General features: G+C 41.6%; 1 protein-coding gene across 1 annotated transcript; it reads left to right on the top strand.

Moving 5' to 3' along the window:
- Window positions 1–104,140: 104,140 nt before the first annotated feature.
- Window positions 104,141–229,600, top strand: LOC106583195 (glutamate receptor ionotropic, kainate 3). The gene is made up of 16 exons (XM_082963131.1): window positions 104,141–105,039; window positions 170,962–171,135; window positions 171,560–171,817; window positions 172,138–172,319; window positions 175,961–176,014; window positions 179,354–179,524; window positions 180,518–180,661; window positions 181,587–181,694; window positions 185,941–186,054; window positions 193,471–193,674; window positions 206,112–206,335; window positions 212,183–212,301; window positions 218,303–218,520; window positions 221,060–221,285; window positions 224,684–224,937; window positions 225,590–229,600. The coding sequence occupies exons 1-16, from the start codon at window positions 104,925–104,927 to the stop codon at window positions 225,980–225,982; spliced, it is 2,958 nt and encodes a 985-aa protein (XP_082819257.1). The 5' UTR covers window positions 104,141–104,924; the 3' UTR covers window positions 225,983–229,600.
- The last annotated feature ends 58,758 nt before the right edge of the window (window positions 229,601–288,358 follow it).

Raw genomic sequence — 288,358 nt, 5'->3', positions numbered from 1 at the left:
TTCGTTTTGTTTCGTCAAGCCTACCAGTGTTTTTCCTTCTGCTCCTGTCTCTCGATTGTTCCTGCTTCCTAGTTTTCCCAGTGTTGACCATTCTCCGTGCCCTGACCCTGACTGCCATCCTGTAACTTTGCCCCACCTATCTGTATTACTGAACTCTGCCTGCCCTGGACCTGTCTTTTGCCTGACCCTGTTTGATTAATATACTGTTACTTCGATGTTGTCTGCATCTGGGTCTTACCTGAAACGTCATAATCATCTCATCTATGCTCAGGCAGTATCAGTCAGCCATCCAGACCATCTAACCTATGTGCTCCCCATACTGTCTTTAGTTATCTTATTTAGCTAGCCTGCCTAAGTATGCTGCAGACCTGTCTGACGGAATCATTTTACTAGTTCTAGAAGTAGATAAGGCATATTTTCACATCTCTGTCCCTCTCGTCGTTGTGTTGTTTACATCCCTCTCTCATGAGGTCTGTGTACGTATCTAACCTAACGGAGCAGGAGTAAAAGTGTATATCTCCAGAGATCTGTATATATTTTAATGACGAGATGCTCATGTCTCCACCATAACAATGGGAGTTGTTGGCCCAAAGGTGGGAAGGCAGGTGACAAGCTTAGGTTCAAAATAAACCCATAGAAACGCATTGGGCTTATTGGGGACAGATTTTGATAAGAGTGAAACCTCTCGCTTCGTCTTTTCTTCTCTGATCCGTCTCTGTCCGAGATGGATGGAAAAAAACAGTCACAATGGATTATGGTCATTGTAGTTAATTACCACGTTTTTGAGCTGAACTACATTGAATATTTGCTTAATGAAAACTACAACTTCCTTCAGCCCAGCGTCCCACATAGTTGTTGACTTGATTTCTCTCTAGAGAAATGGCATGTTGGGCTCACAAAAAAAAAAGTTCAAGTAATTGAACCGACGTCGGTCAATTAATTGTTTAATAACCGAATAAAAAACGGAAATGTAGGTTAATCGCTTAGCACTAGTCACAAAGCTATACAATTGGAGCTTTGCTGAATAAATCAGAGTATAAAATATAGTTATCAATACCAGAGGGAGAGGGTCCACAATAAAATGGCCACTTCAGAGGGTATAGCACAACCCTTATCATTTAATAACATCCATTTCATTTTGTACAATTACAAGAGCAGTATCCATAGGGAACGAGCCACCGACTTTGTCTATTACTCAAATCTGCTATCTTTTTATTGTGGCTATTGTATCACCCAAGGTGGGTAACACACACGCACACACACACATTCCACAAAGCACAGGTTGTCCTAGGGATTATGGATTAAGGCTTGGACAATAAAAGAATGGGCCAATTGCTTTGATGGAATTGCAAGGGCCATGCACAGCTGGCTGTATTGAATTCAGGGTGGCTGGCGTGGTGTAGGCCAGAGCGGGGCTACAATGGCTTGGAGCGGATGTGAGACCTCCCCATTCGGAGAGCTCCATCTGTTCCCTCTGTCAAGTCTGATGGGCAGGAGGCCCATGCCAGGAGCCTGCTGGCTGGGCTGCCCCATCCTTATTCTCCTCTGGAGCCCACACACTGGAGTCCATTCTGGAAAACAATGAGAATTAACTGTAGGGATAGGAAAGCAAAAGCAATCCATGGAGTCTATAGAGTAAAACATCATTACATAGTGTAATAGATCAAGTGTACTACCTGGAGGTTCTGTGGGGAGGGAGAGAATATGAGATAGTCCTTCTCTTTGACCCTCTTCCCCTTATTCATGAACTTGGAATCAGTGGTACAATGTTGCAGAGGATTCGTCCAGTGTTTGAGTGTTGCCAAACTAGCCTGGGTTTTCAACACACCTAACGGCATTTGTTTCCAGACCTTGCCTTGTCCTCACACAAATGCCCCACTGAGCATCCCACTAAACTGTATGTACATAATTTGAACATGTTTCAAATGTTACTTTGGATTATACAAACTGGTGTTGAGGTCATTTTAAATACCATTAATTAAACACACCCAAAAATGATATTTGCTATCCTGTTTCGCTATCCCTTATGGATGGAAGCAACATTTGAGTTGATTTTGAGCTTTCTCTTAGTCGATAAGAGGATTCCACTCTGCTTCTGTGTTTTAAATCACTCTCAACATTAAGGCTTTCTCCAAGGATAAGATTTGTGATTCTATTGCATTTGCTCCGATACCATCTCCCACTGAGTTGAGGCTTTTCTTAATATTTTAAAAACAGAAAATGTTTCCCCAGACTGAAATTAATGTAAAATTAAAGAGACTTGGATTGTGTATGCAGACTCTGCCACGTTCCTTTTGATGCCAAATGAAAAAAACGTTCCTTTTGAACTTTCTGTCAATCAATAGGACTGCCTCTGTAGATTTGATTTCTTGTATTTCAAAAGGCAAGTGTCATAGGAGTGGATACCTTTGTGTGCATGCTTGGGAGGATGGAATCTGAAGAGACATATTGACTTCATGGCAATGTAACCGCAATGCAGCTAGAATTAATTCAAGAGCTTTGCTCTTTTGTATGGGCACTCACTTCTAATCAGTTACCATTTTGTCTTGTTCACAAGTGCTTATGACTCAGAGAGAGGCGAAGTGTGTGTGTGTGTGTGTGTGTGTGTGTGTGTGTGTGTGTGTGTGTGTGTGTGTGTGTGTGTGTGTGTGTGTGTGTGTGTGTGTGTGTGTGTGTGTGTGTGTGTGTGTGTGTGTGTGTGTGTGTGAGAGAGGGGTTGGAAAAAAGGTTGGAGGAGTGGTGGGGAGAGTGAGACAGTAGCACAAACAGACAGACAAGTCTAGTTCCTTGTAGAGACTCGTGCCTTATACCTTTCTCATTCATTTGCTCAAATTATATGTAATACAGAGCCGAAGGGTCCAGAGTACAACAATCTGAGGGATTTGGGGATGTAAAGAATTAATAAGCACGAGTGGACCAGCAGACTTTATCCACTTTGTGATTTGCAGATACAAATCTCATTTGTGGAGTCGTATTAGTGGGGTTATCCTCTCTAACAGCTGTGTGATAGGGGAATTGCCTGGCTCACTCTAACCAGCTCATGCTTGGTAGTGCATTATCATTAGTGAAGAACCGCAGATTAATATTTCATTATGAGTACTGTGGCTTTGGCAAGGGCCTTCCAGGCGTATCTGGTGATGTGTTATTCTCCATTTCTCACCGATTCGTCTTTTCTCTGCATAGTGATGGACAGGCCAATAGTGTGAGGTGCTGAGGACGAAGAGATATTCATTCATATCCATATTCATCCATAGTGAATGAGCAATACTCTTTAGAGTGACGTATTCTATGTATTATACTCTTTCTAGAAGAGAGATGAGAGTGAGTTTGAGACTATGTATTCAATTTGCCATAGGCCTATCAGTACACTGTTTAATAGGGGATATATGCACTGGTAATTGGTATTTTATATGACACCTGTGGTGTTTTATGGATCGAGAGACTGATGGTTACACATACAGCATAAAAGAGATGTTGTGGAAATGTCCTCAAACGTTTGAGTTTATGGCAGCTTGCAAGCCTGGGCTGTGTCGGATTTAGGTGCAAAAAAAAATGCCCTAGATGAAAGCTAAGTGTATTCCAACCCCTTTAAAGTGACTGTCTGATTTCTGACATCCTGCATGAACTCTGTGAATGTTCAAAGATGACATGTTTAAACCTGGGCTCGTTTGAAATATCAAAGGGGGCGTAAATCAACTTTCCAAATGTCATCACGGGGGATCCTCCAGTCTTTTGATATCTTTTTTATGAGTAGTACGAATGACAGGTGTGAAGGTAATTTACCACCGCTATCAGCATGGAAGTGGTGCTCTTCTGTAAGTATTTTACTTTTGAATTGTCACTTTGTCGATACTAAATATGAATCACTATTTCTCTACTCTACCGTTGACAGCTGTGTAGTCTTTTGAAAGACATAGTAAAGTCTTTGGCTTAAAGAATAATGATTAGAGTTGGCGTTTCCCTGAATTTCCTGCCTCATGTAACTGGTATGAAATGGCTAGCTAGTTAGCAGGGTGCGCGCTAATAGCATTTCAATTGGTGACATCACTCGCTCTAAGAGCTTGAAGTAGTTGTTTCCTGTGGTTTTTGTGGAGCAATATGTAACGATACTTCGAGGGTGACTGTTGGTGACCTGTGCAGAGGATCCCTGGTTCAAACCCATGTTTTTTTGTATTTATTTGTATTTAATTTTTTATTATCTTTATTTAACTAGGCAAGTCAGTTAAGAACAAATTCTTATTTTCAATGACGGCCTACCAGGGAACAGTGGGTTAACTGCCTTATTCAGGGGCAGAACGTCAGGTTGGGGTGAGGAGAGGGATGGAAGGAACACTGTTACATTGATGCTGTTGACCCGGATACTAGTTGCTGCGGAAAAGGAGGAGGTCAAAAGAGTGTAACCGGTGTGAAATGGTTAGCGGGGCTCTTAAAATGTTGGGTCAGTTGAACCTTCACATAATATATCCTCTAAACCAATATGATAGCTGTCATGCTTTGGGTGACTCTATTATGTGACTAATGTAAAGTAGGTAATTTGCTAAGCAGCAGAGAACATATAAGCTTCTAATCCTTCATTTGAACAATAACAAAGTTGTCAACCAGGCTCTGTTTTGGTAAAAGCTGAGGGAAATTGAACCACTCTCACATTCATAGACAGAGCTATGGATGAAAGGACTGACCATCCATGATATCAACATGATAGTTTTAACCATGTTTTTAGGCTATACAGTGTTTGTTTACATTTCCATTGTAAAACAAGCTTACATTTTGGGTTATGATGGGTGTATGACAGTTAAACTAAGCTCATGGCATTTATACAGTAAGTTATATTCTTCAAGAATCAATGGGTATGTATCGTTAATTGATCATTCCAAAAATGGATGTAGCAACTAGGATTTGAGCTTTAGGTGATGATGAGTCTACGTCATTCATTCACTCAATCACTTAAAAGGGACAAATCTTCCATTGGTGATGATCTTGCTATCGTAATTTCCGAAATGGCTGCTCTAACATGTTCTGTGTATCTTTGACAACATCAGCTCTCAGTCCTCCTCCTTTTCTGACACTCGTTCTCTTCATCTCTATCCACCAAACACTCTTCTCTTTTGTCATTCTCTCTCGCTCAACATGCTCTCCCACTCGTCTCTAGACTTCCATACACTGTGGATTTCACCGAACACCTAGGAGAATGTCTGATGGAGTTGAATTAAGCTGATTAAGCCCCACCCCCCACCCCCTAACCTTTCTTTACTTCCTGGCGTGTGATCAGGATGTCGAGGGCTCACGATAAAATAGCTGGTGATTGTTACACAACACAATGATTGTGTCCTAAATGGCACCCTGTACCCTATGTAGTGCACAACTTTTGACCAGGGTCCATAGGGAATAGGTTGCCATTTGAGACGTAGGCAAGCATACAATGACTTCAGAACTGGCTAATCAGCCCATCAATTCTTGCTAAATAGAAGTCACTGTAGCAATTTCTCACGTCTCCAAAAAAACGTCCTACTTCAGTACAGTGCAGAAGTCATTAAATATTAGCAATCAGTGGTATGCCTGAGTGATCAGCACCGGAGAGACAAGAGCAGTGGGAGGGAAGGGGGGGGGGGGTATTTTGGGGGGAGGAGTGAAGGGAGTAGCAGCAATCATGATCATCATCATCTCCTTTGGAAACTAGTCGGAAGAGGGGGCTGTGGTGCGCAAGGTGATCAAACAGACAGAGCATGGTAGATACAGGTCTAGGACCCTTTTTGCATGTTGAATTAATTATAAAGCCCACATTTAGCCAGTTGCTGATTGTCCTCTCTCTCTATCTAGTAGCTCAGATTTTTATCTCGCTCCTACTTGTTCACCTGTTTCTCAGGTCATCCTCCAGTATACTTCAGGGTGAGTGCATCAGTAATGATCTTCACCATCTGAAACAAGCATTTGTATGGATTTTAGAGGTGTAGATGGCTTTGTTGTACTGTTGGGAAAAGCCTCATACACTTATTGTTCTGTGTTGTATACCAATGGTCTTGCAGTTGCCATTTCTGGTGGTGGAGTGCTGCGTAGCTACGGATTTCAGCTTGTGGAGAAATGGATGCATGTACATGCACACACATGCATGTGGACACACAAACACACACTCGGGCACACACACACTAGCCTACCAAAGTCTGAAACTCATTTACATGCAGTATTTAAGAAAACCCAAGGCAACATGTACAGGCAAAAGTACAATATGTCCCAAATGGTTTGCCAAGAAAAGCACTTTGAGCGATGCTAATGAGATCCACTTTAAGTTCACATCCTTCCCAGTTGCAATATTAACCTGATCATTAACAAATGCCTCACACTGCAGGCGTCTTTCGTGAGCTTATTAATTAGAGATGGTCTTTGTGTTGGATAGTAGATAATTGCACAAGTGATGCCCTCCACTAAAGCTATTTGCACACCAATTCTCCAGGAAGTTTGCAGAATTGACTAAAAGTTTAAGGGTGCGTAGAGATACATCAGACTTTCTTTGGGTTGTGTGTATCTGTGCAAGGCATGCAGAGGAGAGAGAGAGATAGAGGTTGCAAACTCCAGGCCAATAGGTTCTGCTGAGAGAGGGAGAAAGAGTAGAGGGAGAAAGCGAGAGAGGGCAAAGTGAGCGAGAGAGAGAGAAATAGCAAACTCTCCCTAGGTTCTGCTGCAGAGAGAAAGGGAGACAGAGAAAAAGAGTCAGAGAGAGAGAGAGAGAGAAAGAGTCAGAGAGAGAGAGAGAGAGAGAAAGAGTCAGAGAGAGAGAGAGAGAGAGAGAGAGAAAGAGTCAGAGAGAGAGAGAGAGAGAGAGAGAGAGACAGAGAAAAAGAGTCAGAGAGAGAGAGAGACAGAGAAAAAAAAAAAAGAGAGAGAGAGAGAGAGAGAGAGAGAGAGAGAAATAGCTAACTCACCAGGCCTCATACATAGGTTGATTCTGCAGAGCTGTTCTGTTGCCTAGGCAAGCCTCTGATGCCTTCCCCTTCAGTTTGACATTCAACACGGTTCCACTCAGCTCCTGACCCCATTACCTCTTCACATCCCTCTCCCAGTTTGTCTGTGACTCACCAGAGTGACTGCGGTGACCTTGAGTTGTGCACTCTGTGGACCTCTATAAGTAGAGCCCTGAAAAAACCTGCCATAAATATTTTACTGTCCAGATGGATCTATTGTGAGTACAGGTTGTGGGTTACAGGATGTCTTGGGCTTGCTAAAGTTTTTTTAACTTATTCATTGTTTTTTTTTTATTGTATATTTTTTTGTCTACTCGGTTTTCGGCGTTGTTTCTGTTGTTCAATTCAGGTGTCTCACTGAAGACAAAACTTATGTCCAGCACTGATTGTGTAACTGCAGCTTTTTGGGGGGTTCTGTTTTAAATTCATCGCCAGTCAGAGCTATCGGAAATGCCAGAAGGCTTAAGAGGAAGATCACCCTGTTCTTGTTTTCCATCCCAATGGCAGCAAAGTTTTCCCTGAGTATGTTCTTCACATGAATAGCCCTCCCCCAAGGAGTGTCTCCCAAAATGGCAGGCGGAGCAGCATGCTAAAGGTTCTCAGAGGCGAGTTTTTCTAAAACAACCCTGGCTTTTCTCGCTTTCTACTTATTATTCCCCCAAAAAACAAGCAAATTCCCAGGGCAACTTCATCATACTTTTCTCTCTGTCTCAGTATGGTTGATGTTATGGCTTCAAGAGGACCCTGTGAAGTCTCACTCTCCTCAGAGCTGAAGCAGCGGAGGGTTTCAGCCATCAAGAAAACAAAGGACTCTGGAATCACCAGTTCCCCATTTGCCAGAGCAAAGTTAAAAGTGGCACAGTTCCTTCTAATGCTCAGAGGCCTCTTTTTAGATATACAGTACTTATATTTTAATGTCTAATGCACACCTGTTGCTGCAACGCTCTCAAAAGTTACAGTAGCTGTCTATTGTAAAAGCTTGTCTTTTAAAGAAAATGACAAACAGGGAATGTTCCACGCTCTTCTAGGAAAAAGGATGTATGCTCACTATGCTACCATTGCAATCGAGGACACATTTGATGTAATTGCAGTGGAAGCCAATAAATGTTGCCATTCGTAACCTAGAGAACAGAATAATTGCCCTGGTGGCTCCAAAAACAGCTTTTTACATTGGCATGTGATGTTCAGAACATGCATTCCCACACCAAACTTCTGGTGAATTTACTAAATTAATCATGATAAACGTTGACAAAATACATCAATTATTTTAAGAATTATAGATACAGAACTCCTTTATGCAATCGCTATGTCAGATTTTAAAATAGCTTTTCGGCGAAAGCACATTTTGCAATATTATGAGTACATAGCTCAGCCATCACGGCTAGCTATTTTGACACCCGCCAAGTTCGGGGCACACTGAACTCAGAATTACTATTAGAAAAATGGTATTACCTTTGCTGATCTTCGTCAGAATGCACTCCCAGGACTGCTACTTCCACAAGAAATGTTGTTTTTGTTCCAAATAATCCATAGTTATGTCCAAATACCTCCGTTTTGTTCTTGCGTTCAGGTCACTATCCAAAGGGTAACGCGCGAGTGCATTTCGAGACAAAAAAATTCTAAATGTTCCATTACCATACTTAAAAGCATGTCAAACGCTGTTTAAAATCAATTTATGGTATTTTTCTGGTAAAATAGCGATAATATTCCAACCGGAAAATAGTGTATTCATTCAAAGAGGAAAAGAAAAAACAGCATGCTCACGTGAAGGCGCATATCCAATCTCTTTGTCACCAGGCAGACCACTGACAAACTGAGCTACTATACTCTGCCCAGAGACAGAAGACACCTCAATCTGCTTTCTGAAGGCTTTAGAGTGCCAATGGAAGCCTTAGAAAGTGCTACATAACCCCACAGATACTGTAGTTTTGATAGAGAATCAAAAGAAGAACTACAAATTCTCAGACAGGCCACTTCCTGCTTGGAATTTTCTCAGGTTTTGACTGCCATATGAGTTCTGTTATACTCACAGACACCATTCAAACAGTTTTAGAAACTTCAGAGTGTTTTCTATCCAAATCGACTAATAATATGCATATTCTCGTTTCTGGGCAAGAGGAGTAACCAGTTTAAATCAGGTACGTTTTTTCATCCGGCCGTGAAAATACTGCCCCCTATCCCAAACAGGTTAAATAGTGGAGTCTTTTGTTAAGACATGTAGCTAGCTAGCTAAGTAAACCATGAAGCATAATCCCAACTCATGACGTTACTACACTGCATGAATCTGCAGGTAGCTAACCAACCAGGTTCAATGTTAGCTAATGTTAGCTAGCTAACAGTACACTTTAACTTGAAATGAAACCTCTTTCTGTCAAAATTTGAGATGTGTAATATCTGAAAATGTAGCTAGCTAGACTATCTTACCCGTATACATAATGGATGGGCGCGTCTCCCTGTCACGGATGCCATGGTTGCCCTTAGTTTGAAGATGTAATCCAGATCCAGAGAAAATATCTGTGGAAACTGATTTCAAAACTCGGTCCTCCAGAAAGTGGACAACAACACTCATGCAGTTATTACTACCTGATACATAAAAAAAGCTGCGTTAGACAGGATTACCTACACATACTGACCAGCTCAAATAGACAGAAGCGTGCTATATGGCAGACCAATCTGAACTCATCTCAGCATGTCCAGCCCACTCATTATCTTAGCCAATCATGGGTTAAGGAGGTAGTCACCTGGAATGCATTTCAATTAACAGGTGTGCCTTGTAATTTTGGAATTTCTTTCCTCTTTAATGTGTTGGAGCCAATCAGTCATGTGGTGACAAGGTAGGGGTGGTATACAGAAGATAGCCCTATTTGGTAAAAGACCAAGGTCCGTTTTTTCAAGTGTAGTTGCAAAAACCATCAAGCACTATGATGAAACTGGCTCTCATTAAGACCGCCATAGGAAAGGAAGACCCAGAGTTTCCTCTGCTGCAGAAAATAAATTCATTAGAGTTACCAGTGATTTGCTGGTGACACTGTCAGGGATGTATTTAGAATTCAAGGCACACTTAACCAGCATGGCTACCACAACATTCTGCAGCGATACTCCATCCCATTTGGTTTGCGCTTAGTGGGACTATCATTTGTTTTTCAACAGGACAATGACCCAACACACCTCCAGGCTGTGTACGGGCTATTTTACCAAGAAGGAGAGTGATGGAGTGCTTATATTAAGCACTAATATCATTGACTAATTCATTTGGGGTTTAACACCTGAGGAAATGGAAACTCAAAACACTAGATTGCTATCTCTTATTATAATGCCCACTGCTAGTAGCCATGTAATCATCCAACAGTAAATGCATTGTCCTATTTTTTTTTCACTTGTAGGCTACTACCCATGAGACCTATAGGCCTATGCCCTCACAATGACCCTCACATTTGGACTCCAGTCAAGTTGTAGAAACATCAAGGATGATCAATGGAAACAGGATGCACCTGAGCTCAATTTCAAGTCTCATGGCAAAGGGTCTGAATACTTTCATATACTTCCATTGATCATCCTTGAGATATTTCTTCAACTTGACTGGAGTCCACTTGTGGAAAAATCAATTGAGTGGACATGAGTTGGAAAGGCACACACCTGTCTATATAAGGTCCCACAGTCGACAGTGCATGTCAGAGCAAAAACCAAGCCATGAGGTCGAAGGAACTGTCCGTAGAGCTCTGAGATAGGGTTGAGCTTGCCGCCCGTCCAAACTGAGCAATTGGGGAAGAAGGGCCTTGGTCAGGGAGGTGAACCCGATGGTCACTCTGACAGAGCTTCAGAGTTCCTCTGTGGAGATGGGAGAACCTTCCAGAAGGACAACCATCTCTGCAGCACTCCACCAATGAGGCCTTTATGGTAGAGTGGCCAGACAGAAGCCACTCCTCAGTAAAAGGCACATGACAGCCCACTTGGAGTTTTCCAAAAGGCATATAAAGAATCTCAGATCATGAGAAACAAGATTCTCTGGTCTGATGAAACTAAGATTGAACTCTTTGGCCTGAATGCCAAGCGTCACCTCTGGGAGAAACCTGGTGGTGCTGTGGGGGATGTTTTTCAGCGGCAGGGACTAGCAGGCTTGTCAGGATCAAGGGAAAGATGAACGGAGCAAAGTACAGAGATCCTTGCTGAAAACCTGCTCCAGAGCGTTCAAGACCTGGGGCGAAGGTTCTCCTTTCAACAGGACAACGATCCTAAGCACAGAGTCAAGACAACGGAGGAGTGGATTCGGGACAAGCCTCTGAATGTCCTTGAGTGGCCCAGCCAGAGCCCGGATTTGAACCTGATCGAACATCTCTGGAGAGGCCTGAAAGTATTTGTGCAGCGACGCTCCCCATCCAACCTGACAGAGCTTGAGAGGATCTGCAGAGAAGAATGGGAGAAACTCCCCCAATAGAGGTGTGCCAAGCTTGTAGCATCATACCCAAGAAGAATCAAGGCAGTAATCAATGCCAAAGGTGCTTCAACAAAGTACTGAGTAAAGGGTCTGAATACTTACGCAAACGTAATATTTCCGGCTTATATATTTTTGCAAAAAAAAAAAAAAAAAAACGTTTTTGCTTTGTCCTTATGGGGTATTGTGTGTAGATTGATGAGGATTTATTTTTATCCGTGTTAGAATAAGGCTGTAATGTAACAAAATGTGGAAAAAGTGAAGAGGTCTAAATACTTTCCGAATGCACTGTTTATACACTAATGTTCAAAAGTTTGGGGTCACTTGTCCTTGTTTTTGAAAGAAAAGCAAATTTCTTTGTCCATTAAAATAACATCAAATTGATCAGAAATACGGTGTAGACACATGTTAATGTTGTAAATGACTATTGTAGCTGGAAACGGCTGATTTTGTTATGGAATATCTACGTAGGCGTACAGAGGCCCATTATCAGCAACCATCACTCCTGTGTTCCAATGGCACGTTGTGTTAGCTAATCCAAGTTTATCATTTTAAAAGGCTAATTCTAATTGATCATTAGAATTAAGAGTCCACACCCCAATTAACTACACATAGACACAGACTAACTAGAAAGAACATAGACATAGACTAACATAGAGCAGTGACCACAAAACCTGGAAATAATAAATCAACTACCCTACTACATAAACCATCACCCCGAAACACATAAACAAAATACCCTCTGCCACGTCCTGACCAAACTACAATAACAAATAATCTTATTACTGGTCAGGACGTGACAGTACCCCCCCTAAAGGTGCATACCCCGGATGCACCTCATAAATAAACAACAAAAAAACAACAAAAGAAAATTCCCCCTAAACTAAAGGGAGGGAAGGGAGGGTGGCTGCCGTCAACGACGGCACCTGTGCTACACCCCCCCTCCCCAACCCACCTATACCGGAGGTGGTTCTGGCTCCGGCCTACTGTCCTACAGAATGCAGACAGACTTGATCAGTTTCGGGCCGTAGGCAGACTCCCCTCATTCCGGATCATCGGTAGACCTCTTCCGTTCCCTATTGAAGGCAGACTCATTCGAAATACAGTTACTCATCTCTAGTTCCGAATCGTCAGACTTACTCAGTTCCGGGTTGCTGCTAGACTCCCTTGGTTCCGGGTCATAGGCAGACTCACCCAGTTCCGGGTCGCAGGCAGACCCCCTCGGTTCCGGGTTGCAGGCAGACACCCTCGGCTCCGGGTTGCAGGCAGACTCCCTCGGGTTCCGGGTTGCAGGCAGACTCCCTCGGTTCCTGATCGCAGGCAGACTCCCTCGGTTCCTGATCGCAGGCAGTTTCCCTCGGTTCCTGATCGCAGGCAGTCTCCCTCGGTTCCTGATCGCAGTCAGTCTCCCTCGGTTCCTGATCGCAGGCAGTCTCCCTCGGTTCCTGATCGCAGGCAGTCTCCCTCGGTTCCTGATCGCAGGCAGTCTCCCTCAGTTCCGGACTAGACACTGTTGCCGGATACTCTGGACCGCACACTGGTGCCGGATACTCTGGACCGCACACTGTTGCCGGATACTCTGGACCGCACACTGTTGCCGGATACTCTGGACCGCACACTGGTGCCGGATACTCTGGACCGCACACTGGTGCCGGATACTCTGGACCGCACACTGGTGCCGGATACTCTGGACCGCACACTGGTGCCGGATACTCTGGACCGCACACTGTTGCCGGATACTCTGGACCGCACACTGGTGCCGGATACTCTGGACCGCACACTGGTGCCGGATACTCTGGACCGCACACTGGTGCCGGATACTCTGGACCGCACACTGTCGCCGGATACTCTGGACCGCACACTGTCGCCGGATACTCTGGACCGCACACTGTTGCCGGATACTCTGGACCGCACACTATTGCCGGATACTCTGGACTGCACACTATTGCCGAACTCTTGAGGCTGGGCTGACGCACTGGAAGCCTGATGCGTGGTGCTGGTACTGGAGGTATCAGCCTGGGAACACGCACCTCAGGGCTAGTGCAGGGAGCGGGAACAGGAAAAGTCGGACTGGGCTGACGCACTGGAAGCCTGATGCGTGGTGCTGGCTGGAGGTATCAGCCTGGGAACACGCACCTCAGTGCTAGTGCGGAGAGCGGGAACAGGACGAGTCGGACTGGTCTGACGCACTGGAAGCCTGATGCGTGGTGCTGGTACTGGAGGTATCAGCCTGGGAACACGCACCTCAGGGCTAGTGCGGGGAGCGGGAACAGGCCGAGTCGGACTGGGTTGACGCACTGCACCGTAGAGGCGTACTGGCGGTCTCGAGCGCAGAACTGGCATCGCTCTTACTGGCTGGATGCCCACTACCCCCTGGCAAATGCGGGGCGCTGGTATAGCGCGTACCGGCCTAAAAATACTTGGCCTCGCCACAGTACCCATTACCCCGAAGCACGGGACCTGTCCATTCACTCGTTGCCCAGAAAAGGTACGGGGATTTGGCCTGGGGCTCAAACCTCACCCAGCCAAACTACCCATATGCCCCCCCAAAAAAATTATTGGGGCTGCCTCTCGGGCTTAAACGCCAGTCGTGTTCCCCGGTAGCGTTCCCGGTCCTTACCCGACTTCCTCCATGGGCCCTCTCCGGACAGAATCTGCTCCCACGTCCATTTCTCCCGCCAGTCCATATCGAAATCCCTTTGCTCCTTACTCCGCTGCTTGGTCCATTTGTGGTGGGAGGTTCTGTCACGGTTGTCGTCTGGTAAGGACCAAAACGCAGCGGGTTGTATACTCATCTTCTTTTAATAGGCGAAAGAAGGAAAACCAAACAAACACGTATACAAAAATAACAACAATGATGAACGACGAAAAGACAGTCTTGTCAGGCAGAGACAGCTAAACAAGAAACAACCTCCCACAAATCACAAACACACCCTAATATATAGGACTCTCAATCAAAGGCAACTAGACAACCCCTGCCTTCAATTGAGAGTCCACACCCCAATTAACTACACATAGACACAGACTAACTAGAAAGAACATAGACATAGACTAACATAGAGCAGTGACCACAAAACCCGGAAATAATAAATCAACTACCCTACTCCATAAACCATCACCCCGAAACACATAAACAAAATACCCTCTGCCACGTCCTGACCAAACTACAATAACAAATAATCTTATTACTGGTCAGGACGTGACAATTTGATGTTATTTTAATGGACAAAAAGTGTGCTTTTCTTTCAAAAACAGGGACATTTCGAAGTAATCCCAAACTTCTGAACGGTAGTGTATATACAAATCATTACTTTTTTTGTTTGCCAATTTCAACCTGCACACCCAACAAAAAAATTGTCCAGCCCTTCTGGCATTTGCCAGAATTACCAGAGAAACTGAGCAACAGAATGGCCAGGAGAGGGCTCTGCCTGTCAGGGAACAGACAAGCTACTGATAGCACTGAGCCTATACCATCACCTCATCCACCATCATCAGCATCCTCATCCATCTTCATCCATACCCCTGAAGACCTGGAGAGTGACCCGGCATTAATACGCTGGGCTAGGCATCGACTGCCTTTGAATATTTCAATATAGCCCTGCTTATCTCTCAGCCCTGTGACCTGCCGGTGAGAGAGAGGGTGAGGGAAGGAGAGAGAGAGAGAGAAAGAGTGCAGCGTGAGAAATATGGAATGGATACTCTCTGTGTGCTGATATATAAATGAGGTATAGCCTGAAGGTACAGTAGGTTTGTCTATGAATACCAGATCTCACTGCACTCTCATTTGTGGGCTCACAACTGATACTGAATTCCAGTCTTTTTTATCGAATCCCTATTCAAATAGCCAGGGGAATGTAACATAAGCAACTGCTATATTAAGTCTTTAATTTTTTGGAAAGATCTTCTCTGGTCTACTCTTTTTGAGTCAAGTGCGCCTCTTCAATGTCCAATTCTTAATTTTAAAAAGTTATTCGGTAGGTGTTGAGAGAGTGTCTGCTTTAAAAGTACAGATTAGCGTATTCAGATCAATGTTGAGGTTAATTTGCGCTGTAGAACTATCAGTTTAACTGTTTCATATTCAGGGTTGTAACCTGCCAGTCATTAACTACAGTATCTGTCTTAATGTGAATTCCATGGCTGACTGGTCCAGAATCATTTAGCTCCCTGACAAACTACAGAAAATGTATTTTGGCAAAGATTTCCCCCTGCCCAGCCTGAATTCCTTGGGATAGGACATCAGTGAAACAACCCAAGCTGTCACAATGACCATATACTGTATCTACATCACTCTCTTGTTAAAGTGTATACATACAGTCTACAGACAATCTGTGGATGCTATTGACACACGGGCTGAATATGGTTGAAACAGCATTGGACTGTGAATGTTATCAAACAAGTGTGCCAGGGCATCCTTGTCAATATCCATTACCATCAGACCGGTGATACTCTTATATGTAGCCTGGCTTCTTGGCTGTGTCCCAAATGTCACCTTATTCAATACGTAGTGCAATACTTCCATATGGACCCTGGTCAAAAGTAGTGCACTGCATATAGGAAATATGATGCCATTTGGGACACAGTTTCTTCAGTACAGACCCTGGTCTGTCCTTGATTTGTGGCTGGTGATGCTTCCTGAATGCACAATGAGGCAAGGGAATAGACTGACCATCAGGCATCAGGGTAATCCCATCATAACCTCACTGACTGCCACATGTCAGCTAGCTCATGCTAATGCATTTAAATGAAATTCACACGGTTAGCAATCTAGAGGCCATTCCACTGTTTTGTTGTCTGGTAACAAACAGCATGATTGAACACAGAGTAATAGCAGGTAGTGGGTTGCCAATCTGTCTGTCAGAAGAGCCCATCCATGGGGTCTGATTATTGGGTATGGGAGCAGGAAGAGCAGGAGGTAGCCTCACCTAGAACCCAAGACACACCGTGGATAGCCCTGGTATAGCCTCAATCTAGAATGGGGCACAAGCTTGAGGAGGGATTTAGCACCAACCAGCAGAGAGAAGTTAGAGGATCATGGAATAGCCTAGTATGTGGGGTAGGAAGGTAAAAGGAAGGAGGGAAGGAAAATGGGTTGAGGGAACCTTGCAGCCCCTAATTGGTTTCTCATTCTGGGGCATCCATTGCTCCGTGCCTCGGAGAGCTAGAGCTGTGCTCAGAAAGTCGAGACTGAGAGAGAGAGCAAAGCCTTTGGATTTAAAGGGAATATGTATCTTAAAGGAGCGCTGTGTTGCTCGTGGAGGGGTACTATACAGGGATCTATAATTCATAAGACCTTCTCCTTATTAGGGGTCTTCTAACGGGGCCAAGGGTGCTTACGCAGGGCTCTGTATCGGATGATAGGCTTCTCAGAGGAGCGACGCGGTTACAGAGGAACCCGCCGGCGCTCGACGACACCACCGCCAACCGTCACCGCTGCACTCTCACCCGTTTTTTGACACAGATCCCTTTGTCATTCATGATCACTCACACATCTGGAACTCCTCCCGCCACCCCAATCCATGCATCTTAGCATAACTATGGGTATAGTATATAAAGCTCTTGGCTTGTTTAAAGAAGTGCTGTTGCTGCCGTTTCAATCCATACAGTTGGTCCAAAGTAAGGGGAATATACTATTTGTTTCTATAGTGCTCACACAGGCAGGGTATGCATCCAGGGTATGAACTGTAAGTATGTGTAAGCATGTGTGTGTACGCTGCACTGTTTGTGTCCCGTACAGTACGTGTGTGTGTGTGTCCGTACGTGTGTGTGATGTGTGAATGTGTGTGTGTGTTTGTATGTACGCGTATGTGCGTGTGAGAGTATGTACAAGCATAGGCATGTGTATGTGTGTGCACATGTACGCATGTGTGTGTGTGTGTGTGTGTGTGTGTGTGTGTGTGTGTGTGTGTGTGTGTGTGTGTGTGTGTGTGTGTGTGTGTGTGTGTGTGTGTGTGTCTGATAAATACAGAGGCTGGACAGACAGGGAGGCCAGCCCTCATCCTTGGCCAGTACTCATTAGAGCGCAGCTGCAGCACGATAAATTACTCATTGGCCATGTGATAAGATCTAATCACGTCAAACAAAGTCCTCAGGTTTCTTTTTTTATCATTACCTCCCCCAGGTTTCCTTTTTACTTCGTGTTTGGCTCATAATGGAAAGCAATATAGGCGGCAGTGAAGTTTCTTTCTTGAGTGGAACATTCAGTCCAGATTTCAAGGCTAAAACTTAAGTATGAGTAGTATCCAGCAGTACAAGTGGTTACTGTATGGATAGATAGATAGATAGATAGATAGATAGATAGATAGATAGATAGATAGATAGATAGATAGATAGATAGATAGATAGATAGATAGATAGATAGATAGATAGATAGATAGATAGATAGATAGATAGATAGATAGATAGATAGATAGATAGATAGATAGATAGATAGATAGATAGATAGATAGATAGATACTGTATGGCTAGAATTGATACATTTATAGTGATTATATAATTAAGAAACATTCCCACTAAATTACTGTAAGCCTACATACAGAATCATGAGGGACTGATAGAGGCAATATTCTATGGTATTTTGAATTCAACATATGCACTTAATACAGCTGAAATGGAATGCTGTGCAGCCGTAATCTGAACCAGATAAACGTTGATTACAGTTACACTGTGATAAATGGATGGGCTAGGGCGCCCACGTGAGCAGTTTTACTCACCATAGATCACAATTTGTCAGCCTGCTGTAGAGGAGCAGCTTTCTACTGTCCATTTCACAAGGAGTCAATAAGTTGTAGTAATGTAAGTTTGGATGCATAGCAGAAACAACTTGCATTAATTCATGGATGGATAACCTGTGCGGGTGCATGTGTGTGGGTGTGTGTCTTCGGCAGAGGACACACACATTTGTGCAGAAGTTAGATGATATTGTGGTGTAGTCTTCCCTGCTACTGCTAGCATGCATCATTGCATCCTCTCATTTTCCATACAAGACACAAGCTGCTGTGTTTATCACTGTGGTTACACCGTCTCTCATGTCATTAGCCCTGATCATCATTCTGCATATGGTTGGATGCTTGGCAACTGTGTGTGTGTGTGTGTGTGTGTGTGTGTGTGTGTGTGTGTGTGTGTGTGTGTGTGTGTGCAACACACAAATACACAGAACTTGAATTGCAGAGCTGGAATACTGGCAATTTCTAATTTGAGCCTAGTTGTCTAGACGAGTTAGGACAGTCTGCTCTTTTTCCATGCATGAAAATCATGATCTACTTATATTTGTTTATGGCCTTTTAACCATGCAAGGTTGGCGATAAAGCAATGGATTTGTCTTACATTACTGTATGTGGTACTTTTTGGAGTCAATAGATTTGCTAAATAATTAGGCATGGAAATCAATAATCATATTGATATTACACAATGTTTCCAGTGCAGCTGAAAATACAACTGAATTATTTCTGAGAAATTAATTTCCAACCCAACCTGAGGATTGACCAAATATGATAAGAGACTGCAGCAAGCCAGGGGTCAAAGGTCAATTCATTAAGTCTCAAATCATAGGTTGCCATGAATTCCCATTTTTTTCATTAATTATAATGGTGATTGGCTGAGCAGATATGCTGAAAATAGAAACGGACAGTAACTAGGCAGATAATATTACATCTGAGTGAACTACAGGAAATTACAGCGCTCTCAAAACAATGTCCACTGAGCTGGATTCAATTAACTTAATTAGCATTCATATGATTTTGTTGATTCTGAAGCAAATCTGCCTTGTACTATTTTACCAGATAAGTTGACTGAGAACACATTCTCATTTACAGCAACAACCTGGGGAATAGTATGAGCCAATTGTAAGCTGGGGATGATTAGGTGGCCATGATGGTATGAAGGCCAGATCGGGAATTTAGCCAGGACACCAGGGTTAACACCCCTACTCTTACGATAAGTGACATGGGCTCTTTAGTGACCACAGAGTGTCAGGAAACCCGTTTAACATCCCATCCAGAAGAAAGCACCCAACACAGGGCAATGTCCCCAATCACTGCCCTGGTGCATTTTGTTTTGACCAGAGGAAAGGGTGCCTCCTACTGGCCCTCCAACACAACTTCTAGCAGCAACTGGTCTCCCATCCAGGGACTGACCAGGACCAACCCTGCTTGGCTTCAGAAGCAAGCCAGCAGTGGGATGCAGGATGGTATGCTGCTGCCTGCTATAAAGTACAGATCCCTTTTACTTATCTAGTAATTACACATTTGTTGCCAATTCAAATGAAATGCTCTATGACCTCATAGCATTTGGAGAACATACTCTAATCTGAAGAATTAATGTGACCAAAATGCATCATTTTCTTTATGAATTTTCTCTCTCAGTAGTATTGCCCCATTTAACATGAAAGTTCATGAAAGGGTATTTAATAAAGTGAGACCATGTACTTCACCAACACTATTAAGTACTTTATATTTTTGTTGTCTTAATGTCTTGTTTATTTCCTCAAAGTAGCACATCATTTGTTGCTTAATAATTCCTTTGTTTTTAGTTGGAAATATTAAGCTACTGGAACATTTTATGCATTGAACAGAAATGCTAAAATAATCTCTCTCACTCAAAACAGCCATTAGACTTTTGTTTACCATTGAAATTCATCAGACTTTGTTTGTCTTAATGCCTTATTCTCTTTGAAATAATGAACTGCAACATTTCTTAATCCATTCCGTGTTTTGCATTGGCCTATTACCCTCGAGTATATAGAATGAGAATTTCCGCTCTTGAATTATCAATATTTAGCAACTATGAATTGTTTGTATATGCGTATTTTGGGCTTATTTCCAAGTACTTGTGTCAGTCAAAAAGGCAGTGATGTTGACATGTCATTGCTCCTTTAAAACAAAATACAATTTGTCTGTCATCTAATCAAGACTGATACTGCAGCGGTGGGAAGCTTCTGTTGAAAGTCAGCTACTATGACAGTGTAATCCTTCCTCCCATAGCTACCTTGTTTCAGTGCTCATGTTCATTTTTGGTTAATTTCGGCTTCCCTTCATGGCAGAACTTTGGCTGGCCTCTCTCTAGCCTCCTGAGCGGGCCTATAATACTGGACATCCATGTGAAAAATTGCAGTCATTGTTCTCCCCTGAATGGGACAATGTCCCTTCATAAAAGGCTCCTTGGCATTATCCGCTAAATTGTGTCTCCGGCTTTATGCCTGGAAGTCCGACTTTCATTAACTTTTTAACACTGGTTTATGACAGTGGCGCTGCAGAGAGCAGTGGTACTAGCTAAGATGTTGGCTTTAAATTAAAACAGAAAGGTGATATTCACTTGTGATGTCAGAATGTTTTTTTCCATATTTTTTAAATATTTTCCTTCATTTCTTTATTTTTTGACGCTGCTACTTCCTTTGGTCGGAGTCTGCTGTCTTGTCCTCCGTGTATCACCTGGTTGGGTATGGGCTGATAAAAATAGCTTGGCTTTCTGCAGCGGTATGTATTGTTAGTCAGTGTTGCTGTCACAGCCTGTTTACGCACAAACAGCCTTTCCGAAAGTCTGCGGTCCTCATACTGTCATATGTGATCGGGTGGATGGAGTTGGATGGCCCAATCTGCCAGCGTGCAAAGGATGCGTTACGAAGGCCCGAGGCCTTAGCCTGAGCGGCCACTGTCAGTTCTGGTCTTGGCTTAGGGGCGAGCGGATCAGCCGAGGTAGAGGATTGAAAGGTGACATGAGAAGGATGTAGGGGGAGGAAGGTTGCTGACAGAATATGCTTTGGAATGGAGAGATCCTGCGAGGGCCAGCTTGACTAAAACCACACATGACTCAATGCCCGCAGGCAGATCAGGAAAGGGTCCTGTCATGCGCTATTACTCTACAGTAGCGACCTCTGTTGTAAGAACAATGTTGCTGCTCCAGCACAGACCTATCCTGTTGTGTGTTGTTGTCCTGTGTATTTAGGTCTAAGGAGACCATGTTTACAGTAGGTGGCTCTATGTGGGGTAGTGGAACCAGACTTAAAACATACTGTACAATATTTCGATATTTTTGATTGGACAGTCACCTTTTATGTAGGGTAGCTCTGTTATTTTTAGTACTCGTCACAGTAGTAATTTCCCTGAGTGGTTGATGCACATAGCATGCAGTTTTAATATATGCAACACTGTAAGGGAAATAAAATGGAATCAACAAACAACGACAGTAAAGCAGACTACGTCGATATTACATGTTAGTGTTTATATCAGTCTCTCACACAAGACAGCCATTAGACTTTTGTTTACCATGGAAATTCATCAGACTTTGTCGTAGAGAGAAGGTCGTAATGCCTTATTCTCTTTGAAATAATGAACTGCAACAAGATGAAAACTAGTTCATTTCTTAATCCATTCCACATTTCGCATTGGCCTATTACCCTTGAGTATATAGAATGAGAATTTAGGCTCTTGCATTTTCAATATTTTGCAACTACTTTTTGTTTGTGTATGCTTATTTTTGGCTTATTTACAAGGAAAGTCAGTCAGAAATGTACATGTCATTGCTCCTTTAAAACAAAATACAATCTGTCTGTCATCTAATCAAGACTAATAATGCAGCGGTGGGAAGCTTCTGTTGAAAGTGAACTAGGGTAGCCCTGTTTTTATTTAAAAAAAATTACAACGACAGTAAAGCAGACTACACCGTATTACACGTTAGTGTTTATGTCAGTCTCAGGTTTTCATTAGCACATCAGTCTACAACAATCTCTTCCATCATACAGTATCTCCAGCAACCCCACTGCCTTGAGCTAGCATCAACATGGTAACACTCAACAAATGAGGGCTCCTTACAATGCCAGTGACAGCAGCAAATCATATAAACTCAACAAAAAAAGAAATGTCCTCTCACTGTCAACTGTGTTTATTTTCAGCAAACTTAACATGTGTAAATATTTGTATGAACATAACAAGATTCAACAACTGAGACATAAACTGTACAAGTTCCACAGCCATGTGACTAACAGAAATGGAATAATGTGTCCCTGAACAAAGGGGGGGTCAAAATCAAAAGTAACAGTCAGTATCTGGTGTGGCCACCAGCTGCATTAAGTACTGCAGTGTATCTCCTCCTCATGGACTGCACTAGATTTGCCAGTTCTTTCTGTGAGATGTTATCCCACTCTTCCACCAAGGCACCTGCAAGTTCGGACATTTCTGGGGGGAATGGCCCTAGCCCTCACCCTCTGATCCAACAGGTCCCAGACGTGCTCAATGGGATTGATATCCGGGCTCTTCGCTGGCCATGGCAGAACACTGACATTCCTGTCTTGCAGGAAATCACACAGAGAATGAGCAGTATGGCTGGTGGCATTGTCATGCTGGAGGGTCATGTCAGGATGAGCCTGCAGGAAGAGTACCACATGAGGGAGGAGGATGTCTTCCCTGTAACGCACAGCGTTGAGATTGCCTGCAATGACAACAAGGTCAGTCCGATGATGCTGTGACAAACCGCCCCAGACCATGATGGACCCTCCACCTCCAAATAGATCCCGCTCCAGAGAACAGGCCTCGGTGCTACGCTCATTCCTTCCACGATAAACGCAAATCCGACCATCACCGCTGGTGAGACAAAACCGCGACTCGTCAGTGAAGAGCACTTTTTGCCAGTCCTGTCTGGTCCAGTGACGGTGGGTTTTGCCAATAGGCAACGTTGTTGCCGGTGATGTCTGGTGAGGACCTGCCTTACAACAGGCCTACAAGCCCTCAGTCCAGCCTCTCTCAGCCTATTGCGGACAGTCTGAGCACTGACGCAGGGATTGTGCGTTCCTGGTGTAATTCGGGCAGTTGTGTTGCCATCCTGTACCTGTCCCGCAGGTGTGATGTTCGGATGTACCGATCCTGTGCAGGTGTTGTCACATGTGGTCTGCCACTGCGAGGAGATCAGCTGTCCGTCCTGTCTCCCTGTAGCGCTGACTTAGGCATCTCACAGTACGGACATAGCAATTTATCTGCAGTCCTCATGCCTCCTTGCAGCATGCCTGAGACACGTTCACGCAGATGAGCAGGGACCCTGGGCATCTTTCTTTTGGTGTTTTTCAGAGGCAGTAGAAATGCCTCTTTAGTGTCCTAAGTTTTCATAACTGTGACCTTAATTGCCTACCGTCTGTAAACTGTTAGTCTTAACGACCGTTCCACAGGTGCATGTTCATTAATTGTTTATGGTTCATTGAACAAGCATGGGAAACAGTGTTCAACCCCTTTACAATGAAGATCTGTGAAGTTGTTTGGATTTTTACCAATTATCTTTGAAAGACAGGGTCCTGAAAAAGGGATGTTTCTTTTTTTGATGAGTTTATCTGCTGTAAACTGAATGAGTAATCCATGTTCAGCAGGAGTACTCATCATATTCTATTCTCTCCTCCATAGGAATCCAAAAGGTGTTATTTACGTGTTGGTTTTACTCATCCTATTAGTATACAGGTTCATTAAAGTTACTGATTAATGCTAACAGCAGCCAAAAAGGGTCATTCAAATCCAATGTTATTCGTCACATGTGCCGAATACAACAGGTGTAGAGCTTACAGTGAAATGCTTACTTACAAACCATTAACCAACAATGCTTAAGAAGTTAAGAAAAACCTGTTAAGAAAAAATAGAAAAGTAAAAAAGAAAATTTGAAAATTAAAGTTGTTATAAGTAACAGCTTGTATGCCAAAAGCATTCACAACAAAGCTGCTAAATGTGATCAAATGGACAGGTGAGTGCTACTGCAGTTAAAAGGGCTTAAATGTAACCATGTTCATTTGTCCAAATATTTTAGCTGCACATTGGCAGCTACATAACGGAAAGCCAAACAATAATGGTTCAGTCATAACATTATGGATTTAGCCCTGGTTCAATTTGTGGAGGTAATGAATTTGTCAGGGAACTCTCAATGGTAGCTACTAGCTACACAGGGTCACTGTTGGTAGGCCAGCCACCCAGCTGTATGCCTAAGGGTTGGTTGGATGTTGCATTCTCTCTTTGACTATGAAGGGACGATTGAATTAGACAGCAGTGGGAAGCCTGAGGGCCTTTGTGGCTGTCCTAATTTGGACACCGTTTATTGATACTCCCTTCGTTGGCCCCAAGACTCAACACATAACTCCATAGGGACTTCTCTAGTACTGAATATGCTGCGCGAAGACTGGCAGTGGCCCGGATATGATAATTTCGATTGTTTTTTTGCAGATGTGTGTATGGATATGAGTCCTTGGCCTATCGCTCCACCAATACTCTCACAAACCATAAAACACCCCATACAATCAAAAACCATAAAAAAGCCAATTCCACTTGCAGTGTGTTTCCCGATAAGCATATTGGAGAAGGGCCAAGCTGTTTTAACCTTTACCCTTCCACTGGGATCAAGGAACTGGATTTTCCCGTTCTGGTAAACAGTCAAATCTTTATCATCCGTATTGACCCATTTCCACAGGGCTTTTTGCATCACTTCACTTCAGGCTTCAATTGAAACTTTTCTGGACTTGAAACAGACCGAACATCAACTGTGTCATCATTGATGTCGTTTCACAGTGGGTGTGTTCATTGATTCATGAAGTGGTCATTGGAGTGTCACTCTGTGAATAGAAGCCTGATCAAGCAGAGGTGGTTGCCATGGAGACGGATAGGAGGGAAACACAGGTATGGGCATGGATGATTGCCTGAACTGAAGTGCTGGTTGATGAGAGGACGGAGCTTCACTGTACATTCACAGCCAGCGAGCATTGAGCGTTCTGTCATTTAGTGACAGAAAAAAACACTGAACAGTTTGGATGGAGCGGTGATGGAGCCGTGATTTCCAAATGGCCTAAAATCTGAAAGTGATTTGCTGATTAACCAAGCAAATCCCTTCTCAGGTTTTCAAAGTTAATCTTACAAAAAATATTGCGGTTTTGAAACTGCAATTAAATGCAGTAACTGCAGTCAACTGTGGTATTTTGGATGCAGCATTTACAGCATACTGCAGTTATACTGCACTCTAACTGCAATCTTTTTTCGCAACGGTATATCTGAAATCTCATGAGAGTAGTGTAGGTCTCAGTCTGATATAGTCTGAAACCTTTTAATGGCTGTAGCATACCTGCCTCCATCCAATTAGAGAAAATCTGATTACCATATGAATTGCCACGATTGCAAACAAAATCAATTGGAGACAACATGTAAACACATTAGTCTAAAAAACATAATACATTTTCCTCTTGGTACAGGACGTCGTGACGCATCTGTGTTATGAAAACAGCATTTCACAGTGTGCTCTTAAAGATGATCCGTGAATCACCTATGGGGAAAGTGCTTCACGTAAAATTATGCCCCTAATATTCCTCTACAGATGCCCCATTATCGGTTCCCATCCACAGCCAATACTACGCTTAATCTAGCAAGGCAGTGGAGCAGCACAGGCATCTCCCACCATGTCCCACACTCTATGACGTGGCTCATAGAGATAAATGGCTTCCCAAACACAGCATCTTATTTTTTAGGTCTCAACCCTCTCTGCTGACAAATTAATTGTTGCAAATAAAATCTTTGTCCGGCTCCTTGCATCATCCTGTGGCTGAAGACATACAAGAGGTACATTTTAAAGGGCGGAAAAAAAACGCTGTAGTGCAGCGAGCCTTGCCAGGGAAAGACTCTTGTGTTATCTTCTAATGCAGGTTCTGTAAGTGTGAGTGGTCTTGTGGCCATGGTGTCAGGTGTTGTCTGTATAGTAGGCACTCAAAGCCACTGGCAGCAGGCTTGTGAGAAAGACAGCATGTTAGACAGAAGAAGACAGGAAAAGGGATGTGGTTGACATTGGAGGTGAAGGGTGTTTGTGAAAGGTGTTCAAACCTCAAAAACACATAGTAGAAAATTGAAATAGCATGCCTTTGTCATTTTGGCTCATTGAAAAGCAGGATTCAGTGTTTAATATGCAGTTCAGAGGTGGGGTGAGGGGTGTGCCAGGGCTTATTCCAGCTGCAAAAAATGTTCTGTCGATGTGGAGATGGTTATTTTTACAACAAAGAGAACATAGGCTTTTGCAAATCTCATTTCTCTAACCTGTGTGCACAGCATGTCACCTTTGCCATGATTTACTTATGCTGTAATTATGATAAGTCCACTTTTTCCATGTTCCATAATTTTTCTGTTATTCATGCCTCGCATGGCAAACCGAATTTTCTGGGTCAAGAAAAATATCTGAAATTCCCTCCTTGACATTTGCGCCTGTAGCGCTTGTTTTATTCTGCTTGTTTCTTTTATATAAGCCGGATTTATTACCTTAAAGGCCCAGTGCAGTAAAAATTCTGTTTTTCATTTGTTTTGTATCATATTCTACAACAGCTGATCTAACTAACACTGTACAAGTGTGAAAACATTTGATCAGTGTTATTTCCTGATGGTTGAAAATACAATCTACACAGGATTTTTAATCAGCAGGTTTACATGGTCTTGCTTGGTGACATCACCAGCTGGTAAACTGGTTAATAGACCAATAACGAAGAGAGTTCCAACCCCCCTGTCACGTCCTGACCAGTATAGGGGTTATTTGTTATTGTAGTTTGGTCAGGACGTGGCAGGGGGTGTTTGTTTTATGTGGTTCAGGGTGTGTTTTGTGTATGTGTTTAGGTAGAGGGGTATTTGATTTATTAGTCCGGGGTTTGTTAGTCATTGTTCTATATTAGTATATTTCTATGTTCTATCTAGTCTTTTGTATTTCTATGTTTAGTTTATTGGGGTTGGACCTTCAATTGGAGGCAGCTCGTTACTGTTGCCTCTGATTGAGGGTCCTATAATTAGGAGTTTGTTTTTCATGGGTTTTTGTGGGAGATTGTTCTTGTTTAGCTGTTTTGCCTGACAAGACTGTCAAGTTCGTTTTGTTTTGTATACGTTGTATGTGTTTTCCTTCTTCACCATAATAAAAAGAAGATGAGTGTACATTTTCCCGCTGCGTCTTGGTCTCTACCCTACGACATCCATGACACCCCCTCTGCCAATAACAGGTAGTCTTCAGTTTTCCCCTCCCCACTCAGACCACTCCCAGACAGTCCTGGCAAAATTCTTGCTTGAGAAATAGTTTTTAGTTTAAAAGCTATTTTTGCCAATTTTAAGGGAAAACTATTACCTTAAGGTACTTAATTGTTACCCAGAAATTATTTGATATTGATATAAAACAGCTGCATTGGGCCTTTAACACTTACATTTTTTCTAATTCAATTAGTTGATTGTGCAAATTATGAAAAACTGAATGTGTACAGAAAATATACCAAAAACAATGACACAACATACTGCATATTACCCAGGTCTGGTATTTATGCAGCGGTTATATATGAACTATTTACTCCTTGTTAAAAAGGTTTAGAATGGACTGACGTTACTGTAACTCTTGTAAATTAAGGAAATAATTATGTACAATCAGGGGGCCTTTCCATTATGTTATTGGCCAGGCAATTTGCCAATTTGTAGTTGAATTTATTCATACATTCAGTGTACAGTATACACTGTATAGCTCCTTGCCTGGTCTCAAACGAGACCACATACATGTAAATAAATGGGAGATATACACTGATTGTACAAAACATTAAGAACACCTGCTCTTTCCATGACATAGACTGACCAGGTGAAAGCTAGGATCCCTTATTGATGTCACTTGTTAAATCCGCTTCAAATCAGTGTAGATGACGAGGAGAAGACAGGTTAAAGAATGATTTTTTAGCCTTGAGACAATTGAGACATGGATTGCTAATGTGTGCCATTCAGAGTGTGAATGGACAAGACAACATATTTCAGCGCCTTTGAACGGGGTATGGTAGTAGGTGCCAGGCGCACCGGTATGTGTCAAGAACTACAACGATTCTGGGGTTTTCATGCTCAACAGTTTCCCGTGTGTATCAAGAACAACCCACCATCCAGAGTACATCCAGCCAACTTGACACAACTGTGGGCCAACATCCTTGTGGAACACTTCCGACACATTCTAGGTTGACATCTCAACATTAAGAAGGTGCTATTAATGTTTGGTACACTCAGTGTATGTCCCCTCCAAACAAGCTATATATGGTCTGTACATTAGCCGTGCTTCTATATTGAGACCAAGCGATTCAATTATGCAAGCGGCGAACACATGCCAAGTTCAACATCCAATGATAAATACAGTAGCTACATCCCCAAGTGCACATGCATATTCATTTAATTTCAACCCCAGTGGGCATGCATTACTACTCTATATTTATTCCCTGTCACACCAGCCTTCACTTTGGCTCCCCCTGCTATCCAGCTCAGGCGTTCGGCGTCGCCGGATTTCTAGCTGTTGCCGAAACTGCTGCTGGCAAACACCCTTCACTCATCAACCCCGGACTTGTCACTTCATCATTATACACACACACCTGGTTCCAATCTCCACTCTATCACTGTGTATATATACTACCGCTGTCATTTGGATTTGTCCGGTCATTATAATTGTTGCTTGTTTTCCTGAGAAGAATCTCCTACTATTTCATGAGTACTTTATTATTTTGCACTTTGGGTTTCTTCCGGCTTTTATATGAACTCAGCAAAAAAAGAAATGTCCTCTCACTGACAACTGCGTTTATTTTCAGCAAACTTAACGTAAATATTTGTATGAACATAACAAGATTCAACAACTGAGACATAAACTGAACAAGTTCCACAGACAGAAATGACTAACAGAAATTGAGTAATGTGTCCCTGTGTCACAACGTCCACAGGTGGCGCCTCTCCCCGTTCGGGCGGCGCTCGGTGGTCGTCGTCACCGGCCTACTAGCTGTCACCGATTTCCTTTTCTGTTTCGTTTGGTAATGTCTGGTTAGGGTAGCACCTGTTTGTGTTTAGTAATTAGTGGGGTATTTAGTCTGTCTGTTTTGTGTTTGGGGTTGTCCGCACAACCCACAACATCTGATTGTTTCGTGTCTGTTATCGTAGGTTGGGGGGGGGATTGCTTTTCTGGTCCTTTTATATTTAGCGTTTTGGCTTTAGGGTTGCTGGGCTGCGTCCCGTTATATTCCCAAGACTGTGTTAGTCTTCCTTTGTTGGAATATTTTTTCCCTTGCCTTGTAGGCTTGATATTTTGGACGTGTTTTTCTTCATTAGAGTAACTACGTGTTGTACGTACCTGAGTCTCCTGCGCCTGACTTCACCCCTCCTGCAGAACTATTATTTGACACCCTGAACAAAGTGGGGGTCAAAATCAAAAGGAACAGTCAGTATCTGGTGTGGCCACCAGCTGCATTAAGTACTACAGTGCATCTCCACCTCATGGACTGCACCAGATTTGTCAACTGTTGCTGTGAGATGTTACCCCACTCTTCCACCAAGGCACCTGCAAGTTCCCAGATTTTTCTGGAGGGAATGGCCCTAGCCCTCACCCTCCGATCCAACAGGTCCCAGATGTGCTCAATAGGACTGAGATCCGGGCTCTTCGCTGGCAATGGCAGAACACTGGCATCCCTGTCTTGCAGGAAATCACGCAGAGAACGAGCAGTATGGCTGGTGGCATTGTCATGCTGGAGGGTCATGTCAGGATGAGCCTGCAGGAAGGGTACCACATGAGGGAGGAGGATGTCTTCCCTGTAATGCAGAGCATTGAGATTGCCTGCAATGACAACAAGCTCAGTACGATGATGCTGTGACACACTGCCCCTGACCATGATGCACCCTCCACCTCGATTCCACTCCAGAGTACAGGCCTCGGTGTAACGTTCATTCCTTCAACGATAAACGCAAATCTGACCATTACCCCATGTGAGACAAAACCACAACTCGTCAATGAAGAGCACTTTTGCCAGTCCTGTCTGGTCCAGCGACGGTGGGTTTGTGCCCATAGGCGACATTGTTGCCGGTGATGTCTGGTGAGGACCTGCCTTACAACAGGCCTACATGCCCTCAGTCCAGCCTCTCTCAGCCTATTGCGGTCAGTCTGAGCACTGACGTAGGGATTGTGCGTTCCTGGTGTAACTCGGGCAGTTGTTGTTGCCATCCTATGATGGTGATGTTCGGATGTACCGATCCTGTGCAGGTGTTGTTACACATGGTCTGCCACTGTGAGGATGATCAACTGTCCATCCTGTCTCCCTGTAGTGCTGTCTTAGGTGTCTCACAGTACGGACATTGAAATGTATTGCCCTGGCCACATCTGCAGTCCTCATGCCTCCTTGCAGCATGCCTGAGGCACGTTCACGCAGATGAGCAGGGACCCTGGGCATCTTTCTTTTGGTGTTTGTCAGATACAGTAGAAATGCCTCTTTAGTGTCCTAAGTTTTCATAACTGTGACCTTAATTGCCTTCCGTCTGTAAGCTGTTAGCGTCTTAACGACCGTCCGACAGGTGCATGTTCATTAATTGTTTATGGTTCATTGAACAAGCATGGGAAACAGTGTTTAACCTCTTACATCTAGACGTTCCGCTAGCGGAACACCTGCTCCAATATCCAATGATAGGCGTGGCTCGAATTACAAATTCCTCAAAAATACAAAAACTTCAATTTTTCAAACATATGACTATTTCACAGCATTTTAAAGACAAGACTCTCCTTTATCTAACCACACTGTCCGATTTCAAAAAGGCTTTACAGCGAAAGCAAAACATTAGATTATGTCAGCAGAGTATCCAGCCAGAAATAATCAGACATCCATTTTTCAAGCTAGCATATAATGTCACAAAAACCCAGAAGACAGCTAAATGCAGCACTAACCTTTGATGATCTTCATCAGATGACACACCTAGGACATTATGTTATACAATACATGCATGTTTTGTTCAATCAAGTTCATATTTATATCAAAAAACTGCTTTTTACATTAGCATGTGACGTTCAGAACTAGCATACCCCCCGCAAACTTCCGGGGAATTTACTAACAATTTACTAAATTACTCACGATAAACGTTCACAAAAAGCATAACAATTATTTTAAGAATTATAGATACAGAACTCCTCTATGCACTCGATATGTCCGATTTTAAAATAGCTTTTTGGTGAAAGCACATTTTGCAATATTCTAAGTACATAGCCCAGCCATCATGGGCTAGCTATTTAGACACCCGGCAAGTTTAGCCTTCACAAAATCAGATTTACTATTACAAAAATGTTATTACCTTTGTTGTCTTCGTCAGAATGCACTCCCAGGACTGCTACTTCAATAACAAATGTTGGTTTGGTCCCAAATAATCCATCGTTATATCCAAATAGCGGCGTTTTGTTCGTGCGTTCCAGAAACTATCCGAAATGGTATATCAGGGTCGCACGCATGGCGCAATTCGTGACAAAAAAATTCTAAATATTCCATTACCGTACTTCGAAGCATGTCAACCGCTGTTTCAAATCAATTTTTATGCAATTTATCTCGTAAAAAAGCGATAATATTCCGACCGGGAATCTCCTTTTCGGCAAACAGAGGAAAAATCACAAAGACGGGGGCGGCCAGGGCACGCGCCTAAGCCCACAGTCCCTTGATCGGCCACTTGAGAAAGGCGATAATGTGTTTCAGCCTGGGGCTGGGATGACGACATTCTGTTTTTTCCCGGGCTCTGAGAGCCTATGGAAGACGTAGGAAGTGTCACGTTAGAGCAGAGATCCTTTGTAATTGAATGAGATGGCAAAGAAGTTCAAGAAATGGTCAGACAGGCCACTTCCTGTAAAGGAATCTCTCAGGTTTTGACCTGCCATTTGAGTTCTGTTATACTCACAGACACCATTCAAACATTTTTAGAAACTTTGGAGTGTTTTCTATCCAAAGCCAATAATTATATGCATATTCTAGTTACTGGGCAGGAGTAGTAACCAGATTAAATCGGGTACGTTTTTTATCCAGCCGTGAAAATACTGCCCCCTAGCCATAACAGGTTAAGCCATTTTGCCACAACTTTGGAAGTATGCTTGGGGTCATTGTTCATTTGGAAGACCCATTTACGACCAAGCTTTAACTTCCTGACTGATGTCTTGAGATGTTGCTTCAATAAATCCACATAATTTTATTTCCTCATGATGCCATCTAGTTTGTAAAGTGCACCAGTCCCTCCTGCAACAAAGCACCCCCACAACATGATGCTCCCACCCCCATGCTTCACAGTTGGGATGGCGTTCTTCGGCTTGCAAGCATCCCCCTTTTTCCTACAAACATAACAGCGGTCATTATGGCGAAACAGTTCTATTTTTTGTTTCATCAGACCATTGGACATTTCTCCAAAAAGTACGATCTTTGTTCCCATTGTGACGGCCCTGAATTTGTCTGAACCGTCTGCGCTTCTCCTTCCAGTAGGGCGCTTCCCCTTTAATTCCCAATTAAATTGCCAGCATCAGCTACGCCAAAGTGGGGTTGTGATAGAGACGTGAATGAGGATGTGCTCAACTCTCAGTTCCAAAGCTTCTTTAATCCGTTTGTTTTGTTGTATTTAAAAATGTGCTTTGAAGCCTAATCGCAATTTTACCCAGGATCGGATCCACTCATTGCTTCCTTTGGACTACACATCTCCGTTGTTCTTCGTGACCTTTCTCCGCTGGAGATCTGTTGGCGGATTGGATTGTCTGACTGACCGACTGACTACAAACTTTTTGTATATGGTATTTCATTTGTTTTGGTGTGATGTATACCATGATGATTTATGTGGTCAGTTGTAGTTGAAGACTTATTGAGATTTGATACTCGTTATGGTTGTGTGGTAAAAGAGTTGATATTTTGATTTTGGGTCATTCCAATTTTGACTGCCCTTTAGTTGTTTACACTGATGCAAGTGATGTTGGACTTGGTGCTGTCCTAGTCCAACAGACTGGACTTGGCACTGAAGAAGTGCTAGCGTTCGACAGTCGGACATTGAATGGAGCAGAATGGAACTACTCCACAATCCACAACTACTCCACTACTCCGCAAGAGTGCCTTGCAGTTGTCTGGGCTTTGGAAAAGTGGAGGTACTTCCTGGAGGGAAGACACTTCACTATGGTCACTCACCATTCCTCCCTTGTACCAGACTCATCAGATGGGCTCTACAGTTGCAAGAGGTCACCTTTGCAGTAGAATACGGGAAAGGAAAATACAACCCTGTTCCAGACACCTTATCCAGAGCTCCTGCTGGTGGTAATGGTGGCCCTCATTTTGCATGTGCTACTGTCCTGTCTAGCAGTCGAGACTCACCCAAAACTGACTTTCCATCTCTGATGAGGCCATTTGGAAGGCCTACCAGGATGATCCAGAAGTACAGGCTTTGTACCAGACTATCCTGAAAGATGGAGAAAAGATGGTCAATCCTACCACCAAGCTGACCACCATTGAAGACAAAGTCTACCGTGTTGTACAACTACCTCACAGAACACTACCAAATGTACATACCTGAACCTCTACGCCTTCAACTGCTAAAACATTTCCATGAAGACACCATAGCTGGTCATTTGGGCAGATTCAAAACCTATAAGTGGTTGCAAACATTACTGTACTGGCCACATCTGAGCATGGATGTGAAGTCACACATTTGAAACTGTCAGGTTTGTCAAATGTACAAACCAGAAGGTAGAAAGCCTGCTGGCAAGTTGCAGCAAATGGTGGTTAACCGACCTTGGGAAATGTTAGGAGTGGATTTGATGGGTCCATTTCCTATAAGCTCCAATCAGAATGTGTACATGCTTGTTTTTGTTGATTACTATTCCAAGTGACTGGAGCTCATTGCCCAGCATCAAGCCACAGCGAGGACCGTCTCTAACATCCTCACGAAAGAGATCCTGACTTGCTAGGGAGTGCCTGATTACATCCTGTCTGACGAGGTTCGCAATTTGTCTCTGATCTCTTTGAAGAGACCTGCCAAAGATGGAACCTGAGACAGGCCATGGTCAACTTCTATCACCCACTGATGAACCTCACTGAGAGAGTTAATCGAACCTTGAAGACAATGGTTGCTTCCTATGTAGGGACCCAGCACTAACACTGGGACTAGCACCTTCACAGGTTTCGATTTGCCCTGAATTCTGCTGTGCAAGAGTACACTGGAGTCACACCTGCAGAGCTGAACCTGAGTTGTCCCCTCCGAGGACCCTTGGATATGGTGCTGCAGCCCCAGCAGGTTACTCCACACTCTGCATGCTATGACCCGGTAGTCCATCTCCATGACTTGAGAGCTCTTGTCTCAAAGAACATGATCCAGGCTCAACTCAGGCAGTAGAGAAATTATGATAAGAGACGAGACATGCAGTTCCAGGTCAGTGATCAGGCGTGGCTTCGCTCTCATCCTTACTCAAAAGCTCAAAAACAATTATCCTCGGCCAAGCTCGCTCCAAAATGGCAAGGCCCATATAGGATTGTGGAGCAGATGGGCCCTCTGAACTACTGAGTGGTGAAAGAGATATGCGAGTTGTCCATGTCTCACGCCTTAAGGCCTGTTACCCTTCGGCTGAGGAATTGGAGGAGATTGAGCGCCGCAAGGTCCTGGATATCTTTGAAGAGGAAAGTGATGAGAAGACTTTTCTTGGATTTCCAGATCCAAAAGTCTCACACTTTAAGGCCTGTTACCCCTCAGCTGAGGAGCGTGAGTGCCACAAAGTCATGAATATTTTCGCAGAGGAAAGTGATGAAGACTTTTCTCGGTTTCCCAGACCAAAATGTGCCTTCCAGGGCAATGGTTGGCTTTTTCCAGGGGAGGGGGTGTGTGACGGCCCTGAATTTGTATGAACCGTCTCAGTGTTTCTACTTCCAATAGGGCGCTTCTCCTTTAATTCCCAATTAAATAGCCAGCATCAGCAACGCAAAAGTGGTGTTGTGATGGAGACGTGAATGAGGATGTGTTCAACCCTCAGTTCCAAAGCTTCTTTACTCCGTTTGTTTTGTTGTATTTAAAAGTGTGCTTTGTAGCCTAATCGCAAGTATACCCAGGATCGGATCCACTCATTGCTTCCTTTGGACTACACATCTCCGTTGTTCTTCGTGGCCTTTCTCCGCTGGAGATCTGTTGGCGGATTGGATTGTCTGACTGACCGACTGACTACAACCTTTTTATATACGGTATTTCACTTGTTTTGGTGTGATGTATACCGTGACGATTTATGTGGTCAGTTGTAGTTGAAGACTTATTGAGATTTGATACTCTTTATGGTTGTGTGGTAAAAGAGTTGATATTTTGATTGTATGATTGATACTGGGTTTATGCTACACTTTATTTTTATTTTTACTTGGTGACAGTGTAGCCTAGTGGTTAGAGTGTTGGACTAGTAACCGAAAGGTTGCAAGTTCAAATCCCTGAGCTGACAAGGTACAAATCTGTTGTTCTGCTCCTGAACAAGGCAGTTAACCCACTATTCCTAGGCTGTCATTAAAAATAAGAATGTGTTCTTAACTGACTTTCCTAGTTAAATAAAGGTGAAATGAATGGACAAACATGTGTGACTAAAGTCACTTAAGTTCTCTGAACTCCTTTACCAGGCTGGACTCTTTTAGGCCTGAGGAACAGGACTTTTCTGGAGGAACCAGAGCACATTATTTGTTATATTATATTGTGTGTGTGATCATTAATGTTGGTAATACAACCCACACAATATAATACAGTTGTTTTGAAGTTATTTCCAATGTTTTAAGGGTTTATGAAAAAGTGTATGTCCATCCTGACTTTTACATGAGTCCTTTGTATTGGTGTAGACTTGACGGACCAGACGGGACTCATTCCCTCCCAAACCAAAAGGAGAAATCAATATTTTTTCTGGTAGGCACTACCTACCTGGCACCCCTGTAAGTCAAAACTGTTACACCATGTGCAGTTGCAAACTGTAGTCTGGCTTTTTTATGGCAGTTTTGGAGCAGTGGCTTCTTCCTTGCTGAGCGGCCTTTCAGATTATGTCGATATAGGACTCGTTTTACTGTGGATATAGATACTTGTGTACCTGTTTCCTCCAGCATCTTCACAAGGTCCTTTGCTCTTGTTCTGGGATTGATTTGCACTTTTCGCACCAAAGTACGTTCATGTCTAGGAGACAGAACGCTTCTCCTTCCTGAGCGGTATGATGGCTGGGTGGTCCCATGGTGTTTATACTTGCGTACTATTGTTTGTACAGATGAACGTGGTACCTTCAGGCATTTGGAAATTGCTCCCAAGGATGAACCAGACTTGTGGAGGTCTACAATTGTTTTGTCTGAGGTCTTGGCTGATATCTTTTGATTTTCCCAAGCAAAGAGGAACTGAGTTTAAAGGTAGGCCTTGAAATACATCCACAGGTACACCTCCAATTGACTCAAATTATGCCAATTAGCCTATCAGAAGCTTCTAAAGCCATGCCATCATTTTCGGGAATTTTCCAAGCTGTTTAAAGGCACAGTCAACTTAGTGTACGTAAACTTCCACTGGAATTGTAATACAGGGAAAATTATTTGTGTCATGCACAAAGTAGATGTCCTAACTGACTTTCCAAAACTATAGTTTGTTAACAAGAAATTTGTGGAGTGCTGGAAAAACTAGTTTTAATGATTCCAACCTAAGTGTATGTAAACTTCGGACTGTAACTGTATATGGAAGTAGTTTAGTGCCTAAAAAACAAGGGATTAAATATGGGTCTTTTGAAATCTATATAATTTCCTGATATGTTTTGTATTGCTTATATATATATGACAGACACTTTAAAACAAACCTTTTGATTTATCTTTTGATTTATTTTATCTGTTTTTCCATGTATGAATCTGTTATTCAATGTGTTTCTATGGGATAATAGCAGTAAGGCCAAATTCCTTAAGGACTAACCAGGTTTCCATTCAACCTTTTAATGTGAGTATAGTACATGTTGGATAAAAAATGTCACGACAGGCCTGATGGAAACAGCCCAATTGTCTGTAAACTTTCCAAGTGTCGACAAAACAAAATACACTAGACAAGGTGGGATCTTTTTGTGTCTGTAAAGTCACCTATTGATAAGTTGTGTGGTCCTCCCACTATAACTATAGCGTTCAGTTTATTAGGCTACAGATTGAATAAATCATGATGAACTTCACAGGGTGGTGAAAGTGCAAAGTGATGAGCTTGATACAACAGCACTTTCCAATAGAGTCTTATTATGGAAACATGACGATTGTTGCTTGGCTGCCGTTTGACAAATAAAAATAATCTTGCTCTTATCCATAATAATCTCATCATGTAGGTAGCCTACCCACACTGTATCTGCAAACTGTTGGCTCGAGCGCACGTGTAGAGCGCACGTGCCAAGACCAGAGTGGGCACATTCGCTATATAACGCAACATTTGTTGTGACGAAACCATCAGTAGAGTTGGAAACCTATTTAACTTGTATTCTCTATTTGGTACGTTTAACAGCAAAAGTTATTTTTATGTGCACTATTTGTATTTATTAAGGATCCCCATTAGCTGTTGCCAAGGCAGAAGCTACTCTTCCTGGGTTCAAGCAACATTAAGGCAGTTATATACAGTTAAAACTATTACATGACATAACATTTCATAGCACAAGCACTATGTCATCACGCACAGCCTTTTAAATGCAACAAGTCAATTTGATGGAATCACATCTCTGGTGGGAAAATGCGCAATGTTTTTACGCAGATTTTAGAAAAATGTTCATGAAAATATGTCGGTAATTGGATGGAAACCTAACTTATGAGACAAAAAATTGGAAGTGGAATTTGAATTTTAGTTTATTCATGGGGGAAACACACATCCATGCATTTTTCATCCTGAACTTCTGAAGCTAATGAATTCAAATACATGTCCTAAAGTAATTAGTGAAACGTGTGCCTCAAATGATTCAAAGCTTGTTGTGTCCAACTTTGCCTGAAACTATACTGTAGGATCAACCAATTGTCACGCTCTGACCTAGGAGAGCTGTGTTTTCTCTGTTTAGTTACGTCAGGGTGTGATAGGTGGGTGGGCATTCTATGTTTTGTTTTCTATGTTTTGGCCGGGTATGGTTTCCAATCAGAGGCAGCTGTCTATCGTTGTCTCTGATTGGAAGCCATACTTAGGCAGCCTGTTTTTCCCTGTGTTTTTGTGGGATCTTGTTTTTGTGCAGCTGTGTTTGTGCAGCCCCAGAACGTCACGTTTGTTTCAGTTTCACCTGTTTATTGTTTTGTTCGAGTTCACAATAAAATATGTGGAACTACCGGCATGCTGCGCCTTGGCTGATTTATGACAGGGAATTTTGAAGACAGCACTCGTGACAGAAGATCCCACCAAAAGAAAGCCAAGCAGCGTGCACTCACCAGGAAGACGAGCGGGACCAAGCAGTGTGGTTCAGAGGACTGGACCTGGGAAGACATCCTGGATGGGGCAGGACCTTGGACTAGGCCGGGAGAGTATCGCCGCCCGCCCGGAGGAGATAGAGGCAGCGAAGGCGGAACGGCGATACTGGGAAGAACGGCTAAGGGAGCTACAGGAGCCCGAGAGGTAGCGTCAAAAAAATGTTTTGGGGGGCACACGGGTAGATTGGCTAAGGCGGGTTTAAGACCTGAGCCAACTCCCCGTTCTTACCGTGGGGAGCGAGTGACTGTACAAGGACCGTGTTATGCGGTGGTGCGCACGGTGTTGCCCATGCGCACTCACAGCTCGGTGCGCTCGGTGCAAGCTCCTCACCGTTGTCGTGCTAAGGTTGGCACTCAGCCAGCTTGGAGTATGCCCGCTCAGCATTCCTGCCCTCCAGTGCGCCTCCAGAGCCCAGTACGTCCTGTGCCTGCTCCGCGCACTCTCCCTCCAGTGCGCCACCATAGCCCAGTACATCCGGTGCCTGCTCCACGCACTCTTCCTCCAGTGCGCCTCCATAGCCAAGTACGTCCTGTGCCTGCTCCGCGCACTCTCCCTCCAGTCTGCCTCCCTAGCCTAGTTCGTCCTGTGCCTGCTCCCCGCACTCTTCCTCCAGTACGCCTCCATAGCCAGTACGGCCGGTGCCTGCTTTGAGCACTCGGTCCTCAGTGCGTCTCCCCAGTCCGGTGAGACCTGTTCCAGCTCCACGAATAAAGCCTCCAGTGATAATCGATGCTCCGAAGCCTGTAGAGATGATCCATGGCACGAAGCCTCTAGTGATGATCCATGGCCCGGAGCCTGTAGGGATAATCCATGGCACGAAGCCTCCAGTGACGATCCATGGCGCGGAACCTGTAGAGATGATCCATGGCATAGAGCATGCAGCAACGGTTCCTAGTCCGGAATCTATAATGACGCTCCCCAGTCCGGAGCCTCCGGCGACGCTCCTCAGTCCGGAGCCTCCGGCGGCGGTCTGCAGCCCAGAGTCTTCAATGGCGGTCTGCAGCCCAGAGTCTTCAACGGCGGTCTGCAGCCCAGAGTCTTCAACGGCGGTCTGCAGCCCAGAGTCTTCAGCGGCGGCCTTCAGCCCAGAGTCTTCAGCGGCGGTTGGCATTCCAGAGCCTCCGGTGATGATCCACGGTCTGGTTCCTCCGGACACACAGAAGCGGGGGGGATCAGTGGGCGGGGTGGGGGGGGGGGGGGGGGGGGTGCTACGCCCGGAACCAGAGCCGCCGCCAATTATAGATGCCCACGCGGACCCTCCCCAATAGGTTCAGGTTTGCGGCCGGGAGTCCGCACCTTTGGGGGGGGGGGTACTGTCACGCTCTGACCTAGGAGAGCTGTGTTTTCTCTGTGTTTTCTCTGTTTAGTTAGGTCAGGGTGTGATAGGTGGGTGGACATTCTTGTTTTGGCCAGGTATGGTTTCCAATCAGAGGCAGCTGTCTATCGTTGTCTCTGATTGGAAGCCATACTTAGGCAGCCTGTTTTGCCCTGTGTTTTTGTGGGATCTTGTTTTTGTGCAGCCCCAGAACGTCATGTTTGTTTCAGTTTAACCTGTTTATTGTTTTGTTCGAGTTCACAATAAAATATGTGGAACTACCGGCACGCTGCGCCTTGGATAATTTATGACAGGGAATTCGAAGACAGCACTCGTGACACCAATGGCATCCCCAGAAGTTTACCTGTCATTAACCGTTGACACTGATGGCCTCAAATCATCCATTGGATCAAAAGTTCAGGTATTAGTCATTGTACAAAGTAACATATTCAGTTTTTATAATAGCTCATTGTGTGCGTGTGGTTGAATGACTGACACCAACTTCTTGATTCTGAGGCTGTCCAATACGGACACCGTATATACAAGAAGATATGATACACGGCTTACAATACGTAGCCGGTCTTTTCAGCACCACCAAAGGATCTAAAACTGTCAGGACCATGGACATGTGGTATGTCTGATGTAGCATGCAGGTCTTAATATGCATACCGTACTGAAAGGTAACGCTAAGGCAATTCGTCTGAAAGCCTGTACATCCATTGAACATACTCAATGTTGGAGGCGAATCCACAATATTGGAATGGTGTCAACACCCCTCACAGCACAACATTGACCCACTGCTTCAAGGGGAATTTGCACAGTGATTTCTTAAGTTGTGCAGTTTTCTCAACACAGCATGTGTATGTGATTCAGTAAATTAGTAAATTGCATTTATTTTGCAAGCTTGCATTCCACAGTAAAGCTTGGGCTAACTTTCACTCGCTTGTTTCACACTAATTTTGAAGACATAGCAACCTCCAAAGCAAATGGAGATTCAATGCAAACTGCTGTGGTCTACCTTGGCAAATAATTATATCCACCATACGAAAGGTTACAACTACTTATGAGTTATGACAGTTTATAGAAAGTTTTATATTGCACCATAATATAAGTGTATCATAAGGCCTTATACAGTTGAAGTTGGAAGTTTACATACACTTAGGTTGGAGTCATTAAAACTCGTTTTTCAACCACTCCCACAAATTTCTTGTTAACAAACTATAGTTTTGGCAAGTCAGTTAGGACATCGACTTTGTGTATGACACAAGTAATATTTCCAACAATTGTTCACAGACAGATTATTTAATGTATAATTCACTGTATCAAAATTCCAGTGGGTCAGTAGTTTACATACACTAAGTTGACTGTGCCTTTAAACAGCTTGGAAAAGTCCAGAAAATGATGTCATGGCTTTAGAAGCTTCTGATAGGCTCATTGACATCATTTGAGTCAATTGGAGGTGTACCTGTGGATGTATTTCAAGGCCTACCTTCAAACTCAGTGCCTCTGCTTGACATCATGGGAAAATCAAAATAAATCAGCCAAGACCTCAGACCAAAAATTGTAGACCTCCACAAGTCTGGTTCATCCTTGGGAGCAATTTCCAAACACCTGAAGGTACCACGTTCATCTGTACAAACAACAGGAAGCAAGTATAAACACCATGGGACCACCCAGCCGTCATACCGCTCGGGAAGGAAGCGCTGTCTCCTAGACATGAACGTACTTTGGTGCGAATAATGCAAATCAATCCCAGAACAACAGTAAAGGACCATGTGAAGATGCTGGAGGAAACGGGTAAAAAAGTTTCTATATCCACAGTAAAACGAGTCCTATGTCGACAGAACTTGAAAGGCCGCTCAGCAAGGAAGAAGCCACTGCTCCAAAACCGCCATAAAAAAAGTAAGACTACGGTTTGCAACTGCACATGGGGACAAAGGTCGTACTTTTTGGAGAAATGTCCTCTGGTCTGATGAAACAAAAATAGAGCTATTTGGCCATAATGACCAACATTATGTTTGGAGGAAAAAGGGGGAGGCTTGCAAGCCAAAGAACACCATCCCAACCGTGAAGCACGGGGGTGGCAGCATCATGTTGTGGTGGTGCTTTGCTCCAAAAGGGACTGGTGCACTTCACAAAATAGATGGCATCATGAGGTAGGAGAATTATGTGGATATATTGAAGCAACATCTCAAGACATCAGTCAGGAAGTTAAAGCTTGGTTGCAAATGGGTCTTCCAAATGGACAATGACCCCAAGCATACTTCCAAAGTTGTGGCAAAATGGCTTAAGGACAACAAAGTCAAGGTATTGGAGTGGCCATCACAAAGCCCTGACCTCAATCCCATAGAAAATTTGTGGGCAGAACTGAAAAAGCGTGTGCGAGCAAGGAGGCCTACAAACCTGACTCAGTTACACCAGCTCTGTCAGGAGGAATGGGCCAAAATTCACCCAACTCATTGTGGGAAGCTTGTGGAAGGCTACCCAAAACGTTTGACCCAGGTTAAACAATTTTAAGGCAATGCTACCAAATACTAATTGAGTGCATGTAAACTTCTGACCCACTGGGAACGTGATGAAAGAATTAAAAGCTGAAATAAATCATTCTCTCTATTATTATTCTGACATTTCACGTTCTTAAAATAAAGTGGTGATCCCAGCTGACCTAATACATGGAATTTTTACTAGGATTAAATGTCAGTAATTGTGAAAAACTGAGTTTAAATGTATTTGGCTAAGCTGTATGTAAACTTCCGACTTCAACTGTACTCAGAAGGTATTACATGTGTTTGCCTATAGAACACAGCTAGGTGTTACCATCATTTCTATACTGTTGGAGGGGCCTTGTTTAAGGCTTCCTCTGACCAGCCGTATGGAACCAATCAAATAATTCAACCACTTAACAATCAGCCATGGATTCCCAGTGAGGGAGATAGTGGTCGAGATAACCTCCAACAGTTTGTCAAAGGAGACGTTGATGTTTAATCAGGGGGGAGGACATTGACTTGTGGTCATCCTCCGACCCAGGAAATCAATGTCGGTTGAAGATGCAATCAAGCGCTTCATTTGATTTGTGACCCGAGGTGCCTCTGTTCACCAGGTCTTGTGGCACACGAGGGAAAAGCCAACCCCAAAAGTTTGGCCCTGTAGACTACCATTCCCTTTGAGAATAGGAAGACCTATTGATTATTGTTCTTTGTTTTATTAGAAGGCTTGTCATTTTTTGCCATCATGCCGAGTTCATCGTCGATGGAGTGTAAGCACTTCCTCGTCATATAAAGGTCACTGGCCTTTTACGGTGTGTTACGTATCATAGACAGTCGGCTTAATGTAACATCTTACTAGCCAGTCTTTTTATGTACTCAAGGTGAGATCGATGCGATCAAACAGCCTCTCTTTGTGAAGAAATGTAGGCATATGGATGAATGAAGCGAGGGTTTTTAAAATGCAGTGGACTCGGCCACCAAAGTCCTTACAGTCCTCATAATTACATGTGATCGCCTGAAGTTATGAGATCTATCAACTTTCCAATACGTACAAGTAAAAAAATAAGGGTATAATAGATTCCAGGGCAGGTGATAATTTCTTATTGAGCTAACATGGCCCACAATGCAATTTCTAATATTATCAGAATAAATACACATTAATCATGGAACAGCTGGTACAGAGATGGAAAGATACAGAAATTACAATAAATAAATGGCTGTGATGCAGGGTTGGTTGCACAAAATTAAAATCACTATATTACTACAACTATTATCAATGTTCTACTTATAACAACACTGCTTCATGATATGTGGCTCTGTCTCTTCCTGACAATAAAGGCTGGAAAGGAGGAGATGAATAGATACAGAAATGACAATAAGTATTTTTTTTGCATAAAACCTAGAATCACTCTACCTCAACTTATGCTACCATTGTCAATGACTTCCTATAACAACACAGGCTGCCATGTGGAGTGTTCTCTTCTCTTGCTGACAATAAAAGGCTGGATAATAGAAAAGCAATAGTAAGGAAACACCGGGGGGCGTCAACTGCTTTTACTGCTACTGATCTCCCCCAGTGCAAATTGCAGGTCAAGCAGGTTGATTTGCGGGTTTAACCCTCTCCCCCCCCCCCCCCCCCCCCCCGAAGTGACTGCTGAATCGGCCACTGTCGGGAGAGTATATTAAAAGCACCCAAAGGGCTACTAATGATTCTCTCTCCATCAATGTGTGGCTTGCCCAGGAAATGTCCTGTGCCTTAATGAACGATTACGAAGCTAACGATCAATTCATGTGTATGTTAATAAAGAAATGAAACCCGGTCACTTTAAATGTAACTGTAGGGCTCGAAACCATAATTGTTAAGCACTATTGACAGATCAAGTGTGTTATAAAAAAATGACAGAACAGAATAACAAAGACGCAGGACGTCGTCTATCTTGTCTGACTGGGGGTCAGATGCAGTACGTTGTGCGCCAGACAACATCCCTCATCTCTATTACGACGCAGTGCTATTTTCTGTCCTGCTGACAAACTTGGGGCAATCCGTCAGGAATTCATCATGTATCAATCTCTGAGATATCCCCTCTGGCAGGAGAGAGCTGGATTAAGCTTGCCGCCTCGGGCTTTGCCCAGAGAGAAGAGGCCAGTGGGGACTCCCCAGGCTGCCTGCGCAGATCTGGCAACACTGGACCCCTTCCACAAAACTTGAGTCATAGAGTATAATAAATGATTACTACAATATTTCCTGATCCTCATCTGCTTCTGTAAACACACTCTCTCTAACGGCAGCGCCTCAACCTGTTAAGGACAACAAAGTCAAGGTATTGGAGTGGCCATCACAAAGCCCTGACCTCAACCCTATAGAAAATGTGCAGACAGAACTAAAAAAGCATATGCAAGCAAGGAGGCCTACAATCCTGACTGAGTTACACCAACTCTATCAGGAGGAATGGGCCAAAATTCACCCAACTTATTGTGGAAAGCTTGTGGAAGGCTACCCAAAACGTTTGACCCAAGTTAAACAATTTAAAGGCAATGCTACCAAAAACGAATTGAGTGTATGCAAACTTCTGACCCACTGGGAATGTGATGAAAGAAATAAAAGCTGAAATAAATCATTCTCTCTACTATTATTCTGACATTTCACATTCTTAAAATAAAGTGGTGATCCTAACTGACCTAAGACAGGGAATTTTTACTTGGATTAAATGTCAAGAATTGTGAAAAACTGAGTTTAAATGTATTTGGCTAAGGTGTATGTAAACTTCCGACTTCAACTGTATACTTCCATACATTTTTTAAACTGGTACCAGGCTACCTTCAGAAGAGTCTTGTAAGGCAGCGTACACCATCGTGTTCGCGAGAGTCTTATCTTTCCATAGAGTGGTCATACTAGTTTGTAGGCCAAACCATTCAGACGCTACAGACGTTTTCATGAGAAGACAGATTTTCAGGGTGTCTCATGGACTGACAAACACTGCTGTAGCTCGGTCACCTTTCACTGCAGATGGGAAAGGCTGCCATTGGCGGATGCGGTGTATTCAAATCAAATGTATTGGTCGCATACACGTGTTTAGCAGATGTTATTGCGGGTGTAGCGAAATGCTTCTGTTTCTAGCTCCGACAATGCAGTAATATCTAACAAGTAATATCTAACAATTTCACAACATATACCCAATACACACAAATCTATATAAAGGAATGGAATTAAGAATATATAAATATATGGACAAGCAATGTCAGAGCGGCATAGGCTATGATACAGTGGAATACAGTACAGTATATAGATATGAGATGAGTAATGAAAAATATGTAAACATTATTAAAGTGACTAGTGTTCAATTTATTCAGTTGGCCAGTGATCTCAGGCAACCTCTAATGTGCTAGTGATGGCTATTTAACAGTCTGATGGCTTTGAGATAGATGCTGTTTGAGACACAGCCCATGCAAAAAAGCTTAAAAAGACAGATTTTTGTGGGGATTTTTTTATCATGCTATTTACATTTCTATGGGGGGCGTAACATGGACTCTAGGGGGTTAGTGAGAATAGAAGAAAGTTAAAATGGGAATTTAAGAATTTCAATTCAGCCTTCCTGAATTGATAAGTGATGGGTTTGGATTGCTGAACTTTAAATATTATTAATCATTAGTTATAATAGAGACATGAGGGGTGCCATTGTCGAGGGTTTACACCAGGAGTTAATGGTTATCTGTAGGATGAAGGTTTATGGTGGGTGCAATTAAGCTTGGAATGTGCTGAGTGGAGGGAAAACGATCACATGTGGCAGTACTGATAAGGGGAGAGAGCTGTGGATTAGTGATGAAGGGGGTCGAGGTCAGGTCACGTTAAGGGAGCAGGAACAGTTTATTGCCCGTATCACTTTGTTTCCTGCCTAGCAATAAAGATACAATTTGGAGGGTAAGTCTCGTAGCTTTAACGAGGGTAAGTCCTGAGCAGGATAGTTCCTGTGGAGAGTAAATCTCGTAGAGAGAGGGTAAGTCCTGAACAGGGTGGTCCTGTGGAGAGTAAATCCCTAGCATAGCGGTTTATCAGCCAGACCCGTAAGGAGGGTGAAGGTCTCAGCCGTAGTAGCCATGAGACAGTATAGTGTGTGTGGATGGATAAAGTGACATGCTTGTGCACTAGGATACAAGGTTGCCATTCAGGGTTAGAAGAAAAGCAATAAGATATTCGAACGATGTTGGTTTTGGGTGTATTAGAAGTAGCAATAAAGAGAGGTTGGTTTCATGCCCTGTTGGGGTGGGGAACCATGACAGATTATGTGGAAATAGGAAGATGTGTGAATAATTTTGGTAATGTGTGTTATCAACAACTTTGATATTTGAGGCGCAACACTTGAATAAGACATTAAGTCATACGTATTCTCCAGTAGTACATTTGCAGACGCTATAGTATTGGTTCTAATACAAGGTATTAAGTGCTCCACAATTAATAGGCACAAATACCATAACTATTCTCCGTGGAAGTGGGTGGCGCTACCTGGGAAAATTGTTAATAGAAGGTGTCTATTAGAAACGGGAGTGAAGAAATCTAATCACCCTGGACACCGTCGTGAGAGATTTTGGAATAATAGCTATTGAAATTGCGACAGACAGCCTCGATTCTCCCTGTAAGGTTGGAGCTAGGGGATTTTAATAAAGCCACGGAGGTGCTGAAAGAAGCGCACATTTAAAGGTAAGACCAGGTGCAGATGATGTCAAAGTAACAAAGTTTATTAATTCGAACATGAGCAGGCAATGGAACAGGACGGCAAGCAGGCTCAGGTCAGGTGGAGGTCGGTAATCCAGAGTAATGGGGCAAAGGTACCGGACAGCAGGCAGGCTCAGGGTCAGGGCAGGCAGAAAGGACAAGACCGGGAAAACTAGAAAACAGGAATATAGATAAGGCAGGCGCAAGGAGGAAAAATGCTGGTAGGTTTGAGCAACAAAATGAACTGGCAACAGACAAACAGAGAACACAGGTATAAATAGACGGGATGATGGGCGACACCTGGCGAAGGGTGGAGACAATCACAAAGACAGGTAAAACAGATCAGGGCGTGACATACAAGTGTTTTGATGTGTGTTTATCAACAGAGGAGTATAACCGATAAAAACGAAATTAGTATATCTACTCAGCTGCAAAAAGACTGGGTACGTGAGTACATTGATATCATTTGTACATCGGCTTTGATGATAGGTTTGAAACCTGTGATCAAAACAGCAATTGCGGGGGTTTGGGATGAAATAGAGCAGGATGCTTTAAGAATGGAATATAAATCCGATCATTTCGCAGATGTGCGAGGGGTTAATACGGCCACAGCGAAAGTCACTAACAGCTGTTTCAATGGCCAAGGTAAGACAAAGTAACATTGAGAAAAAACATCAAAGCGTATGGAGATAGATCCCTGTTTTAGATGTGGGGCCGTTAGGAAGAATAAGTGTAGAGTGGGAATGGAGCCTGCTACATTTGGAGGTAATGCTGCCATGCAAGCGTTTGCCTTGTTTTTCAAAAGAGCAGCAACAAATCCTCCTGAAAATAGCGGGACAGGAAACTTTCACATAGCAGTGTATGGCCTCGGTACAATCGATAGTGGTTCATAGAGATTACAGTTTCTATGTGAAGGAAGACGTATGAGATCACGTCTTAAACAACTTTTTAATAGATGCCAGTGATCAAATATCGCAGATTCCTTATGATGAGAAATTGGCTAAATTTGCCACAGGAAAAAGTAAATTGGTTAACCTTTTACGGCTAGGGGTTCCGCTAGCGGAACGTTTCGACAACATCTGGCGAAATAAAAAATAAAAAATATTTGAAATATTTAACTTTTGTGCAATACACCAAATTAAAGCTTAACTTCTTGTTAATCTAGCTACTGTGTCAGATTTCAAAAATGCTTTACGGTGAAAGCAAACCATGCTATTATCTGAGGACAGCACCCCATCAAACAAACACATGACAATCATAATTCAACCCGCCAGGCGTTACACAAAACTCAGAAATAACGATATAATTCATGCCTTACCTTTGAAGATCTTCTTCTGTTGGCATTCCAATATGTCCCTTAATCATCATAAATGGTTCTTTGGTTCGATAAATTCTGTCGTTATATCTCCAAAATGTCAATTTATTTGGCGCGTTTTATTCAGAAAAACACCGGTTCCAACTCGCGCAACATGACTACAAAATATCTAATAAGTTGATCCAAACATTTCAAACAACTTTCCTAATACAACTTTTGGTATTTTTTTACGTAAATAATCAATAACATTTAAGACGGGATAAACTGTGTTCAATGCCGTACGAAAACAAAGTGGAGCGAGCTTTCAGGTCGTGCGCCCCAACCACAACAGAATACTAGACTCGACCCTCTTTCTGAACAGCCATACTTCTTCATTACTCAAAAGAAAAACATCAACCAATTTCTAAAGACTGCTGACATCCAGTGGAAGCAATAGGAACTGCAAGCAAGTGCCTTAGAAATCTAGATCCACATAGAAAAGTCATTGAAAACAGTCACCTCAACAACAACAAAAATTCCTGGATGTTTTGTCCTCTGGGTTTTGCCTGCCTAATAAGTTCTGTTATACTCAGACATTATTTTAACAGTTTTAGAAACTTTAGAGTGGTTTCTATCCAGATCTACCAATTATATGCATATCCTAGCTTCTGGGCCTGAGTAGCAGGAAGTTTACTTTGGGCACGCTTTTCATCCAAAATTCTGAATGCTGCCCCCTATCCTAAAAAAGTTAAAGACTCTAGGTGAAATGCCAGGGGGATGGATTCTAAAGAGGTAACAAATTATAATTATCTGGCCAAACACTCCTGGCAACTCAGAAAACCTTGGGGGGGTTTTAACCTCTCTGGTACATGTGGGACGCTAGCGGGACACACTGTTTAACAGCCAGCGAAATAGCAGGGCGGCAATTTCAAAACAACAAAAATCTCATAATTCAAATTTCACAAACATACAACTATTATATCCAATTTTATTGATACACTTCTCGTTAATCAAACCACATTGTCCGATTTAAAAAAGGCTTTACGGCGAAAACATAACAGATTGTTAGGACAGCGCCTAAAAAAGAAAAACCAAACAGCCATTAGCCAAGCAAGGAGAGGCGTCACAAAAACCAGAAATACAGCTAAAATTAATCACTAACCTTTGATGATCTTCATCAGATGACACTCCCAGGACTCAATGTTACACAATACATGTATGTTTTGTTCGATAAAGTTCATATTTATATCCAAAAACCCCATTTTACATTGGCGCGTGATGTTCAGAAAATGTATTGCCTCCAAAACCTTCAGTGAATGAGCACATCAATTTACAAAAATACTCATCATAAACGTTGATAAAATTTACAACAGTTATTGAAAGAATTATAGATACACTTCTCCTTAACCTGTTTGGGATAGGGGGCAGTATTTTCACGGCCGGATAAAAAACATACCCGATTTAATCTGGTTACTACTCCTGCCCAGAAACTAGAATATGCATATAATTAGTAGATTTGGATAGAAAACACTCTAAAGTTTCTAAAACTGTTTGAATGGTGTCTGTGAGTATAACAGAATTCATATGGCAGGCCAAAACCTGAAAAGATTCTTTACAGGAAGTGCCCTGTCTGACAATTTGTTCTCCTTCTAGGGCATCTCTATCAAAAATATAGCATCTCTGCTGTAACGTGACATTTTCTAAGGCTTTCATTGGCTCTCAGAAGGCGCCAGAAAGTGGAATGAGAGCTCTCCAGTCTCTGGGCAGTTTTTGTGAGTGGTCCTGCTGAGAACAATGACACTGGAGCGCGCGTGCACGAGACGACTCCATTTTTTTCTTTCAGTGTTTGAACGAATACAACGTCGCCCGGTTGGAATATTATCGCTTTTTTACGAGAAAAATAGCATAACATTTTTATTTAAACAGTGTTTGACATGCTTCGAAGTACGGTAATGGAATATTTTGAATTTCTTTGTCACGAAATGCACCGGCGCGTCACCCTTCGGATAGTGACTTGAACGCACGAACAAAATGGAGCTATTTGGATATAACTGTGGATTATTTGGAACCAAAACAACATTTGTTGTTGAAGTAGAAATCCTGGGAGTGCATTCTGACGAAGAACAGCAAATGTAATCCAATTTTCTTATAGTAAATCTGAGTTTGGTGAGGGCCAAACTTGGTGGGTGTCAAATTAGCTAGCCATGATGGCCGGGCTATGTACTCAGAATATTGCAAAATGTGCTTTCACCGTTAAGCTATTTTAAAATCTGACACCATGATTGCATAAAGGAGTTCTGTATCTATAATTCTTAAAATAATTGTTATGTTTTTTGTCAACGTTTATCGTGAGTAATTTAGTAAATTCACCGGAAGTTTGCGGTGGGTATGCTAGTTCTGAACATCACATGCTAATGTAAAAAGCTGTTTTTTGATATAAATATGAACTTGATTGAACAAAACATGCATGTATTGTATAACATAATGTCCTAGGAGTGTCATCTGGTGAAGATCATCAAAAGGTTAGTGCTGCATTTAGCTGTGGTTTTGGTTTTTGTGACATATATGCTTGCTTTGAAAATGGCTGTGTGATTATTTTTGGGAGAGTACTCTCCTGACAATCTAATGTTTTGCTTTCGTTGTAAAGCCTTTTTGAGATCGGACAATGTGGTTAGATAAAGGAGAGTCTTGTCTTTAAAATGGTGTAAAATAGTCATATGTTTGAGAAATTGAAGTTTTTGCATTTTTGAGGTATTTGTATTTCGCGCTGTGCGATACCATTGGATATTGGTGAGGCGTTCCGCTAGCGGAACGTCTGTCCCTAACAGGTTTTAATGCAACCGCTGTGTCAGATTTCAAAATAGCTTTACGGCGAAAGCACATTATTCAATATTCTGAGTACAGAGCTCAGCAATCAAATCAAGCTATACAGTTACCTGCCAAGTTCTGGAGTCAACAAAACTCAGAAATAGTATTATAAATCTTCACTTACCTTTGCTGATCTTCGTCGGAATGCACTCCCAGGACTCCCACTTCCACAAGAAATGTTTGTTTTGTTCGATAATCTCCATATTTATGTCCAAATACCTTCGTTTTGTTTGCGCGTTCAGATCACTATTCCAAAGGCATAATGCGCGAGTGCAAAACCCAAGACGAAAAGTCAAAATGTTCCATTACCGTTCGTAGAAACATGTCAAACGATGTTTACAATCAATCCTTAGGGTCTTTTTAACATAAATCTTTGATAATATTCCAACCGGACAATAGCGTATTCATTACAGAGGAAAAAGAAGGAACGGCACGCCTGCGTGACCGCGCAGTAAACAACTCGTTGGTCTCAGGCAGTCCACAGCTCTTATTCTCTCCCCAGTAACAGTAGAAGCATGAAACAAGGTTCTAAAGACTGTTGACATCTAGTGGAAGCCTTAGGAAATGCAAAATGAACCCTAAGTCATTGTATACTGGATAGGGAATCACTTGAAAAACTACAAACTTCAGATTTCCACACTTCCTGGTTGGATTTTTCTCCGTTTTTGCCTGCCATATGAGTTCTGTTATACTCACAGACATCAAACAGTTTTAGAAACTTCAGTGTTTTCTATCCAAATCTACTAATAATATGCATATCCTACCTTCTGGGCCCGAGTAGCAGGCAGTTTAATTTGGGCACGTCTTTCATCTGAATTTCCAAAAACTGCCCCCTGTCACTAAAAAGTTAATCTCATGAGACATTTTATGTCGTATTATTCTGAAATAGATTTCTAGAATGGACGAAAGGGTGGAGGGGTCACGTGGAATTAGCATAGGGGTTACCAAACCTAAAATGAAAATAATCGTTTTTTGTTCATGAACATGGTGGTGCAGTGTTTATGGAGAATAATAGGAAAAGAGACCAGTGAATTGTTAGACTCGGTGGCGAGATAATGGCGCCTTGTCTAAGGGTAGTACATGCTAAATAAAGGATACATAAACATTGGGGTGGATTAAAACAAATGATGAATGATTAGAGTAAGGACAGTGGATTTCCCATTATCATGTTTGGTTTATAATGAATACTTTTGGATTGCTGATTAAGATAGTGATGCTAATAAAATGCACCATTTATTTTCCAGAAGAGGGGGGGTTTCATTATCTCTCGTTGGAATGTTCCCTCAGACAATGGTCTTGGGGCGAGCAGTTAGTGATATTCGGCAATTTTAAGTATAAAAGTATCTGGATTAGGCCATAAATGGAGCTTCCAGATAAGTAAGGCCTGTTAATGAGGGTTGATAGTTACGACAAATGGATTGTGATAGGTGTATTGCTGATTTCATGAAATGGATTGTGATATGTGTATTGCTGATTGCATTTTTGCCTTTGTTTCAATTCAAATTTCACCAGATTGTGTCTACTGGATTGTTGGGATTCCTCCATGGGTTAGGGTGCCAACTCCCTGATCTGGTAACTCTTCCAAGAGGTTGCCAGTAAAATAAAGGGAGTATAAACTAATTTGTTTTCAACAGTAACAATATGTTGTTATGCTCTTCAACCACACCCGTAATTGTTTAATTTTAGCTTGATTTAGTTGCTTTATTGGTTAATTCATCAGATGAAAGGATAGACGTTGAGGTAATTGTACTCTCGACAACATTCTGGAGGCATTGATGTGGAAGCATATACAGTACTGAGTTACCTCAAGAGGATGTAGCATTGATTATGGCTACGCACTTGCTTATCAGGTGACATGCCTATCAGGTGGCAATGGAGGAGATGGGGAAAAAAGTGAAAATGACATGGCTTGGGAACACCTCTCAGAACCTGTGGCCGTAAAGGGGTGAAAGCATGAGGAGGTTCTCTAGGGCCTTCATTTTTGTGGAATCCAGCAGAAAAGTATCCCGGAGGCATAGAGTCAGGCGAAGAGGGAGTGGGAATTGTCATATTATCAGTCTCTGGGTTTTCATGCATATATAATTATGCAAAGCTTACCACATTGTTAATACTGTTATGTTTTGTGTTTCTCGATGCTTTTCAAGTCTTGTGCTATCACTCTCTTAGGGACCAGAAAGAGAAAGTTGAAATGGAAGAAGTCAACAGCTCCAGCGGACACATTATTATCAATGTTCTATGAGAAATGGAAATGAGAATGTGCTTAGTGTGATCATAGAAAAGAGGCCATAAGTCTCTGAGTTTGTAAACCTCACTGTGAATGTTAATTATGTTCATTTTTTTGTTCATGTTTTATTATCATTGGTTGTCCATTTGTAAGTAATGTACAAGTTTATGTAATGTTGAACAGGATGATATCAGATGTTCAAAAATGGGGGACTGATGGGTTTGGATTGCTGAACTTTAAATATTAATAATCATTAGTTATAATAGAGATATGAGGGGTGCCATAGTCAAGGGTCTACACCAGGAGTTAATGGTTATCTGTAGGATGAAGGTTTATGGTGGGTGCAATTAAACTTGGAATGTACTGAGTGGAGGGAAAACGATCACATGTGGCAGTACTGATAAGGGGAGAGAGCCGTGGATTAGTGATGAAGGGGGTCGAGGTCAGGTCAGGTCAGGTCACGTTAAGGGAGCAGGAACAGTTTATTGGTCGTATCACCTAGTTTCCTGCGAAGAAATAAAGATACAATGTTTAGTGAGAAGGAGGAGACTCCACCCAAAGTGGGTTATGTAAACCACCACTGGTGGAACCATGTTTCTGGTCGGCACAGTTGTTCGATCCTCTGGGATGAATAAACTTGGTTTAAGCTTTCATAGTGTCCGTTGATTTCTTACTCTTATAATTAGAACCTAACATAAGGAATTGACTACAATATTGCTCACCAGTAACCTTTATGGATTTTGTACACAGGGTCAATGTCCGGTATCCAGTATTTCCCCCAGCCCAGCAGGTCGAATCCGACTAAAGTGTAGGAACTAGGAAAGTGTTTTTCGGTCTCTCTGACTGCCTTCCAGGAGGATGTGAGAAGATAGGAGGCCTAGGAGGATAGAGGATTTGGGGAGCCAGCAGAGGCTGACTAATCAGCGGCTGCTTGGGAGAGCATTAAGACCGACGTGTGGAGGGGAAATGTGACACCTGGAAATTACACAATGTAATGGAATCAGCCGAGTGTTAAATGTAGCTTTTAAATAGGTTTTGTGTTCTCCATTAACTTCCCAGACGCTGATTGACTTTGACACTCGGGGAAAGTGCCGGTCAGCATGTTGACCCCCCACCTGTCCCCCCCCCCACCCTCACCGATCCAATACAAACCCCCTCCCACACACACACCTCCCACCCACCCCAAGACACAAACTTCTTTATAGTTAGTAAGGTTGTTGAGGGTCAAATGACAATCAGGTTGGCGGTTGGTGTTCTGTAGAAAAGTGTTAGTGTCGGTGATCCCATTGGACAATGGGGCAGTCGTTATTACAGGTCATTTTGTGGCTATAAAATATTCATTGTGTTTGCAGATCTGACGTATTGCACATTGTTGCATTGGTTATGGCGTTTTTCCTATTTTGTTGCATTACAACCTGTAATTTAAGGGGATTTTTATTTGGATTTCATTTAATAGACATACACAAAATTGTCCAAATTGGGGAAGTGAAATTAAAAAATAACTTGCTTCAAGAAATTCAAAAAACAGTTAAACGGAAAAGTGGTGCGTGCATATGTATTCTGGTACAACCAATTACCTCCCGAATTCATATAATTAGTTAAATAAAGTCCACCTGTGTGCAATCTAAGTGTCACATGATCTCAGTATATATACACCTGTTCTGAAAGGCCCCAGAGATTGCAACACCACTAAGCAAGTGGCAACACCAAGCAAGTGGCACCATGAAGACCAAGGAGCTCTCCAAACAGGTCAGGGACAAAGTTGTGGAGAAGTACAGATCAGGGATGGGTTATAAAAAAATATCCGAAACTTTGAACATCCCATGGAGCACCATTAAATCCATTATAAAAAAATGGAAGAATATAGCACCACAACAAACCTGCCAAGACAGGGCCGCACACCAAAACTCACGGACCAGGCAAGGAGGGCATTAATCAGAGAGGCAACAAAGAGACCAAAGATAACCCTGAAGGATCTGCAAAGCTCCACAGCAGAGATTGGAGTATCTGTCCATAGGACCACTTTAAGCTGAACACTCCACAGAGCTGGGCTTTACGGAAGAGTGGCCAGATAAAAAGCCATTGCTTAAAGAAAATAATAATTAAACATGTTTTGTGTTTGCCAAAAGGCATGTGGGAGTCTCCCTAAACATATGGAAGAAAGTACTCTGGTCAGACAAGACTAAAATTGAGCTTTTTGGCCATCAAGGAAAATGCTATATCTGGCGCAAACCCAACATCTCTCATCACCCTGAGAATATCATCCCCACAGTGGAGCATGGTCGTGGCAGCATCATGCTGTGGTGATGTTTTTCATCGGCAGGGGCTGGGAAATTGGTCAGAATTGAAGGAATGGTGGCTGGCACTAAATACAGGGAAATTCTTAAGGGAAACCTGTTTCAGTCTTCCAGAGATTTGAAACTGGGACGGAGGTTCACCTTCCAAAAGGACAATGACCCTAAGCATACTGCTAAAGCAACACTCGAGTGGTTTAAGGGGAAACATTTAAATGTCTTGGAATGGCCTAGTCAAAGCCCAGACCTCAATCCAATTGAGAATTGGTGGTATGACTTAAAGATTGCTGTACACCAGCGGAACTCATCCAACTTGTCGGGAGCTGGAGCAGTTTTGCCTTGAAGGATGGGCAAAAATGCCAGTGGCTAGATGTGCCAAGCCTATAGAGACATACCCCAAGAGACTTTCAGCTGTAATTGCTGCAAAAGGTGGTTCTACAAAGTATTGACTTTGGGGGGGGGGGGGGGGTGAATAGTTATGCACACTCAAGTTCAGTTTTTTGTCTTATTTCTTGTTTGTTTCACCCCAAACAATATTTTGCATCTTCGAAGTGGTTGGTATGTTATGTATATCAAATGATACAAACCCCCAAAAAATAGTTTTTTTATTCCAGGTTGTAAGGCAACAAAATAGGAAAAATGTTAAGGGGGGTGAATACTTTCGCAAGCCACTGTAGATTATTTGTGACAGGGAGGAAAGTTTGCATGATGAGCCTCTGTTTAAGGAGGAGCAAACTTTCATTTTGGTACTACCAATTTAACAACAAAGTCTACAAATTGCATGATTGATAGAAGGATTACTTGTGTGCTCTGATTTCTTCGGAAGGTGATAATGGAGAGGGATGTGACATTGTGAAAAGATCTCACGACTGTGAGGTTTAGAAGCAAACGTAAGTATGCTCTTTGGCGGGGAATATGGTTATTGTGCATACAACACAAACACTACATCATCATCTGCTCAATCCTTCTCTCCAGTCAACAACTGAAACAATGGTTTTTGATCCCGCTTTGAAAATGGATACAATAATGTTTGTTTTGTTACATCAAAGAAACATCAAAATATGTTTTTGGTCCAGTTAATTATTACTTCTGTGAACTGTTTTCAAAGCGCTGGTACAGTTCCTGTCCCTGTAAGCTGTATGAATTTAATAAATGTACTACATTCAAATCAAAATACATAAATTATCAAGTACCTTTTGTAACTGTGCTGAAATAGCTTGGGTAGTCATGTAAAAACCAAACTCTTGGATATCGTCTGTGGGTCTAATACTATATTCAAACAGTATAGGTTAATTACATTACATATCTCTTGAATCCATACCAAGTCCTAATAGGTCTCATGTAATAGGTATCCTGCTTTTCTCCTCAGAAATGCAGAAGAGGCAACTGTTGGACTCACATTTGCCTTGAAATCCATTGAACATGTACTCTAACATGTGGGGGTGGGAGCTGGCCCAAGGGGGACAGTTCTGAGCCATGATACAAGCAACCCTCAGCCTTCACTCTCACCCTACAGGCCTTTCAATGCAAATTAGAGGAGAGTTTGGTGTGCATCCATCTGCTTTCCCTTTTTGCATTTCAAATGACTAAATGATAAAAGCCCACTTTCAGCCAGTTGCTGATTGTCCTCTCTCTCTCTTTCTCTCTCTCTAGTGTAGCTGCTCTTTTAAGGTCTCCAAGGAGGAGATGCAAGTGTATTCTAATCATCAAATGAATTATTTTTGAAATTATGACTATTGATGTTCTTTGCATAATATGCGAATGATGCAACTTTTGCTGTCACTTTCCCAGAGCCCCATAGTTATTATCCCACTTATAAAGCCAAGTGGCTTTGGCACAATATCTGAAACACATTGCAAGTGGCTAATTTGACCAGTTGCTAAAACTTTTTTTGCTGGCAATTAATTACATTGACTTCAGTGCTCATTGCCTGTGTGGTTCATGTTTATCATAATGAGGAGGACCCTCCATATTAACATCCCACGTAAGTCAGCAGGGTCTCTCTAACTGAGCAGAACCACTGGTAACACAGTATCACTGAATTCAGTGTTTGCTCTAACGATGAACATCCTACACTAGCTCTATTTGAACACTGGGGTAGAGCATGACGCGTGTAACCCTGGGGTTGTGGGTTCGATTCCCATGGGGGACCAGTAATAAAATGTAGGCTTTAAGTCGCTCTCAGAGTGTGTGCTAAATATGTAAAATGTAACACTGAACACCCTACACTGAAGTCAGTGTTAGCTTTTTTACACTGAATATCCTACACTGAATTCAAACTTAGCTCTTTAACACTGAATATTCTACACTGAATTCAAGGTTAGCTCTTTAACACTGAATATCCTACACTGAATTCAAGGTCAGCTCATTAACACTGAATATCCTACACTGAATTCCCAGAGACAAGCAGGGAACTTTCTCCACCATTGTCTCCTCTGCTCTCTAACATTAGCAGCCTCGGGTAAACAGTGCAGTGTGCACAGATCTGTAAAATAATGGGCCATTACTGCTTCTGTTCCTGGTAGAATGTTGAAGTCCACCACCGCAATGTTAGAATGGTGGGAGTGTACGAGTCAAACTGTGGGTTGCCTCACGGGATGTGGGGGTGTAGAGGAGTGTATGTTTAAGTCAAACACCAATTACTGTAGGCAATGAACTCTGGATAATCCAGAGCAGGAGTTTAAACTATGCTTCAGATCCACCATGGCTAGGAATGACAGGTAACTCCCACAACCTGTCCTTATTTTACTTATTATAAATACATCTCAAAACTTAACATCTTAATTCATGAATGATGTATGAGTTATGTATAATGTGTTATTCAGAGTGGGTAGGATATAAATGTTTAGAGCTGTATCAGATACCTAGGGAATAAGCATATGGTCCCCAGTCAGTCAGAGCACTCAAATTCAACACTTTAAATGATTCATGTGCGTTTTCATGTGAATGAATGTTCAGCATCCCATAGTACTCAACAACACACATGGTGATGAAATCAAAAACTTTCAGTGTTTCCAACACATTGTTTAGCTTGGCCACAGCCTGGTTTGAGAGCACACAAATCTAGGACAAATTCATTCATTATTAATCTCATTTCTCACTTGATTATCTGCTTTTTTAAATGTCTGCGCTCGATGCTGTTGAATATGAATAATTCAGAAACTATGCTGGCTCACAGACACAGATATTTTGATATCCATGCTGTTTTGTAATGACAATGGTTTGTTTCACATCTGAGCTCCAACAGAATATAAAAGATTGAGCTAACACGGTATGTGTATTACTGCATCACCTTTACTCAATATGTGATATCAAATATTTAGAGGTTTGAAAGTGATAAGTTATAAAATATATGCTTTTAAATTAGATGCTTAAACAATATTCAATTTTGTTATATATATTTATAAATTCGGTATTCCCACCAAATGTTATGTAGTTGACCACACCCAAGTAATTACAATACCTCAAATATCACATTGACTGGAAAATGGATTGGACATAAAGAATGTTGAACATCAATCAAAGCCTTGCTTTGCCTTTTTGACGGTTTGCACTGATACAAGCTCTCATTTTCAGCATCTCAGTTCTACTGAAGATCAACTACAAGGTATAAGTAGCAAGAACAAGAAAATTTGAAAAAAAAAATAGCTCCAGTTCTAAACATCGTGCCAGTCCTTGTATCCTATCTTCAGATTGCTATGTGACTGGAAATTCTATTCGGCCAAACATTAAACCAAATGCAATCTTTCATGACATTGTTTCTAATTTTATCGTATTTCACTTTTTAGAGCATTATCTGAAATCATCTATGCCTTGTGAAAATTCAGAGACAGTGGTGCGAAATGGTCTTATCAGCAAAGACAGATGGGATTGTCGATAGTTGACAGACATGCTGATAGCGGGATTCGTTTTTTAAAATCTCAAATCACTTTATAGGATGGAATTCCAGGCAGGCTGCATCTTCAAAGCAACACAAGGCCAGCCACTCATGCAGGCCTGACAGACGAAGGGGGCTATGTTTTTAATAACCTCAGTGCCACAGAGGCCTCGGGATGACGCCAGAAACAGGGGCACCAACAAGGATTCTGCCACGTGCCTCCATGCCAGGACATCGGTCCTTGGCCCTCACACACGCAGGACAGCAAATACAACAGACTGCAGGCCTGAAACAGGTGATAATGTCTTTGCATGACCGCCAGTTCCACATGAGGAAAAAGTCAACCGTGATAGTGGAAGGTATCTTGGTATCTCGTGGGCTGTGACATTTAGCTCCCTTTTTTTCACACTCTGGAACAAATGTTTTTGATGAAAGCTCAGTCGATTCAGTGAGATGTCTCTAAATACTGTAACTCAGTTGTGAGTTTCAAGGTTATTACTTTAGCTTTCCTTACCAATGTTGAAATAGCAGTTTCTGTTCCAAGCTTGTGATCGAGGTCCAAATATCTATCAAAAACCTAAAAGGTTGAGGGATGTTGAAAATAAATGTTTTGATGAAGAACTACATTCTTAATACTCAGACTAAAGTGCTAAAAACATTTTTTTCGGTACCAACCGCATGAAGGCCTTGTGAATGTTTCTCAGCGTTACCAATAGTTCCCAATGAGTGTTTACAGTACAGTATGTGCTAGCCGTCATGCTATTGAAGAGAGCTCTTACAGCTTACAGATAACATGAAATATTTCTGACATCCGCTTGCCATACTCTTTCCTCACCCACATCTCATCCACCTATCTGGTTCTACCCATCATGGATCCCTTCCCTTCAACTGATGTTAAAGGACGTTATGTTGACAAGGTTATGGCAGACCCTTATACATGGAGGCTATTTCAGCTGCCATCCTTCTCCATTCCGGGCCCTGCTCTGCTTCTGAGACCAAGGCTTGTTATTCTGGTTCTGTGGTATAATTTAAAAGGGAAGGAAGTCCAAATAATGGAATACTTGTTGAGAAACAGTGAATCACACATGCTGAGCCATAGTGTTCCATCAGGGCTCAGAAATCTAGTATATTTTAGAGTTAAAAATGACTATTGACATGCTATTGATAAATAATGCACAGCTCCACAGTACAATGCGAGGAGAATCGCAGACTAGATGTAGTGCTCAATGTTTAATGGGAACATCGTTGAGAATGTGATGATATACATGTACAAAGGATCTAGCCTGTAATTGTTTTCAGACGCATGCATTGATGCTCTTTTTCAGGAATATAGCGGTGGGTGAAAACTGGAAGATTAATCCAGTTCTTTATAGCACATACATTGAAAAATTGTGTCATACAATTCTGAGAAGATTCAGAGTAGATGCTTTTATTCAGATATCATGTCGACATGCATTCATGGACATAAGGCATAAACATCGATGGGACTATGTGCTTAGTACTGCAAGCTCCTGTACATCAGCTGTTTTTATTTTCACATGGTTGTATCTCAATCACTTCTTTATCATAATAAATGTACAGCTGTTGTGAGATACTCCCTAAAAAACTAACAGCAGACTGTTCAGCAGCGGTGCACCTCGGGCTCAATTTATGCACATTTGCCAGACAGGTTTAGCAAACGCCTGGTACATTATTAATGATGCTCCCCTAAGAGACAGGCCGTGGGCCAGGCCTAGAGACGACATCTGTCAAGCAGAACTACTTCTCTATTTTGGTTGGAAATTTGTACAGGGCCTTAAGAAAAAACAACTAGACAGCCCAGGAGCATCCCCAGTCCAAAGAGATCCCTGTTTGAAGGGCCTCTAATTTGACATTCTGGAATATTCCGGAATTCTTCCACTATTCCCCTGTACCTCTTTCTTATAAAAGCCCTTGACGGCCCAGGAGTATCTCAGCTCCAAAGTGATCCTATTTGGAAAATCTTTTAAGGTGACATTCCAATCACAGTTCCTGATTTTGGGGGAATTGTTAAGAATTCTCCCTCTACTTTTATGTACCTCTTCTATATATACACATCTCCAGTTTTGTCAAACAGAACACTTGGGGGTATTTTGGAACTCATTAGTTTAATTGGCAATAAACTGCAATTATTTCTGCAGCTGGAATCAGCTTGACGGTACTACAAACATTGTTGGGAAAAAGGAATGAAAAAAATAAGAAATGGAGTGCCAGCTTTAGTGAGTTTTCTCTCTCCATCCTCCATAGCTTTTAGGAGCGATATAATTACTTACTGTGAGGCAGGCAGGTTCATCTTGAAAAGTTACTTGGCACCACAAAGTGTCAATTTCTCTTTCCTCAGTTTAATAGTTATACATTTGTGGGCTTGTTTATTAATACCCGTGACTCAATAAAAAATGTATGAATAAATAATACGGTCAATTTAAGGGACTTGCTCTCTCTTTCTCTCTCAAACACATACCGTATCTCGCTATTCCCTGACCATATCCATAATTCAATAGGTTTGTGGCATGCAAGTGTTGGGTTAGATATCTCACAGAGGAAGGGCATCTCAACTAGAAATAACTGGAGAATATTGAACATTTTGTAAGATAAAATAAAAAACATGCAGAATATACAGGAGAGAGGGTAAATCTTATGAGGCTGAGGCCAGAAGTATGGTAATTTATTAGATTTTTCAATGAAGAGACTCATGGAATGTCTCACATGACAATAATGTTATGACCGTTTAATTATGCCATCTTTAGGGATTACAGTAATGGAACAGGTGAGTGTGTTGTAATGTTTGAATGTTGAGTAAGACAGAGATATGTAGATGATGGTGGTCATAAAGGGTGGCAGAGGACATCCATCCAATTGTGGGGTCAGACAGAGACCTGCAGTTACTCTGTGGGGCTTTGCAGTACACTATTACGGGGGAAAGAGGTTGAGTTGAATTAGCTCAACTGACATTCAGGCACACAATAATTCAGAGTATGAGGTGTATACTGTTTGTGTGTGTGTGTGTGTGTGTGTGTGTGTGTGTGTGTGTGTGTGTGTGTGTGTGTGTGTGTGTGTGTGTGTGTGTGTGTGTGTTGTGTTAGTGTGCTGATGTGTGTGTGTGTGTCCGTGTGCGTGCACTGAAGCCTATGTCTGTGTCTGTGTGCGTGGACTTATTTCTTTGTGTGTGTGTATTCCTGCACAGGCCCTATGCATTTGTGAGTATATCTCACAGGCAATGAGGTCTTGGACAGGAGGAGTAATTGATTTAGAGAATCTTAAAATCAATTGGTGGACAGCTGGGGCCGGGGAGATTAGAAGTGAAGCGCAGGCGGGCCGGAGTGAAGTCAGACATGGCCCCAGAGCAAACAGTAATCTCAGGATTATAGGCCTGGGGGAGATGTACCTGTATTCTCTCATTTCGTTCCCTCTCTCTCTCCCACCAGTGACAGTCTATTCACTAACCACTTTCCCCCGTAACCCCGCTCTCACTCCACCACACTCTCCTCCTTATTCTATCATTCCCCTCTGGTGTCTTACAACATGAGAAAAGAAGTAAATGTCCCCTGGCGTTGCTGCAATGGCGAAATATTGAGAGAATGGCTGTGGTAAAAGGAGAAGGACAAGTCAGGCACGTGATTTAGCGTGATTTCACGTGTTTACGCTCTACATCATTGTCAGTTTCCCCCCTAAAGTCCATTTCTTAAGACGTCAAGTCAGAGAGAGGCAAGTGGGCATTCTCTTACTGTACTAACTCAAAAGGGAACCACTTAACCTAATGAAGGAACTAAGGCAATGCGTTCAAAGGTCATTTGTATAATTGTTTTTGTTGACCGAGCTTTCGGAGAATGATGCAGACCTTAGTCCCAATGCTGGTGTATATCTTGTGCCCTTTCCGATAGATTGGATTAAATCACAAGAGTAAATCTGTCAGCTTAATGGTGGAAAGATTGGCTTCGGGAGTAAAGGGAGAGTGCATGAAGAGAGGTAAAGAGGAGTCATTTGAAAAAAAGAGCATTGGAGCAGCCAGCACTACAGGCTGATGTTGTCACAAAAATGTGCCAGTTCGCTTTACAATTCCCTCCCATGTTTGCAGTTCCACCTTTTACCTTTTTCAGTCCCAGAGCGGCCATGACAAAGTACAATTTAGTAGGCCTAATTAACTAGGGTTTGCTTGGTCCATTGGTCCACTGTAAGCATTTTCTGTGTACATAAAGCGATATCTATGAGTGGGACAGAAAAATCAAATTCTATTACCAAAAGTATTTTTCTAAAGTTTTAATCATTTGTCGAGGGATTTTAATTAACAATGGCACAGCTGCATGAAAGTCAGTGTAGCGCTGCACTGTTCAAATCGGCTAATTTCAACCGAAAATGAAATACCGAGCTTGTTTTTCATTACAGCATTTAATATTTAATGAACACAAGCTATTAAAAAATGGAAGGCGAGAAAACTCCTGTTTTAGGGACTGCATTGTATTTTTCATCACCTCCAAATGAGAAGTAAACACATTTGACTCCAGCTTATTGTTCCACTCACTCATGATAATGTTAAATGCACAAAATTCACTTCTGACCATTACTACAACAAAAAATTAAGACAACCGATTTGCAGTGGATGAAACATGACCAAACACTGCAATTAAAAGACGCTACCTGTTGAGCTGTGTGCAGTCCCTTAATGTTTATTTTCCTCAGCAGCATGACAAATGAGTCATGCTGCTGTCTTATCAGTCTGTCTGTTCGTCAAACTCCCAGAACTACTATTCGACTCTGTCAGTCTGTCCGTTACATCACAAACTCCTCCCAACAACGGCAATGGCACTTTGCTGCCTCTTCTTCCATTCCCATTCTGGTTTCACGTTCACTGACATTAGTGAAACAGTAATGAGAATTGGTCCTTGCTGTACCATATAGAAAGCAACTGTCAGACTTGGTTTGCAGAACTCTTGAGGATTATTCAGTACTGCGTACTACTTCAGCACATGAGCCTGGTTTGACGTCAATAGGGAACCAAGGAGACTGCATGGTCATGGAGAATGATACATAAGGTGTCACTTTGCTGTGTGTGTATCAAAAATTGTCCAAAGACAGATTTGAACTCAGTGTGCTGGAGGCTTTATGAACAATCATATGATCCATTTTGATGAAACATTGAGGCTGAAGTAAGCGCAAGGACATCGGGATTTAGACAAGTGTCTCTAATGCACCTTTAATTGGCTTATAACAGTACATGAAGTCATCGCCCTGAACGGTTTGAACATTTTACTAATTTGGAATTTGCAATTCACCATAGCCTCTCTGAAATAGTTAATATCAAGAGTGTTCTTCCTCTCAGTGGAACTCAATAGTCAGAAAGAGAGTTAGACAAAAGGCAAAGCTCTCTCAGTGATTCACTGTTTCCCACTGCCCTGCACAGTGCACAGACCGCAGACCTAAAAACGAGGTGCTCTAACAGGTCGTGACTCTTTTCAGCTGTGTCGTGACATTGATGGGAGTAGTGGCTGGCTCGCTGCATGTGGCTCCCAGACCTCTTCACTGGGCTTCAAGGATGAACTCCCTCTGATTAGCATTGTAAGTCAACAGATGCTTCATGGTTTTGAAGTAATGGCCGCTCCTTCAGTTCATAACCTTACCATAGCCCTCATTTATGGTCACTGAGGACAATCAGTCTGGGCAGAGCATATTTAGAACCGTGGATGAGATCTAACCTCTGACTTACAGTAGATTTCACAGGGAACTGATTAATATAGTCACATGCTGGTGTCATCGTAGGCTGATTTCCTTTTCATTGTTACAGTGTATGACAGCTGTGGTATTATAGACTTTTGATTTAATTAGGATATCATTGCAGAGTTCTTTTATTATGGACTGTTAAATGCAACCTTTTGCTGACTGGTTCTTGGGGTAGCCTGGATATCACTAAATTGGAGGATCTCCCATTAAATTGTGAAAAATATGATGGCTTTGGTGCTGGTCCAAATCTAAATCTAATAATAAATCGACATCAAATTACTGACGGATACAGCACTAGTTGCTACTATCACACTGCTGTTAATTTTTCGACAGACCCTTCAATTTATATGAAACCACAATTTTGACAAAGATACACAAGTCATCAAAATATATCCAGATCTCTTTGCGGTTGGTGGAAACCCTTAGTTTGCCTACTAATTTTTCCCTTTGCTGAGCTCTCCCATGACTGCTGTAGATTTCCTGAGGATTTGCATTTCCTATGAGTGGCGGAGGGTAAGTTTGGCTCCATAGTAAAGAGGCTCAGGGAGGCACATGCATGGTTTCCTCCAGCAATCACATGGGCTGGGATGGGGAAGAGGATAGGGATTCGGCAGAGGCAAGGAGGGTGTGGGGTTATATGTGCTCACCGATCCAGAAGATGTGGGGGATCAGATCAGGGAGGGAGAAGGGAAAGCTGGGAAGCTTCGCAGTGTGTTTCCCAGCTCTCCATGCCGGAAGCCTAAGATTTGACAAGGCTGGGTAATTTATGCTTGTCAGAATGAGTATGCACAACATGTAAACCGGACCTGACAAAGAAAACAGCCATTGGGTAGTGATGAACACCATGATTTAAAGCTAGCTAATGCAAAGTAATGTACAGTATATACATGTACAGTAGCTTGCGAAAGTATTCACCCCCTTGGCATTTTTCCTATTTTGTTGCCTTACAACCTGGAATTAAAATAGATTTTTGGGGGGATTTACACAACATGCATACCACTTTGAAGATGCAAAATATATTTTCTTATGAAACAAATAACAAGTAAGACAAAAAAACAGAAAACTTGAGCATGCATAACTATTCATAACTATGATGCTACCACCGCCATGCTTCACTGTGGGGATGGTATTCTCGGGGTGATGAGAGGTGTTGGGTTTGCGCCAGATATAGCGTTTTCCTTGATGGCCAAAAAGCTCAATTTTAGTCTTATCTGACCAGAGTACCTTCTATCATATGTTTGGGGAGTCTCCCATATGCCTTTTGGTGAACACCAAATGTGTTTGCTTATTTTTTTCTTTAAGCAATGGCTTTTTTCTGGCCACTCGTCTGTAAAGCCCAGCTCTGTGGAGTGTGCAGCTTAAAGTGGTCCTATGGACAGATACTCCAATCTCTGCTGTGGAGCTTTCCAGCTCCTTCAGGGTTATCTTTGGTCTCTTGGTTGCCTCTCTGATTAATGCCCTCCTTGCCTGGTCCGTGAGTTTTGGTGGGCAACCCTCTCTTGGCAAGTTTGTTGTGGTGACATATTCTTTCCATTTTTTAATAATGGATTTAATGGTGCTCCGTGGGATGTTCAAAGTTTCTGATATTTTTTTTATAACCCAACCCTGATCTGTACTTCTGCACAACTTTGTCCCTGACCTAGTTGGAGAGCTCCTTGGTCTTCACGGTGTCACTTGCTTGGTGTTGCCACTTGCTTAGTGGTGTTGCAGACTCTGGGGCCTTTCAGAACAGGTGTATATATACCGAGATCATGTGACAGATCATGGGACACTTAGATTGTACACAGGTGGACTTTATTTAACTAATTATGTGACTTCTGAAGGTAATTGGTTGCACCAGATCTTATTTAGGGGCTTCATAACAAAGGGGGTAAATATGTACACACCACTTTCCGGTTTTAAATGTTTTAAACAAGTAGATTTTTTCATTTCACTTCACCATTTTGGAATATTTTGTGTATGTCCATTACATGAAATCGAAATAAAAATCAATTTAAATTCCAGGTTGTAATGTTGTAACAAATGGAAAAACACCAAGGGGATGAATACTTTTGCAAGGCACTGTACATCTTGTTTACAGTAATCCAAATAATACATTTAAACCACGCAAGTGGTTACAACTGGAGTAGACTTATTTATTTTTAACAAAAAATGAGCAGGTGCCTAAAAATACCTCCCTCGCTGTTTAAGCATTGCCATCAGCAGTACCTAAATCAATAGCTCAAAAATAAGGCTGCTGTATCTCCCAATCCTCCATGATTACTCCCATCTTACCAATAACCATCGTAAAGCCCTTCTTTATCCGATGTGTCTGACACACATTTCAGAATGACCTGGCTCTGAATGTACTCCCTCTAGACTCCAGACACAGTTTCTGATGGTAAAAAGAATAGACAAATAAAATGGTGGCGGCACATGCAGCGCTGTTATCTACACTGCACCATACATCAATTTCTCCTACCACCTCCATGATAACCATGATGTTACACAAATACAGTGTAAATCTTCCTGGCTATTGTATTGCACTGTAGCGGATTCTCTGGCTGACTTATTGCTTCCTTTATCAGGGGCCTAAAGCAGTCGCAATTGCCTGGTTTCGTCATAAGCCGGTTGAGTCACGCAGGTTTGGAGGATTGGACCGGCAGGGCGGGGTCCCCTTCAAACAGACATGAGGCATATGCTGGCTGGCAATGCTGTCACACAGCCCGATGCTGGGAGGATTTTGCTGGCAAGGAGAAGTGGCAAGAGTTCAAAGGCTGTGGGCGAAAATCCTCATCACCTTTTTCGTGATCAACCCCAACATCAAGTTACAGCTCAGATGGCTTAAACCTCCATAGAAAACAATACACATTGCAAGTTATCTAAGAATAAAAGTATATTTTTCAAGGTTACACAAAAGTAAAGTATGAAATACTTTTTGTGAAAGGAAACGGTCTTTCCCCCTTGTTGAAACGTTCCACTTCACCTTCCATCTACTCATTCCATGAGTTCCAAATTCATGCATGCGATCCAACCAATTTAGGGAGAGAGAATGCATTATCGTGATTAGCAGGTGGCCCAAAATGTTGATTAAGGTGATTTGATACAGGCAGATAATTCTGCCTGATGTCTAATATTTGGCTGATCCAAAAGACAATGGACATTAATTATCATCGTTACACATGCTCCTGGCATGAAATTTGCTCATTACCTGCTCCCATCTAATTTACCAACAGTGACGCAGAGAACGAAACAAAGAGGGGGAGAGAGAAATTGAGAGAGGGTGGAGGGGAGAGAGAAGCTGAGAGAGAGTCAATTTATTCAGAATTCCTGGAATCATCTGTAGAAATGAGAGGGTTGTCCACATACAGATGAGAATAAGAGAGCCCTTTCGGTCAGTAAGTGACTGAGCATATTATGGATGTTCAGTGGCGACCCGTCATTCAGGGCAGGTGGGGCAGAGGCACATTTTTAGCAAAAAATGTGGTATTAATATGTGTCACATATCAGTCTGCAAACAATGTAAAAAATATATATATAACTGAGTTAACCTGTTAGGGCTAGGGGGCAGCATTTGCACGTCTGGATAAAAAAATGTACCCGATTTAATCTGGTTACTAATCCTACCCAGTAACTAGAATATGCATATACTTATTATATATGGATAGAAAACACTCTAAAGTTTCTAAAACTGTTTGAATGGTGTCTGTGAGTATAACAGAACTCATTTGGCAGGCAAAACCCTGAGACATTTTCTGACAGGAAGTGGAAACCTGATGTGTTGTATTACCTTTAAACCTATCCCATTGAAAAACACAGGGGCTGAGGAATATTTTGGCACTTCCTATTGCTTCCACTAGATGTCACCAGCCTTTACAAAGTGTTTTGAGTCTTCTGGAGGGAGATCTGACCGAACAAGAGCCATGGAACGATGATGTCCCATTAGACACCTGGCGCGCGAGTTCATGTTGGGTACCCTCGTTCCAATACGTTATAAAAGAGTATGCATTCGTCCACCTTGAATATTATTCATGTTCTGGTTAAAAAAGGCCCTAATGATTTATGCTATACAACGTTTGACATGTTTGAACGAACGTAAATATATTTTTTCCCCTCGTTCATGACGAGAAGTCCGGCTGGCTTAGATCATGTGCTAACAAGACGGAGATTTTTGGACATAAATGATGAGCTTTTTTGAACAAAACTACATTCGTTATGGACCTGTGATACCTGGAAGTGACATCTGATGAAGAGAATCAAAGGTAATGGATTATTTACATAGTATTTTCGATTTTAGATCTCCCCAACATGACGTCTAGTCTGTATCGCAACGCGTATTTTTCTGGGCGCAGTGCTCAGATTATTGCAAAGTGTGATTTCCCAGTAAGGTTATTTTTAAATCTGGCAAGTTGATTGCGTTCAAGAGATGTAAATCTATAATTCTTTAAATGACAATATAATATTTTACCAATGTTTTCTAATTTTAATTATTTAATTTGTGACGCTGACTTGACTGCCGGTTATTGGAGGGAAACGATTTCCTCAACATCAATGCCATAGTAAAACGCTGTTTTTGGATATAAATATGAACTTGATAGAACTAAAAATGCATGCATTGTCTAACATAATGTCCTAGGAGTGTCATCTGATGGAGATTGTAAAAGGTTAGTGCATCATTTTAGCTGGTTTTATGGTTTTGGTGACCCTGTCTTTGACTTGACAAAACATTACACAACTCTTGTAAATGTACTGTCCTAACATACTCTAAATTTATGCTTTCGCCGTAAAACCTTTTTGAAATCGTAAAACGTGGTTAGATTAAGGAGATGTTTATCTTTCAAAGGGTGTAAAATAGTTGTATGTTTGAAAAATTTGAATTTTGACATTTATTTGGATTCAAATTTGCCGCTCTTGAAATGCACCTGCTGTTGATGGAGTGCACCACGGGTGGCACGCTAGCGTCCCACCTAGCCCATAGAGGTTAATAAAGCCGCATACAAACATGGTCTCTTTTTTGCTTTCTTGAGTAAAGCAGCACCAAAATACAGGTGTTTCAGCCTAGCTCATTGCTTTCTGTTGTGGTGGGGCAAGCCATCAGAAAATACGTAGCGTTGCACTGTGATTGGCTCAGTGTTCTGTCACTCATGGGGGGACACTACGTCACTGCCAAGTCTAAGTGTAGAGCTACACAATTCTAGCCCCTTGGGTGCTGCCATAGAGTTAAATTAGAAGTGCCCATCCAAGAAGGCTCAAGGTCATTGACCACAGATAAAATGATGTCAAATCACGTTATATGTACAGTAGCTTTGATTAGACTGATCATGTCAACATCATACTTTCAAAATCTTAGCCTCTATGAGCGTCCCACCCCTGGTACACCCTATCAACAGCAGGTGAAATATCAAGGGCGCCAAATTTGAGAACAATTAAATGTCATAATTCAAATTTCTCAAACACAACTATCTTGCACCCTTTGAAAGATAAACATCTCCTGAATCTAACCACGTTGTCCGATTTCAAAAAGGCCTTACGGCGAAAGCATAAAGTTAGATTATGTTAGGACAGTACATTGAAAATAGCTGTGTGTAATGTTTTGTCAATGCAAAGACAGGCGTCACCAAAAGCAGAAAACCAGCTAAAATTATGCACTAACCTTTGACAATCTTCATCAGATGACACTCCTAGGACATTATGTTAGACAATACATGCATTTTTTGTTCTATCAAGTTCATATTTATATCCAAAAACAGCGTTTTACTATGGCGTTGATGTTGAGGAAATTTTTTCCTTCCAATACCGCCAGTCAATCAGCACAACAAATTAAATAATTACTATTCGAAAACATTGGTAAAATATTATATTGTCATTCAAAGAATTATAGATTAACATCTCGTGAACGCAACCGCATTGCCAGATATAAAAATAACTTTACTGGGAAATCACACTTTGCAATAATCTGAGTACTGCGCCCAGAAAAATAGGCTTTGCGATACAGACTAGGCGCCATGTTGGAGAGATCTAAAATCAAAAATACTATGTAAATAATCCCTTACCAATGATTATCTTCATCAGAAGGCACTTCTAGGAATCCCAGGTCCATAACAAATGTAGTTTTGTTCGAAAAAGCTCATAATTTATGTCCAAAAAGCTCCGTGTCGTTAGCGCGTCCTGTAGGCTACTCAAAAACATGAATGATGCCCGCCGGACTTGTCTTCACCAAAGAGGGGAAACATTTTTTTTACGTTCGTTCAAACATGTCAAACGTTGTATAGCATAAATCATTAGGGCCTTTTTCAATAAGAACTTCAATAATATTCAAGGCGGACGCTTGCATTCTCCTTTAAAACGTATTGGAACGAGAGTACCCAAACATGCACTCGCGCGCCAGAGTAGTATTGGCCATCCGCTTATGACCAACGTTCCAAGTCTCTTGTTCGGTCAGTTTTCACAGTAGAAGACTCAAACCACTTTGTAAAGACTGGTGACATCTAGTGGATGGCGTAGGAAGTGCTTAATGATTAATAAATCCCTGTGTGTTTCAATGGCATAGGCTTAAAAGTAATTCAACACATCAGGTATCCACTTCCTGTCAGAATTTGTCTCAGGGTTTTGACTGCCATATGAGTTTTGTTATACTTACAGACACCATTTAACAGTTTTAGAAAATTCAGAGTGTTTTCTATCCAAATCTGTTAATAATATGCATATCCTAGCTTCTGAGTTGGTGTAGGAGGCAGTTATAAATGGGCACATATTTCTTTCAAAATTCTCTATACTGCCCCCTAGCCCCAACAGAAGTCATCATCATGAATGAAGTCGACAATCTACTGTCAAATCCTTTTTAAACCTTGTCATATGAAGAGAAATAATGAAGAGAAATTATAGATAAAATGTATCGTAGCTCATCTGCCATTGGACATAAACATTACACAACAAGTTGGCAATCGCAAATTCTACAATGAGGGGTTTGTAAGTTATCAGTGACTGTGTTAACTGCAAGCATCGCAAAGCAATCACTAGCCTGCTATTCAGTGGAGTGGCTGTGTGGTCCCAAATCTGGCCATGATGTCAATGAAGCATGATTTGTGCCACGCTTAAAACAACTGTTAACTCAGAAATCTGACTTCAGTGAGTTCAAGACAAGTGGGAAGTCAGGAATAAATGAGCACCGACTGGGAAAATACGTTTTGAACGGTCATCCAACTCAGAATTGTAAATCCGGCCTCTTTCTAGAGCTACGACCTGAAGATCTATGACGTCATCATGATTCGACCTTGTTTTTTCAGAGTTCCCAATTGTTTTTAAAGCACCCTAAATCCAGAGAATGCCTATCTTTGATGACAAAATTTGCTCATGAAGGACCACCGCGCCACCTTCCTGTTCAAGTGAGCACAGCACAACAAGGTGTGTCCAAAAATGTCTTGTATGCTGCTGCATAAATTATGTAATATGCCAGGGAGATATGTATACTGTAGCTAAGAAAGTAATACTAAGTGTATGTTGTGTAGTAAGCTGTTAGTAGCCCATGTGCCTCACCCTAATAATTTGGTCTATTTTCCCCTCTTAATTTGCCTACTGTTCTGACTTGTTGGTGCACGTGTAGCCTATAACCTATTTTAGAGAAATATAAACATTGAATATTGTAAGAGCTTTCATAGTCTGCTTATATGCCCCCTTTATTTATCCTACGGTTCTGACTTGGTGTACAGGGAGAACATCGTAAGAACGGCCCATGTTCTGAATTCTGTCGCTGTACATTTCAAAAGTGCTAAACAAATAGTTATATTGACTACGTCCGTCCTAGCTCGCTCATTAATGTCTTAATCGAAATTACGGATTGCCTCTTATTCACTTGTTGTCCCCTTATGCCATAGTTTGTACATCTCAATTGTCAGTAGAGACCACATTTGTTTAAGCAAGTCAGCCATATCAACTATGTTTTTTTTTTAAAGGCAGTAAATGAGGCTGAATTAACTATTTTGCTGCCAGACAAGGCGTAGTAGCAGGTGTAGTAGCAGTGGTAAGATGTTGGGACTGCTGTTGGGACAGCTTTATGTAGGCCGTAACAGTTTGTGGGCACCGTTTGTCACCGTTACAGTGCAATTCATGTATTGTTTAGTGTTGTGTAGTGGCTTCGCTGGCATGCATCCCACTTTTTTTTGCTCCACCTATATTTTAATGCTACGATCACCACTGTGGACGTTATATATGTACATATTACCTCAATTACCTCGACTAACCGGTGCCCCTGCACATTGACTCTGTACCAGTACCCCCTGTATATAGGGGTACCGGTACTGCTATTGTTATTTTACTGCTGCTCTAATTATTTGTTACTTTTATTTGTTACTTTTTTAAGGTATTTTTCTTAAAACTGCATTGTTGGTTAAGGGCTCACTGTAAGGTCTACACCTGTTGTATTCGGCGCATGTGACAAATAACATTTGATTTGATTTGAGTATGATAGAAACATTTTGTAGATGTTAAGGAACACTTTCTATTTCCTCACCATGCTAACACGCACGCACGCAAGCGCACACACAGCAACACGCACGCTCGCACACAGCCCGTCAGTGGAGCATGTCGAAGACAAAGACTTCTGACAATTAATATAATAGGGCTGGCAATCAAAAACGGTTCTCCTTAGTATCGGGTGGATGCGCCCCCTTGAATGTAAAGCACACATCATGTAACATAAAAAAGAGCAGCATGGAAGTCTTGCGTAAGATATTAGGCTTGATGTTGTTATACTCATTAATGCTGTGAGAACAGACCTCCTACTGGAGCAAATATCCCAATGATTTGTCCCAGTCTTCTGTAATTACCACAACCAAGGACAAACAAATCGCCCAAAGACAGTGAAATGAAAACGGAAATGTCTGCTGCTAAAGTGATAGCTAAAAAGCAAATATATATATATATATATATATATATATATATATATAAATATATATATATATATAAAAATATATATATATATATATATATATTTATTTTATTTTTTTTCTTACAATGGTCTCGTTAAAATGTGATTTTTTAAATATTTAACCATTGTAGTTATATATCACTTCAGCTGAAATGTAAGTTATATATGTCACTTTCGGTGACTCGTTTTCGTAATCTGTGCAGAAACAGTATGTAACCTTTCTGAAGTTCAGACTTATGTACACATCAGCGCTCTTCTCACAACTCAAGTGTTGGTTCAAATGTTTTCTCCTCACCCCTCTTCCACTGTTCCCCTGTTTCACTCCTTTGTGCACCAAACTGGAAATGTTATTGTTTTTAATCCTCAGCAACAGTCCGTTGCCCGACTGTAATTGTTGTGTTTTCCTCTCTCTGTCTCAGTCAACATGTCCCACCATTCACCACGTGGGGATGGCAGTTGGTTGAGATAACACACGGATAGAGTCTTGGGTTGAAGAGAGTTCATTGATTTGGGTGAAACTTGGCTTTCTAACTGTAGATACATATTGATGAGTCATATGTACGGAAAGCTTTGACAAACTAGAACAGTTAGAGTGGGGGTTGCTACGGACAGTATACTGTAGTTGGCAAAGATAATCTGTTATAAAAGATCATAGGGACAAACCCCAACATAATATTGTTTTGTGGGTATCCCAACAGGTACATTAATAGAGATTAGTTCAATCTTATACAGCAAGAATATTCCAACCACATAGAAAAGTTTGCCAATATATTAATATATTGTACACATGCATTTCCCGCTCTCATAGCATAGTCTATCTACAATTGCCATAGTATATTGTCTTGGAAAACAGTGTTTGAAATTTCATTGACTCTACACAAATCCCTACTCTCTAATCCTTACAATTCGAGCATATTGTATTGTCATTAACCGCTCAGTGGCTGGTAAATACAAATCCCTTCACCTTTCACCATACAGTCGACGGATAATTGCTGTATTCTTCTCTTAGAAGGGGGCCCATGGGGAAAACATACAAACAGTCAGAGAGAGAACCAGCAGCACAGTTGGGCTTGACACCGGTAATGGTGGGGTTAGCTCTGAAATGGCCTTGTCTTGTAGAGGTCTGCCATCCCTGACAGAACAAACAAAATGGCTAATTAGACCTTTGCAACCCAAGGTGGTGAAACACTTAAAGGGCTACTTTCTCAGCTCAAGCTTTAAGTCTTTAAGGCCAGTCTCTGGTGTGTTGGGGCAATGCATGATGCTCTGATGCATGACTTCATTCATCAGTGGTAGAATACTCACATGCTGTGACTTTGGCATTCTCTAGTTGCACCGTGATTGGCTCAGTGTTCTGTCACTCACGGGGACACTACGCCACTGAAAATTCAAGCCCCTTGGGTGCTGCCATAGAGCTACAGTGGGGAAAAAAGTATTTGATCCCCTGCTGATTTTGAACGTATGCCCACTGACAAAGAAAGGATCAGTCTATAATTTTAATGGTAGGTTTATTTGAACAGTGAGAGACAGAATAACAACAACAAAAAAGAAACGCATGTCAGAAATGTTATAAATTGATTTGCATTTTAATGAGGGAAATAAGCATTTGATCCCCTCTCAATCAGAAAGATTTCTGGATCCCAGGTGTCTTTTATACAGGTAACGAGCTGAGATTAGGAGCACACTCTTAAAGGGAGTGCCCCTAACCTCAGCTTGTTACCTGTAATAAAGACACCTGTCCACAGAAGCAATCAATCAATCAGATTCCAAACTCTCCACCATGGCCAAGACCAAAGAGCTCTCCAAGGATGTCAGGGACAAGATTGTAGACCTACACAAGGCTGGAATGGGCTACAAGACCATCGTCAAGCAGCTTGGTGAGAACGTGACAACATTTGGTGCGATTATTCGCAAATGGAAGAAACACAAAAGAACTGTCAATATCCCTCAGCCTGGGGCTCCATGCAAGATCTCACCTCGTGGAGTTGCAATGATCATGAGAACGGTGAGGAATCAGCCCAGAACTACACAGGAGTATCTTGTCAATGATCTCAAGGCAGCTGGGACCATAGTCACCAAGAAAACAATTGGTAACACACTACGCTGTGAAGGACTGAAATCCTGCAGCGCCCGCAAGGTCCCCCTGCTCAAGAATACATATACAGGCCCGTCTGAAGTTTGCCAATGAACATCTGAATGACTCAGAGGACAACTGGTGAAAGTGTTGTGGTCAGATGAGACCAAAATGGAGCTCTTTGACATCAACTCAACTCGCCGTGTTTGGAGGAGGAGGAATGCTGCCTATGACCCCAAGAACACCATCTCCACCGACAAAACTTGGAAGTGGAAACATTATGCTTTGGGGGTGTTTTTCTGCTAAGGGGACAAGACAACTTCACCGCATCAAAGGGACGATGGACGGGGCCATGTACCGTCAAATCTTGGGTGAAAACCTCCTTCCCTCAGCCAGGGCATTGAAAATGGGTCGTGGATGGGTATTCCAGCATGACAATGACCCAAAACACATGGCCAAGGCAACAAAGGAGTGGCTCAAGAAGAATCATATTAAGGTCCTGGAGTGGCCTAGCCAGTCTCCAGACCTCAATCCCATAGAAAATCTGTGGAGGGAGCTGAAGGTTCGAGTTGCCAAATGTCAGCCTCGAAACCTTAATGACTTGGAGAAGATCTGCAAAGAGGAGTGGGACAAAATCCCTCCTGAGATGTGTGCAAACCTGGTGGCCATCTACAAGAAACGTCTGACCTCTGTGATTGCCAACAAGGGTTTTGCCACCAAGTACTAAGTCATGTTTTGCAGAGGGGTCAAATACTTATTTCCCTCATTAAAATGCAAATCATTTTATAACATTTTTGACATGCGTTTTTCTGTATTTTTTGTTGTTGTTATTCTCTCTCTCACTGTTCAAATAAACCTACTATTAAAATGATAGACTGATAATTTCTTTGTCAGTGGGCAAACGTACAAAAGCAGCAGGGGATCAAATACTTTTTTCCCCCACTGTACATTAGAGGTGCCCATCCAAGAAGGCTCAATGTCATTGGCCACAAATAAAATGCTGTCAAATGTTGTTATATCTACATTCACCTTTGATTGGACTGATCAACATCATACTTTCAAAGTCTTTGCTAGCGGTCATCATGAATCAAGTCGACAAGCTACTCGCAAATCCTTTTTAATCCTTTTCAAATTAAGAGAAATAATGAAGAGAAATTATAGATATATTATATCGGTGGACATTGGACATAAACATTACACAACAAGTTGGAAATCGCAAATTCAACAATGAGTGGTTTGGAGGGAATCAGTGGCTAACTGCAAGTGTTACAAGGCAATCACTAGCTTGCTATTCAGTGGAGTGGCTGTGTGGTCCCAATTCTCCTTTTAAGGTTGTCTTTTCCAAGTTTAAAATGATAAACATTCAACATTGGCCATGCTGTCAATCCAGCATGATTTCTGTCACGCTCAAAACAACTGTTAACTCAGAAATCAGGAAAAAACGAGCTCCGACTGGAAAAATACGCTTTGAACGATCATCCAACTCAGAGTTGAATGAACTGTTTCGCTGATAGCCAGCTGTAGCAGTGGTAAGGTGTTGGGACTGCTGTTGCGACTGCTTTATGTAGGCCCTTACAGTGTGTGTGCACCGTTTGTACCGTTATAGTGCAATTAATGTATTGTTTAATATTGTGTTGTGTCGTGGCTTTGCTGGCATGCATCGCCCCGAAACATTTTTGTTTGCCCTACCAAGATTGACATCCTAAAATCACCACTGTAAAAGATGGTAGGATTTTAACATCTGGAAGTCTTTACTATTGATCCCCTCTTTAGTGCCAGTTGAACCACGGGATGACGAAAAACATATGAATGACATAGGTTAATTAATGCCTAAGAGAGTTACAATTGAACTGCATCGTTGTAAGCGCTTGAAAGTAAGCGTTTCATGCATGTGACAAATAACATTTGATTTGATTTGATGGTTCACAATTAACCTTTTCACAGAAATATAAGTAAGAATGAAATAAAAATCATTCTGAGGTTTTTTTATGAAGAGAAAAACATAAATGCGACGTACAATATGTTTCAAGAGAACACCAATTGTTCTATGAAGTCCTACAGCAAGATTCCCAATTGATTTGAATGCTTCCTTTCATCAGTATTGTCAGTACATACTATTGATCCCTGGTGCGAGAAACATACGCATATGAGCCTGCAGCTACAGTACAAGACACATCAATGAGGTAAAACTCAAGGTACTTGCAGGTCTGTTGGTATGGTCAGGATTTTCCCCCAAAGCTTTAACATTCAAATTGAAAGAAAGCTGTGGTTTTTCGAGTCATGAAATTCTAACATTTAATACCTAATACTCAACCTAGTACACATGGAGGGGAAATGGTTTAGATACATGGAAATGAAGTTGTAACACATTGATGGGTAGTTTACAGAAGTCAAATTTAAAAGTGCCAAATTGTTTAATTAGGAGGAATCGAAGATTTCTCTCTCCAAATCATGTATATATTTGCATTTCATCAAATGTTTGGACCTCTCTGTCTGTTAGCAAAAAAATACTAATCAACACAGCCTTTTTGATTAAACTTGGATACCATCATATTCAACATTGACATTTGCATCCGGTGCAATTTGAATAAAATTATCTTGATAATCGGCTTGAAATTGTTTGCTGGCTCTCAATTGGATAAAAAAAAATCAAACGTCCAAATCTAGGCATGTTGAAGTGTTACAAATGGGTTGATAAAGGCGCTCATATCCCCTCTGATGTGTTTCAGCCTCCTCCAGATAACATCAGAAACGGTGATTCATCTGATACCGTCTCAGTGAGACTGACTCCTGTAACTCAATATATGTTAATGTCACCCAGGCAAGGTTCACTTCTACTGAATATCTCTGTACCAGATCTTTGATTAAACCAGTGCAGTGGCTGCTGCTGTATGCATTGAATGAAAGAGCAGGTTTTCTGACTAACCTATTTATCTCGTTCTATCTTTTTTCTTTAGATCGCAGACCGTGATAACTTCAATGAGGGTGCTACTCATTTTCCACTGTTTTTGACTTAGAACGATTCAGTCAAGCATTAAATCAGTGTTAAATACTGAAGCACAGGAAGGCATCTATTTTTATGCATTGTGTTATAGAAATTGTGTTATTATACAGACAGACACAGAGAAACTCAACTGCAAGAACATTTCAGAGGAGTTCTCATGCTCATGCTCATGCTTTCACCGATTTTAATGTTTGGAAATAATGTGTCTCCATTCAAAAGGTTCATTTGAAATTTCATCCCAGCCCATTGCATTTTAGTACATGAGATTCAGAATGAAATGGATGTTCAGACTGAGCTGGATCTGTAGTGTGAAATAGAAATGACTAAATGGTTACTGCTCTTTCGTAAAATCACAGGCAAATTCAAGCTCTGTAGCCTCTGTCAAGAGAATGGTGCATGTCATTCATTGGCAGATTGTGAATAATCAGCTTGGCATGTTCCTGTTCAAAGAAGAACAATTATACAATGTAATGTTTCTGAGGAGCTATACCTGACATTATGAGGATACCAATGCAGTGAGAATAGTTTACAATAGAGTTTAAAACTATTCACTGAGCGTACAGGACTTTGTACAAAGGAAAGTATATTGAAAATCAGTGACACAGGAGACGCTCTCTGAGTGTTGTTTCATTTCCTTTATCAATGACCGGTACGCTTTTGATATTTTCTTGCTCATTCAAATCAAATCATATCAAATAGTATTTTGTCCCGTGCCGAATACAACAGGCGTACCAGTAGACTTTACTGTGAAATGCTTACTTACAAGCCCTTTCCCAACAATATGGAGTTAAAAAGTAGATAAAAAAAAAAAAGAAATATACTGAACAAAAATATTAACTCAACATGCAAAATGTCAAAGATTTTCGAGTTACAGTTCATATAAGGAAATCAATGAATTGAAATAAATTCATTAGGCCCTAATCTATGGATTTCACATGGATACAGATATCCATCTGTTGGTCACAGATCACTTTTTTTCTAAAGTAGTGGCGTGGATCAGAAAACCAGTCAGTATCTGGTGTCACCACCATTTGCCTCTTGCAGCCCGATACGTCTTCCTCGCATAGATTTGATTAGGCTGTTGATTGTGGCTTGTGGAATGTTGTCCCACTCCTATTTAATGGCTGTGCAAAGTTTCTGGATATTGGCTGAAACTGGAACACGCTGTCGTACACGTCGATCCAGAGCATCGCAAAAATTCTCAATGGGAGTCATGTCTAGTGAGTGTGCAGGCCATGGAAGAGCTGGGACATTTTCAGCTTCCAGGAATTGTGTACAGATCCTTGCGACAGGGGTCATGCATTATCATGCTGAAACATGAGGTGATGGTGGCGGATGAATGGCTCGACAATGGGCCTCAGGCTCTAGTCACGGTATCTCTGTGCATTCAAATTGCCATCGATAAAATGCAATTGGGTTCGTTGTCTGTAGCTTATACATGCCCATACCATAACCCCACCGCCACCATGGGGCACTTTGTTCACAACGTTGAAATCAGCAAACCGCTCTCCCACATGATACCATACACGTGGTTTGCGGTTGTGAGGCCAATTGTACATACTGCCAAATTCTCTAAAACAACGTTGGAGGCGGCTTATATTTGAGAAATGAACAGCAACTCTGGTGGACATTCCTGCAGTCAGCATGCCAATTGCACGCTCCCTCAAGACTTTAGCCATCTGTGGCATTGTGTTTTGTGACAAAACTGCCCATTTTAGAGTGGCCTTTCATTGTCCCCAGTACAAGGTGCCACTGTGTAATCAATAAATACAATTTATTTATAAAGCCATTTTTAAATCCGCCAATGTCACAAAGTGCTATACAGAAACCCAGCCTAAAACCCCAAACAGCAAGCAATGCAGATGTAGAAGCACGGTGGCTAGGAAAAAACCTAGAGAGGAACCAGGCTCTGAGGGGTGGCCAGTCCTCTTCTGGCTGTGCCAGGTGGAGATTATAGCAGTACATGGCCAAGATGTTCAAATGTTCATAGATGACCAGCAGGGTCAAATAATAATAATCACAGTGGTTGTAGAGGGTGCGACAGGTCAGCACCTCAGGAGTAAATGTCAGTTGGTTTTTCATAGCCGATCATTCAGAGTTCCAGACAGCAGGTGTGGTAGAGAAAGAGAGTCGAAAACAGCAGGTCCGGGACAAGGTAGCACGTCCGGTGAACAGGTCAGGTTTCCATAGCCGCAGGCAGAACAATTGAAACTGGAGCAGCAGCACGACCAGGTGGACTGGGGACAGCAAGGAGTCATCGTGCCAGGTAGTCCTGAGGCATGGTCCTAGGGCTCAGGTCCTCTGAGAGAAAGAGAGAGAAAGAGAGAGAGCGAGAATGAGGGAGCATACTTAAATTCACACAGGACACCGGATAAGACAGGAGAAATACTCCAGATATAACAGACTGACCCTAGCCCCCCAACACATAAAATATTGCAGCATAATTACTGGAGGCTGAGACAGGAGGGGTCGGGAGACACTGTGGCCCCGTCTGACGATACCCCCGGACAGGGCCAACCATGCAGGATATAACCCCACCCACTTTGCCAAAGCACAGCCTCGCACACCACTAGAGGGATATCTTCAACCACCAACAAACTACCCTGAGACAAGGCCGAGTATAGCCCATGAAGATGATCATGCTGTTTAATGAGTTTATTGATATGTCACACCAGTCAGGTGGAGGGATTATCTTGTTTTTGTAAGAAGTGGTGACAAGCTGATTGTACCGAGCTGTCTGTTTAAACACCCACGCATACCCCACAAGACATGCCATCAGAGGTCTCTTCACAATCCCTAAATCCAGAACAGACTATGGAAGGCACTCAGTACTACATAGAGCCATGACTACATGGAACTCTATTCCACATCAGGTGACTGATGAAAGTAATAGAAACAGATCAAAAAAAATAAAAAAAATAAATACACCTTATGGAACACCGGGACTGTGAAGAGACGCACACATATGCACACAAGGCCAAGCACACACTCTAAAGACACTTTCATTGTAATATTGTTGTATGGTGTTATTATACATTTTGTATTGTACATGCAGTGCATTCGGAAAGTATTCAGACCCTATATATTTTATGTATATAAACTTTGGATTGCTGATGCTATGTATTGGCCAACGAGAGGGTTTGAAGCCACCGATCTGCCATATTGGCACGCCACAGAAGAATCAGTCCTCCATAGGAATGACTGGAAATCTACAGTATTTCAATTAAATGTTTCAAGGACAAAATTCCATGTATTTAAGTACTTTTTGTTGTGGTGGGGACAGTAACATTGGAACTTTAAAAAAATTTATACTTTAAGGAACTTAAATAAACCTAAATATTTTCTACGAAGTGCCAAGATGGAGGCACGGTTGCTTCAAAACAGCTCCCCCTGTCAGTCACCTAGTGTATATATAAATCATTGGTTATACCAGGTATACATCCAAGTGAAAAAATATTCCCAAAATGACTTTGTAAACCAATATTCACTAGTGTTTTAATGTTTTACCACAATTTTTCCAATGTTGTATTACGTTTGCCAGCAGGCCATTCATGTTTAGCAAAGAATTTAGTAATGCCTCTTTCCTTATTATTGATAACACCTCATAGAGAGAGAGAGAATCAGGAGGTGCCATCAGAGAAGTAGTTATTAACCTAGTATGGAATAATATGAGCATCTGCTGTTGTTTAAATTTCCACTCATTACCCCTGTTATTCAAGAATGCACAGTGCATTCAGAAAGTGCATGATCAGGGAAGTGACCAATAACCCAATGGTCAATCTGACAGAGCTTCAGAGTTCCTCTGTGGAGATGGGAGAACCTTCCAGAAGGACAACCATCTCTGCAGCACTCCACCAATAAGGCCTTTATGGTAGAGTGGCCAGACAGAAGCCACTCCTCACTAAAAGGCACATGACAGCCCGCTTGGAGTTTGCCAAAAGAAATCTAAAGGATGCTCAGACAATGAGAAACAAGATTCTCTGGTCTGATGAAACCAAGACTGGACACTGGAGGAAACGTTTGGAGGAAACCTGGCACCATCCCTACGGTGAAGCATGGTGATGGCAGCATCATACTGTGGGGATGTTTTTCAGCGGCAGGGACTGGGAAACTATTCAGGATTGAGGGAAAGATGAACGGAGCAAAGTACATAGAGATCATATATGAAAATCTGCTCCAGGGCACTCAGGATGTTAGACTGGGGTGAAGGTTCACCTTCCAACAAGACAATGAACCTATGCACACAGCCAAGACAACACAGGAGTGGCTTTGGGACAAGTCTCTGAATGTTTTTGATTGGCCCAGCCAGAGCCCGGACTTGAACCCGATCGAACATCTCTGGAGAGACCTGAAAATAGCTGTGCAGCCGACGCTCGCAATCCAGCCTGACAGAGCTTGAGAGGATCTGCAGAGAAGAATGGGAGAAACTCCCCAAATACAGGTGTGCCAAGGTGTAGTATCATTCCCAAGAAGACTTGAGGCTGTAATCGCTGTCAAAGGTGCTTCAACAAAGTTCTGAGTAAAGGGTTTGAATACTTATGTAAATGTGATATATATTTTTTTATATTTAGAAACATTTGCAAAAAAATTCTAAAACTGTTTTTACAGAGGGTGGTTGGGATATGTTCAAATCTTTGTACTTACATTGATGTACATTTTGTAAAACTTGTGTAAAAATATATATATATATATATATTTTTTATAACATCTTAATCCATTGTAAAATAAGTAACAAAATGTGGAACAAGTCAAGGGGTCTGAATACTTTCCGAATGTACTGTATGTAGCGGTGTAATAATGTTGTATGATGCACTGTTTTATCTTTTGTTTTCTATGTCATGTAAATTCCTAAATGTGTTTGGACCCCAAAGAGAGTAGCTGCTGCATTTGCGGCAACTAATGGGGATCCCTAATATTTACAAATACAAATGCTCACTAACAGGAATGTAAACAAACTTGTGCACAAAATTGGAGATAAGTTAGCTTTTTGTGTGTATGGAACATTCCTAGGATCTTTTATTTCAGCTCATGAAACATGGGACCAACACTTTACATGTTGCGTTTATATTTTTGTTCAGTGTAGCAAAAATGTGGCTGGTTGGAAGTGATCAAGAGAAGTATTTGTAAAGTCTTTATTACAACCAGGACATTGCAGGACAGCCTGGCCACCACTAACAGACAGAGTTAGTATTGCCAATCTACAGGTCTCCTCAAGCCTACTTGACCCACTCACTGACTCTTGTCTTGCCCATTGAAAGACTTGTGTCTTTCCCTAAACTACTGAGATGGAGTATAAGGTCCCATGATGCCAGTGATGTCTTAACCTCTATGGGCTAGGTGGGACGCTTGCGTCCCACCTACTCAACAGCCAGTGGAATCCCGTGGCGCGATATTCAAATACCTTAGAAATGCTATTACTTCAATTTCTCAAACATATGACTATTTAACACCATTTTAAAGACAAGACTCTCGTTAATCTAACCACACTGTCCGATTTCAAAAAGGCTTTACAACAAAAGCAAAACATTAGATTATGTCAGCAGAGTACCCAGCCAGAAATAATCAGACACCCATTTTTCAAGCTAGCATATAATGTCACAAAAACCCAGAAGACAGCTAAATGCAGCACTAACCTTTGATGATCTTCATCAGATGACACACCTAGGACATTATGTTATACAATACATGCATGTTTTGTTCAATCAAGTTCATATTTATATCAAAAACAAGCTTTTTACATTAGCATGTGACTAGCATGTGACTAGCATTCCCACCGAACACTTCTGGTGAATTTACTAAATTACTCACGATAAACGTTCACAAAAAACATAACAATTATTTTAAGAATTATAGATACAGAACTCCTTTATGCAATCGGGGTGTCCGATATTAAAATAGCTTTTCGGTGAAAGCACATTTTGCAATATTCTGAGTAGATAGCCCGGCCATCACGGGCTAGCTATTTTGACACCCACCAAGTGTGGTACTCACCAAACTCAGATTTACTATTAGAAAAATTGGATTACCTTTGCTGTTCTTCGTCAGAATGCACTCCCAGGACTTCTACTTCAATAACAAATGTTGGTTTGGTTCCAAATAATCCATAGTTATATCCAAATAGCGGCGTTTTGTTCGTGCATTCAAGACACTATCCGAAGGGTAAAGAAGGGTGACGCGCCCGGTGCGTTTCGTGACAAAAAAATTCAAAATATTCTATTACCGTACTTCGAAGCATGTCAAACGCTGTTTAAAATACATTTTTATGCGATTTTTCTCGTAAAAAAGCGATAATATTCCGACCGGGAAACCCTGTTTTCGTTCAAAGACGAAAAAATAAAAACATGGTGTCGGCTCGTGCACGCGCCCCAGTTTCATTGTTCTCAGATCGACCACTATCCAAAATGCGCTACTGTTTTTCAGCCATGGCCTGCAAAGTCACCATTCAATGTTCTGGCGCCTTCTGAGAGCCTATGGGAGCGTTAGAAAATGTCACGTTATGCCAGAGATCCCCTGTTTTGGATAGAGATGATCAAGAAGGCCAAGAAATAGTCAGAGAGAGCGCTTCCTGTTTGGAATCTTCTCAGGTTTTGGCCTGCCAAATGAGTTCTGTTATACTCACAGACACCATTCAAACAGTTTTAGAAACTTTAGGGTGTTTTCTATCCAAATCAAACAATTATATGCATATTCTAGTTACTGGGCAGGAGTAGTAACCAGATTAAATCGGGTACGTTTTTTATCCGGCCGTGCAAATACTGCCCCCTATCCCCAACAGGATAAAGGTGTGTGTAGCTCCTGTCAATGTGCAGGGGTACGAGGTATTTGAGGTTATGTACGTGCAGGTAGGGGTAAAAGTGACTTAGGCAATCAGGATAGAGTAGCAGCAGCGTATGTGAAGAGTGTGAAAGAGTGAAAGTGTGTCTGTGTGAGTGTGTGTGGGTGTGTTACTCCAAGCAGTTTAGTCACCTCAACTTGCTCAGTTTCCATATTATTTATTGCAAGATATAGTGGAGATTTAGGGTTTAGTGATTGATTTGTCCCAAATACAATGCTTTTAGTTTTTGAAATATTTAGGACTAACGTATTCCTTGCCACCCATTCTGAAACTAACTGCAGCTTTTTGTTAAGTGTTGCAGTGATTTGACTCGCTGTAGTAGCTGACGTATAGTGTTGAGTCATCCGCAGACATAGAGACTCTGGCTTTACTCAAGGCCAATGTCGTGTCACTAGTAAAGATAGAAAAAAGTAAGGGACCTAGACAGCTGCCCTGGGGAATTCCTGATTCTACCTGGATTATGTTGGAGAGGCTTCCATTAAAGAACACCCTCTTTATCCACAATACAGCAGGGGGTGTAAAGCCATAACAAATCTGCAGACTATGATCGATAATGTCAAAAGCCGCACTGAAGTCTAACAAAACAGCTCCCACAATGTTTTTATCATCAATTTCTCTTAGCCATATCAGTCATTTGTGTAAGTGACGTGCTTGTTTAATGTCCTTCCCTATAAGCGTGCTGATAGTGTGTCAATTTGTTTACAGTACAATAACATTGTATCTGGTCAAACACCATTTTTTAAAAGTTTACTATGTGTTTGTAACAGGCTGATTGGTCGGCTACTTGAGCCAGTAAAGGGGGCTTTACTATTCTTAGGTAGCGGAATGACTTTTGCTTCCCTCCAAGACTGAGCGCACACACTTTCTACTATGCTTAGATTGAAGATATTGCAAATAGGAGTGACAATATCGTCCTTTATTATCCTCAGTAATTTTCCATCCAAGTTGTTAGACCCCGGTGGTTTGTCATTGTTGATAGACAACAATAATTTTTTCACCTCTTCCACACTCACTTTACAGAATTCAAAATTACATTGCTTATCTTTCATAATTTGATAAATTAATCTTGGATGTGTAGTGTCATCATTTATTGCTGGCATGTCATGCCTAAATTTGCTAATCTTGCCAATGATTCAAATAGTTGCCAATATCAGTGGGTTTCGTAAAGAATGTGCCATCTGATTCAATGAATGATGGAGCTGAGTTTGCCTTTTAATCCCACATTTTCATTGAAGCTTTTTACTTTCATTCTTTATTTAATTTGTTTCATAGTATAGTTTCTTCTTCTTCTTATTCTGTTTAGTCAGATGATTTCTCAATTTCTCGTTTGCCAATTGGTTGTGCAGCCAGACTTATTTTCCATAACTTTTACCTCATCCCTCTCAACCATAACATTTTTTAATTCCTCATAATTCCTCACAGTTTTTACAGTCATTTTCTTAATGGGTGCATGCTTATTAGTAACTGGAATAAGCAATTTCATAAATGTGTCAAGTTGTCAGGGATTTCTTCGTCGGAGGACGATATAACGAAATCATTGTCGGAAAAAGATGACCAATACGCAGCAGAGTCGATATAGTTCATTTTTGAACATTTAATAAACTAAGTATGGATATACAAAAATAACAAAACAAAACTCACGATAAACTGACAGTCCTGTTAGGCTTACTTACACTATACACGGAACAATCACCCACAAATAACAAACACAAACACACCCTAATATATGGGACTCTCAATCAAAGGCGGATAGACAACACCTGCCTTCAACTGAGAGTCCCAACCCCAATTAACCCAACATAGAACCAGACATACTAGACTGAACATAGAATACATGGAAACCAAACAGTGCCCAAAAACCCCGGAATACTAAATCAAATGCCCCTTCAACAAACACACCACCCCGAACCACATAAAATGAATACCCTCTGCCACGTCCTGACCGAACTACAATACTAATTAACCTTTATACTGGCCAGGACGTGACACAAGTACAGCGTCTGGTTGCTCCTCATTACACACCACAGACCAACAAATATTATTTACATTTACAACATAGGTTTCCCTACAAAACATATTGTATGACCTCTTATACACTATAGGCCCAGCCTTCGGAACTTTGGTTTTCCTAGATATGGCTACTATATGGGGATCACTACATCCAATGGATTTGGATAGTGCTTTAAAGCAAATTTCTGCAGCATTAGTAAAGATGGGATCAATACATGTTGATGATTTCATTCCTGTGCTGTTTGTAACTAACCTGAACCAGGTTACAGGCACTATCACATACATTATCCAGCATTTCACACATGTTATCCAGATACTGACTTTTAGCACTTGGTGGTCTATAGCAGCTTCCCACAAGAATGGGCTTTAGGTGAGACAGATGAACCTGTAGCCATGTTACTTCAACAGTATTTAACATGAGATTGTCGCTAAGCCTTACAGGAATGTGGTTCTGAAAATAAATGGTAACACCTCCACCATTGGCATTTCTGTATTTTCTGTAGATGTTATAAGCATGTATTGCTACCAGTGATTGTCATAATTTGAATGCCATCTGTTACTAGGAAATTATTGATTTTATGAACCTTGTTTCTTAAGCTACATATGTGGGTAGAGTCCAGTGAGTGTGCATAGAGCCAGTGCAAGAGAGTCAATGCAAATAGTCTGGGTAGCCATTTGATTAACTGTTCAGCAGTCTTATGGCTTGAGGGAAGAAGCTGTTCAGGAGCCTTTTGGTCCCAGACTTGGCGCTCCGATACCGCTTGCCATGCGGTAGCACAGAGAACAGTCTATGACTTTGGTGGGTTGAGTCTTTGAAATTCCATCTCTATTGAGAATTTCCCTCAGACCCTAATGCTCACAGTTGAATTGTTGTGACACTAGGACACTGCTCTCACAGTTTCAACTGAGTGACATGCTTTTGGTTTTGAGGGAGCCTCTGAATGAACCCATGATGGTGGACAAAAAAATACACATTCATGAATTATTCCAACAACAATTTTACGTGTAAATAAGAAAAACTGACCTGATCTACGGTGTTTGTAGCAGCCCTGGGTTCAAACACTATTTGAAATCTTTCATACTTTGAGCGTTTGTTCTAGCCTGCCTAGAGTGCCATATGTGCTGGGTTTTAAGACTATTTTGCTATTGGTCCATTAAGTCAGGCAAGCTCAATCAAGCACAGATAAAGTATTTTAAATGATTTAAAATAGTATTTGAACCCAAGTCTGGTCTGTAGAGTGGGGTAGTCTAACATTGTTGACAAAAGTGGCCTCTCTCCACCAAAAATAAATACAGACTTCAATCTACAATTCATAACTGTTCCAAATATTGAATTATTTATTACAATTCACTAATCCTACCCTGAAATCTGCAAATACCACGACCACAGTGCATGCCCCTAGGTTACAACAAACCAACAAAAACAGACATATTTACAGACATATTTTCATCATTCAAAAAGAAAAAGCCCTGTAAATACACAAGTGAGTCCAATAATGCAAGACTCTAGTGCTGACATTAATTCAGAAGAACAGTACGCTTTGTAACATAATTAAAAGTGGTCCAGGGGTAGGGAATGCTGCAGGGTGCAATTACTCATAACTGCCAATGTGATAACATGAAAGTCAGGGGATCAGTGTATTGTTTAAATTCAAAAACATTTTTAATTAGCGGGGCCCTATTCAGAAGGGTTGTAATGTTTCACGCACGTATGCACAGACACAGACACACACCCACATACATACACACACACACACACACACGTCATGTTCGCGCACACACATGCTCACATTAGCACACTTTCTCACCCCCCCCAACACACACGCAGTACATGCAAACACACACAAATGCACACTCACACACAAAACATACATCCATAAACACACAGAAAAAATTCACACAAGCACACATCATTGTAGCTATTGCACAACAGTAGTATGTTGAGTTTAAAATATAAACCCTGTGTGACCTTAAACCACTACATTACAAATGCTCTCTCAGCTGTGCGCTGATTGAATTCCTGTAGTATTAACCCACGTCTCCAGGGTCAGGTAAGCATATAGTGCATTCAGAAAGTATTCATATCCCTTGACTTATTCCACATTTTGTTGTGTTACAGGCTGAATTCTAAATTGATTAGATTTATATTTTTTCTCACCCATCTACACACAATAGCACTTAATAACAAAGTGAAAACAGGTTTTTTGAAGGTTTTTCAAATGTTTACAGGAATGTCACATTTACATAAGTATGGAGGTCTAAGTATTCACACCCCTGAGTCAATACTTTGTAGAAGCACCTTTGGCAGCGATTACAGCTGTGCGTCTTTCTGGGTAATTCTCTAAGAGCTTTCCACACCTGGATTGTGCAACATTTTCCCATTATTCTTTCCAAAATGTTTCAAGCTCTGTCAACCATTTTCAGGTCTTACCATAGGTTTTCAAGAAGATTTAAGTCAAAACTATAACTCGGCGACTGACGAACATTCACTGTCTTCTTGGTAAGCAACTCCCATGTAGATTTGGACTCGTGTTTTAGGTTATTGTACTGCTGAATGGTGAATTCATCTCCCGGTGTTTGGTGGAAAACAGACTGAACCAGGATTTTGCCTGTGCTTAGCTCCATTACGTTTCTTGTTTATCCTGAAAAAAATCCCCATTACTTCTTAGGACTGACGCTGGAGATGAGAAGCAGGTACGGGGAGTCAACATTTATTCCAGGAACAGACAGGTAACAAAACAGGAACAGCGTCAGCACACGGGTAAACAACGACAAACGACAAGTAATGCAGAAGCAGGGAACAGAGCGGGGAACCAGACAGATATTGGGGAGCTAATGACAGAGGTGATTGAGTCCAGGTGAGTCCAATAATCGCTGATGAGCGTGACGGGGGGGGGGGGGGGGGGGGGGGGGGGGCAGGTGTGCATAATGACGGTGGCAGGAGTGCGTGATGCTGGGGAGCCTGGCGCCTTCGAGTGCCAGGGAGGGGGAGCGGGAGTTAATTGCTTTGCAAAACTTTTTGCAGTGTTACTTTAGTGCCTTGTTGCAAACAGGATGCATGTTTTGGAAACTTTTTCTATACAGTCTTCCTTATTTTCACTCTGTCAATTAAGTTATTATTGTGAAGTACTACAATGTGTTGCTCCATCCTCAGTTTTCTCCTATCACAGCCATTAAACTCTGCAACTGTTTTAAAGTCACCATTGGCTTCATGGTGAAATCCTTGAGAGGTTTCCTTCCTCTCCAGCAAATGAGTTATATATTTGTAGTGACTGGGCATATTGATACATCATCCAAAGTGTAATTAAAAGCTGCTTAAAGGGATAATCAATGTCTGCGGTTTATTTGATTTTTTTACCCATCTACCAATAGGTGCTCTTCTTTGCGAGGAATTGGAAAACCTCCCTGTTCTTTGTGGTTGAATCTGTGTTTGAAATTCACTGCTCAACTGAGGGACCTTATAGATAATTGTATGTGTGGGGTACAGCAATGACAGTCATTCAATAATCATGTTAAAGACTATTATTGCACACAGAGATAGTCCATACAACTTATTATGTGACTTGTTAAGCAAATCTTTACTCCTGCCGAAGTCGATGCCCCTCCTTGTTCGGGTGGTGCTCGGCGGTCGACGTCACCGGTCTTCTAGCCACCATTGATCCATTGTTCATTTTCCATTGGTTTTGTCTTGTTTTCCTACACACCTGGTTCCAATCCTATTCATTACATGTTGTGTATTTAACCCTCTGTTTCCCCTCATGTCTTTGTCCGAGATTGTTTGTTTGTTATTGATTTTGTGTATTTTGTATTGCTGAGCAACGGGTAAATTTTACCCATGTTATTTTTTATGTACATTGGTTTTGGAGTTCGTTTTGTTTATTATTTATTAAACAACTACAGTTATACCAAGTTGGTTTCTCCTGCGCCTGACTTCCCTGCAACCTACACACACAACGATGACAAAGCTTGCCAGAACAAAGGGGTTGAATACTTATTGACTCAAGACACTATTCATTTTTAATTCATTTGTAAACATTTCCAAAAACATAATTCCACTTTGACATGATGGTGTATTACAGTGAGGGGGAAAAGTATTTAATCCCCTGCTGATTTTGTACGTTTGCCCACTGACAAAGAAATGATCAGTCTATAATTTTAACAGTAGGTTTATTTGAACAGTGAGAGACAGAATAACAACAAAAAAATCCAGAAAAACGCATGTCAAAAATGTTATATTGATTTGCATTTTGATGAGGGAAATAAGTATTTGACCCCCTCTCAATCAGAAAGATTTCTGGCTCCCAGGTGTCTTTTATACAGGTAACGAGCTGAGATTAGGAGCACACTCTTAAAGGGAGTGCTCCTAATCTCAGTTTGTTACCTGTATAAAAGACACCTGTCCACAGAAGCAATCAATCAGATTCCAAACTCTCCACCATGGCCAAGACCAAAGAGCTCTCCAAGGATGTCAGGGACAAGATTGTAAACCTACACAAGGCTGGAATGGGCTACAAGACCATCGCCAAGCAGCTTGGTGAGAAGGTGACAACAGTTGGTGTGATTATTCGCAAATGGAAGAAACACAAAAGAACTGTCAATCTCCCTCGGCCTGGGGCTCCATGCAAGATCTCACCTCGTGGAGTTGCAATGATCATGAGAACGGTGAGGAATCAGCCCAGAACTACACGGGAGGATCTTGTCAATGATCAAGGCAGCTGGGACCATAGTCACCAAGAAAACAATTGGTAACACAGTACGCCGTGAAGGACTGAAATCCTGCAGCGCCCGCAAGGTCCCCCTGCTCAAGAAACCACATATACATGTCCATCTGAAGTTTGCCAATGAACATCTGAATGATTGAGAGGACAACTGGGTGAAAGTGTTGTGGTCAGATGAGACCAAAATGGAGCTCTTTCGCATCAACTCAACTCGCCGTGTTTGGAGGAGGAGGAATGCTGCCTATGACCCCAAGAACAACATCCCCGCCGTCAAACATGGAGGAGGAAACATTATGCTTTGGGGGTGTTTTTCTGCTAAGGGGACAGGACAACTTCACTGCATCAAAGGGACGATGGACGGGGCCATGTACCGTCAAATCTTGGGTGAGAACCTCCTTCCCTCAGCCAGGGCATTGAAAATGGGTCGTGGATGGGTATTCCAGCATGACAATGACCCAAAACACACAGCCAAGGCAACAAAGGAGTGGCTCAAGAAGAAGCACATTAAGGTCCTGGAGTGGCCTAGCCAGTCTCCAGACCTTAATCCCATAGAAAATTTGTTGAGGGAGCTGAAGGTTCGAGTTGCCAAACATCAGCCTTGAAACCTTAATGATGTGGAGAAGATCTGCAAAGAGGAGTGGGACAAAATCCCTCCTGAGATGTGTGCAAACCTGGTGGCCAACTACAAGAAACGTCTGACCTCTGTGATTGCCAACAAGGGTTTTGCCACCAAGTACTAAGTCATGTTTTGCAGAGGGTTCAAATACTTATTTCCCTCATTAAAATGCAAATCATTTTATAACATTTTGACATGCGTTTTTCTGGATTTTTTTGTTGTTATTCTGTCTCTCACTGTTCAAATAAACCTACCATTAAAATTATAGACTGATCATTTCTTTGTCAGTGGGCAAACGTACAAAATCAGCAGGGGATTAAATACTTTTTTCCCTCACTGTATGTCTAGGCCAATGACAAAAAAATCTCTATTTAATCCATTTTAAGGTCAGGCTGTAACACAACAAAAATATGGAAAAAGTCAAGGGGTGTGAATACTTTCTAAAAGCACTGTATCTTGCCTGAAGCCACCTCTGGAACACCTAATGTACCACACACATCTGAACTCAGAAATACCTCATCCATTTCATGAAAGTAGAAATAAAATATGATGTATATTCTGTCTTGTACCGTACTGCTCCAATAATCACCTCCCCCCATCTCTATATTTATCTTAAAGAAAATTGCAATTCTCTCACATGCATAAAGATTCTGACAATAAGGCCATGAGAAACTATCAGTACAACTCGTCCAGTCCGAAAATATCCCATTTTGCTAATGCTATCCAGCGTTCATAAAACATCCTTTCTCAATATCTGCTCCCCTCCCAAACCTCCCTTCCTACCCCAGTCCTGACACCTGTTTTAAATCCTATTTTTCATTGGTGGAGAGCATTTTAATGGCCCATTGATTTGGAAGCCACAAACGAAAACAAAGTGGAATTGCATTCTAAACCATTTATAAGGTACTTTTGAGTCCACTAAGCCTGTCTGGGATGGATAATGCATACAATTAATTTCGCATTGTTTGTGTTAGACAGGGTCATTCAGGTTAATTGAGTCTTATTTCAAAATCCTGGCTGGGGGCCACGTGTGGAGCCTTTACTGTATATCAAATTTAATTAAAAGAGTAGGCAGCAACGAGCATTGCCAGCCTAATGATGGGCAAACACAGTGTAAACAACAACAAAGCCGGCCTGTTAAACTGCCGGAACGATATTAGCCGACGTAGCAGTTAATCGGACAGTCGCTGTCATCGACGTGTCTCCCTTTTGGTCACTGACAGACACTGAGTGGTGAACTATAGGAATATAGATAACCTCCCCAAACAAAGCATTAGGTTTTTTGACTGGAGGTGTATTAGCTAGCTAAGCATGTTTATGATACAGTCCAAACGTCTCATAGCACTTCTAGCATAGTATGAACCCCATCGAGATAATCAACACATTATTCTGAAAATGTGTTCTACTGGTGGCAATGTACAATATGTAATGATCAAAGTGAAAACAGTCATTAGCTACATTTATTAGCCATTTGCTTCAATGTCGAGCCCTGTCAACACGTATGTTCATTATTTTCATTAGCTCCATAACATGCAAACAAGAAACATAAGTGTAGGTCGTGGAGCTGAATTTGACTTTAGCTAAGAGCGATACATAATGCTGCATACATGTAGCAGCATCTCTGTAACTGATGTTGCTACATGTATGCAGCAAACCTCCATTCCCAGAGGGAATCGCAAGTGTTTGGTGGGAGTTGGATTACAAGTATTGAGTTGGCAAAAAAGTGCCACTTCACCGACTGCTGTGGGGATTGCGGAGTGTGCTGCAAGACAATGCTAATGATGAAGGAGGTCTTGAGTTCCACATGCTAATTAAGTATGCAAATGGGATTTTATCAGCATAGGTCGAACAGTGCTTTACGTTTTTTTCAAATCGCTCTCTGATGACAAATCTGAGTGTAGGTCAGGACAACATTTCATCTCTGACCTCTGTGGACATTTGCTCCCTCTCTGAAGCACATCGCTGCAGTCCAGGGTCAAGTATATTTCAGTCAGGGGAGTTCTCTGAGATAATTAATCGCTCCTTGATTAATCTCGACAAGGTCGCCAACCATCCCTCTCAAGTGTCCTTTTCATGCAATCGACCATAGGTCCTTATGTGGCACACATGCTGCTATTTTACCAATGACCTGACATTACATTTCACGTAATGTAATCACTGTGAGGAAACCAGTGGTAGAAATACATAATTTGAGAAACTAATCAATGATTTTGTAGGTCACTGGTGTCAGCTCCTGCACAGCAAACATGGCCTCATTATGTCTTGAAGCTACGCTGCTGGTATGTTTGGATATCATACTGAAATCGGGATTCTCATCTATAACCTTTTGGATTGAAACCCTCGCAGCATTCATTTCCCATCTCCCAGACTGTCTGGATGAATGATCAGGCCTGTGATTGTCTGCCCTCCCACCACAGCACAACACATGTCAGGCGCGCCACATAGATCTTCAGCTCATTCTCCAGCTCCGAGCCAGAACGGGCCTGAGCCCACAGTATATAAATGTTGTGATCAGAGACAGAATTTGGCCAATTCCTCATAACCTCATCTGCAGATGGCACGTTGCCTTGAATCATACGTTACGAGGCCACGGCCAGCGTTCAATCTATCAACAGTGAGCAAAGTAGTAGGACAATATTGCTCTAGTAAAGTTGAAGAGAGTAAATCGACATTTAATTATCTGTCTGCCCACTAAAGCGGCAAGGACGTTATGGCAGGGTGATAGAGTCGCCACAAACCCACAGCGTTGACAGGCTTACAGTATGTGTTAGGGAGGTGAAGCACAATAGTCGTGGTTCAGCGTGACCATACTAAACAATGTAAATAAAATGCTATTTTTGACCATGACAGACATAGGGTGGGAAATTATTGAAAAGGTCTGGAGGGAGACACTATGGGCTCTTTCTCAATTATTTTAGTTCTATATTCCTCACATCCTCTCTCCTTACCTCCTTCTCAACATGCATTGGCAAATAAGTTCAGAAAGGAGGGATAGAGGGGACAAGGCCTTTATCAAGATGTATAGAAAGATATAGAACTAACACTGCCTGAATGTGCGTCCATAATGCAGCATAATGCAGCATATATCCCTTAGAATCCAGGGTCCAGTGACTGTCAACCCAAGACCTTAGCCGTTACGGCAAGAAATCCGGACCTCTTGACAAGGTTGCCTGGTGTTGTGTAAGTTCGCTACACTACATTGCCAAACAGTATGCAAAGAAATGACCATATCAGTCAGGCTAAACATACTTTGGAATTTGCAGGTCATAACTTTTTTAATATTTAAAAAAAAAAAATCTAAATCTCACATTAATATAACTTCCAAAATATTTTTTACAAAGTGCCAAGATGGAGGCACGGTTGCTTCTAAACAGCACCCCCTGTTAGTCATCTAGTGTATATATAAATCATTGGCTTTACAAGGTATACATCCAAGTGAAGACTACCAAATAAAATATTCCCAAAATGACTTTGTAAACCAATATTCACTAGTGTTTTAATGTTTTACCACCCTTTTATTTTTGTTTGAATCTCATTTCAATTTTCTTTGGGCCCAAAACAATTTCCATTTAAGGTCTGGATAGTAGATTTTGTTGCAATTGATGAAACCAATCATAAGATTGTGTTTTAAACCACTTCACAACACCATTCAAAGTTTGTCATCAAAGAAGTGGTTTCTTTCAAAGGAGACGCTCGAAAAACCTGACACCCAATTCATAACCATATTAGACTGTAGTCTTTCTGAAAGCCGGGTTCCTATTCACCTTTTGTTGTAGGGAGATGTTCGATCTCCAACATTATCTTCTGCCTGGTGGTGATGCCTTTTACTATCTTCTTAAAGAGAGAATGAAAATCAATGAGAACAAATGTTTCACATGATTCATTTTTGCAGCTCAATAGCAGCTCAGCAATTTCTCAAAATAATTATGAACAATCTAACACTGTGGATTGCACATCTCGTCCTAGCCAATCCCAGGCCTGGGTTATAAGTATCCACTGAAAGGTGCCTTGGGAGAAACATTGATCGTGTCTTTCTATTCTGTTACCGTCACTCAAAAATAAACAAAATGTGCTGATCAATCCAGTCAACTAAGTGCAGCACTTGTCGATGTTTCTGGTTTTACAATGGGGACTTGGTGTTTTCTGAACCATTAGCTATGACTGACTCTCCTGACAAGTAATTGATCGCAAAAGTCTGCTAGCTTGTAAATGCGAAGGCAATCATTTCACAGGGAAAAAAACAGGACAGAAGCACACTCAAACTGTCGTCATATCTGAACGTGTGACTTAACAGGTGTCAGGTTGAATTAGCTTTTAATTTACTGCTTGGCCGATGTGTAATGATTTTTGGTCATATAAGGTAGCCTACACAGGCTGCCCAGTAACACCACAACAGTAGTGTTCATACAGATTCTGACCAAAACCCCAACCCCTCATACATAAACTCTGATGTATATAAACTCTGGATTGTTGATGGTACAGGTTGAAGTCAGAAGTTTACATACACTTAGGTTGCAGTCATTAAAAATTGTTTTTCAACCACTCCACAAATTTCTTGTTAACAAACTATAGTTTTGGCAAGTTGGTTAGGACATCTACTTTGTGCATGACACAAGTAATTTTTCCAACAACTGTGTACAGACAGATTATTTCACTTATAATTCACTGCATCACAATTCCAGTGGGTCAGAAGTTTACATACACTAAGTTGACTGTGCCTTTAAACAGCTTAGAAAATTCCAGAAAATGATGTCATGGCTTTAGAAGCTTCTGATAGGCTAGTTGACATAATTTCAGTCAATTGGAGGTGTACCTGTGGATGTATTTCAAGGCCTACCTTCAAAATCAGAGCCTCTTTGCTTGACATCATGGGAAAATCTAAAGAAATCAGCCAAGACCTCAGACAAAACAACTGTAGACTTCCACAAGTCTGGTTCATCCTTGGGAGCAATTTCCAAATGCCTGAAGGTACCACGTTCATCTGTACAAACAATAGTACGCAAGTATAAACACCATGGGACCACGCAGCTGTCATACCGCTCAGGAAGGAGACGTGTTCTGTCTCCGAGAGATGAACGTACTTTGGTGCGAAAAGTGCAAATAAATTCCTGAACAACAGCAAAGGACCTTGTGAAGATGCTGGAAGAAACAGGTACAAAAGTATCTATATCCACAGTAAAACGATTCCTATATTGACATAACTTGAAAGGCCGCTCAGCAAGGAAGAAGCCACTGCTCCAAAACCGCCATAAAAACGCCAGACTACGGTTTGCATCTGCACATGGTGGCAAAGATCGTACTTTTTGGAGAAATGTCCTCTGGTCTGATGAAACAAAAATGGGACCTTTTGGGCATAAAGACCATTGTTATGTTTGGAGGAAAAAGGGGGATGCTTGCAAGCCGAAGAACACCATCCCAACCGTGAAGCACAGGGGTGGCAGCATCATGTTGCGGGGGTGCTTTGCTGCAGGAGGGACTGGTGTACTTCACAAAATAGATGGCATCATGAGGTAAGAGAATTATGTGGATATATTGAAGCAACATCTCAAGACATCAGTCAGGAAGTTAAAGCTTGGTCGCAAATGGATCTTCCAAATGGACAATGACCCCAAGTATACTTCCAAAGTTGTGGCAAAATGGCATAAGGACAATAAAGTCAAGGTATTGGAGTGGCCATCACAAAGCCCTGACCTCAATCCTATAGAAAATTTGTGGGCAGAACTGAAAAAGCATGTGCGAGCAAGGAGTCCTACAAACCTGACTCATTTACACCAGCTGTCAGGAGGAATGGGCCAAAATTCACCCAACTTATTTTGGAAAGCTTGTGGAAGGCTACCCAAAACATTTGACCCAAGTTAAACAATTTAAAAGCAATGCTACCAAATACTAATTGAGTGTATGTAAACTTCTGACGCACTGGGAATGTGATGAAAGAAATAAAAGCTGAAATAAATCACTCTCTACTATTATTCTGACATTTCACATTCTTAAAATAAGGGGTGATCCTAACTGACCTAAGACAGGGCATTTTTACTAGGATTAAATGTCAGGAATTGTGAAAAACTGAGTTTAAATGTATTTTGCTGAGGTGTATGTAAACTTCCAACTTCAACTGTATGTATTGGCCACTGGTCTGCCATATTGGCACTCCACAAAAGAAGCAGTACTCCATAGGAATGAATGGAATTTTACAGTATTTCAATAAAATGTTTCACGGACAAAATTCCATGTATTTAATTACTTTTTGTTGTAGTGGGGACAACAACATTAGAACTTACAAAAAATTATAATTTAAGGAATATATTTTTATATATTTTGTCTGTCATGTCCTGACCCTAGTAAGATGTCATTTTCTATAGTAGAGTAGGGTAGGGGGTGACAGGGGGTGTTTTGGGTTGTTCTATGTTTTCTATTTCTATGTTTAAGTTCTAGTTTTCTATTTCTATGTTGGGATTGTTTGGGGTTGATCTGTAATTGGAGGCAGCTGATCCTCATTGCCTCTGATTAGAGATCATATTTAAGTAGGGGTTTTTCTCTTCCTGTTTTGTGGGTTATTATTTTTTGAGTAGTGTGTTTTACTCTCTGCGTCACGGTTTGTTGCTTTTGTATATTCAAGTATTTAAGTGTATTGCATTCAGTTTCACGTTTAATAAATATGTGGATCTACGAACACGCTGCGTATTGGTCCAATCTTTCTGAAAATCCGTGACAGAATAACCCACCAACAAAGGACCAAGCAGCGTGGAATGGAGCAGCAGGTGAAATGGACTTGGGAGGAAATTTTGGACGGGGAAGGACCCAGGAGTCAGGCTGGGGAGTATTGCCGACCGAAGGAGGAACTGGAGGCAGCGAAGGCAGAGCGGCGTTACTATGAGGCGCTGTACAAGCCACGAGGCAAGTGCGAGAGGCAGCCTCAAAAAATGTTTTTGGGGGGGCACACGGGGAGATTGGCGGAGTCAGGTTGGAGACTTGAGCCAACTCCCCGTGCTTACCGTGGGGAGTGGGTGACGAGGCAAGCACCGAGCGATGCGCACTGTATCGCCAGTGAGCATTCACAGGCTGGTGCGATCTGTGCCCGCGCCCTGCATTGATCAAGCTAGGTTGAGGATCCAGCCAGAACGGGTGGTGCCAGCTCTACACTCTAAATCTCCAGTGCGCCTCCACGGCCCAGTATGTCCTGTGCCTGCTCCTTGCACTTGCCTTGAGGTGCGTGTTACTAGTCTGGAGCCTCCTATGCCAGCCCCACGCATCAGGCCTCCAGTGCGCCTGCCCAGTCCGGGGTGTCCTGCTCCCCTCACTCGCCCTGAGGTACGTGTTACTAGTCTGGCGCCTCCTATGCCAGCCCCACGCATCAGGCCTCCAGTGCGCCTGCCCAGTCCGGGGTGTCCTGTTCCTGCTCCCCACACTCGCCCTGAGGTGCGTGTTACTAGTCTGGCGCCTCCTATGCCAGTCCCTCGCATCAAGCCTCCAGCGACGCTCCCCAGTCCGGAGCCTCCAGCGACGCTCCCCAGTCCGGAGCCTCCAGCGACGCTCCCCAGTCCGGAGCCTCCAGCGACGCTCCCCAGCCCGGAGCCTACAGCGGCGGCCTTTAGCCCAGAGTCTTCAACGGCGGTTGGCGGTCCGAAGCCTCCGGCGATGGTCCATGATCTGGTTCCTTTGGACATACAGAAGCGGGGGGATCAGCGGGCGGTGGGGGTACTACGCCCGGAACCAGAGCCGCCGCCATAGACACTAGTCACCCACCCTACCCTCCCTTTGTGTTTTGTGGTTGTTTTTTGTTGTTGTTGTTTTTTTGCATTCGGAGTCTGCACCTTTGGGGGGGGTACCGTCACGTCCTGACCCTAGTAAGATGCCTTTTTCTATAGTAGGGGCAGGGCATGACAGGGGGTGTTTTGGGTTGTTCTATGTTTTCTATTTCTATGTTGGGATTGTTTGGGGTTGATCTCTATTTGGAGGCAGCTGATCCTCATATTTAAGTAGGGGTTTTTCTCTTCTTGTTTTGTGGGTTATTATTTTTTGAGTAGTGTGTTTTCCTCTCTGTGTCACGGTTTGTTGTTTTTGTATATTTAAGTGTATTGCATTCAGTTTCATGTTTAATAAATATGTGGAACTACGAACACGCTGCATTTTGGTCCGCTCATTCAAACAACCATGACATTGTCATTTTAAATGTTTGTTTAGCTCACATAATATAATTTAAAGATATGCATTAAGGTGTCTGTAACAGAATAAGCGTGGCAAAAACAAATGTAGACACTAATAAATGCATTTCTATAGCTTAAAAAATATTTTTTACGAAGTGCAAAGATGGAGTCATGGTTGCTTCAAAACAGCACCCTCTGTCATCTAGTGTATATATAAATTATTGGTTATACCAGGTTTTCATCCCAGTGAAGACTACCAAATAAAATATTCCCAAAATGACTTTGTAAAACAATATTCACTAGTGTTTTAATGTTTTACCACCCTTTTACACAACCCTTTTACCTTTTCCAATGTTGTATTATGTTTGCCAGCAGGCCATACAGGATTTAGTAATTCCTCTTTCCTTATTATTGATAACACGTCATAGAGAGAGCGAATCAAGGGGTGCCATCAGAGAAGTAGTTATTAACCCAGCATGGAATAATATGAGCATCCGCTGTTGTTTAAATTTCTACTCATTACCCCTGTTATATTCAACAAACTATCTGGCAATATTTATTTTGCATTATATTCACCACCTCTTGTTACAGAGAAGGACTTACATCTTGTCAGGGGAGGAGTGCTGGGTGATTGTGATAACAGACCTGGGTTCAAATATTTGAAGTCTTTCAAATACTTTGAAGGTTTGCTTTAGGGTGCCTGGAGTGCCAGATTGGTGGGGCTTTCACTTTTGAGACTTTTTTATTGGTTCCATTGCAACAGGCAAGCTCAATCAATTACAGCTCAAGTATTTGACATGATTTCAAATTGTATTTGAACCCAGGTCTATCTATGTGATAGCTTGCGTGTGTCCCATAGCTTCCCATAGCATCCCACCATGTCTTGGGTGATGGCACACACCTGTCTGACCATTGATCATTGTCATCGATCAGATCCATAGATCAGTCTGGATGATGGAGAGCACTGCCACAAGGCTCTCTATAGAGGGCACCCCCATACCCCCAGAATGTCTTGTTTGCTGAAGCTGTGTACATTTTGTATTTGAAAGAGCAGCAGTCAATTAATCTTGATAATGTGAGAGCAGGGCCACATAACTCACATTGATAGTCCTTGTATTGTGCCAAGGGGCCATAGATTTGCTCCCCAAGACATGAATATGCAGTGGCAGAGTCAGTTATGGTTATTTTAGCTCGCATGCCCTCTGATACAATCAGTTTGTTTTCCCCCCATTCAAAATAGGAATATAAAACCAATGGGCCAAGCCATTCTCCCATCAGTGCATTCATAAGCTCATTAAGACTAGATCGCCATTTTGCCATCTTCAGCCTGAGTATCTTCAACAGAATCTTTTAAATCCCTTTATATTTCAATATAAAAATCAAGTGCAGAGATAGAGGTAGAGACTCAGTCTAGGGATACCAACATTTCACTCTCAGCCTTTCCTTCATTCAAATATAAATTCAATTTCTCACAAGGGACAAACTGATATATTAATTTACATTTTCACTGGAGTGCTTCATGGCAGTAAGTAATACAGTACTGTGTGTCATCGAGTAGATGAATACATGTGTGATGTGACTTGATACTTGCACACAGTCACTACTGTACCTACAGCAGTGAGGAAGTGGCAGAGAGAGGGGCTGTGCACTGCAGGCGGTGGCACACTCTCTATGCGATTACAATCATGTTTCACCCACCGTCTTGTGACTGACGGCTCCATATAAAGCATGACAAATTGACAGACAGAAAGGCACTAAGCAGTTATGTGAGTTTAATGTACTCATTGACACAGACAGAGCGCTCCAAATAACCGTGATGAGCAGTCTGCTTTGTCAATGGCCCACACCCCAGACTATTATTTTCCAACATGTGCATACACAATTCAACCCGTTCAATTGTTTCCTGCTACAGGCTTTCTTTGTCATTAAACATGTTGATTAGGCCTGAAAGGAGTGAGGACATGTCTGCACTTTTTGCCTTAGAGACAACTATAAATTTGAGTAGGCGATGCTTTCCAAATGACTCAGTGGGACGTGTAGACTACTCACTGTAAGATTAAAAGGGGAAACTTTTGTAGTGTGTATCATTGTAATTGTTTAGGTAGAATTGGCAGCATATGCATGTGAAGCAATTTATTATTTTTGACACAAGTGGGGAAGTTATTTATACTGAACATTTTAATTGGTTTTCAGGGAGCATTAATCTAACCAAAAAAGTGCATCATCAACACATAGATGTAAAATAAGTAGAAATAAATAATAATTGAAAATGTAATAATCTAGTGGTATAATCTCACGTGTCAAATGTTTCATGGACATAACTGTGACCTTTGCCTAATGATTCAAGTGCCTCTAGTGGCACTATTGAATAAGACTGGTGGCGCTCGCTCTCACAACACAAGCTTTGCTCAGTACCAAAAAACATAATCACCAGTGAATCTGTCCAACCACGCGCAGGTTGTGAGTTGAACAAGCATTCAATTAAAAAAAAGTCATTCTGGTCGTCCACGGATTTTTTGTTATTGATTTTTCTAAAACTTGAAGCGCAATAGGCTATTTCTTCATTGTGCTATGAGAAAAACAGACAGCAACGACTACTGCACCATGAAGAAGCTTTTCTTAAACATTTCGAATACTTTTTCTAAATGAACAGTAATTACCATTTAGACAATTATCATCATGATAATAACTGCTATTTGGCTATATCAACATTTTTGACAAATTTCATATTTCAAATCAGCACTGATATTTTATATATTTGAAATATGTAATGAGCTTTCATGAATTCTGAAGAAACTTATTAAGAAACAGGTTTTCAAGGCTTCTTGTGGCTAACACCGGTCAGAGCATCGTTGGAGGCGACCAAAAGTACCGCAGGCGCAGTTCCCTTCCACATTTTTACGGGAATCCAGCCCGGTTGTTCTCCAGCCAGCAGACAAATAGCATCAACGGTAGGAGGGGAAGGGATACAGACTCGTGCAGGCTAATTGTAGCAGCCAGCATTCGCAGGTGTAACACTGATCCGCCTGTGTGTGGAACTGGGGTATAATCTTGAAAAGCCGTCCAAAGTATTGAGAGTGAAAAAACTGGGAGAATGTTGCACCAAGTACAATGAGCGCCCATTTGTCGCAGACACACAAACCCACATATGACTCCGTCGAATTCAAATTTGATGAGCAACACTGAAGCGTCTTTGGAATCTTAAAAAGTGGATCCCACGACTTTACAATCATGCGAAACACTTGGTTGTCTGCCCGGAGTTCGATTTTGGAATACTGGACATCGGCCATTCTATGTCTCTTTTGGATTCAGTACTCTTGTGGGATGCCTCATGTCATTCGAATAGGTAAGCGTTATAAAGTGTCTATTTATGTGTAATATGGACCGGCTATAGGTAAACAGTCAGTATCGTTCTTAAGAGTGGAAATCCTATCTATTTAGGAAAGTGAGTATCTATCTGTGCTTGTGCAGCATCTGTGGTTTTTGGAGTAACGGTCTTGCCCGTCATCTATAAAAGATATATGTTTAAGCTCTTTTCAAGGGTATGCTATCAGATGACTGTGTGCATCTAAAACAATATTGCAGAGACCCACAGTACTTTATACGACAGAGATACATTGGATTAAATGCTGTGCAACTATTGTGACTTCATGTCAGGAGGCTTCGATGCAACCACATTGTCGCCGATATGTGTAAAAATGACCCCTACCCATGCTTGTTTGTTTTTCAACGCCATTCTTTTCTTATAGGCTATTATATGTTCCCTATGTGGTTATCATGTGGCAATTGATGTTGTTGACGCGTTATAAATACATCCTACATCAATACACATGATAAGTCTTCATCTCACGTCAGTTATTCATTTTGGAGAAGGTTGACATGCTTAAAAATGCTTGAAAAAGTAGAGAAAGTTTGCATAGCAATACAACATAAGTATGCACAACCCAAACATATTATTTGTACTTAAGAGGGCAAATAAGGAACAACAACATATATTAAGGGGCCGGTGTGCTGAGATGGCACAGGTGTCGCCTGCCTTGGACAGCCGCATGACGCGTACTGTAGGCCTATGGAATGAAGGAAGTTTGTAAGCAACTCATGCGTTGATCTCTAGTGCCTTTTTTCAAAATCTTTCCCCTTTGCTTTACGGTTAATGTGATGACACAAGTGAGCGCGTGATGCTGCCTCTGTCTTTTGGAATCACTCCAAGTAAAACAATGTGAGAATTCTCATTCTGAGCGCGGAGATGTGATGAAACGTTTTGTGCGGCGAGGAGAGAGGGACAGAATGAAGATCAATACGTTTTTGTCCCAAGGCAAATCGCTTTTGACAAGTGGCTCGGTGCCATGCAGGACAATTACTCAAAATGGCATTAGCCGAAATTAACGTAGCTTTACAAGGCTCAATGTAAACGATGGAGAGCAATATGACAGGGCCCTGGACAAATGTGTGTCATTTTGTCTTAACAGATAACCTAACAAGTCATTATGTAAAATAGTGAACAAACATATAAGAATATAAAATATAGTTTTCATTTTTACAATTTTACCATTTATTTCGCCCAAATCCAATCCATTTGTTTTGAAAGAACAGGCAGGCATATGTCTTACAGTAAAATATGTGTTATTACATAGTTATTAGGCTACATCATAGTCAAGTTTTTAACCTGTCAACAAAGAACCACTAAGACAGCCATATAGGCCATACAGTACACATTATAAATAATCAAATATTTTGATAAATAAATGTTGATTTCTGGTAGTTGAAATGAGTAGCCTATATATGTATTCTTTCCTATACAAATTATTAGAAAAATATTGAGAGCAAACCAAACCATGATGTCTCACAAGAAAACGATGCATGGTATTGAGTATTACAGATGAGGTTTGTCATCACTTATTCTGGCTGGGCATGTCTTGATGATTGACTGCAGCATTGTGAACAGCTATGACATTGTTGTGGAGAGTTGTGATTTCGTAGATGCTGTGTAGAGTCTGCTTTGTTTTAGTGATGCAAATTGAAGAATTTTGTCAAAATAACCTTTTTTTTCTAGTACCGCAGCACATACAATGGAGTCTGAAAATAGCCTGTGACAGGTCTTGTTGTTGAAATGCCACAGAGCTGAGACAAATTTACCTTGAAATGTGCTACAGCTGCACTATTGCCTTAAAAAAAATATATTATTTATATTTTTATTCTAGTCCAGGTGCAGTTCTCTCTGTATACATGAGTTAGTCTTTTGACAAAAGGCAGATGAGGATGTGCCAAGAAAATGTGCTGAATTTGAGTTGATGTCCACATGAACAAAAACATACAAATGCTTTAGAACAGAAAAATGAAATGCATGAAAATGTGTCTGAATGTACAGTCTGAATGTGTGTGTGTGTGTGTGTGTGTGTGTGTGTGTGTGTGTGTGTGTGTGTGTGTGCGGGTTGTGTCTGCTGTGCTTCTTAGGCATATTTTATACGTTAATAATATAGTGACATCTATGTCAATAACACTGTGTCTCTGTGTAAATCTGAATTTTTAAGTTCACTTCTGAGTGCCTTTTAATGGGTTTGTATATCTGTCTGCACGTAATCTACTGTATGTTTGTCTGTGGCAGGACTGCCCAACCCTCTTCCTGGAGATGTACCGTCCTGTGGGTTTCCAGTCCAACCCTAATTTAACACACCTGATTCTACTAATTAGCTGCTCAACAAGACCTTAACTAGCTGAATCAGAACTGCTAAATTAGGGTTGGGCTGAAAACCTGGGGTTGGGCAGCCCTGGTCTGTGGGCATCATCACATGCTCATGTATGGTATGTGTTATCCTAGGCCTAGACTTTATGTGCATACGGGGTGTCAATTGGCAGTCGCCATACCCTAGCTCCACATCAACAATTAAACATAGGCTACTAAAATCATTCCAACCCTGATTAAAAGCCAAATGCAGATTAGTATAAATTAGTAGGTTGACTTTAGGACCATGCGGTAGCCTGGCTGGCTGGAGAGCGCATCAATGAAGCTGCATGGAACAGTGTGTAAAGATGGCTGCAGTAGATGGCTTTGGCTAGGTAACTGCTGTTTGACTTGACATGAAACTAAACTAGAGTTTTAATCCCGGTGCATACCAGCGAATTCTTGTATAACGTGTTTGTAGAGTGTTAATAAGGATCCGCCCCTTTTTTTTTCAAATTTGCGCCTAAAATGACATACCCAAATCTAACTGCCTGTAGTTCAGAACCTGAAGCAAGGATATGCATATTCTTGATACCATTTCAAAGGAAACACTTTGTTTGTGGAAATGTGAAAATAATGTTGGAGAATATAACACATTAGATGGTAAAAGATAATGCAAAGAAAATCATCTTGGATTTTGCAAGAGAAAGGCCATAATGTATTATTATGTCTATGTCCTGGGAAATGTTCTTGTTACTTGCAACCTCATGCTAATCACATTAGCCTACGTTAGTTCAACCGTCCCGCGGGGGACCCACCGATCCTGTAGAGGTCCCCTATTGACTGAGGGGAGTGAAACTACAGCAAGAAGGTGATAATGTCTGGAGTCAATTTAGCTTGCCATACCCTCGGTTTAGCTGAAATTACTCTGCTGTGTGCATGTACATTATGTGTGACGTTAAGAGAGTGTATCCGTGAGTATGTGTGTGAGTGTGTGTTGTGCTTGTGATAGAGTATACTATTCACACACTCACACTCTGGGTCAAAGCCATTTATCAACAGACCACCAGAGGGCCCTGTTGTAGTTCATGGTCGCCGGCCAGCATCGAACAATACCTTACAATACCAATCAAGCAAGCAACATTCACTGGAAGTGGGTGGTGGTGGCGGGCCAGTAGCGTGGGGTGTTCTGTCTGTGCAGTGTCTGCTCTTCGTTAGGTAGCCTAAGCAGTTCTCTCCAAGTACACCATCTGTGTAATGGTGGGCATCCAAGGTGGAGTTGTTTCCATTGATTTGAGTGCTTTTACAGTGCATAGCTCCATACTGAGGGCCAGATGGTCAATCGCACTCCTTCTGCAGGCCTGTAAACGTCTGAGGGAAGAAAAGAGAAAATACTCTTTTTACTGTATCTAGGCCTATTGTATTCATCCTAACCTTCAGTGTTCTCCCTCTTCTCTTCTTTTTCTTGTCTTTGCTAAACAAGTAGTGCTCATACCATCATTTCTATGGTATATAGATAATGTATAGGATAGAGTGATTTTAGTATATTTTTGCTAGGCTACCCTGGTTGACAATGAGGTCTGGTTTTAGCTTAGGTGGAGCTCAGACGCTGATTGTGTCTACCGGTGCTCATGAATAAATGAATTCTCTCAGTCATACGTGGAAACAAGGACCATGTTAAACGGTGCAACACTGTATAAAAGTCATGAATGCAGACATTTGTTTGTGCTTTGTCAGAGACTGTCTGTTTCTCTAAAGCATGCCATTGAGAAAATTCTAAACAAATCGAGACATGATCTCTTTCAAGGACAGTCTCGCAATTCTTGCATTCTAACTACCTGCTACTCAAAGTGCTCTGAACAAATTAAGGGAATCGTTCACCAACATTAGCACATTATAAGATCTGATGACTATATCGGTAATGTGTTTTCTGACCCTCCTTTTGTCGAATTCTCGTGAGAGATTCTCAGAGATCAATTGTTAAACTCTGATTTACCACCCCACAATATCCCTGCACAACGTCTGTTTGCGCCTCTACCGGATGGAAACTACAAGTGTAGATCCCAATCAAAGGTGTTATCACGTGCTCCACTAAGGCAGTTATTTGTCTTTTAATAACTTCTCCTCGTGGTAAAAATGATGTGGGTAAAACAAAGCGCAATTAAAAGTACGACTCCCGGAGCATCGTAGCACCATTGGATGCAAAAACACGATTTACCCAGTTGCGGCCCACTTTTTTGGAGCGAACCATTCAATTTCGTCCCTACATTATATCGGCATCGAACATGTCACCCTCCCTAGGAGAGGGGGTGACCTCGATAATTTATTCAATGAGAGGCTGCCTGGATCTTTAATTTAAAGACACTTGCTTCCTTCTGTGTCAACGTAGACTTTGATCTGAAGCCATTCTTGTGATTATTGTGATTTTGCTATTCATTGTAAATGTTTTGTAGGCCTATGTAGCCAAATTGTATCTATGATCGTATGCGAATCATTCGTGTTTTTTGTATGTGCTGTTTATATCTGAGAATTAACCAATGATATCAGGCCACACCCGGCCATGATTACATACACCTGTGTGTGTCCTTTGACTCTATATAAACTAGTGACCCGCAGTATTTGTCAATAATACCCAATTATTGCATCTGAACTCTTAGAGTTTGCGGCTCTCCTTTTCTTTTTCAAGTGTTCTACTGCCCCTAGCCAGTACCTCTCCGAAACAGGTGTGCGTTTCTTTCACCTCCAGATTTCTCTATAGCATCCTGTCTGACTTAGGGTCTAAAGCTTTACATCCAAAGCTATAGTTGTTCATTTTGTCCAGTCCAGTTCGTAGAATATGTTGTTGTGCTTAAGATCCTGGACTTAGTCTTTAAATAATGCCAACTTCAATGGATGCCAATGGTTATGTAACAAATTCAGCCAACCACTGAGCTTTGAGCATACTTCATTTGACATGAGGTAGGCTATAGCACCCATTTTAGAATGTAAAATGACAAAATTTACGACAGTTAGAGGGAAGTTACTGAAAGCTATGTGATGCAATGGAACTATATAAATACCTGAACAGCCGGTAACGGAAAATATGGATTTTTCAACAGCTTAGAACAGTGCCAATGATTTTATAAATATATATTATGGATGACTCACTCTCATGCCTCACTGTCATAGAGCAGCCAATGCTTATGCTGAAAACCAATGAAATTACAAACCAGCCCACAAGCCATTTAATAGATACTTATAGTTATGCTTATTTAATTTTTGTTGGAGGCAGAAGATTGATTAAACTAATTTATAGTCTCTTGTCTTTTTTATTTCTTAATGCTGCTTTTCAGAGCCAGACAGGGATGTATTGAATATTCAATTACTTTATCTACCTAATACTTCATCATGGCCAGTTAATCAATCTTCCTCATGATATGACATCGCTTTCATTTCTTTTGCTCCCTTTTGCCCCTCCTCCTCAAACAGCCGGTGTCTGCGTTGTCATTTTGTCTCCCCAAATGTAATTTATGCTTTGGGGAAAACACTACCTAAATACATTTTCTGTGTGAAATAACAGTCGAGAAGTCTGAAGATGTATTTGCTGCTGTATGCAATGTGACTGTTCCAAAGCCACACTTCTGTGAGGAGAATTAGAGCTGCGTTCGCTAGCTGCTGCTCGGTTGAAATTCTCCAAACACGATGAGTCACTTCAGAGGCTGGTCTTTATCCCTCCCAACCAGAACATGTTCTTCATGTGATTAGCCTCTCCAGAATACAGGCGAGAAGGAGAGCGCTCTCCGTTCACACTCTCTCACACACACACACAAACACACACTTGCCTAGATCCTCCTCACCGGGGTTCACGCAAACTTCTCATTTTAAATGACTCGCAAATATTTCAAGAGGCTGCGAAAAGGGCCGTGATATAGTACTTCGCTTCTATTTATACAAAAGTTGAACTCAAGGCCGTGTGCAAAAGAATTCACCACAGAGTTCCGACAACAGAAAGAAGAGAGAGAAATAGTTGTGCTAGACAAAGAAAGGCAACAGCGAGTGGTGAACACATCAACAGTTGTGTGAAGTTAAGATGGCCATCAATTGCCAGAGTGGAAAACAAATATTTAATTTTCATGTAAATGTAATCTGTCCCTAGACAGAAGAGGAGAAGGCAAGCAGGTAGAATCCTCTTGGCAGAGAGCTAGGCTAGCAGCCTGGGAGTTGTTGTGGTGCATACGAACAAAGACTGTGAGAGGTCACAGTACAATTGTATCCTGCGAGAGTGGGCTCCTTTGATGTGTGTGATGCAGGGATCTCTGTTAGTGACGCAGAGAGAGAGGAGGAGATTGAAAGGGAAGAAGGATACAACAGTTATTCAACCTGTACAAACACACTTCACTCGCCCACACAGGCACAATATACACAACGTCTTCACTTAATAACTCATGCCAGTGGGCTACTCTCTCTCTCTCTCTCTCGCTCTCTCTCTCGCTATCTCGCTCTCTCTCTCTCGCTCTCTCTCTCCACCCATAGTGACTCTCTCACTCTCACTCACTACACCCATAGTGACACTTCAACTAACACACATAAACGCACGCTCACAAAAACTCCATCCACAAACTCACTCCAGAACATATGTCTGGTCTCACAGGGGCTCTTGTACACAATCCAATTCCATTCGCTGTCAGCACACTTGCGGCCCGTCATTAGCTTCAATATAGCTGATGAGAAACGGCAGATGTTCATTTTGTTAAGGAGAGGGCCCTGTCTCAGAACGTGTTGTTTCCAGTTCTCCGCTGTCAGCAGGACACACTGTTTCTGCTCCATAGGAGACAAAATGTTACCCTACAAACAAGCAAACACTCTAGGCAATATACTGAAATATAGGGCTACTGTTAGGAATTTTCATATTAATGTGTTATGAATCCATACATATGTCAGCTTGGGTGACATATAACTACAATGGTTAAATGTCTCTATTTTGACATAATCTAATGAGATTCTAATGAAAGACAATAATAGGAAAGGTTTAATAAAATGCATTATGAAAACGTTGACGAGGTCAACAAGAGGTCATACAGAGACACAACGTGTCAACACCAAGATGATTATATGCTATACTTAGCAACAAACGGTCTCAAGAAAGTGTACATCTGCCGTGTACATTAGTAGAGCTGTTGTATTATGCATGCTAGATAATGATTATTAAATCAAAAATCCATTGAGGATTAATGTAACGGATATCTCTAACAGTAAGGTAACCCTATGACACAGTAGGGCCTTTTAGCTACACAGCTAGCCTAGCTGTGTTCCCACACCAGATGGTGTTTTCATATCATACTACAAAGTGTGCGCTCCACAGTGAAAGATTGGCGGCAAGCATATGCTTCTGATAACTATTTCAGTAAATAATACTGAGCAACCCTCACATCAATGCGTCCGTCTAGTTCTGAAGAAATTAGCCAAAAACTTGAGTTTGGGCAGGAGTTTTATTGAGCAGAGTTTCAGTATTCACTGTTGATGCTTTTCTAGATTATTCTTCTGTATTCGGTATGAAGAATTGAGGTAATGTATTGAATTGAACATAACCAAAAACTGCTTGCACGCATGTGGAAGTCAGGCAAATGGCCAGCTGATAAAGTCAGTTAACCATCTCCCTGTCTCTCCCCAGCAGCCTTCTGGGACTAAATGTCATTATAGCAGCCGGATGTGTGCTTTCCTGGATTTGACAGTGTTTTAAAATTAATGGCTTGTCAATGTTTTTTGGGGGGTTGTAAATGTTGCTGTACCGAGGCAATGAATCAAATTTCCTGCTTTAGCCATTTGTCTTTATTACGTGCCCTTGTCCTTTCAGTTTGACTCCTTCTCTCAGCCTCCGGGTTCTGCTGGAAAAGTCAAATCAAATTAAAACAGACAGGAAACCTTGATCACCAGCCATTTTATTTTGTGGGTCATGGAGCTCTATAGCATGGTTAATTGGAACTGATCTTGTTGGTGGAACATTTGGCAGGTATTTGTTACATTTCAGTGCAGGGAGCAATTTCTCTTTGGATTTGTAAATGTGCACCCATGAATGCGCCCAAGCACAACATGCACACACCAAGATGTGTTCACAGAGGGGTGGCAGGTAGAGTGTTGGGCCAGTAACCGAAAGGTCACTGATCTGAATCCCCAAGCCGGCAAAGTGGAAAGATCTGCCATTCTGCTCTTGAGCAAGACACTTAACCCACAAAAACAACTGCTCCCTGGGCTCCGATGACGTGAACATCGATTAAGGCAGCCCCCCGCACCTCTCTGATTCAGAGGGGTTGAGTTAAATGCGAAAGTCACATTTCGGTTGAATGCATTCAGTTGTGCAACTGACTTGGTATCCCCTTTTCATTCCAATCCTACACATGCATACACACACAACACACACAAAATGCACACACCGCTATGGTCTCCCATTATTTCTCCCTCCACGCTGCAGTATAAGCGAAAGAGAGCGAAAGAGAGAGAGAGAAAGAGAGCGAGCAAGAGAGAGTGAGAGCGCACAGACGCAGCTTGGGAGACTCTTATTTAGTTTGTTAATTAGCTTGAACCTTTTGATCCAAGCAAGATAAAAACAGAGCCTTTATTTCATCGCCTTTCAAATAGGCATTCAACGGAGCAGTTTCCCCTGCCTTCTCTATAAAAATACTGCCTTATCTGTCCACGGACTGTGTATACTGGTGTAACTATGCAGCTCTAAGACACTCCTTGTTACACAGGCATTACAACAGCGAGACCTTTTCTTCTCCTCTTTATAGTAATCAGGATTTGACACCGAAGGTATCAGTGGCCTGCACGGGTTTAAATCCTATTTAGCTTGGCAATGTACAGGGCGTGGTATGATTTCATTCTGCCCTTTTAATCAGGCACGTTATTGTTATGGGTGTGAGGCAAATGTCAGGTCTGGTCGTGTGATTCCTTCCCTGCATTGTGTGTGAGGTTTTATGGCTGGGGGGGAGGGGTGTAATGTGTGTGTAGTGTAGTGTAAATGTGTGTATATGTGACTTGTTTCAGGAAACTAGGCGTGTGTCACTACTTCACAGTAGAGTCATTTGAACGTAAACTTTTTGTTATCAAATTTCATTTTTTGGCAGAAATGCCTTCTGGAACATGTGCATTTTCATGTGCCTTAATAACAAAATAACAAACTTGTATGCCATCTGTAACTACAAATAACATTGTTATATAACAAGCCTAGTAGGTTCAGCCAAAGAAAAAGTCAGGAACCGTCCCGCTAGCCATGACTGGCTGATATAATGGATGGGCTGGACATGCCGAGAGATGAGTTGGAGCACGGTTCTGTCTATAACATGATCTGGTTAATACAGTATGTGTAGGTAATCCCTTCTAAAGTAGCTTTTTTTTTAAGATATCATGTAATAGATCTGCAATAGTGTTGCTCTCCCCTTTCTGGAATGAGAGTATGATAGCTAAGGAGGTGGAGAAAATTCTGGCATTTGATTGCAAATATGCAGAGGGAGTATAATACAGCTGTTTCCGGATTACATCCTCAAACTAAGGGCAACCATGGCCTCCGTGACAGAGGGAGGAAAAGCGTCCATCCATACGGGTAAAATAGTCTAGCTAGCTACATTTCCATATATTACACGTTTTTAATTTAGTCAGAAAGTCGTTTTCATTTGAAGTTCAAGCGTACTCTTAGCTATCTAGCTAATGTTAGCTGGCTGGCTCGCTAGCTAATGTTATGTGTATGATCTGTTTAGTAATATTATTCACATCTCAGAGCCATTTGCATTGCTAGTTATAGTCTAATGTTAGCTAGCTAGCTTACATTGAACCTGTTTGGTTAGCTACCTACAGATTCATCCAGGGTAGTAACATTATGAGTTGGGATTAGGGTTCATTGTTTAGCATGTCTAAACAAAAGACTTCACTATGCAAGTAACCATTTCAATAGAATGTTCATGATGTCACTGCGACAACTGTCGATAGATGTAGCAGGTAAATTTGCTCTGGCTATCTACTCCGATTTCAGAGAACTCTCATGTGAGTGTGCAAGAGCGCAGAATAACTGATGAATTTACAAACACTCGTTGAATATGGCCGGTGTCAGTAAACGTTGGCAAAAAAGCTTAATTAAATTGTTGTCAGTAGCACAGTTACAGTCACCAATGCTCTGGACTCTCTCTCTACCGCACCTGCTGTCTCTAACTCTGAATGATCGGCTATGAAAAGCCAACTGACATTTACTCCTGAGGTGCTGACCTGTTGCACCCTCTACAACCACTGTGGTTATTATTATCTGACCCTGCTGGTCATCTATGAACGTTTGAACATCTTGGCCATGTTCTGTTTTAATTTCTACCCGGCACAGCCAGAAGAGGACTGGCCACACCTCAGAGCCTGGTTCCTCTCTAGGTTTCTTCCTAGGTTCTGGCCTTTCTAGGGAATTTTTCCTAGCCACCGTGCTTCTACATTTGCATTGCTTGCTGTTTGGGGTTTTAGGCTTGGTTTCCTTATAGCACTTTGTGACATCGGCTGATGTAAAAAGGGCTTTATACATACATTTGATTGATAAAAACAGCCTAACCAGCTCTGCTAGGACAAGTAAAATGGTCAGAGTGATCTGTTCTCTCATTTGTGTCTGGAAGTAGCTAGCAAGCTAGCCAACATTAGACAGTTATCTTGGGTGCTTGCCTGCTGTTGTGAGGTCAGAATGCTTGGATCAACTCTACTCATCGGCCAGAGTGTCCTGAACGCGCTCTGAACACTCGAGAGCAAAACACTCTGAATTTATGAACAGACAATCTAACAATGCTCTGAGTTTACAAACGTACAGAAAGCACTCTGAGCGCACTCTGGGACTCCAGATTGAGTTTACGAACACACCCATAGTATAAACCAGCCTTTAGTCTTTGGTTGTTTAGTACATGGCCTCACATGTGAATACTTAAAGAGATGGGTGGGGCCAAGGCTTAAGAGGGTGTGAACGATGCTGAATGGGCCATTTTCTCAAAAGTGAGGTTACAAGTTAATCAACTTTCAAAGCAGAATTACTTAGCCATTGTTCCTCAACTGTAGTGTATGATATACCATTTCAAATATTGATACATAGGACCGAATCGAGCTGGTCGGTTACGTATGTGCTAGCATCTGTGTGTGCATGCTACCAATCAACAGTGGCGAGTGTGTTGGGAAGGACACATCCTCCATTCCCCCCTTGGTGAGGGGGAGCAGATAAGACAAACCTCCCTGGGCCAAACCATTGCAAATGTATGGCTATCACTCTGGGGAAACAGAGATCCCTTTAAGACAATTCAGCCTCACACCTTTTTCCCCGGCGGCGACAGTCTGCAACTATATCAGGAGACATACTTCTCGAGCTTCCGCGTTTACTGCACTCGTTCACTCCCTCACTCCCTCCATTGACTGATAGATTGGAGGTTGGAAGCCACTGTCAATTTAGTTAACACCATGAAAGCACCTGAAGATCCCTCTCTGGTCTCTCTGTGTGCTATATAAGACAACCTGGGTATCCTCCTCCGGCTAAGGGAATGTTTAACCGTCTACTGTCCGACTGTCCCCGGGGTGCACTATGGTTAACCACAGAGCGTATGCTGTGAATCACTTAAGGGCTGCCCTTCTGCATGTGCCCAGACGAAGACAGATGGGACTCGAGATGGAGATTATCATTAATGGGGAGGGATAGGAGAGGAATTGAATGGGGGAGTGGAAGTTAGTGGGCGACTTGGGATTGTCGGTGCAGATCAGCTAAGCTGTTAGCGATTCTTGCATGAATCATAGCATTAGCAGAAGGGCATTCCATCCAATGTTCAGAACAGTACCCTTCCCTCAGGTCACCACTACAGATGTTCTTTGTGAAGTGAGCGAGAATCTTAGAAGGCCTGGGATGGCTGTCATAGTAACAGCAGCTTATGTTGCCAATTTGCGACGTGATTGGATGACGGCGGCCCTTTTTTTTTATCACGAATGAAGTGTTTGATTGTCCTCGGTCTAATCAGCATGCTTATTCTCCAAAATCAATTCTCTATCAAAGAGAGATTTAATGAGGAGTTTCGCTGCTGTGCATTTCTCAAATATTATTTTTTTCACTCTCAACTTTCGCCTCAGTATTTTTATAACGACTGATTCGTTCACTTATTAAACAGTTTCCAGTTACTCATAGTAGCGCTCAGTTTGGTTCCGCAGTGTTATAGTTCTGTTCTAACTTACCAGTCTTTTTTGGTTAACCACAGTCTTCTTTGTCATGACATGGGTTTTGACTCCACAATTGGTCTTTGATTAGTTACATGAACATTATTGTGCAGTAACACTGTCTATGAACCCTCTGTGTATAATACATTTTAGTGTACATATCATGGCTCAGTCTATATACAGTACAAAGTTTATACATGCATTCGTAATGCATTGCTTACTGGAGGCGTATAGAAATTGGTACTAAAATCTGTCACTGTTCATTTAATCACTAGTAGTGTGGTTTGCATATTGCTCGAAGATGTGATGAAAATGAGTACTGAATCGCTGGCTACAAGTCCAGCAGAACAGGAGTCAGTCAAGCAAAGAAAAGTCAATCTCACGAACAAAAATCCTTAACAGCTTAACTTCAACCTGATATTACACGCAATACACAGAGTGAGAAATCTGGTCTATATTCTGCATTAAACAAAGAGCAATTTTGAAACTGGTTAATTAGGTCAACTAAGTGCACGACATCAAGGGTAAACCTGAGATTATAAAATTTGCATGAGCAACAATAGTCTTTAATCAGCGACTATTATTTGCTTAGATGAAAAGAATCAGCTGAAGGATGTCACAACAATCACATGTAAATGTAACGAGACATCTGCAATGTATTAATTACTCTGAAGTCGGAAGTAAACAATGTTTATCATATTTGTCCATGGTTTGTTTATGCTAATAATTTTAGATCAAATTAATTATTATTCTATGTATTTTCTACACAGTATATATATGATTCAGCCTAGCAGAATATTTTATAACAGGACAGAGATGTTGTCATGTTGCCATTGCAATGTTCTCATTGTTTGTATTTCCTCTGTGTTCTTTGTGATATATATATATTCCCTTCACCACCTTTCCATATAATCTTCAAGAATATAGTCTTCATATACGTATGGAATCCTTTCATGCAATCATCCCTTCGGCCATCCTGCTATCATCTAAAACATGACGTCAGCCAGGGATAGCAAATGTGCAGCTCTGTCCACAAGTGAGCACATTACACTGGAAATAGGGGAAATATGGAGAAATGTCAAAGGCACTGCTGAGTCATTCTGCTAAGGCCCAAGAACATTGAGGTGAGAGGTGCATCAGTGACCTCTAGGATTGGAGATAAACACAGGAAATAGCAGCTTAGAAACCGTCCTCTACGACAATGCGATGTCTAGACGGTAAAATATATTACTGAAATTTAGGGGAGCATTGTAGTTTAGAAACAGCAATACCCTGAATGTCTAAAGTGATCTATTCTAAATGTCAGACATTAGGGTTGAGGAGAGGGTAAGGCTGCCTTTGGTGGTAATACAGAAAACCCTCTGCTTTTTCATGGGATTGGTATTGTACTTCACCCTTACATCCTGAATACATGAAAACATTTCCATATAATCCCAACATGGTGTCATTATATATGTCACAATATTGAAATGTAATATTAGTTATGTAACTTCCTTTCACATTGCTTATCTCACTAATTATTTTGATTTCATTCAACCAAATTATACTTGTACCTACTATACATTGTATGCATTTTGCAAAGTACAGTATCTCCCATGAAAACAAGAGGCCCTCAACATTACCAGTCTGCCTGTTGTACTGTAATATATGACCAACAGAGAAAGGCCACACTTAAAATGATTGGCATGCAGGTGGCGTCCCAGAATGAATGCTTGTTTAATGCCCTGCACTTGCTCTCTCTGCACTGTCCACGTATGGATCTCCTGTCTGTCTCAAGGAGTAATTACTTTAAATGTGCACAGGCCCATTCCTGAAGTAGACAGGCATTCTGTGGAGAGAAACCTGCAATGTAATTCATGTTTGAATACTTTTCAAATGAATCCTTACTTCTTCCCTTCATTGGGTTTGTTTACATGCAGACAATAATATGATTATTGTGAATACTCAGATTAATATGATAGTTCTATTAAAACGTTTACATGCTTTGCAAGAAGAACAATTTCCTTAATAATCCTTTTTACATGGACACATCTGAAATCAGGCTACCTGATGGAACTTTGATAAATTCAGAAAATTGGCAGTCAAAATAAACGTTCTACCATACCGACCATGTTATTTTTTTATGTGTTCGGACATGTAAAGTTAGTATGTGAAAACTACAAGTAACTGCCAAAATTAAGGAAACAACATAAAGTGTTTTAATAGAGCGTTGCACCACCACAAGCCAGAACAGCTTCAGTGCGCCTTGAAATAGATTCTACAAGTGTCTGGAACTCTATTGGAGGGATACGACACCATTCTTCCACGATAAATTCCATAATTTGGTATTTTGTTAATAGTGGTGGAAAACGGTGACTCAGGAGCCGCTCCAGAATCTCCCATAAGTGTTCAATTGGGTTAAGATCTGGTGACTGAGACGGCCATGGCATATGATTTACATCATTTTCATGCTCATCAAACCATTCAGTGACCACTCGTGCCCTGTGGATAGGGGCATAGCCATGGTAGTCAAAATAATGTGCTACCCAGCATTTTCATACATGGCCCTAAGCATAATGGGACGTTAATTGCTTAACTACCTCAGGAACCACACCTGTGTGGAAGCACCTGCTTTCAATAGACTGTATTCGAGGTCGACCTATTAATCGGCAGGGCCGATTTAATTAGGGCCAATTTCAAGTTTTCATAATAATCGGTAATCGGCCTTTTTGGACGCCGATTATGGCCAATTACATTGCAATCCATGAGGAGACTGCATGGCAGGCTGACCACCTGTTACGCGAGTGCAGCAAGGAGCCAAGGTAAGTTGCTAGCGAGCAATAAACCTATCTTATAAAAAACATTCAATCTTCACATAATCACTAGTTAACTACACATGGTTGATGATATTACTAGTTAACTAGCTTGTTCTGTGTTGCATATAATCAATCCGGTGCCTGTTAATTTATCATCGAATCAGCCTACTTCAACTTCGCCAAACAGGTGAGGATTTAACAAAAGCACATTCGCAAAAAAAAGCACAATCGTTGCAATAATGTACCTAACAATAAACATCAATGCCTTTCTTAAAATCAATACACAAGTATATTTTTTTAAACCGGCATGTGTAGTTAAATGAAATTCATGTTAGCAGACAATATTAACTAGGGAAATTGTGCGAACTGTTGAAAGGCCACTTATTCCTAACAAAGATGTATTAATTTGCATGAATTTTACATACATATGACATAATATTGAAGGTTGTGCAATGTAACATCAATCTTTAGACTTAGGGTTGCCACCCGTTCGATAAAATACGTAACGTTTCCGTATTTCACTGAAAGAATAAACGTTTTGTTTTTGAAGTGATAGTTTCCGGATTTGACCATAATAATGACCGAAGGCTCGTATATCGGTGTGTTTATTATATTATAATTAAGTATATGATTTGATAGAGCAGTCTGACTGAGCGGTGGAAGGCAGCAGCAGGCTCGTAAGCGTTCATTCAAACAGCAGCTCTTAGCAATGCTTGAAGCACAGCGCTGTTTATGGCTTCAAGCCTGAGATTAGGCTGGCAATACTTAAGTGCCTATAAGAACATCCAATAGTCAAAGGTATATGAAATACAAATGGTATAGAGAGAAATAGTCCTATAATACCTATAATAACTACAACCTAAAACTTCTTAACTGGGAATATTGAAGACTCATGTTAAAATGAACCACCAGCTTTCATATGTTCTCATGTTCTGAGCACGGAACTTAAACGTTAGCTTTTTTACATGGCACATATTGCACTTTTACTTTCTTCTCCAACACTGTTTTTGCATTATTTAAACCAAATTGAATATGTTTCATTATTTATTTGAGACTAAATTGATTTTATTTATGTATTATATTAAGTTAAAATAAACGTTCATTGTTCATTCTGTATTGTTGTAATTGTCATTATTACAAATATATATATAAAAAATCGGCCGATTAATCGGCAGAAATGTTCGGTCCTTGAATAATCAGTATCGGCGTTGAAAAATCATAATCGGTCGACCTCTACACTGTATCCCTCATTTACTCAAGTGTTTCCATTATTTTGGCAGTTATCTTTATTTCTATGATGCGTACTTTGAGTTTTTCCGAACTTTCTTCACTCACGCAAAAGAGGGAGGCTTGTACTGCTGGTGTAGGACATGCACAGATCAAATACACCACTGGAACTCCGATTAAGGTGTTTACATGTTCTAATAATTTGAAAGATTGCTCAGAAATCCAGTTGTTTTAATCAGAGTATGCTTACTTCGATTATGACCAATTAAGATAAGCAGAGTAAGGTGTTTACATGACTAATGCCATACTCGGCCTACTGCCATCATATTATTAGTGTGCATGTAAACGTATTCATTGAAGTAATCACTGATCTGACCAGATTGGATTGGCAAAAGTAAGGGTTACAAAACACAGCTTCCACCAATCCACATTATGTCAAATTTGTTATTACTTCAAGGAAAGTTGGAAGGAAGGATGCATTTTTTAGGTAATTGAACAGGGCAGTAATGATAAAGTAACTGGAAATATACATAGTAGGCCTGTACATTATACGCTATGTATAGAATTCATTGCTTGATCCAGTCTGAATCATATAAGCATGATTCAAAAGACTATTCACAGTTGCTCATTGTTAGACTTGAATAGTTGGTTTTGCTCACACCAAAATCACTGACTAAACCACATGAGATCGTAAGGGTGATTGAAAAAAGCTTTATTCCTATTCGGGGCACTCTTGGAGGCAAGGGCACAATCAGCGGGTCTTTGTAAGCCTCTGTCTGCAGCCGTTAATGACGGCTGGCACGAGCTGAGCAGAGAGATCAGAGCATGCATGTTCTCCGTCAATAGACAGAGCAAGCACTGGAGATAACAGAGCCAGGACAGTGTATGTGTGGCTGTGTGTGACTGTGTGTATTTGCGAATGTGTACGTGTGTGTGTGTGTGTGTGTGACTTTGTGTGTGTTCCGAGTGGAGCCTATTAGAGCGGGGAGCTGCTCCAGCCGCTGTCAAACTTTACAAGAAAGGACCAGAGAAGATATTACCTGCAATGATGGGCTTTTGCCGACTAACTCTACAGTGTTCAACTGTAAAGACTGGGCTCTATCAAACTGTCAGGATGTCAGACTTTTGTTCATTTATTAATTCATTTATCCTTCGTTTCATGTTAGACATGAACATGATAGGAAAAGACTCCTTTTCCCCTCTTAACAACCTCCCTCCTCCTCCTCCTCCTCCTCTCCTCCCTCATTTTATTCTTTGAGCGGTGAAACAACTGCTCATTTAAACTCTTGTTCCTTTAGGAGGAAAAAAATAAGCTTTTGTTTGGGGTTTCATTCACTCTCTATTCCAATTCCTGTCAAACTGGAGATGCAATCCTGTTCAGCATGTGCTCATTGTTGTAATCTCGACATTGGGGACAATGGCCTTTCCCCTTCCCCTCCTGCCCTCTTACGAATACCCCATCTTCCTCCTCTCACTGTATTATCGTCCTTACATTTACATTTTTCTGACCAATTACAGGGTCTTACACGCTGCCGGTTGTGAGGGAATTGATGACCGTTCAATAATTTCCCATGTTTCCAATCGTCTTATGCTCATTTGAGGGTTGTCCAGTGTATGGGCCTGAATGTGATCTGACCGTATTGTGATCATAGGGACCATTACAGACAATTTTGACACCAACAGCGGCACACACTTTTTTTGTCAAATAATCTCTACCTTTCCGTCATATTCAACCCCATGAACGGTTATTTACTTGCCAGTTTCTGATTTTCCCAATCCTTTGAATTCCTCCCTCCCTTCTTACCCATGGCTTGCCAGTCATCTGTACACCTTGATTTGTACGAATTGATGGAGGGAAGAAAAACTGCACATGGAAATGGGCTGGTGATTGCCTCCCTGGGTGGTGATTGATGGTTTGAGAGGAGGGTTTGAGAGATCTCCCCACAGACGTAGCCCCTCCTTGGGGGTTGATTAGCTATGGAGCAGGGTGCCACGCTGGCTGAACAGCCCCGCTCAGCCTCACTCAGCCCTGTCAGGGACCCATTGATTGCAGGGTGCTTCAGAAATCAGCCTGCCGTTCTGCCTCGTCGTCCAGGGCTAACATGCTATCAGGTGGGAGAATGCACAGTGCATGACTTTTCCATTTGCCGGTGAATATGCACATTTGAAAAGGTTTCACGCACTTAAACTTGGGATGGTGGTGGAGGGACGGCCAGTCTGTCTGTCTGGACGATCTAACCATTGTATGGTTGGGTCCAAACTGCATAGGAGGATACTGTCAGGGTGTCCTTGAGTGACGCACTATGACAAGACATTCTATATTATAAACTATCAAAATATTTATTTACCAACGCTTCGGCATCACTGTGCCTTCCTCCTGCTGGGAGTTTATATATCGAGTGTGCAACTTTCTTTATTTTTATAGTTTATTCGCCGTTAGTCAGCACCTCCACACAAACAAATCTTTCTGGGTGTGCGCCAGCTCAGATATTGTCCCTCCGAATGTCATGTCAAATGTATCCCTCTTCTGTGGTTAGTAGTCCTCTTTCTGAAGCTTGAAAGACACATTACAGAGACACATTAAAGGCTGAGAGTTTTGGTGTCTGTGGATGAAATCTCTCAGAGATATGCTGTTATGTAACACAGCGTATTATTGTGCGAACAGAGAGCAGGGATGAATTAGTTGTTCTCCGTCGGGTGTCTGATCTTGAGCAATGGATGTCAGAGGGTGGCTTCTCTCACTGTCACCGGTGCCGCCAGCTGAAAATGGGACTCATGTAATGACTTTTTTTAGCAAGGCAGTTCTAATAGAATATCTGTAATGGCATTCATAATAATTTTGTCATGAGACATGATTGAAATTAAAATGATTCTGAAATGAGAGTTCCAGCTCAGGTTATTGGGTCTTATGTCGCTCATTTATATCAACTATTGGAGGACTGCAATTTATTTAATCGCAGACTCTATTAATTCAGACAATCTTTTATGACCGTTGCAATTTGGCTGTCTGTTGGTGTTAGACACAAAACTACTGGAAATCCACCCACTTCACACTACTTCAACGGCAACCTAGGACAAACCCAACACATTTGAAAGTCTGTATAACTGTACCGAAGAATGTTCTAGACTAGCCTGAATCATATCTATTCCATAACACTGAGTCTAGTAACACATGTAGGCAACACACTGTACATGTACAGACTGCTGTACATGCTGTCGAACAAACAAACACACAAGCACAGTCGCTACCTGGCAAACCATCTCTGCCCTCCTGTTGTCCATCCTTCTGCCTCTAGTCAAGGGCCCAGCAGGCACACCTTGGCCACACAAGCATGTCCAGGCTTGTCCACTCACCGGGTAGCTGGGACAACCTCCAGTCACTCAATCCAGCAGCTGCTTTCACTCAACCAAGACAGGAACACACAAGATGACACCGTGTCTCTTATAGGGTTTTTCGTAATCCAAAACAACTTTATTGTCCATTGAAGTGGAATTTTGTATTTTTAATGTCTGTTCTGATGTTCCTCTGTCTAGACCTGTAGTGGTATTTCAACTGCAAAAAGATGACAAAAATCACTGTGACCCTCTTGATGTGTGCAATTGCATTTAGCTGGCTTCCAGCTTTTATCCCATTTTCGGAGAGAAGTGGGGGACTGTGACCACAGGCTCATTCATGTCCAGTCAGAAATATGTCTCTTTATTCAGACAACACACAGTCATATTGTGGATAAAATCACTCCCCCCGAACCCCATGTTTGTTGCTATCCACATCCTATATTTCCTTTTGCTTCTTTCAAGGGGAAATTCATGTTTTCCAAGTCTTTTGGTTGGATGCCAGTCTCCCTCCAGCTACACCACTGTATAATCTTCTATATCTAGCTATGTTGTTCCGCCGCCATTAAAATGTCAGTCAGTTTAAGCCATTCCCAACACCGAGCTCCTGCTATATGTTTACCAGACATTTCGTAGTAACCCTACTCTTTTCTCAGTGCTACTTTGACAAAGATTATAGTGTCACATCACTTGAATGGTATAGGTTTCACTGTCTCCCCTGTGCCGGTAATAGACACGTGGTCTACTGCGGTAGAATAGTATTGGAAAATAAATCCACAATCATATTCTGCACCTCATTTCCATAAGAAGTGGAAGGCTGTCGCAGACGATTGTCTTGTAGTAACATTACACATTTGTTCAGCAAAGAATGTTTGTCAAAGACGGGGAAGCTTGAGAGAAAATATTGGCTTTGTCAAGGGCCCCTGAAGAGTGTTGTAATCAGAGGGAAATAACATGCTAGCTAATGCTACTGCAGCGCGCGGGTGTGTATGTGAATGTGTGTGTGTGCCATGCTTTTTCCGAAGATAAGCTAGGGACTTTGAATAGCAGTAATTCATTTGTTCCCACATTGGGCATAGATATGGTGGAGGGGGGTGGTGATGCCTGTGGTGGCATGTCTCTCCCTCTCTTCTTCTCTCTCTCTCTCTCTCTCTCTCTCTCTCTCTCTCGCTCGCTCTCTCTACCCCACACGCACATGCCCTCGTTCTCTCTCTCCCTCTTTCTCTCCCCCAACACACACATACCTGTACATGCCCTCTCTCTCTCTCCTTCTCTCCCCGACACACATACACTACCGGTCAAAAAGTTTTGGAACACCTACTCATTCAAGAGTTTTTCTTTATTTTTACTATTTTCTACATTGTAGAATAATAGTGAAGGCATATTACCTTCTATGTATACGTCTTATAAGCCGTCTACCATCTTATGTTCTGACCCTTACATTTGTCATATGAACTACAGTGTGTGACAGAGGCTACAGCAAGCAGCTTTCTACTGCAATTAATATGTTCATTTCTACTCTGTTCATAATATACTTCCATGCACTTCCCTCCGCACATTCCTGATAGCGCCTCCCTGCAGGACACAGTTACAGTAGAAAGAACCATTCAAAGCAAGGCATATAATTCAGTTGACAAGTAGTTCTAATTGTGTGCCTGCCTGTGTGCCTGCGAGCATGCGTTTTTAAGAACACTGATTATATCATAGCCTGCATTTTTATATGAGGAACATCCTTAGTCACTCTTAAGCCACATGGAAATCAGCAAGGGTGGCTGTCGACACGTGTACATCGTTTGCATCCAAAATGGCAGCCTATTCCTTAAATGTGGTGCACTATGTAGGTAATAGGGTGCCATTTGGAGCCAGAATTGTGATTGACATGTCCAGAGGCTGGATGAGCTGCAATTAAGGCCCATTCGAGGTCAAGGAGATGGCAGCCATTTGTTTTCTTCTCTGAATGTGGAGGAGGGGACATCTCAGTGCCACAGTTGTCCACAGTAGAAGCCCATTAATGGATAATATTTTAAACCTACATTAGCATTCAATTGCCAAGCTGTGTTTTTTTTTTCCTTTTTGTTGCTGCAGTTATTTGTTGTGCTGCACATTATTATTTGTTACATTTGCACATCATGATCATGAACATTGTCTTTTTGCCTGAGTTCTTGTTGATTGTAATATATAAGTTAATTCCATGACTCATGACTACTCTCTAGAAATGTTTGAAACTCCGTTGTGACATTTAGAGCGTAGGGAGCGGATAACGGCTTCTCTTGTGGTTATGCTTTTGCAAACAATGTTCTCTCTAAATGTCTCGCTGCTTCATCCCTCCCGCTGATTTTCAGTAAAAACAGATCCTGATTAGCCAAATTTCATCCAATGAGAAGGCCCATTTTGTCCCTCTTCAAAATGAATCTCTGATGTTCAACAATTTTATTCAGTCTTTTGGGCATTTCCCATTTCCCTTTTATCCCCAATGACAGTGTGTATCTGGAGTAGCAGATGCCTCTGCTTTTATTACTACATCCATCCTGAATGTTTTTGAAAAGAAATTAAACTTGTCAAAGTAATCGTACTGGGAAGGAACAGACCCCAGATCATTGATGGGGTAGGATGACCTGAAATATTCTGCTTTTACACAATGTGATGCTGTTTTCAAATGAAACACAATACCTTGCTCTTGTTAAAGTTACATTTAGCTGTTCTGGTATTTAAAAAAAAAAAACACTTGATTCACTGTGCTCCTTCCCAAACATGCACAGAGGCACTTAGACATACACCCACCTGCAGAGACACACATACACATGGACACACCACAAGCACACACCACACACACACACACACACACACACACACACACACACACACACACACACACACACACACACACACACACACACACACACACCACACACACACACACTGAAGGGTATTCTGCATGTCTTCAGCCCTGCAGGGAAGAGGGAGGTGAAGAATATGAGACAAATGGTCCATTATATAAACTTGATCTGTTCTGTGGCGGCAAACATCAGCAACCCCATTTAATCCCCCCTCCCTGTCTGGGGCCTCCACCTTTCATCATTTTCTTGTCAAGCATAGCAGACAGTCTAATATGAGAGGGCAAGCACAGTGTAAACAGTGGGCAGATTTGAGATGTATCACTGTAATAGAGTAATTACCCGGCAGTGGGGAACTGCACAAGGGTGCTAACCAATACTCTGGCGTTTGCATTTGGGTCAACCTCTCTGAAGATCAAAAGGAATGTCCAAATATGGAATTAATTTTTTTTTATCACCTAACCCCTATTGGCCCCATTTTTTTGTTAAGTGCAGTAACCACGGGACAGCGTCTCCTTGGCTTTTTCTTTCTTTCTATAGGAAACCAGAGGCTGCATGGGGAACGTGAAATCGGTAGACTGCTCGCAGTTGCGGCGGCCGCTGTATTGAAAACGAATTATTAGATTTAATGGTATGTAGGGGAGAGAAAAGCAATGAATAAATAACAGGTTATACAGGCGCGGAATTCAAATCAGCCTCGGATTCAATTTGTCGACGGAATGGTAATCGGGAGGCCAGAGAGGGGAGGCAGAGAGCGGTGTGATTATCTCCGCCCACCAGTGTCACACCGTGCTAATTCATGTTTCATGCTTGGCAAATGCAGGCCAAACCGCTATTTTCTCACTTCAACCATTGCCTGCCATTAGAGTTCTCTTTTTTTCCCTCCTTTTTTTCAAAGGGATCTTTTCAAAGTGCTCCCCCTCTTTAAAAGCATTAGCTGTGGATGATAGTAATTTTACGAGGGGGTTCGAGAATAAACGTCCAGAGCTTAATGGCCCTTCCGTGAGTTGGTGAGTTGTTTGCGAGGCCGCTTCACATCCATCGGCTACAGGGGCTAGTTGGGCCTCCTTTTCATGGATCCTGTGTAGCAGCACGTCCTTGTGGCTTCTTCAAAGCACTTTGGCGCCATGCTAGCAGAAAGTGTGTGGATAAGAAAAGAAGCAGACTGTAAATGCCCTGCTAATGACTCTCAGCAGGACTACCCTTGTATCTTTTATGAAGCGGGAAAAAGGCCCGCATCATTATACAGCACCCATCTGAATTCCACTGGCAGCATGATGCTCAACAAAGAGAATCCCCTCCTGGAGAATTGTGCATAATGGGACACATTAGCGTATCGTTATCCTGCTAGCGTTGCCTGGAGGTCAAGCCAGTGCTTCGATGTTCATGCCGAAGAACTCCTGTGTCTCCAGATGGTAATATGGTAATTAAGTCATTTCTGAACAGACGAACACTAGTAGCTAGAAACGCTTGCAGACACATATGGGTGTGTAGTACACATGATGTTGTGGCATTGTTGATTTGTTGAAAGAATTGTAACCTTGAGTTAAAGGGAAAATCCACTCTAAAACTATCTTTTGGTTCTTGTTTCATTAGTCCACTGTTGATACAGTCCCAAAAGCTGATATGCAAAACATTTTGGGACTGTATCAACAAAATATAGTTTTGGGGGATTTTCCCTTTAATGTAGGCTGTGCGTCTAACGGTTAGGTTTCTAAAGAAGATTCTGGATCTTTAGTCTATACTGCATCTGTACTCCCTGTTCACTCATGACTGCACGGCCAGGCACGACTCCAACACCATCATTAAATTTGCTGATGACAGAAGAGTGGTAGGCCTGGTCACCGACAACAACGAGACAGCCTATAGGGAGGAGGTCAGAGAGCTGGCCATGTGGTGCCAGGACAACAACCTCTCCCTCAATGTGATCAAGACAAAGGAGATGATTGTGGACTACAGGAAAAAGAAAACCGAGCACGCTTCAAGTTCCTTGGTGTCAACCTCACCAACAAACTAACATGGTTCAAGCACACCATGGCAGTTGTGAAGCAGGCACGACAAAACCTATTCCCCCTCAGGAGACTGAAAAGATTTGACATGGGTCCTCAGATCCTCAAAAGGTTCTACAGCTGCACCATCGAGAGCATCCTGACTGGTTGCATCACTGCCTGGTATGGCAACTGCTTGGCCTCCGACCGCAAGGCACTACAGACCGTAGTGCGAATGGCCCAGTACATCACTGGGGTCAAGCTTCCTGCCATCCAGGACCTCTATACCAGGCGGTATCAGAGGAAGGCCCTAAAAATTGTCAAAGACTCCAGCCACCCTAGTTATAGACTGTTCTCTCTGCTACCACATGGCAAGCAGTACCGGAGCGCCAAGTCTAGGTCCAAGAGGCTTCTAAACAGCTTCTACCCCCAAGCCATAAGACTCTTGAACATCTAGTCAAATGGCTACCCAGACTATTCACATTGCCCCCCCCCCCCCCCCTCCACACCACTGCCACTCTCTGTTGTAATCTATGCATAGTTACTTTAATTAATGCATAGTCACTCTACCTACATGTACATACTACCTCAACTAACCGATGCCACTGCTCATTGACTCTGTACCGGCACCCCCCTGTATATATTGTTATTTTTTACTGCTCCTCTTTAATTACTTGTTACTTTTATCTCTTATTCTTATCCGTATTTTTTTAAACTGCACTGTCGGTTAGGGGCTCGTAAGTAAGCTCTACACCTATTGTATTCGGCACATGTGACGAATAACATTTGATTTGATTTGAATTACCCTTTTTGGGTGTTGTTAGCATCTATTAGTAAAACCAACACGTAAATAACACCTTTTGGATTCCTATGGAGGGGAGATTAGAATATGACTAGTACTCCTGCTGAACATGGGTTACTCATTCAGTTTACAGCAGATAAACTCAGCAAAAAAAGAAACATCCCTTTTTCAGGACCCTGTCTTTCAAAGATAATTCGTAAAAATCCAAATAACTTCACAGATCTTCATTGTAAAGGGGTTGAACACTGTCTACACCTGTTGTATTCGGCCTATGTGACTAATAACATTTTACTTGTTCTAGCTGAATCGACGATCGATTTCAAGATGTCCAGTGGCCATTGTGTTGGTCTTTGTGGGAAGGTTCTTTGAAGCTCTGGACCATTGTCAGCCTCCTATAAGACACACTCCTCAGAACTATGACTCATTGTCTCTCAACTTAAAGCTTGAAAAATGGAGCAGGCCATCTAAGTTCAGAGCTCTACAATCGGCAACAAATGTGTGCTGGAGGCTGTTGAGTATTTCCATTGTGTCACTCAGGGCCTGGAACGACAAACACTCGAGTATAAAATAGAGGAAATTAAACTACATGGCAACATGAATGATTTGAATGATTCAAGGCAACAGACGTTTGTTGCTCCATTTTTCAGGAGAGTTTTTGCTCCCTTTTAGTTCCCAGCTCCAGGAGTGGACACAGTGTCACCACCACGCTATAAAAAGATGGTTAAATGATAGAGGAGCATGATTACGGTATTGTCAGTTAGAGGGATGTAGATGGAGGGATGGGTAGACAGAGGCAGAGATGGATAGTGAGGAAGATGGATCGTAAGCACAGAGATTGTTGAGAGGGATAGACGGGTGGACAAAGTGAGAGATAGATGGAGAGATAGCTAAAGAGAGGAGTGCACAGGGAGGAGGGGGCTACTACAGCTGAAGCAACTACGTGCCAGGCTCTGTCACTCGCTCAGCTATTCTCTCACGATAAGGATGAGTCCTAAAATATCGATTGTCTGATTTCACTCTCTTCCAAAATGATACAGGCTGGCGTTAGTCATCATGGAGTTTACTATGGCCAAATGATATCAAAAGCAAACTTGATAGGCTGTGTCACGTCCTGACCAGTAAAAGGGGTTGTTTGTTATTGTAGGTTGGTCAGGGCATGGCAGGGGGTGTTTGTTTAGTGTGTTTTGGGGTTTATGTTTTCTATTTCTATGTTAGTTTTGTCAATGACCTCCAATCAGAGGCAGCTGTTTGTTGTTATCTCTGATTGGAGGCCATATTTAGTTGTGTGTGTTTTCACTTGTGTTTGTGGGTGGTTGTTTCCTGTTTAGTCTGTGCACCTTACGGGACTGTTTTCGTCGTTTGTTGTGTAAGTGTTTTGTTTTTCCTTCAATAAAAGAAGATGATAAATATATCCGCTGCATTTTGGTCTACCTACAACGACGGTTGTTACAGAACCACCCACCAAAGTAGGACCAAGCAGCAGAGGAAGGAGCAGCAGGAAAGCTAACGGAGTCGTGGACATGGGAGGAGATATTAGATGGTAAAGGACCATGCCACCAGGCTGGGGGGTACAAGCATCCGGACGAGGAGCTGGAGGCAGCTAAGGCAGAACGACAGAGGTATGAGGCATTATATCCTCCATTTCAGGAGGAGAGGAGGCAGCCCCCAAAAAGTTTTTTGGGGGGGCACATGGGTAGTTTGGCTAGGCCAGGGGTGAGCTCTGAGCCAACTCCCCGTGCTTACTGTGGGGAGCCAGTCCAGGAATCAAGCGAGGAGCTCGACACGAGATTCCAGAGAGAGGTACTGGCGGAAAGGGCACGAAGGGGCACCTGTGTTTATTATGGGGAGCGACGGATCAAGCAAGCACCATGTTATGCGGAGATAAGCACCGTATCGCCAGTGCACAGATACAGCCCGGTGCGCTTGATGAAAGCTACCCACAGGTGTCATGTTAGAACCAGCATCGAGCCAGGACCGGTGATGCAAGTTGCAAGCATCAGACCGCCAATGAGGGTTCATGGCCCAGTGTATCCTGTTCCTGTTCCTCGTACTCTTCCTCTAGTGCGCCTGCCCAGTCCAGTACGTCCTGTTCCAGCTCCTCGCACTAGCCCTGAGGTGCGTGTCAATAGTCTGGCGCCTCCAAAGCCAGCCCCACGCATCAGGCCTCAGAGACGGCCCACAGTCCGGAGCCTGCAGAGACGGCCCACAGTCCGGAGCCTGCAGAGACGGCCCACAGTCCGGAGCCTGCAGAGACGGCCCCCAGTCCGGAGCCTGCAGAGACGGCCCCCAGTCCGGAGCCTGCAGAGACGGCCCACAGTCCGGCGCCTGCAGAGACGGCCCACAGTCCGGAGCCTCCAGAGACGTTCCTCAGCCCTGAGTCTCCAGCGACGCTCCTCAGCTCGAGGTCTCCAGCGACGCTCCTCAGCCCGAGGTCTCCAGCGACGCACCTCAGCCCGAGGTCTCCAGCGACGCACCTCAGCCCGAGGTCTCCAGCGACGCACCTCAGCCCGAGGTCTCCAGCGAGGCACCTCAGCCCGAGGTCTCCAGCGACACACCTTAGCTCAGAGCCTTCAGCAATGGTCTATAGCCCTGAGCCTTCAGCGGGGGTGGGCAGATTAGAATGGGGACTAAGGTCGGAGCCTGAGCCACCTCCGTAGTTGGAGGATTAGGGAGGGGGTGTAGCACGGAAGCCGTCGGTGACGGTGGCCACCCTCCCTTTAAGTTTGGGGTTATTGTTGTGGGGTTTTTTGTGTTTCGGTGCATCCGGGGTCTGCACCTTTGGGGGGAGGGTACTGTCACGTCCTGACCAGTAAAAAGGGTTGTTTGTTATTGTAGGTTGCTCAGGGCGTGGCAGGGGGTGTTTGTTTAGTGTGTTTCGGGGTTTTTGTTCTATGCTTTCTATTTCTATGTGGTTTTTCTATGTCTATGTTAGTTTTGTCAATGACCTCCAATCAGAGGCTTGTTGTTATCTCTGATTGGAGGCCATATTTAGTTGTGTGTGTTTTCACTTGTGTTTGTGGGTGGTTGTTTCCTGTTTAGTCTGTGCACCTTACGGGACTGTTTTCGTTGTATGTTTTGTGTAAATGTTTTGTTTTTCCTTCAATAAAAGAAGATGATAAATATACCCGCTGCATTTTGGTCTACCTACAACGACGCTTGTTACAGGCTGGCCCTAAAATAACACCTGTTCATCGAGAACCTCATTTTCGATATTGTCACGTCTTTCCATTGTAAAACAATGATAACGGGAGGATCAATCTTTCAGTCTGAAAGCAAATGTGGGTGGAAGGTGTAGAAGCGAGGGATTGTCAGGCTAACAAGTGAGGGTAAGTTGGTGGATAATGGGAAAGTCATGTGTGAGAGATGAGTATCAATTATAGGCACTTAGGGCGCTAATGATCAGAAAAAGGATCCTAATGAGGATATGTGAAGGTGGCTTCGCATTTCTCAGAGTCAAGAGTGGCGCGTTAAGATTCCAACAGAGTGCTGAGAGCTATGAGTACACAAATGTCCTCACGACCTGCTGCTAAGGTCATCAGATGGCACAATGCAATTAACACTATTCCAAGGTTGGAACATGTCTCTCATCTTTTACAGCATGAGGTGGAACTACTGTGCTGCTGCTGTCTTGCATTGACAATATTTGCTGCTGACTGTGTTGGTCCGTTTTGCAGTGTAGTGTGGGGCCTGGTAGTCTACATAAAACAATTCTAGCAGAGAGCAATGAGTAGCTAACAGACTGTAAATAAATGAATGGTTTCACCAAACAGTTAGCCAAGATGGTGGGCTAGCTCACTAAAGTTGTGTATAGTTACCTAGCAACCAGACCTACAGTCGATTGCTAGCTAATGTAATGCTGTTGTATCAAAAACATGCCAACAAATTATGAGGTTTCTCCAGTATTTAGATTTTACACATTGTGAAATAATCCCTTTTTAGAAAGTGTTTTCGAGTAGGGACTCGAGCATCCTCTATCTATAACATTAAAATGCAAATATCCATTTTCACTAGTTGTTAGGGTCATCTTAATTTGGTGAAACTGTATAATTGCCGGTAGTTCTTCCAAACTGTTTACATAATGACTAAATAAATAACATTGACCAACACTTGCACTTGACTCCCCCCTTCTAGCTCTGCCTTTTCTGATAGCTTTATTGAAGAAAAGTGTACCTACTCTGCCTGTGATATGTGGTTGTCCCACCTATCTCTTAAGGTGAATGCACTAACTGTAAGTAGCTTTGGATAAGAGTGTCTGCTAAATGACTAAAATGTTTTTAAATAAATGGACATTGGACAAAGTCTATGGGAGATGTTGAATTGGCCCTATCCAAAAATGTCTATCCCTTTGTCCTATGATGATTGGTTCTTGTGCTTTTGGTACTTTATGAAGAGAACATGTCTGGGCAGGAAAGAGAGCATGATACCACTGACATTGCAGCACCTTTCCCTCGCTCCTGGGTTTTTTGATTATGTCTGGTGGCAGCCTGCTCCGAGATGACTTCATTACCTGTCTGGCACACAGGTCAGCTCCACATTACGTCAAAGAGGACGTACTTCCTGACAATCTCTCTCACCACAAGGCCAGACGAAACATGGGAAACGCTACAGTAGGAGGAGCAGTAGGGCCCTCTAGATTCAACAATGACACAGCAATGGTTTTATGGATTGATTAATTCACATACTGTAGACATACAGTTGAAGTTGGAAGTTTACATACAACTTAGCCAAATACATTTAAACAGTGTTTCACAATTCCTGACATTTAATCCTAGTAAAAATTCCCTGTCTTAGGTCAGTTAGGATCACCACTATATTTTAAGAATGTGAAATGTCAGAATAATAGTAGAAAGAATGATTTATTTCAGCTTTTATTTATTTCATCGCATTCCCAGTGGGTCAGAAGTTTACATACACTGAAGTAGTATTTGATAGCATTGCCTTTAAATTGTTTAACTTGGGTCAAACATTTCGGGTAGCCTTCCACAAGCTTCCCACAATAAATTGGGTGAATTTTGGCCCATTCCTCCTGACAGAGCTGGTGTAACTGAGTCAGGTTTGTAGGCCTCCTTGCACACACATGCTTTTTCAGTTCTGCCCACACTTCATGATGCCATCTATTTTGTGAAGTGCACCAGTCCCTCCTGCAGAAAAGCACCCCCGCAACATGATGCTGCCACCCCCGTGTTTCACGGTTGGAATGGTGTTCTTTGGCTTGCAAGCCTCCCCCTTTTTCCTCCAAACATAACGATGATCATTATGCCCAAAAGGTCCTATTTTTGTTTCATCAGACCAGAGGACATTTCTGCAAAAGTACGATCTTTGACCCCATGTGCAGTTGCAAACCGTAGTCTGGCTTTTTTATGGAGGTTTTGAAGCAGTGGCTTCTTCCTTGCTGAGCGGCCTTTCAGGTTATGTCGATATAGGACTCGTTTTACTGTGGATATAGATACTTTTGTACCGTTTCCTCCAGCATCTTCACAAGATCCTTTGCTGTCTTCTGGGATTGATTTGCACTTTTCGCACCAAAGTACGTTCATCTCTAGGAGACAGAACACGTCTCCTTCCTGAGCGGTATGACGGCTTTGTGGTCCCATGGTGTTTATACTTGCGTACTATTGTTTGTACAGATGAACGTGGTACCTTCAAGTGTTTGGAAATTGCTCCCAAGGATGAACCAGACTTGTGGAGGTCTACAAATTTTTTTCTTAAGTCTTGGCTGATTTCTTTTGATTTTCCCATGATGTCAAGCAAAGAGGCACTGAGTTTGAAGGTAGGCCTTGAAATACATCCACAGGTACCACACCACGCCTATCAGAAGCTTCTAAAGCCATGACCACATTTTCTGGAATTTTCCAAGCTGTTTAAAGGCACACTCAACTTAGTGTATGTAAACTTCTGACCCACTGGAATTGTGATACAGTGAATTGTAAGTGAAATAATCTGTCTGTAAACAATTGTTGGAAAGAATACTTGTGTCATGCACAAAGTAGATGTCCTAACCGACTTGCCAAAACTATAGTTTGTTAACAAGAAATGTATGAAGTGGTTGAGAAACGAGTTTTAGACTCCAAACTAAGTGTATGTAAACTTCAACTGTATATTTTCTCAATTTTCTGCAGTTGGCTGTAGCCATTGAATTATGTTATTTATTTGTACTTTTGTATTTGTATTTATTTGACCTCCTGAATTGCAAATGCAATTTCCCTTTTACTGCCCACTCCACTCTGCTTGATGGTGTTTCATTTAGTCTAAATTTACCACAACATTTAATGATTTTTAAAGGGTTTAAGAGTGTAACAATGTGCAAGAAGTTTTAATTTCAAGGTTATACAAAGTTTTATGTAATACATCATATTTTCTTGACATTTACGGACATAAAATGTGGAAAATACATGCAATGATTGTTTATTTATGAATGCATCTCACCAGCATCACCAAATCCGTTTCTCAGATTATTTACAAATATAGTATTACAACACTGGTATTGTATGATATTGTATGCATCTTTTTGTTATTTATAATCAAATGAATGATTACTTATTGAGTCTGTTATTTATTCTGAGGGGACTAGTCCAGAACTGATAGGCTGGCCCTAATCTGTTCTTCTTTCCTTCCTATTCCTGCTATCTCATCCCATGGGGATACTTTATGTAGTACTTTGAAGAATTGCTATGCTCTCAAGCATCCTGAGGTATTCCTGTTTGTGCAACAGTGTTTTGGGTCAGACAAAGTGAGATGTGGGCCATAGTGTAATATGTGGGTTCCTCAGCAGTGACATGCTGCCTTGTTTTTGGACAGACCTGAGACAGGGTTTGTGACAGGGTGCCTCACCTCACCTAGGGGTTAATTGCATCTGTAGCTGGGAAAATGCTCTCCTCTATTACTTTCTCATTTGATATGGCTGCATTCGACAGGCCTCAACATGTAGGCCTGTACCACAGAAGGAGGATGTGGGCTCAGCTTTGAGAGTGGGCTAGGCGGTGTTCATTTAGGGAACAACGTAAAACTTTTTGCAATGGAAAACAGAAATTAACGTTTCTTATTGGACAAGACTAAGTAGTACTTCCCTTTTTGCATGGCAATCTATTAGGGGGACTGACGGTTAGGGTTGTTTTGAAATCTATACAGCACACTGGAATGACTTAATGCACGCTGTTTAAGAGGCGGATACCTCTGCTAACAAATACTTCAGTGGCCTGAGATGATAAGATATTGAAATGAACACAGATTTCTTTACACTATGCTTTCATGAGATTGTTATCATACAGCTTTTATTTTACACTGAACAAAAATATAAATGCAACATGTAAAGTGTTGGTCCCGTGTCTCATGAGCTGTAAGAAAAAGTCCAACAAATGTTCCATATGCACAATAAGTTTATTTCTCTCAAATTCTGTGCACAAATTTGTTTATGTCCCTGTTAGTGAGCATTTCCCCTTTGCAAAGATAATCCATCCACCTGACAGGTGTGGCATATCAAGATATATTTTGTCACACAACACAATGTGACAGATGCCTCAAGTTTTGCTGACTGCAGGAATGTCCGCCAGAGTATTGAATGTTAATTTCTCTACCATAAGCCGCCTCCAACCGGTTATTTTAGAGAATTTGGCTGTACATCCAACCTGGCTCATAACCACAGACCATGTATAACCACGCCAGCCCAGGACCTCCACATCTGACTTCTTCACCTGCGGGATCGTCTGAGACCAGCCACCCGGTCAGCTGATGAAACTGTGGGTATGCACAACCGAAGAATTTCTGCACCAACTGTCAGAAACCGTCTCAGGGAAGCTCATCTTCAAGGTTTTCGTCCCCACCAAGGTCTTGACCTGACTGCAGTTCGACGTTGTAATTGACTTCAGTGGGAAAATGCTCACCTTCTATGGCCACTGGCACGCTGAAGAAGTCTGCTTTTCAAAGAGGAATGCCGGTTACAACTGTACCGGGCAGATGGCAGACAGCGTGTATGGCATTGTGTGGGCGAGTGGTTTGCTGATGTCAATGTTGTGATCAGAGTGCCCCATGGTGGCGGTTTGGTTATGTATGGGCAGGCATACGCTACAGACAATGAACACAATTGCATTTTATCAATGGCAATTTGAATGCACAGATACACCGTGACGAGATCCTGAGGCCCATTGTCGTGTCATTCATCCGTAGCCATCACATCATGTTTCAGCATGTCCCAGTTGTTCCATGGCCTGCATACTCACCAGACATGTCATCAATTGAGTAGTTTGGGATGCTCTGGATCGCCGTGTACGACAGCGCGTTCCAGTTCCCGCCAATATCAAGAAAATATCAGTAAAGTGTTACCAATAATTGTATGTGTGGGGTACAGAGATAGTAGTCATGCAAAAATGAAACACTATTATTGCACGCAGTATGAGTCCATGCCACTTATTATGTGACTTGTTAAGCACATTTTTACACCTAAACTTATTTAGGCTTGCCATAACAAAGAGGTTGAATACTTATTGGCTCAAGACATTTCAGCTTTTCATTTTTAATTCATTTGTAAAAACATTTAAAAACATAATTCCACTTTGACATGATGTTGTATTGTGTGACACAAAATCTCAATTGAATCCATTTTAAATTCAGGCTGTAACACAACAAAATGTGGAAAAAGTCAAAGGGTGTGAGTACTGTATATACTGCCAGTGTATACTGTATGTGTGTTACAATGGACGTATGGGTGGCTTAGTTCTGTATTTCCACAGTGAAATGTATAAGTAGTACGTTCAATAATCCATTGAGTTTGTGAGCTAACTGTTTAAATTAAGCCATATTTTAACCTCCTCCAATGGCTGACACAGTGCAGTCAGTGCAGTATTTCTAGAGTTCCATGGGGCTTTGGAGTCACTAACACAGGGGTTACAGCATGCAGCACAACACTCCACTTCCCTCCTCATGCCTCACCCCAGCCCTCACCCCTGCTAAACTCCAGGGGGATTGCTCCTGCCCCCACACACCCACGCTCCCACACCTGGCCTGCCTGCGCCTCCCCCCACCTCCTCTCCTCTGTGCCTCCTTCTCTTCTTCCTTCTCCCACTGGCAGCAGGCTAGGCGGTAATTAATTTTCCACATTTAACCGGGAGGCAAAACGGCTAGAGTCTTGGGACATGGCAGCGCATGCCACCAGCCTGCATCCCGGATTCCGGGGATTAGGATAATTATCCCCCGGAAGAGCGTAGCAGGCAGATGGAGAGAGGAGATGGTGGCATCTCGTGGTCGTGCATGGTGGAGGACTGCTGATCCCTCCTGTTTTTCCCCTCTCCGCCGATTCTCTGAAAAAAGTAAAAGACTGTAAACAATAGCTTTCCCACCCAAGAAATGAGGAAGAGCCCAAACACCAACAGATCTCAGAGTGGTTCTGAACACATTTCTGCCTAAGGGTATACGTTTTCTGATGTGCTCTGTTTTGTTGTTCTGGGTGTTTAGGTTGAGATTGTGGATATGTTCTCCAAAAGTTTGGATTTGAAATCAAACAATGACATTGAGGTTAACGTGCAGTTTGACAGCTTTCATTTTAGGGTATTTTCATTCATATCGGGTGAACCGTTTCGAAATTACAGCACTTTTTGTACATAGTCCCCCATTTTAGGGGAGCAAAAGTATTGGGACAAATTCACTAACAGTGTATGTATATTAATGTAGTAAAAAGTTTTTAAAAAATGTGCCATATTCATAACACACAATGACATAACACACAGTGCGTTCAGTCCACTACTCCAAATGCAGGAAGCGCGCGAAAATGTCACGACGAAAAGTCTAAAAAAGTTATATTTACGTTCGTAGAAATATGTCAAACGATGTATAGCATCAATCTTTAGGATGTTTTTAACATAAATCTTCAGTAACATTCCAACCGGACAATTCCAATGTCTTCAGAAAAGAAAAGGAACACAGCTCACACTCACGTGAGCGCACGCCTCTGAGCTCATGTAATTTCCTCACTCATCAACTTCCAGGCCCTCTTGTTCGCTCCATATTCACAGTAGAAGCATGAAACAACGTTCTAAAGACTGTTGACATCTAGTGGAAGGCTTAGGAAGTGCAAAATGAACCCTAAGTCGCTGTATACTGTATAGGTAATCACTTGAAAAAACTACAAACCTCAGATTTCCACACTTCCTGGTTGGATTCTTCTCAGGTTTTTGCCTGCCATATTAGTTCTGTTATACTCACAGACGTCATTCAAACAGTTTTATAAACTTCAGAGTGTGTTCTATCCACATCTACTAATAATATGCATATCCTACCTTCTGAGCCTGAGTAGCAGGCAGTTTAATTTGAGCACGCCTTTCATCCGGACGTCAAAATACTGCCCCCTACTCTAGAGAAGTTAAGGGGTGGTATGATATTTGAGCGTCTAACTTTTTCATTCATCATTATTCACTATTCATTCAGGGTTATCTGTAATCATGGTAGCATCCACATTCATGTAAAAGTGTTAAAAAACATTTTCTATTCTTATTTACAATAAAAGTGACTCAAATGACACAATACATTATTTACCATTCATTTATATTGGGAACAAACTAATCTGAAACACAACCAAAACAAACAGCAAATGCAGCCAACAATTATGTAGAGTCACAAATTTGATGCAGTCCTTGCGTGCTATGAATATGGGACCAAATACTTAACTTTTTAGTACTTTAATAGAAATATATAAATGAATTTGTCCCAATACTTTTGCTCCCCTAAAATGGGGGGACAATGTACAAAAAGTGCTGTCATTTCTTAACTGTTGACCCGATAAGGATGAGATTACCCTCAAATTAAAACTGTCAGTCTGCACTTTAACCTCAGTCATTATTTGATTTAAAATCCAAACTTCTGAAGTATAGATCCAAAAGAAAAAAAAACATTTTTACTGTCCCAATAATTACAGAGGGCACTGTATATACATATGGTGGATATGTTACTTGTTGAAATACATTTGGGTGTGGGTGTGTGTGTGTGTGTGTGTGTGTGTGTGTGTGTGTGTGTGTGTGTGTGTGTGTGTGTGTGTGTGTGTGTGTGTGTGTGTGTGTGTGTGTGTGTGTGCTTCCTTACACACATGTGTGTGGTAGTGGGCTCTGTTTTCAGAACACAGTGTGCCTTGCCTGTAGTGCTGAGTGCTTTTTTTTGTTATTAATTAAGCTTAGCCAGTTCAGAAGGGAAACCTGAGTGTGGTGGCATAAGCTGATCACATCAGCGGATATTGCACCAATTGGATTCACTCTACTTACATGCAGTCTATTTAAGTTGAACTGTTCTACACATGCTTCCTCGATGCCGGATGTCACTCACACGCATGTGCTGGTGTCTCTTGCTGCCATTGCGTTGCTGCTTTAACTCACTATGTTTGCTGTTTTCTGATATCCCACCACCACCTCAGCCTCCACCTGTCTGGATTCTGTGTTCAGGGGATTTGGTATAGCATATCGTGCTCACTGCCAGTAGTTATTTTATCATCTTTATATGATGCTTCGATCTGGCAGTGAGCTACGCTGAAGGAGCAGAGCCAAACGCCAAGACTATGCATTGTAATCTATTTTAATAAATGGTTAAATGTGCACGTGGTATTTCCTTTCTGAATAGAACTAATTGACCAACATCGGTTCAATTACTTGAATTCCATTTAGTTTAGTTTTCTTGCAAGCCGAATGTATAGTTTCTCTAGTGAGAAATTAAATCAAGATCTATGTGGGCTACTGGGCTTAAGGGAGTTGTGGTTTATATTAAGCAAATATTCAACCTAGTTCAGTGCGAAACATGGTAATTAACTACAATGACCATAATCCATTGCCCAGTTTTTTTTCGGCTCAGAGACGGATCAGAGAAGAAGAGGCGAAGATAGAGGTTTCGCTCTTTCCAAAATCTGTCCAAAATAAACTCAATACGTTTCTATTGGATTATTTTGGACCTAAACTTGTCGCCTGCCTTCCTGCCATATGGACAACGACTCCCATTGTTAGACATAAGCATCTCGTCATTATATACAGATTTCTGAACGGATACACTTTTACGCCTGCTACGTTAGGTTAGATGCACACATAGACCACGTGAGAGGAATGAACACAACACAACTAGGAGGGACAGAGGCAGTTTGTGAAAGTATGCCTTATCTACTTTGTAGAACTAGTAAAATGATTTTGTCAGACAGCTCTGCAGCATACTTAGCCTCTTACATCTAGACGTTCCGCTAGCGGAACACCTGCTCCAATATCCAATGATGGGCGTGGCGCGAAATACAAATTCCTCTAAAATCCGAAAACTTCCATTTTTCAAACATATGACTATTTTACAGCATTTTAAAGACAAGACTCTTGTTAATCTAACCACACTGTCTGATTTCAAAAAGGCTTTACAGCGAAAGCAAAACATTAGATTATGTCAGCAGAGTACCCAGCCAGAAATAATCAGACACCTAGCATATAATGTCACAAAAAACAAAACCACAGCTAAATGCAGCACTAACCTTTGATGATCTTCATCAGATGACAACCCTAGGACATTATGTTATACAATGCATGCATGTTTTGTTCAATCAAGTTAATATTTATATCAAAAACCAGCTTTTTTACATTAGCATGTGACGTTCAGAACTAGCATTCCCCCCGCAAACATCCGGTGAATTTACTAAATTACTCACGATAAACGTTCACAAAAAACATAACAATTATTTTAAGAATTATAGATACAGAACTCCTCTATGCACTCGATATGTCCGATTTTAAAATAGCTTTTCGGTGAAAGCACATTTTGCAATATTCTCAGTAGATAGCCCAGCCATCACGGCTAGCCATTTAGACACCGACCAAGTTTAGCCCTGATCAAACTCCGATTTACTATTACAAAAGTTTGATTACCTTTGGTGTCTTCGTCAGAATGCACTCCCAGGACTGCTACTTCAATAACAAATGTTGGTTTGGTCCAAAATAATCCATCGTTATATCCAAATAGCGGCGTTTTGTTCGTGCGTTCCAGACACTATCCGAATGGTAAATCAGGGTCGCGAGCATGGCGCAATTCGTGACAAAAGATTTCTAAATATTCCATTACCGTACTTCAAAGCATGTCAACCGCTGTTTAAAATCCATTTTTATGCCATTTTTCTCGTAAAAAAGCGATAATATTCCGACCGGGAATCTCCATTTAGCTAAACAAAGGAAAGAAAACAAAGCTTTCGGTCGACGCGGGCACGAGCCTGAGTCTCACAGTACTGTAACCAGCCACTACCCAAACGCGCTACTTTGTTTCAGCCAGAGCCTGCAAAGACACGATTCAGCATTTTGCTGCCTTCTGAGAGTCCATGTGAGCCGTAGAAAGTGTCACGTAAGAGCAGAGATCCCCTGTAATTGATAGAGATAATCAACAAGGCCAAGAAATGGTCAGACAGGGTACTTCCTGTACAGAATCTTCTCAGGTTTTGGCCTGCCAAATGAGTTCTGTTATACTCACAGACACCATTCAAACAGTTTTAGAAACTTTGGAGTGTTTTCTATCCAAAGCTAATAATTATATGCATATTCTAGTTTCTGGGCAGGAGTACTAATCAGATTAAATCGGGTACGTTTTTTATCCGTCCGTGTCAATACTGCCCCCTAGCCATAACAGGTTAAGCAGGGTAGCTAAATAGGATGACTAAAGACAGTAGAGTATGGGGAGCACATAGATTACGTTAGGTGGTCTGGCTGTCTGACTGCTACTGCCTAAGCAGAGATGAGATTATGACTTTAAAGAATGAAAAAATAAAGTAATAAAATAAAAACTAAGTAGTAGACACAACTGAAATATTGTATTATTTCGGAGTAATTTCCTATTTTTCTATTGCTGGAAAAATTTGAATTGTTCGCAAAATTTCAGTTTGTGACAAAACAAGCAAGTATAGTGTGGAGAATAATGGTGCCATCTAAACCGCTGTGAAGTATATTTTCCATAACCAAAAATATTGTATTTTCCACTTTTTGAAACTGGTTTACAAAAACTATTTCTATGCAAGAAGCATAGAAATAGCACACACTACTACTTCTTAGACTTTATTTCAATGAGAATGACAGATCTATAACTCAAAATTCAATGTGAATTTTGTTGGGTCACCTAAAAGTTATTGCAGCTTTATTGTTTTAACAAATTATCAAAAGTGAAATTGAAAACCGTGACATTTTTTAAATAACTTAACCAAACCGAACCGACCTCAAAAAGCACTAATTGCTCAGCACTACTTGCCTGCTTGTACGGATAAGACTGCAAGCGCTTATCATTTGTGCAATGGTCATGCAGACAGGGCAGTCAGACAGCGGCTCCACACTCCAGTCCGCTGACCAGCCGCCCGGCCCCGGCCTCCAGACTCCCTCAGTCGGTTAATGCAAAAGACAGTGGACTTGTTGCAAGGCGCCGATGCAGAAAAAAGATTAACTCAGCTGGGCTGCATAAAGCTAGGCCCCAACATCAGCTGCACCTCGGGTGGTGGGATGTGGAATGAAGGGAGTGAAAGGGAGCGAGGAAGGGCAGGGGGTGGGGTGAGGCTGTATAGATATTCTAGCTCTTGGGGCGATTCCTTTGACCCTTCCCCTCTCACAGCCCTCTAGTATGGCCACATCGCCAAATACATTAATGTTACAAGCCTCCAAACATGTGTATATCTTAAAGATTTCTAGTGGAGACTGACAGCTTTGGCCGTCTTTTCCACCCAGGGTGTTTTTTCTCTCCCTTTTTCTTTTATTCTCTCTCTCTCACACACTCCCGCCTGTATCTTTCTGTATCTCTTTATCTCTCTCCCTCTCTCACCCCCCCTCTTTCTGTATCTCTCTGTATCTCTCTCTCTCCATCCCTATCTGTTTCTCTCTCTCTCCCTCTCTCACCTCCCCTCTCTGTATCTCTCTTTCACATGAGCAGAACAAGAAAAATAAGTGACAGTTAGCTCCAGAGACTCTAACGCAGTGGTGCGCAATGTCTGAGGCTGGCATCTGACAAACCGCAATAGGGGGCCTGCGATTGTGAATCAGCTTGACTGTGGGAGACGAGAGGGAGAACGTAGGAGGGGAGCGGGGATATAGAGAAGCCTTTTGACAGGTAGACAGCAGGTGCAGGGATGTGCAGGTTGTGCATGTTCCTCCTGCACAAAATATTTTGTTTCAGTCCTCACCACAGTCTTCAGAGTTATATTAGTGTCTTATAATTTTTACAGTTATGTATTTAGACCAACTGAGTTTAAATGATGTGCCAAGCTCCAGTACTGCATGTCAATTCTCTGTCTATTAGATCCTAGGCCATTTTGGGTTCTCAGTATCATGGTTTGGTCTTTTAGAGATTAGGGTCTGCTAACATGCTCTCATGTTTCATGTCACATATTTATGTTTTGATCTTATCCTAAGATATAAAAAGATTAAAAATCTACAACAAAGTTGTCTCTTTTACAATGGGGTTCAATGGCAAAGAACGTAGGTTTTCCCCAATTTGTGGGCGTGGTCGAGGGGAATTCCTTATTATTACGTGAATATCAACTCGGAGTATACCACCTGGTGATGTCACCAGGTGAGCCAAAACTCCTCCCATGCAAAACATGCTGATTACAAGGTCCTGTGAAGATTGCATTTTCCACCAGCAACTATCAGGAAATAACATTGATCAGTTTTCTTCACACTTTGACAGTGTTAGTTTCATCAGCTGTTGTACAATATGACACACAAACAAAAACAGAATTTTGACTGAACTGGGCCTTTAAGTAGTCAATTCTTTGAATTTGGTCAATAAGGTTACTTCTGAAGGAAATTGCTTCACAAACATATTGCAATGTCACCATAGTAGCTTATTTTTTTTTAACTGTTTTAGATGGAATAGTGTAAGTCACTACCTGAATGAATAGGCTACTCTGTCTATTTGATCAATGAATTTGGTGGGGCCCATAACATCATTGATCCTACTCATCAATCATTTTTAATAGATACGCTGACCTTCAGCCTTTCTCAGTCCATTTACAATACAGAAATGTGTTTTATTGGATTGTAAAATACAATGGCTCAGTGAAATTAGCATGGTTAGCTTGTATTTGCCAAGGTTACCTCTTAACAGAGTTTTCCAATTGATACAACACATAATCAACACGGCTAATTAAAGATGTAGGCCTCTTTGTTAGGTGGTGACAAAATGCTGACTTGAGCATATCCCTCTCAAAGGCAAAGAAAGTTGGCTGTAAATACCTGGTATCATAAGTTCCCACCAGGTGTTCGGTGGGGTACATTTGGGTCACGGGAGGGAGGGCTTTAATCTTGCTGAACAAGCTTAATTGCTTGTAACCCATGTGAAACGGTAGAGTTGTGACGTGATGAAATCTAATAATACTTGCAAGATACAATTAAGATAATTAATCAATACATATAGATCTGAATTTAGTAGCACCTCATTGCATATCATGTTTAAGGGGAAGACATTACAACAATAGTATTACTTCTACTCTACTACAATCTCTTTTTGCCAGGAAGCAAAATAAAGCAAGTAGGAGCATTTTTTATACATGCCATAATCTAAAATCAGCTATATCTATCTGTTAGGAAACAATCCTACACTCCCCTGCTTTACCTTAGTAGCAGTAACTTGGGAGCAGTAAAGTGGATAAAACCTGTAAAATGTCATTTTGTAAAGTATGAGCTTGCTGCAAATATAAATAATATGTCCAAATTACTTGGTAAGTAATCACTTCATCTTCCTTATCACAATGAATAAGGTTTAATTTGCATGGGAAATATTACAAGATGAATAATTGAGCAGCTCATCTCCCATGCCAAATTAGTCTTGGGGATGGATTAGTATGGTCTTAACCTGTGATCCCAGGAAAAATATCACACAATCTATTGGTGACATCACGCAGTCAACTTCCACCCAATGATTACTACATATCTGTCAACTTCATTTCAGTTGACTGAAATTACTGTCCCAGTCGAATACGGGTTAGGTAAATAATAAATAAGCAATGTCGCTTCATGCAGTGGACCGAGTTATGATTGCTTAGTCACCGAGCTTGTTAATTAAGTCTGTTAACAGGCAATGACACCGCCTGAAACAGCACGCGTCACACGTAATGAGTCGTGAGCTATGAGTCCCCATGATTCCACCAGACACCTAATAGGATTTAGTGCAGTGTCCTTTGGATAACGACATGTCTTGACTGACAAGCAAGGTCTGACTCTCCACTCACTGGAATGTGGCACACGTGATATTGTGAACCATGCTGTCTTTCTCAACAATATGTGCTGTTGAACTTGCAAAATGTTCAATGTCTGTGTATGTACGGACTTGGACAGACTTTCTAATGGATCTTTGATTGTCCTAATGGATGTGTTATAGTCGTAACATTGTAGATCATGTTACGGTGGAGTGGAGTAGACATAAGGGATAGTTTCATGCAAATACATTTTTGAGTCCTATTCTCTTGATTGCCATGACAAGCCCTTGCCACAATAAACTTACTAAAGCGTTTCAAGGACTGTCAACATGTAATTTGAGAAACTAGCTAAACCAGTGCAGTTTAAAGTCCTTAAGGAGTCCTGGTACGTACTCTCTCCTCGCACTCGCTCGCTGTCTCTCTTTCTCGACATGCTCTCGCCCTTTGTCTCTTGATCCCTCAAGCAACCTTGAGGTTGGCCACGCGTATTTGAAAGACGCCCTCCTGGCAGACGGCGTTCATTTAACTGGGTTAGACCGGCAGGGAAAACAATTATGCCTTTTTCTCCCAGAGGCCTGCTGGGCTCACACCAAACAGAGGGCCTCCCCGGGAGGTCTATGTGTGGACAGCTGAGATAATGATGGGAGGAAAAACCCTGCACACTCCTAGTAATAGTCTTTAGAATGTTAGTTGGTGTGTTGACCTGAGATATTCCATTATCGGAAACAAAAAGAAGGAAAGTCTGCACTGGTCTCCTGAGATATCCTTATCAAATATTTAGGCTTAATACTGGCTACAACAATACACAGTAGTAGCCAGTCATCAAAATGCATTTTGCATGTTTTGGGCACTCTGTATGCTCCATAGCTAAATCATGTAAATTAAACATTGTTTTCTTGATATATGACAACTTCTGCAAAGCCTTTGCGAGAGTGGGAGAAAGTGATTACATTTTATGGGGTCTATTTGACATACACTCACAATAGGGGTGGGGGGGTGGGGGGGTAGTGGGCAGAGAGTTGCAGACTGTGCAGTTATTGTACAATACTTTAACAGTAAAAACCTTTCGTAAAATGACCCACAAGCAACGCAGGTTCCTGTGGTAATGAACTTGTCAGCCAGTGCTGAAGCTTTGGAGTTTTGAGCCTCGTCGTTTCTGCTGTTATTATTCAATTCAGCACTAAGATTGCCCTCTTCTCCCCTTCTGATTTCTCAAATGCCACACCCGGCCTCTTGTTTTGCTATCAGGAACACATTTCCCACTTTCGCCGTGGAGCTGGGCTATATTGAATTGCCTCTCATTCAAAATATATAATCTGCTCTCATAATGTCACTGATGCCATGTATTCGCACAAATGCTAAACAGCCAAAAGTCACATAAGCGGAGGGGATTTTCTTCTCTTTTTCAGCTTTCTATCAATAGTATTAGCGAAAGCCGATAAATACATTAGAGACTTGACTTCACAAGAAGGTGAGGTTCAGTGTGCTGTATAGATTTGAGCTCAGTCTCATTTTTTATGGCCCTCAGATGTCGGAGGAAAAGTGCCATAGCCAGGCTGACGGTATAGATTAGCCTAACATGCAGTGCACGGAACATATATGCTAGAGCATTTGTAGCATGGGAGGGTTTGATGACAATATTTTGTGTTTGTATTTCTTATGGATCCCCATGCCTTGGCAGCAGCTACTCTTCCTGGGGTCCAGCAACATTAAGGCAATTTATACCATTTTTTAAAACATTACAATACATTCACAGATTTCACAACACATTGTGTGCCCTCAGGCCCCTACTCCACCACTACCACATATCTACAGTACTAAATCCATGTGTATGTGTGTGTGTAGTGCATATATTATTGTGTGTGTGTGTGTGTGTGTGTGTGTGTGTGTGTGTGTGTGTGTGTGTGTGTGTGTGTGTGTGTGTGTGTGTGTATGCATGTGTCTGTGCCTATGTTTGTGTTGCTTCACAGTCCCCGCTGTTCCATATGGTGTTTTATCTGTTTTTTAAATCACATTTTACTGCTTGCATGAGTTACTTGATGTGGAATTAGAGTGCCATGTAGTCATGGCTCTACGTAGTACTGTGTGCCTCCTATAGTCTGTTCTGGACTTGGGGACTGTGAAGAGACCTCTCGTGGCATGTCTTGTGGGGTACGCATGGGTGTCTGAGCTGTATGCCAGTAGTTTAGACAGACAGCTCGGTGCATTCAACATGTCAATACCTCTCATAAATACAAGTGGTGATGAAGTCAATCTCTCCTCCATTTTGAGCCAGGAGAGATTGGCATGCAATATTAGCTCTCTGTGTACATCCAAGGGCCAGCCGTGCTGCCCTGTTCTGAGCCAATTGCAATTTTCCTAAGTCATTTTTTGTGGCACCTGACCACACAACTGAACAGTAGTCAAGGTGTGACAAAACTAGGGCCTGCCTTGTTGATAGTGTTGTTAAGAAGGCAGAGCATATGTACATACACAGTATATATTTCAAACTAGATATGATTTTTTGTTGTCGACAAATCATACAAACGGTACATGCAGTTTCAAACCCGTGTGAAAGAACTTTAGACAGATGTGTTTGATAGTACTGCCGAAAGTAATGGTATCCCCCCCCCCCCTTTATTGCTCAAGGAATACAAAACAGATGGATAAAATAAACACAGCTATGGGCAGCAGCACTATATTACTACTACTGTATTTATTCACTCATAACTCAAAAGGTACATAAAAGGTACTGTGCCAGCCCACTATTACTATCACAGAATGGTCGTTAAATAATGGAGGTGGCGGAAATTCAAGTTATTCATAAAAGCTAGGCAATGAATTATGAATGGGTAACGTTTTCACAAAGATAATTTCATATCAATGCGCCTCCTCTTATACATATGTATGTCTTCCCCCCCCCATAAGCTTTTCTGTGGTCTGTCTTGACAGGGTAGGCTAGTGCCTGCTGTAATGGAATTATTATATCAGACAGCTAAATCATTGTACTACAGTCTCTGTCCCTCGCTCTCTCTCTCTCTCTCTCTCTCCGCTCTCGCTCCCCTCTTTCTCTCTCTCTCTTTCTCTCTTTTTCTCTCTCCCCACTGTAGCACAGCAACACCTACAGCTCATGAAACATATCACCAAAGACTGGGATATGAAAGAGATCCACAAGGTGCAACTCATCTCATTCTCCCCGCGTTGTTATTTTGCTGTGCAACGATTGTGACCGTCCCTCAGAGAGAAGGGGTGAAGGAATTGACATACTTTTTTTTTTTTTTTAACAAGCAGTTGTTCCAGATAGTTAGAGAGATAAAATTGTATGGCATGAAGTCATTGAAGACGAGAGAGCAGATAATGTTTACGCCTTTAGGCTACCCACATACACCTGCGAAGCCATACATCATTCTAATCAACTCTCCCCTTGAAATCTTCTGTTATCTTCTTTTATCAAATAGCAATATATTTTCGGTTTCTGTGTCAGACAACGAAGGCCAACGGTTGGGAGATTCTTGGCGTTTATAAGTGGGCGAGGAGTCAAGGAGCATGTACAGCTGGGTGCTGCATTGCAGTTCAATTCAGTGAGAAGAAACTGAATCGAAGAGCAATTCATATAGAGGACCCGAAAGTTATACATTTAAGTATGGTCTACTCAACTCACCACTCCTTGAGTCAATTGATGCTGAGGGTGTCCGAAAATGTACACTGTGTAAAGGACATTATTGGAAACTCAGCAATGAAATGAAAGTGAGATGTTTGTTGGCTCACTCTGTTAATGTATTGCTCATGATTACGTTGTTGACAGTGGTATTAAAGTGGTATTAAATGTCTGGGACTTGGAACATGGGGATCTGTACGTAAACAGCACCATTGCACATGTTTATATGCTTCCTCATCACCAGCAGCAATTCCAATCAAGGACAGATTGGTGTATGGGTGGCAGTTAGCCTCGAGGTTAGAGCGTTGGGTAGGTAACCAGAAGATTGCTGGTTCAAATCCCAGACCTGATAAGGTGGTAAAATAACCTGTGGAAGTGAGCAAAGCACTTAGCCCCAATTGCTCCAGGAGTGCTGGACAATGGTGAACCTGGCTGTGACCCCACTCCATGTGGGTTTTTCAAGGGGAGTTGGTATATGCAAAAATCACATTTCCATTACACGCTTGTGTTTTAACAGGACAAATATAAGCACCCCCAAAATGATTATTGTATACACAGAGTTGGACAGAAGCTTGGGGCTTGAGTTGCGGTTTCAAATCGGGTGACAATGATATGGGCCTTCATGTTTTTCAATATACAGTAGTTGTAATAAGGGAATGAAAGATTGGGTTTAGGTTTTCGGGAAGGACAATGAAGTTAGGGCTAATGTACGGTGTCCATATTAGGACAGTCACATGTTCATGGAAGCTGTGTCCTAATCAATGTTTCCTCAAAATTTCAGGTCTGCTGTGTGCAAACTTCAATATTGTAGAAATTCTGTGCAACTTCCGGCGCGCGTTTACTGTGAACCCTGAGTCTGTACCCGCTTTAAGTTACAGTTTTAACAGTGGCCAAGTAGGCTGCTGTGGCTATTTGATCATAATGTAGGCCTACCAAAGTGACCTACCATCAAAAACTATGGAGAAAAATGCATCCCATAACATTTTATGGGATGCATTTATGGAAAGAGCTGTTCTGTCAGCAGCAGCAAATGTGTGCTGTTCAATGCAGGCCTACATTCCATGAGACTGAAACAAATAAAACATGCAGGGCTTGACATTAACCTGTTCATCCACTTGTCCTTGTTGTGTTGTTTGATAAAAGAAACCACTTTACAAAAGAAAATTCATTATTATTCCCATACCATTATTAGAGAGAAACAGACAAATGATGTTACCCTCTGCCTATTGGCTACTTAACTTATTGAAGACCGTCTCAAAATACAACACTTCCCCTTTAAGGCATAAAACAAGCTCTTTACCTGACTCGATTTCAAAAGATGGCTAGAAATGCACACATGTTGTGTCCCTATAACTGGGCTAATAACTCACTAACTAGCAAAAATATGAACAAATGTGCACAGGTGGCTACATGCACCTCTCACTTTGTTATAAAAACAAACACATCAACTAGCGACCACTCATGCTATAAACACAGTCCAGTTCAAATTGAATGGCACAGATCCATATAAGGCAATGGCTATTTGCATATAGGCCTACTGCAGCTCTGATTGGTTATGGCGCACTGGTCGGTATAAAGTACGGTCCTGAGTCGTGCCTGTCAATGCAATTCAATCCTACTCCAATGCCCTCTGCCTACAAGAAAATATAGTTAGTTTTGCATACTAAGTCTTGCATAGTTTGTTTTGTTTCGGTATGTTACGTTGAAATTGGCTAATATTGAGTTGATTAGAGCACAATTCCCACAGTTGAGCGAAACATTTATAGTGTTAACTAAAGGGGAAAACTCTACGATCTCGTGCTTCTCTGCGCGGACTGATATTTCTTCTGTGCGCCAGTCCGAGGGGAGCTGTGCACCCACGCACACGCGCAGCTTAGAGGGAACATTGGTCCTAACACTAGCACTAGTATGGTGTCCATATTAACCTCTCTGGGCCAGTGGGGTGTTAGCATCCCACTCTATTCAACAGCCAGTGGAATCGCGTGGCGCGAAATACAAATACCTCAAAAATGCTATAACTTCAATTTCTCAAACATATGACTATTTTACACCATTTTAAAGACAAGACTCTCGTTAATATAACCACATTGTCCGATTTCAAAAAAGCTTTACAGCGAAAGCAAAACATTAGATTATGTCAGGAGAGTACCCTGCCAAAAATAATCACACAGCCATTTTCACAGCAAGCATATATGTCACAAAAACCAAAACCACAGCTAAATGTAGCACTAACCTTTAATGATCTTCATCAGATGACACTCCTAGGACATTATGTTATACAATACATGCATGTTTTGTTCAATCAAGTTCATATTTATATCAAAAAACAGCTTTTTACATTAGCATGTGATGTTCAGAACTAGCATACCCACTGAAAACTTCCAGTGAATTTACTAAATTACTCATGATAAACGTTGACAAAATACACAACAATTATTTTAAGAATTATAGATACAGAACTCCTTTATCCAAACGCTATTTCAGATTTTAAAATTTTGAAACATTTTGAAATATTCTGAGTACATAGCTCGGCCATGACAGGCTAGCTAATTTGACACCCACCAAGTTTGGTGCTCACTAAACTCAGATTTACTATTAGAAAAATTTGATTACCTTTGCTGTTCTTCGTCAGAATGCACTCCCAGGACTTCTACTTCAACAACAAATGTTGTTTTGGTTCCAAATAATCGATAGTTATATCCAAATACCTCCGTTTTGTTCGTGCATTCAGGTCACTATCTGAAGGGTAACGCGCGAGCGCATTTCGTGACACAAAAATTCTAAATATTCCATTACCGTACTTAGAAGCATGTCAAACGCTGTTTAAAATCAATTTTTATGCTATTTTTTCTCACAAAATAACGATAATATTCCAACCGGACAACGTTGTATTCATTCAAAGACTGAAAGAAAAAAATGTAGAAGTCTCGTGAACGCGCATCTCAGTCTCACTGTCCCCAGGCAGGCCACTGACAAACTCTGCTGCTGTACTTTGCCCAGAGACAGGAGACGCGTCATTCCGCTTTCTGAACGCTTTAGAGAGCCAATGGAAGCCTTAAAGTGTCACGTAACAGCACATATGCTGTAATATCGATAGAGATGCAACAGAAGGACAACAAATTGTCAGACAGGGCACTTCCTGCATGGAAACTTCTCAGGTTTTGGCCTGCCATATGAGTTCTGTTATACTCACAGACACCATTCAAACAGTTTTAGAAACTTTAGATTGTTTTCTGTCCAAATCTACTAATTATATGCATATTCTCGTTTCTGGGCAAGAGTAGTAACCACTTTAATTCGGGTACGTTTTTTATCCGGCCATGAAAATACTGCCCCCTACCCCCAACAGGTTAAGACAGACTCACACTCCGACACAACTTCCATGGACACATGTTTGTCTTGATATGGACAGTATACTGGTGCTAGGAATAGGGTTAAATGAATACTTGGGTGAAAGAATCAGTAACATTTCATTCATCAATAAATGAATGTGAAATAAGCATGTTTTGAATTAGTGCATTCAGAAAACTTTGAGAAAATATCTGTGATGTTCATGAATGCAGTATTTTTAATAACTTCAAGGGCACAGTAATGGTTGACAATGTGACAAGCTTGGATGCATTTAATATGGCAAAACAAATAAAAAACAGAATCATTTTTCAGAAGGCATTGCCTTTGATCTTTATCTGCGATTGTGTAATGAAACTCATGCCTAATGGATTTGTTTAAAGTGGCCTAATGGTGTTCTTGGTTGTCGTCCAATGATATTCCAAGAGGCAATACCGGAATAATTTAGACATTTAATATTGAACCGTATATTTTTGTCAAGGGCACTGATCTCATTAGTATTATTCTCATATGCCATCTGAACTGGGTGTCTTTGGAGCTAGTGCTTTGTTTCCCCCCAACTTGTATTTCTTTGATTGCGATTTCACTGAGCCTGACAGCACGAGAGAGAGAGAGAGAGAGAGAGAGAGAGAGAGAGAGAGAGAGAGAGAGCTTGGCTCTGTGAAAAAAGATTAGTGATGAGATGAGTCTCGATGCACCTGTCAGAGTTGACCAGATCAGGTAATGAGGATATACTCCCTGAGGATGCTAATGATGCTAACGAACCCATTAGCCGATCATGTGCGAATTACTGAGGAAGCCAGGATGTTCAAACGCAGCAACCAAATTAAAATGCGCTGCACATGGCCCTGAAATGTAAATATCCTGCCTTTGCAACGATGGAGCTGGCCCCCTTCTCGTCTCCTCTAATCGGCTTTCAGAAGATGGTGCAAAGTGCTCAGGAATAATGGCTGTGTGCTGTGATAAAACACTAGGCTTTTATTATAAACCGACAATAGTCAAGCTGTGTTTGAAAAGGGACTAAAATGTAAGCTCTGTGCATATTGTTCTACACGTCTTGAATAAGTGTTTCTTCTTTTTGCTGTACCGTTGCGATTTTTCCACATTTCCGTTTTCATATTCATATAAACACTGGTATTTCCTTTGCCAATTAGATTGTGGTATTGAGGAATATATTGTGGTATTGAGGATATTGTGTAGTTCTTTGTCTAGACCCCTCATACAATAGGCATACAGCAATTGCGCCCCTATACTTAGAGTAACAACTATATTGACTAATAACTACTGTTGGTTGAGGGTATATTGGCTAAAGGTGTTTTAGATACTGTAGCTGATATTTGTTAAGAATGTCAAATTGAGATGATTGAAGTGAAATGTTATATATAGCAGACCGTTGCTAAGTGTCCCTTGGCTTATCGCCAGGTTCCCCGCCTCTAGAAAAACTAGAAGAGGAGTCTTTTATGACTGCAGGGAATAATCTTGCTCCCCAATAACACCAGAAAGGGAGGAGAGGATGTAAAAAGGAAGGGAAAAAAAGAGTCTTGAACTTGAATTGAGATTTTGTGATTGGTTCTGTTCCAGGGGAAGTGAAGGCGATCCGACAGAGCGCACTTAATTTCCATTTTAGTGTCTAGCTGTCCCAGAAACTAGCCAGAGGTGTCCCCAAACGATGTTCCCCCGCACCTCTCCCTCATTTGTCTAAATTAACTTTGCACGGTGTGTGGTCCTCGCCCATAATATCTGGGCCAGTTTTATATTTAGCCCTGTCCGCAAGCACCTTGAAAACAGGGTAACCTAGTCTCCTCGAACGCCATCGACGATGTAGCACGAAACTTTCCTCTCTTCCCCATAGAGCTGCACATGGCTACATTTTAACACCTTTGACAAAAACCTGTTGTAAAGCAGTAATAAAGACTTCCTATACTCAATGTTTTATTTTTCAGTTTTGCACTTAAACATTTATAGAATGTCTCAATGTTTCAAAGTAAGACAAGTGATCATAAAACAAAACTTCCTTCGGTCTTTTATTACCGCTTTTGGCAACAGAAACTCATTTCAGTGTTTGTGGGAAGATTATAGCTCTGTCACGAGAGTTTTATACACAGCTACGAAACAGAATCTTCTGTTCTCATTTTGTTACGCCGTAAAAACAACAGAACCAGGGTAAAACTGCCTAAGCTAATCATGTGGAGTCCATAAACAATGGCAACCCTTTCCCTTGACTCCCTTCATATGGAATTTGAGGTGGCACTATCCACAGGTCTAAACACAACCTCGATATTAATTGCATCCTTAGTTGTAAAAATCTATGTCAATTACAGCAGCCTAAGTCGTTGTGACCCGCAGTAGATATCTAACCTTGTGATCTATGTTTTAGAGGTTCATTTTGCAGTGGTTGGAGAGACGCGTGGAATTAAAAGCCCCTTTCAAGTACCAATAATGAAAATGAAGACACAAAGCCCCTAAGCTACCAATTGACCTGTCGTATAGAATTATGCACATAAAAATATACTGCTGCACAGTTCCGTTGTTGAAAGCTATTAATCTTCTCAACACCTCCTCCCCGTCACACTCAGTCAGCTTTTAAGCTGCTATTTCCCTGACCCTGTTCGTTTAGTTACTTGTCAGGCACTTTACATTGTGAGGATACGAAGAAACGAAATGCAAAGCCATTGTTTTGTGAAAAAGGATTATAATTACTCAGTATTTGTGATAATTGTCCGTTTTCATGTAGGTGCTGACCTAGTGTAGGCTATGTCACTTAGATGTATTTAATTTGACAGTTTTTATGTATGCGTTTTCTCTAGGTTGACATTGCAGGCAGTGTTTAGGGAGAATTTTTATGTGCAATGCCTGATGTGCACTGGGAAGAGAAAAAGTGATGGTTTGGCAGTGTGTCGCAGTGTTTCGTGTGGGGCAAAGTGTTGCATGTCAACCTGCTGCAGTGGTGGCAGCTGGGATGTTTACAGAGCTCGTTCTCCATGCTCGCCTGGCTCATGTTACTTATGAAGGAAACCGCTAGGGTACAAAGATTTCAATCTTTGATTTTCTCTCTCTCTCTCTCTCTCTCTCTCTCTCTCTCTCTCTGAAAAACAATGGCATCATTAGAAACAGAAACCGTTTTTGTCTCTCTGATGCAGAGAGAGTGGCTTTCTCCTGCTGCGAGCCACCTTTGTGTCCTGCAGTGAAAAGATGCCAAGGCTGTGGGTACTGGTTCTTCACTGCCACCGTATGTGGACAAAAGAGGGTGGTGGTGGGTATAGTGAAGGGGGTGGCGGGTGCTCTGGGCCCCCATCCACCTGGCTTTAGTTACCATTGTCCCTTGTTCTGGCACTGTCTTTGATTGGACACGCGGGGGGGGTGGGGGGGGGGGGTTGTTGGAACACATTTACCTCAGTGTTAACAATGGAACTTAATGGAGAGGAGGAGACGGGGTGTTTGTATCTTGCATGATGGTGGTAGACGGTCCATTGGAGGTGTGCTTCGTATTGGGCTGCTGTGCAGAGAGGGATTTATGGTCCATAAAAAAGGCAGCTGTGTCTACTCTATACACACACCATTATATTAATCAATACTCTCTCACCCCTCTGGGATGTCCCAGAGCCCTGGTTGTAAGGGACTGTATGCTATTTATAATGAGGGATACCTTGAGAAAACCCTCTGAAATGAAAATGTACATACCCCAAATAATAATTAAAACATCAAGTGTAATACGATATGCCTATCGTTTACTCTCCCCCCTAGGACAGACCAGAGTCTTAGATATGCAGTTTTAGAAACTGTTCTTCGTTTTGTAAGCGTTAAATGGCAAAGTAGCCACAAGGTTGTGAAAGGATTAGAATCAAAGCACTGCATGAATCTATCATCTTATTTGCAGTCCGAGAAATAAATTGGCTTTTATAAACCATTTCATGTAATTCTACATAATTTTACATGACTGAAATAATCAGAATCTTTTTTAATATCACAATAGAGCTTGAAAATGAATGAGTGCATGCTGAAGCACCGGAGACGTTTTGATTTCTATACAGGCTATTGTTAAAAAAAGATTATAGAGTTGCTAAAGTTGTCTATCAACTGTAAAAACATAGCGCAACAGAACCAGTTTCAACGGAAGTATCTGATCATCAATACTTTTTCATGTGGGAAACTATGATTTTCTAAATGTATTATATTTTATTCATGATATTGTTGTAACAAAATAGATTTCTGTTGACTGTGATTAGGGCAATGTCTAGTTCACCTCTTGAGCCTCAAATGAAAGACTGGCCGAACGCTGTAGAATGACTGTGTATCCTAAGGCATTTTTTTTCATTATTATATAATTCTAAGTAATTCATTTTTTTACGTCATTTTATACAGCCTAAATGCAACATTTATAGGCATGTTGTTGAAATGCTGAGTGTTCGTGCTAGCCTGTAGCATGTCACAAATGCTTCACAATTGATTTCTTAAATGGCAGGCTATAGCCTTGAAATGATAATAATGTAGTCAAAGTAATTCATTTTCATTCCTTCTTTGGCTACCTGGCTTGCTCCTGACTGATTTAGATGTCATATGTTGTTTAATAGCCTGTTGTAATGTGGAACATCAATTGACAGTGACAGAATCACACATTACTTCCGAAGCAAAGTAATTTTTTTTGTCTCCTCAGCTATAGAAGGTTGTAGAGAAGCCTCTGAATGTCTTAAAGACAATCCAAAGATCACGTCTTTCCCCGGTATTTTAAAGCTTGTTTCCTGTGGACTAAAGCGTCGTTATAGATCGATTATATCAGGGATGGGCAGCTTTGATGGGGTGAGGGACCCCCAAAAAAATGGAACTCATCATGAAGGGCTGCAGTGGCTCGTGGGTCTGCGTACCCAGATCTAATTTCCTACAATTCTACACATTTTGCCGTAGGGTGGAGGCAAAGGTTTGCCGTTTTTTATGCGAGAACTGAGGATCAATGGGCCCCACCCTGGTCGGTAATTCGATCTTGCTTACTAGAAGTTATATAGCTGGCCGGTAGACTAATTTATCAATCAAAAAAATGATTTTAAAATGTTTTGCTGACATGGACTAATTGAGTGATTGCTGATGAACAACCAAATTTCGAAATTTCACCTTAAGTTAGCTGGCTAGCCAGTTCAAATAATGACCATATCATATAGCTGACAATGTCTTAACTTTATTCATTATTACAGGAAAATACATTCACAATAAACTCACAAGATCATTATTTACAAGTTAATGGCCAGCTAATTATAGAAAATAGCATACTGTGTTGTATGTGACGAAATAAAAGCAGGACATTCTACCGGAGAATTTTAGAACATGGACACTGTCTTGTTGGCCTAACGATTTATCCTAATTTGACTTTGGTGCAGGTCATTCTTCACATTACCGTCTCTGGTAAACACACACTATATCATATAAAATCTAAGTTTATTTGTCACATGCACAGCATACAGAAGGTGTAAACAGTACAGTAAAATGGTCTTTTGTTTAGACATTTGCTAGCTAGCTAAACAATGAACCATAATCCCAACTCATAACGTTACTGCCCTGCATGAAACTGCAGGTAGCTAAAGTTAACCAATTAGGTTCAGTGTTAGCTAGCTAGCTAACATTAGGCTATAACTAGCAATGCAAATGGCTCTGAGATACAAATAATATTACTACATAGCTCATACACGCAACGTTAGCTAGTGAGCCAGTCAGCTAATGTTAGCTAGCTAGCTAACAGTACACTTTAACTTGCAATGAAAAATACTTTCTAACAAAATTAGAAATGTATAATATCTGAAAATGTAGCTAATTATTCTCTCTTACCGGTATACATGGATGAATGCTTCTACCTCTCTATCACGGATGCCATGGTTGCCCTTAGTTTAAATATGTAATCCGGAGACAGGTGTTTAATACAACAGCCTTCTGTTTGTTCTTTTTTCGACTCCCTCTGCATATTTGTAATCAAACACCAGAATTTCTCCATCTTCTTAGATATCATACTCTGCTTCCACCGGGCATTCCACTGATTTCAAAACTCGGCCCTCCAGAAAGTGGAGAGCATTAGAAACACTTTTGCAGTTCTTCATGATATCTTTCAAAAATGTTAGAAAAGGCTGACCTACACATACTGAGCAGCTCATGTTATAGACAGAAGCGTGCTACATGGCAGACCAATCCGAACTCATCTCTCGGCATGTCCTGCCCATCTATTATCTCATCCAATCATGGCAAGCGGGAAGGTTCCTGTCTTTTTCTACAAGGCTCGTAATTTAACAATTGTATTCGTATTTACAGATGGCATACACGTTTGTTATTAAGGCACATGAAAGTGCAAATGTTCCAGCAGGCATTTCTGACAAAAAACGCAATTTGATAAAAAATAAATGTTTATGTTCAAATGGCGCTCGTGTGAAGTAGTGACGCGCGATATACAGCTAGTTTCCTGAAACAAGTCACATTTACTGTCAGCTTTCAGCTACCACTTCCTAATGCAATGTGCTGAAGGAGCTGTCTCCTTGCCTTTGGAAAAACCCTAGGGTCATATTCATTACAGCAAAACATTTGCATGTTTCTTGTTGGACTAGTTAAGATAGAGTGAAACTGGGAGGTACTGTCTCGTAAAAGTCCAATTTCAGTAGAAAATCATTTCTGTATAACAATTAAGTACCGTACTTTGATTGTTTTCAATTAAAATGGTAAAAAATAAACAGAAATAACTTCTTAGCAAAAAGGCAATTTCTCAAGCAATCATTTTTCAGGGACTGTCTGGGAGTGGTCTGAGTGGGGAGGGGAAAATTGGCAGAAAAGTTTGGATCCCTCTTTCTATTGGTCTATTAAACGAATTTACCACATTGTGATCTCCCCAGGCAGGCCAAAACTCCAGAACTTTTCAAACGGCTCTTATACTAAAACAGGGTTCCCCAAGTGGCGGGTTGTTTTCTGAGCATGTTGGACATAAAAGACTGTAAAAAGGAAATCAGCTCCAAGTGATTTTAATTTAAGAAATCTGTTCTCAAGTATTCCCACGCATAATAGAGAGACTGGTGATCGTATGCAAATGTAAGCAAGGTTTGAAATGATTATGTTTTAGTCAAACATATCTGTTTGGGCTTCTTGCTGTCAATTTGCAGTCTATGAGTTATTTGTAATTGTGTTCCGGCCCCCGACCATCCTCTACAGAAAAACATCGGCCTGTGGCTGAATCTAGTTGATGATCCATGCACTAAAAGGTTGTTATCATAATTTTCACAATTTCACAGTATTATTCCAACCTCATAGTGTGGAAATATATATAAGACACAGTAGAATATTTTTTGACTCCTCTGGGCTGCTCTCTTTCTTCAGTCCGGTTCCTACTGAGAGAACGCCCCTCATCCTCATAATTCGGACCGAGGTGCCCTATGCGAAGTCGAGTGCAGGCTCCTGACCTTGACAGATTATCCGGTGTGGATGTTTGAGAACGATAATGAGATCAAAACACAGCCACGTTAAGCTGGGAAAGAGAGGGAGGGAGAAAGTGAGAGAGGGTGGCGAGAGAGGAGGAGAAGAGAAGGAGAAGAGGGAGTAAACGATAGCTGCGATAAATTGCAGAAGCAGAACCACTTGAGCATAAAATTAGATTTTACAAATGTGTTCGTTTCCTGACAGGCCTGTGACGAAGGAGATATCACAACATTATAAGGTTGCAAGAGTATTACTATCAGTTAGTGTTGGGCCAGTAACTTAAAGGTTGCTGGTTCGAATACCTGAGCCGAAATTGTGAAAAATTTGTCGATGTGTATATTCAATATAGACCGAGTCAAAAAAAGGTGGTCTATCTTAATTAAAACCCCTTTTCTCATTATGGACTTAAAGATTAGATGGGGCCAAATTAAATGTATTATGATGATATAAGATGCTTTGTAAAAATGTCCCCCATTACAAAGCATTCATTTGAGTGCTGTTGCAGAATCAGGGTACAGACAGTGAAGACAGTGAGAAGTTAAACAAGATTTAATCTCATGGGTGAACAGGATATTAGGGCAAATTTTCAACAGCAGTCACATCAGTCCCTTTATGGTCGTTCCAATACAAAGACAAATGATTTTCCCTATATTCCTGGGAGAGGTGTATTGTTGTCCTCTAGGTAGGAATCATATTGATTCCTGTACTCCTATCAGTATCCATTTCATGACAGATGTAATAATGAAAGTCTTCCACTTCACTAAGAGTAATGCATTACATTACCCAACCTAGCCAATCAGAACTGTGTCTGTGGGCCTCAACCATAGTCAACTGGTATCATATGGTCAAGTAATTGTTTTAAGACTAACGAATGATATGCATTTCCACATTTTGTGGAGGTTGTTTGGGGAATTGAAGTTGTGTGCTGAGTAATCTTGTTGTTTTTTTTAGTTTTTTTTAGATCTGAAGACTTATATAGGTCCCAGAGCTAACACCTAGACTTTAGCTCAGTGGTTTGATATAAGGTCATTTACATTAACAACTTATGCAGATGACTATACAAATGTAGAACAACTCTGTAATTCCAACAGATGGATAGATGTGAGCAGGAACATTTGTTTGTTATGGTATTAGTGATTCTGAGGGGTAGTTAATGCATCGTTAAACCATTAAAACATTACTGAAGATTGAGTGCTTGCATTCAGATGATGAATGGGTACAGTTGACAAAAACAGAATAGCGACTGTACAATCAATTTAAAAATGAACTCTCATTTGGATAAGAAGATCAAATGTGCAGTTGTGGGTACGTTTAAACAATGTATTCCGTGAATTGGAAATCATTGCAAGCTTTCTGATGCCTCATAAAGTCTTTCAGCTCTCTAAACAGCACATGAGTTGCACTTTCTACTCAGATCCCGTCACTGCCACCAAATGTCATACCAAATAGCTGGCTATTGAAAGAGTTAGTGTGTGTTACATGTCATTAAAGAGGAACATATTACAGCTAAAATCTGTTCTATTATCCAAACCTACAGTGTTTTGCAGGTGCTTTGTGACGGTCATTGTTTGCTTGCATCTTTTCTCTCATTGTATCGCAAAGTGCTTTCACAGATCCAGGGAGCAGGGAAGCTATTCACAGGCAGATTGGGAATCCTACCAGAGAAAAAAAGTACAAAGGAGCTACACTCAGAAATTCAATGGGCTAGCATACCTTTATCCAAGAGCAAAATTATATTGTGTTATTGTTTAGCCTTGGCATGGTTCTGTCTGGCAGTATGGTGAATGTGAATAAGCACAATGTGTGGTAGGCTATATTGGAAGGAGGGTTTATAGAGAAACCAGTACAGTGTGGACCTGCTATTTCCTCTCCCAATTTTACTCCTAGCAGATTTTCTTGCTCTAGCCAAGCTACTAATTAGATCTACAGTAACCAACAAACAGATTTAAGACCACAGCTTTGTTATTTATGTGATATACAGAGTATTAAGATGAGCATTTCTCTGAATGTTCCCATTTATTTTTCATTGTGATTTGGTAAAAATCAGACATACTCAGATGGAATCCTCAGGACTAGGGTTGCAAAATTCCGGGAAAAGTCAATAAATTCTGTGAAATCCTGGTTAGACGGGTCTAGATTTCCTGCTTATTCCCTCCTGATTCTGGGAATCCCACAACCAGGATTTGGGGAAAACTAGGGAATTTATTGAACCTTCCCGGAATTGTGCAACCCTACTCATTGACACAGATGTAGATTTACAGTATTAGAGAGGTTTGCTTCATGTTTAGCAGGACTGACAAGAGGCAAGAACTGGATGGATAATTCAAACACAAATGTCAATTGTACAACACAAAACAAGTCAATTGTAGTCTTAAGTGGAATATAACAACAACATTATTATGTTTACCCTCACCCCAACAGGTATCAGAATTATACATAAACCAGGTCAACAGTGTTACAATGTTTTGCCTCGGAAGCAAAAGTGGACACAACTAGAATGGACCTGTGTTTGCTATAATTGATGCAGTGTTGCGGTGTGAAATGTTTTTTTTTAGGATCTGACCTTGTGTCTAGTGCTTTGTTTTATTGAATTTCATGGTATTGCACACATACGCCTCACGAAGGGGTTCAGGACACGTACTATAGCTTTACATTACGCAAGGTTATGTAATGTCAAACTTTTCTTTATAAGGCCATAGTTTAGGCTCGTGCTTTTTCTCACACACAGCTGTTCATTTGTTTTATTTAGAGTGAACTATTGTAGCTTTTAAATGCAGCTGATTTCCCAAAATGTTCACGAGAGACAAATTATGAAAATAGGGAGCTGCAATTAGATGCCTGTCATTTAGCATCAGGCTACAACCCAAGAGATGAATTAAGGGCCTTTGTGAGGCAGACTAAGAAGAGTCAACGTGTTAATCTGAAGCCCATTGACTGAGGTTCACAAGAACAAATTCCAAATCTAAAGTTGCATCTCAATTTGTGTTTACCCTGTCATAAATTGCATTACATTGCCTAACCGAGAGTGCTTATTTTCTGTGTAACTATCGTTCAATAATAATATGCCCCTTTTGTTTATTAGTGTGGATATTGTGGTATCAAAACTGAGCTGCTTATTCCTCATTATTTGATGCGTCTGGAAATTCCTAACACATTAAAGCCTAGGCATTGTGCTTATGACAGGATTGTGAAAAAGGATGATGCAAATTATCCCTGGATTTCTTCCCAAGGAGCAGGTATCCCTGTTTATTACATTTGTAAAAGTGCTTTCGAGCAATGCACATTTTATCCTCTTAACAGTCAAATTAGTATATACTCCAGAAATTACTTAATGTAGTAATCACATCCCCTTGGAATCAAAGGAGGTTTCACAGTCATAAAAAGTGTATGGTGTCCATATGAGGACAGCCTCAAAGTTATGTGACTCTGAGGCTGTCCTAATATGGACACTGTTGTAGTGTAATGGGCTTGGTTTCTTCCGTTTCCACTGCAAATACAGTACCTTCAGAAAGTATTCACACTCCTTGACTTTTTCCACATTTTGATGTTACTGCCTGAATTTAAAATGGATTAAATTGAGATATTGTGTCACTGGTTTACACGCAATACCCCATAATGTCAAAGTGGAATTATGTTTTTCAAAATTGTACAACTTAAATACAAATTCAAAGCTGAATTGTATTGAGTCAATAAGTATTCAAACCTTTTGTTATGGCAAACTGTAACGATCGTCAAAAGGAGTAGACCAAGGTGCAGCGTGTCGAGTGCTCATGATGAATACTTTATTTTAACTCAGAACACTATACAAACCAAACTAACAACGGAAAAACGAACGTCACGTTATGCAGGCTACTAAGCTATGCAAAAACGAGATCCCACAAACCCAGGTGGAAAAAAACCCTACTTAAGTATGATCTCCAATTAGAGACATGAGGACCAGCTGCCTCTAATTGGAGATCATCCCCCCCAAAAAAACATAGAAATACCAAAACTAGAACCTAACAACATAGACATAGAAAACATAGAATAAACCCCCCTGTCACGCCCTGACCTACTCTACCATAGAAAATAACAGCTTACCATGGTCAGGACGTGACACAAACCTAAATAAGGAGTAAAAGTGTGCTTAATAATACGTTGCATGGACTCACTCTGTGTGCAATAATAATGATTAACATGATTTTTTAAAATACTATCCCATCTCTGTACCTAACACATACACGTCCCTTGTAGAGGCACAGATTCAACCACAAAGACCAGGGCATCTATTAGTAGATGGGGGAAAATATACATTAAATATCCATTTGAGCATGACAAAGTTATTAATAACACTTTGGACGGTGTATTAATAGACACTGTCACTACAAAAATACAGACACCCTTCCTAACTCAGTTGCCGGAGAGGAAGGAAACCGGCCAGGGATTTCACCAATGGTGATTTTAAAAGAGTTACAGAGTTGATTGGCTGTGATAGGAGGTTACTGAGAATGGATAAATGACATTGCAGATACTCCACAATACTAACATAAATACAGAGTGAAATGAAGGAAGCCTGTACAGAATAATAATCCAAAATATGCATCCTGTTTGTAATAGAAATTAACTTTGTCCTGAATTTAAAGCATTATGTTTGGGGCAAATACAACACAACACATCAAGTACCACCCTTCATATTTTCAAGCATGGTGGTGGCTGCATCATGTTATGGTTATCATCAGCAAGGACTAGGTTTTTCTTTTAATAATACAAATAAACGGAAAAGAGCTAAGCACAGGCAAAATCCAAGAGCAACTTGGTTATGTCTGCTTTCCAACAGACAATGGGAGACAAATTCCTACTTTTCAGCAGGACAATTGCATAAAAAACAAGGTGAAATATACACTGGAGTTGCTTACCAAGAACATTCCTGAGTGTCCTAGTTACAGTTTTGAAAATGTATTGCAAGACTTGAAAATGGCTTTCTAGCTATGATCAACAACTAACTCAACAGAGCTTGAATAATCTTTTTAAGAATTATGGGCAAATATTGTACAATACAGGTGTGCAAAGCTCTTAGAGACTTACCCAGAAAGACTCACAGCTGTAATCACTGCCAAAGGGTCCTGGACTTCCTGACGGGCCGCCCCCAGGTGGTGAGGGTAGGTAACAACATCTCCACCCCACTGATCCTCAACACTTGGGCCCCACAAGGGTGCGTTCTCAGCCCTCTCCTGTACTCCCTGTTCACCCATGACTGCGTGGCCATGCACGCCTCCAACTCAATCATCAAGTTTGCAGATGTCACTCGAGTGGTAGGCTTGATTACCAACAACGACGAGACGGCCTACAGGGAGGAGATGAGGGCCGTCGGAGTCTGGTGTCAGGAAAATAACCTCACACTCAATGTCAACAAAAGAAAGGAGACAGCAGAGGGAGCAGCCCCCTATCTACATCGACAGGACAGTAGTGGAGAAGGTGGAAAGTTTTAAGTTCCTTGGCGTACACATCACGGACAAACTGAAATGGTCCACCCACACAGACAGCATGGTGAAGAGGCGCAGCAGCGCCTCAACCTCAGGAGGCTGAAGAAATTTGGCTTGTCACCAAAAACACACAAACTTTTACAGATGCACAGTTGAGAGCATCCTGTCGGGCTGTATCACCGCCTGGTACGGCAACTGCTCCGCACACAACCGTAAGGCTCTCCAAAGGGTAGTGAGGTCTGCACAACGCATCACCGGGGGCAAACTACCTGCCCTCCAGGACATCTACACCACCCGATGTCACAGGAAGGCCAAAATATCATCAAGGACAACAACCACTCGAGCCACTACCTGTTCACCCCGCTATCATCCAGAAGGCGAGATCAGTACAGGTGCATCAAAGCGGGGACCGAGAGACTGAAAAACAGCTTCTTATCTCAAGGCCATCAGACTTTTAAACAGCCATCACTAACATTGAGTGGCTGCTGCCAACATACTGACTCATCTCTAGCCACTTTAATATTGACAAATTGATGTAATAAATGTATCACTAGCCACTTTAAATAAGGCCACTTTATATAATGTTTACATACCCTACATTACTCATCTCATATGTATATACTGTACTCTATACCATCTACTGCATCTTGCCTATGCTGTTCGGCCATCGCTCATTCATATATTTTTATGTACATATTCTTATTCATTCCTTTACACTTGTGTGTGTATAAGATAGTTGTGAAATTGTTAGGTTAGATTACTTGTTAGATATTACTGCATGGTCGGAACTAGAAGCACAAGCATTATGCTACACTTGCATTAACATCTGCTAACCATATTTATGTGACCAATAAGATTTGAGGTGATTCGAACATGTATTCACAGAGGGTGTTTAATACTTATCTAATCATGATATAGTAGGGGTTTATTTTCCAATAATATTTATTTTTTATCCCACTTTGTAACGCAACAACATGTGGAAAACAACAAGGGGTGTGAATTCTTTCTGAAGGCACTGTAGCAGCAGAGGTCTGTGATTCCGTTGACCACTTGCAGTGGCTTGTTGGAAGGTATCAGTAGACCAAAGGTGCTGATTCTGTCTCCAGACAAAACACAGAAATATTGATGGGAAGGTGTATCGATCAGAGCCAAGTTTTTGGTCAGTTTTTTTTCTGCCTTATTCTGATACAGTTGAAGTCAGAAGTTTACATACACTTAGGTTGGAGTAATTAAAACGTGTTTTTCAACCACTCCACACATTTCCTGTTAACAAACTATAGTTTTGGCAAGTCGGTTAGGGCATCTACTTTGTGCATGACACAAGTAATTTTTCCAACAATTGTTTAAAGTCAGATTATTTCACTTATAATTCAATGTATCACAATTCCAGTAGGTCAGAAGTTTACATATACTAAGTTGACTATGCCTTTAAACAGCTTGGAAAATTCCAGAAAATGTGGTCATGGCTTTAGAAGCTTCTGTTAGGCTAATTGACATCATTTGAGTCAATTGGAGGTGTACCTGTGGATGTATTTCATGGCCTACCTTCAAACTCAGTGCCTCTTTGCTTGACATCATGGCAAAATCAAAAGAAATCAGCCAAGACCTCAGAAAAAAAATTGTCGACTGCCCCAAGTCAGGTTCATCCTTGGGAGCAATTTCCAAATGCCTGAAGGTACCATGTTCATCTGTACAAACAATAGTATGCAAGTATAAACACCATGGGACCACACAGCCATCATACCGCTCAGGAAGGAGACGCGTTCTGTCTCCTAGAGATGAACGTACTTTGGTATGAAAAGTGCAAATAAATCCCAGAACAACAGCAAAGGACCTTGTGAAGATGCTGGAGGAAACGGGTACAAAAGTATCATTATCCACAGTAAATTGAGTCCTATATCGACATAACTTGAAAGGCCGCTCAGCAAGGAAGAAGCCATTGCTCCAAAACCGCCATACAAAAGCCAGACTATGGTTTGCAACTGCACATGGGGACATAGATTGTACTTTTTGGAGAAATGATCTGGTCTGATGAAACACAAATAGAACTGTTTGGCCATAATGAGCATCGTTATGTTTGGAGGAAAAAGGGGGAGGCTTGCAAGCCGAAGAACACCAATCCAACCGTGAAGCACGGAGGTGGCAGCATCATGTTGTGGGGGTGCTTTGCTGCAGGAGGGACTGGTGCACTTCACAAATAGATGGCATCATGTGGATGGAAAATTATGTGGATATATTGAAGCAATATCTCAAGACATCAGTCAGGATGTTAAAGCTTGATTGCAATTGGGTCTTCCAAATGGACAATGACCCTAAGCATACTTCCAAAGTTGTGGCAAAATGGCTTAAGGACAACAAAGTCAAGGTATTGGAGTGACCATCACAAAGCCCTGACCTCAATGCTATAGAAAATGTGTGTGACTAAGCGTGTGTGAGCAAAGAGGCCTACAAACCTGACTGATTTACACCAGCTCTGTCAGGAGGAATGGGCCAAAATTAACTTATTGTGGGAAGCTTGTGGAAGGCTACCCGAAAAATTTGGCCCAAGTTAAACAATTTAAAGGCAATGCTACCAAATACTAATTGAGTGTATTTAAACTTCTGACCCACTGGGAATGTGATGAAAGAAATAAAAGCTGAAATAAATCATTCTCTCAACTATTATTCTGACATTTCACATTCTTAAAATAAAGTGGTAATCCTAACTGACCTAAGACAGGGAATTTTTACTAGGATTAAATGTCAGAAATTGTGAAAAACTGAGTTTAAATGTATTTGGCTGAGGTGTATGTAAACTTCCAACTTCAACTCTACATGCACACTCATGTTGTTTAAGTTTCTAGATATACTCCAATTGGTGTTTTTAAATAAAAAGAAGAAAAAGTTGATCATATTTAATTTGATTATTTTTTTACATGGAAACTTATGCTCCTCATATCTAACTGATACAATACGGCAATACCAAGGGCCCTAAATTCAACATGCTAAATTTAGGGATAGTAATAGTGATTTAATTCAATATTTTCTATTATACCTGAGTAGTCTAGTACCTACTCCAAGTTATCTTATCCACCTGTGTTTTAAAGTGAACTAAAAGGACAATGGAGTAGAGAAGAAGCTGAGCTCCTGTTCTGTTGGAGCCATTTTCACTCTCCTCACTCTCTTCCATTACTGCAGCAGATATCAAAGCTGCTGTTGGTATTCACAGCATTCCCTGAAATGGAGTGTGGCTTTCTGTCTGTTTACAGAGCAAATCTAATGCCGGCTCTAATGTACACAATCTAGTCCACTGCCAGTGTTTAGTGCAAAACCCCTTAAGAATTTTGGCAGTAGTTTCAGACAACTCTGTTCCAGACCAGTTGGCCTTGAGCTAATGTGACTGTCTCCTTTTTCTCAGGGGGGATTTTCGAACAAACAGAGGGACCGGTGCCGCTCGTCAGCCCAGAGGAGCTTGCCTTTAAATTTGCAGTGAACAACATCAACAGAAACAGGACTTTATTGCCCAACACGACGTTAACGTACGACATACAGAGGATTAATATCTACGACAGTTTTGAAGCGTCAAGAAAAGGTGAGTGACATGCACTTTGTTTGCCCAGGGATTGTGGCCAATGGCCACGCTGTGGAATGGATGGAAGCAAGGCGATTGGATGACAGCAGACCATAACAAACCAACCTAAAGGTTTATTGCAAGTCTTTCTGGCAAGGGGTTTCATTGTCAAACTCATAGTGCATTATTATATACCTGGCTGTTATAGATTTTTAATAGTGGTATTTTGTTTGATGTTAGTTCATTAACTGCACTCTGAAACCAGGATTTATTCTAGGAGACATATAAGTCTACAACAATTTTGCTTTGTAGTGACAAAACCATTATCCATATAGATTGTTTTAAATAATTCACCAAATACATTATTCAGCTCACTTGTTGAACATCATGAGATGATATGGTGTCTTTCCTAGAGTTAACTCTCTCTCTGTTCTTGCCATTCTAGCCTGTGACCAACTGTCTTTAGGTGTAGTGGCAATATTTGGGCCGTCACATAGCTCGTCCTCAAATGCCGTCCAGTCCATCTGCAATGCGTTGGAAGTGCCACACATCCAGGTGCGATGGAAACATCACCCTATGGACAACAGGGACACATTTTATGCCAACCTGTACCCGGATTACTCTTCTCTCAGCTACGGCATCTTGGATTTGGTGCAGTTCCTGAAGTGGAAAACAGCCACAGTTGTATACGATGACAGTACAGGTGGGAGTATGACGTTTTCTTACCAATGGGTGGGGTGAGTTTCTCGAAAGCTTCGTAGTACTAAGATCAGCTTAAGTCCAATCGTAGCGATACAAAGCTTTCCGGAAACTTAGGATTTGTAAAACTCTACAGTATATACTTTTGAATTGTGATACTTTTGTCTGATAAATGTGATATGTGTAAGATCAACCACCAAACAACTAAATTACACTTTACAAGAAGCAAAATATTAATTTTGTTAAATGTTCTTGATATGTGTGTGTTGACAGTTGAATGATATTGTGCGTGGCTGTTAGCTTTCTGATGTTTGTTTCCTAAAGGTCTTATTAGACTACAGGAACTGATAATGGCCCCCTCCAGGTATAACATCAGGCTAAAGATTCGCCAGCTCCCTCTTGATGGTGAGGACACCAGGCCTCTCCTCAAGGAGATGAAGAGAGGACGGGAGTTTCGCATTATTTTCGACTGCAGCCACGAAATGGCTGCACAGATCCTTAAACAGGTGAGAACCTCACTGGCACTGCCTGACACTGTTCAGAGCTGACATAATTTAACTGATCAAAGCTACAGTGAGGGAAAAAAGTATTTGATCCCCTGCTGATTTTGTACGTTTGCCCACTGACAAAGAAATTATCAGTCTATAATTTAATGGTAGGTTTATTTGAACAGTGAGAGACAGAATAACAACAAAAAAATCCAGAAAAATGCATGTCAAAAATGTTATACATTTATTTGCATTTTAATGAGGGAAATAAGTATTTGACCCCTCTGCAAAACATTACTTAGTACTTGGTGGCAAAACCCTTATTGGCAATCACAGAGGTCAGACGTTTCTTGTAGTTGGCCACCAGGTTTGCACACATCACAGGAGGGATTTTGTCCCACTCCTCTTTGCAGATCTTCTCCAAGTCATTAAGGTTTCGAGGCTGACATTTGGCAACTCGAACCTTCAGCTCCCTCCACAGATTTTCTATGGGATTAAGGCCTGGAGACTGGCTAGGCGACTCCAGGACCTTAATGTCCTTCTTCTTGAGCCACTCCTTTGTTGCCTTGGCCATGTATTTTGGGTCATTGTCATGCTGGAATACCCATCCACTACCCATTTTCAATGCCCTAGCTGAGGGAAGGAGGTTCTCACCCATACATGGCCCCGTCCATCGTCCCTTTGATGCAGTGAAGTTGTCCTGTCCCCTTAGCAGAAAAACACCCCCAAAGAATAATGTTTCCACCTCCATGTTTGATGGTGGGGATGGTGTTCTTGGGGTCATAGGCAGCATTCCTCCTACTCCAAACACGGCGAGTTGAGTTGATGCCAAAGAGCTCCATTTTGGTCTCATCTGACCACAACACTTTCACCCAGTTGTCCTCTGAATCATTCAGATGTTCATTGGCAAACTTCAGACGGGCATGTATATGTGCTTTCTTGAGCAGGGGGACCTTGCGGGTGCTGCAGGATTTCAGTCCTTCATGGCGTAGTGTGTTACCAATTGTTTTCTTGGTGACTATGGTCCCAGCTGCCTTGAGATCATTGACAAGATCCTCCCGTGTATTTCTGGGCTGATTCCTCACCGTTCTCATGATCATTGCAACTCCACGAGGTGAGATCTTGCATAGAGCCTCAGGCCGAGGGAGATTGACAGTTCTTTTGTGTTTCTTCCATTTGCGAATAATCGCACCAACTGTTGTCACCTTCTCACCAAGCTGCTTGGCGATGGCCTTGTAGCCCAGTCCAGCCTTGTGTAGGTCTACAATCTTGTCCCTGACATCCTTGGAGAGCTCTTTGTTCTTGCCCATGGTGGAGAGTTTGGAATCTAATTGATTGATTGCTTCTGTGGACAGGTGTCTTTTATACAGGTAACAAACTGAGATTGGGAGCACTCCCTTTAAGAGTGTGCTCCTAATCTCAGCTCGTTACCTGTATAAAAGACAGCTGGGAGCCAGAAATCTTTCTGATTGAGAGGGGGTCAAATACTTATTTCCCTCATTAAAATGCAAATCAATTTATAACATTTTTGACATACGTTTTTCTGTATTTTTTTGTTGTTATTCTGTCTCTCACTGTTCAAATAAACCTACCATTAAAATTACCGGCTGATCATTTCTTTGTCAGTGGGCAAACGTACAAAATCAGCAGGGGATCAAATACTTTTTTCCCTCACTGTATAGACAATATCAAATTCATATTCTGCGTTGACATACATTCTGGAATTGGGCTTATTATAAAGCGGTAATATTGTCTTAGAAAAAAATGGTACTGCTTTTTTGGAAAACGGTATTGCAACAGTGTCAAAATTGAGTTATGTAAATCTGTTTTTCAAAGTAAATATGATGTGTTTTGCTGTGCTTATTTTGGTTGCCATGATATTTATTGTCTTTTACACTACAGATGAAATGCTGTTATTTGACGTTCTAACTCACACACCAGGAACACTTTGTTGATTTTAATATTGATATTGAAGCACATACTGTGGTTTCTGATGAAAATTGCCGAACTTGGCTCATGTATCTTCCACTGTAATCTGCGCAGAGTGGTTACAGATGCATATCAGACCAATAAACTGCAAAATATAGACCGTCACAGATTTATCGCTTACAGTATGTGGTAAGGAGACATGTCTTCTTGAGGCAAAGAATGGCTTTCGAAGAACGTAATCCAAATGCATTTTGACATAAGTAGTTCAGTTTATGTTTGATGTTGTAAAAATGTGTTGATGGTTGAAACAAAATAATATATTCAAAAGATTGCTGGCCTTATGCGTCATTCCCCTTCTGTTAGATATGACTCTTCTGAGGACGAAGAGATATTCAGCAACTCTTGGTAGGATAATGGAGGTTGCGTCAAAAATGTATCTTGTATTTATAAAGCCCTCTGTAAAAATAGACATGTATAACACTATTCCCTACGTTTGAACTTTGATATGGAGTTTGCTGATAGTCCCTGGCCTCCCCACAATGTCCTGCTCTCTACCTGTCTGTCTGCACTCTGTAGCCTGTCTGGCGTTCTCACCTAAAAACAACCTCCCCTCGTCAGTTCATATCCCCCCTCCAGGTGTAGAGAAAATAAATGAAAAACATGGCAGGACCAGACCTTTCTGTCTGGACCTGTCCCAGAGCTATATCCCAGGTGTCTCTTAAAAAGCACTGACCCCTTTAGCGACGGTTCCATCCTGGTAGTACTTTTTGTCACGTTTCTTTAAGTGGCTCGGCCACCGGGGGAGAGAGAGACAGATGGAGGCCAATGAAATGAGGTTGATGAGGATGTAGTAGAGTCAGGTGAGGGACCCAAAACACACAGATCTTAATGTGACTTTGAAATTGCAGGTTATATATAAAAAAAAAATCATATGCTCTACTCCCAGCCATTTAATGAAAATTAAAGGTGGGTGCTATACTTTCCATAGGCAGGTATTCATCCAACAATAGCAGAGATACTATATCAAAAAATTGTCATGCGTTGGAAATAATTTTTCCCTTCTGACATATAGTATTGATAGTGTCATTAATTTTCTTTGTAGTCGGTAGGTGCGGTAAATGGAGAAGAGACTTCCACTTCCAAAAAACACAGCGACTTATTTGCATAACCTTGGGTATTCTTCACAACAGATGGTACAATTAAACAGGAAACACTGCTGCCATGGGAACATAGAGGATTTGAATGTAGATTGAGTGAAACAAGTGGTAGTCGTGATGGGGGGATGGTGCAATAGGAGGAACAGATTACTGCACACTTCTTTGATTGAAGGCCCCCTTTCTCCAGGGAGGGAGTCACGTGATCAGAACAATTGCAAACCCTTTAAATGCATGGTGTCGAAAAAGCCCTCAGGCAGCGTAGAATCACAACTTGCTTTTACTTTATTATCCAAGGGTCACATGTGGCGCCATAATTGCAACAAAAACAGCATCACGAACTTGGCAACGACGACACACAGCGATGGTCAATACACTCATTAAGACCTGTGGCTTTTCTCCCATTGCTCCTGAACAGCTTCGATGGTGTTCGCCGTTTGTTTGCCAATGTTTGTTTTGACTGTGGATATTGATTGCAAATTACCCCAGCGTGACACAGTGACCTTCTTCATTGTCTTGTCTCTCCATTCCTCTCTCTTCCTTTCCTCCTCATCTCTCCCTCTCTCTCCCCTACAGGCCCAGACAATGGGAATGATGACAGAGTACTACCACTACATCTTCACCACTCTGGTAATTTACAATGCTTGCTAATGCAAATCGAGTCAAATTTTCCCCCCCATCTCCCCGCCATTAGATTGTTTTGATGAATGCCGCTTAATTGCCGATGGGGGTTTGGATCCGGTACACAATACCAATTTTGTTTGACTAACTGGCAGCGTAATGGAGTCTTCAATAATCCGCCACCTGTAAACACTTCTATCACTGTTAAAGTCAACAGAAGTCTTTGAAAAGGTAGCACAAAGGCAACAGATTGGAAGTAGATGATGGAGAATGCCGTTTGAGAGTTTGATTGAGGAAACATATTCATGCAGATAACCTACAATGAATCTTGAGGGAAGGTAGATTACTGATTAGGCCCATTGTGTATTATGTCAGATTATTTTGGACATCATACCCCATTGTGAGACATAACGTTAGTGTTTTGATTGTAGAACATGTACAAGCATTTTTCAGTTAGTGCAGCCTTGTCCTTTCCACCCTTTTGAGTGCTGTAGTCTAATGGCCCCTTTTAGCTAGATGTCATTTTGTTCAGAATAAGCACAGGTGTTTACATTAAAAAAATATATATATATTTGAGTCACACCACAATTCGAGTAAGACTTTGGCTCAGGACATTTTGTTCAAGGGTTATACTGTATATGCACATCCTGTGTCCTTTCATCAACAAACTATTCCTAGTTCCACCTTGAATATCCTCTACTGCCATATTGAATTTGGAGGACGTCAGAAACACTAACTCACAGTACAGAAACACATTAATAGGAGACGACGACCTCCCTCGGGTGTGTTATTGGGTCCTGTGCCCAGTCTGTTCACTGCTCCCAGCAGAGTACAAGGCTGGGCAGCACAGATTGAATCTTTCTGTCTGGTGACAAAAGGACAGGGCAGGATTAATACAGTGGTCCCCATGGTGATGGTGCTGTATGTGTTCCTATTGGACAGAACTCTTTCTTTCTCTCTCTCTCGCTATCTGTCTCTATCTCTCTCACACACACTCACACGCTCGCAAACACGCGCTCACACTGGGGATCAGGAGGATGGGGGCTAGACAGGCCCTAGCATGATGGACTTGGCCAGTCTGTTTTGATAAGACAATATGACATACAGGGCTGGGTGTGATGCGTGTCATCTTTCATGCTCAGCAGCATGGCAACGGCATCGTTCTGCCATGCGTCATCATTTGTGTAGGCCTATCCCAACAAACGTTTTAATAGTACCCAAAGCTGTGTCTGTCACACTGTGTAGGTCTCAACCAAGTGTGAGAGAAACTGGTTGAGTTATTGACGGTCGAGTAATTCAAATATGATATAAAATATACAGATACGCATTTTAGCTTAGTATCTATTTTAAATAACAGTCGCCTGACTTGAGTGCTGCACTGCAGCTACTGTACATAAAATTTCTCAAAACATAGGATTTCTTAATAGAATGATATGGGACCGCTAGATTTCGGGGCGGCAGGTACCCTAGTGATTAGAGCATTGGGCCAGTAACCAAAAGCTTGCTGGATCGAATCCCTGAGCTGACAAGCTAAAAATCTGTTGTTCTGCCCCTGAACAAGGCAGTTAACCCACTGTCGTCATTGTAAATAACAATTTGTTCTTAAATGACTTCTTAAATAAAAAAGCAGTCATACTGACGGTCATGCCATTTCAAAGATTCTACCTGAAATGATGAATACATATAGGGCAACAATATTCCTCTTGATAATGTTCATGTTTATCATCCTGTGGACACCCAATTATTAGAGCGTGAACAGGTAATACCAGAATGGTAGTAGGGTAATATAGCAGCAGCCTTGTCCTCTGAAATGAGGCTGTCATGGCTTCAGCCCTTTACACCCTACAGGGTTATCTCCAAGAATCTGTGCTGAGAACCTTCCTTTACTTCCTGTATTAGTGTATTGTCAGTGATATGGAGCGTTCTGAAAGTACCACTGTATGTGTGCTACTGTATATAGTCTAATGTTGATTGACAACTGCAGAGTTTTCAGAATTTCAGAGTTTTCCCAGTCAAGTAACTGAATTCAAAGTTTAATGCAACTCTCATAAATGTTGCACGTTTAGTTCGAATCCATTACCTGCTGGTATTTTATAGGGTATTTTATACTTCGCAATGGTTGACATTGCCCTCAACAACTCACAATCTTCTAATGGCTGTTTGAATGTGTGCTTGAGTTCTACGATAATTTACAACATCACAACGTCTTGTCAGAACAGATTCTTTTTAAGGAACTTGTATGTTTCGTAATAAACCTGGTGCACATAACCTGAAGAAAATGGTTTCCCACAAATGGCATTTAGTACAACAGGGATTTTTTCTGATCCTCCATGGTAAAACATTTAGTGCCATATGAACCCTACTGCTTGTGGAGAGAAAAAAATAAACATTTTCTGTATCTGGAGGCAAGCGGTCTTCAGCGTGTGTCTTACACGCTCCCGTTCCCCCAGCACTAACCCCACAGGGTGCTAATGAAATATCTATTATGTTCCTCCAAATGTCTTTTCCGAGGCCCCGTGGCACATTCCAACACGATATGTGTCGACATGTGACTTCACACTTGAGCCGGGATGGCTGCCCTAGAAAAAGAGAAATCTGTGTTTGCTTATGGGTTGCGGAGTGACTGTAGCGGCTGCATTATTAATTGGATTCAGCAGATGAAGTGGTTCCCCTTTCAGGCGATGAACGTCGTCTGCCTCATTTACTCAGGGAATATTTAGGATAAGCCACAGCGGCAGAGCACAAAGTAAAAGGTCATGCCTTCAGGTTTTACTTCTGCACAACAACCAGCTAACACAAACCTTAGAGACATAATAAAAGAATCAAAGCACAGTTTTACCTGGTCCCTCTGTATCATGGTAATTCGCATTAAAGGGTTTAGTTTATACTTGCAGTTGGGGTTGTGTATAGTCATGAAGGTTCAAGTTGAATTACATTGGAGGAAGTCAATTTGTAATGCCATGTTAAGGTCAACCTTTCAACATGGTTTCCATCTAGTAGTTTAAGTGAACCTACCTACCATACCAAAATGTCTCTGTGAATGAGACTTAGTGAATGGTTTTAACCACACTGAGAGAGACTGACACCAAAGTCTTGTGTTTGGTTTCATTGACTGAGGCACACACCACTCGAAACACCAGACCCTTATCCTCCTGACGGCTCAAAGCTCAGTCCTTTATTTCACTTCAATATATCTCCCATTTACCACCCTCTCTATCCCCTCTTTTTATGGGAGCACAAAGAGGCTTCTCTAAAGGCTTCTCTAGCAGTAACAATGAGGCCCCAATCCCAGCCGTCTAAAGCTGAACAAGATCATCTACTCTTTGTTTCATCCCTCTCTTTCTGAAGGACCTCATGGCTATCGACCTGGAGCCCTACCGTTTCTGCGGCGTCAACATGACCGGCTTCCGCATCCTCAACGTGGACAACCCTCAGGTGGCGTCCATTGTTGAGAAGTGGTCCCAAGAGAGGCAGATACCTCCCAAGCCCGACTCGGGTCTCCTGGAGGGGATCATGACGGTATGCTTTTGGTCTTCTGTTGTGGAACTCTGAGGCTGATAATATGCTAAAATCAGCATGAAAGACATCATATTGATATCTATATACTGGGTGTCTTTCACCAGCCCTGCTCTCAAAATGTTATGTCAATAACAACATTTCGGAAGAACATGCATAGAACATTATAGTCTCATCTGTCATATTACCACTATATTACCACTATTAGTAACAGTATTACTACTATTACTACTACTGCTACGTACCACCAATGATGCTAATAATTATGACAGTGGTGATACTATTAGGTCCTATTATCATCATAATGTCAGATAAGAAGCGCTTGGAAGCAGGAGGGTCACAGTCTACTAAATTCTGAACTGCTTCATTCAATGTATTCAGGGGAGTTCATAATCATTCTCAAATCCCATCACAATGGTCTAAATCCAATAATCACAAATCCCATCCCTGATATTCCAATAAAGCCTCCTTTTACGCTCTAACTTAATAAGCGAGCATCGCTAATGGGAGATAAAGAGTTATACATGCGCGTGGTATATTCAACATGAATATTATATTGTTGCAATTCCTCGTTGTTTGTTTATCTATTCCTGAAATTTGACTGGGGTTCTGATACACCCACACGGCACTCTCACAGGTCTCATTATTTCTGTATGGAGAAGGAGGGGTTTTATGGAAAGGAGCGCGCTCGCTCCGTGTAGTACGCACTTTTAATTGCTCCCGGAACTCCGTATGAGATAGAATCTAGGTGATACAAACATCAAGGTAGGCGGCCTTTAATTTCGTCTTACTTGCCTGGAAAGCTTTATATCCATATTTACAAAAGGAATTGAGCTCACTTTCTCGGGCATGCTATCTGGAAAATAAGAAAAATCTGAGCGCTTTGATTTCCCTTTGTTAGCTTTTTCTCAAACACTTTTGCTGCTACTGGTGGTAAGGGAGTGGACTCCCCTTGTCCACAGCCGTCAGCTGAAATAATGTCCCCCTTTATTCCAGACAGATGCTGCTCTGACGTACGACGCGGTCCACATCGTGTCCGTCTCCTACCAGCACGCACCACAGATGACGGTCAACTCGCTGCAGTGCCACCGCCACAAGCCATGGAGGTTCGGCGGACGCTTTATGAACTTCATCAAAGAGGTGATGCTGAGCGTTTTGTTTTCATTTGATGTTGATGTTTGAGCTTGTGTGAGGAATCCATATTAGGACATTTTGGATGCCGTACTGTTGGTCTCTGAATCCATTTGACAAATGCATTTACATTTGGAGAGGAAAGAAACATTGTGTAATCATGGCACATACATCTTACAGACAAAAGCAATGTTATCTGGATAAATCTCTTATTCATGAATAGTGTCTCAAAGTAATGAATTACTCAAAGCTGTGTTAATGTAATCTCTCCAGCTAAATTCCCTGTATTCATAACCTATTTACAGATGGGAAACTCAGTGAGTCATTGTGTCCTATTTATACTGAAAAGGGAAACTGGTGCGCCCTTCTGTGCACTCTGTTCATAATAAGTGTACCGACCTTCACAAGGCCAGAGCCCGGAGTATAAGTGAGGGGAATGTGTTTGCTCCATAGCTCCATCAGTAGCTCCATCATTGCCAGGGGTAACAGACACCTCTCTGTGAGCATGGAGAAACAGGAGGAGGGCTCTGGTCGGGGGGGGGGGGGGGGGTCATATCAGTCGATCATAATGATGAGCAGTTATGTGTTTTTTTCTCCCTTGTGTGGAATCAAGCGAAGGAGATGGTCTTTAATTAACACTGTGGTCTGGGGGAAAATGTGTCTGAGGCGTTGGGATGCGAAATGTCATTAAAAAGGAAATTCAGCCGAGTGTGTGTTTGTGATTTTGTGTGTGTGTGTGTGTGTGTGTGCGTGTGTGTGCGTGTGTGTGTGTGCGTGTGTGTGCGTGTGTGTGCGTGTGTGTGTGTGTGTGTGTGTGTGTGTGTGTGTGTGTTTGTATGTGTGCCTTTTCGCCATGGTGTTTGTTTTTACGTGTACATGTTCACATGCTTTAATGAATGAGCGTTAATGTGTGGTCGTGTGTGTTTCTCTGCAGTCTCACTGGGAAGGCCTGACTGGGAGGCTGTCGTTCAACAGGACCAGTGGCCTCCGCACAGACTTTGACCTGGACATCATCAGCCTGAAGGAAGAGGGCCTGGAGAAGGTAACACACCTCATTCTGACCACAATGACTTCAACTATCAAACTAACCACACCTTAACTTACATCTAGACGTTCCGCTAGCGGAACACCTGCTCCAATATCCAATGATAGGCGTGGCGCGAATTACAAATTCCTCAAAAATCCCCAAACTTCAATTTTTCAAACATATGACTATTTTACACCATTTTAAAGACAAGACTCTCCTTTATCTAACCACACTGTCCTATTTCAAAAAGGCTTTACAGCGAAAGCAAAACATTACATTATGTCAGCAGAGTACCCAGCCAGAAATAATCACACACCCATTTTTCAAGCTAGCATATAATGTCACAAAAAACAAAACCACAGCTAAATGCAGCACTAACCTTTGATGATCTTCATCAGATGACACGCCTAGGACATTATGTTATACAATACATGCATGTTTTGTTCAATCAAGTTCATATTTATATCAAAAACCAGCTTTTTACATTAGCATGTGACGTTCAGAACTAGCATTCCCACCGAACACTTCCGGTGAATTTACTAAATTACTCACGATAAACGTTCACAAAAAACATAACAATTATTTTAAGAATTATAGATACTGAACTCCTTTACGCAATCGAGGTGTCCGATTTTAAAATAGCTTTTCGGTGAAAGCACATTTTGCAATATTCTGAGTAGATAGCTCGCCATCACAGGCTAGCTATTTTGACACCCACCAAGTTTGACCCTCACCAAACTCAGATTTACTATAAGAAAAATTGGATTACCTTTGCTGTTCTTCGTCAGAATGCACTCCCAGGACTTCTACTTCAATAACAAATGATGGTTTGGTTCAAAATAATCCATAGTTATATCCAAATAGCGGCGTTTTGTTCGTGCGTTCAAGACACTATCCAAGGGTGACGAAGGGTTCCGCGCCCGATGCGTTTCGTGACAAAATATTTCCAAATATTACATTACCATACTTCGAAGCATGTCAACCGCTGTTTAAAATCAATTTTTATGCTATTTTTCTCGTAAAAAAGCGATAATATTCCCGACCGGGAGTCGTTGTTTTCGTTCAAAGACTAAAGAATAAAAACATGGTGTCGCCTCGTGCACGCGCCTCCAGTCTCTGTTCTCTGATCAACCACTATCTAAATGCGCTAGTGTTTTTCAGCCAGGGCCTGCAAAGCCACCATTCAGCTTTTTGCCGCCTTCTGAGAGCCTATGGGAGCCGTAGGAAGTGTCACGTTACAGCAGAGATCCCCTGTTTTGGATAGAGATGATCAAGAAGGCCAAGAAATGGTCAGACAGGGTACTTCCTGTACAGAATCTTCTCAGGCTTTGGCCTGCCAAATGAGTTCTGTTATACTCACAGACACCATTCAAACAGTTTTAGAAACTTTGGAGTGTTTTCTATCCAAAGCTAATAACTATATGCATATTCTAGTTTCTGGCCAGGAGTAATAATCAGATTAAATCGGGTACGTTTTTTATCCGGCCGTGAAAATACTGCCCCCTATCCATAACAGGTTAAAGAAGTATAGTGTTACCTAATAGTTCAGGTTTTCAATCAATCTGAGGACATAGCATATGAATGGAAATGTAAAATACATGCTTATTTTCAACGGGGTGATTTTACACACACACAGGTTTATTTATACCCTCCACAATACACTATACTCTCTCTCTCGCGTTTTCATAACATTTGTTTTGCATATCCCCTGTTAAATCGTCTAGAGTGAAAATCTGAAATCCGTTCCAGTTTTCTTCTTTAATATGGAACGAATAATGCACAACGGTCTCCATTTGACAGTATAATTTACCTCCTAACAAGGAAGCCAATGGGCTGTTCAAACATAAGCAGAAGTTAATGGATCATAAAGCAAATTGGATGAGGGAAGACAAAGTGTTAATTGCAAGTCTCTAATGGTAATTCAAGTTGTTGCCCAAAATGCTGTTTGCTAATGAGGTGTATAAACCTTACTGTTTTACCCACCAAAGGAAGTCAGAAGTTGGTAATGAAGAAGGAGAATAATAACTTCCTGTGTTATTTTAAAAGGCAGAGTAGCACCCTGCGGACTATAACTGCTTTGTGGTGATATGGGTTTGTCATACGTTATGGAAACATAAACTCGAGATAAGTGCCATTATGACTTCCTCAAGTGCTCCCGTATGGCAGAGCCTGTATGAGCCTGTATAATAGCTAGGACATGTCAGCTCAGAATATCACTGCAGCTCCAGGCTGGAACAACCACAATGCGCCAAACTATTTCCGTATCTCATTCTTCTGCTGTGCTGGGTCTACTGCTGTGTTTGCACATCTCTGAGACTGACTCGTGTGCTAAAACCAGCATGACAGACACAAAAATGATGTGTGGATAGCTGTATAGGCCTACTGTGTGTTTTTCTCCATCCCTGGTCTCAAGCATGTTACGTATCCCACAATACTCAGTGAATATATCTGTGGAATCGGCTTTAGCTAACTGTTCGAGACTTTTTTGCCTAATCTGCCCTAATTGAATATTAGCCCCAGTTTGAGCTCATACTGGAATTAGGAGAGGTTTCCAGTCAGAGTGGAAAATTCACTGACATGAATATAAAAGAGGGAAGAAAAAAAGGCAGAAAGCTCTCTTCTCCCTGTAGTTGCACCGGTAAATAACTTTTGAATTACTTCATTGGATATGCACATTTAATGAATTGAGTTAATTGGACACAATTAGTAAGATTTTGCTGGAATGCAGAGTGGAAGACATTGCTATTTTTTAAAGCAGCTCTTCTCTTCAGTTGCCTAGTCTTTTTTGGGGGGGCTGTTTCACACAACCTTTAACTAATATGCTTTTTAAATTCGAGCATACGCTCCTCAGTGGACCAGACAGAAGGACTTTATCAGGTGTTTTTTACACTGGCTGCGATGCAGCGTGTTTGTGTACCTTTAAACGGATCCACCTCGAGTGCCAGCCAGCCCTGTGAATATTAAATGGCACTTTGGTAGTTACGCAGAAGGAGAAAGAGAGGAGAATGGCGAGGAGGAGAGTAGGGAAAGCGAGAGACTGCGAAGTCGACATGCAAAATTAGGTCGTTACCGACAGCCTACAGGACTGACTATTTTATGGTAATGATATGTTCCAGAGTCGTCACAATAGTATGGAAGGAGCTTTTTTGCCCGGAAGGCGCTACTCAAGTGCAACTCCTTTTATTTGCTCTGATCTTTTTATATTTATCGTAGTTAGATTACTCAGAGCAGAACTTCTCTGCCAACATTATCAAGCTTTTATATTTCCATTTCCGACAACCTCATGCTGGGCTTTCTTTTCAAAATGAATTGTAGGATTTGTGTTTTGCTACATTCCTAAGGGCACAAAACTGCAAAGATACCAGACCTGAAATAACCATATGATAATCACGCTAGGATGCTTATCTAGTTTGCAATTTTTAATGCTCTGGTTTCTGTATGTGTTTTAACCAGCGAAAGTATGAGATTATGAATCCTAAATGGAAGTTTAAATGGAAGACATTGATCAAGAAATTAAATTTGATTGCTCTCCCACTTTTTCTCCACGTTGCTCACACACATACTACACAGGAACTAACAACCTATCCTCTTTTCCTGCATTCAGAAAAGTGCTCCAATTACCTATTGTGTCTGTTATCAGAGAAGAGTTGCAAGTGGAAAGAATGTTTGTTGTAGGAGTTCGACAAGGCTGTGCTCCCTCTTCATTTCAACAATTCATAAGCTATGATATTCACAAGGTATTGGTATTTTTAGAACAAGGCCAACATAGGGGGTGACAGGTGACAGTTTGGAGAATCTGACATCTTTTGATACTGAAAAGTTGCGGAAGACACCAAAATGTTTTCGTGTTAATCTTAGAGACTACTACTGAATTGTATTGTTTAAATTCGATTACATACAAGACAAAATTCAAATTTTTGCATGTTATTTATGTTCCAAACCATAACACCAGGATGAAGTGAAACATAGCCATCATAATTTCATAATTCCAAACAGAACGATTTGATTTCTTAGACTTCTCTCCTACAATGTCAATTTATTTAGAGCCTGCCTCCACATCCCACCACTTCCTCTTTGCACAAACTCTCCCAATAACCTCATGGCGTATAGTGTGTCCAGAGGTGACACAGCCAATCAGCTAATGGAAATGTATCCCGGTGGGCGCTAATGCAGCAAGGTGAGCTTGTGGGAAGTCAGGGTCACGAGTTGCCACAGTAGAGAGGTGAAGTCGAGCTCTTACACGCTTTTCATCTTCCCGCAGGTGGGGAAGTGGAGTGCGTCCGGAGGTCTCAACATCACCGAGGTCCCCAAGCGGAAAGGGTTGAACATCACAGACTCGCTGGCCAACCGTTCCCTGGTCATCACCACCATCCTGGTAGGTCAGCTGACTTTGATCAGCCCTTCGTGAAAGACACCTTGCCCTGAAAGATGCCCTGAAAGATGCCCTGTCTCTCTCTCTCTCTCTCTCTACCCTGTCTGTCTGTCTCTCTACCCTGTCTGTCTGTCTGTCTCTACCCTGCCTGTCTCTCTCGCTATCTCTACTCTGCCTGCCTGCTTGCTTGTCTCTCTCTCTCTCTCTCTCTCTCTCTCTCTCTCTCTCTCTGTCTCTCTGTCTGTCTGCATGTCTCTCTCTCTACCTCATCTGTATGTCTGTCTGTCTCTCTCTTGGTTCTCAAGATTTGAGCTTTTCTGCTTGACAAGCTACTCAAAACATTACCTTAGGGGATGGTACTTTATATATCAGTGTCATATCATTCAATATTTTACAGGGATTGGCTGAGAAACCAATTTTCCCTTGCGAAAGTATTCACCCCCTTGGCATTTTTCATATTTTGTTGACTTACACCTGGAATTAAAATAGATTTTGGGGGGGGATTGTATCATTTGATTTACACAACATGCCTACCACTTTGAAGATGCAAAATATGTTTTCTTGAGAAACAAACAAGAAGACAAAAAAAAAGAAAACTTAAGCGTGCATAACTATTCACCCCCCCCCAAAGTCAATACTTTGTAGAGCCACCTTTTGCAGCAATTACAGCTGAAAGTCTCTTGGGGTATGTCTATGTAAGCTTGGCTCATCGAGCCACTGGGATTTTTGCCCATTTTCCAAGGCAAAACTGCTCCAGCTCCTTCAAAATGGATGAGTTCCGCTGGGGTACAGCAATCTTTAAGTCATACCACAGATTCTCAATTGGATTGAGGTCTGGGCTTTGACTAGGCCATTCCAAGACATTTAAATGTTTCTCCTTAAACCACTGGAGTGTTGCTTTAGCACTATGCTTAGGCCATTGTCCTGCAGGAAGGTCTCAAATCTCTGAAAGACAAACAGGTTTCCCTCAATAATTTCCCTTTTTTTAGAGCCATCCATCATTCATTCAATTCTGACCAGTTTCCCCGTCCCTGCCGATGAAAAACATCCCCACAGCATGATGCTGCCACCACCATGCTTCACTGTGGGGATGGTATTTTCGGGGTGATGAGAGGTGTTGGGTTTGCGGAAGACATAGCCTTTTCCTTGATGGCAAAAAAAATCTATTTTAGTTTTATCTGACCAGAGTACCTTCTTCCATATGTTTGGGGAGTCTCCCACATGCCTTTTGGTGAACACCAAACCTGTTTGCTTATTTCTTTCTTTAAGCAATGGCTTTTTTTCTAACCACCCTTCCGTAAAGCCCAGCTCTGTGGAGTGTATGGTTTAAAGTGGTCCTATGGACAGATACTCCAATCTCTGGTGTGGAGCTTTGCAGCTCCTTCAGGGTTATCTTTGGTCTCTTTGTTGCCTCTCTGATTAATGCCCTCCTTGCCTGATCCGTGAGTTTTGGTGGGCAGCCCTCTCTTGGCAGGTTTGTTGTGGTGCCATATTCTTTCCATTTTTTAATAATGGATTTAATGGGACTCCGTAGGATGTTCAAAGTTTCTGAAAATATTTTATAACCCAACCATGATCTGTACTTCTTCACAACTTTATCCCTGACCTGTTTGGAGAGCTCCTTGGTCTTCATGGTGTCGCTTGCTTGGTGGTGCCTCTTGCTTGGTGGTGTTGCAGACTCTGGGGCCTTTCAGAACAGGTGTATATATACTGAGATAATGTGACAGATCATGGGACACTTAGATTGCACACAGGTGGACTTTATTTAACTAAGTATGTGATTTCTGAAGGTAATTGGATGCACCAGATCTTATTTAGGGGCTTCATAGCAAAGGGGGTGAATACATATGCATGCACCACTTTTCCGTTTTACATTTTTTTGAATTTGTTAAACAAAGTAATTTTTTTCATTTCACTTCACCAATTTGAACTATTTTGTGTGTGTCCATTACATGAAATCCAAATAAATATCCATTTAAATTCCAGGTTGTAATGCAACAAAATAGGAACAACGCTTTTGCAAGGCACTGTATGTATAATTTACATTTGGAAAAATAACATATCCTTTAAACAAAGTCCATGTTAGAAGGTTGAAAAAACATGTTTGGCATTGAGGCTCTCTCCGCTACCACCACTCAGACTGGGAAATGGGAGATATCTGTCAAATTAATCACAGTCAATTAATTGAACACCACCTTGAATTTACCTCGCCAATCTGAATCCAGCTTGGATTGTCAAAGGATGTACTGTCGATCATCATTATGTCATGTTAAGATCACCATGGGGATGTGAGGCACTTGCAATGCAAGGAGCCCATAGAGAACAAGACAGGGAGCCACAATGGACCAGTCTATAAAATATCTACTAATTACATGTTAGGAAATAAACAGGTGTTCTCTCCCACCAGCTTTCCACATTCATTTGCAGATCGTCAATTGTGTATATATAAGCCTGTGAACTGGGAGGTTAGAGGGTCTTTGTGGAGCTATCACCGAGGTGCTGACAATGAACATCCCCACGAGCTTATTCTGGACGGACACACAAGTTATCAACAATTATAAACACTCTCATTAAGTCTGGATTGAAGCGCAAGGCTGTAATTATGACCGAGTGAGGTTTAGAAGAGATATAATCAGTGCCTTCTGGTGCCAACCATGGGGAGTAGCAACTTCAATCACAAAGACAAGAAATAGAACCATAAAACAGGTGGTGTTTAAAGCTGCAGCCAAAAATATATACACAAAATAATAAGATTTAGGGTCCGTTTCTTTGAGCCAGATTAAGCCTATTCATGGACTAAAAAACATTTCCAATGGAAATTCCCCATTGGACATGGTTTTCAATCCAGGAGTAGGGTTTAGGTCCAAACCAGCCATTTGCATGGATCACCTGCATCCTTTGATAGTGTGTGATGGTTTAGGAGTATTTTAGGAATCAACACTTTTAGATTGTAAAAGCACGTTGAGAATAGAGCATCAGCAGCACTAATATCAGTGTCTGTGTTTTTTATCCATTCTGAGCTTAATGACATTGCATCAAACTGATCTCAGCGATCCGCGAATAAGACGTCTGACAGTTTTATGGTGATAACTTCTCGCATTCTACGAAGAGATTAAGATATTTAATGCATTTTCCAGCTCTCACATTAATTGTTTTCACTCCATTGCCTGTAACTGTGTCTGCATATCTCCTTCCCCGTTCTCTTATGTACACCCATGCTGCGCTAGAGAGTGTGAAACTGGTTTAAACACTTTGATTTGAGTCCAAACCTTGGGGAATTTAAAGAGTTGGGAAGGCTAGAAACAGATGGTAATGACTTTTTTCTTTCCCCCTCAACACGCAAACTTTTTGATCAAGATAATTGGACAACTTGAACAAAGTTCTCCACTAAGCTCTTGCTTTCTATCTAAATGCATTATAATCAAGTATTCCTTGGTTATCATTTATTTAAAGGTAACGTCCTAATTGCAAACGGCCAACTAGCTACATATTAGGATTGCAAACAATTATTTACTTTACATCTATTTGTCTGTCCCTGAGATGGTATTTTGGGTGTAAAAAAAGGACATCTGTTAAGTGTCAGACTAGGATGTGTTAAACCTGTTAGACGTGTTTTGATTCTTCCACCAAGACATACCCATCAAGGCATTTACCATCAAGGCAACATGATTTGAAACAATAGTGATTTACATATTTTGTCACAGCATTGTTATAATATACACTACTGTTCAAAAGTTTGGGGTCACTTAGAAATGTCTTTGTTGTTGAAAGAAAAGCACATTTTTTTGTCCGTTAAAATAACATCAAACTGATCAGAAATACAGTGTAGACATTGTTAATGTTGTAAATTACTATTGTAGCTGGAAACTGTTGTTCTGATTAAAGAAGCAATAAAACTGTAATTCTTTAGACAAGTTGAGTATCTGGATGGCCAGAAACAAATAACTTTCTTCTGAAACTCATCAGTCTATTCTTGTTCTGAGAAATGAAGGCTATTCCATGCGAGACATTGCCAAGAAACTGAAGATCTCGTACAACGCTGTGACCCTACTCCCTTCACAGAACAGCACAAACTGGCCCTAACCAGAATAGAAAGAGGAGTGGGAGGCCCCGGTGCACAACTGAGCAAGAGGACAAGTACATTAGTGTGTCTAGTTTGAGAAACAGATGCCTCACAAGTCCTCAACTGGCAGCTTCATGAAATAGTACCCGCAAAACACCAGTTTCAACGTCAACATTGAAAAGGTGACTCCGGGATGCTGGCCTTCTAGGCAGAGTTCCTCTGTCCAGTGTCTGTGTTCTTTTTCCCCATCTTAATCTTTTCTTTTTATTTGCCAGTCTGAGATATGGCTTTTTCTTTGCAACTCTGCCTAGAAGGCCAGCATCCCGGAGTCGCCTCTTCACTTTTCACATTGAGACTGGTGTTTTGCGGGTACTATTTAATGAAATCTTGCTCAGTTGTGCACCGGGACCTCCCACTCCTCTTTCTATTCTGGTTAGAGCCAGTTTGTGCTGTTCTGTGAAGGGAGTAGTACACAGCGTTGTACGAGATCTTCAGTTTCTTGGCAATTTCTCACATGGAAAAGCATTAATTTCTCAGAACAAGAATAAACCAATGAGTTTCAGAAGAAATGTCTTTGTTTCTGGCCATTTTGAGCCTGTAATCGAACTCACAAATGCTGATGCTACAGATACTCAACTTGTCTAAAGAATGACAGTTTTATTGCTTCTTTAATCAGGACAACAGTTTTCAGGTGTGCTAACATAATTGCAAAAGGGTTTTCTAATGATCAATTAGCCTTTTAAAATGATAAACTTGGATTAGCTAACACAACGTGCCATTGGAACAGCGGAGTGATGGTTGCTGATAATGGGCCTCTGTACGCCTATGTAGATATTCCATAAAAAATCTGCCGTTTCCAGCTACAATACTCATGAACAATGTCTACATTGTATTTCTGATCAATTTGATGTTATTTTAATGGACAAAAAAAGTGCATTTCTTTCAAAAACAAAGACATTTCTAAGTGACCTCAAACTTTTAAAGGGGAGTGTACATCATACCCTTTGCCACCATAAGCATAGCTAACCCCATCCTGTGAAGCATGCATTTTTCCGACCGAGTGGTAAACCGTGTTATGACTGGTTATTTCCTCCTCTTTATTAACGGCTTTTCTAGCAGCTTTGTGTCACACAAAGACGTGGCCGATGAGAATACAAAAGCAGAGGTCACCTTCACTGGGGAATCAATTACTCTGCTTATGAACAGACTTCATGAATTGTATGTCTGGCCATCGGAAGCAATAAATAGCCCATGAGGAAGTGGACCACCATGTCTTTAAAAAATGCACAGTGGGATATGTATGGGCCCTATATTGCAGACAGATAGTGGGAGACACTAAATAAAGGGAAATATCGAGCCATCCGCCATCCTTTCTTTGAGAGTTTAGCCATTGTTCATGCAGGCAATAGGCATCACCTTGGTTACTCTGAGACCAGTGACGATGGAGACAACATTTCAGGCATGTTTCATTTCATTGAAGAATTCTGTTCCTAATCAAGCTTTTATTCAACCTGATATTATGAGGAGCCAGGGAGAATTTTACAGGGCAGTAAAGATCGCTGGCTCTCTGACCATAAACTGCATTGCGCAGTACTATACAATGTCTACAAGGGGCAGTGGGCAGGGATGTGGGAGGGGGAACGGCCAGGGAAGTTTAGCTGGCTGCAGAGACTATTTTAGAGTGCCTAGATTCACCATCTATTGAAAATCAACAAGACTTCCTATTGCATGCTGTACATTTCTCCGATTGCACAGCATAGCCATCACTTAAATCAGTTAGATTTTCCTGTCGACACACAGTGCATTCGGAAAGTATTCAGACCCCTTGATTTTTTTCCACATTTTGTTATATTACAGCCTTATTCTAAAATGGATTTAATGTTTTTTTTCCCTCATCAATCTAAACACAATACCCCATATTGACAGAGCAAAAACTTGTTTTTTTTTGTTAGCTAAGTTATTAACAATAAAAAGCTGAAATGTGACATTTGCATAAGTATTTAGACCCTTTATTCAGTACTTTGTTGAATCAACTTTGGCAGCGACTACAGCCTCGAGTCTTCTTCGGTATGATGCTACAAGCTTGGCACACCTGTATTTGGAAAGTTTCTCCCATTCTTCTCTGCAGATTCTCTCAAGCTCTATCAGGTTGGATGGGAGCATCGCTGCACAGCTATTTTCAGGTCTCTCCAGAGATGTTTGATTGGGTTCAAGTCCGGGCTCTGGCTGGGCCACTCAAGGACATTCAGAGACTTGTCCCGAAGCCACTCCTGTGTTGTCTTGGCTGTGTGCCTAGGGTCGTTGTCCTGTTAGAAGGTGAACCTTCGCCCCAGTCTGAGGTCTTGAGCGATCTGGAGCAGGTTTTCATCAAGGATCTCTCTGTACTTCGCTCTTTCCCTCAAACCTGACTAGTTTCTCAGTCCATGCCGCTGAAAAGAGTCCCCGCAGCATGATGCTGCCACCACCATGCTTCACTGTAGGGATGGTGCCAGGTTTCCTCCAGACGTAACACAAAGAGTTCAATCTTGGCTTCATCAGACCAGAGAATCTTGTTTCTCATGGTCTGAGAGTCTTTAGGTGCCTTTTGGCAAACTCAAACTGGCTGTCATGTGCCTTTTACTGCAGAGTTTCTTCCGTCTGGCCACTCTACCACAAAGGCCTGATTGGTGGAGTGCTGTAGAGATGGTTGTCCTTCTGGAAGATTCTCCCATCTCCACAGAACTCTGGAGCTCCTTCAGAGTGACCATGGGGTTGTTGGTTACCTCCCTAACCAAGGCCCTTCTCCCCCAATTGCTCAGCTCTAGGAGTCTTGCTGCATCCAGACTTCTTCCATTTAAGAATGATGGAGGCCACTTTGTTCGTAGGGACCTTCAATGCTGCAGAAATGTTTTGGTGTCCGTCCCCAGATCTGTGCCTCGACACAATCCTGTCTCGGGAACTCTACAGACAATTCCTTTGCCCTCATGGCTTAGTTTTTGAATACAAAAGTCTGAATACTTTTGTAAATAGGGTATTCATTATCAGTAATACCAAAAACTGTTTTTGCTTTGTCATATTGGGGTATTGTGTGTAGATTGAGGAGGAAAAGTATTTATTTAATCCATTTTAGTATAAGCCTGTAATGTAACAAAATGTGGAAAAAGTAAAAGTGGAAAAACCATTGCACTCGTTCATATTTAAACATACAGTGTAGCTAACCAGACATTGGACCGGAGTCTCCCTGTCGTTCCCTGTTAGACGGAACAACGACTTATCAGCCCAGATCACTTTGCCTCAATTAGGTGCGTGTGCCGAAGAACAAATGGAAAAAGCTGACCTCAACGCTGGTTTCCATTAGATTTTTTGTGTCTGTGCAGGAGGAACCATATGTCATGCTTAAGAAGTCTGACAAGGCGCTGGTGGGCAATGACCGTTTCGAGGGATTCTGTATCGACCTGCTCAAGGAGCTGGCCAGCATCCTGGGCTTCACCTACGAGATCCGCCTGGTGCCTGATGGGAAGTACGGATCGCAGGACGACAAGGGCCAGTGGAACGGCATGATCAAGGAGCTGATGGAACACGTGAGTTGGACTACCAGTTACCTTCTGACTGTTACTATTACTGTCTTACTATTGCTTATAACTAGTGCTCAACAGTGTAAATTATTAGATGTTTTGACTACAGATTCAGTACTTCAGTTCTGAGACAAACCCATTTCAAATAATGTTTCTTGTTTGTTGGGACCCTGTTTTTGTCTGTTAGGATCTGATTTGAAACTTATCACAATCAAATATAATGTTGTTTTTTTTGCAACAAATATAAAGATTTAAGACATACTATGAAGAGTAAAAGTATAGCAATATATTGAAGTTGGTTTTGAAAGCATCAAATGAAAGCATCAAAGGCTGTTAAAATATAGCTGACATTGACAGCGCGGACAGTGCCCCGCTGGCATTTTGAGTGTCTCTCCCCATCGCCCTCACCCTGTCCTCAGCCCCCCTGGTCAACGATGTGCTCGGCTAGAAAATTTGTAATAGCTTAAGTGGCATTTAGAGAAGGGAGAGGGTGGGAGTCGGACGGTTCGAGTCAATGGCTAGGTGCAGAAAGGGTTAGGAAAGGTGGGCTTGCGGCCCAGCACTTAATCTCTACCTTAGCCAGATCCAGCTTTTATCAAATCCAGGTTGATATCAGTAACCTTGAGGGGGAACTAAGAGATTAAGGCAGGAAAATGTTGCTTATAGAAATATAAGCTTTCTTCATAATGAACAGTAAACATAGGCTACACATGTACATATGTTATTGTATCTTACTCTTTTTTCTATTATTATTATCATTATCATTATAGTATTCTGCATTGTTGAAAGGGCTTGTAAGTATGCATTTCACTGTTAGTCTACACATGTTGTTTACGAAGCATGTGACAAAAAAAGTTGATTTCCTTTGATTTGACAGAGTTGAATGTTACCAATAGCCACTATCTAGACAGTAGCCTGGATATACCCAGTGATTTCAGTCTTTCACTTTTGATTTAATGGAAACAATCAAATCAAATCAAATGTTATTTGTCACATGCGCTGAATACAAGTTTAGACCTTACAATGAAATGCTTACTTACAAGCCCTTAACCAACAATGCAGTTTTAAGAAAACACAAAAAAAGTAAGAGATAAGAAAAACAAATAATTAAAGAGCATCAGTAAATAACAATAGCGGGGCTGTATACAGTGTTACTGGTTCAGAGTCAATGTGTCAATGTGCGGGGGCACCGGTGTCGAGGTAGTTGAGGTAATTATGTACAAGCAGGTAGGGTTATTAAAGTGGCTATGCATATATGATAACAAAGAGTAGTAGCAGCGTAGGGTGGGGGGGCGGGGTGCAAATAGTCTGGGTAGCCATTTGATTAGCTGTTCAGGAGTCTTCTGGCTTGGGGGTAGAAGATGTTTAGAAGCCTCTTGGACCTAGACTTGGCGCTCCGGTACCGCTTGTCATGTGGTAGCAGAGAGAACAGTATGACTAGGGTGGCTGGAGTCTTTGACCATTTTTAGGGCCTTCCTCTGACACCGCCTGGTATAGAGGTCCTGGATGGCAGGAAGCTTGTCCCCAGTGATGTACTGGGCCATACGCACTACCCTCTGTAGTGTCTTGCGGTCAGAGGCCAAGCAGTTGCCATACCAGGGAGTGATGCAACCCGTCAGGCTGCTCTCGATGGTGCAGCTGTAGAACCTTTTGAGGATCTGAGGACCCATGCCAAATCTTTTCTCCTGAAGGGGAAAAGGTTTTGTCGTGCCCTCTTCACGACTGTCTTGGTGTGCTTGGACCATGTTAGTTTGTTGGTGATGTGGTTGCCAAGGAACTTGAAGCTCTCAACCTGCTCCACTACAGCCCCGTCGATGAGAATGGGGGTGTGCTCGATCCTCCTTTTCCTGTAGTTCACAATCATCTCCTTTGTCTCGATCACGTTGAGGGACTGGTTGTTGTCCTTGCACCACACTGTCAGGTCTCTGACCTCCTCCCTATAGTCTGTCGGTGATCAGGCCTACCATTGTCATCAGCAAACTTAATGATGGTGTTGGAGTTGTGCCTGGCCGTGCATTCATGAGTGAACAGGGAGTACAGGAGGGGACTGAGCACGCACCCCTGAGGGGCCCCGTGTTGAGGATCAGCGTGGCGGATGTGTAGTTACCTACCCTTACCACCCGGAGGCGGCCTGTCAGGAAGTCTAGGATCCAGTTGCAAAGGGAGGTGTTTAGTCCCAGGGTCTTTGGCATAGTGATGAGATATGAGGGCACTATGGTGTTGAACGCTGAGCTGTAGTCAATGAATAGTACTCTCACATAGGTGTTCCTTTTGTCCAGGTGGGAAAGGGCAGTTTGGAGTGCAATAGAGAGTGGATCTGTTGGTGCGGTATGCAAATTGGAGTGGGTCTAGGGTTTCTGGGATGATGGTGTTGATGTGAGCCATGACCAGCATTTCATGGCTACAGGCGTGAGTGCTACGGGTCAGTAGTCATTTAGGCAGGTTACCTTAGTGTTCTTGGGCACATGGACTATGGTGGTCTGCTTGAAACATGTTGGTATTACAGACTCAGACAGGGAGAGGTTGAAAATGTCAGTGAAGACACTTGCCAGTTGGTCAGCGCATGCTTGGAGTACACTTCCTGGTAATCCGTCTGGCCCAGCGGCCTTGTGAATGTTGACCTGTTTAAAGGTCTTACTCACGTTGGCTGCGGAAAGCGTGATCACACAGTGTGATTCGGTGTGATTCAGTCTGGGTTTCAAAGACAGTAGAGAACATTTGAAAACAACAAAGTTTCAAAGCACCTGTATCTACATCTCCATTCATATATCCCATGCTGTGAAATGTACTTTGTACTGTACTCAGTGCACTCCAACACATTTGCCCCTATTGTGTATTATGGGCAACATATACTTAGTACAATGCAGATGAATTCAAGCCCTGTGGTCTTCCATGTTTTGATGTATGGTTTGAGTTCACTCTCAGCAGTTCCTCACAGTTAAATAGTTGGCTGAAGAGGTCTCAGTAATTCCTAAACACTTATCTTGGCTTGGGTAGAACTGAGCATGCTACCTGATGTTTTCTACAGTTCTACTGTATTTGGGTCTATTGCTTCCAAGAGAGTAATATCAGCTGATAGTAGAGGAATCAAGAACACCAATGTTCCATTCAGATATTACGTACTGTAGGTCTACCTGTTATCCACATCACGGTTGTAGAATACAGTAATATAGTACTAGTTTTTGATCTAGTATGTTCCTTACACAGTATGTAAAGGGTAAGTGTGCTATAGACTTTCTCCCTGTGCTACTGCTCTTTATTTGAATGGCCTACACTGTATCAACACTGCTATATGGATTTATTTAGCTGGTTCTATTTTGTGGCTCAGAGCTTGTCTTCCTCCTGTCTATACTGATAAGCTGATCTTGAAACAGCAGACCTGAAAATTAAACTTTGGAGCCAGCTCAAGAGAACTGTCCCGGGATTGCCATGAGAAGCTTGGATGGATATTGGTTTCCATACAAGTAAACCAACAACACCAACAACAATATCATTCATAATTCCATTCCTTTACTTTAGATTTGTGTGTATTGTGCATATTGTTGTGAAATTGTTAGATATTACCTGTTAGATATTACTGCACTGTTGGAGCTAGAAACACAAGAATTTCTCTACACCCACAATAACATCTGCTAAACACGTGTATGTGACCAATAACATTTGATTTGACAACCTTATCCCAAGGATTGGTATCATGGCTGTGATGCTGCATTCTGTTCATCCCAAACCAGAATCACCATGTGTCATTGGCTAATGTGCTGACAGGTTTTACATCCAATGGAAGACATGGATATGTTTTTGGGATACTTTTATGCAAATAAATAGAGGTATGAGCTCAAATGACACTGACAGCAAACAAATATTTATTAACCCATGTTGTGTTGGGATGACCACGCGACATTACAATGCTGCCGTTTACTAGTGACTCAACGGGTCACCTACAGTTGTTAGATAAATTCATTGGTTTAAGGAAGATGACAAGCAAAACAAAGCCGTCTGCGGTTGTTTTTAGCTGATTCGTCCTGCCAGCCCACAATCTCACATAAATCATAGTTTCATTACTCAACGGTGCAGTACTCGTGTGGGTTTTTTAAAAGCAGTTGTAAGCCTTCATTCATCTTTGTAGGTCACCGAGCTCTGTCAAACAAAGAAGCAAATGTGGTTTGACAAAAATAAAGTCTTTGTTGGTATGTCTGATGTCAACGTGTAGGAAAGGAGCAAATGGTCTCTGATTTCTAAAAACATGCATGCATGTAGCTGGGTTAGTGTTTTTCTATACATTTCCTGAGATTGTACTATTGAATAAACCAAGTCAGAAGTATGTCTCACCTACAAATCCAACTTTGTGTGCATCAGGTGAATATATTTCTGTCTATGCATACACATGTGTATGTGCATAATATACAGTACATGATTAATAGGCTGTTGTGTGTAAATACAAATGGGATAAATAATGAATGAGAAAGAGTGTGTGTGTTGTGGCTAATTAAATAGAAAAAGCCTTCCGTGCCCATGTAGCATAGCGGCCTTTATTTTCCTCTGAGTCGCCAAAGGGCATTGTGGGAAAGGCGTTAAATTATGCAACAGGTCATGTTAAACTTGATTTAGTCACAATAGATGATCCAATTAATCATGATGTTGATGCCAGTATTAATAGCGAGCTTAACACATCATTTGTTTCTTTTCAATGAATCTCTTGCTCCGACAGATACACAGGAAGGTTACGGCGATACCGATGCACACCACAGCAATCCACACATCTCATTGTCTACATGTAGAGATAGCAGGCTGGATTTGGGACCTTGGCAAGATATTGGATTGAAAAGGGGCTTTATTTGCAGTTCTAGGCACGTACATGCACGTGGGTCTCTATCTGAGGGTCGCAGACCTGATTGGTTTTACAGTGGTACGCGGAGGGGGTTTTGACTACTGAGGGCGGGATAGTGGTCAGAGCTGTCATTTTGACGGACGGGCAGCATGACTTTCAATTGCATCAACAACCACAGCTACATTATTCTGCTACATTATAGTGTTTTTGTGCTTTAGAAGTCTACTTGAAGGATAGGATGATGTTATAGTAATGCAAATGCCATTATCACTCTACAATCCTTTGCTATTCAAGGGGGATGTACTGTAGAGTCAGACGATGGAATTACCAGGGACAACATTCCTCTAGTCATATATGCAAACTGAAACAGTGGTGGACAATGAGGCAGTTGGAGCACCGTATGCAAATCTTTGTAAAACAATTGAGTTAAGAGGTACAGGAAATGTGGCGATATGTTCTCCGGCGCTGTCCAAGATTATCATTATCAGACTAAATAATCAAACCCCACAAACGTTAAAACCAGTAAATGTCAAGGGACTGAAAGTAACACAGATTGTTATAGCTTGTTAAGGTTAACCTCTGCTGGGGGTGTTGATCTAAACTACCGGTCAAAAGTTTTAGAACACCTACTCATTCAAGGGTTTTTCCTTATTTTACTATTTCCTACATTGTAGAATAATAGTGAAGACATCAAACCTATGAAATAACATATGGAATCATGTACTAACCAACAAAGTGTTAAAGAAATCAAAATATATTTTATATTTGAGATTCTTCAAATAGCCACCCTTTGCCTTGATGACAGCTTTGCACACTCTTGGCATTCTCTCAAGCAGCTTCATGAAGTAGTCAACTGGAATGCATTTCAATTACCTATTGTGCCATCTTAAAAGTGAATTTGTGGAATTTATTAATGCGTTTGAGCCAATCAGTTGAGCCAAGGTAAGGGGTATACAGAAGATAGCCCTGTTTGGTAAAAGACCAAGCCCATATTATGGCAAGAACAGCTCAAATAAGCTAAGAGAAATGACAGTCCATCATTACCTTAAGACATGGTCATTTCACCACAGGAATGAAAGATCCAGAGTTTTTAATTTTACATTATTTTAACCCTCTTTGGAGGACAAATATTGATGTTTTTTTACAGCTTTTTTGCTACATATACGTACATTTTACCTTTTACCTTTACCTATTTACATACATGGTGCTTTTATATATACATGGTACCCCCAACCCCGGACAACAGATCCGCACCCCCAGCAGCTACTTGCCCAAGCCTCCCCAGCTTCTCCTTCACTCAAATCCAGATAGCAGATGTTCTGAAATAGCAGCAAAATCTGGACCCATACAAATCAGCTGGGCTAGACAATCTGGACCCTCTCTTTCTAAAATTCATTGTTGCAACCCCTATTACCAGTCTGTTCAACCGCTCTTTCATATCGTCTGAGATCCCTAAAGATTGGAAAGCTGCCGCGGTCATCCCCCTCTTCAAAGGGGGTGACACTCTAGACCCAAACTGTTACAGACCTATATCTAGCTTGCCCTGCCTTTCTAAAGTCTTCGAAAGCCAAGTTAATAAACATATCACTGACCATTTTGAATCCCACCGTACCTTTTCCGCTGGTTTCCGAGCTGGTCACAGGTGGACCTCATCCACGCTCAAGGTACTAAACGATATCATAACCGCCATCGATAAAAGACAGTACTGTGCAGCCGTCTTCATCGACCTGGCCAAGGCTTTCGACTCTGTCAATCACGTATTCTTAGCGGAAGACTCAACAGCCTTGGTTTCTCAAATGACTGCCTCGCCTGGTTCACCAACTACTTCTCAGATAGAGTTCAGTGTGTCAAATCGGAGGGCCTGTTGTCCGGAACGCTGGCAGTCTCTATGGGGGTACCACAGGGTTACATTTTTGGGCCGACACTTTGCTCTGTATATAACAACGATGTCGTTCTTCCTGTGGGTGATTCCCTTATCCACCTCTACGCATATGACACCATTCTTTATACATCTGGCCCTTCTTTGGACACTGTGTTAACAAACCTCCAAATGAGCTTCAATGCCATACAACACTCCTTCCGTGGCCTCCAACTGCTCTTAAACGCTAGTTAAACTAAATGCATGCTTCTCAACCGATCGCTTCCTGCACCCGTCCGACTAGCATCACTACTCTGGACGGTTCTGACTTAGAATATGTGGACAACTACAAATACCTAGGTGTCTGGCTAGACTGTAAACTCTCCTTCCAGACTCATTAAACATCTCCAATCCAAAATTAAACCTAGAATCGGCTTCCTATTTCGCAACAAAGCCTCCTTCACTCTCGCTGCCAAACATACCCTCGTAAAACTGACTATCCTACCGATCCTCGACTTCGGCGATGTCATTTACAAAATAGCCTCCAAAACTCTACTCAGCAAACTGGATGCAGTCTATCACAGTGCCATCTGTTTTGTCACCAAAGCCCCATGTACAGTGAGGGGAAAAAGTATTTGATCGCCTGCTGATTTTGTACGTTTGCCCACTGACAAAGAAATGATCAGTCTATTATTTAATGGTAGGTTTATTTGAACAGTGAGAGACAGAATAACAACCAAAAAATCCAGAAAAACGCATGTCAAAAATGTTATACATTTATTTGCATTTTAATGAGGGAAATAAGTATTTGACCCCTCTGCAAAACATGACTTAGTACTTGGTGCCAAAACCCTTGTTGGCAATCACAGAGGTCAGACATTTCTTGTAGTTGGCCACCAGGTTTGCACACATCTCAGGAGGGATTTTGTCCCACTCCTCTTTGCAGTTCTTCTTCAAGTCATTAAAGTTTCGAGGCTGACATTTGGCAACTCGAACCTTCAGCTCCCTCCACAAATTTTCTATGGGATTAAGGTCTGGAGACTGGCTAGGCCACTCCAGGACCTTAATGTGCTCCTTCTTGAGCCACTCCTTTGTTGCCTTGGCCGTGTGTTTTGGGTCATTGTCATGCTGGAATACCCATCCACAACCCATTTTCAATTCCCTGGCTGAGGGAAGGAGGTTCTCACCCAAGATTTGATGGTACATGGCCCCGTCCATCGTCCCTTTGATGCGGTGAAGTTGTCCTGTCCCCTTAGCAGAAAAACACCCCCAAAGCATAATGTTTCCACCTCCATGTTTGACGGTGGAGATGGTGTTCTTGGGGTCATAGGCAGCATTCCTCCTCCTCCAAACACGGCGAGTTGAGTTGATGCCAAAGAGCTCCATTTTGGTCTCATCTGACCACAACACTTTCACCCAGGTGTCCTCTGAATCATTCAGATGTTCGTTGGCAAACTTCCGACGGGCATGTATATGTGGTTTCTTGAGCAGGGGGACCTTGCGGGCGCTGCAGGATTTCAGTCCTTCACGGCGTAGTGTGTTACCAATTGTTTTCTTGGTGACTATGGTCCCAGCTGCCTTGAGATCATTGACAAGATCCTCCCGTGTAGTTCTGGGCTGATTCCTCACCATTCTCATGATCATTGCAACTCCATGAGGTGAGATCTTGCATGGAGCCCCAGGCCGAGGGAGATTGACAGTTCTTTTGTGTTTCTTCCATTTGCGAATAATCGCACCAACTGTTGTCACCTTATCACCAAGCTGCTTGGCAATGGTCTTGTAGCCCATTCCAGCCTTGTGTAGGTCTACAATCGTGTCCCTGACATCCTTGGAGAGCTCTTTGGTCTTGGCCATGGTGGAAAGTTTGGAATCTGATTGATTGATTGCTTCTGTGGACAGGTGTCTTTTATACAGGTAACAAACTGAGATTAGGAGCACTCCCTTTAAGAGTGTGCTCCTAATCTCAGCTCGTTAGCTGTATAAAAAGACACCTGGGAGCCAGAAATCTTTCTGATTAAGAGGGGGTCAAATACTTATTTCCCTCATCAAAATGCAAATCAATTTATAACATTGTGACATACGTTTTTCTGGATTTTTTTGTTGTTATTCTGTCTCTCACTGTTCAAAAAAACCTACCATTAAAATTATAGACTTATCATTTCTTTGTCAGTTGGCAAACGTACAAAATCAGCAGGGGATCAAATACTTTTTTCGCTCACTGTAGCTGTAACCATAATAATTTGCACTGTTAAGCGTATTGTAGCTGCAACTATGTAAACCACCAATTGTCCTAATATTCCACCCACAAAAACCTCCCCCCATATCTAGGTCTGTTGTCACTAAAACCATCAGACCATCTCCCTGACTCATGACGCACCTTTGCGTCCTAAGGCAAACCCTTGGCCGCCGATCGGCATTGGCCAGAGGGAAATATAATTATCCATGAGGATGCCTAAGAGAACTAACCAAATAACATGAAAACATTTTTTTTTAACAATAATAGATCATATTTATATAAATAATAACAGCACAATCTTATACATGCCTGCTCATATTTAGAAAGTCCTAGCAAGGCTATAAGCATGTCAGCCCAGCCTGCTCAGTTGAAAAAAAGAAAAAAATTGAAAAGAAGTGCAAACAACCTAAATATATTGCAAGGCCAGTCCCTTTTTTGATGTCCATTAATTGCAAGACATATTTCATGTAGTCCTCATTATATCCTGTTGTATTCCGACAAAAAAAGGAAGAAGGAAAAAGGAACATAGATTCTAACGGCCGCTAATGACTGCAAGTAAAAATTTGTCTTAGGCATCACATTATATCCTGTTGTATCGTGCCAGAGGTACCTCTGCTGCAGAGGATAAGTTCATTTGAGTTACCAGCCTCAGAAATTGCAGTCCAAATAAATGCTTCACAGAGCTCAAGTAACAGACACATCAACATCAACTGTTCAGACGAGATTGTGTGGAATTGCTGCGAAGAAACCAGTACTAAAGGACACCAATAAGAAGAAGAGACTTGCTTGGGCCAAGAAACACGAGCAATAGAAATTAGAACGGTGGAAATTTGTCTTTTGGTCTGGAGTCCAAATTTGAGCTTTTTGGTTCCAACCGCCCACGGTGTCTTTGTGAGATGTGGTGTAGATGAACGGATGATCACTGCATGTGTATTTCCAACCGTAAAGCATGGAGGAGGAGGTGTTATGGTGTAGGGGTACTTTGCTGGTGACACTGTCTGTGATTTATTTAGAATTCAAGGCACACTTAACCAGCATGGCTACCACAGAATTATGCAGCGATATGCCACCCCATCTGGTTTGGGATGAGTGGGGCCTGGCCTCCACAATCCCCCGACCTCAACCAAATTGAGATGGTTTGGGATGAGTCGGACCGCAGAGTGAAGGAAAAGCAGCCAACAAGTGCTCAGCATATGTGGGAACTCCAGGTGAAGCTGGTTGAGAGAATGCAAAGAGTTTGAAAAGCTGTCATCAAGGCAAAGGGTGGATATTTGAAGAATCTCAAATATAAAATATATATTTGTTTAACACGTTTTTGGTTACTACATGATTCTATATGTGTTATTTCATAGTTGTGATGTCTTCACTATTATTCTACAATGTAGAAAATAGTAAAAATAAAAAATTAATCTTGAATGAGTAGGTGTTCTAAATCTTTTGACCGGTAGTGTTGGTGTAATTGTATGAATCCTACAGAATGTTATCAGGTGTGGCAGTATGGAGGTAGCACAGCTCTAAGCTTACAATACCATCTGCGCGCCCACAGATAACACAAAGCCATGTGGCACTCAGCAGGGTACTATTAGGTTATCACGCGTGTGCTCGGCAATACGTGTCTAAGCAGAAAATAGCCGTGCAGAATGTATATTAGCCCACCATAGGGATGGCTGAGATTGGCTGGGATCACCTGCTGCTCGGTCTTCCGGTTGAGTGGCAGCTAGCTTGAAAAGCGCCGGTCGACGGCAGAGAACAGAGGAAGCGGGTGTGTGTTGTAAACGTAAATGTTTAATGAGGGCACAGTGGATTGCACCACATGACAGATTGGCTGTGCCCACACTGTCTCTCTTTGTTAGGCTTTCTTGTGTTTAGCCACCACAGTGTTAGCTACAGGCGCAGGTATAATCCAAACGGTCACACACGGAGTTCGACCATTTTCTTATACTGACCCCCATTGACTGCTCTGAATGTTAGAATAGTAATTAGTACTTTTTTTGGAAGCGGGGACTGACTGAGCTATGTGATAGCGACAGCAAGAACAAAAAAATGCCTATGAGTTACTTTCATAACACCACAAAAGCATTTTTTTCTAATTTTGGAGGTTATTGATCTACATTGTAATGTTGACATGTCAGCTAAGCTAAGAAATGAAGGGGACTGATTAGATGCATTGTCAGCCTTGTCCATACATTACAATTAATTGTCCTAATTAAAGTGTTGTGTTGGGTAGTACAAATCAGCTACATTTGTTTCTTGGAATACTTATGAGCACTTTCTTGGAATGCTTCTGAGCTTATAGGGAGCAGGGTTCTGGTAATTCAGACCTTCATATGATCTACAGGACTAGACATCCTCCACACTTGCCAATATACACACCACTACCTAATTTAACTGACCTCCATCAGGGATGTTCGGGTGCTAGCACACTGAGCTTTGTTGCTATGCCACCACTCAAAAAGGAAGAAAAGGAGATTGGCCCAAACCCCTTTGTGAGTTTCCTTCGTTTCTGAGGAAGGGAGCAATCCAAGCGTGAACCAAGCAGCTGGTTTCATTAATCTCCTGTCCAACCCTGACGTGTTTGAGGTGTGGGGGGAGGCAATGTAAATGGTAACCTTCTGAATATGCAGCCAGACGCAAAATCATGGGCCGCAACGTTCACCGTCAGACCCTGCCAGGGCAGTATCTCAGAGAGCTATATTAGGCTAGTCAGAAGGCACCAGGCTCCAGCTAGTGGAGGCATGGGGAGAAGCTGATGGGAAGGCATGTGGGAATGGCCCTTGTTTCTTGTGATTCATTAGGGCAGGTGTTCGTCATTTCTTATGTAAAAAAAGATTGGAGAAAAATTGGAGGGAGGGGGCAACCTGTGATCTCTGCAAAATTACTTTGGTGTGAAGTTTAATAGAACTTTGATTTTATCAAATGATGTCGTATGTTACAGGACTTAATACTTGTTATGAAACGACCAATGTAATGTACTTTATTTTTCCTCAAACAGATTTTCAAGTTTCATGTACCTTTTTGGTGTAACAACAATGGTTCGTGCAGAAATACCTGAAGAACATATGAAAGTACCAGCAAAAGAAGCTCAAATCAAATCAAATCAATTCAACAAGTGTAGACTTTACCGTGAAATGCTTACTTACGAGTCCTTTCCCAATAATGCAGTTAAAAAGTAAGAAAATTAACAAATAGATACAAATAAAATAGTAACAAAATAAAATAACACTAAAATAACAATAATGAGGCTATATACAGGCTACGTACAAGGATTACTGGTACCGAGTCAGTGTACTGGACTACGAGGTTGTTGGGTGATTGAGGTAATATGTACATGTCGGTTTGGTTAGGTGATTGATTGAAACGCTATGTACATGTACTGTAGGTAGGGGGTGAAAGCAGAAAATCAGGGTAGCCTTTTAATTAACTGTTCAGCAGTCTTATGGCTTTGGGGTAACAAAGGTAATAAAGCTAGTGAAAGGGTCTTATCGTTTGACTGATCGTCCCTTCTCTTGTCTCTCCTACAGAGAGCCGACTTGGCTGTGGCCCCTCTTACCATTACCTACCTGCGTGAGAAGGTCGTGGACTTCTCCAAGCCCTTCATGAGCATGGGCATCAGCATCCTGTACCGCAAGCCCAACACCACCAACAACGGCTTCTTCTCCTTCCTCAACCCCATGACCCCTGACATCTGGGTCTACATCCTGCTGGCCTACCTAGGCGTCAGCTGTGTTCTCTTCGTCATCGCCAGGTGAGTCCCAGACTTTTCTTGGCTACTTCCTTGGCTACTTCATGTTCTGCCTGTCTGTGTGGGTTTTTGTGTTTATTGAATTTTATTGAGAGTGATATATTTTGTTTATTCTACTTGTAGGGCTAAGTTACAGTGGCAGGCACGAAAAAGTTAGTTAAAAAAATTATTTGTACAGCAATACAGTTTTTTGTGACAACACTATCTCTCACTAGGGGAGCACCATGTTGAACATGCCAAAACCAAGGCGCAACCTAACGTTTTAATGCCCCCAACTGTGTATTGTTGCAGCTATGTGGAAATGTTTTATCTGGAAGGATATAGTGCACAAATTGAGGCTGGCCAATCTGAATCTCTGCAGAACTGAGTCAGTCAATGATGGTCTCAGGTGATTCCATCAGTTGGGGGTAAGAGAAGGTCTCTGCTCAGCGGTAGGTCCATGTTCGATTGGTACAAGTCCAACATTTTGTGTGAGCTGGTGGGTAGTGATCAAGGCAGTTATGTCAGAGTGGGCTCTCTGTGGAGCCCAGCAGTGGAAGAAAAAGATGATGAGAGTAGCAAACCACCAGCGAAGTTATACTCTCCAATTCAAAGTGTTTCCTGTATAATTTCTCTGCATTTGTAATGCTTCTTCGAACAACTTTCGTCTTTCAAATGTATAAAAATAAATACCTGCCGATACCTGGAGAAAGAAATTTGATAATAAAAAAATAGATGTCTCTCATGACATTTACCTGTGCTTGTTATCTTTTCCATATTCCTCACAAATTATTGAAAATCATTGAAAGTTGAAATTAGTATGGATTGAGGTCAGGGTATCTCAGATTTTTCAAAATGTCCCTATGTGTTCCAAATGTGTTCCTGAGACTTTCTATGGAATTATTTACATAATAGAGAAAGAAAAGAACCCAAGTGCCACTTGCAGGCATCCTGCTCGCCTTCTGTGGTCATTGTCACTGGTTCTCACCACTTCCTGGTGCCTCCAAATGCAGAGTAGTGCTTGAGGAAGTTCTGACAATGTAGAGCTTTTGAAGGGGCTTGGGGTTCTGAGAGGAGCCAGCTGCGCTCCTCAACCCTCTCCTATTATCTCTTGAGACAAGCTCACAAGCTCATTTTAGCACCCTGTTTTTATAAGTACAAGTAGAAAATCATCTCTGACTGTTGCATCATTCTTTGGAGACCTGCCTAGAAAGCGAGCAGAAGTACTTAGAGCCAAAAGAAGGCTCAAATAGCAGTTTGATGTATGGGTGCTTGAGATGTTGGAACAACCAGAACGCTTTGACGAAAGAGGCAAATGTACAGTGGGGAGAACAAGTATTTGATACACTGCCGATTTTGCAGGTTTTTCCTACTTACAAATCATGTAGAGGTCTGTAATTTATATCATAGGTACACTTCAACTGTGAGAGACGGAATCTAAAACAAAAATCCAGAAAATCACATTGTATGATTTTTAAGTAATTCATTTGCATTTTATTGCATGACATAAGTATTTGATCACCTACCAACCAGTAAGAATTCCGGCTCTCACAGACCTGTTCGTTTTTCTTTAAGAAGCCCTCCTGTTCTTCACTCATTACCTGTATTAACTGCACCTGTTTGACCTCGTTACCTGTATAAAAGACACCTGTCCACACACTCAAACAGACTCCAACCTCTCCACAATGGCCAAGACCAGAGAACTGTGTAAGGACATCAGGGATAAAATTGTAGACCTGCACAAGGCTGGGATGGGCTACAGGACAATAGGCAAGCAGCTTGGTGAGAAGGCAACAACTGTTGGCGCAATTATTAGAAAATGGAAGAAGTTCAAGATGACGGTCAATCACCCTCGGTCTGGGGCTCCATGCAAGATCTCACCTCGTGGGGCGTCAATGATCATGAGGAAGGTGAGGGATCAGCCCAGAACTACACGGCAGGACCTGGTCAATGACCTGAAGAGAGCTGGGACCACAGTCTCAAAGAAAACCATTAGTAACACACTACGCCGTCATGGATTAAAATCCTGCAGCGCACGCAAGGTCCCCCTGCTCAAGCCAGCGCATGTCCAGGCCCGTCTGAAGTTTGCCAATGACCATCTGGATGATCCAGAGGAGGAATGGGAGAAGGTCATGTGGTCTGATGAGACAAAAATAGATATTTTTGGTCTAAACTCCACTCGCCGTGTTTGGAGGAAGAAGAAGGATGAGTACAACCCCAAGAACACCATCCCAACCGTGAAGAATGGAGGTGGAAACATCATTCTTTGGGGATGCTTTTCTGCAAAGGGGACAGGACGACTGCAGCGTATTGAGGGGAGGATGGATGGGGCCATGTATCGCGAGATCTTGGCCAACAACCTCCTTCCCTCAGTAAGAGCATTGAAGATGGGTTGTGGCTGGGTCTTCCAGCATGACAACGACCCAAAAACACACAGCCAGGGCAACTAAGGAGTGGCTCCGTAAGAAGCATCTCAAGGTCCTGGAGTGGCCTAGCCAGTCTCCAGACCTGAACCCAATAGAAAATCTTTGGAGGGAGCTGAAAGTCCGTATTGCCCAGCGAAAGCCCCGAAACCTGAAGGATCTGGAGAAGGTCGGTATGGAGGAGTGGGCCAAAATCCCTGCTGCAGTGTGTGCAAACCTGGTCAAGAACTACAGGAAACGTATGATCTCTGTAATTGCAAACAAAGGTTTCTGTACCAAATATTAAGTTCTACTTTTCTGATGTATCAGATACTTATGTCATGCAATAAAATGCTAATTAATTACTTAAAAATCATAATGTGATTTTCTGGATTTTTGTTTTAGATTCTGTCTCTCACAGTTGAAGTGTGCCTATGATAAAAATTACAGACCTCTACATGCTTTGTAAGTAGGAAAACCTGTAAAATCGGCAGTGTATCAAATACTTGTTCTCCCCACTGTATGTGTTCAATATCAGGTAGGCACATACTGTAAAACAGTTCAGACAAATTTGGAGTCAAAAGCTTTTCTGGACAATCATGATCCATGTTACTGAGCAGGCACCCACGAGAACTATGAAAGCCCTAAGCCTTATGTTTTTCCACAGCCATCTTGGAGTCCATGACCGTAGGTCAACAATATGGGAAACCTACTTGAGTGCTTACAGAAGTGTGAAAACAGAAAATAAATCACAAGCAACCATTCTCTAAGTACGAAAGAGAGAAAACATTGAGCAGTGCCCGGTATATGCACTTGCCTTATCAGTGCTCTTATAACCTGGGATCACTTTAAGGATGTAACTATGGGGGTAGAAATCAATGCTGCAATACACTGTCCAGAACCTGGAAAATGTATCTTTGAAATTCCATAAGATAAAAATTGGCAATGGAATACAGATGACAAAATAAGACTTCAATACCATGCCAATGTTGATAAGAACTTACGCTCTAGCAAGTGTGTAATAATGGAGTTTTCCCCGGTCATCCTTATCTTTCAAATAGCAACACATTGGCCAAGTTTCAATTTCTTTGAGTTACCGCTTCAGGTGCTTCTGCTATGTCTGTCTAGAATGAGGGAGAGGCGAGGGTTTGCTTTCTGATTCGCATTCATACTATTTAGAGGACAGATTTTTTTTGAGTGATTTTTGCATCCTTAGAGTGTGACCAGATTTAATGAAAAACACACTATGAATGACGAAGGTACATAAAGATTTCGGAATATGATGTCATGGTTTTACCACTATCCATTGAGTTTTCAAACTACAGTGCGTGACATGGTTCAATGCGCCAATATATCAGCACAATCTACTTTTTTGGTTTTTCAAATTGTCTGGTTAAATTGTGTTCATGTATACTGTACATACTGTGCTAATGACGATACAAAAAAAATTGTAACAGAGCAATGTACAATACAGTGAATTTGGTAAACAACTCATTTGAATTTAGTGTATGGAGGCCGCCATCTTTAAACACCTTCCCCATTAAATGGAGGAACGTGGAGATGCAAACCAGTCTCCTGAGCTATGTGTTCCATTAAATGAAAAAATGTTTCGGAAGACACTTTATTGACACTATATGTATGGTCCTCACTTAGAAATGTTTGTTAACACAAAAATATCGCTCAGCGTAAATGTCAAAGTGACTGACGAGGTAAAAAAAGATCATTAGCGTTTGACATCTAACTCGAAGGTCTTGATTTAGTCTCTTCTTTTTGAATAGACTATTTTCGGGACCATTTTCGGTCATATTTTATTTGGATAATCCGGATAGTCTATCTGTAGAGCATCATACTATCAACAAACTATCTGTTGATAGCAACTGCTTGATAAGGTTACGGTTAGGGTTAGGTTTAGATACCGACCCATTTGTGTTTCTCCCTTCTGTTCCTCAGAGAGTGCATCACATCAACCACCAACGATACCAACCCATCTGATGGGCTTTGACACGTCTCTAAAGACACCAGGGTTAAGATTAGGGTTAGTAGATAGTAAGTTTGAAATGTTACTGATAGTCCATTTGCAGATGCTCTATAGACTATCCAAATAAAGAGTTACCTTATTTTCTCCACTCATTGGCTAACGTTCATGACAGCCAGTAGATAGCGTCTCTTCTTAATATATGCTGCTTCTATCTGGCTTCGAAGGATCTAAGCCTCCTCTTCTTCTCCTCTCCTCTGACAGCAAAACACCCTGAATAAATCAGATCGTATTTGAAAACATTTTCAAAATTAATTTCAGGAAGGGAAATCACTGACATTTAGCATGTTTTATCTCTCCAGCTGCCTTTAAAAGTGACTGTTTCATCTACATTAAAGGATTTATCGTGTGGAGCACTTTGAGAAGATGTTACACTAAATGGCAGAGTACGTGGAACCATGGGCTTCGCAGGTTTTATACTACTACATTTTCAGCGTTGCATGCCTCGTTCTATCACAAAATGACATTTCAATATCTGTCGTCCTGAAAGTGGTATTTCTGTGTACAGTTAGCTACCTTTGAGCACAGCGAGATATCTACAGAGATATATAAAGGTACGGCAAACTTTTTGATTTGAACAGGGTTGACAGACAGCTATCGTCAAGGACACATAAGAGCACGTCAACACAACTGACAAATGCTATGTCAAATGCACCGCTAACAATCAAGTTACTGAAAACAATAAATGTGGACATCTTTACAGCTTGTCTTTTGTTTGTATAGTGAGTAAAAAGCCATAAGAAAATATGTCTCCTTTTGCACCCCGTAATTTGTGCCCACAGTTGCACAGATCTTTAGGGACACTGTAGGCTAACGCTTCATGGGTGGTTTTGTCAGGCGAAATTCAGGTTAAGTGCTAGGCTCAAGGACACATCAGGAGTGCTATACCCAGCAGAGAGGTCTTCGATGCAGAGAACTAGAATGTATTATTAAGCACAGCTTCTGTTCCATCTTATTAGAACCAATTTGAGATGCATTACTATGGTTCATCCCAAAAGCCACAGGATTACTGGCCAAGAGCATGAAATGAATCAAAGATAGGTATACCCATGCATAATACATGTAAACTTGGGAGCAATATATCAGATCTATGTAAGTCCCTATATTACCCCCATCCCCATATTACAGTATGAACACAGTTATATCATTGATTATTAAACTGCTTTGAGTCATAGTTTTCCTTTGAACTCATTTTTCTCTTTCTTTGTATAGCATTTCTGTATGCAAACATTGGTGGGCTACATGAGTACCCATTTTTTTCTATATTGATATTGATGTTGGTGAGAAAGGGATTGAATTCTAATGCACATTATCTCTTTCCCCATGCCTCGTCAGGGTTAACTGAGCCCCACAGTAACAATACACCATTATGCCGAAATTGTGGTACACTGGAGCCTTTGTTGCTGATATCCTTCTCCACCTGTCTCCCTGTAGATTCAGTCCGTACGAATGGTACGACGCCCATCCCTGCAATCCCGGATCCGATGTGGTGGAGAACAACTTCACCCTCCTTAACAGCTTCTGGTTCGGTGTGGGCTCCCTCATGCAGCAAGGTATGGTATAGCCGAGCTTGTTCCCTCTTTCACATGTCAAAAGCAACAGTCCCCCCTCCACTCCCTTCCTCCTCTGCGCAGCCACCCTCCCTCTCTCCACCTCTTTAACTGACAAGCTACCTCATTTCCATTTTCGAGACTGTTTTAGAAGACACTTGCCCGTCAGGAACAACTGCAGCTCAGACGTACATTACAAAAGAAAGCTGTTGTCACCTCCCTGCCTGCTCATAGAAACAGGAGTGGTGAGAGAAAGTAGGTGTCAGACACCTGTCAGAATGTGGCAGGTAAAGACAGAAAAACACGGTAGCATTTGTTTCCCCCATAACACAGCTGTTTGTGTTTTGGGACGAAAGGGTAAGTTGGAGAACGTGTCTGACAAATGCCAGCTGTCACTCCTTGCTGGCGTTGGCTGTGGCCACAAGGTTGACGTTTATATTGTTGTGTTTCCCGAGTGCTCGTACCAAAGACCCATTGTCGAAATCTATGTCCGACACACAGCTCAGCTCTCGGGATAAATTACATTTTGTTAAATGCCACTTGGGCCTTTTATAGTGCTGGAGTAGTGTATTGTCATTGTCCTTTATGCATAATTTCATAATATTAAAGTATGTCAATTCTCAGCATCTTCCTTATGCCAGAGCAGACAGTTAAATTTAGTCTTTCCCCAACCCCCAAAGTACCTATGTGAATTATTCCACCTTCTGTGTAAGCTTACACAAATCTGAGGAAGGTTAGGGGAAGGATATTACGGCGACACCAAGCTAATGCGGTCGCCTCGTCCACCCTTAAAGACATTCGTAAGCAAATGGAGCCCCATAAATGCTTTGACGTAATGAAGTCAGCCGAGGATAAAGAAAGAGCTACTAATAAAATGTTTAACCTCAATGTAACAAGACAAATTAGGGAGGCTCGACGAGGCTCGACGGTGGATCTCCGCCGGTAAGGAGAGCAAATGCGACAATCCATTAAGCACAAAAGCTGTACTCCTCGGCAACTCTCCCGCGTAGCTGCATGGTATCTCTAACAATTTGCATTGTGAGTGGAGGCTAGGAGGCTAACAGGACAGTATGCGAGGGAGGAGAGGAACAAGCAAAACAGGAAGTTGGTAATTCATCTTTGAACAAAATTGATAGTCCTTTGTCATTGGGATGGTAGGTCAACCACTTGAATCTTGAACTTAAAACTTAAAGCACCTGTGTTGGTAAAGAATATTGTTCCTTTGAATACTGTCCTCCTCTAATCAGGTTAATGTTGTTCCTCCAGATTACATACTATACAACAGGATATTTTACTTGACACAGCAAAATGGTCTAAGAGTCTATACAGTTACTTTAAAATGATTTGGACATCAAACACGGAAAATTATTTTATCTGGGATATTGACTTGCTTTGTTCTTTGGACACAAGTGCCCAAAAAATTGTTTTGGGTGACAGTAGCAAGGTCAACAAAACCAAAAAGATATCTACTTTTGTAATTTGGGTGAACTATCCCTTTAAGATCATAGTGCTAATGTGGTCTGGAATCGCTTAGAACAATTACGTTAACAAGTTACAATTACTCTTTAAACATGTTACCTTTTCCCAATCTAACTTAGTGAAAGTAAAACAAAAAAACAACCTGCATCATTTGCAGTTAACTTAAAAAGTTGGTCAAACATTGATTCTCTGGAAGACATACCCACACAAAATGTGTTTTTTATCCAGTTCCTTATAACAAACCTTTATACTATCTAATGGATTGGTCATGTAATTTTTCAATGCAGAAATAACATAGTCTTCACCCTGGAACACCATGTACTGCCTGCGCACATTTATTTACGGACTAGTATTGAGTAATTGTGGCACCTATGTGTTCTGTAGCCAGGTGCGGACTGGCCATCTGGCATTTCGGGCAAATGCCAGATTACCTGTCTGTAGCAAAGAAGTTTGAGGGTCTGTGCTCAGGCTAAGGGGAATGGTGACCGGTGCGTGAGAGAAAAAATGACCACGGAGCTCAGCAGGTGCTCACACTCAAACCGTAAAAAGGAAAAACCAAGGAGGCTGAGAAATATACTTATTGTATTCTTTCCGGCATGGAATTAAATTAAGTGCTAATGGAAAGTGCAAAAAGTCCTATGTGTTCTACCCTGATACAAATAGTCCAAATATGTATCCAAAGGGTTGCATTTTGTTATACAAACCAGACACCTTATGCTCTGCTGCCAAACTCACCGACAGCCGCTGAGGAGGAAGCCATTTCATTGACATGTTTAAAATGCAAATGGACATGTTTAATAAAACAAAATCCTGCCAGCTTGTCTGTGGGAGTGAGGTGTCCTACAAAACAAGAAGAACACACAAAATGGAGTGGTGTAAAAGCACACCTTGCATGCTTCAAAAGAGGTGCGCTCTGGGCCGTGTGAGGCTTTCCTCATGACAAACATAGTGTCTGATAGGTGTTGCAAAACGGGTGAAACATGAAAATAAGTTGCTATATTGATATGCAAAATGTGTAAGTAACAGAAGCTGTACAAAGTATTACATTTATAGTCATGGGGCATTGTTTTGACCTTATCTGTGTTATCTTATTCCGATAAGGAGAAGAGAGTTTCTCAACTTGGAAAACATTTTTAGTTTATATGACATTCAGTATTTAAAAGGGATTAACAAGCAGTAACAGCCTCTGGCGTAGAGAGCGTGTTTTTATGTGATGAGGCCGCTAAGGAGAGAATGTTAAGTGCAGGTAATGATTCTCACGGGAAGATGATGTTAAGTTGAAGCTTTGGTTGTGGGGGAAATAATAATGGGGAGAAAGCCAGGGCATTGCACTTAATAGTACTCAGTGCTTCTAAATCCACAGACAATATAACTCCCAGAAAGGCTCCGATTGTCCTTTTTCAAACTGACGATGGAGCAAGCAGTTTTCTTTTTTTATGAGACACTTCTGTGTAATGCATTATGAATCTATTTTAAGCATGTGTGCTTTTGTCAAGGCTGTTATAAGGAGCCATGAGTAGTTATGAATGCTTTTTGTAAGTCGAATATTGTACTATGGTTGATAGGGGGTACTGTGAATGCATGAATTTCACACAGGCGGATCACAGCAAATGTTACCACTGTATGTAATGTTACAACCATCAATAGTTATCACAGAATCATCACAGTGAATTATTGTAATGTTTGTTTGTGTCAATCAATCCCATAAGGGATGGGTTGCCAACTGGTGCTTTGGCACAAAAATAGAATGTCCTTCATTCATTCATTCAGCATCCCTGAGCCTAATACCTTTCTCAATAAAATTGCCATTTTGCCGTAGTGTGTATTTAGAGTCACATCCCCCATCCCGTAACATACTTTAGATTGGAGTTTTTTGTCATAGTGTTTTGCAAGGCCTTTCACATGACATTACTACTTGAAACTATGATGTCAGCACCTAGCCATTCTAGCTGCAGCAGCACTGCAGTCACTGAGATTGTGTTGCTTTGTTGACTGGAACTGTATCATTGTCTTCTGCTCTGAAAGAACATTTATACTTCTTTGGCTTAGAAGACATGAAGTCCTTCTTCAAGGAGATGTATAATGCATTGACAAAGGTTGTATTTCCTCAGCAGCACTATATGACCAATCCGTTTTTTGTATTTATTTGAGTGTTCTAGGTGCTGTGCACTCCAGCTGACAACAGCATTTTATGGCTGTAACGGGCATCGTAAGGATTGGACCAAGGTGTATACTCATCTTCTTTATTCAATTTTAAAGAAGGAAAAACAAACAAATCATGTATACAAAACAACAAACGACATAAAACAGTCCTGTCAGGTGCACAGACACAAAACAGGAGACAACTACCCACAAACCCCCATAGCACAAACACCCATATACATAGGACCTTCAATCAGAGGCAACGAGGAACAGCTGCCTCCAATTGAAGGTCAATCAACAAACCCTAAACATAGAAGTAGAAAAACTAGACTGAACATAGAAAAACACTAACCTAGAACATAGACCAAAAATCCCGGAACACTTTAAACAAACACCCCTCTTACATAATAACATAGCCCATCAAACCCCGAAACACTCTAAACAAACACCCCCTGCCACGTCCTGACCAAACTACAATAACAAATAACCCCTTATACTGGTCAGGACGTGACAATGGCCTGGAATCCAATTGGGCTACCAGTTCCAGTTCCTTACCAGTTTGACTGCCGAGCTGGGTGTCCTTCTATACTTAAGTGATAGTTCTTACCTTGGTGTGTTACTGTACTGGCCTTGTTTAGCCACCGTGTAAGGCTGTCAAATCGCAAAGGACAAATCCAATCAAATTGGGTAAGGAAGGTTAAAAAGCTGACCACTTTACCTTCTCTCAGTGGGGTGGTTACTCTTCAAAATTGCCCTCATAAATCTTCTCCGTAAAGTAGTGGAGGGCACTGAACGCAACCTCTGGTGGAGAGGTTGTTTTAGACGTCGACAGGGACAGAAAATAAAGTAACTAACCGTGAGTCAAAAAGCAATTGTAAACAAGATATATGGGAATTTATCTGACAGAGGACCTCACAATGTCATACTAAATGCTGTGGGAGGCAGTCTGGCCAACCTAAGTAATTGAACATTTATGTCCTGAGACTGATAAGCCATTTTCAACCTGTCCAATGTAAGTTGTCACAAATGGATGTATGTTATCCGTGCATTCTTTGTGAGACACTGCTCTACACAATTAAAAATCATGCAAAGAAGAATACAAAACACAGAATAGACACATTGTAATCTCGAAATCTCAGCCCCAATAACAGAAAGCATATAGAACATATGGCTGTGGCAAAGGAGGGGGAACATTTCAAAGGCAGAGAAAGAGCAGAATCACATTTAGATGTGACCCCTTTGTCTTGGTGACATTATTTTAATTGGACGCTGGCCTAGTGTCAGGTTTCTTTATGAAACCCCACAGCGAAAAAGCAAACACGTGTCACTTTATTATTTCAAAAACACCAGAATAGATTTCTGTCTGTTAAGCTTGGTGGTATCAGAGGCCGCGTTCCAGGCTGACTACATTGAAGATGCATGCCAGTTCTCCAGCCCAGACCACCCACTCCATTACTGCTTTGATATCCTCCCGTCATGTCGGAGACACCGGACAATTAAGTGTCGCATTTCGCCCCTCTGGAGGAGTTTCATCCCGGGGGTTATCACTATAATGAACAATTATATGTAGCTTCCCTCTGGGGGGGGGGCTGTGCTAGGATTTTCCTCTTGTAGGACAATCAACCTGATGCTGACCTGATTATGATATCTCACAGTGCATGTATAGGTGTTTAAAATTGCAACTAACCTCATCATATGATATAGCAATCAGATACCTGACTCTGTAGTCGATAACTTGCACACAACCATTGAATGGTGCATGAAACACAACTGGAATATTGTCAGCTTGGAACATGACCATTCTTTTTAAAAGAATTCTCAACACAGACTGGGGGTTTGTGTTGATCCAGGAATCCTACTGTATCTGGCATTCGAGTTTGGGATAGCCCCCAAAAAGTTATGCTGATCCGCTTCCTTCATAATCAGCCAATTGTATTCAAATTAAAATATAATACATTTTCCAAACTTAGGAAGGCTGCCAGGTGCTTAGATATGCCCCTTTAGTTGTTTTCCATCTGAGATTTGATTAAGACCAAGAGTGTGTGTTCCATTAATCACCTTTATGTGAAAAAGCAACCATATAACCATTGTGTGTGTTATATTCTGTAACAGTCTTATATAAAGAAGATGCATATGTGATGTCAAACATCTCCATTATAAAGGCTATACTAAACTTTCGCCTCTGGGGGTACTCTTGAGTCAAAATAGGTCCCTTAAATGGACAGAAATATTGTCTAGAAATGACCTAATATATCATAGAATATGTATATGAACCATGCAACCAAAATTCAAGCCAAAATGTGAGCTAAACAATTAGCGACTGAATACCTATAGTGTATCTGTAAGATGACCGTTGTTCTCCCTCACCCTGTCTGCCATCCAGGCTCTGAGCTGATGCCCAAAGCCCTGTCCACCAGGATCATCGGAGGCATCTGGTGGTTCTTCACCCTCATCATCATCTCCTCCTACACGGCCAACCTGGCCGCCTTCCTCACCGTGGAGCGCATGGAGTCGCCCGTGGACTCTGCCGACGACATCGCCAAGCAGACCAAGATTGAGTATGGTGTGGTCAAAGACGGTGCCACCATGTCTTTCTTCAAGGTATGTAGCTTAAAAGACGGGGTCTGTCTGCTTTGGTTTTGCGTTGTGCTTTGTTTCATGTTGATTTCATTACTCATATTAAATAAATAATCTGCCAAGAACATTATCTGAAAAGAACATAATTAAATCTCTTCATTTCTCCAGTCACTTCAACCAGTTTGAATTCAGCCCCATTGATTGAAGCACGCTGAGTACGCACAGTTATATTGTCATAAAACGTGTTTATGAAGAACTGAGACAAGATGCTGGATCAGTACTTTTTTTATATGCAGTATGCTTCTCAATAAAATAAAATAATAATATTCCACTAAATATATATATATATATATATATATTTATTTATTTATTTCCAGTTAGATCTTAATTCCCGCTGCAAAAGCAAGTTCTCCACTTCTCCACGCTGTTTGATGTGATCCTCCATAATGATTTTTTTATTCCAAAGTTTCAGCTTTTGCCCTGCAGGGTTCTCAGCTTTATTTTATTATTTTGAGTTTCGCCTCAGATGCTGTTACAGTGGTGCTGGATAACATGTAAGGGTTGGTTGTTTTTCTGTGTAAGAAACGGAAAATATTGGACACAGTGCTATGGAAAATGTTTTATGGACAAGGGAAGGTCCATATCTTTATGGCACACAATAGCTACGATAACAGATCATTTTACACAGGGTGATTGTCCCAGTTTTACACTTTCAAACATTTTCTGTTGAATAGTTCATAAATACTATATGTAATATGTGTGCCTCTGCTAAAGAGTGTATCTTTGTAGTTTCCCCTGCCCTGACAATAGAATTGAGGATGTATTTTTAGTTGACTTCTCTCTTCTCTCATTTGCTATTTCCGTCATCCCTATTTCCTTTATATTGGTTTATTCATATTACATTCAATTAATATTCTACTTATATTGTATTCATATTCTATTTATTGGCACTTTGGGATTTTGAAAAGTGTGTTACAAATATTATTATTATTATTCATAATGTATCTCTTTCTACTCTCTGTTAGCAATATGTCTCAGCTGCTCTATGGCCCGATCAGAATATCCACCAACAGAATTTTCACCCACATAAAGATTCCCAGTTACCACCAAAACATCCACGGGGGGAGAAAGTGAACATTAGTAACCATTCTATTCCATAAGGCTTGATTAACATGGAGTTCAATGAGGGATTAGGCATGGTCCATGGAGTAACTAGAATTTGTGATTATACCAAATTAGAGTCATCAGTTGCCTAACCATTGGAACTACTGGCTATGGTATAAACCAGGGGTGGCCAACTCTCTTCCTGGAGAGCTACTGAGTGTTCAGGCTTTTGCTCCAGCCCCTACTGAAACACACCTTTTTATCCTACTAATCATCTCCTCATTAGGGCCTTTAGTACCTAATGGCTGCCTGTCTACCCTGAGCTATACACATCTATTTGAACCTTCTCTAAATGAAAGATTATTGACAGTTAGTCAAGAACTTGCTGTAAGTTCTCGGAACAGTAAAAAGTGGATTTTACTCCTTAAGCGTGTTTACTTTGATTAGTGACAGATATGATTGCAGTGTTATTAGTCAGAGGAGACACAGGTGTCTATAATTACCTCATCAGTTGCAGAGCTCAAGTGCCCTTCTCTTTCTCGTTATCACTGGGAGGGCTAACGAGCTCAACTGAAGCAGATGAGGGAGCTGATAAATACTGAAGAGGTCGGGGAGTAGCTGTAGATATGTCAAATCACACTGCATGGAAGGGCACTGTAGGGCAATCTTTGCACTGTAGTCTCTGGCACACTTGCAGTAGCACTATGCTATCTTGACAATCAGATGTACTGTATGTGTGTCACCTGCACGTCTAAATAAATTTTTTTTCACATTTTAACCGTCAATGCAGGAATTAAGTAACTAAAAAGCTTTAACATCCTTCATATTTTCAAATGACTATGATGATGAGTCAGTAATTATCTCAAATTAGGTATGGAATAACATTTGACCCCATGTCAAATAGCATGAAATATCACATAGACAAACGCAAGGCTAATAGAGAGGAACTCAATTAATCCAGCCTTTTTCCCTATTTCCCGTGGATGAAAATAGATGACATTACCTCCCCTTACTAAATGATTATATCCAGTGGCACAAGTCACTTTTTATACAAAAAAATAAACAATAAATGTATGAAAGTATATGTGTCAAAGTAGATATAGGACTTGAAAGCTGTGAATGTTAGTGGCATTGCACAGTTTATTCCTTTTCTTGGAGCTCAAGGCTCCAATACATTCCTTTATTCGTACAATAATATACTTCTCGAAATGGAGAATTGTGGGAAAAGGATAATAATAGCATGATAGGTGCTCAAGATTGCCAAGATTGCCAGAGTATTTTCAACACCAATACTATGTGCTACAAAGATGAGAGGGCTGTATGTGTAATGGGATCAACACAGTGTAGAACACATGTTAATTTCAAAAAAGAACTGTGTAGACTCAATGCCCCTTTGGCCAGCTGTAATGCACAATCTGAGATTCAACATTGATTGTACTTTCAATTCTTCCCCTTCCAGAAATCAAAGGTTTCTACTTTTGAGAAGATGTGGGCCTTTATGAGTAGTAAACAGAGTACGTCGCTGGTCAAGTCCATTGAGGACGGCATCCAGAGGGTTCTGAAGTCTGACTATGCCTTGCTCATGGAGTCCACCACAATCGATTACATTACCCAGCGGAACTGCAACCTCACCCAGGTTGGAGGCGTCATTGATAGCAAAGGCTATGGAATAGGCACTCCCATGGGTAAGATGTAACAACATCTGTACCTTAAAATATATAATAGGTTGTTGATGGTATGAATACTCTCCATAACTCCTGCAACAAGCACCATCCCCCACTGATACACTGGTAGGAGGTGGTCCTTCGAGCTGGACAGAAACAAATTAATCCTATATTTGTGCTTTCGATGCAGAGCATTTCGATTAACTACTACTGTGCTACTATTGTATTTTACTCTTGGTATTTTTGTAATTTTTTGACTGTGTATATTGTTCAATTATTGCTAGATATTTGGGGCGGCAGGTGGTTAGAACATTGGGCTAGTAACCAAAAGGTTGCTGGATTTAATCCCCGAACTGACAAGGTAAAAATCGGTCATTCTGCCCATGAACAAGGCAGTTAACCCACTGTTCACCGGTAGGCTTTCATTGTAAATAAGAATTTGTTCTTAACTGACTTGCTTAGTTAAATAAAATAAAAAAATATATTGCTGCACTGTTGAAGCTAGAAACATAAGCATTTCGATGCATCTGCGATAATATCTGCAAAACTGTGTATGCGACTAATAAACTTTGATTTGATTTACAGTACCGGTCAAAGTTTGGACACACCTACTCATTCCAGGGTTTTTCTTTATTTTTACTATTTTCTACATTGTAGAATAATAGTGAAGACATCAAAACTATAAAATAACACATATTGAATCATGTAGTAACCAAAAAATTGTTAAACAAATCAAAATATATTTGAGATTCTTCAAAGTAGCCACCCTTTGCCTTGATGACAGCTTTGCACACTTTTGGCATTATCTCAACCAGCTTCATGAGGTAGTCACCTGGATTGCATTTCAATTAACAGTTGTGCCTTAAGTTAATTTGTGGAATTTCTTTCCTTGTTAATGCGTTTGAGTCAATCAGTTGTGTTGTGACAATGTGGGTTTGGTATACAGAAGATAGCCCTATTTGGTAAAAGACCAAGTCCATATGGCAAGAACAGCTCAAATAAGCTAAGAGAAATGACAGTCCATCATTACTTTAAGACACGAAGGTCAGTCAATACGGAACATTTCAAGAACTTTGAAGGTTTCTTCAAGTGTAGTTGCAAAAACCATAAAGCACTATGATGAAACTGGCTCTCATGAGGACTGCCACAGGAATGGAATGGTAGACCCAGAGTTACCTCTGCTGCAGAGGATACGTTAATTAGAGTTACCAGCCTCAGAGATTCCAGCCCAAATGCTTCACAGAGTAACAAGTTTTAATATTTTTTTAAACTTTATTTCACCTTTATTTAACCAGGTAGGCCAGTTGAGAACAAGTTCTCATTTACAACTGCGACCTGGCCAAGATAAAGCAAAGCAGTGCGACAAAAACAACAGAGTTACACAAACAAACGTACAGTCAATAACAAAAGAAAATAAAAAATCTATGTACAGTGTGTGCAAATGTAGAAGTGTAGGGAGGTAGGCAATAAATAGGCCCTAGAGGTGAAAATAATTACAATTTAGCATTAATACTGGAGTGATAGATGTGCAGATGATGATGTGCAAGTAGAGATACTGGGGTGCAAAAGAGCAAGTGGGTAAGTAATAACATGGGGATGAGGTAGTTGGGTGTGCTATTTACAGATTGGCTGTGCACAGTTACAGTGATCGGTAAGCTGCTCTGACAGCTGATGCTTAAAGTTAGAGAGGGAGATATAAGACTCCAGCTTCAGAGATTTTTGCAATTTGTTCCAGTCATTGGCAGCAGAGAACTGGAAGAAAAGGCGGCCAAAGGAAGTGTTGGCTTTGGGGCTGACCAGTGCAATATACCTGCTGGAGCGCGTGCTACGGGTGGGTGTTGCTATGGTGACCAGTGAGCTGAGATAAGGCAGGGCTTTACATAGCAAAGACTTATAGATGACCTGGAGCCAGTGGGTTTGGCGACGGATATGTAGTGAGGGCCAGCCAACGAGAGCATGCAGGTCGCAGTGGTGGGTAGTATATGGGGCTTTGGTGATAAAACGGATGGCACTGTGATAGACTACATCCAGTTTGCTGAGTGTTGGGGGCTATTTTGTAAATTACATAGCCGAAGTCAAGGATCGGTAGGATAGTCAGTTTTACGAGGGTGTGTTTGGCGGCATGTGTGAAGGAGGCTTTGTTGCAAAATAGGAAGCCGATTCTAGATTTCATTTTGGTTTGGAAATGCATAATGTAAGTCTGGAAGTATATTTTACAGTCTAATCAGACACCTAGGTATTTGTAGTTGTCCACATATTCTAGGTCAGAACCGTCAAGAGTAGTGATGCTAGTCGGTGGGAGGGTGCGGGCAGCAATCGGTTGAAGAGCGTTTTACTAGCATTTAAAAGCAGTTGGAGGCCACGGAAGGAGTGTTGAATGGAGTTGAAGCTCGTTTGGAGGTTTGTTAGCACAGTGTCCAAAGAAGGGCCAAATGTATACAGAGTAACAGACACATCTCAACATCAACTGTTCAGAGGAGACTGAGTGAATCAGGCCTTCATGGTCGAATTGCTTCAAAGAAACCACTACTAAAGGACACCAATAAGAAGAATAGACTTGCTCGAGCCAAGAAAGACGCGCAATGGACATTAGACCGGTGGAAATCTGTTTTTTGGTCTGATGAGTCCAAATTTGCGATTTTTGGTTCCAACCACCATGTCTTTGTGAGACGCAGAGTAGGTGAACGGATGATCTCCGCTTTTGTGGTTCCCACCGTGAGGCATGGAGGAGGAGGTGGGATGGTGTGGGGGTGCTTTCCTGGTGACACTGTCTGTGATTTATTTAGAATTCAAGGCACACTTAACCAGCATGGCTACCACAGCATTCTGCAGCGAAACGCCATCCCATGTGGTTTGCGCTTAGAGGTCTATCATTTATTTTTCAACAGGACAATGACCCAAAACACACCTCTAATCTGAGTAAGGGCTGGCCTCCACAATCACCCAACCTCAACCCATTTGAGATGGTTTGGGATGAGTTGGACCACGGAGTGAAGGAAAAACAGTCAACAAGTGCTCAACATGTGGGAACTCCTTCAAGACTGTTGGAAAAGTATTCCAGGTGAAACTGGTTGAGAGAATGCCAAGGGTGTGCAAAGCTGTCATCAAGGCAAAGGGTGGCTACTTTGAAGAATCTAAAATCTAAAATACATTTTGATTTTGGTTACTACATGATTCCATATGTGTTATTTCATAGTTGTGTCTTCACTATTTTTCTACAATGTAGAAAATAGAAAAACCCTTGAATCAGTAGGTGTGTCCAAACTTTTGACTGGTACTGTATATTAATATGCAATGACAAGAGATACATTTGAGCCATGTGTTGTGAAGACACCCCTGTGGCCTCATCAACGAGTTCCAGCTAGTGGTTTATCTTATCTTTCAACCAGACTAAAGCAGACCTGTTGCTTGCCTTACAGGCTCTCCATACCGGGACAAAGTGACCATCGCCATCCTGAGCATCCTGGAAGATGGCCGTCTGCACATGCTCAAGGATAAGTGGTGGAGCGGCAGCAGCTGTCTGGACGAAGAGCGCCGTGAGAAAGCTGGCCCCATGGGCATTCAGAACCTGGGAGGGATCTTTATAGTGCTGGCGTCTGGCCTGGTTCTCTCCGTCTTTGTGGCTATAGCCGAATTCATATACAAGCTAAGGAAGACGGCGAAACGTGAGCAGGTAGATATTATCCCCATGAATCTGATTCAAGATTATTGATCAGTAATTTAATGTACTTGATGTGATTATTTTATTAATGACATTGTTTGCATGACGTAGAGTATATATTGGTTAATTTTAGATCCTTCACTTTCTGTTCTCTGTCCATTTTAGTTCCCTTTGTTAAAGGGATTTGCATTCCCTCAAATAATCCCTGTGCTATTTGTCCATAAAATAGAACATTTATTTAATTTTAACAGGCATAATTGCAAATTGGAGCATGCCGAATTAATCCGTTATTAGTCATTGCAGATGTCAGAATACCATGAATCTCAACAGTTGTAAATCGCAGATTGGAGTTATGCAACTAAGTGGGTTGTGTCAAGCATGCTTGTATAGGTAATGGGGTAAGAATACGACTCTGTGTTCCATCTATCTGACAGAGCAGGAACAGTGCACATTGCGTGGGTTGCATGTGGTGGGGGTTGCAGTTTGACATGGCTGTCAGCGATGGGAGATGAACAACATGCATGAATGTGCTATTGCTAATGTGTTTTGCACTCTTGATTTTGTTGACACTCTATGCTGTCAGAACCATTTAAAGCTAAGGCATTTACCCCCCCATCCCTTTCCCCCCCTTCTCTCCCCTCATCCTCGCCCTTTTTGCCCAGAGGTCTTTCTGCAGTGCCATGGTGGACGAGATCAGACAGTCGTTCACCTGCGGGACGCGTGTGAAACACAAGCAACACCACCAGGTCCCGGTCATGGTCAAGACGGATGCAGTGATCAACATGCACACGTTCAACGACCGACGACTCCCGGGAAAGGACAACATGAGCTGCAACACTGGGATGACCCCCGTGTTCCCGTGACAGTTTGCGCCTCCCAGAGAAAGAGCCTCCTGAGCAATGTGGAGGGCGTGATTGGTCCCGACACCTGGGACAATGGAATCGAGGGGATCACCAGATTCACCATCAACCACAGCGACATAGGGACACTAACGAAACATGGAACACTATCTAAACATGGTACTATCAAAATGGCAGCATCGGCGACACAGGTATGACAACGTTCACCCATGTATTCCAAAAGAGACAGAAAAAGAGAGAGAGAGTGAGGTGGAGGAGAAGAACCATCTCCAAATAATCTGTATTCAAGTCCGATGTTTACGTACGTAACACAAAAAATACACTCACCAAGGAATCACAAGATATCCAAGGAATCCTTGATTGACAACAAAGATTCAACCTTTTTATTGGACATATGGCATAAAGAAAGAGTTGGCTTCGTTGAGCATGGCAATAAAAGAACTACAGACAGACATGGGAAATGGGGTTTTGACGGGAGATCAGTTATGTCACACATAGCACATCACGATCATTCAAAGTTAAAGTTCTGACCGATTCTTTTTTTATCTTGTCTGGAGGTCCTTTGGCAGCAGAAAATGATGTTACCTCAAACCTTGTACAGACATAACATTGAGTTCTTGATTTGCTCTCTTTGAGTCACCGTCTATTATGTGGGAGGCGTTTTTAAACGCATGGCTTGGACCATCGGTCTTCTATAATTCCACTACAATAAACATGTCCGTAGTACATGCAGATGACAGCAATGGAATCCCAACAATGAGCAAATCCCATAGTAAGAGAGAGCATTGGTCACTCGGTGAACTAGGTTTGCAGATTATCTTTAATTGACGAAAAATTACTGTTCAAAGAGAGAGAGATATCACTGAAGCCATCCCGAGGTTTTAATGGGGATGGCTTCAGTTGATGTTGATTTATTGTTAATGAATAACGTTTCCACATATGGTGCCATTTTGTTATTGTGACTAAACACAATGTAGGGCCCTATTTGTTTGTGCTTCACCACATTATTTTCAGACATATGTTTTGTGGATGTTAAGATAATTTAGTATGTGAAAACAATTAAGAACAATGATCTAGCCAATTGCCAAAGATCGGCCCGTGAAATAAAACGAATCCTTGGATGTGACTGCTCATGCAAGTTCTTCATGAGATACTGATCCAATATTTGTAAATTAGACTATGTTAAAGAAGAGTATCCATGGCCTTTTTCCTCTTTATAACACAGGGTAACGTGTTTCTATCAGATATGACTTTTTTGGGGCATCTTATTAATCAAACAAGCAAATCTACAATACCCATGGGATAATGAACGAGGAGTGATTTGCTTCAATGTATTCATGTACCAAAATGAAAGTACATAACTTGAAGTGTTTACTCTTATTTGGCTCCCAATGATAAATGGACATGAACCCCCTTATACTTATTGCACTACTAGTCTATATTGTCCTCTAAAATAACTGCCTGGTCTCATTACTTTTTTAGACATTTAGACGTTGAACAACTGTACGATTTAGGGGTATAAACTGAACTGATTTACTCATAAAAGCATAACATATGTATGGTTATGTTAAACCCTATCATACCATTCATGTTTGAAGGGTTATGGTTAGGGTTATAGTCAGTTAGCTAGTTAGCCAGCTAGCTAGGCTAGCTTGGCTAGTTGGTTTTCTCTGCCCATGTCCACTTAATAAACATTTCAGAGAAATGTGTCTACATTGGCTTTTAGTTGTCTTAAAAAAAATCTATGGCAATATAGCATTTTCAGAGGGCAATTAGCCATCTGTTTCCATTTTGTCAAAGTCTCTCTACAATAAGGCCGCTCAGAAATAGCCATGTTATAATCGCACAGCGTCCATTGAATTGCTTTTGCTGCTTGCAATGAATTACCATCGAACCCTTCTGACTGCTAAACAGACACTCTAATCTAAAAATATCAGTGATATGAAAGAAATGCAGAAAGCACAGAACAGATGTACGGACTTCGTAGTCACTTTTTTAAGCCGTTTGGTTTTAGTTCTGCAATTGCAGGTGACTGACTGTAAATGACTTGGTTTAGTAGTGTGTTGGGAGGAGGACAATGGACAAGGGACCGTATGAGTTAGAAACAAATGCTGTCATCATACTCTTCCTTCTATGTGTGTTTACTTTGTGGCCACGGCAACAGTGAATGTCCTTGGGACTCGCAAATTATTTAGCTTATTCATATTGCAGGCCCGATCTAAAAGCTCTGTGGCAGCGTTACCGAGCGCTATGCTACCGTTACGGAAATGAGATAGGCTAGCTCTGAGTGGCTGACAAGACCCTTTGGTTTTGCATATGATTTTCATACTGTGCACTAGAGATAGATATCATTAAATTAGTCAATATCATGAATCAATATCATGCTCAGATGATGAGATGAACAAACAGACGGAAGTTTGGTTTTCTGTGTTTATGTCGTCTGTAACGCCTATAAACTGTATATCTGCAATGAGTATTGAGCTGTAAGATGCTAGGAGTCTATATGTGAGCTGCCGGAATAGGGAGCTGAATAGACAGCATACCTCTGTGAGGTTTACAATATTGATAAAAAAGACAAACTATCTTGGGTTCCTTTTTTTCAACATTAACAATGTAAAGATTCAAGGAAACTTACATCTGTGTGACATATTATTGGTTTGGTAGAAACTCATTGTATAAATGTTAATCAACTCCCGTCTGCAAAGTAGAGTATATGTAGATAAGATGAACAGGAGAAAATGTATTTTGCTACATTTTTACAGGTAAATAGATGCATTTTTGTTCTCAGCCAAACACAATTTCTTAATTTAAATTCGGTTTCATATGCCACGTTAACCTGTACCCCACTCCCACTTCCCCATCCTCCATATTAATTTATTCAATTGGAATGGATTATAATATATTATATTGGATTATGATCATCAAGAGCAGAATATTATATGTAAATCTTATTTTATCGCACCTAATATATTGATATGAGGTGTATGTGACGTTGTGATATTGAATTCCCCAAAACTGTAGAGGAAACTCATTTAAAATAGATTTTGTATGATCTAGCTGGCTCTTTTCTTCTCTTTTGAAACCCATGATGCAGTTGGGCAAAGACTGGTTGTTACACTACAGGTTAGACTGGCTTCCAGTTGAATTCCCCTTTGACTGCAAACACAAGTTACTTTATTGCTTTTTTTTTGTCAATCCACATACTCTCCGAAATAATTGTGGTGAAAATGGACATCAGTGATCCATTTTAATAAAACTATTTGAATTTACTACCAAGATTTGAGTTCGGTTAATTCAATCAGTCCCAGTTATAAAGCATACTGTCTTTTTTTATACCAAAATGTGAATCCAGTTATTTTACAACATTTTATGAAATCTAAGATAAAAATAATGAAAAAAATAAAATGACACATATGTGCAGTATGTGGTATGAGTTAGAATGAGTTACACTTTATTAAGCAATCAAACAGTCACAGCGCTAGGTATTTATTTATGTTTCGTTTTGAGTTGAGCTGAATTGTTTCAAACAATAGGGTTAATATGTTGATGCCGACCAGGGTTTTCTTTGTGGACATGCAGAATTTCTATGAATATAGTTTTTTGTAATGTTTTGTAACATTTTCTGTTTACCTAATAACTGTATGTGTTAAGAGAAGACTATTATTAGAATAACCAAGTAAAACATGGGGAAATATAAAATCATAGAGAAGCTATTGCGTTATTTTCTTTTTAACACACTGTGAATAATTCAATTGTACAGTTTGCTGTATGGGTTATATGATTTTAAAGTTTTAAATAAAAAGTTTTAAACGATATTACTCTTGTTTGAGTCCTATTATTCATACACACTGTCAGTTGATAGAGATGTGATACATACAACTAAACCTGAGAATATGTTGTTGCTATGCAATGCTATACACGGTAGTCTACCCAACATTATATTCTCAGGTTAAAATCTCCAGCTGTCTCTCTGATTGGTAGACTACAATGTATTGCAACAATGTACAGCACAGATTGAATGCAGGTCTGAACATCTACTCTGGAATTCTATGTATTAACAGGTTGTTTTGCACTACTAGTGGAGTGGTACATTATATTCTCAGGTTGTTTCACATTTGTATTCTTCTCGGTATGGAAAGGTAAACTTTTCACACTGCAGTGTATCCAAACTCTCTCTGCAGAGCTGGCTCAAGGAGAATTTTGTTGCCATTTGCCGTATGGATCCATTCACTCGGTGTGGAATATCCCTTTTGAAGTCATGCTATACCTGAGTTTGCTGATACCGAACCACTGAAGTATAAGTGCACAGTGACATGAAAGACAGGAGGGCGCCACAGAGAAACATGTGCATTTTTAAACCTGCTATTTACAAGATTACCATTGTGACTCGCTAAGATATGCATATCAAGCAGGGAGAGTGGAGAGAGTAGTGCATGTTGGAGTGGTAAGTGACTGATCTGTCTAATGTGAGAGGCACTTCTGCTACGCGAAAAGATGGATAGAGGCCTTCTGAAGAGAGTTCATCTGCAGTGACCGCATCTGAGACTCCAGGGGTAATTATTGATATACACTGAGCGACCATTTGTCTATTTCATGACTATTACTCAATGGCAAACATCCATACATAGAGCATAGAAGCCTTCTTAGAAATGGTCTCTTCTGCTATTGTCTGTTACTGTGACATTTAATGAGGAACAGCAAGCAGAGATACATTCTTATAACAGTCTTTGTCTAGGCCTTGATAGAGATTGCCAACCATCAACCCTTATACTATTCCAGTAATCATCATCATCATAGTTTGGCTGCAGAACAGTTGTATAACCGACATAACAAGTGACAGAATAAGTGACAGAATGCAATATTTCAAGAAAGGAAGCACATAATACATAGTCCGTCCTTTGAATCATGGCCCAAGACACACTACATCACCAAAAGTATGTGGACACCTGCTCATTGAACATCTCATTCCAAAATCATGGGCATTAATATGAAGTTGGTCCCCCTTTGCTGCTGTAACAGCCTCCATTATTCTTGGAAGGCTTTCCTATAGAAATTGGAACATTGATGCTGCCATTCAGCAACAAGAGCCATTAGTGCGGTCAGGCACTGATGTTGAGTGATTAGGCCCGGCTCGCAGTCGGCCATCCAATTATTCCTGAAGGTGTTCGATGGGGTTGAGGTGAGGGCACTGTGCAGGCCAGTCAAGTTCTTCCACACTGATCTCGACAAACCATTTCTGTATGGACCTCGCTTTTTGCACGAAGGCATTGTCATGCTGAAAAAGCTAAAGTTCTTCTTCCAACTGTGGCCACAAAGTTGGAAGCACAGAATCGTCTAGAATGTCATTGTACGCTATAGCGTTAAGAGTCCCCTTCACTGGAATGAAGGGACCTAGCCCAAAACATGAAAAACAGCCTCTGACCTTTATTCCCCCTCCACCAAACTTTAAAGTTGGCAGTATGCTTTGGGGCAGGTAGCGTTCTCCTGGCATCTGCCAAACCCAGATTTGTCCGTCTGACTGCAGATGGTGAATTGTGATTCATCACTCCGAGAACGCATTTCCACTGCTCCAGAGTCCAATGGCAGCGAGCTTTACACCACTCCAGCCGACGCTTGGCATTGCAGATGGTGATCTTAGGCTTCTGTGTGGCTACTCGGCCATGGAAACCCATTTCATGAAGCTCCCGACGAACAGTTATTGTGCTGACGTTGCTTCCAGAGGCAGTTTGGAACTCGATAGTGAGTGTTGCAACCGAGGACAGCCGATTTGTACATGCTTCAGCACTTGGCGGTCCCGTTCTGTGAGATTGTGTGGCCTACCACTTTGCGGCTGAGCCGTTGTTGCTCCTAGACATTTCCACTTCACAATAACAGCACTTGCAGTTGACCAAGGCAGCTCTAGCAGGGCAGAAATTTGATGACCTGACGTGTTGGAAAGGTGGCATCTTATGACGGTGCCACGTTGAAAGTCACTGAGCTCTTCAGTATGGGCCATTCTACTGCCAACATTTTCTATGGAGATTGCATGGCTGTGTGCTTAATTTTATACACCTTACAGCAATGGGTGTGGCTGAAATAGCCAAATCCAATAACTTGATGGGGTGTCCACATACACTATATATACAAATGTATCTCAAAACAATTAGCAATAGTCCACAGACTGAAAACATCTGACTGGTGTGGGTCTGTGTGTGCGTGTGTGCTCACATCTGATCACGGAGCGAGCCAAAAGACAGACAGAACTGCGACAGAGAGAGATTAACCTTGCTGCCGCGGAGATGCCAGACGTCGGTGTTAAAGGAAGCAGGGGAACCCCGGGACTCAGCGCTCAGGAGCAGCTGGTGCATAATGAGCGATGGGCAGGGGCCTGCTCCTAATGGGAAGATTTATTATCTCTCACTATCAATTAATCCCTGTGGACAGGCAGGGGCCAGGAGGAGAGCATCAGGAGTATGTAAAAAAGAGAGGGACAGAGGGAGGCAGGGATGGATAGAGGGAGCAAGTGGGGGAATGAGAGATATGTGAGAAGATGTGAGAGGTGGTGAAGGGAGGATTGGACTCTGAGGTAGTGAAATCAGAAGTATGTAAAAGAGGGTGAGAGGAAGGGATGGGGGAGGGCGGGAACTGGCCATATGAAAAGAGAGAGATGAAAAGAGACATGAGAGATTCATGAGTGAAATCAGGAGTATGTAAAAGAGAGAGGGATGGAGGGAGGGATAGAGGGAGGCAGTGGGGGAACTGGACAGATGAAGAGAGAGATGTCGAATGAAACAAGTGAGGTGGAGGAGGGAGAAAAGATGGGTCAAGTGAAATTAAGAAAAAAAATAGACGGTACAAGAAGGAGAGTATGAAAATGTTATGGGGGATAATTGAGAACTATGCAAAGGGGAGAGAAGAAATAATAGTGAATGTATAAGTGTTTAAGAGTGTTTATGTTTAAGTGGTTAAATGTGTGTCATGTGAAAGTAGAGTAGGAAATGATGAGTAAAAAGATAGGAACAAAGGAAGACTATGAATGAAATAGAAGCGAGTGGGAGAAGAGGGGAGAGAGAGTTGAGGAAATGTGTCAGCTGAAGTGAGAGACGGAACAGAGGTGAGAGAGAAAAAGAAGCCAAGGAGGATGGAAAGAGAATTGTAGAGAACAGGAGGAAAAGACAGAGAAACACATAAAAACAATGATGAAGAAAATATGTAGCTAAATATAGAAGTTTTGTGGGAGTGATGTAACGTTAATTCAGATAACAATCGCTCAAAAGGGCAGAACATTATTCCATTTTTATGATTATTAATTTAGTTATTTATTTAATGTAATGAATTAAGTCCCCCCACTCAAAGGGATACATATTAAGTCAATATATTTTCCAGTGGTAGCTTTTATGCAAGGAGGCAATATGTTTAAGGTGATGCAAAGTCATTCTTTAATGCTACCCTAAAATGTGTTCGCTCTGCTGTCGGACATAATACACTGAGTGTACAAAACATTAGGAACACCTGCTCTTTACATGACAGACTGACAAGGTGAATCCAGGTGAAAGCTATGATCCCTTATTTATGTCACCTGTTCAATCCACTTCAATCAGTGTAGATTAAGGGGAGAAGACAGGTTTAAGAAGGATTGTTAAGAGTTAAGACAATTGTTTGTGTGCCATTCAGAGGCTGAATGGGAAAGAAAAGATTTAAGTGCCTTTGAACGGGGTATGGTAGTAGGTGCCAGGCTCACCGGTTTGAGTGTGTCAAGAACTGCAATGCGGCTGGGTTTTTCACGCTCAACAGTTTCTCATGTGTATCAAGAATGGTCCACCACCCAAAGGACATCCAGCCAACTTGACATAACTGGGGGAAGCACTGGAGTCGACATGGGCCAGCATCCCTGTGGAACGGTTTCGACACCTTGTAGAGTCCATGCCTGACAAATTGAGTCTGTTCTGAGGGGAAAAGGGGGTGCAACTCAATATTAATAATGTTTTTTACTCAGTGTATATTTACCCGAAGTGGTTTTTACGTCCTTCCTACTGTTCTTTAACTTATGTTATGAATGTAGACGTAAATTACAGTAAATATTAATCCCCTCCGCAATGTGTTTTATACTAAAGTGTATCACTTCATCCATGTTTCTCCTTATGTTTCCTTTTCATAAAATGTGAGGGCTATGTATATATTTTGTAAAGTTGAGAAATACAGACATATAATTAACACATCATACTCTGTGCAATATGAAGCTTAATGCACAGTTTATGTCTATACACAGTACAATGTCTTTACTATTAGATTGATGTGCTCTGTTGCTCACGCATGTTTGTGGTGGTGTTCTGGCTGTAATGGCAGATCTCCAGCATTCCTCCCGATGACCTTGACTGGGCCGTTCCAAGGGTGTTCCATGTTCTGCCCGGCTCTCTGGAGTGAGATGCTGGAGCCCCGCGGCCATGCTCCATCGACCTGTTTGAGGGTGAGTGGAGCTGCCACAGCCCTGGCTGTGACCATCTCCCTGGGCCCATAGTGCGAGAGACCCATCTAAAAGGGAGCAGCATTTTTTTGCTTTGATAGGGCCAGTGTGCACCGAACCTTAGCATGGACTATGACTGCACAGAGAACCAAGCTCCCCTCAGGAATATCAGGAAGTAACATTGAAGGGCATGGCTAAAAGACAAGATTGCCCAGTTCTAGCATCTGAAGAATGTACTGTAGGTAGCTACTGCTTTACTTGTTGAACACATAGTTCAAGGAGGAGTAAATTACAAAAATAAACCTGAGAAGTTAAACTTAAAAAGCCATGAAGGATGAAAGGTTCTTGACTTTGTCCTGTACTGGCAAATGCCGTTTGGAAGGATAGCTATCATGAAAGGGCCAAACATTATGCATTTTCTTCATACAAGCATAAAATCTAACCTTAGCCCACAGGTGAACAGCGAATTTCAGAGAAAAATCATCAGGAGATTGTAGTAAGCTGGTATATTGATGCAGTTTTTCTTTGAAGTTGTCAGTCGTTGCTAGGAGTGGTGGTAGGAGTCAGGCGCAGAGAGCAGAGGTAAGGAACTGTGTGTTTATTCAATAAAAACACAACACGATCGACGCCAACACAACGGGCGTGAAAAATGCAAAGTGCCCAAACAACAGGTGCACAGCATGCATGAAAATAGAACAGTAGTAGATCGCCAGCACATCCAAATACAAAACACAACCTGACGCTAAATAATCCCGCACAACACTGGGCGGGCTAACCAGGCTTAAATAACCAAAATCAAAAGACAAATGAGGAACAGGTGCAACCAATAAGACAAACCAAACGAAAAGGAAAAAAGGATCAGCGGCGGCTAGTAGGTCGGTGACGACGACCGCCGAGCGCCGCCCGAGCAGGCAGGGGAGCCACCTTCGGTGGGATTCGTGACAGTACCCCCCTCCTGACGCGCGGCTCCCGCAGCGCGTCGCCACCGACCTCGAGGGCGACCCGGAGGACGAGGCGCAGGGCGATCCCCATGAAGGCGGTGGAACTCCCTCAGTAGTGGAGGGTCCAAAATGTCCCTCCTGGGTACCCAGCACCTCTCCTCCGCGCCGTACCCCTCCCAGTCGACGAGGTACTGTAGGCCCCGCCCCCGAAGTCTGGAGTCCAGAATGGCGCGTATTTTATACGCCGGGGACCCCCCAATGTCCAGCGGGGGGGGAGGAACCTCCGGCACCTCACCTTCCTGCATGTGACCAGCCACCACCGGCCTGAGGAGAGACACATGAAACGAGGGGTTAATACGGTAGTAAGATGGAAGTTGTAACCGGTAACACACCTCGTTTATCCTCCTCAGGACTTTAAACGGCCCTACACACTGCGGGCCCAGCTTCCGGCAGGGCAAGCGGACGGGCAGGTTTCTAGCCGAGAGCCAGACTCGATCCCCTGGTGCAAACACAGGGGTCTCACTGCGGTGCTGGTCAACGCTCTTCTTCTGCCGTCCACTCGCCTTTGTAAGTGCGTCTTTGACGGCTCTCCAGGTGTCCTTCGAGCGCTGCACCCAATCCTCCACCGCAGGAGCCTCGGTCTGGCTCTGGTGCCATGGAGCCAGGACCGGCTGGTAGCCCAACACGCACTGGAACGGTGACATGTTGGTTGATGAGTGCCGTAGAGAATTCTGGGCTATTTCTGCCCATGGCACGTATCTCGCCCATTCTCTGGGCCGGTCCTGGCAATACGTCCTTAGAAACCTACCCACCTCTTGGTTCACCCTCTCCACCTGCCCATTACTCTCGGGGTGGAAACCCGAGGTCAGGCTGACCGAGACCCCCAAACGTTCCATGAACGCCCTCCAAACTCTGGACGTGAACTGGGGACCCCGATCAGAAACGATGTCCTCGGGCACCCCATAGTGCCGGAAGACATGGGTAAACAGGGCCTCCGCAGTCTGCAGAGCCGTAGGGAGACCGGGCAATGGGATGAGACGACAGGACTTCGAGAACCGATCCACAACGACCAGGATAGTGGTGTTCCCCTGTGATACGGGAAGGTCAGTGAGGAAGTCCACTGATAAGTGTGACCACGGCCGCTGTGGAACGGGAAGGGGGTGTAATTTCCCTCTAGGCAGGTGTCGAGGAGCCTTGCTCTGAGCGCACACCGAGCAGGAGGAAACATAAAACCGCACGTCCTTACCCAAGGTGGGCCACCAGTACTTCCCCTCAGGTTCCGCACTGTCCTCTCGATCCCAGGGTGACCCGAAGAGGGGAGATTATGGGCCCATCGAATCAATCGATCACGGAGACCAAGCGGTACGTACTGAACACCTGTCGGACACTGCGATGGTGCAGGTTCCGACCTTAACGCCCGCTCGATCTCCGCGTCCAACTCCCATACCACCGGAGCTACCAAACACGACGCCGGAAGAATGGGAGCCGGATCGATGGCCCTCTCCTCGGTGTCATATAGGCGGGACAGTGCGTCGGCCTTCGTGTTCAGTGAACCTGGCCGATAAGAGATGGTGAACCGGAAACGGGTAAAGAACATGGCCCACCTGGCCTGACGCGGATTCAGTCTCCTAGCTGCCCGGATGTACTCGAGGTTACGGTGGTCAGTCCAGATGAGGAAAGGGTGCTTTGCCCCCTCAAGCCAATGTCTCCACACCTTCAGAGCCTTGACCACAGCTAACAACTCCCTGTCCCCCACATCATAGTTCTGCTCCGCCGGCCCTAGCTTCCTAGAGAAGAAAGCGCACGGGCGGAGTTTGGGTGGCGTGCCCGAGCGCTGTGATAGCACGGCCCCCACCCCAGTCTCGGACGCGTCCACCTCCACTATGAATGCCAAAGAGGGATCCGGATGAGCCAGCACTGGAGCGACGGTAAACAGCTCCTTCAGGCGACTGAACGCTCTGTTCGCCTCTGCTGACCAGCGCAAGCGCGCCGGACCCCCCTTCAGCAGTGAGGTAATGGGAGCAGCAACTTGACCAAAGCCCCGGATAAACCTCCGGTAGTAATTGGCAAACCCTAAAAACCGCTGCACCTCCTTTACCGTGGTCGGAGTCGGCCAATTACGCACGGCTTTAACGCGGTCATCCTCCATCACCACCCCCGAGGTGGAAATGCGATACCCCAGGAAGGAAACGGCTCGTTTGAAAAACTCACATTTCTCAGCCTTGACGTACAGGTCATTCTCCAGCAGTCGCTCAAGCACCTTGCGCACCAGGGAGACATGCGCGGGTGGCGGAATAAATCAAGATGTCGTCAATATACACCACCACCCCCTGTCCGTGCAGGTCCCTGAGAATCTCGTCAACAAAGGATTGAAAGACGGCTGGAGCATTCTTTAACCCGTACGGCATGACGAGGTACTCATAGTGGCCCGATGTGGTACTAAATGCGGTTTTCCACTCGTCTCCTCCCCGGATACGCACCAGATTGTACGCGCTCCTGAGGTCCAGTTTCGTGAAAAAACGCGCGCCGTGAAATGATTCCACCGCCGTAGCGATGAGAGGTAGTGGGTAACTGAACCCTACTGTGATGGAATTTAGACCTCGATAATCAATGCACGGACGCAACCCTCCATCCTTTTTCTTCACGAAAAAGAAACTCAAGGAGACGGGTGACATGGAGGGCCGAATATACCCCTGTCTCAGAGATTCCGTGACATATGTTTCCATAGCCAACGTCTCCTCCTGTGACAATGGGTACACGTGACTCCTGGGAAGTGCAGCGTTTACCTGGAGATTTATCACGCAATCCCCTCGTCGATGAGGTGGTAATCGGGTCGCCCTCTTTTTACAGAAGGCGATAGCCAAATCAGCATATTCTGAGGGAATGCGCACAGTGGAAACCTGGTCTGGACTCTCCACCGTCGTCGCACCGATGGAAACTCCCTTACACCTGCCTGAGCACTCCTCTGACCACCCTCTGAGAGCCCCCTGTCTCCACGAAATATTGGGATTGTGATTGGCCAGCCAGGGAATCCCCAGCACCACCGGAAACGCAGGAGAATCAATGAGGAAGAGACTAATCCGTTCCTCATGATCCCCCTGCGTTACCATGTCCAGTGGCACCGTGGCCTCCCTGACCAGTCCTGACCCTAATGGTCTGCTATCTAAGGAGTGCACGGGGAAAGGTTGGTCCAATGACACCAGGGGAATCCCTAGCCTTAATGCGAGCCCACGATCCATAAAGTTTCCAGCTGCGCCTGAATCGACTAGCGCCTTATGCTGGAAAGAGGGAGAAAACAAGGGGAAAGTTACTAAAACGAACATGTGACCAACAGGGAGCTCTGGGTGAGGTTGGTGCTTACTCACCTGAGATGGACGAGGAGTGCTCCGCCTGCCATCCCGATTCCCAGAGGAGCTCCCCCAGCACCTGTCGGTAGTGTGTCCTCTCCGACCACACTGGATACAAGGGGAGCCTCCTCCTCCGGTTCCCCTGGACGCGGCCCCCCCTAGCTCCATAGGAATGGGAGCTGGAGGACCTGGAGGTGGAACCAACAGGGCCCCGTCTGGACGCCCGCGCGCAGCCAGCAGATTGTCAAGACGAATGGACATGTCGATTAGTTCGTCTAGCGACAGGGTAGTGTCCCGACAGGCTAGCTCACGGCGGACGTCCTCCCGGAGGCTACACCGATAGTGGTCCATCAGGGCCCTGTTGTTCCACCCCGCTCCAGCAGCCAAGGTCCGGAACTCCAGAGCAAAGTCCTGTGCGCTCCTCGTCTCCTGACGCAGGTGGAACAGCCGTTCACCCGCCGCCCGGCCTTCTGCTGGGTGGTCGAACACGGCCCGGAACCGGCGGGTGAACTCAGGGTAGTGATCCCTTGCCGAGTCTGGGCCGTACCACACTGCGTTGGCCCACTCCAGGGCACGTCCCGTTAAGCAGGAGACGAGGACGCTTACGCTCTCCTCTCCGGAGGGAGCTGGATGAACGGTAGCCTGGTACAAATCCAACTGTAGCAGGAACCCCTGGCACCCCGCCGCCGCTCCATCGTACTCCCTGGGGAGAGCCAGGCGTAGGGCTCCGGGTCCGGACGTCGGTGGAGGGGTAGATGATGGAGGAGTTGGTGCTGGGGATGTGGTAGGGAGGCCACTCATCTCCCATCGGTCCATCCTCTCCATCATCTGCTCCATCGCTGAGCCGATTCGGTGGAGAATGGTGGTATGGTGAAGGACCCGTTCCTCCATCGATGGGAGAGGAGGGGAGGCTGCTCCTGCTGACTCCATAGCTGGTGCGGGATTCTGTCAGTCGTTGCTAGGAGTGGTGGTAGGAGTCAGGCGCAGAGAGCAGAGGTAAGGAACTGTGTGTTTATTCAATAAAAACACAACACGATCGACGCCAACACAACGGGCGTGAAAAATGCAAAGTGCCCAAACAACAGGTGCACAGCATGCATGAAAATAGAACAGTAGTAGATCGCCAGCACATCCAAATACAAAACACAACCTGACGCTAAATAATCCCGCACAACACTGGGCGGGCTAACCAGGCTTAAATAACCAAAATCAAAAGACAAATGAGGAACAGGTGCAACCAATAAGACAAACCAAACGAAAAGGAAAAAAGGATCAGCGGCGGCTAGTAGGTCGGTGACGACGACCGCCGAGCGCCGCCCGAGCAGGCAGGGGAGCCACCTTCGGTGGGATTCGTGACAGAAGTTTCTAGGCTGGTGCACATAACTAGCCTACTGTAGAAGATTGGGCCCAGAACCAGTAGAACCAGTACAATACTGGAGTGTAACATTAGTAACGGTGAATAATTTATGTGTGTAATTACAGTACACCATAGTCCTCCAATGGAGGAGTCCCATAGAGGGAATAATCATGCATATTCTTCTCCCCTAATGAGCCTGGCACAATATGCATTGCTTGTGTACTGGGAGAAATCATATGGTTGATTATTGGAATGAGAATAAACTATTGTCTATTATGTAGTCTTCGTCTTTCAATGTACTGTAGATAGCCAACACAGGCTGGTATCAGAGCTTGGTCCTAAAATAATGTTGACAGGTAACTGTTTCACCTTCAGTGAGAACTGAGAATCCTCTTGGACTTAATTAAGTGGAGATGCCAATTGCAGAGATGTCTGGAATAAAATGAATACCTCAGTGGCACACACAAACCATTCAAAGACTGGGACTTTGAAAGTGCCATGATTTTCATTGAGAAATGTACAACCTTTTGTAACAGGTTGTTGTAGGCACATTCAATCAACGTCCCTATTGTAGAACAAAGGTACAATTGAGACTTCAGATTTGTCAGAACAGAGAGGGAAAAAATGATATGGCAGTCTTCTTAGAATGTACTGTATGCATATGGTATCGTTTCAGACCGACTACTGTACATTGCAGACGTTGCATTGCATCAACTAATGGTTGTGGGCCCCATCCCCAACTGTGTAGACACACTCATAGTCACTTCCTGGTTAGACAGGCAAGGAGTGAGAAAAAGCAAGTAGACATTTTGAAATTGAACGCAGGCAGTGGCTGGACATTTGTGATAACTAGGAAACTAGTTTAAAAGTGTATTTTCTCAACTGTATATAGTAGACCAGCAAACCTAGAAAAAAATGCTTGCTTTTTTGTTTGGTTGTTAAAGGCCGTCATCCATGCTAGATCAAACAATAATGGGGTAATACACAAAGGCCCGGATGTTACGTACAATTTAGATTTTTTAAGGCCATTATCAAGGGGTCAAATCTGGTGAAAATTGGCAGAATGGAAATAGTAATAGATTTTGGGTAAATATACTGAAATTCTTAACTAAAACTGAGTAGATGATCAAACACAGGGGCACAACTTTGGTTTTAGAAGTGGTGGGGACATCACCATAAAAAATACAAATAATTAACACTCCAAACAGCTTACCCGACCGTGTCTGCATGGTCCTAAAGCACACTGTTGCCTTGTTTTGGTTCACATTCCAATTATACATTTTGGGGGGACAAAAATGCAATTTCAGAATGTGGGGGGGACATGTCCCTGATCAAACAAACACTTATACTTTTGCATGAATGCATGTATAGTTACTTTTTATACAGCTATTTTGATTTAAGAGATTCTAATATACAGAAAATACTATGAAAATTCACGTGTTCACATACAGTTGGATTCTCAGATAATGTAGACCTTCTCAGAAACCACACTGAACAGGGAGAAATTTTGCTCATAAGAATCTGACTTTCTAGGCCAGCGATATTAAAACTGTAATGTCATTTTTAAGCTGTAGAATATACTGTACAAGCAGCCAAATAGGATGGTCACAGATTCGGACCAAATTTACTGAGCTGACTATTTAACCATACATACAGTGCATACGTAGACTATGGAATAATCTTATTTATAGTTGCTTTAAAACCATGTACAATGAACAAAAATATAAATGCAGCATGTGAAATGTTGGTGCCATGTTTCATGAGATAAAACAAAAAAATCCAGAAATGTTCCATATACACAAAAAGCTTATTTTTCTCAAATACTGTGCACAAATTTGTTTACATCCCTGTTAGTGAGTATTTCCCTTTTACCAAGTTAATCCATCCACCTGACAGGTGTTACATATCAAGAAGCTGATTAAACAGCATGATCACTACACGAGTGCAGTTTTGTCACATGCCACAGATGCCTCAAGTTTTGAGGGAGTGTGCATGCTTACTGCAGGAAAGTCCGCCAGAGCTGTTGCCAGAGAATTGAATGTTCCTTTCTCTACCATAAGATGCCTCCAACATTGTTTTAGTGAATTTGGCAGTACGTCCAACCGGCCTCACAACCACAGACCACATGTGACCACGCCAGCCCAGGACCTCCACATCCGACTTCTTCACCTGCAGGATCGTCTGAGGAGTGGTGCGGTGATGAGGAATATATCTGCCTGTAATAAAACATTTTTGTGGGATAAAACTCATTCTGATTGGCTGGGCCTGGCTCTCCAGTGGTTGGGCCTGGCTGCCAAGTGAGTGGGCCTATGCCCTCCAAGGCCCACCCATGGCTGCACCCCTGCCCAGTTGTGAAATCCATAGATTTGTGCCGAATGAATCTCTTTCAATTGACTGATTTCCTTACAGTGAGGGAAAAAAGTATTTGATCCCCTGCTGATTTTATACGTTTGCCCACTGACAAATAAATGATCAGTCTATAATTTTAATGGTAGGTTTATTTGAACAATGAGAGACAGAATAACAACAAAAAAATCCAGAAAAACACATGTCAAAAATGTTATAAAATGATTTGCATTTTAATGAGGGAAATAAGTATTTGACCCCTCTGCAAAACATGACTTAGTACTTGGTGGCAAAACCCTTGTTGGCAATCACAGAGGTCAGGCGTTTCATGTAGTTGGCCACCAGGTTTGCACACATCTCAGGAGCGATTTTGTCCCACTCCTCTTTGCAGATCTTCTCCAAGTCATTAACCCCTGGTCGGGCTCGGGACGGACATCCAGCGGACATCCAGCGAAAAATCCTATCTCCATTAGCATAACGAAATTTAATATATATATTTTTTTCAAATATAGGACTATGTTATATCGTTTTACAGATACACCTCTCCGGAATCGAACCACGTTGTCCGATTTCAAAAAGGCTTTACAGCAAAAGCAAAATATTAGATTATGTTAGAGGAGTATATCGTAAAAGTAGCCACATAGCCATTTTCCGACCAACCACATGCATCACAAATAACCAAAAAACAGCTAAATGCAGCACTAACCTTTGACAATCTTCATCAGATGACACTCCTAGGACATCATGTTACACAATACATGCATTATTTTGTTCGATAAAGTTCATATTTATATATAAAAACAGCATTTTACATCGGCGCGTGACGTTGACTAACTATTTTCCCTCAAGTGAAACAGCGCTACAATTTACTAAATTACTATTCGAAAACGTTTTTAAAATGTAATATTGTCATTCTAAGATTTATAGATGAATATCTCTTGAAAGCACCTGTAATGCCAGATTTAAAAATAACTTTACTGGGTAATCACACTTTGCGATAAAAGGGGATGCGATACTCAGAAAAATAGGCTACCGTTACAGGTCAGCGCCATCTTGGAACAATCGCATATCAAATCTACTCTTGTATACTATATTGTCAATAATCCCTTACCTTTGATTATCTTCATCAGAAAGCACTTCCAGGAATCCCAGGTCCACATCAAATGTATTTTAGTTCGAAAAAGTTAATCCTTTACGTCCCAATAGCTTGTTCTTGTTAGCGCGTTCTGAAGGCTGCTCCAAAAGCTCCGTCGGCCGCGGGACTCCTCTTTCAATAAAATGCTTTTTATTTTATTTAGGTTCGTTCAAAAATGTCAATCGTTGTATAACATAAGTCTTTAGGGCCTTTTACAACCAGAGCTCCAATAACATTCAAGGGGGACGATTGCATTGTCTTTCAAAAAATTTCGAAAGGGGAGGGTAGCCAGGGGTGCCGGCGTCATAATGGTGATGGCCCTCCTCATGTGACCACGTTCCACAGACTCTCATTGTGTCAGTTTTCACAGTAGAAGGCTCAAACCACTTTGTAAAGACTGGGGACATCTAGTGGAAGCAATAGGAAGTGCTCAATGAACCATTGCTCACGGTGTGGTTTATAGGCAAAGTGATGAAGTTGAGTCCGCAATTCAGAATTCCACTTCCTGTTACGATCTGTCTCGGGGTTTTGACTGCCATATGAGTTCTGTTATACTCACAGACACCATTCAAACAGTTTTAGAAACTTTAGGGTGTTTTCTATCCACAAGTATTCATTATATGCATATCCTAGCTTCTGAGTTTGAGTAGGAGGCCATTTAAAATGGGCACAAATTTTTTTCAAAAATTGCTGTAGCGCCCCCGATCCTAGGCGACCATCAAGAGGTTGAGGTTTCGAGGCTGACGTTTGGCAACTCGAACCTTCAGCTCCCTCCACAGATTGTCTATGGGATTAAGGTCTGGAGACTGGCTAGGCCACTCCAGGACCTTAATGTGCTTCTTCTTGAGCAACTCCTTTGTTGCCTTGGCCGTGTGTTTTGGGTCATTGTCATGCTGGAATACGACCCATTTTCAATGCCCTGGTTGAGGGAAGGAGGTTCTCACCCAAGATTTGACGGTACATGGCCCCGTCCATCGTCCTTTTGATGCGGTGAAGTTGTCCTGTCCCCTTAGCAGAAAAACACCCCCAAAGCATAGTGTTTCCACCTCCATGTTTGACGGTGGGGATGGTGTTCTTGGGGTCATAGGCAGCATTCCTCCTCCTCCAAACACGGTGAGTTGAGTTGATGCCAAAGAGCTCCATTTTGGTCTCATCTGACCACAACACTTTCACCCAGGTGTCCTCTGAATCATTCAGATGTTCATTGGCAAACTTCAGACGGGCATGTATATGTGGTTTCTTGAGCAGGGGGAACTTGCGGGCGCTGCAGGATTTCAGTCCTTCACGGCGTAGTGTGTTACCAATTGTTTTCTTGGTGACTATGGTCCCAGCTGCCTTGAGATCATTGGCAAGATCATCCCGTGTAGTTCTGGGCTGATTCCTCACCGTTCTCATGATCCTTGCAACTCCATGAGGTGAGATCTTGCATGGAGCCCCAGGCCGAGGGAGATTGACAGTTCTTTTGTGTTTCTTCCATTTGCGAATAATCGCACCAACTGTTGTCACCTTCTCACCAAGCTGCTTGGCGATGGTCTTGTGTAGGTCCAGCCTTGTGTAGGTCTACAATCTTGTCCCTGACATCCTTGGAGAGCTCTTTGGTCTTGGCCATGGTGGAGAGTTTGGAATCTGATTGATTGATTGCTTCTGTGGACAGGTGTCTTTTATACAGGTAACAAACTGAGATTAGGAGCACTCCCTTTAAGAGTGCACTCCTAATCTCAGCTCGTTACCTGTATAAAAGATACCTGGGAGCCAGACATCTGTCACGTCCTGACCAGTAAAGGGGTTATTTGTTATTATAGTTTGGTCAGGACGTGGCAGGGGGTATTTGTTTTATATGGTTTTGCGTATGTGTCTGTGTAGAGGGGTGTTTGATTTTTGTATTCCGGGGTTTTGGTCATTGTTCTATATTGTATCTTTCTGTCTGTTCTAGGGTGTTTAATTCTATGTTTAGGTATTTGGGATTGGGGCCTTCAATTGGAGGCAGCTGTGTATCGTTGCCTCTGATTGAAGGTCCTATAATTAGGAGTATGTTTGTTTTGGTGATTGTGGGAGGTTGTTCTTTGCACTGCTGTATTTAGCCTGCAAGACTGTTAGTTAGTTTGTTTCTTGTTTTGTTTATTAAGTGTTCACAAATAAAAGTTAAGATGAGCACTCGACCCGCTGCACCTTGGTCCATTCACTACGACGATCGTGACAACATCTTTCTGATTGAGAGGGGGTCAAATACTTATTTTCCTCATTAAAATGCAAATCAATTTATAAAATTTTTGACATGCGTTTTTCAGGATTTTTTGTTGTTATTCTGTCTCTCACTTTTCAAATAAACCTACCATTAAAATTATAGACTGATCATTTCTTTGTCAGTGGGCAAATGTACAAAATCAGCAGGGGATCAAATACTTTTTTCCCTCACTGTACATGAACTGTAACGCAGTAAAATCGTTGAAATTGTTGCATGTTGCTCTGTGGTATTTAGCCACCTTCTACAACTTCTCAGGATAAAAACACTTAATCTAAGAAAAATGTGTTAAGCAGGGCCCTCTATTAGCATTTTCATATCATATGTAAATTACCAACTTTTTATTTATTTAACCAGACAAGTCAGTAAAGAACACATTTTTATTTACAACCCTAACCCAGATGACGCTGGGCCAATTGTGCACCACCCTATGGGACTCCCAAACACAGCCGGTTGTGATACAGCCTGGAATTGAACCAGGGTCTGTAGTGCAGCTCCTTAAAATGCGGCGCCACTCGGGAGTCCGAGAACCTAAAGATACAGTAAACATAAACAATTGGATATGGTGATAATTTCGTATAATTTTCACTGATCTATATCAAAGTGTACCTTATTTAAGGTTTATATTTTATTGTGTGCCTAGTAGTATTGCAACTTCATTAAACATATAAAAAGTATTGAGTTTGTAACAAATTCCCAAATTAATTGAGTTTGGTAGCTAGATTGATAATGTAACTAAGTGTCTGTAGGGTTCTGTAACTATAGTCTGTACTTTTGATCACATACACTAAAAGCTTGATTGCATTCATTTTACAGTATGATATGATTGCAGTGGAAGAATTTCCATCCCATGACTTTGGTCGTATTAATGATCATACGTTGATGAATGTTGGAAAAAATCTTACACATACTCACAACCTGTCTAACTGCTATTAGCACAGGTATTTGATTTTGTAAGTACTCCAATGCTGCTAATTTTGTTGAATTGGTGATATTTGTTGATATTTACAGAATTACACATTTTGCCACAATAGCCAATGTGTTCAATAGAATCCCCCAGAATCGGTTTAAAACATCCAGCTTTAGTAAGTAGGCTTGTTTTGTAGGTTTACTATATTTATGGACTCATTGAATATGACATTACAACTGTTATATGTTATAGAATAACAGATTCAATGTTTTTATGAAGTGTTTTTATCCTGACAAACTTTAGAGGATGGCTAAATTCCACTTGAAAGGCCATTGGAGTACCTCAACACAAATGGCAATGCTTTAGAAAGTCTGTGTATTTGTATGTCATTATCAACAGCACATCTCCAATACTTTTTCATGATGGGCGATGCCATTTTCCAAGTATGTACACTACCAGTCAAACATTTGGACTCACCTACTCATTCAAGGGTTTTTATTTATTTTTACTATTTTCTAAATTGTAGAATAATAAGGAAGACATCAAAACTACGAAATAACACATGGAATCATGTAGTAACCAAAAAAGTGTTATACAAAATATATTTTAGATTTTTCAAAGTAGCCACCTTTTGCCTTGATGACAGCTTTGCACACTCTTGGCACACTCTTGGCACATACACTGCTGCCATCTAGTGGCCAGAATCTAAATTGCGCCGGGGCTGGAATAATACATGATGGCCTTTCCCTTGCATTTCAAAGATGATGGTATTCAAAAAAAGAGAACAGTTGGTTTTTCCTTTATATTTTCTTTTACCAGCTCTATTGTATTGTATTCTCCTACATTCCTTTCACATTTACACAAACTTCAAAAGTGTTTCCTTTCAAATGGTACGAAGAATATGCACATCCTTGCTTCAGTGCCTGAGCTACAGGCAGTTAGATTTGGGTATGTCATTTTAGGTGAAAATTGAATAAAAGGGGCGGATCCTTAAGAGGTTTTAATACACATTCTATGCATGGCATTTGTGCTGTCCCTTGTTTTTCTACTAGTGGTGTTAGCTTCAGTGCTAACTAAAGTTATAGTACTGCATTGCATAACTGTGAAAACGAATTGTGCTTACACAGCTTGGCAAGTTTAGATGCAGTATGTGCTTTCCTTATCATTCCTTGTGCAAGACAGGTTTTGCTCACCATCAAATACTGTAGCAACTTCTGATCTTTTCGTTCATTTCTACCTGAGGAAAAACTGTCAGTGTTTTTTATCCCAAGGTTTCTTGCTGCCTACAGCTAGGCTGTTTGAAGTCTGCCCTGGACTATCCTCTCTCCTTTCCATAGGCGGTAAAAAGTTCATGAGGAGGTGTTTAACAATTCTGTATCAAACCCCATGCCAGATTTTCTATATCTCCATCTCTACTTGGGGAGCATGCAGTGCATTCTCTAGTATTCTTTCATATAACCATCCTAAAATGTGTGCTTTGCATAAGAACAAGTGGTAGGACTAAAATACAGCGAAAGAACAAAGACAATGGCATTGTGTAATAGTTTGGCTTAACCCTTGCTTTTATAGGTAGATGAAGCAGTGGTGCCTTCTCTTTACTGTTGTGAAAGATGTGTTCAGATATGAGTCACAAAGACATGTAAGGCTTTTTATATTGCAGGTAACATATGCGCTCTCTTGGCAAACACTGGAGTGTACAGAGCCTACATACAATGCATTCAACAACAACATTGGGCTGGTTTCATTCAAACCTGCCATAGGTCAAGGTTTAGGTACAATAATTACATGCATGCACATGTATTATTTTTAACATTTTAAGAATTTACTGTACCTGTGAGTACTGGTACTTATAAATTGTCCGAACAGTATGGAAATACAGAAAATAGCCATGTTCAAACTGTATATGCAATGCAGGGTTGATTTTGCCCTTTCCCAGTGACTGTCACACGGAAAGAATCATTAGCGATATAAGTCAGAGGTTGCTCGCTCTTTATTTATTTATCTAGTGCACTTTTTATGGCCAGTCCGCAGGGAAGAGTCTGGAGGGAGGTCAGCTAGGGGGAAGTTTATGGGCTGTGAAGGCCAATTTGAGCAGCTCGCAAACGGACTCCCGGCCTGCTGTGTCACCCCCCCCCCCCCCCTCTTCCATGGTTCCTCCATCGCGCTCAGTAAGCACCTCGAAGGTAACAATATTCCTAATGACACACAATCTCCCGCTCTGAGAAAACTTGGCACTGTGCTTTTGACTACTTGGGATGTGGACAGGAGGTTTGTAGCTTAAGCTGCTCATTAATATTGAATAAGGAAGTGACAGTTGGAGGGGGCTTGGCACAGAGTCCTGGTAATGTGGGGGGGCTTTGTTTGACTCGGGGTGTTGGTGTTTCAGTCAAACATCTGTTTTAGACTTCTAAGAAATCTCTTGGTGGCAGTCTGATTTAAAACGTGAATGTTAGAGGAATATAATTGTAATCTAGCTTCATCTGGTAAGGAAGGATCCATGATATACTTCGAAGAGTGTATGAATATTGAAAAATGGTAAATCATCTTCATTTAAACTGTTCTTTACCTGACATATGTCAGAGACTTTTATCACTCAAAACCTCACCTCCAGGTGAAAACATTAGCATAATTGGAGTAATTTGGATCCTGCCAGTGAGTACGATTGCAGATTCGGTATTCGTAATTATTAGGCTTGCTGACCTCACACTCTCATAAGCTAATCACTGTCCCTATTAGCTTGAAAAAAAGATTTGTCTTAGAGACCAGGTGGTATATGGCTGAATAAAATGACTTTGGCAGGAAGGCATCTGCCACGATCAGCCAGTAAACAAACATCCGTGAGAGGGGCTATACTACACCAATCTAAAATATGCACTTGTAAGCAAAGCCAAACATTTCATGTTGTGCTTAAACACATTTTTAAAACATGTACGGCTCTGTATAATTGGCCCGCTGTTTACGACATCCAACGACCTCGGATTGCTTACTCTGGTTGTGCTAGGCTGGTTTTAATAGCTGCTCGTTGCTACTGTACAAAATGTTAATGCTTGACCGAAACATGAATTTATGAGTTTGAATGTGCGTTACTACTTTTGTAGTCTTCTGTTCTCTCTGCTTCAGTGGGATGGCCTGAATTAGAAGTCATATTTAATTACGGTGCGTTATTGCTCATTGAGGCTTTATTAATGCATGCTGGTGTCTCCATTATACAAGTTAAAGTGACAGTGCTCCTAGCTGTGCATAAATGAGACCATATATCTCACCTTCCTGTATGACTAGGAAGAACCGAAATATAGTAAAATACACCCTTTAAATCGGTGCATCTAACTCAAATAGTTCATGACCTGAGGCAAGACATTAACAAACAAAATGTGTTGAAATTCCAGATTAGCAGTGTTACTCTGAGGCATACAAGGGACTTGCAATGCCATTTTGAACAAGGCTAGAGTAGACTAAACACCAAAGCTTGTCCTTGGGGGAGAGTCTTGAACCACAACACACTCTCCCCTGTTATGGTTTCTCTCCTTTGACTTTTCAAATTGAAATGGCCGTTAGGAAGGTGTGTTTGGCACAGAGCGGAGTGGCAGAGCGGCAGTGGCGGTTTGTGCCGTTGCATATGGGAAGTCCTTCAAAGTCACCCGTTGTGCCGCAGGCAGCATTCTAATGAGGTCATCAATAACCTGCAACAGCTGCTCAAAAAGAGACACTCATCTATTGCAGCTACAGTCTTCTCTAACTGAAAAATATCTACAATATAATTTGATAAATGTAAGTGTGGCAGTATTTAAATCCTCATAGTAAGTGTCTATTTGACTGTCTAATGACTTTCACTGTGAATTTATTATGCTTCCTCTAAAAACACCTATTATCCAAATGAATTAAGATATTACTCCATTGCAAAAGATATGGATGGTGTCCAATGCAAGTTTGTTTATGTAAATGAGTAGACTGACCTTTTGCTTTTATTTGTTGGGAGATACTTTAAATGGATGACTTTTGATCTGTGATCTTGTTGTTCATTATAGTCTTGTCTGCCACACTATATTTTCTATGTTTTTTACCACGGTTGTAAGGTTGAATTTCCTCTCATTCCCTTCTCCTTCTCTATTGGATATGACTAGACACTAATCTATTTTGGTGACATTTGCAGCATGGCACCTGTAACCTACGAGGCTTTCTTTGTTTGCCTCTGTTACTGCCCCTAGAGAAACAGGAACACTGACAACAAAGAGGTGTGCTTTCTCTCTGTCTCTCTCTCTCTCCTACTCCTTCTAGGCCTCTCTCTATGTCTTCCCGTCTTGCTCTGCTTGTATCTCCCTGACGAAACAGGCCTGTTGTAGATTTAGCCTGGCGTCCCTTCCTATTTGGAGATAGACAGCAACTCTGAGACGCAGGTGCAGCTGCTTCCCAGTTAAAATCCATCTGCTCACCCTCTCCATGTTTGTGAGAATGCCCGGTCTAATTGATTCGTCTGTAGTTAGTACTCCCAAACATATTAGGTTACTACCTTTGAGCATGGCTTTTAAGGAGTAATCTACGATTAATAGCAATGCCTGATTTCTAAATTGATCCCTCAATTGAAGGATACAATTTTACATTTCTGTTACAATTAAAGAAGAGAGTACCAGCCAACTTTCACTTTAACCATTTCATCTGACGTGGCAGGGGGATGTGGGAAGGTGGTGTTAGCTGGTGGTGGTGGCTGCGGCTGGAGTGAGGCTGAGCCTCTGTGAGACGGCCATCTGTGGAGGCTGCTGGATGGAGTGATGTAGGCCGACAAGTTGCCAAGAGCCTCACCTCAGATCAAGAACCCCTTAATTCCTGTAGAAATACACTGTGTTTCTAACAAACAACTGGCAAGACATCCAGCTCTGCTCAGAATTCATTGTAACACACAGAGTTTTGTATTGCTATCTTTGTGGGGACCAAATAATTTATTCCCATGTAAAATTCTATTTTCCTTAACTCCTAACCCTAAATCTAACCCCAACCCTTAACCTAAACCTAACCTTAAATCCAAAGCCCTAACCATAAAAATATACCTAACCCTAACCCTAAACCTAAACCTAACCATAACTATAACTCCTAACCTTAACCCTAATTGGAACCCTAACGCTTCGATCACACCGAAAGCGTCATTGCATTTTGGTGCACCAGAATTACATTCATTTCCAATGAATGCCTTGCAGCATTGCGCTGCAGAGGGTAGACGGCTTGACAGAAATGGTAGCAGAAGGTGAATGTTGAACTTTTGTTGCATACATAGCCAGATGATGCTGCGTACTATTATGCGCAATGACACTGTCGGTGTGTTCGAAGAGTAACCCTAAACCTAACCCCTAAGTCTAAAACATCATTTTTCCTTGCGGGGACCAGCAACATGTCCCCACCAAATGTTCATTGTTTTACTATCCTTGTGAGTACTCCTGGTACACACAAGGATAGTTAATAAAAGCACACACACACACACACACACACACACACACACACACACACACACACACACACACACACACACACACACACACACACACACACACACACACACACACACACACACACACACACACACACACACACACACACACACACACACACACACACACACACACACACACAATCCCCTTGAGTTTCATTATACCATCTCTAACATCAGTGTAGCTCATCTGGCCTTCAGCATGGGCAATCAATCGTGTTGATTGCAACTTTATTTACTTACTGGAATGTACTTAGTACTAGTGTCCATCTTTAAATGGTGTATTACTCTTATTGATAGACTCATCTACGTAAACTGTCTCTGTGTTCCAACTAATAGTGTCCCTTGATTAATGTTTTGTTTTCAGTCATTAGTGCCTCCCTCTTCTAAAGTGTACTATACAGAATATCTACAGTGTTTCAGTATTACCTTCCTTTTGTCCAATAGGATGTGTCAGATATTTTGGCTATACTGTTTATGTGGTATGTTTCTTTCAAAACAAGATATAATTTATGTTATCACAAAGAACTTTCTCTGGAACATAATGTGCTAAGAGACAATATCCATGTTTGATAGTGAATCCACTATGGTTATGATGAAATAAGAGTCATTTGTTTTATTATTGATGTTCATCAATAATGTTCCCCATGTATCATGGATAAAGCTACATTTTTTAGCTGTTGAACCATTTTCATTTTATTTGTTCAAGTACGAAACAGCAATACAATACATATTTCACTGTGAATATTATTAGCAGGCCACAGAACTTAAATGATGCAGCAAAAACAATGAGATGAGGTTTGACAAATCGGGTCGGGGGAAAAGTGAATGTTACACGTTGTCTGACCTCTCCCTGTCCTCCTGATAACTTCAGCAATACTTAACATTGTAATGCTGCTATTTATGGCACGTGTTAAATAAGGCAATATCTCAGGATCGATTTTGCTGCCGCTCTCTCCCCTGGCTCCCCCTCCAACACACGGTGGGTGGATTTGATAACTCAAGCTCCATTGATTTTTCTATAAGCAAAAATAGTCTGAGTAGGAGCATCAACAACATACGGTAGTGGTGACAACCTGGTTTTTGGCAGGTTTGTTATTTTGTTTCAGGAGTAGTGTCAGAATAATGAGTCGTTTGTAAGGAGGGCCTCATTTCCTTGTTGCTACAGATGTAGGATCTTAATTTGAGCCAGTTTGCTACAGCAGGAAAATAATCCTGCAGCAACAGGAAATGTTAATTCATGTAAATATTTTGTAGGGGTTGATACATTTTTTGTAAGTGAAAATCAAGCCTGAAATTTCTATGTGGAAATTACAAACTTCCGAAGCCTTTTTAAACCTCCAATACAATACAAGTATAAATGTTCTGCATTGCAGGAAAGTTGTCCTGCAACAGGGTGATCAAATTAAGATCCTACATAGGTATATCCATTTCAAGTGTTAACTCATAGAAAAATTAAAAAGAGACTTAATAAATCATAAGAGTATAAAAAGGGACAAAAACAAACACATAATGTCATTGTATTTAAAGGATGGCTCCTGACTGAGTTAATATAAAGCGTTCCCCGTTTGCTTTGACCAAGAAAAATGAATAACGCCACAGAATCATATCACAGCTGCACAGGCTCAAGACAAGGTGTTACAGAAAATGTCAGCCCTCAAACTGGAAAGCCTACAGTACTTGCAATATTTGTTGTTGACAACATGCTTTCTTGAAGGATGGAGCAGATAGAATGTTGATATGATGTGCGGGAGATTGCATGTCCAGACACGCAAATGTCTGCACAAATGGAAATAATCAGAGCATAGTAAACACACAAAACTTAATGGTGTGGCAGCATTTGGAAAGATCTTGAAGGGAAAAAAATGAAAATAAGACATAGGAGGAGAAGGAGGGAAGGGGAGAGGGAGATACAGAGAGCATAACATTCAAATGGCAGATAAGGATCTGGCTTCCTGAGTTGGGGGGGAGGGGGACTGACAGAAAATAATGGGTTTCTGCGCCTGGTGTGATTAAGAGGCTGTACTAAACCTGCAATAATGTGCTGATATCTGTGGGGAGCTGCCTGACGCTGGGCTGATTCTAATCGCCAGTGCCCGACTAGAGGATAGTCAAGCAGTCACTTGCCTCCTCTCTGCAGCCCTTGCTGCATTACGCCCATGGTTCCGCCTCAGAAACACCATTTTGTTTTCTACCCATCTCCTCCTATTAAAGAATGTGATGTTGGCTTAGTTAGCGCCAGGGCTAGCTCTTGGGTAGCCTGTCTAGATGCTAGTTCCGATCCATCTCTTTCCCCCGATGATAATAGATCGCCTTTAGATAGTGTGCAGTATTTCGCTGTAGCATATTAAACCACACAGACAGTTGGAGAGCTAGTAAACACTCCACTGTGCAGTTCTCTGAGAGTGTCCTCTACCATCAACAAAAGATGTAGTCTCTCGAGATTGTTAACATGAATACTAGTGAGCTGTCTAACACATTAACATGCTAGCTAGCTAATGTACAGTGCCTTCAGAAAGTATTCATATACTTTGACTTATTCCACATTTTGTTGTGCTACAGCCTGAATTGAAAATGGATTAAATTGATTTACACACAATACCGCTTAATGACAAAGTGAAAACATGTTTTTAGAAATGTTTGCACATTTATTGAAAATGAAATACATAATATCTAATTTCCATAAGTATTCACACCCCTGAGTCAATACTTTGTAGAAGCAACTTTGGCAGCGACACAGCTGTGAGTCTTTCTGGGCAAGTCTCTAAGAGCTTTCCAAAGCTGGATTGTGCAACGTTTGCCCATTATTATTTTCAAAATTCTTCAGAATGGTTGTTGATCATTGCTAGACAATCATTTTCAGATCTTACCATAGATTATCAAGTAGATTTAAGTCAAAACTGTCACTCTAGAACATTCACTGTCTTCTTAATTGGTATACAACTCCAGTGTATATTTGGCCTTGTGTTTTAGGTTATTGTCCTGCTGAAAGGTGAATTCATCTCCCAGTATCTGGTGGAAAGCTGACTGAACCAGGTTTACCTCTAGGATTTTGCCTGTGCATAGCTCCATTCTGTTTATTTTTTATCCTGAAAAACTCTCCGGTCCTTAACGATTACAAGCATACCCATAACATGATGCAGCCACCACTATGCTTTAAAATATGGAGAGTGGTACTCAGTAATGCATTGTATTGGATTTGCCCCAAACATAACAAGTGAATTGCTTTGCCACATTTGTTGCAGTATAACTTTAGTGCCTTGTTGCAAACAGGATGCAATGTTGTACAGTCTTCCTTCTTTTCATTCTGTCAATTAAGTTAGTATTGTGGAGTAACTGCAATGTTGTTGATCTATCCTCAGTTTTCTCCTATCACAGCCATTCAACTCTGGAACTGTTTTAAAGTCACCATTAGCCTTCCTGACCAGTTTCCTTCCTCTCCTGCAAATGAGTTAGGAAGGACACCTGTATCTTTGTAGTGACTGGGTGTATGGACACAACATCTAAAGTGTAATTAATAACTTCACCATGCTCAAAGGGATATTCAATGTCTGTTTATTTTTATTTTTACATCTACCAATATGTGCCCTTCTTTGCGAAGCGTTGGAAAACCTCCCTGGTCTTTGTGGTTGAATCTGTGTTTGAAATTCACTGCTCGACTGAGGGACCTTACAGATAATTGTATGTGTGGGGGTACAGAGATGAGGTTGTCATTCAAAATCATGTTAAACACTATTATTGCACACCGAGTGAGTCCATACAATTAATTAAGGGACATGTTAAGTAAATGTTTTTGTTTTGTTTAATTATTATTTGAAATAAAAAAAATTATCCCATTTCTCCCCAATTCTTCTCCTGGTATCCAATTGGTAGTTGCAGTCTTGTCCCACCACTGAAACTCCCGTACAGACTCGGGAAAGGCGAAGGTCGAGAGCAGTGTGTCCTCCGAAACACAACCCAACCAAGCCAAGCCAAGCCGCTTCTTGACACAATGCCCACTTAACCCAGAAGCCAGCCACACCAATATGTCAGAGGAAACACCGTACACCTGGTGACCGTGTCAGAATGCCCTGCACCCAGCCCAACACATGAGTCTCTAGTGCACAATGGGACAAGGACATCCCTGCTGGCCAAACCCTCCCCTAACCGGGACGACGCTGGGCTAATTGTGCGATGCCCCAAGGGTCTCCCGACCGCAGCCGGCTGCGACAGAGCCTGGACTCAAACCCAGAATCTCTAGTGTCACAGCTAGCACTGTGATGCAGTGCTTTAGACTACTGTGCCACTTGGGAGGCCACGTTAAACACATTTTTACTCCTGAATTTATTTAGGCTTGCCATAACAAAGGGGTTGAATACTTATTGGCATTTCAGCTTTTAATTTTTAATTAATTTGTAAAAATGTATAAAAACATGATTCCACTTTGTATTTATCGGGTATTGTGTGTAGGCCAGTGAAAAAACATATCCATTTAATCAATTTTAAATTCAGGTTGTAACACAACCAAATGTGGAAAAAGTCAAGGTGTGTGAATACTTTCTGAAGGCATGCAAGATTTGGTTCTGGGGTACTCGATGTGGTACCACTAGCAAAGCTATGGCAAAGGCAAGGCAGGTAAGGTGGCTAAATCAAAGATTCAGTGCATTAATCACTGCTGATGTTCCCTGTGTCATGGCCATTAGATTTCGCTATGCCGTTTCGCATCTTAATTTTCATCTTAATCAATGTTTCGTACTCTAATGAAAACACAGATCTTTACACGCTTGTTGACCTGCCAGTGGAGGATGCACTAAGAGTGGTTAAGCACGTATTAGCCTCAAGTAGGTGAGAACATGCCTCTAGCAAGAACCACAACACAATTTTACGGTGTCTATATTAGTCTTGGAGAATACTGTTGTGTTCTGGGTTTGTTCATTTTCTTCCAGTTACCAACCGGTAATTGAAATAACACTAAGCTAATTTCTCCCAAAAGGAAGTTAGCCTCTTTAAAATGATACAGTAACTTAGCGTAGCCAAAGTTGAAATCTCCCAATGCCCCCACAGACAGCCGTGGTTGAGGCTTTGTGCACTACCTCTGTCAATGTGTTCCATACTGCCATTACCACTTAACTGGTCCTATGGGACTCCTTACAGATGAATAACAAGTCGCTCCATCTTAACACCATATGTCCCTCCTTCTCCCCAGGGAACATGGCTTCCGGCTGCAGCCTGGGTCCCTTCTCCTTCCTATTGAATTTAAGAGGAAGAATCCTGACAGCTATATATTGTACTACTAAGATGGCTTGGGGTGAAGTACTGTGGTTAGTGCATACAGGCATCACAGGCATTGTCAGATCATTGGCAGTGGAAGCCTGTGCTTATTGTCTAATAAGCTTTGAGGTATAGATAGAGCCAGTGTGTCATTGCGGTATAGAATAGACAGCTGGCTCATGTCTTTTACAAGCGAGTCATGCGACTGCTTTTATATCTGATCAAAGGCAGCGATCAGATATTAAAAATAAAAAAAAACACTGTAGAAGGAGCTCTACATGAACCATGTACTGTACCAGAAAGCATTTGAATCATATTATAGATTTGTTATGAGTTGTGACACATGCCATAGCCATACGCATGATTTTGAACAAATGAAAGACCATGTGGTGGGGTTATGCTATCGTGGTGAGACCTACGTCTGACTACGTGACCCAAAAAAGACATTCATGGAGAATCATTGTCTGTTTAGTTTGTGGTTAATGTTGCCCGTATGAAGCTCATGCTTCATGTAAAGAATATATTTATGTTTATTATATGTGCTTCAAATCCATAGATTAGTATATTCTTTGTGGATATGTGAGTGAATGCTACATCCTGGTTTTCGTCATTTTGTCCAATAAGTAAAGTTTGGTGGTAAATCACCTCAAAAACCTTATACATGTAGCTGAAGTAAGATCAGACAGATTAATGCATGTTTGCGGTGAAATGCACTAGATTTGGGGACAGGTCTTCATGTGATGTGGGATTGAAAGGCTGGGGGGAACGACTTGGCACCAACACAGATAAGAGCACAGGATAAATCTGCTAGGGGTTTCATCATGCACCTCTTTGAGGTTTAGCAATTTTTGGAGCATTCAAAAGTATTAGCACTCAGGATAGATGTATTTTTAATGCGGTTTGATTGCAATGCATGTTTTACAGGGGCTTATAGTGCACGCTGTTAATATATTACCACCGAGCATTGCACACTGATAGATCCAATATGAATGAGAATTAATTGCATAAATGAATAGGAAAGCTCATTTGTTTCTTTATTTTCTCCTTGTTCATTATTAAATTAAATGATGCAAACCAATTAGTAGCGTGCTTTACCCTTTCTTGCCGTTTGATTAAACAAGTAAAATATTACAACTGATGCTCAGCCAAATTATGTTGCATTACAAATCCCTCAGTTCATGCATCTTTTATTCCTTTGCATAAAGGAGGATCTGATTTTATGAAAACCCTCTAAACAGCAACTAAAACACCTAGGAGTTGGATTGCTGACAATCCTCTCAAATAAATTCAAGAAATGATTGCTAAATTCAAGAGATTGATTTACTCAGTTGTAGCTTTTACATTCATGACTGTTGCTCTAAATGTAATAGCAACCTAGATGACAGGTCTTGCAATGTAGTATAGCTTCAGCACAATGCATTACAACGGTTGGCTTTAAGTTTGACCTAAACGATGGAAAATAAATGGTTTATTCTGTGACACAGTAGCTGCAGTGTCTGTGTCAGGATGTGTACACGCAACAGATTACTCAAAAGTGTACAGAAAGGTGTGGCTCCACAATGGGAATTATGAGACTCTCTCATATCCCTATTATTGTCTTTGCATTCACCCTCTTCCCATCCTGTTGGCATGCCAGCATATAGGCAGCCATTGACATAATTTATCTGGATGTCGAGGGAACATTCTGTTTCATTTTTCTGGAACACGCTCTACACACTTTAGGGGAATGGCAACATTTCAGGCCTGCAATTCCCATTCCCAGAATGTCTAAAAAACAATTCTATCTCCTCTTCTATCTCGCATTCTCTCACTCCTGCCTCATAGTTGTTGTATTATGATTATTTTCAGTGGCATTGTAGCATAGATAACAATTTAGGTATGTGATTTGGACCATGTAGTTTTACAAGTTCTGTGAAATGTTCGGAACTCTTCCAGTAACAAACTCTGTTTAAGTTTCATAGTATGCTAGTTGATCATGGAGAGAACCATTGTGATGGACTTCCATTCAGACTAAAACAGTCACCTGAAAACGTTTCCATGAAGCACATTTGACTTTGTCCAACCATGTTACTCTGACGCCATTCATAAGAGAGCAACAACAGCTGCTTAGAACTGAAAAGATAATTATTTCCTATTTGCAAGGAAACGTGACAGGTGTCATTTCTAATTCCTTGACACATTACGAGGCAGCTGGCTCTGAAAGAAAACAACCCCTGTGTAGAACAGATCAAATATATTTCCAAATGACTAGACGGAATAGGCGTCAAGATATCACCTCAATTTTCCACCATGTTTGTGACAAATATCTCTCCTTACAAGTCAATGTGAATGTGATGAGGCTTACTTTCTCTTTTATCTAACCTTTGGGGAGTGCTGGAACATTAACTTGGCATGGTGTGTAGTCTATAATCCGGGTGAATGGCTCTGACATGTATTTTAGGACTTGGCAAGACTCCTGTATGGTTCCCTTTCTTCAGATATTGAGGGAAAATAGAGGTTGGTTTTTGGACAACCATAGTATAACACAAACTAGGCTTTAGGGTGAATTTAAAAAAAGGAAAATGCATACATTTCTGTATTCTTGACAATGTATTCTTTATTGAAAAGACTGACATTATTCGCTGTAAACATTGTTCAGGTATGAAAGCACATACTTCCACAAAACCCCTTTACCTATTCACATTTGAGGAAAAATATTGCACATATACAGGGTACTGTAGTATTATAGGCCTACAATTATGTACAGCTTAATACCAGTCTTATATGTGATTGGACTGTATGTATTCGCTCATGAGGAAGAAATGTGAACAATTATCCATTCAACCCCCCATAGATACATTGATCTAAGGGGTTTTGACACAATCTACCACACTCAGAAAAACAACTGGACAGAAAAAGAGCTTTCTAACAGGACAGCAGCTCGGGACGTGAACACTTGGGAGAAAACAATAGAAATGGAGGGGGAGGGCATCTATCTGCAATAATCAGGCGCAAATCAAACCAGCCGGTCCTTAATGGAACCTCTCACTGTATCGCTCATCGCCATTCCCTCCAAGGCTTAGCAAGATTGAATACACCATATGTTTATCCCAAGCTTTCTCTCCTCGTAAGTGGCACTGATGGCATGGCTTTGGCACTACTCTTGTCCTTCCCATAATGCATCATTCCAGAAGCTCTTTTAGAGAGTCACTTTTCAAACTTTGTGGACTGAAAGTGACTGGTGAGGCGCAGTCACTGGCAGGCTAGAAATATCATGACTGTAAAGTCATAGGTTTCTTTTGCACATAACCACGTGTACAGTGTTGGATATTTGTCTTGATACCTTGTCAAATATCTCTGGTAACCCATTTGTAATACAAATTCACAATTCATGAATAATTTGAAATAAAGTATTAGAATGAGGTTTGAAGTGCATATTTCAAGATTCAACCAACACGATTTAATCTGAAGTTCTAGTACCCGTATCTTTATGGTACATAGGGCATGACACCCTACAGTATACATGATACTTCTGTTTATCATAACATTTGAAGATGGGAACGTACAGGCCAACCACAGAACACAGACAACTACATTGTCCTATCCCTCAAGCCTCCTTCATGTCTCTGAACTGTATAGTGAGCTTTTCATAATATCACCATCTCATCTCACCTTGTAATGATATTCCCCTGTCCTAGCCAATTGGCCCTCCCTCCTCTCTCCTCCCTTCTCTTCCTCAACCCTCCTGGTGCCGTGTGGCCATTTTTAGCCCGATCATTTCCTTGGCAGTAAGCTCCTGATGAGGTTGGTCAGGGATGAAGACTTCTATTAACTCAAGTGTCGTACATGAAGGGATTTACGGAGCCATAAAGCAGGTTCTTGTCAGTCTCCCAGGTGAGGTGTTGCATGAAGAGTACACCCTCCCTCTCCTCCTCCCCCGACAGATTTCCTTCCCTTAAAAGTTTTGCCGCCCAGGGGGAAATAAAAACTTTGATAAAGCTCTACTTGATTTTTCACCCATCTCTTCACTACCGTCGAGCTAGTTTGTTTATACTGGCTTCAGTGGGAGATGGGGAAACATACTTAGCTAAGTTATAGCTGTCATCTTTGCCTTTAAATACAGGTGCGGTATAGTGGGTGTGGTGTGGATCACTAGTATCTTTTAACTTGTGAGTTCTAGTACTGCTGTAGTTAATAGTCAAGGCCAATAGAGGACAAACGACTATTCCATTTTGATTGACTTATAGATGGGTTTTAGTGCAGAGAAAAATAGCCACTTCTTTATCGGTACCTACTTAGCTGTCAAGTGTTTCCTGGATGATCTCAATTTCTTATTTCCTGCAAATACTTACAGTATTATAGTGAGCTCCAAAAGTATTAGGACAGTGACACTTTTTGTTGTTGTTTTGACTCTGTAGTCCAGAACTTGATTTCATGAGGTTTTACTACACAGTCCCCCCATTTTAGGGGACCAAAAGTCTGCCGATTGATGATGAGTGAGAAAGTTAGACGCACAAATATAATACCCGTCGCAAAAATGCTAACCTCCACTGTTATAGTAAACTCATCATTATTCACGATTCATTCAGAACAATCCAGAATTATGGTAGCATCGACATTAATATAGAAGTGTTTACATTTTATTGACAATAAAAGTACATCTCAAACATTACTGTCACTCCCATACATACATTATAGACTGCACAGACACCACAACATACAACTTACCTATTGAAGTTAATTTGGAGTAGATGTAAAAACAAAATGGTGGTACAAGGACATTGGACCGTTATGTTAGATCACGCCTGTCTGAAGCCACTGGCAGGCTAATAGACTGGCGCTGTTTATATTTCACTAAAGCTCATGCTGTCTAATTAAGTTCTCTAATAGCCACAATTAAGTTAGCAAAGTATCTGGATGAAACACAAAACCTCAAGGACATGGGAATCAGAGGGAAGACACAATGCACAGAGCAGGCATTGCAACTTCCCTGGCCTCTATAGCTAGTTGTATTTCATGAGCATGGTCTTCAGGAGAGGGGAAAACATTATCTTGAAATCATCTAATTTCGACAGGATTGGTATAGTATTATGGTATGTATTGGGATATAATATTTTCCTACAGGCTTCAGGAAATGGACCAATGTTTGCAGACCATTCATGGATCTTTTTTTATACGAGTGCGATAGCTGTCCTTAAGCATTATACTAAGTTAATTGATGCTCATGGGAGACCGTCTGGTGCGGTTTCCCCCCAGGTATAAATTAATATAATTTACAACCTCCAGACATTAATCATGATGCTAATGAATGATTGGCTAAAACTCAAACCTCATACTTGGTAGACCTACAGGATACTGAAAACACACACGCAGGGCTTGAATAGTTTTTACTTTCATTGTAGAGGAATGAATCATTCTTTCAATTCAGTCAGTGAATGTACGGTATATGAAAATTATGTTATGTTACGTTATTTTGAACCTATGAAAAATGTTACATTTCATACTGCTGCTGAACATTTAAATATAATATTTAATTGATTGCTGCTAAAGAGGATAGAAAAATCTATTCTGTCTGTTTTGTATTGCTTGACTGAGTTAATGCGAAAAACAATATTAGAAACATATGAATGTGAATGTTCTTGTTCCTGTGTGTGTGATTTAGTGACATGTCTAGTAATCCAGGTTTGTTCCTATCAACAATTAACAATTTTTTTCTCACTAATTAGTCATATAAATCAGAAACCTTGGGGCAGCCAATGTACGACGCAGCATATTGCAATTTCTCTTTTACAGCTCTTGTGATGGGAAGCATATTTCATGACGAAAGTAAGTTGATACGCCGGGCTGAAATTGGCAAACAGTAAGTCTATTTGTGGTGACATTTTATTAGTAATTGTTTTGGCACAGGCAGCAGCAAATTATTTGGGACATAGAGAAAACAAACATTTCATAATGTTGTTTGATATAATGTGGCGTAGTTGTCAGCAAATTAAAATGTATTTTGGGTTATTAGAGTAACATTATGACTTATGGACACATAAAAGCATATTTTCAAATTCCGGACATTATCATAATTTTTGGATTCACTGCAAGTTGATTTTGGCATAATTGTATTTGTTTTGGCCCATTGCATGCTGAAAGACTTATCTGTTAAGCAAATGAGGCCTTCACCATCAGAATGATAGCAGGTGAAAATCTGTGGGGTGTTCTGGAATGTACTGTATCTGTGAAACATTTCAGTCACTTGCCTTTTTTATGGCAACGACTCCAGTGATATGACTGGTCAGTATGACGAAACGCAGTCTGGATGTATTCACTTTGCTAGCAAACTAGCTGCAGTATTGACACTTTACAGAAGTCATGTCTTAATGTGTGGCGTTCTGTTTCGCATATCACTCATTGTCTGTGTTCCACTTTGATGGAAGTGTATGCCTCAAAACAAATTTGCATGATTTGTGCTCCCACCTCATTCCCATAAGTCGAAAAAAAGAAATAGCAAATACCAGCCTGAATTACTCTCACTCCTCCCAACTCTTAGACCTAATGTATCCCCAGGTATTCAACCCACATAACGCGGATTGAAGTCTTATAATTCAATTGATAACCTCTCCTGTTATGTCAGCAGTATAACATTCACGATGAAGGGGAAGGTGCAAACAACACAGTGATTAGAGCATGTTATCAGCACTGCTTTTTGACACTACAATTTTAAAGGCTGGTTAGGAAAACAAATGCTATCGCACAAAGGTCAATTAAAACCTATCCATACCCGGGCATTCATTAATTTCACCATGGTGACTGGCTTTCATGTAGTCAAACCTTTCTGACACACCATTTGTAGCAAAGAATATTTTGCAAGACCTTGAAAATATCCAGTTTTAGCTGGTTTCTGTTCTCCTTATGGATGTACAGTACACAAGCTACAATTCACAAAATGTCTAGAAAATGTAGTAACAATTAGGTCAAATCAACTGGGTCTTGTGCCTGTGACATGTGAACTCTCTTCACCTGTAAGGCCATCACAACAGACTAGACACAAGAGTAACGAAATGCTATTGCTCTCTCCAGTTCTGATCTAATTTATTATGATGAGCACAGAGGTAATGGAGTGTTTTACTTGCTACAGAACAGAAATGAATATCATGATTAAGAAGATGACAGTGTCACTTCCCCACCTTGAGAGAGAGAGATGATTCTACAGTACATGTGGCGGTTGTCGACTTGCGTTAAATGCCTGTTTCATCACTGTCGGCGACAGATGTCTACATCGCATCCCACCGCCTCCAGCATGGAGCTGCTGCAAAGAGCCGACAGAATCGTTATCACTGCAGGGAGAACATGATCATGCAAAAGTCAGTAAAGTCAGTCAAAATGTAGTCTACAGTTTTTTATTTATAGGCCCCCAAAAATTATTTGTTAGTGGAACTATTAATCTATACCACTCATGTGGCACTGTATTGATTTTCTGTTGCAACATTATCCTCTGACTTCTGCCTAATGTCAGACTCAATTCCGTGCTTTGGGGAAAGTCTCAGAGTGGAAAGAGGTAATTTGCCACAAGACCCCCATTGGAATTGCCAGTCAGAAATGTTTGGGTTGCTACAATTCATCAACTGTCTGCAGAGAGGTGGGATGCAACGCTGCCACTGGTCATTAGGACCACTGAGAGTTTTACTACCCTGGCAAAGAGCAGCGTTTATAAACTGCAGTAATCCTTGGGATTTGTATGATTGTTATGTACAAAGTGATGGAGTACCTTGACTTCAGTGAACTGTGAGGTGGCGACTATGGAATCATTGAGACCTCCAGCTGGTAAAGAGCTATATAAATATAAATTGCTGTGTGTTCGATAGGGCCAAATCCATAGCCTCAACTTGAGGAGAAGCTGTAATTATGGACAAAAAGAGTGGTTGTGTTTGTCTGAGGAAAACAGTCAGTCTACAAAAGTCTGCCATCTATGGGCTCTTGCTCTGTGCTGCACCTCTGCATATTACAGTATACATTCGTTCAGTTTCTTTCGGTTACTCCACTCAGTTTAGAGGAAAACACTTGTGCAATCATATACTTTTCTCATTGAAACTGGATCAAATGGCCCAAGCCAGAGAGGTTAGTTGAGTTGTAAGCACAGACAAATGTCTCTTGTTCTGCAGGCCCAAACTCCTGTGAAAGCTGACATGATGATGGAGAGAGTCCGGATGGGGCCACGTCTCCAGGCCACGGTGCCATCCCCGGAGTAAAGCCACAGCGGATGAGAGCTCCGCACTTTCAGTTAATGCAAAAAAAAAATTGAGAGGTAAGCCAAAGACTGTAGAATAGGGCGGTAGAGAGGAACTCCCTCACTCTAGTAGTCCACATAAAGGAGAGGAGAGAAGACACACAAGCCTGGCTTTTGTGGAGTGTGTATTCACAGAGCGAGCCGTGAATGGAGCACTGTCAATTTGCCAAAGTAGCTTGGATGATTAACATTTGAACTGTGGCACATCAAGAGCCCCCAGTGGATGAATGGCCATTATATCAACCTCATTAGGGGACCCTATTCACAGATGCCAAGCACAAATTGCCCAGGCGCAACTGACAAGCTTGGGCAGAGAGGGACAATGGACTACCAAAAGTAAACAGTATAGTACTTCGTAAACAGCTCAGCAAATCTGCAGATAAACAACATTCTGAGCAGTGGAGATTGATGGAGAAAGTGTAGGGTGGTTCTTGAACTGATGGAGTCATGTGGCTCAAGGTTAGAATGTGAATACACGAACACACACACACTGTAACAACGCCCCAAACTGAGAAGTGGTGTGATAACCTAACCATGAAATATTCTTACAAGCACATTTTGTCTGGATAAAAGTTGACACTGTTGCTTTCTTAAGGTTATCCTGAACATTCTTCCCCCAGGATGCACCAGCGGATTGAAAGGTATTTTGGGGGGATACACTGACTTTAAGCACAGGATTATTTAGGGAATCCAACCACCTTCTCTCTTTGGACAAAAAAGGAAGGAATGAGTTGCTTTTCATTCAAACATGCATTATTATTTGACCTCTTACTTACTTTGATTGTGTTTACCGTTTACCATAACTATTGCCACTACTCATACACTGAATTGTACAAGTAACAGTCTGAATGAGCAATGGTTAGTTTAAGTTTAATCTTAAAATGTCACTTACCTAAGGTACTTCTATCATATCAATCTTAATTCATGAGAATTCCTTGGTTCTTATGCTCTTAACATTAAATACACGGTACAAGCACCAGGCCTTTGGCTACCTATTGGCAACTCATCACTCACTCTACTTAGAGTAGTAACGATAAGATTTGTTTGCGTAATAAAATGTTAATATAAAAATGTCTTTAGTTAGCCCAGGAGACAGTCACAGCACATATCTCTGCTGCATTTTAAAAAGAAGAATTATCATTTCCCATTGGCTTTGTATGTTTGTTTAACAAAAGATATTAAAAGCAATGTTTCCATTGTGTGCGCACTTAGCATATTACCCAGAAGACATATTCCGCCCAAAAATGTGTGGGTATATAATTTGGTTCCTTTCATTTCAGGATTCAAAGATCAGGCCTCAAAACATGGTTAAAACTATACTTTTGATCTCATGCATCCACTGCTCTGTCTAAATAACATTGAGTGGTTACATTTCTCCAGCCCCATCTCTCCACTGTTTAACAAAACAAGTAGCGGGTGTCTGCTTTGTTTTGTTTTGAGCTGCAGACTGCACCTTTAAACTTTGTGGATGGAATATTACAGTATTATACAACGGGTGGGTCGAATCCTGAATGCTGATTGGTTAAAACTGCATTCCAGCCGGTGTCTATTCCACAAGTTACCACCGGCTAAATCTATGACATTAAAATGCCTATTTACTCTGTTCCACCTGATTTAGCAATCCACTGTCTCATTAGCCCAGCTAGGCAATTAATGTTTTTAATGAACATATGTAAATCCATTTTTGAATATGTTGTTAGGCCCGAGAAGAAGTCTCGGGCCTAAAAACACTTATGCCAATATATCCTCCAAATACCAGATTCTCGGGCATTATCACTTAAGTGTGAGAGGAAAGTTATGTCCAGTTCAACTGTCTGAAATGTACAAGATGTTCAGATTAAGTTAAATCACAATCACAAACTGAGAATTATGGCCATTGGATATTATCAGTGAGATATACATTATAACTGTCATGTCCTGACCAGTAAAGGGGTTATTTGTTATTGTAGTTTGATCAGGACGTGGCAGGGGAGTGTTTGTTTTATGTGGTTCAGGGTTTGTTGGGATATGTGTTTATGTAGAGGGGTGTTTGTTTAGAATATTCCGGGGTTTTTGGTTATGTTCTATGTTTTGTATTTCTATGCTCTGTCTATGTTGTGTATTTCTTTGTGTTGGCCTGATATGGCTCTCAATCAGGAACAGCTGTACATCGTTGTTGCTGATTGGGAGTCATACTTAGGTAGCCCTGTTTTTCAAGTGTTCAAGTTAAAATGAGCACTCAACCCGCTGCGCCTTGGTCCATTACATACGATGACCGTTACAATAACACAAACGTTACTGCCATAGAAAACGATGTAAACATATACTACTGTATTACCTACATAATAGTATACATTTCAACTATCTTCCACTTTATTTCCAAATACCCCTCTATGTAATGAGTATTGTCGTGTCTTTGGGGTACCATTAAACTGAAGACATGTTTATCAATTAACTCCCTGTAATTATTATCACGCGATTAAACTGATTAATCGTTTAATTGTAATTAACTAGGAGATCGGGGCACCAAGGAAAATATTCAGATTACAAAGTTATAATTTTCCTAATATAACTTTCCTACATTACAACATTATATATTATATTCTATTATAGTATAGGCCGATTATCTTCTGGTTTAAATGGTGTATTTTACCTCGCGTCCAGTCTCATTCCAAACGTCGTAAATTGTTGTATCTGCACGAACCCAGTCTTTACTAAGAGTCATCCATACATCAATTGTCTTAAAATCATTTATTTACTAAACTAATTAATTCACAGAAAGTATACAAACAGTAATTATCATCACAAAGAATTGGTAGAGTAATGTGCCCTAGTGGGCTAAAACAGGCATGGCTGGTGTCTTGTTGAACAATGGGTCATAAAGGGCAGCTGAGAAGGTACACAGAGTTCATTAATATTAACAATTGACAATTGAACGCTCACTCATTCGGGAACAATTGCAATCAATATATATTTACGCTCAGTGTGTCGTCGGGATCCTTGTTGGAGCGTCGTTCGGTTGGAGAGTTTTGTCCGCGTTCTCTCTCTCTCTCTCTCTCTCTCTCGGTTAGGATGGATCTTTCAAAGCGACATTCATTAATGTCGTCATAGAATGGATGTTTCGTTGGTCTTCACGTTCAATGATATAATTTACTTAGCTGCAGACTAATAATTAACCTGTTATGGCTAGGGGGCAGTATTTTCACGGCTGGATAAAAAACATACCCGATTTAATCTGGTTACTACTCCTGCCCAGTAACTAGAATATGCATATAATTATTGGCTTTGGATAGAAAACACTCCAAAGTTTCTAAAACTGTTTGAATGGTGTCTGTGAGTATAACAGAATTCAAATGGCAGGTCAAAACCTGAGAGATTTCTTTACAGGAAGTGGCCTGTCTGACCATTTCTTGAACTTCTTTGCCATCTCTATCTTTTACAAAGGATCTCTGCTCTAACGTGACACTTCCTACGTCTTCCATGGGCGCTCAGAGCCCGGGAAAAACCTGAATGTCGTCATCCCAGCCCCAGGCTGAAACACATTATCGCCTTTCTCAAGTGGCCGATCAAGGGACTGTGGGCTTAGGCGCGTGCCCTGGCCGCCCCCGTCTTTGTGATTTTTCCTCTGTTTGCCGAAAAGGAGATTCCCGGTCGGAATATTATCGCTTTTTTACGAGATAAATTGCATAAAAATTTATTTTAAACAGCGGTTGACATGCTTCGAAGTACGGTAATGGAATATTTAGAATTTTTTTGTCACGAATTGCGCCATGCGCACGACCCTGATTTACCATTTCGGATAGTGTCTGGGACGCACGAACAAAACGCCGCTATTCGGATATAACGATGGATTATTTTGGACCAAACCAACATTTGTTATTGAAGTAGCAGTCCTGGGAGTGCATTCTGACGAAGACAACAAAAGGTAATCAAACTTTTATAATAGTAAATCTGATTTTGGTGAAGGCTAAACTTGCCGGGTGTCTAAATAGCTAGCCCGTGATGGCTGGGCTATGTACTTAGAATATTGCAAAATGTGCTTTCACCAAAAAGCTATTTTAAAATCGGACATATCGAGTGCATAGAGGAGTTCTGTATCTATAATTCTTAAAATAATTGTTATGCTTTTTGTGAACGTTTATCGTGAGTAATTTAGTAAATTGTTAGTAAATTCCCCGGAAGTTTATGCTAGTATGCTAGTATATGCCGGTATGCTAGTTCTGAACGTCACATGCTAATGTAAAAAAGCTGTTTTTTTATATAAATATGAACTTGATTGAACAAAACATGCATGTATTGTATAACATAATGTCCTAGGTGTGTCATCTGATGAAGATCATCAAAGGTTAGTGCTGCATTTAGCTGTCTTCTGGGTTTTTGTGACATTATATGCCAACTTGAAAAATGGGTGTCTGATTATTTCTGGCTGGGTACTCTGCTGACATAATCTAATGTTTTGCTTTCGCTGTAAAGCCTTTTTGAAATCGGACAGTGTGGTTAGATAACCTCTTGGGGCTATGTGGGACGCTAGCGTGCCACCCGTGGTGCACCCTATCAACAGCAGGTGCATTTCAAGAACGGCAAATTTGAAACCAAATAAATGTCAAAATTCAATTTTTTCAAACATACACTCTTTGAAAGATAAACATCTCGTTAATCTAACCACGTTGTCCGATTTCAAAAAGGCTTTACAGCGAAAGCAAAACATTAGATAATGTCAGCAGAGTACCAAGCCAGAAATAATCAGACACCCATTTTTCAAGCTAGCATATAATGTCACATAAACCCAGAAGACAGCTAAATGCAGCACTAACCTTTTACAAACTTCATCAGATGACACACCTAGGACATCATGTTACACACAGCATGTATTCTTTTGTTCAATAAAGGACATATTTATATATAAAAACAGCATTTTACATCGGCGTCTGACGTTGACTAACTATTTTCCCCTCAAATGCGTCCCGGGAAACAGTGCATAATTCCCTTTATTACTATTCGAAAACAATTTTTTAAATTTATATTGTCAATCTAACATTTATAGATGAATATCTCTTGAGAACACCTGTCATACCAGATTTTAAATTAACTTTACTGGGTAATCACACTTTGCGATAAAAGGAGATGCGATACTCAGAAAATGAGCCTGGAAAACTAGCGCCGCGCCATCTTGGAACAATCGCAAGTCACATCTGATCTTGTATAATATTGTCAATAATCGCCTACCTTTAGTTGTCTTCATCAGAAAGCACTTCCAGGAATCCCAGGTCCACAACAGATGTATTTTCGGTCGAAAAAGTCCATCCTTCATGTTCCATTAGCCTGCTGTTGGTAGCGTGTCCTAGGGCTGTCTCCAAATGCTCCGACGTGCGCGGGACAGTAGTTTCGGAAAATGTACTTTTTCCCTCCTCTAGGTTCGTTCAAACATGTCAAACGTTGTAAAACATTAATCTTCAGGGCCCGTAACACCAAGAGAGCCAATAAGATTCGACGGGGACGGTTGCAGAGTGTTTTAAAACGTTTCCAAAGGTGGGGGTAGACTGGGCCGCCGACGTCATAATGGTGATGGCCCATCCCCTGTGACCAATTTCCAATGCGTCTCATTCACTGAGTTTCGACTGTATAAGGCTCAAACCACTGTGAAAAGACTGGAAGCAATAGGAAGTGCTCAGTGAACCATTGCTCACGGTGTGATTAATAGGCAAAGTGATGAAGTCGAGTCCACAATTCAGAATTCCACTTCCTGTTTCAATCGGTCTCGGGGTTTTGACTGCCATATGAGTTCTGTTATACTCACAGACACCATTCAAACAGTTTTAGAAACTTTAGGGTGTTTTCTATCCATATATAATAAGTATATGCATGTCCTAGCTTCTGAGTTTATTAGTAGGCCGTTGAAAATGGGAACGAATTTTTTTCAAAATGCGCTGTGGCGCCCCCTATCCTAGGGTATCCTCAAGAGGATAAAGGAGAGTCTTGTCTTTAAAATGCTGTGAAATAGTCATATGTTTGAAAAATTGAAGTTTTTGTATTTTTGAGGAATTTGTAATTCTGCTCCAATATCCACGCCTATCATTGGATGTTGGAGCAGGTGTTCCGCTAGCGGAACGTCTAGATGTAAGAGGTTAATAAAGACTTGTTCTTATTCTGTCAGTATCAATAGTCTAAAAGTTAACCACGTGGTATAGTTCACTTTCAGTAGAGTACTTGGATGGTCAAACCTATTGGCCAACTCGCAATGGAGTGGAGGCCGGGGTCTGTTAGACTAGTAAGTCAGGGGGGGTTTTATAGTGAACATGACGCCTGGTCCTGTCTGTGTCCCTGGGGGCGTGCCAATGACTGAGTTAAGCTTGGTACAGGAATACAATTCTATCACATTAACATCAGTACATAGCATCTCAATGTATTACAAAAGCTTTATCCTTATTAATACATTCTATACAACCATGTGGATGCAACTCTCATCACTGAGGCTATTATATAAACAGTTTTATGGTAATATGGCTATATTGTCTCTTCTGAGTATCACAAAATTGTACCAAGCGGACCAGTTCGTAGCTGGATTCTTCACCAATCTTCCATAACTTCTCCAGAACACAAAGGTCGCTTGGCTCCCCAATTCTGTGAGTTGGAAGAATTTCCTGTGTCTCTCTATGGGCCATGTGGCAAGAGATTCTCCTCTTAGAGTTTTTACAACCCTTCACACAGGGCCTGGGTGGGGAAGGTAGGTTGGGGGATGGTGCAAGGGGGGAGGGGGGAGGGGGTCAACTGTCCTCCCTGTACTCAAAGAGGCCAACGTCATGACAGTATGATGGGAGACAGAGTGCTCGTTTCAAGCGCAGGGCGCAGCAGGTGTTTATTTAGTAAAGGACCACAGGAGGAGGCAGGTAGCAGGGTCCAGGGACAGGCAGAAGGTCATATACAGGGAGGAGGAGGCAGGTAGCAGGGTCCAGGGACAGGCAGAAGGTCATATACAGGGAGGAGGAGGCAGGTAGCAGGGTCCAGGGACAGGCAGAAGATCATATACAGGGAGGAGGCAGGTAGCAGGGTCCAGGGACAGGCAGAAGGTCATATACAGGGAATCCAGAAGGTAACAGTACAGGCAGGGAATAGGTAAAAAAAAAAAACGTTGTTAGTGAGGATGACCAAAAACTATGATACACGGGAGGACTAATATGGAAATAAACAAAGCTCCGAATAGAACATGTAACAAATCAAACAATACCTCACAATGATGGGTGCAAAGAACTGAACTAAATAGTGTGTGTAAATGACATACAGGTGTGTGAACAGGTGATCAGAATTCTGTAATTGGGATCTGGAGAGTGAGCTGCATTCAGGAGATCTATGTGTTTGAGAGTGTGAGTTGGAAGCAGACGTTACACTCTACATCAAGTAATGTGAGTCAACTGTATTTATACCCAGGTGCAGAGTATAATTCCAGTCTCGAAGAGGGTGGTTGTATTGCCTTAATAATCAACCAGGCAGGCTATGTTTACACAATTACACTCCATTCAAAGTATATTTGTAGAGCTTCACTTAACCAACAGCTGGACTCCTGGTGAGCTGAATTAATATAACTCCCATTTCACAACATTTTGTACTCAGCTAATCTAATATTTATGCATTACTTATGGCCAGTAAATACTTATGCTTTCGACGTAATGGAAATGCTTAGCGAAGCATGTAGTATTACTTTGTTGCTCTGTGTGAGAAACCACATGATACATTTGAACCCGAGGGCAGTGATATGCAATGTGTAGCTTATGTCGGTGTGTTATGTGTGACAAACTAATACAGAAAATCCGGTTTCTTGAATTAGTTATTTGAGTTAGCATTAAAAAGAGAAACCGAAGGAGCTTAAAAAGAGGAGGAGCCAGGACTTTGAGACAGACTTCCTTAATCTTTGGGGAGCAGGTGTGCTCTTTTTAGGTGTAAGTAAACACCCTAAGGGCTGCTATGTTCATATATTTCCCACATTTTAGGCCTGTTTGGAAGCGTTATCAGATGAAGTTAACGTCCCTTCCCGAAAAATGTTTAATTCCGTAGGTTTCCTAATTTTTCTCCCTTATTTGTTATTTTTTCACTTCTGTGTCTCTCTTCTGTGAAACATCAGCATGATCTTGTTTGATAGGCATGTTTACCCGAGCTCTGCATGGAATTCATTACCTATAATTAAGCGTTTACTTGATCAGGAGAAAAAAAAGGATTATGTGAAGTCAGATTAAAGGGAGCTGATTTGAAACCAGCGAAGCAGATTATCAAGTGCTGCCAGGCAAAGCAGGCTGCGTTTGGAGCCGGGCCCCTTCTGATCGCAATCGTTAGCGCTTTATTCGTCAAACGCCTGCTAATGCCTTAAACAAGCTCGACTTAATCCAGACTCTTAAACAGAACCACAACTCTGGAGATGCCTTATTGACAGTTTGCTGATAAAAGAGCAAAAGAGGATATGGGGGGTGAGAGGTAACTGGGTTTGAATAGCCTTTGGTACAATGCACAATGCTCTGCCTCAGTCTACTAGTCAGTATTATTACATTTGAACACAGGCCAGCTCTGTTACCATTCTAAACCCTGTCATTACTCAGAGTCAAGCAGTAATTTGATATGTAAATCTCACAGGTTTTTACCACGCTGTAGAGGCGGTAAGACTTACTGTATTACTGGTGCTGCTAACACAATCCCTTTAGGTGAAACACTGATAGAAGATGTATTAGATGTATTTTGCTCTAATGTCCCAGTTATCCTTTTGTGAGGGTGAGGGTATACAGAGAGGCTGTCAGCTCCTGTCTAGTATGTGAGTTGTTCTCCATTCTCGAGAACGCAGAGAGATATGTTCAAACTACTGTGTGTAAAAATGTGCTGGTAAACATTACACTAGCTGTCACACTGTAGTCTTTCAACTTGTTCATCTTGCAAATGCTAATATCGTCGGAGGAGAAGACAAAAACTTTGATGCTGAAATTCACTTACCAAATTTCCGGCATTGTAAGGTGATTGAATACACTTTGCACAGCGTACACTGTCTTAAAAAGCATATTCCTAAAGATATGCCTGACTAGGAATTATCCCCACTGTCTGTAATTATGATTATGTTCTGTAGAGTTTCTGTTAAAACATGATTTAACAAATCAAAGAATGGCTAATCATAAGCGGTGATCTGTTTTTCTCATCTGTTACAACAAGGGGTTGCCATATCTCCTAATGTATAATGCATGTGGAAAATGGTCACAAGCTCAACACAAAGGGGAAACCTGGGCATAAACATAACAGATGGGGAAAGTCATTTGTGAGGCATGATTTGCATATGTTTTAATGCCATAAATTACTGGGCCATCTGGAGATGAAGTGATACATTTCTCATATCACCTAGTATATTAAAGTTTAAAAATGTACAACGGAATGCACAGCTGATCTCTGTACCATTGCTCATTTCCATTTCATAGATCACACAATTCTAATAGGACATCATGTTCCTAAATTTAGTTTGTCATACTGTAAGTAGGTTGAGATATCAAATCAAATTTTATTGGTCACATACACGTGTTTAGCAGACATTATCGCGGGTGTAGCGAAATGCTTGTCATGCATCTGGGGTAGAACTCTGACCATTGAGATTCATATAGTATTTTGCCAGTATATTACCGTATAGATTGATGTACTATGATGAAAAATGAGGGCTTTCAAATCACAGCCCTAATACAGTACACTTCAAAATGTGGAAAAAGTATACACCACATACTTGTCAATCTTTAAGTGCACATGACAGCCATGTTTTATACCTACAATACAGGTGACACAAAAAATGTATTGCTCAATGATTGAACTCCAGCCACACACCAACAGTACAGTATGTATTGCATCACAATTTAGTGGTAACTACAGTACACATGCAGATGTATGCGATGCCCAATTAAAATATTAAAAAGGAACAAGAAAGCTTAAACTGTTCTCTAACAAATGTTACTCCCTTCCCAAAATTCATAACTAAACCACGCTACCGTTTAAATGCTTGGCTCTCTCGCTAAGGGAAACCAACACAGGGCCTCAGTGACTTTGATTATTCTGATGACGTGTGCCTTTGCTTTTTATGATCTTACAATGACAGCTTTCAACTTTTAGTCACACATTTTATCATTAATTGCACCATGTTTGCACCATGTTTGCGGAACTTGCCTGGTTCACCAACTACTTCTCTGATAGAGTTCAGTGTGTCAAATCGGAGGGCCTGTTGTCCGGACCTCTGGCCGTCTATGGGGGTGCCACAGGGTTCAATTCTTGGGCCAACTCTTTTCTCTGTATACATCAATGATGTCGCTCTTGCTGCTGGTGAGTCTCTGATCCACCTCTACGCAGACGACACCATTCTGTATACTTCTGGCCCTTCTTTGGACACTGTGCTAACAACCCTCCAGACGAGCTTCAATGCCATACAACTCTCCTTCCGTGGCCTCCAACTGCTCCTAAATACAAGTAAAACTAAATGCATGCTCTTCAACCGATCGCTGCCTGCACCTGCCCGCCTGTCCTGCATCACTACTCTGGACGGTTCTGACTTAGAATATGTGGACAACTACAAATACCTAGGTGTCTGGTTAGACTGTAAACTCTCCATCCAGACTCACATCAAACATCTCCAATCCAAAGTTAAATCAAGAATTGGCTTCCTATTTCGCAACAGAGCATCCTTCACTCATGCTGCCAAATATACCCTAGTAAAACTGACCATCCTACCGATCCTCGACTTCGGCGATGTCATTTACAAAATAGCCTCCAATACCCTACTCAACAAACTGGATGCATTCTATCACAGTGCCATCCATTTTGTCACCAAAGCCCCATATACTACCCACCACTGCGACCTGTACGCTCTCGTTGGCTGGCCTTCGCTTCATAATCGTCGCCAAACCCACTGGCTCCAGGTCATCTACAAGACCCTGCTTGGTAAAGTCCCCCCTTATCTCCGCTCACTGGTCACCATAGCAGCACCCACCTGTAGCGTGCGATCCAGCAGGTATATCTCTCTGGTCACCCCCAAAGCCAATTCCTCCTTTGGCCATCTCTCTTTCCAGTTCTCTGCTGCCAATGATTGGAACGAACTACAAAAATCTCTGAAACTGGAAACACATCTCCCTCACTAGCTTTAAGCACCAGCTGTCAGAGCAGCTCACAGATCACTGCACCTGTACATAGCCCATCTATAATTTAGCCCAAACAACAACCGCTTCCCCTACTGTATTTATTTATTTTATTTTGCTCCTTTGCACCCCATTATCTCCATTTCTACTTTGCACTTTCTTCTACTACAAATCTACCATTCCAGTGTTTTACTTGCTATAATGTATTTACTTTGCCACCATTGACTTTTTTGCCTTTACCTCCCTTATCTCACATAATTTGCTCACATCGTACATAGACTTATTTTTCTACTGTATTATTGACTGTATATTTGTTTTACTCCATGTGTAACTCTGTGTTGTTGTATGTTGTCGAACTGCTTTGCTTTATCTTGGCCAGGTCGCAATTGTAAATGAGAACTTCTTCTCAACTTGCCTACCTGGTTAAATAAAGGTGAAATAAAAAATAAATAAAATAAAAAAACTAAATGGCAGTAAATTGTAACAACCTAGCCTACTGAACATAACAGATAGAAATGGCATGACCAGATCAGCTGAAATGATTCCTGACTATACATGCCAGATAGGCAACTCTGTTTTACAATCTATCTGATAACTTCACATGAAGTTGCTCGTATACCTATGTTGTAACGACGTTATTACTAAAGTGCTGGAAAGCAACATTTATTTTTTTGTAAAAAAAAGCATCTACTCAAAATTGAGTGAGGTAATCAAGTAACATATTGACTTTAATTCATTCATTACCCAAATAATACAGTGTATAGTTTTTTTCTCATCTTGTTTGTATTACCTAAGCCTCTGTTTCAGCGTTCTAAGTGGTGTTTCAGTATATATGAGTTATCTTTCAAAAACAGACCACCTTTCTTTGCCAAAACACAACGCTGGCAAATCTAATAAGGACGTCAAGGAGGCATGCGGTTTTTATAATTTGAAAAAGGCACTCAGGTGAGAACAAAGCAACAGTCTCAGTTTTCTGTGTAAAATCGTGTTTGATGTCAATCCTAATGCTCGGGAAAATCATTGCATTTTCATCTTTGCTTCTTCTAAAACTGTGACAGAAGTAGCAGAGTAGTAGGGCCATCTTGTTTACTCTGGTTGTATACTGAAGCAGCAGCCTATTTGTAGACATCAGTGTCTAAAATAAAAAAAACATCAAAGTACAGTACATGCATGTATTCTGTATGTTTTTGTTTCATGAGTCATCATGGATTAAACACAATCACAGTAGGCTACTTTAGTATAACTACCTGATGTACAGTCCTGTATTTGCCTTGGGCTATCACAGTAGTTCAGAAAGGAAACACCACATGTACATCTAACCATTTATTAGCAAAGATTACAATGGAAAGTCTTGGCGTTTGGCTCTGCTCCTTCAGCGTAGCTCACTGCCAGAGCAAAGTATCATATAAAGATGATGAAATAACTACTGGCAGTGAGCACGATATGCTATACCAAATCCCCTAAAAGAACAAACACAGAACCCAGACAGGTGGAGGGTGAGGTATCAGAAAACAGCAGCAACGGCAATAGCAGCAAGAGACACCAGCGCATGGTCCGCGAGACATCCGGCATCGAGGAAGTGTAGAATTGGTCAATTTAAATAGACCGTATGTAAGTAGAGTGAATCCAATTGGTGAAATATCCGCTGATGTGATCAGCTGATGCCATCACACTCGGGGTTCTCGTCTGAACCGGCTTCGCTTTATTTATTTTCAGATAACCTAAATCTATTAAACGTAGCAGCTACTCATGTTGTAAATTGCTCACTTGGACTGTTCAGATTAGTGTTAGGGTTCAGAGGGTCAGATTCTGAGCTTCCTGAATACTAAAGATCATCTGCTTACTTGATTTTAGAACTGCTGACATTCAATTTGAATTTCAAGGCCGTCTCCAGCTCTTTCACACACACACACACACACACACACACACACACACACACACACACACACACACACACACACACACACACACACCACACCACACACACACACACACACACACACCCCGCTGCTTTTAGTATATTGTTGTAAGCAAATTAGTCAGCTTGCTGTTTTGAACCGTCACATATCAAAGCAAAGCCCCTTGGTTATTGTAATTATAAAGTGCAATAAATCTAAATGTAAACAGCGGATGTTGTTTTCCCATTGCTTTTCACCTCCCAGTAGATTTCTTTGGAAGACCCAACTGCTGATGTTGCACTTCTTGAGACAACAAACAAGAGAGAATTTCATGTCTCAGCAAATTTAAGAAATCTCTATCAGAGAGTAATGAGGTGACTGAAATGGGGGACAAGGCCCCAGCAGGATGACTTTCAGGAGATCCGGTTTTACTGTGTTGATTATCATGCTTGTGACTATCTGGTGATGTTACTTCTTAGTTGCTCAGCAGACTCTCATATCCTGATGGAAACTGTAATATGGATGTTTTTACAGAGGTGATGTCATCTGCTGTTTTCACGACCATCCATGTCTCTCTGTTGCCAATATCTATAGTACAGTACAAACATTGGTAGAGACAGTATAACAATATGCCACTGGCTGAGCCATTGTAAAAATCTATAAAGGGTGGGGCGATGGTCAACAGGTCCGACTGTCTATGTGACTGTACACTATGAACAGTGGTAGGGACAGTAGCTTGACAAGATACTGTATGCCGCTGTCAGTGCCATAGTAACACATACAATTCTCAAGGGTGTGATGGCCAATAGCCCTGACTGTAGCAGGCTGCTTAGAGTCGTTGGTCAGCAGCTCTCGAGTAAAAGAGAAAAAAGTGACAGACGTAAACAGACTTCCTAAAAACACGCCAGGGGCAGAATTCCCATAAACTGTTATTTGCCATACGACTCGCAGGAGATTGACAATCAATTCCTTTGAGCTTTTAATACCGCCATTCCCATTTTGGTTGGCGAACAGGCAGGGAATAGTTATTTCACACTAAAAGAAAACAAAATGCATCTCTAGCACTTTTCACACTGATATTTCACTCACTGCAGCTGTCATTGGTACAAGAGATCCTAGAATTCAATTTGACCTTTCACAGTTTGGTTAAAGGAAGATATTATTTCAGGGGGTAAATGCACTAAATTCTAAATAGGATAGTGAATTCCTGCAGTCAGTAAGGCTAGATTATGCTGCATTAGATCTGTTTTGCTGTAGGGATACACGTCATATTAAGTTATGTTGCGATGGAAATGTATCGCTTGATGATTCGAGACTTCGCACACATTTCATGTGGCGGCCCTATCTGAGGCTGAGGCAGAAGCAGTCGGGGTAAGACTAAGAGGAGAATGTTGCTCTTGAGGCGAGCTGGCTGTCGCAGCCGCTCTGCAGCAGAATCAAGCCTACACTTTGATTTGTGTAAGATAGGCCCTCATGAGGCTCACCCTCTCACTGTTTCCTGCACACAGGGAATGCGATGTGGGGGTCATTTAGAGATCAGACCTGATATAGTGGAAGTTAGTACAACTATGTTTTCACGTGAAAGCCTTTGGGAAAGAGGAGATACATATTTTTGGATGGGTTAAAGAATGAACTGTTCCCATGACTACCAAAGATCTTTGTAGAAAAGTTGAGGGGCTCGGTTTCAAATGGCTGATTAGTGAAAAGGTACTTGCAAGGGAGGAAGTGCTTGACTCCTTCAAAGCGGAAGGCAGCTGTGCCTGATTGGAGCCAATCAATTTCTCTGATTGCAGTCATTTCAGAAAAGCCCTGTTTGTTTCAACAATGTCAGAGAGAAATTATCAAATTTCCAACAAAAATAATACATTCCTGAAATCCTACGTTTGGTTCCTCATGACATCACTACCTAAGATATTGGGCTTTTGGTTCCTGAAACTGGGACTTGATCTGCACCTCTCGTGGAAAGAACATGAGCCCAGATAGATGGGATTCGTAGAATCTGCCCTTGTGCACTGGTACAGGATTAGAAATGTTGTCATCCCCTAATGGTTATAGCTCCCCATTAGGGAAACCTAAAATCGCTGGTTACAAACATGCTGGGATGCTATTTGTTTATTAACACACATTTAGCTGTGTGAAGGCACTCCTATCCATCTCTGTCATCTTCTCAGGGTCAGGCAGAGGACACAATCAGGCTAATAACAAAATTACCCTTGATCAAATTACCTCAGCATTGGTGGTTATTAATACTGCAAAGTTCAGAACACCCCGAAGCCAACAATACACGTTTATAGGATGTTCTTAGTGCAGTCTAAGTCAAATTAACTTTGAAATTACAGGCTCATAATGGTTATGATTTCCCACCACTGGGCCCCTATTATAAGTTAAATACTATAGTTTCCCCATTATATTCCCAAATTCCACCTTGCAAAGGAAAATTATGCCTTCTCCTTCAGTCTCATCGTATGTCTCTTGTTTACCGACATTTTCATTTTATCGTGTCTGAATTGATTTCCTGTTTTTCTTTGCTGAGCAAACATTTTATCAGGGATATTCTACCTTCATGGTCTTTACATATGAACCTGAAGTGTTTACCGAAGCAAGGTATAGGTTGCGTCTTGGTCAAGGGCAGAGAAGAAGCAATAACATACCCACCTGGGATTTGATCGTGTCAATAGTGATCATCAGCCTCTCTACCTTCGGACCAGAATGCCTGCCTTCCAGTAGGAGCTCATGCTCTGTGTCAGGTGTCAAGTGGAATTATCAGGGCCTGGGAGAGAGACCTCCATTGTTTGTGAAAGCCCCAGTCATTGTCACACTGCATCTCTAGCCACAAGGGGAAATGGGACAGGAAAGCTTCTAAAGTGATCTTATTCTACATGTTAGTCTAGGTAACTCAGAGGGGAATGTGGCAATCCCTAAGGATTGCCACATTCACCATGATTGTACAGAGTGTATATATAGGGTATCCAGGCCAAAAAACCTACTTGCATGTCTGTTGAACATGATTATTTAAAGGAACCGTCTTCACACGGAGCATCAGTATCCTTACATCACCAGATGTAAGGATGTGTGATGATAATATGTGGAATTCCTCAATTAAGATATATCAATAGTACGAGACAAGGTGAAAAGGCCATTTTATGATCCTTGGTGTAAGAGAAAGAAATAAAATAAAATGTTATTGGTTGCGTACACGGTTTAGCATGTGTTATGTGAGGTGTAGTGAAATGCTTATGTTCCTATTTCCTATCAATAAATGCAGTGAATGTCAAACAAGCACACAATAATCAAAAATGTACTACAGCAGTAGATATAAAAATAGTATGTAAACATTATTAAAGTTACCGGTATTAATTTCAATGACTATGTGCATAGGCTATCAATCCATAAGGTGCAGGGTAGAGTACAGGGTGGTAGCTGGCTATTGACAGTGACTAAGGGGCAGAGTAGTGTACAAGGCAGAAGGCAGGGTACTGGCCGGAGGCTGTCTAGTGGTGTCTATTTAACACTAAAACCGCTAAAGCAGTCATTTGGGCTGCTCATGAATTGAATCGTTTTATTACTCTGCCATTTTTTAAGTCATTTCCTTAATAAGTTTATATAACATTGTCGACAAACAGAACGGGAGTTATAACCTGTTTTAGGAGGGCACGTCATTTCCCCCCGCAGCCCCTCCTACCCCCGACAGTAGGGCCTGCTCTACTCCTCCTGACATTGAAGGTGCAGTGCTCAGTTGATAATCAACCAGATAATTGCCTCGAAACTGAACCTAAACCATACTGAAAATAATTGTACACATATTACAACAGATTAAATAAATTAAGTAAAGAATGATGGGGGAGAAAGGGGGATAATGAGTGAGTTGATGAACGAGGGGATGCGAACGATGCATAATTATGTAATCCCCAATTGTGAAGGAAGAACAGGGTGGGCCATTCTATTGTACTGATCAATTCTAATTGTAATCTCAAAATGGTATGTACTCTATATCAGTCTACCGAATCCTAGTAGTCTTATCAGTCTACTCTGGCCTACTTGGAATACACAGTAAGAGCATGCGTACTTTACAATGGCAAGAAGACCAAGATGGATGGATGCACATGCTACGTTGGCATTGCTACAACATCTGAATGAAAACAACTTAGATGGTGGGGAAGAAATTAATTGAAAAGGTATCTCTGCACAATCAGGATCAATGCACAATTTTTTATTTGTGACCGACCGGCTTGATTCGGTCCTATGTAACACAATTTGAAATGGTGGTTTCATTGGATAAAAGTAGAGACTTAGAGCTAGAAAAATGGTATATCATACACTGCCATTGAGGGACAATGGGAAAGTAATTCTGCTTTGTAAGTTGATAAACTTGTAACCCCACTTTAGAGAAAATGGCCCTTGGATGTTTTGGTACACCTACTGAAGAGCTCTTCTTTGTCTACACCCATTCAGCATCGTTCACAGCCTCTTAAGCCTTAGCCCCACCCATCTTTTTAAGGATTCACATGAGGCCATGTGCTAAACAGAGTGAGTATTGAAGGTAGGAGCAACAATACACTTCATCTAGTCCTTGGCCTATATCCTAATCTGACTTTGGTGCAGTTCATGTTGTTCTTCACATTACCGTCTCAGGTAAACACACACTATATAAAATAAAATATTATTTGTCACATGCACAGGATACAGAAGATGTAAACAGGACAGTGAAATGGTTACTAGCATATTTGCATAATAGCAATACAAAAAATGTAATTGTCAAGTTAAAAATATGTAATAATTATTAGATGATTCTTACCCAGACACACTTGTCATGTGAAAGAAATGCTATAACCACCCCCAGCCATATCTAGCTAAGTGGATGGATCACTGTTGTACTGTACACATGTTCATGAAATACAATAGATGACCGTAATCACCCCCAGACACATCTGGCGAAGTGGAGTCTTTTGTTTAGACATGTGGCTAGCTAGCTAGATTTCCGAGTTCCCAGTTCCCAGTTGTTTTGAATGTGGCAATAATCCCAACCCATACTAATAGTTAGAAATACAAACTGATTGTCATAGCTAGACACCATGCATGAATCTGCAGGTAGCTAAAGCTAATCCACAAGATGCAATGTTAGCTAGCTAGCTAACATTAGGTTTAAGCTAGCAATGCAAATGACTTTCTGACATACAAATAATATTACTACACAGATCATACACGTAACATTAGCTAGTGAGGCAGCCAGCTAACATTAGCTGTCTTGGGCAGTTCAAACAAATGATCCAGGTCCGGGAAGTCAAATTTCTGGTGAGTGACCACCAATCTACTTTCCAAAAGTTATTTTTGGCTGTAGGTAATAGTACTAGAAACGTTCTGAGCAAATCATGTAAAACATAACAAACAAAAAAAAGAAATAATGCAAAGTTGGCTAGGAGTGAGAAACAGGGTGACCGTGTCTGTCGACGCCATCTTGTTCAAGAGAGAACTTTCGAGGGGACAACGCTTAAGGCCTAGATTCAGTCAGATCAAGCGTTAACTGCCGATAACCGACAACCGCATAGCTGGTGTTTTGGCTGTGTCGGAGGTGTAACTGCTTTAGAGTTGTGAAATCAGTGATGGGTTGCTTGTGTAGTTGTCACAAAACCACACCGTCCGACACGTGTTAGAAGTTCAGAACGAGAAAGTGTAGGCTATTTAGAAATAATGATACTCAAATTGAAAATCATTCAAACTAAATAAAAAGGATTTATATCAGTCTAACCGAGGTGTAGATTACAACACACATCCAATGGCAATGTCCGCAATAGTTATGACGCCGGGAGCCATTTTCTGATTTGACAGATCCAACACCTGCTATGCAGTTGTTAGTTATTGCGTGTTAAGGCAGAACTGATTGAATCTAGCCCTAAGTAATAGTCAATACAACATTTAACATACACTATGCCATAAAACGACACATTGTTGCACACTGATAAAAAAAATCGGAAACCTCCCTGCAGATGTGACATTGGAATTCTACCCACTATCTTTATTGAGCTATTTTTACACTTAAGACTTACAGGGAAAATTATGGCCTGGGCTCGTTTTTTTTTACCTTGGATGACATAGGGGGAATGGGTTATCTTTCACGGTTGCACACCTTATGGTGTTTACAGCAGAAAACTGATGATGTATGGTCGGGGTAGTCTTGAAAGGTAATTAACAAATGATGTTTTGGCTAACAAAGCATGGCCTTGATTTGGATGCATCACTTTGAGAGAGCCCCACAGCTAGTCCCACACAAGGATGCCGCTTAATAGAGGTTGATGAATGGACTGTTCCCCTGGACCAAGCAGGTGGACCCCCCCATCCCTCCGCCAACACACACACACACACACCGCACATAGCACACAAATATCACCCCTTATGGAGAGCGTGTACAGATGCAAGGTGAAAGATGACAAAGAGGAGACCAATTATCCTCCAGACGAATGACCTGGGAAGCGGGAGGCCTGATCATCTTTCCTGCTGAGGTCTGGAACTCTGCTGCTGTCGGATGCTGATGACGGACACCTCCATCTCCTCCTCATAGAAGCCTCTGCCTCTTCATGCTACCAAGTGCCCACCTTAAAGACACATTTACCTCCCATACTGTTAAGCTTACATGGTAGCTTTATTGTTTACTGTGGAAATCTTCTCATAATGGTATGCATCAGAAACAGTATTTATGTCTTGCATGTGTAATCAGAGAAGGATGCTGTTGTGTATTGATATTCTAGTTTTGTCCCTTTAGGGCACCTGTAACCTCCCCCTTGCTTACCTATGTTGAAATGCTTGGAATGCTCTTCCTGTGAAACGCATTAAACAATGCCCACGTTAATTTGTACTCCCGTCTCATGTCCTGTCCTTATATTAGATGTATAAGTAATACAGTGTGCTATACAACAAAACTGGTGACGAGGAAGAAACGTTCTCACGTTTGTACTCATCATCTTCGGCAGAAAGTCTGAGTAAAATTCGTTATTTTTTTTCGCTGTAGAAAGACAAACAAAACGCGTCTTATATTAGTTGTATAAGTAATACAGTGTGCTATACAACAGATGCCACAGTCGTTTCCTGTGATTTTACTTAAATACAGTATTTGGAGAAGGCATGAGAGTCTTGCCATAGTTTGCACAGTAGCGGTGCGTGGTTGAAATCACTGGGGAAGCCAAGCCAGGAAAAAAAACATATTACAACCTATGTTTTGTGATAATTGTGTTGTTTGCTCTAAAAACCTGTTAGTTCAAATGCCATGCCACATCATATATAGGCTTAATGCCAAGACAATGAGAAGATACAGTGGCAGAATAAATTCAACCACACCTTTGTTTCATCACAAAACCTGATAGAAACATCTGTCCTGTGGAGTCCACAAAGCATATTGCATGTAAAAAACAGTTAGCATGGTCAATCAAGTAAACTTTTCAGACATTTCCGGACTACTAAACAACTATTAATTTGGAACACCAGAGAGCTATTACAAGTCGCAAAGTAAACAGGAGCTGCCTCCACTATTCCAGCACCATTTCAACTTCAACATCCTTAAATCATCTATGTTCAGTCTAATAGTTTGACAAGTAAAAGATCCAAAACAATTTAGTCCAATCAATGTTAGATAAATATGTGTCTATCCATGGTACTGATATCTGTGTGTGTATAAAATACATGTTGACTCACTCTACTTTTGGAGAAATGCCAATGCCATGATCCTCCTCTCTTTCATGTCGTGGAAAAGGTCTATGACTTTGTCATACAGTACACACTTTTTTTGTGGCCGTAGGCTACCTGGCTAAAACTGCTGGCGCACTAGGCTAACTTCCTTTGTTGGGCAAAGATTAGTCAGCTAGTTAACAATAGTCTACTACATCTACAGTTGCTACATATTGAACTTCTATCCTCTCAGGCACAATGTATGAATTTATGGTGTGATCAGAATCGTTGTTGTAATCGTTGGCCAGTACGGAAAATTAAGTAAAACCACAAGTCCAAATCCCCATCTCCATCCATGGCTTATTTAGGAAAGGGCCCATTTTAGTTAGCTAGCCAACGGAGGACAACAACACCATTAAATGCAACAATTCAAGATGTGTACGGTCAATTATGTTCTGTTTTTGATGTGATTGTTGTGAATTTTTTATATATTGTGAATATTTATATATATATATCAAGGGAGGCCAAATGCTCACTGGCTTCCCTTGCGTTCAATGCTACGGGCAGCAACAATATCATACTATTTTTAACCAGACAGCATCAGATAAATGGGCTACAGAGAGACGCTGTTTTGCTCGCTCGGACGCTTTATCCGGTGAGATACATTTAGCCTCTTGCAAATTGAAGGCAAATTATGAAACAGAGAGGTGAAAGAAAGGATTTCATATGGTATTTTTTTCTTGGTCAATTTTTGGGATAGGCCTGGTTTCCTATGGCATCCATGAATACACAGTACTGAATTTGCAGCATTGTTACTAAACCTTTTATGGGATTATTAGAACTAGGACAAAGTGAAAGCATTTCAAATGTATATGACACTTGTTAAGTTCCCACAAGACAAACTCAAAATGTCACTCACAACAAAGGGAACTAACAAAGAAAATCACTCAAAACAAAACAAAACAGAAAAGGGTTCAAAAGGGGTTCTGAAAGGCACCTATGTGGGTGCCCGCTGAAAGTTGGCAAAGCCACTAGTAAGGGGTTCTAAAGGACACACACCATGGATTCCCACTAGGTTTGCCTCTGAAAAGACAAACTAAAAGAAAACCCACAACAATGTAGGATTGGGAGTAAAAAGAATATGGAGCAAAACAAACAGGGGAAACCAAAAGTAAGGCTTCTTTCAAAATTATATTGGTTGAGCTTGAACTCACACCTCAGCTGATGTGAAGTGTAGCTCTCTGAAGCTCAACTGGAGCACTGGCCAGCCGCTCCTAAATAGCACCTGGGCCAACACAGGTGAAACACCTTCCCACTAACGAGATAGCAACCAGCACAGGTGTAACACATAATAAGTGCTAAAATGCTATTCGTGCTAAAAGTCCAACCTTATAAATGGAAAAAACAAAACCTGTCACAGACTTAAGATGAACACCCTTGCTCAACCTCCACTTGCTTTGTGTGTGAGGAAAATAAAAAGCGAATAATATTTTTGCCAAAGCAGGCACTGACAATGTATTGTTTTCATGGAGTTCCAATCTGCCTCTGTCAACAACACAGGGTAGCTAGGTAGTAGAATGACTAATTTGAACAATCTCCTGATACAAATGAACTATTTTAAACATGTGTAAATGACATTAATCTGATTTACATAATGTATAGACGGTAAGAGAAAACAATACTGTCCGACCCAGGGTGCTAATCTACACAGTGGCAGAACAAGTTACTTAGTCAATGAAAGACTTTCAAAATAAATTAACATAGGATTTTGCCCAGAGAACTAGTTTAATCAGAACATACTATCACTTTCCATTTTTGCTTAATGAATCGTGTGAATTATAGTCATATTACAAATGGCAAATCTTTTCAGGCTATTAGTTTGTTTCTTTAGGGGTCTAATAGAAGACATGCTTCATTTAGGTCCCAGTTGTGTCCCGGAGCAATACAGAATGAATTGCATTATTTCCAACAGCTGCCATTTTCAAACGATCTTATCAGAAGTGCTCTAACATAATGCGGCAGGGGGAAGTTATTATTCCAGACCAGCCGCTTCAGTCTCTCCATAATGGCATTCATCTTTTCAGATGAGGTATTTTACTTCCAGTTCTCCATCCTTCTCACACATTCCTAGCGATTTTTACTTAATTACTAAACGCATTTTTCCTCAGATGGATTCTGTCAGCGGATACATTCCCAAGGAGAAG

The sequence above is a fragment of the Salmo salar genome, chromosome 02 (genome assembly GCF_965601325.2).
Source record: "Salmo salar chromosome 02, fSalSal1, whole genome shotgun sequence".
Classification (NCBI taxonomy): Eukaryota; Metazoa; Chordata; class Actinopteri; order Salmoniformes; family Salmonidae; genus Salmo; species Salmo salar.
Note: the sequence above shows the minus strand (reverse complement) of the source record. Positions and strands in the feature narration are given on the sequence as shown.

What these genes read in the sequence shown, in the direction of transcription:
- LOC106583195 (XM_082963131.1), top strand. Translation starts at nt 104,925, where the DNA reads ATGCGAAACACTTGGTTGTCTGCCCGGAGTTCGATTTTGGAATACTGG. An exon ending in TGGTCATCACCACCATCCTG is followed by an intron (nt 186,055 to 193,470) that starts GTAGGTCAGCTG and finishes GTGTCTGTGCAG; the next exon opens with GAGGAACCATATGTCATGCT. An exon ending in GGGCTCCCTCATGCAGCAAG is followed by an intron (nt 212,302 to 218,302) that starts GTATGGTATAGC and finishes TCTGCCATCCAG; the next exon opens with GCTCTGAGCTGATGCCCAAA.